Below are 285,911 nucleotides of genomic sequence, written 5' to 3' on the forward strand. Positions count from 1 at the left end.
GTAGGTAAGTCAGTTGTTTGCTTTGATAATCCGCATACAGCTTAACATGGGCAGGCGAAGAGGGCGAAGGCAAAAAAGGCTGGCAAGTTACTTACTTACTTTGTTTCAGAGGCAAATATTTGCTTACAAGTAAGGTAAGCTTCGGTTCCATTAGTTCCAGGGCGTGGCGCCCGAATTTGACGAACAGACGCGTTTGGCGGTAAAATGAAATTTTGGCCAATTTTCTGGGCATTAGACGGCACGGCACGGCACGGCACGGAGCAAGGTAAGGGACAAGAGCGGTGGACAGACACTGACACTGCACAGCACGAGGCATGACAGATGGTGCGGGCGGGGAAGGCATGGACGGGATGGTTTGTCGTCGACAAAATGCTGGAAGCAACCAGCGTAACAATATTTGTTGTCGCTTTTTATTTAATACACTTGCCGGCGCCTGAAATTGCGCAAACAAAAATGCCGCCTTGAAAGTGACGCGCGATGTCCTGAAAATGAAATCATTTCAGGTGTAAAACGCTTCAAGTCATTTGCTTCCGCTCCCGCTGCCACACTCTAGCTCTCTGGTCAGCTGAGGCCGTCGAGTGGCATTCAAAAAATAGATGCGAACGGCCATTTCCTCATTGTGCTCATTTATTTTGACGCGACAAACAAACACTACGGAAACAGCCCCAGCCGGAGCAGCAGACGCATCGCAACGTCTGGCCAATGATTGGCATTGTCCAAGGTCCTGCCGCTAGACAGGCCCCGTTTCCTGATCCAGTTTCAGTTCCAGTTCTACTCGCGCTCCACAATTGTGCGGCCCTTACACATTGCCGCGTCGATTGCTGTTAAATTTACGCCCTCAACATAAATTTATGCTTCACAACCGAATCATATTCATGCACCTGCTGCTTCTGCTGGGCAGCGCCTGATGCGAAGGACAGTCGCCCCAGCCTGTGGGCCAAAGTGAATTATATGGCCATGCACGCGGCTCGAACAAAACACCAAAATAAATCGAAAAACTTTTTATTTGTATTAAATAATTTATTTTGAATTTATTTTTCTTCTTTTTTCGAATTTAATTATAAGTGCCCAGCACAATATACGCAGCGAATGGTTGCGAATAAATCTGATGCTCAGAGCGAGTCAAGTGAATAACGCACTCGAATGCCGTATTTAAATGTACTCAAAATAAAGCACATAATGGATCTTTTATATAAGAATAAGGTAGACATTTATTTGTGCTTTTAAACAAATAATTTATCATTCTATTTATCTATTTTTAACAAGTTTGTTATTTGGTCTTTAATTTTTTTGTTTTTTAGCAGCCTTTTCACTAAGGTAAGACGTGCTAAAACAAGAATTTGAATAAATTAAAAACAAATAAAAAAAAAATATATAAACATTTTTTTATTATATGTTTTTTTGTATATATTCAAAGGAGAATAAATCAACCAAATTAATAGATATTAATTAGAACAAATAAAATTTGGTTGGAAAAACTTAATAAACATATTAATTTTTAGGAGATAAATCTTCCTGTAAGCAAGGTTTGAAGCTATAGGCAACATGAATTGTATTTTAAGCTTACGCTAGTATAAAATAGTAATGCTAAGATCCTCAATTGGCAAAATGTTATGTAGGGTATTCGACGGTCCAATGTACACAGAATCATTTGTGCCGCATTTACAAGCCAAAATTTATTTGCCAATGCGCTGTGTGTACTTATGCAAATTTTTAATGGATGCAAATAAAGCAGCCCCCTTGTCCGATGTTGCCCCGCCAATCTTTCCAGCCATAAATCTGCACAAACAACAGCAGCAGCAGCAGCAGCAGCAACAGCAGCAACAACAAGTTGAGGCAAGCGAAGTAGAAGAAGCTGAAGCAGGGGCAGGTTAACTCGCCCCGTTGTCCATCATGCGCGCAATGCGCATTTCATGATCAATGTTATTGTTGGCAGTTCTTTTCACTTCACTTCAGGGTCGGGGCACCTGGCCGCAAACAAATGGCAGCCCAGTAAACAGCAAACAACCGAGCACAACCACACGCGTACGCACACACTGGCACACACACACACACACTTGCTCACAATTTGGGGATTGATTCGGTTACGGACTTGGTTTCAGTTACGGCCTGCACTTGCAGCCAGACAATCGAATGGACACAAAAGGCCTGTAATTGAGTGAAGCAGGAAAATGGCAGTTGAAATTTGCAGCTACTGCCGCGCATTGCGAAAGGTGCTGCCATGGCATCCGCATCCGCGTCCGCATCCGCATCAACATCCGAGCCAGGGAGCCACTGGAACTGGTCAGTGGATTGCTATGTATTATTTGAGCACCCTGAACGAAGCAATATACCATCAGAGCCGCCTACCTCTCTCTCTCTCTCTCACCCATCTCCTGTCAGCCGTTGCCCAAACTGACCCTAACCAAAATTCGCAGCCGCCTCCGCCGTTTGCCGCGTCAATTGAAAATTGAAATTGGAATTTCGTGCAAATATTTCCAATCCAATTTCAATTTTACAACACGCAACATGGCCACCAGCCACCAGCCACCAGCCACCAGCCACCAGCCACCAGCCATGAGTGCACCACCGTCCGACCTCATGCCCCACCACGACCTGCCCGTGCGCTAAATTTGTCATAATTAATGTGCCTGATTTGCCCGAATTTACGCTCGTAACATTCAAATCCTTCGCCAGCAGCGCAATTGGAGCTGCTCTTGTTTAGTTTTTTTGTTGTTATTTTCTCTTCTCTTTTTATTTTGTTTTCGTTTTTGTTTTAACTTTTGTTGTTGCTTTTTGCTTTTGTTGCTTATTGCATATTGTTTGTTGTTCGTTGCATTTGGCGGACTAGCAAAAGCTTCAATTTGATTTCGATTTGCATGCCGAAAATATGGGCCTCGCTTTTATTCTAATTCCCAATGCAATTCGAAATTTCAACTGGTTACCCAAATAACCGTCCTCCCGCTAGCCCGAGTATCCCGCGTATATCCCGCCTGGCCTGCTAATCACAACTCATCCATCACCTGCCTATAAAACGGTAATTTTCTTCTTTTATCCTGCTCGCCTAAAAAGTTGTGTACGACGAGCTGATGCTGCTGCCCAAACCCATTAGTAATATTTGACTTTTAAAGTAACTTTTAACAGGTATTTCAATATTAAAGCTGGATCTGGTACATAGCGTTCCCTGGGGGAAAACATCAAGAATTTCATGCTTAAATTCAGTCAGCCAATCTTGAATATATAAAAATAACAATCTCATTTTAAGTATTCTTTTCAAGTACCAAAAAACTTGATCTTAATTCTGAAGTACGTGAAAACTTGAATAAAGTAAGACCAATCTTGAAAGTTATCCCAATTCTTATTTGAGAACCACCTTAAACTTGATTAAGATTTATTTACTTGCTTGTTTGATATTTAATAGGAATTTAATTGTGCTCAAGAGCTCGATTAGCTTCAGTTTGCATCAGTTTCTCTCCGTGTACTCCTATTTGTGGATTACTCGACTCTTGGAGTCCTTCTACTTCTAATACTACACCTTATTTTCTTAATTTCAGTTGTAACAGCTACGCATACCATTCCCAGCCTACAGTTGCAGGCGATGTACGCTTTTGGTGCTCGCCAACAGATATGTTCTGGCTTAAAATCCATTAATAGCTTTGTTGTAAGTCGTGTTCATATTTCTTTACTGTCGCTGGTTTGTTAATCTGATGTGCGGCCAGTGGGAACAGACAAAAGGACAAAATCGCTGGAAAATTGAACAAGTGTTAATTGAAAATGGCGAGGCCGTCGCGAGGGCTAACTATGACATCAACAGCAGGAGCCATTTTCCATAAGCAATCGCCCCATGGAGCTGTCGCATAGCCTCAAAGAATCACGTGGCCATGGCCCATGTCCATGCTGGTGTCGGGATTGTCGTCCGCCTGGTTGTCAGTTGCCAGTTTTGTGCTCCAGCTCAGCCATGCGTTGTCCTTTCAGCTGCTTTTAATTTCCATGTCCGCTCACTTGCATTTTCCTCGCCTTTGTCATTTCATTTCATTTTGTTTAAGTGCGCTCATCCACTACAAACGCCGCCCCGTGGCGCCCTGTGATATGCCATATTGTGCTCATTGTGCTATTGTTGTTGTTACCTTAGCATAAACAAAACTATGAAATGCCTTTGTCAGTCAAATCGTTAAATTCTCTGACAATTTTCATTTATCATCGGCTGCGTATCTTCGGGCGAAGCCAGCGCCCAAACTTGCATAAGTTTGAGTTAACCATGCGTACAGCCAGCCAAGCATGCACAGGCCCACCCACTCACTTATTCAGTCAGTCAGTCAGTGAGTCAATCAGTCAGTCAGTCAGTCAGTCAGTGAGTCACTGAGTCAGTAAGTCAGTCAAGCATCTGGCACCTGGCTCGGGATCTGGCCAATGCGTGCGATAGATATTTGCATACAATTCTCAACTTTTATTTAGTTCTTGTTGTTTTTTTTCTCTCACTCCCATTTTTTTTTTTTTTTTTCATTTTCTACAAAACTCATAGATCTTTTATGCCATGCCGTAAAGTTCTCAGCTTCCAGTTGCCAGCAGCCGCTCGTACACTATTTTTCTCCATCTTCGTTGTTGTTTTTTTTTTTATTTTTTGTCATCAGTTTTCTTTTTACACTTTTTACACTTTTTAACATTTTTTTTTCTTTTTTTGGAGGGAAAAACTTTCCCTTGCAGCCGCTGCGGTTGCTGCTGCTGCTGTGGATGATAAAGACGCAGCTTTTGTAGTGAATTTAATTAAATTTATGAAAAATTTACATATTTATTGGTTTAAATGCCCACAAATTTTGTGATGGGCATATGCATGCGTGCTGGCTGTCTACAGTCAAATAAATAAATGAATATTCATAAAACCAAAAAAAAAAAAAAAAATAGTGTATAGAAGACAAAACAAAAAAAGAAGAAGACAGAAAATAGTCAACTATGCATACAATCCATGGAGATTTTCATTTTCCACACAGTTGCCAAGAGTCAAACTTTCATTTAGCACAACGAGTATATGTGGGTTTTGTGAACACTTTTATATAAATATATATATATATAAATACAATAATGAAGAACGACTCGTTTAAGTACAGCGATTTTATGAACTTGGAACTGATTGATCACAAAGCATTTAAATACTCTACGAGTATATATGTGAGCAACAAGTACTCACTTGTGCTCAGCAAAATAAAAGCGAGTATTAAATATCTGCCCGTTTCCACTTGTCGCGTTAAGCCTCTTTCACAATACACGCATCACATTTGCTGTCTGCGTTTAGCTATTCATTTATCCAATTATTCCGTGCATCATCCATTGAATCTCTGTTTGAATTTGATATTCGCTCGTTATTTTAACTTATACGTTTTCGGCTCATTGATCATCGCACGGGCTTACCAATAAATATTAAAACAATAACACACAAACTGAATCGTTCAATTTCAAATTTTGGCTTAAAAAATAAATAAAAAATATATATACAAACACAAACTTACGCACACACACAGACAGACAGAGAATAAACAAGGTATTCTATATTGGTGGAGAGTGAGGGCATATAAATAAAAACAAAAACACAAACAACAAAAATAAAAATAAAAATAAAAATAGCAACTTATACAAGTATAATAAATGATATGAGCTCGCAGCTATTTGTATATAGAGAATTAGTTACCGCGTGCAGACTTAAATCCCATTCGCATACGTATGCGCATCGTGTTTCCGAACTGTGTTTATAAATTTGAATTTAAAATTCAGAATTAACTAAGCGCTCAGCACAAATAAGTATAGAGCATATAAAACGCGAAACGAAGCTTAAACAAGATAAAATCCATTAATGCAAAATAAAATACAACGAGTCGCCACATGAAAGTAAGGTAAATAAGTTTTATACAAATACAACTGCCGAATCGAATTCAAGTTCTTGACACTTCCAAGAAAATTGAAAGCGTTTAAGCTTTATCAAAATTTTTGTTTCTGCCTTCATTGACCAGTTCCATGACTAGTTAGATACTGACTATCCAAGCTGCATGACATCATCAGCTGAATGAAAATCAGAAAAGCAACATAAAGGAACTTTGGGTTTATGTAGCTGACTTTATAATAAGCGCTCAATATACGCCCGATTAAAAGATACGTGCTTCCCATAGGGCTACAAAGCCTGAATACGCTTATCGTATTCCTTTTTATACCCATTAAAAAGATCGCTCATCTCAGAGACCATAAGATTTGGAGATTTCAGATTATCGAAGACTCACTTGCGATATGAATCGATATCTCTTCCTCATTTTGAGAAACTATATACATCATATATAGTAGGTTTTTGGCGGCTATTCATCAATCCAGAATTCTTTCTGTGTTAATGATACTGGGAAAATCGAGTTCTTAAAAATACAGCCTCGATGTATTTTTAGCCCTTTGGGTGCCATATTTAAGCGCTGAATATTACGAATTGAAGTTAATATATACATATATAAACCTATATATCATTGTATTTAATAACTGTCAAGAGCTATTCGAGGCTCTAAACAAATCGTGCCTGATCAATAAGTCAAGCATTCACTTAAATGCATTCAATTATTGTGGCAGCAACAGCTGGAAGCTTCGACAAAATGCCGAAAGACTTACAAAAGTGACGCAACCAGGTGCATATATTCTGTAGACAAAGTCTCATTTCGGGCCTCATTGTGCATGCACCGACAGACTTCTAAGCCAAAGTACACTTATGTAGAACTCTCTAGTCTTAACTGTAATATGCAATTAACATGTGATTGCTATGCGGGCAGTGTCTAAGACTCTGAACACTCGTAAGTAGTACATGGGTTGAGCTGATCCAAGACACACCCCGGGAATACCAATAATGATATTGGGCCAAGTTAATTACTGACAACAAAGAAAAACCATTTAACGAGTGGATACACTCAAAAACAATCACGAGATAACTTGGTCCGATCGGAACAGACGGACATGACAAGGGCTCTGCCCTCCGCCTCATTGAAATGCGCGCGCATGCGCCCCGGCTCAAACCGGCTGAGTCGACTCTCGCGGCCAACTCGACTGCTGTTGTTGTTGTTGATTCGCGTCATCGTCGAACCAGTTGAAATGAAAGTGAATTGAGAATATGTTAAGCTCCCAGCTCAGCTCCACTCGCCGCTCTCCGCTCACCGATCGCCGCTCGAGAGCCGTTGTGCGAGACTTGAACTTTACTTGGCTTCTTGCAATTTCTTTGGCGCTGTCTGCGTTCAGTTGGCGGTTTGCATTTGCGCGTTGCGGACGTCTCTCGCCTTCTGTCTCTCTTTCTTTAAGCCAACTTTTTGTTGGCAAACAGTGTATCGGTAAATTCGGTGTGGAAACTTCAAGATGCTGCAGCATTGTCTATTTGCAACGCTGCTAATCGCCGTTGGCGTTCATGGTAAGTAAACTGCTGCTCCAAAAAGGGCGGCTGCTGCTGCAGCTGCTGCTGCAAGGTGTAGCAGCAAATGTTGCACGCAACAACGACAACGAAAAAACAAAGTAAATCAAATAATAATAACGTTTCCGCATTCGTGTTTGCTATAAATGTTAATAGTTTATTTTTGTGCTTTTTTTTTTCAATATTTTTTTTGTTTTTTTGTTACTGTGCAGCAGAAAAAGTGTTGACGTTGCCAATTGGAAGTTAGTTGGGCTTCCTCTGTGTGTGTGCGTGCGTGCGTATGTGTGTGTATCTATGCGAGTGTCTTCGCTTCGTGTTCGTCTTTGTCTCTGCCTTTGTCTTTGTCTTCCTGGCGCATTGCGAGCTGCTGTACTCGTATTTCTTGTTTGATTTTGGCTCGGCGTCGAATTAGGTAACATTGCTGGCATTTCATTGACTTTTGCTCTTATCATAAATGGTTTTTCCAACTGGTTTTGGACTTTGTCGCACCTGTAAGGCCCGCAAGGTCAACTGTCCTGCATGCTTGGGCTCTGGCAGCAATGCGTAACCGATTTACAGCCATACAAAACGAGATAAATATGTATTATATATATATATATATATTTATATATATATAGATATGTATAATGAAAGAGGAAGAAACAAAACTTGAAATTTAGCCGGTTTCACTTTTCTTGGCGTCTGCCTTATACAGCAATACATTGCTGCTCTCTAGCACGCTCTTGCACTCTCGCTCCCTCTCGCTATTCTCTCTCGCGCTCTCTCTCTCTCTCTTTCTCTCTCTGCTTGCAGTGTGGCATGCTGCTGCCGACGATCCTTACGTAATATGCGTGCTCCAATGTTGACCTCCAACTTGATTAGCGGCTGCTTTTGCTTACTCGCTTGACTTCAACTGGGTTTCCAGTTGGTTTAATTAACATTTCGCCAAAGGCACAGCACACATTAACAGCATCGACTGCTGTCTCTCTCTCTCTCTCTGTGGGTGTGTGTGTGTGTGAGTTTATATGGATGAAACTGTGCTTATGAATATGCAAATATTAGTGTATGTATTTCTGCAATGACTTTGGGCAGTTTGGCTTTGAGCATTTTCATGGTCAACTTCAGCTGATTTCCATATCTGGCCCGTCATACACAAGAGCAGCAGCTGCTCCACTCCGCAAACCACCTGCCCTGCCATAATCGCCTCGAGCCGTTTGATGAGCTGCGGATTAGCCATATCACCTTTCTTCTATGCACACACACAAGCAAACATACACGCACACACAGATGCATAACACATTTTGTATATCAACAACAAAAAATTTGTTAAATTTTCTTCTGGCGATTTCACTTTCATTTGATTACATTCGATAGCAAACCCGTTCCGGAAACGGCATATTGCATTAATTATGTACTTTTGAATGTAAATGGCGACTTACACCGAAATCAGACAATGGCAAATGGACGGATCGATTAATGGACCATGGGCGGCTACAACGGGGTGCCCAATACATAACAGTTAACAGCCACCTTTATGCAACTGGCCAACTGGCCAAGACGATTGTGACATTGATTTTATATCGAAGCACTGTATCTTTTGAATCGAAACCGAACCTCAGACTTCGTGCATTCAGGCGTTGCATAATGAAATCAATAAAATAGTGAAATAAAAGAAACAAACAAACATTTCAACAACTTTCATGCAACATACGAGCCGCATTCAGATGTAACCAAAACTGCCAGCTAGTCGAGGCAGCTCTCAAGTGTAACAGAAAACTTCTAGACCTAAAGACAAGACTGTAAATTTAATGGAGAGTACAGACCATATCAGAATATATGGTAACAAAACTGAAAACAATTTGAATAGAAAACTTATTAATGCAACTAAAGTATTTTAAAGTCTGAGCACTTTAAAGTCCAGCAAGACCCAAGCGTCCTTTGAGCTAAGCTAAGTCTATTATGAAAAAAGGAAAGACATCCTATTCGAGCTGCTAAAAGCTTGAAGCATTCCTGAATAAAGTCTCACAAGATGCTTATCATATAATACTTAAAATTGCTCCAGGTCAGCTATATGGGATTACAATATGTGCATGTACATATTATTAGGCAAATCATATCAGTTTCTAACTCAGAATGCAGTAGTAAGAACACGGCAAACTGTGAGCATTTATTTTGTTGCTGTGCAAAAGCTGAATCTAAATCTTTCGAACGTTTGATATACAAAACGCCAAAAGGCAGACGGAAATGGTTAAGAGCCCTAATCCTATTAACTTTTTTTTACTAAAGGCAGCCGGCTGTATCCCTTTAATGAAGCTTTATGCCAAGCATAATATTAGTATATATAAAAGTAGCTCCGAAAACTTAACACTCATGTGTAAATTTGTTGTGCTCTCTCTCTCTCTCTATTTCTCTCTGTTGCCTTCTCACTCGCACTTGTGCTGTAGTGCGTGCGATAACCAAAAATAAACATAATTTAAAAATACATTAAAACGAATTGCAAAGGCTGCGTCAACAAACAAGACAGGCCGAGATGAGCCGGCAAACCGACTGTCAAACCGGCTGACAAACGGATGGACTGACGCAAGAACAGACGGACGGGCGAAGGGATGGGCGATGGGACAGACAGACGGCTTGCGGCACATGAGCCATTTAAACGCAAATTTGTTGACAAAGGCAAGTGGCTTTGGCCATTACACACTCGTGGAGGAAGCCGAGGAGGACTGAGCGGAAGACTGAGGGGAGGACTGAGCGGAGGACTGAGGTTTCTGCCCGAGCTCACAGCTGGAGTCTGGGCAACCAAATCGGAATTATTTACAATTTGAGTGTTGTAAATGCAACAAAGAAAAAAGAAAAACGATGACAACAAAAAACAATGCTGCAAAAAGAAGTGGCAAAATCATTTAAGCAGCTTAACACACACACATACACACGCACACACAAGCATACACATGCGCGTCGTGAAAAATGAGGCGCAAAGCAGCCACAGAAATGCGTGAAAAATTACTTGAAAATGCCAACGGATAAAAAGCAGAAACCGTTTTACAAAATACAAACAGTTGGCATGCCCCCCAGGCTGAAAGACGCGACCAGCAAGCGGAGAGAGAGCGAGAGGGAAAGACCGAGAGAGTGAAAGAGAGAGCGAGAAAGTGACACATATACCGGGCCCGGCAAGGCCAAAGCGGGAGAGAGATAGCGAGCAGCTAGGTTGACTCAAGCAGAGAAGGATGTGTAATGCGCGTATTTCAAATGAAGCGATATATGTCTGGATAAGTATAAGAAGAAGAAAAAGCTGACTGCCGCCGCTTACATGAGAACTTATTGAACGCACCTCGCAGCAGCTAATTGCGACTGGCGACTGGCGACTGAATCGAGCGCAGCTCTCATTCATATTCATATATAAGTTGTGCAATTTATTGCCTTCTCGTTCGTTTCGGTTTTCAGTTTCGCACACATATACTGAAAACGTAAAAATTTGCCGTGATTTTTACCGTTTTTATTTTTGCGGCTAGCGATAAATTAAAAACAAAGGCGAAACAAAAACAGCATAAAGAAAACAATTAACTTAACACAACGAAACATTTATTACCCTGCCACCGATGCGCTCAGGCGACCAAAAGAAAAGCAAAACAAATGCATCAAGAAAAATGCAATTTCTTTGGCAAACAATTTTCAATTAAATATTCGAAATATATTTACAAATGCATTATAGTTACAAATTGTAATCGGAACATTGTGGCAATTTTCTACACACGCACAGCAGCGAAACTTAATACCACTTTTCGACCTGTTGGTGCAGTTACTATTGTTGTTAATTTATAGAAATTATTCGAGGCAACGCTGGAGCGCAATATACCAGCAAATTAAATCTTATTTGCATGGCACATTCCCACAGTGCGCCACCCTCACTCCCCGCCCATTCCGTGCCGCTCGTCCTCGATGCGAATCAGTTCGGTTTGGCTCAGCTCGCTTTAAATTGCCACAAATGTTAAATAAATTATGTGCATCGGCGAAAAATGCGAATAAAACAATCGAGAAACAGCAACAACTCCAATATCAACATCAACAGGCGCCACACTGCAACAACAACAACAACAACAACAACAACAGCGACAACAATACATAAATATAAAATAAACTTTACAAAAATAAAATCAAATATATACACACACACATACACACACACACACACACCCACATGCATGCTTTATGCGGCACAAGAAAAAGCGGAATACCATTATCACAGGATGCATAAAGTAAAGTTTGCCAATTTTTAGCGTTTTTGCGGTGCGTTTGTTGGCAAAAAAGAAAAATAAGTTGCTTAACTGTATTAACAGTCCGATACATACATATACACGATCGGGCTCTTTTATCCAATATTATAGTATTCAATGAAAATAGCTTGGTATTCGTTTGGTATTTTTAGTATTTTGCAGACATCAATACTCTGTATTAGTAGAGAGAATTCCGACCTAAGCACAGAGTATCTGCCAGTCAGAGTTGCTTGTCTAGCGTATTTTTGGTTTTTCTTTAACATATGAGAGAATGTTGTAGAGGGAGGCTGTTGGCTTATTGAGAGAAGATCCTTTGCACGCTTCGCGTTTTGGGCTTATTTTTAATTATTATTTTTCGCATTGGCAATTTCTTAATTAAAGGTAAAAAGTCCAACGTAATTGGCCTTATGCCTTTTAAATAAATTTGCAATAATTTTCTTGCCACCGCAGCAGCAGCCGCTGCAGCATATTACATGGTCAATCGAAAAAATACAGTGGCAGCTGCAAGGGTTCGTTCAGCCAGCGAAAAGTGGCTTATTATTTGAAATTAAATACCTTGAACAGCAAAATACTAAGACTATATGCTTAACCTATATTTAATATAGGAGCTTTATTATATAGTCGATTGGGATCAATCAGAATTTTACCATTTGTTAGCAGCTCGATGCGGATCGTAAATACTGTATCTGGGTAGGATGTGAAAACTTTACGATAATCTCATTCGACTCTGCTGTTATAATTCTGCTGTTATTAGTCCAGCTTTTGGATAGATCTAACCCGATAGCCTTAAGACAGACAGATAGACTGACATGGATATTGGTACAGATAGAGAATATATATCAGGGCTGAAAACTGGCTTTGAACCAGCAGGTTTGGGAACGGAATTATCAATTTTTTAATGTGAAAAAATTTTCTCTTTAGAAAGTTTATCTGTTTCCTAACTTTTCTTGATTCTCTAATACTCTTGGCAATTTCTATCTATGAAACATAACAAATAAAATCTTGAGGTTTTTAAAACTAGCTGATGTTTTTGCCGTTAAGATTTGCTTCATTTATGTTTTATAATTTAAGTTGAATTTGTTTTAAATACATATTTGCTTTACATACTATTTTTATGAGTTTGTCAGAAATAAGAAAACTGAGCCCCCTTGCAGCTGGTTACAACGGCGCTCATGCGCTGGTTAATAAATATTAATTAGCTATAATAATTGTATGGAAATGTGTTTCCTTCTCTCGTTCAGCTATTTATACCCTGCTTACAAAGTAAAAGTCGGTATATTCGCATTATGCAATGTCCGACCGTCTGTGCGCATATTCGCGGGGCACAAAGGTCTTAAAAGTTTGGGTCACGCCTACTTGGAGGCGGCCAATACGAGCTAAGCTACTGAGAGCCTCAGCTAAAGAGGGAGCCCATAATGTGGACGTCCGCCTGTGGACAGAGTATTGCGCAGTCGGTTCAACTGCAATGATCTTACATGGTTTTTATTTAAATCATAGAAATAAAAATAACTGAATTTGGTTGCCATTGGCGCATTGGAAATGCTTTGTGTCTTTGTTGTTTTTGTAAACATTTTTGTTTTTGTTTTTTTTTTTTTTTGGCTTTGTGATAAGCGCACACACACACACAAACATACGCGCAGAGTTATTTGCGGCATTTGGTTTCTTTGTCGAATTAAAATAGCAAATTTAAGATGCCCTTTAACGAATTTTTTGGTTTAATTTACTTTATTTATTAATAATATATTTGTGCCTTTGTTTTCTTTTTTGTTTTGTTTGCACTTAAAAAGAAATTCATACAAAATCAATACGAATGCACTCGTGTGGCGACGCGGTTGTTGCCGTTTGTTGCATAAAAATATTTTTTATGCCTGGGCCAAATATAGGCATGCACACAACTGCAAAATTTTAATAAAATATGTGCAGAATGAATTCATAATAAACAGAAACGCACGCGAGAGCAACGCTTGAGAAGGGGGTGAAAGGAAATAAACAAACAAACAAGCGAGCAACAAAAAAGTGTCCATGATATGCGCCCATGTCAATGAATTTTGTGTAAACACTTCCACAGTTTTTGTGCCGCATTCGCTGCTCAATTTTCAACGCGTGTGCCACATGCCACATATGTACCTGCCACAGGTATATTACAAATTTCGTTTGCTGCCTGCTGATGCTTAAGCAGTAAAAGTCAACCAAATCAAACCGGCTCAGTTTGTTCACAAAGATCACAAAATCACAAATTTTTGTGGCATACTTCGAGGCGCCCGGTACTAAAAATTATAAATGATGTACAATGTCATCAAATTATTAGCCACCAAATGCCAATAATCGAATATTAAGCTTAAACAAATAACAAAAAATAAAATAAAAAGAAGAGTTGCCAATAAAACCATGATTATAATGTTTTAAATTATAATCAGCGCACGCGGCGTATACGCAACTTTGCCTAATAACAGTGTGCATTTAATTAATATAACTCCAAATAGATAGGCTTTGTGAATAATCACCGAGACAGGTTGCTGCACACAAACTGAGAGAGAGAGAGAGAGTGAGAGAGAGAGTGTGTGAGAGAGAGAGACAAACACAAACACACACATCGCCTGCTGTCACGCCTAGTTCAGTCTGTTATTGGCTTATTGTTGTTGTTTAGGCGCATTGCATTAATCTAATGCCGTTAGCAAATTTATATTCATTACATGCGGCTTAAATCGACCCACAGCCACGCCCAGTTCGAGTTGTATTTAGTTAATCAAACGAATATCGCCCTTTAATTATAATTTATGTACCGCCTATTTATTAATTTTAAATGCATTTTTCCAATTTCTATATAGCTATTTTTGCCTTTTTGTGGCATTTTTAATGTCAAAACGTCAAGCGGCTTTTGAAACATAGATTTCAATTTTTTTTTCCACAAAAAATACTAAAAGAAAAAACACAAGTAGCAAAAAAAAACGTGTATAACAAACACAAAGTCAAAAAGCCAAACATAAACAATACAGCGCACATAATTATAAAATAAACGATTTTCATTTATTATTATTGTTGCAAATTGTTGTTGTTGTTTTTACTTTCGCTGTCATTTGAAAATGAATAGGCTCTCATTTAAATGCAACCCGCACTTTAACGGCATTAAGAGCATAATGCAACCGCCTCATTAGCCTGCCACAGCCAGCAAAAATATCCAAAAGCCTGGCAAAAGCAAAGTTCTTTATCTGATTTATGAAATTGGTTCATTAGACTGGCATCACAAAATAAATGTAGATTACCGAATGGTGTTCAAATTGTTTAGTTTTTGAAACAATCCGAGTCATAATACCTTTATTTTATGACAAAAAGCTTAAGACTATGCAAATCAAACTATATTGATAATAATATAATGAAAGAGGCAAACTTCCACGCAATCTTGTTATTTACATTGAATTCCAAGAATTATGTTATATGTAAATAATAAACAAATAAATTTGATCAAAACAAGTGTCACCAGAGACGACCTAAGAGAAACTACCAGAAGAAAATTTCTACGCTTCAGACATTCAAGTTAAAGCTTAGTTCAGCAGTTAACAAGCATTTGTATTATTTGCAACTTTTAATGTATTAAAGTATAATTAAAAATAAAAAAGAAGGCATATTGCAAATTAGATTATTTAGTAAGCTTCCCGTTGAGTTTTCGTATTGCCATGCAATACTTGTACTTATAATTGAGTTAGCATTTTTCAGAGCATCTTGAGCTTCAGAAGTTTCATAAATTTAATTTAAAGCACATACACCTAAAAGATGCTTAAATACATTAAACTTTATAAGTGAATAACAATTGAAAAACTCAATTAATGCTTGCAGCTCAAACCAAGGAGAAGGACGAATTCACATGCCCCTCGCACATTGCCAATGGAAACTATGCTGATCCTGCGACCTGTCGCCGCTTCTATCAGGTAAACTAAATACGATAACCTGGTTAATTTGTCTGACCCACGGGTCAGAGCGCTCATTTAAGCTGACACTTAAAGCTTTATTCTTGTCGTTGGGGTTTGACTTGCAGTGCGTCGATGGATATCCCTATTTGAATCGCTGTCCATCTGGCCTCTACTTTGACGATGTGCAAAAGTTCTGCACATTTAAGGATGAAGCCAAGTGCGGACCGCTGCCAACAAGTAAGTGATGAAGTTATGTCTAAGCTGCCCAGACTACTATTGATATAAAGACACGGATAAGGATACCGAACTAATGGGATGGATCGGGATGGGATGGCCCAGACAGACAGTTTACAGTGTCAATGCAATGTTTGCCAGTTCTTGATGTTGTCTACAAATAGCCATGGGAATGGCTTTGGCTGAGGCAACAATTGAAAGTGCGCCATAAATCAAGCAACCCAAAAGTTTAAGTGCACTCCAAAAAATAACACATATGCATGCAAGAAGGAGACGGTGAACCTAGCGAGTGTTAGAGAAGGCGCACTCGGGCCTGGCTACATGGTTTTGTGGCAAATGCCAAGCGGTTTGTTAAACGATTTCAAGTTTGCACAACCAAAGTTGTTAACTAAAATAAAAAGGCGAGTTTCGACTCACTGTCCGCCAGACACATAGGTCCAAGCACAGCCCAGCCGGGCCGAGCCGCCCAAGCAGTCAGCAACAACAGCCAAAAAAATTACATGGCTAAAACTAGGAAATTTATTAGAAGCTCAAAACAGAATCGGGCATTCTATTAGAAAGACGCAAGCCACACACGAAGCCAATGGACTAAGCAACTGAATGTGACAGAGTTACGAGGAGAATTGAATGGGGAGACAATGAGAGAGGGAGACAGGGAGAGAGAGAGAGATAGAGAGAGAAAGGGAAAGGGTATGTTGCAGTGGCAGTAGAATGGAAAACATTCACCCACCGGATGTTGTGCATTAGGAAGCAATTTTGAGTAAATGTCGCATAATTCATTTATGGCCCAAAAGTAGAAAACGGCGCACAATAACCGAATTGTTACCAACCGATCGAAGCCAACTCGTCGACAATGCATTGCAAGGCACAATGAGCACGAACCAATATCTTGGCCAAGTGCAAAGGTGGCCGCAGCAGTTGGCCAACAGACTGTCTAGCTCGCCGGCTTACTGCTTGCATGATAAATGCCAAGTGCCTGGGATGCGTCTCCAGCCATTGAGGGCACTTCAAATGGAGCACAAACGCGAGCGCTTAAGAGTAACCAAGTGCCACAGCACTGTGTGTGAGTAAGTGTATGTGTGCCAGAGGAGCTTACAATTCAGCTTTAGCTTACAGGCACGAACACACTCATATATACATATATAAGCTCACAAGGATGTGAATGTGTGGGTTCTTCCTTTTGTCCACCTAGCCTACACACAAAAGACAATGCAAGTGCATTTTATCATACACTGTAAAAAATTGCATATTAATTCACTAACTCAATAAAATTTATGAATTTCGACCAAGCAAGAGCAACACCGAATATTAAGTGTCCTAACGATATGAAGTATATAGATTTAGAAATTCCCGTATGAATAAATATATATAGAATTACTTTCTCAATTATTTCAAAGTTATTAGAAAGTTTTTAAGTGCTTTAAGCCACTTTTTAAAGCTTTTAAATATAAATTGTACTTTAATATATTTTTTAAAGATTTTCATATTGCACGTAGAATTATATATATATATTTTTTTGTAAAACTAACGATAGCTGCCAAAAGTTAAGTTGAATACAAAAATGTTAGATTTTGTTTAATCAGTGCCAAGATCAAAGCGTAAAGGTTTTGCTTTTACACCTAAAGTAAACTCTATGATTTTTTTTTTGTGTCTCAAGCAGTAAAAGAACTTGAGATCTTTCAAAAATTCAATAATTTTGATATACATCTGCAAGTTTTGCAAATAGCATTTTATATGTATTAATTAAAGAGCATCTTTAAGTCAGGCATAAAAGTTTTTAAAAAGCAATTGGTAAATGTTTTTGTGAAGTGTAAGAATAAAAATAACATTAAATTCAAAATTCAGCCGAAAGTAGAAAATAATTTAATGCACACACGCACACACGCAAGCAGAGTGCGACTAGCATCAGCTCACACACACACACACACACACACACACACACACACACACACACACACACACACACACACACACACACACACACACGCGCATACGCACACATACACACACTGTGGCATATCGTTCAAATGCAAACACGCACTTTTGCAATAGTCAGCAATGCAGTTGCCGTCAACGTCGCCGCCGCCGTCGACGTCGCAGTCAACGTTGGCGTCGTCGTCGCAGTTAGCCGTCGTTGTCGGAAGGAAACCGCTTGGAAGAAAGCTACGACAGCTAAAGCATTTGGGATTTGCGTAATACCAACTGGAATGTTGTCTCATATAAATAGCTCTTTGCTCTGACTGTGACGGCGACAGCGAGTCAGCGACAGTGTGTGTGTGTGTGTGTGTGTGTGTGTATGTTAGAGTAGAAAAGTAATAACATAAATGACACACACGCACAGGCACACACGCGCGCGGGCACAGAGTCACCTCCTGCCCCAAAAGCCGCAATGCTTAAGCTAAAGGCACGAGGAAAAATATTGCAGCAGAGATTAGGTCAAAGCTCTGTGCGCTTTTTGCTGACGCCACACACACACACACACACACGCACACACACACACACACAAACGCGCACGCACTCATACTTATAGAAATAGCGCAACAGAGCGTGGCATATACTAATATAACGTGTGTAGTTTGGATTTTTTATGTTTTTTTATAGACTTTACTATAGTAAACTATTATAAAAGGCTACTCACAGTTTTTTTTCATATACCCTGTTTAAGCGGAAGCAGGCTTGTCCGAGTATAAGTAAAACATATTCTGCATCAACAACATTAAACGCCGAGTCGATCTCCTTTTTCCAATCAAAGTTCAGATCTTCGATCAATATCCCCGCCAGGTCTAAAAGCTGCAAAGACAACATTAGGCATTTAGTTTTTCGTTTAATGTGACAGAGTCAAGAAGATTTTATATTTTGACTAACTTCACCCAAAATTGAATAAAACTTATATTAAAAACTAGAACTGTGCTATTAACAGACTGAGTCGCAGGGTATCTCCTAGCTGGACACGCCCGATCAGAGCAATTTTACTTGTACGCCTCACAGTTTACCCACTCCGTTCGCCATTTAAAAGATTAGGTCTTGCGCATTTACAGAACTTTCAATTGAGGAAATCGGCGTCGAAATTTCAAAACAAAAAATAAAAACAAGCGTTTAAAGAGGAACACACAAGTATTAATTTGCATGCTTAGCAAAACAAAGTTCAATTTCTGAACTGGTTTTTAGATTGCCGAATGCCAAATACCCTTGCAAACAGATAATCTTTGATTGCTCTCAGCAATATAAAATACAATTTCGATAGATCATTTCTATGGTTCGATCATGATAACAATTTACTCAACACCTGGGAGCATAAAACAGTATATGATATATATAACAACATAACTTTGTTCACGCCCAAATCGATTGATAGAAAGTTACGGTAGCTGCTGTATAACAAAATCCGATCCGATTCAGGTTTATAAACAGGAAAAAGATGTTGTATCACAGTACATAACCCTATGTAAAAATATATATAGAGTTCTTTTGGTAATTGTGGTGCGAATCAGCTGCGGAACGCGAGTATTTGGAGCCAGTGTTATAGAAGAACCCACTGATTGCCTCTAATCGTCCAGCACTTTAATTTTCCAACCAACTGGCAGTTGCATAAGCCAAGCCAGGGATTATGCGCTCAGTGCTGAGCTGCAGCAGTTCCATAACCCTAAAGCCAACCACCCTGCCTCCCTCGAAAACCTAAACGTCGCACCCACAGCCTATCCCACAGACCACACCGCACAGCCCGCTTGTCCGCCTGGCCAAAAGTCTCAGCTGACGAATTGCTTACGACGCATTCAAGACCCAAAATGAATTTGAAATTGTGACAGCAAATGTCCCAAATAAATAAGCAAAAAGTGGCTGCTTTTCATTACACGCATGTGTGTGCATGCGTGTCTGTGTGTGTGTGTGGGTGTGTGTGTGCATAGATGGAGCCAGGCTGGGGCTGAAGTACTACACAATGTATGCAATACAATGTGCATATAAATGCGATTTTATTTCATTTTATTTGGATTTAATACACTGTTTTGTTATTGCCAGACAGAAATTAAAATAGCTAAGCCACTTTTCTGGGCGAAAATTCAATAAAATTTGCGTACCAAATTCTATTTTAGCCAAAGCAATTTCTGGCCAAAAAGTGTTTGACTAGAGTTGACTGCTTGACTCTCTGACTGGCTTGTTTAGCCGCCAACTTGGCCCGAAACTATTGACAGAGCGCGTCCAAGCAACTGACAGACTGCTGCTCGCACAAAATAAAAAAGACATGCAGCACACAGAGAATATTTATATATATATATATATATATATATATACATATATATACATTTATTTATACACAAAAGTCTTGCATGTAGAAAACTCACACGAACTGGTAAAATTCGAAGCAATTTTGCACTGAATAGTTTTCAATTTCATAATTCAGTGAGCACGCTCAATGACAGCATTTCAATATTGCTTACACAACAGCAGCAACAACGACAACTACAACGACAACGACAACGACAACGACAACCAAACAGCTACACAAATATGCCCCAAACTGTCCCGCATTACGTATACGCAGCGTATGCAGCGTGTGCTCAGCTCAGCTCCGTTCGGCTCAGCTTTGCTTTGCTTTGCTTTGCTTTGCCGCTGTGGAGACTGTTGCTGGCAGTGCGAAATGCACACATAAGACAAAGTTACTAAAAGTGTTTATTACATTTTATTCAATAACTGTGCACACACACACACAAATACACACACATACACAAACACGCACACATGCAAATTCACTTGCTCGAGTGCGCAAATTTGCCAAGTAACTTTCTGAAATAATAAAATTGTATGCTTTTATTTTTTTGGGAGAGGTGTTGGGCACAGCCTGTCTAGCCGTCTGTATGTGTGCGTGTGTGAATTTATGTTGATTGCGCAGTGTGCAATTGACTGCCCAGTTGTCTATTCAGTCCCATTGTCGCACTGTGGCTGACTGGCTGTGCCATGTCCTGGCCAATTAATTGCTAAGCATTTCATTTGGCAATGCTGTTATTTATGATATGGCCACAAATACATATATATTTTGCCAGCATTGATAGCTATGCATTTATATTAGTTTTCCATAGATTTTCCACTTTGTGGCAGTTCTGATTGGATCTGTTGTGGGCGTGGCGGCAGCAGCAGCAGCAGCAGCAGCAGCAGCCACAGCCAAGGCGACAATTTGTGCGCAAAAGGCACATTGCATACTTGAAGGCGCAGCCGGAAACGGATCCTCCAGCTGTGCGTCTGCACTAAAATTAAATATATGCAGCACACACACACACACGGACACGCACGCATCAATATTTGAAGCCCTAAATTAAACTCATTCATATTTATGGCATATGCTAGTATTACAGTGTTTATCATATTGTTGCATTGCTTGTTGCTGGCAAAGTTGTTGCTGTTGTTGTTTGTTTTGCTTTGCAATAGTTATATCAATGGTTGTTGTTGTTTTTCAGTTGTTTTTGTTGCTGTTGTTGTTTATGCTGTTATCCCGTGCTTTGCATAAGCCATTAAAAAAAGAAACTAAGCCAAATCAAAAACATGTGTGCTGCAGCTCTTTGTCCATCGCTCTGATTGGATATTCAGAAATTTGTTGTTCTTGCTATTTTGGCCAGTTGTTGAATGAACCATTATGCAGCGGGGTGAGCAAAAGACGTGCGGGGGCTGCACGGATAAAGGGTAGTCAAGGTAGTTTGCCATTCGCGTTCGCTCAGCAACTGAAGCTTGAATACTTAACGAATGCTCGTAGCTGAATCTAAATTGGCTAACAGAAACTCTTCAGAGCGCACACATACACACTCTCACACACACACACACACACAGAATTGAATTCATTTTAAGCTGCTGCTGCGCAACAATTTGCCAAAAAAAAAGGTTGAGCAGCAAGAAACTTTTTGACATCATTAGTTTGTTTCGCATTTGGCACTGTCAAGCGGCATAAGTCCACTTTAAATTGATTGATGATGCTGTCAATAGACCTAGCGTGCGCGGCAAGCTCAACGGAAACGGAAGTTGACGACCAACTTAAATGACAACGCCAGCGTGCAGCTAAGTCCTCAATCGTCCAAATTCACACGAACACATTAATAATTATTTTTAATATGCCAAATTGATTGAGAAACATTCAACTTTTATGCTGATTTTAAATCAGAATCGATTTATTTTCAAAAGGAACCGGTTTGAGCTCGGAATTCCAATTAACATTTTACCATGAGACGAAGCCTAAACTAAAGCACAAAAAATAAAAAACCAAACAGGCAAATTTTAATTTGAAAAATGACAGAATACTCAACACCAGAACATAAATAGCAACAATTGGATTTGATTGCATATTAGGTAGAAGCCAAGAGATGGAAAGAGGTAAAAATATTCGATATTAAGTTGAAACAAATTATGAGATATATTATGGCAAACCAAGGTATGAAAGTGGAATAAGAGGTGCATGAACGAAACCTAAGGGTAGGAAGTTGATTCCAGCCAGCAACAATTTGGCTTGGGCTTTGCTGACCTTCTTTTCAAATAGAAAATTTACCGATGCCATGCCACAACTCTTGACTCTTCATTATATGCATTATGCCACAGCCGCCCGGCAGCCCGGCAGCCCGCCTGCGCTTATTGCAGCGATCTATCTTTCAGGTTAATCGAATCAATGGCTCAAGTGTTGGCTGGGCTGGATATGCAGCGTGGGTTGGCCACGAGGGCGTTTCGATGACTGGCGTTAATTTAGTTGTGGCCTCGACTGGCGCACAACAAAATTTCCGCTGGCTGGCGCTGCCTGCTGGCTGCTGGCTGATGGCCGTAAGGATGTGGGGTGACAGGTGGGGGGTGCTGTTGGCTGTGCACGGTGTGTGAATCAAACATATCCATTGATTGAACGCAGCGGGGCGCAGGAAATGCATTTAAAATTTGCTGCCAGCCCCCCGGCAACAACCATTCTGCCCCAGAGGCGTGGCCCGCATGACCCAGTGCATGACTAATGCCGGTTTTACCTGTTGGCTTCGTACCTGGCTTTGTTTTATAAACACATCTGCATGGCTAACCTTTGTTTTCTGGACTTTAAGCGAATTTGTTTACTCGATCACAAGCAACAAGAACAAAAGCAAAGAAAAAAAGAAATACCAATTGAATTTCATTGAGTTCAAGCCGCGCGCACACACACACACACACACACACACACACACACAAAGCTGTCACGCCCAACGCCCACATATGTAAATGACTGTGCCAAAAGCTGCACCCAACATTTCTTTCATTCTTTTTTTGTGTGGGTTCGGGCTTGGGTTTGGTTTTAGTTTTGTATGAGATGTTACGGGGGTTTGGGTGTGGTTGAGTTTGGGGTAGCTAGAATTTGCCCTTTGGCTATTTGAACTTCCCTCTCTCGCTCTCTCTCTCTCTTTTATTCTCTTCATGTTAACTTTCTTTTAACTTGTTTCTTGTTTCTGCCAGCAGCCTGCTGCCTTATTGATATTTGTATTGCATTGTGTTATTTTGTTGACTTTTAACTTTGGACATGCTGCTCTCGGTGATTTTCTTGCCAGGTAGCAGGCAGGTGGCAGCCAGCAGCCGGGAGCTGGGCGTGGTCCTTTGATTGTCAGGCATAGAATTGTGCTCGCATAAACACATAGATTTTAAATAATTTCTGAAGTAATTTGCGCAACAGGCCTGACTCTAGCCTCAATTGGCCAAGTTCATCAGTTTTCACAATTTTTTTTTTTTGCATTTGCGTTCTTGCAGCACCTGCGCCGGCAACGGATGCGCCCGCCGACACCGCTCAGCGCTGCAATACGGACGAATGCCAGCTGCCCTACTGCTTCTGCTCCAAGGATGGCACTCAGATACCTGGCGAACTGGAGGCCGAAAAGGTAAGTGCTGCCGCCCCACACCGCGTGCGCCAAAACCGATTCATAAGGCTATGGACAGCACTTAACCCACTCTTCCATAATATATACTTTTTCTCTTTTTGTTGTTTTTTTTTTTTTTTTTTTGCTTTTAAGTGTTAATTTGCAAGGTGATAAATTCCGAGTGCATTGACAGCTTTTATTTTTACAACACAGCAGCACAGGACTATGGCAGCTGGGCCTTCGCATAGGTATAGGGTAGGGGCGGGGTTTATCTGTTTGGTGTTAAGTTTGGGCTTGGGTTGGGGCTGGGTTTGGGGGGGGACGGCTTCGGTCTGGCCATAAATCTGTGTATTTGCATTCGGCTGCTGTTATCGCTGCTTTGCATAAGGAAATTGTACTGCTGTCTTTGCCATTTGTTGTGCCATTCGTTGCTCATTGTTGTCACAGTCTCAGTTGTAGTTGTTGTTGTTATTTGTCTTGTTGCTGTTGCTGCTGTTGTTGTTGTTGTGGCCATTGCTATTGGGGTTGCAGTCATAGCTGCTGTTCCTGTTGATTCGAATATCCTGTTTAATAACTTCGGTTTGTTTATTTGGCCAAGAGTTATGTGCTTTTCAATGCATACACATAAAAAAGCATACACATACAAACAAGCCAAACAGCTCATAAAACTATATGAAATTTAAGCTTCATGCTATGTGGCAATGCTGCCAGAAGCGCCATAGGTATAGGGGCGTATGCGTAATGTGTGTATTTTCAAAATAAGACAAATCCTAATATATATGCACAGTGAATAGTGCATAGAAAGAGAGGGAGGGAATGGGTCGGAGGGGATAGAGCTAGATTATTAATTAGAAATACATATAATTATATTTATATTAATATATAAATATATATATTATCTAAGTATCAATTGGTATTTCAAAACCTCCGATAAACTTGTCTGTAGCCGAATTCATTTACATCAAATCAGAATTCTGAGCAATCATGTGTGTATTGCCTAATGGTTAGATACACAAAAGTGTATCAATAAACTGATTGATATGAGGATAAATAAAAAGATTGTTATGAGCATAAATAAAAGGATTATAAGATACTGCCAAGCACGTACGTATATACACATGCACAGGAAAAGAAATAAATAATAATAAAAGAAAATTAGAGACAATAAAGAATTATTTGAATACGTAATGGAAATCGGGGATACTGGGATTATATCTAGACATGCATTTCCAGTATGCATAAGACACAAGATTAATGCAGTCATTTCAAATTTTATTTCAATTCCGCACTTTAAAGCTCAACGCTCGGTAAGCCTTTCGCATAGTTTAACTCATATGCATAATCAGTTTTAGACAGGATGAATAAAAATACTGTCAGCTCTTTTGTGTCTGTGCGTCTGTGTGCGTATTTGAGTGTGTGTCTGTGTATTTGATTTAGTGTCCCCATGCGTGTGTGTAAATGTTTGTGTGCGGGCTACCAATTGACAGACAGTTTGAAGTGCACATTAGTTGTGGTTTCGCATGCACGATAATAGCAATGCTAGGCAACAACAAAACCACGCATAAAAACATGTTCATTTACCAAGCATGAATACTCTATCAGTTAGTATATGGCTAAGTTGAGTTAAAATAGTTAATTTAATCATTATCTAAATTAAAAAACAGTTCCATTCGCTGGCCAAGCTATATAATATTACATTACATTACAACTATAATAATATGGCATAAAATATGAACAAAAAATATACCAAGCTGACATTTGAGACCTGTTTCGACCTTGAATATTGCTTGTCGTTTCTTCTCTGTTAAACTAGCAAATGTTTCACAACTTTTGAGACGAATTTCTAGTTAGTAAGCCAGTTAATTAACATAGTCAATGGCACCGACAGCTGCATAGTGTATAATAAGTCAAATATGAGCCGAAAGCAACGGAAGTTTATGTGGCGACAGCGACGGCAACGTTGGCAGCGACGTCGACATAGTCGGCCGATTTTCAACATAAATGCAAAACGCAAAACGCAGAACGCACAACGCAAATATCCAACACAAACGCAAAAGCAAACACAAACAAATCGCAAGTGAGCCACTTAATTTCTAAATTGAAACGTGTGTGTGTGCGTGCGTGTGTGTCTGTGTGTGTGTGTGTGTGTGCTTGTGTCTGTTGCAGTGCCTTCTGTTGTGCCACCCAACCGCCCAGCCACCTGCCCCAATCCAATCCAGTGTTGTCCTTTGTTTAAGGGGTTGTGCGAGTGATCCGGATGCCTATTTAAGTGTTATTAGCGCTTACATGTGTTTCCACAGCCACCCAACAAAACGATTTCAATTTCTGACAGCCTATTTGTACTGCTCGTGTGTGTGGGCGCGTGTGCGTGTGTGTACATAATTATAATTAATGCCATCTCAATTAACCGCAAACAGGCGGTTAATTTGTGCGCACATTTAGGCAATATCTTTTGCACATCGTGCTATGCTATGTTCGACATTACGTATACGCCGCGTAGTCAACACTGTCAGCGCCATTTTCGATTATCGTTGAACGCCTTGCGCTCCATTTCGTAGTGCGGCCAATTTCCGCCAGAAAAGCGCCAGAGAATGCACACAGTATAGAAAATGTAAATGCCTTAGTCGAGCATGCTCGACCATCAAAGAACTTTGCAAGTCTCTATAAACTTTTTTACTTTTATAACTTACTCAATAAACCATTCAGTTTCCGTATCAAGAGGATAGGATAAAAAAGATTTAATACCTGAAGTCTTCAAAATCCTTTTAAACATGAAAAAAATAATCAACAATCACCAAAATAGCTCTACACATGTGGAACATTGAAGTTTTAACGGATTAAAAGTTAACAAATGAATTAGATAACAGCAAAACAAATTTTAAGCTAATCCTTTTTCACTGGGAAGGCACACCATATTGAGAAGTCTTTCAGCTTTCAGAAATTTCAGAAATGCGAGTGAGATCTCTTCCGTCACTTATATAGATACAATTTGACACATAGATGCCCTTCGTTCAGTCCTTCGCTCCGTACAGGGCATACAAATGCCAAGAAGCTGCCAAGCCTATGCCAGAAAATTTGAGGGGAGAGCCTGGGTAGGGCGTTAAATAAAACGCTTTGCTCAATTTGAATGCGAATCCAATTTGATTTGAGCTCGAAAAGTAAATGAAAAAGAAAACTGTAAAGATGGCACACAGTGTCAACAAAAACTTTGTAGAGAGCTGCTCTTGAGGGTGAGGTGCCGACATTTTCGGGGGCTGTGGGGCCTGATGGTTGATGTTTAAGGGTGCTGCATTTATGCGCAGCTGCAATCACTCAATCAATGAGCCGCTCAATTGTCGCCGCGATTGAGCAACTAAGCTATGCAAATTTGCATCTCATACGCCCCCCCCACCCAAAAGTATCTCATCCAACTCCCCCACTGTCCCTCTCCGTGTCCCTCTGCTCGTCAGACTCTCGAACAGCATGAAAAACCCATCTATCATCCATTTGCTCTAGTGCTCAACGAGCTTGGCTGGCAAACTTCTGTCTCTCAGGCAAAGGTGCTTGTCAACTGCTGTCTGTCTGCCATATTTGCTCAAAGACTGAAGTGCAAACTTGAGTCGCATTAAGCAAAAATTATCAACGCACACAAAGAGAGCAAGAGAAAGTGGACGGGGGGAGGGAAGCGGAAAGTGGGGGCGGTACGACAGGAGGAACATGCAAAAATAGACTCTTATGCAGTCATATACAATTTTGCAACTACTTTTAGTCCAGAATTACACTTGCGAAAATGCAAGTTTTTTTCAAAACTTACAAATGCACAAAAAAAAAACTCAGAAAGGCAAAAAAATGCTGTAAGCCAAAACCCAAGAGCTCGAGCCTAATACAGATTAAATACTGTTAAAACCATTCCGACATATTGCCAGCTAGTTGTGGGGTTGTGCTTCAATGTGCTTTCAAAGCTTTTGCTGACATGTGCATGTGTGTGTGTGTGTGTTAAAAGCAAGAGTTATTAAAAGCTTAGTGAGTACAGGTAATAAGCAGATTGAGCTTAAGCCATGATTCGATGATTCGGCTTAGGACTGCAACCAGTGCCTCGCCCTAATTCGGATGCAGAATATTAGACTTTTATAATCTTCAATGGATCAATTGAATTTTCTTTTGAATAAAATAGATTTTAGTTCAGGCTAAACATCATTTGTTTCTTAATACTTTGCAAATAAATTGTTGTACTGCATTCAAAGCTTATAAAGAAGCCGCAACTCCTTTGATATACTTAGTATTTGTTAAGTGCATAAAAGCAAGTTTCTATTTGAGCTATTTTTATAACAGGTTCAGCTTGTGCCTGAGTATTATATTCCAGACACAATTCCACTTTTGCACAATCAACCGCAAACTATCGATGACAATATTTTTTAGCTTTAGCTTAGACTATTCAGAGCAAACTTTAAATTTGTTTTATTTCTTATTTGTCTGTGCACAATCGCCAGCATTCTTTTTTGCCTTGCCGCACATTCATTATATTTGCAATAATATTTTTACTTCATAATTTAGTGAGAAGTTGGGGAAGCAAAGAAAAAATACTAAAAAAAAAACTGCAACTTCAGTTGATTTGCACTCATTTTGGCGGAAACGACTTTTGAAATATGCCTTTCAATAGCAGGGTGAAGAAAAAAAACTAGCGCAAAGGCAATAAAAGAACGCTCGAATACGCTGTCAAATCAAAGCGCAAATTTCAATTCCAACAGCTGCAGCAGCAGGCGCCAACGTGATCATCGTTATCCTAATAATCATCTGTTATCCTTGCCACACTTAAGCTGACCGCCGTTCGATGCTTTCGAGCGTTTCACGCCTCTGCATAATTTTGCTAGCTCAGCTGCATGGGGCAAGGCAAGTGACAGGGGCAGAGTAACAAAGAGTGACAAAGAGGCACGAAGAGAGACACAATCAAATAGAGGTAGCTGGCAAAGTTTCAAGGAGGCAGGGTCAATTGCCGACTATTGCCCCAGGACTGAGGTTAAGGCTTGGTTAGTCGGCCCCCACATTAATATTGAATCTGTACAATAATCCTTTTTATGTGTTCCAACAATGAGCGTTAAGTGCCGCCGCCCGTGCCACACCTCGTTATGGGCAGCTCAGGCCAAGTGCATTTTGGCTGCCACCTCGTCAGCCAGTGCCATTCACATGCTGCTTTATGCTGATCGCATTCGATTTTTACTTTACTCCTTACTCGGGTATTTCGACTATTGCGTGCTGCTTAGACAGCTAAACAAAACAGACATATTTTAGTTATGGACAGACACCTTCTAGCTCTCAGACCAGATTTGTCCATTTTGTCCTTGTTTTTCACAAACTGGACAATCGTGCCCCCTTGCGAGCACTAGCACTTCTACAGGGCTGTAAATTACCCAGAGTATAATAATAATACTATATGGCACGCTATTAAAATAACCTAAAGTTATTAAAGTAATCATTGTGAATTAATTCTCAAAATGTGCGTTAGACGATATAAATTTGCAAAGCTCTGCTCTAGAGGAATCCTGCTTATGAGCACTCGAATGTGCTAATTGGATTAAATAGGAATCTAACTCGAATTATGCAATCAGCATTTCAAAATCTGAAACATTCACTTTCTAGAAAGAGATTTCGTTCTAATCAGTCAGAAGTAGAGAAATAAGGATAAGATTGCTTATTTATTGTTTATACTTATCATAAATAAAGCTTTATACTTGTCTTTTTTGATTTAAAATGAATAAGTTTTATCGAAATGGTTATTGGAGCCAACAGTGTGACCAAATTCCCATAAACTTAAGCAATGTTCTCTCAAAATGAATACTGTGTGCATGTTTTAGGTGCTGTCAAATAAATAAGTGTTATCGAAAAAAGTTATCGAAGTAACAGTGTGACCAAATTCCTATTGAAAATTCCATCAACTTCAGCAATTTGTAAGCCCACAACATGCATAACGTATAGAACGAACCCATAGAATAGTTAGAATATAGTCTAGCTGGCATGTGTTGGAGTAGTTGGAAAGTGTATTCAAGATGCGTTGTTCTGCGAACAGCTGCTTGTTTTTATGGCGCGTCATTTCTTTTGGGTGAGCACTTGCATTGGTCTTTGATTATGGAATTGCACTTAAAGTGTTGCAAGCTTCTTTCGGGCGACGACAAACCGAACGTCGCCCCATGCTATTTCAATGTGTCAACGGGGTGGCAATTTTTGTAATGGAATTGCTTTGCCTTAGCACTCGTTAAACTTATTGCTGTTTTTTTTTGTAGCTGTTGCAGTTACTGTTGCTGTAGAGGTTGCTTTATTGATGGTAGATGAGAATGATTTGAATTTAATTTGGGTTGGCTGCATCAATGCAGATCGTGCAGCTCGCAGCTTGGTTTACCAAATGCCCACTAATTATGTTAAATGCTCAAGTTTCAAGTCGTAAACGTTGCACATACGCCGAGTTGCCAACAAGCAGCAGACGCCCAAGTCTAAAACCCAACCAGGCGCAACGCAGACAGGAAAAACAAACACAAAATGCAAAAACCTTCAATTAGTGTTTGCTGCTGCTGCTGCCGCTGCCGCTGCTGTGGCTTCCAATGCCAATGCATGCCCGGCTGATTTTGAGGTCAGCGCTCCTCTAATTGGGTCGCACACCCACACCACACGCAACACGCACACACAACCACACACGCACACACACACACACACACACATACACAAAGTGATAGATTACAGCAGAGAGCAAATGTGCTTATCATACAAATAATTGGCAACTTTTTGCAGTTACTTCTGCCGGTTAACATTTGGCTTAAACATATAAATATAGTAGCGAATGCAGCTCGGCTTTGCCCGGCTTGAAGAAATGATTGCTTCTTATCTCAAAACCCATTCTCTCACATTTTATGGGAATGTTGCAAAATCTGCAAAGCTTTACAAGTTAAGATCCGATCGGACACATTTGAAATAATTGTCCATACAAGCCCAGTCTCCCATTCTCCGACTAAACCTGGGCTCGAACTGTGTAATATGTCTAGAATTTAATTAAATATAAATCTGTTAACATGACTTTGAAGCTAGGGGGATAAAATATACCTTGGCAACAACTATCCGCGCATTTTTCACTCTTGAAAATGGATTATCTTAAGATCGCGGAAACTAGATCTTAACATTTCTTATATATCTAATCTGAAGTTTCGCTGGCAAAAATACTTTGAATATGCGGTTGGTAGACAAAGAAGATTAATGCATCTCTCGATTCTTTACAATCGCAGGTGGCATTTTCCATAGCTTAGGAAACTAAAATAAAATACCAGCTACCCAGCTTGCGCGTTGATTACCAATCAGTGAGACAGTCAGTCAGCCAAAAAATCAATCAATCAATCAGTCAGCTAGAACAAAACGTTTTATATATACTAAATGAAACCTACATTTGTATTTCCCGCAATTGAACCGTTTTTTTTTTCTAACCTATTTTCCAGATACCGCAAATTATAATGTTGACGTTCGATGGTGCCGTTAACTTGAATAATTATGATCACTATCAGAAAATATTCAATGGCAAGCGCAAGAATCCCAATGGCTGCAACATACGTGGCACATTCTTCCTATCCCACGAATACAGGTAACTATATATATATGCATATATATATATAAATATATTTGCAAATATACTTAACAAGCGTCGCAGCTGGCAAAATAATAAGCCAGTTGACGGTGTGCCAGCTCTGGTGACACTTGGCCCCAAAACTACTGGCAAACAAAATTTGACAAAATCATATAAATTATTTTTGGCAATATTACGCATACGCCGTGTTGTTGCTATTATGCCACGCTGATGTTGCAGCTACTGCTGCTGCTTATGTTGCAATGTCTTCATCAGCTCGACAGGGCAACACGTTGCAAGTCAAGTCGTCTATTTGCCACACACACGGGCAAAGTTTTGTGCATGGTTGTGGAAAATACTTGTCACATACTTGCCACGCCCCAAAAAGCGAGCACTTGCCATACGTCAGTCAGTCAGTCAGTCAGTCAGCCTGCCAGGCAGCCAGCCAGCCCGTCTTTGCTCTACTAATTGTTGTTGATAAATTGGAGCTGGCAAAGTTATGTCAACTGCAAAACGAATTTTCGCCAAAATATATGAACTACTTTTTGGCAGACTTATAAAAACGCCACATCGGCACACACAAACACACATACACGTACGCACAACAAAGTAGAGTCCCAACAAGAAGCAGATGCAGATGCAGTTGCCATAGAATATGAAGCGGCAGTTGAAGATAAAGACACAACAGCGCACATTGGCCAAAAATGACATACAACAGTGGGCCAATTAGTTTAAGTATATGAAAAATAATTTGACGAACAAACAAGACTGAGGTTAAAACTAAAATCGAAAAATAATAAAAAAAATCAAAACTTCAATATAACATTTGAATAATGTGAGCAAAACAACAACATAGGCTAATTAGCACTTTGCTGTTAAAAGATAAACGATTTCACATTAAGTATACGCCATGCTTACAGACTGAGAGAATCTGAATCTAGAATATGACGAAAAACATTACATTACGCATGTTTGAATTACATTAAATTACATTAAGTATAATGAATAAATAAAAGAATAATTAACATAAATGGGATGCATGGCTTCAAACTATCCCCTCCTCATTTGGCAACATTCACGAGCCTAGCTTCGTAGTTTATTTCGTCACATTTTGTCTACATCTTAAAAAACCAATGCTATTTAAACTTGAGAACGAAAACTTTTATTAATATTTATTAACTCCTATTAATACTTAGGCTCTGACAATGCTTGTGCTACTGTATTACTTATTTGAACAACAAATGCGAAATTAGAGGTTACCGATTATATTAAATTCAGGACTGACGCTTTTTTTAAAAGCCAGCTGTCCAGCTTCAAGGATCGGCATATAGAAAAAATAAAAAAAAAAGAATTTCGAGCTCGAACCGATTGGGTACAAGAACGAATTGGAGCCTGAGCATAAATGTTAACCAGGTTTTAAAAAACTTTAAGAAATTGGTAAACACAAATATAAATTTCCTATAATATTAATAATATATGCAAAGTTTCTATAATATTTATAATATATGCAAGAACTTAAATAGCTTTGGTATATATACAAGTTTAGGCTGGCAAAAAATGCATAAACTGACCATTGTACCAGGCACGCCTGAGAGCTAAGTAAGCGGCAACAGTCAAAAAATTTGCGAACCGAGCGTGAACAGCAAAAATCTTGAGTGAAGTTTAAAAGCTTTTTTCTACTTTGCCACAGCAAAAGTAGAATATATGAAGTTGAAGAAGCGGAGCCATATATAAATATATATACAAAAATATACTATATATATATATATATATATATGGGATGGCGGCAGTTTCGAAGTTGAATTGAAATGTGCTGAATGGCAGTAATTGCCTGAATATGTTACACAGGCACACACATGGGTGCACTAATGTGCGTGTGGGTATGTGTGTATATGCGTGTGTGTGTGTGTGTGTGTGTGATAGCTTGTATATGTTTATGCACACATACACACAGTCACATGAACATTTTGGGCAAATCATTTTTATGCTTTTGCCTGAAAAATAAAAAGAGACACACTTATCATTCATTCCACTTTTAGCATTCGTTTCTTTTTGTGGACTTGCAACAAAAAGCAGCAGCAGCAACGGCACATAAATAGTGGTAAACTGCAACAGTCGCACTCACAACTTGCCACAAGATGCAACCACCAACACCATCGTCGTTGCCGTCACCGCTGCCGCTGCCGTTGCCGCTGCTGCCGAGCTCTTTAGTGCGGAAATGATTTAATGCGCTTCGCAACTCTTCAGCTTATTTTGTTAAGATTTTTTGCCAGTGGCTGCGGGCATGATGATGATGATTTTGATTTGGCATGCAGAGTTTCCAGTTTCCAGTCAGTTGCCATTCGCAGCGCCGCAAAGTATGCAGCGCCTTTTTGTTTACGGCTATTGAGGCAATTAGTTTCATCTGAAACCGTCTCCCACTTTCTATCTGCCTCTTAATATATATGTGTGTGTGTGTGCGAAACCAATAAAAAGCGACAAGAATTTATGTTGAACTATTTATGAATGACAACGACTTTTTTCAACTATTTCCTGCTTTAATAAAATTATATACAAGGCCTGCAGAGAAATAAAATAATTAAGATTAAATGAAATTGTTTGATAATGCCTATAACGTGTCTATTTATATGTAGAGCATCTAAAACTCTTATAGTTCAAATGGTTTGAACTTATTTTGATACCCTTATATCTTCATGGGTATTATAATTTTGTCATGTAATGTGTAAGGGGAGGAGACTTCTTCGACTCTATGCAGTATTTATTCTCTGAGTCATCAACAGACACTTATTGAAGTCTTTAAACAATCAACCAAGGACTTTGCACGAGTCTTTTCTTTTTGCTGCATTTCAAAGGTTTAATATTATTCTTGCATATGAGCAATATCTTAACAACATAAGATCACTATAGCATAAAAAATGAGTTCTTCTATGGAATACTTTTCTGTTTCTTAAGATTTCTGGATCAAACTTAGCCACTGGAACTCTTTACTATTTGCCTATCATTTGTTCAAAACTGCTTCCAATCGGTCTACTATATCACATGAGTCCTACGAGAACAATAAGTCGGAAATCGACTCAGCTTTTGCACAAAGGACGTATATCTACAAGGGTATTTATTTGATGCTTATTTGAAGCTGTACTTTGTTAAAAGCAAAGAAGTGCTTGATTATAGACAAAAAATTAGTATTAAATAAAATAAAGCTGTTGATTTTATTATTATTATTATCATTATTATTGATTCCCCTCTACAATTCAAATCTATACTAATCCGTTTTCAACCATAAACTCAACTGTGATTTACGCTTAGTTAGAATCTGTTTGGGCTTAAATGCTGGCCAACTGCTTAGAATATGCATTTGCAGTTGTCATCGCTGGCACGTTCGCAAAGAGAGACATGAGAACTGTGAACTGGGAGCTGAGAATTGAGAATTGAAAGCAGAAAACTGCGAGCTGTTTGCTATTTGTTCGCCAAAATGTCACTGATAACGAACTTTCTTGCCATTCGGCGCTGCGGCGGCTAAGGAAACAATCAGGCAATTGCCAGAGGACTTGTACACTTTTCGACTGCGGCTCTGACTAACAGACAGTTAGAGCATACACACACACACAAACACAAACACCCTCGCACACGCACACGCACACGCACATATAAATGCAGCGCAGATGGAGACAATTCTGTTCATTTGTATTTAGCTTTAGCAAACTGCAAATAAAAAACAAAAAAATAAAAAAAAAAAAAAAACGAAAACCCCAAGAAAAAATTAAGAACAATGTTGAGGCAAACTTTTTGCGCAGCATTTTAATTGCACGCAAAAACTTTTAACTAACTAACAAGCCACAAACTAGGCAACACCTCAGTGCACACACAGCCACTAACACACACGCGCACGCGTATATATATATATATACATACATATATATACTGCTGGCCAGGCACCAAGGCACAAGTCTAAACAAAAGCGACTCGGGCAAAATCTAATTTTCAAACATTTACGTTTTCATTTTACTTGTTAACAATATACTAAAAACTCGCTCCAGTCGCAAATCTTGAAGCCTCTTTCATTCAGCTGTCCTCCAGCGGGAGTTGTGACGGGGTGTGTGCATACATGTGTGTATGTGTGTGTGTGTGTGTTTGCAGTAGGTGTGATGTGCCCAAAGAGCGGATGCCAAGTGCTGGCAGACAGTTGCTGCATTTGCTGAATAAACATGAGCGACTTCTGTGGGCGCTTACACATAACCGCTTCCGTTTCCGTTTGAAATTGAGTCGCGTCCTTCAGCCTGGCGGCTAAGCGAATTTCCAGCATGCAAAACTTTTGTGTGCTCGGCCCCAGCCTGCTGCCTTGAGCGGCGTTTTTCCGTGCAGTTTATTGCCTGCGAACAATGCAACTGATTGCAAAATGAACAACAACAAAAAAAAACGAGAAAGTAAGGATATCTTTGTCAAGTCGACAATTTAATACCCTTGTAGACAATATTCTTACAGCATTGCAGATATGTGTGAGAATATTGAAACTCGTTAATGCTGAGTTTGATGAAAATATCTGAAAATATCCATTCCACTAGAACCTCTTCTGACCAATCGTTCCTATAGCAGGTATGTTATATTTTATGTGTGTAAGCATAGTAAAACTTATAAATACCGAGCTAGGTAAGATATCTTGATAAAGTAAAAAGTGTTCCGTACAAGAATTGCTCCGATCCGACAAGTTCCTACTTTCCAAGACAATAGCCTTAGCTAGAGGCTCGTTTGAACAGAGACAGACAGATTTACAGACGGCTATATCAACTCGGCTGTTGACGCTGAACGAGAATATATCTACTTTATATATACTTCTATGCGTTACACATTACATGAGAAAATAATAGTACCCTCGTCTCGCTTTCTTTTTTTCTTTGGATGGAAAGTAACCCAAGTATCAATCAACAGACCAAATTGAATATGCTGAAAAAATCTAATCGGAAAATCGATTCTTATTGATCTTGTGTATAGTACATGTTACGTGCAATTGCACAAAAGCATCATACACTTTTATACATCAAAGGGTATTAAAAAAATAAAACCTTGGCGGCAGGTGAGAAATTGCATTTCTTTTGGCCCGAATTAAATCAAGTTAATTGATTAAGCTTGAGCATAGGGGCAGGGGATTAACCGCACATCCATTAGCATGGCGAAACGAAAGGCTTCAAATCATTTGTTTATTGCATATTTTATGCCTTAGCGAACTCCATAAAACACGCACAGCCCACAGCTTAACCTCATAGGCGTGGCTGTTTTGGCCACAGCTTGGGCCACTTTGTATGTGGTGTTAACCACAGGCCACAGGTCAGTCTGAGTGGCATTTGCTATGTGCGTGTGAGTGTGTGTGTCTCTGTTTGTGTGTTTGTGTCGCCTTTAAGATTACATTTCATTAGCTGCCTAACACCGCTTAACCTTATAATCCACAAAATACGCAACCAGAGCCGCAAGCAATTACATAACGACCTAGATGAACCAAACTTCACGGAACTTAGAACTGAACTGAGCTGCAGTGAACTGAACTGAACTGAACTGAACTGAGCTGTGGCACGCGTATTCAACACGTTGACATTTAAAATTTCTATAACGCTTGCATCTGGCCACAGCCTACACAACATCTAAAAGCCGTAACCAAAATCTGTTTAATATCCAAGTCATTCTCAAAATGGGCTTAGCAACTTTGCTGTGAGGCAGTGTGCCTCCGCCCAAGCGTCCAACTGGCCCCCGTCCTATTTTGCCCTGCCCACCTGTCTGCCCTCTCGCCTGGCCTGTCATAAGTAGCTGCAGGCACAACACACGCGCCTGCTGCCTGTTCAGAACTTTTTGTAGCTTTGTAGCATACACACACACACACACACACACACATTTAGCGACCTGCTGCACGGCATCTTAACAAAAGTTAATTTTTATTTTCATCTACGCCCCTGACGCTTGATGTTAATATCGCTCAACAGCGGCTGGCCAGCAACAGCCTAACTAACGCAGTGGCCGCACAGCCCGCGTTCTGGCTTCAAATCCGCAAGTCTATGGGAAAACTAGATGCTCTACTCAGTTAACATTAGCGCACAGTGTAGAAAATAGTTGTTGTATGATGCAAAAGCTAGCGACGCGTTATAGCTAAGTTATCGAAATGTTGATTATTATTAAACTACAAAGCGGACTTAAGGAGAGCTGGTTCGAGCACGGAATATCGATTTATTTCTTAACATGAACCGAACCTTAATCCAAACCAAAAATGATTTCATCTTAAATTAAAATCCTTTGACTTATGTAGACTGGGCCCCAAAGCATAAATAGCTTGCGCCCCATCCATTCGATTTATCTAAATAATATTCTAATATTCTTATTCTTCTGCTTCGTTTCCATTGATCATTTTGCAATTACAATTATCACTTAATCTTGCCCCACTGTGCTGAGCACAGCTCTGATTTCGGTGGCCCGGATCTACCTTGACTGCGTCGCGCTGGTAGGCAGATTTCCACTTCTAACAGCCACCACGCAAAGTCTGTCAGCGACAGACACATTGCCGTTTTTAATGCTAATACTGCCCGCCAGTTTTAGCTTTAAACTTTTTAAATGACCCGAACAACTTTTGAGCAGCTGTCTGGCCAAAAACCCAAGCCGAGACCTCTCCAACGCCAGCCCCAGGCCCACAAATGCTTTAGCGAAATTTTCATGCCACCAACAACAAGAAGCAGTAAGAAGAAGTAGAACAACAACAACTAAAGCAGCGACGCGCCACGCGCCACGCATTGCAAGTTTTAAGTTTCCATCAAGAGGCAGCTGTAAAGAAGTTGCTCGCAACGCAACCAAGCTGCATCTACAAGTAAATGCCGCTGCATAACTTTTCATTGTCATTTATGCATATTTTTGCTTTAATTTGCTTAAACTGTTTTCTTTTACAGTGCCTATCTTCCCCCTGCTACCTCTTTCTCTCTCTATCTCTTTCTCTCGGTCTCTCTCGCTCTCGCTAACAATGTCGTTTTCCATTTCTCGAGTGGCGCACATTGCGTATACGCAATATACTTAATTGCCACACGATATTCGCTCTAGGGATAGACCCCGCAAGTTGCTTGCAACTTGCCACAATTTGAAGGGAGTTCCCTTGGCTGCAGATCTAAATTGTAATCATAAAACATATTCCTCGCTAAAATTGATCGCATTTTAAATGTGCAGAGTAAAATATAAGATTACGAAATTGAATCATTTTTATTTTTGTCACACAGCACTTGGGTCATTTTGACTTTGAAGAGTGCGCCGTGATTTGCTTTAAGCTAACGACTAACTTGAAGCTTCCACTTGCAACTCAATATCTCTTTATCAATCCAATTAAATGTACCATTTTAGTGTAATTGCTGAGTTTTCTACACAATTTGGTTTGGTATACAAAACGTACTAAAATTTTGTTGCAAAGTAGCCGTAACATTAATATCCGAATTCTCAAATTTCAAGCACTATGTGTATGCGAGTGTGTGAGTGTCGGTGTGTGCGAGTGTGTGAGTGTCGGTGTGTGTGTGTGTATCTGTGTGTACAAAACACTGCGAGTGTGTGTTAAAGTGTTTTTGTGTGTTGCGTTTTCATCTCCTGCCTGTTTTGGCCGTTTTCGTTTTTTTATACATTTTTCTCCTGCAAATTGTTGATGAAGGCATTGATGTTGCTGTTACTGTTGCTGCTACAGCAATTGTTGTAGTTGTTGTTGTCATTGTTGTTGTTGCTATTCCTGTTACTGCAATAGCTGTTGTCGACAATGATGATGAGGCTTGGGCCTGGCCTGATCTGGCTTTGGCCTGCAGCCGACGCCCTGATGAGGATGATGATGATGATGACAATGTCGTTGATGCGAAATAAAGATAACGACAACGTTGACAATGACTATGACAACAACCCAACGACACTTTAACAGCCCTTGCAGGTGCCCCATTTCTGCAATTTGTGCGCCTGTATGTGTGTATTCGTTTGTGAGTGTCTGCCTGTGTGCGTGTGTGTGCGTCTAGTATATTGCGCATGGGCCAGAGTGTAAATTAGATTTATGCATATATTTGTAATTTGACATTTTTTACAACAGTAAACATTAAACTCGAGTTTCGAGAAAAGCGGCAAACCGATTTTGAAACGAAACGTTTTCAGCCCAAAATGCCATGAACCGAAACTTAACCCGTTTTTCCGGAATCTAAACCTAATTTTTTAACAATCGAATTCAACTATTGAACCAAGTCTCGATAAATACCCTGAGCTCATAGCTGTGAAAAGCCAGTTTCGAGAAAATCAAGCCCACAATCTGCCTAAATTTGTAGAGCATTTGTAAGTCGCAGCAACACTCTCATTCTTTTTATGTACTTGTATGTATACATGTATATTTTGAGTAGCTGGCCAGGAGAGAAACTCACGACGTACCTAACCACGCTGCACTAGACCTTGTTTTTTACCAAGTGTGCGCCCTTGCATGTGTGTGTCGGTATATGTGTGTGCGGGGGTGTGCTTGTGTGTGTGTGTGTGCTATGTGGCTGCATGTACTTTCTGTTTTTAGTTGTCTACTTTTATTAGTCGTTCTTGTAATAACTACTGCACCCAGCTAAGCACGCAAAACAACAACAAGCAGACCAACTGTTCGCCCATCAGCCCACACTCAATACTGTCGAGCTGTTGTTGTTGTTGTTTTTATTGCCTAACTGGTGTTGATAACAACGATGATCATGGCCCAGCAGTTGAGCGGAGCCAAGCCAAGTCAAACCAAGCCCAGGCAAGGCAAGGCAAGGCAGGCCGAGGCCAGCAAGCTAGCCATAACTTTTCCATGTGAACACTTTTTCTTCTCATTTTCTTTTGTAATTTCACTTTTGACTTTGTTTTTTTGTTCTTCATTTTTTTTCTTCTTTGCTTTCTTTAGCTTGTTTCTCTAGCAATTTACCTTATGCGTGTGCGGCTCTCTCGAAAAGCTTTATTGAAAACGAGACCTGAGCTGCAGCCGCCCGTTGTTTTGGGGGGCGTTTGTATTTTTTTTTATATATGTATATACATATATAAATGTGATTTTATGCCTGCTGCAAGCTGAAGCAAGCTCGTTAGGCACATGGGCAGACCAAACATGCACACACACACACAAGCACACCCACGCACTCACACACACACACACTTCTGTACGCACAATATGGTGCATGCAAATTAAGTTAGTTTTTGGTGCAAGGCATAATAAAAACAAAAGCCCATTGCTACGAAAAATGTGTCCAGCTCGCTGAGTGGTCAGGCAAAGGGAGAAGGAAAGAGTATTGGATAAACTGCAGCAGCAACAGTAACAGAAGTAACAACAACAAGCTGCGTTAGGGGCGGGGCAGGAACCTGTAGATTTGGCTTTTAAAAGCACATTAAAAGAAATTGCTGCATGCGAACATTGCACCCATTTTGGGCCCAGGGCTGAGCCGCAGTAAGCCGGCAACTGCCAGGAACAAATTGAAGAAAAATATGCATATGTGTGTATGTGTGCACCAGAGTCTGCGTGGGTGTGTGTGTGTGCGTTTGTATGTGTATGAAATAGAAACAAGCAAATAGAAAGCAGCGAGGGGCTGCAAAGCAAAAAGTGAACTATGCGTGGGTCGTTAATAAAGTTGACAAAACAAACGCAATAAAGTGTTTATAATACTTTATAATAAGAATAAGTTATGATAGCTACATGTTTGAGTTGTTATTAATTGCAATTATTTCGCTTTGCAATCGATTCACGTGATAAATATGCACACGAACTAAAAAATAATTGCCACGCTAACAATAAGAATAGAATATGTTTTTCCCATAAATAAATTTCGATTGCTTGCTTTAAACAACAAAAGCTTTGAAACGTAGTCGGAAACTTGAAATATTTTAAGCACAACCATGTTACGGCACGAATTATTTAGATTAAAATAAAAAATATCGTAAAAAAAAAACATTAAATATAAATATACCAATATGCTATTCCCATTATTAATTTGATATTTACTTTTGATTGTTATGCAGTAGTTTTGTGAAATATTTTCAATATAATATTTGATTGCTGGTAAATTCCAAAAGACTTTTCGCTTGGCCCTCAAGCAGCTGGCGGCTCAGCATTTTGGGGCACAAACGTTATTCATTTATTCACTATATCTACGTGCATATTTGCTCAGACATGTGTGTGTGTGTGTGTATGTGTGTGAAAGCCCCTGCTTCTGCTGTATGTGTGTGTGTGTGTATGTGGGTGTGTGCGTGTGCTGCTCAATGCTAACAATTTCTAATCGTTGAGATTACATGTGTTTCTCCCTTTTTAAATGCACATTGCACTTGTTAGCAGCCGCAGCAGGGCAGAGGCCAAACCACTCAACATACAACCCCCACCGCCACCCCTCCTCCCCCCCACACACACGCACACAGACACACACTACCACATAAGAAAAAGACAGCAAGTAAATGTGTGTGTGTGGGTCTGCTGTTGTATGGGCTATTAAAGAAAAACGAGTTGAGTGCGGCTCCAAATTTAAGAAGACAAAAAAATGATAAAAAAGAACCCAAAATAGAAAACCAAAAGCCGCTGTAAATGGGTATACACAGCCGAGTGGGCGTGGCTCGTTTGGCATTTTGTCCGGTGCAACGTTGCGTATGAGCATTGTCATAAACAATGGGCGCAGGAACGAGGGCCAGTGCCGAGGCCAGACCTCGGTTGCCTGACGCAAACTGCATTTGTCTCTTGACACTCGCGACAAGGCCAAAAGGAAATTCATCAAATGTCACAGTGTGTGTCAGTGTGTGTGTGTGTGTGTGTCTAGCATATCCATGTAGCCATGTTTCGTCAGTTATTTTGAGCACTTGCTTTGCATCTTCTGCTGTGTGTTTGCGGCGTGCACAGTGTTAATTGCTGCCAACATTTTGTGCCCCAGCTCAGGAGCTCACCTACGCTCCACGCCCACGGATAACTAAGAAAAAGGGTAGTATTGCACCGCCCCTCCCTGCCCCAGCTCGCCCCTTCTCGACCACGCCACAGTGTTGACTGCTGCACGTTCCTTTTGTTTTCTCAGCGTCTTTCGGCCTTGACTACAAGTACAGCTTTTGGTTGTAGTTATAGCCCAGCTCAGTTCTCGTCCAGCTGTTTGTCTAACAATTGAAATGTCATGCAATAAATCTACCTAACACACCCACACAAACACACGCACGCACACATGAGCAGCGCTTATTGTCGACACCAAGCTGCCCCTCTTAAGTGTGTGTGTGTGTGTTCTCTGCCTGTGCCTGGGCCTGGGCCTGGGCCTGGGCCTGGGCCTGTGCCTGAGCATTTCAACAACTTTTCACATTTCCACATTTTTGCATGAACTTTTTGACGATGTCAGATAGTAGTTTGTGCCCGCTATTGTCGAGGCCTCCACCGCATGCAAGTGGATGCATGTGTGTGTATGTGTGGGTGTGTGTGTGGGCGTGTCACCGCCTTGGGTACGTCATTCTATAGGCTAAAGTGCGTCAGCATAGCATTCATTATTTTTACTTTGCGTTTTTCCTGCTGTTGTTTTATTTTTTATATTTTCGTATTCGTTTTCGTTTTCGTTTTGAGCCACTGCAGAGCCCAAAACTTTGACTTAAGGGCGTAATTTCATTGCGAAATATTTGCGCAGTTTGTTTGCACAGAACTGAAGCACGCCCACATACACACAGAGGGTGTGTGAGGGACACACATGCACAAACGCGCAGGGCGATGATGGCAGTCAGATTCCTGCAGCCAGACACCGACTCCGACCCCGCTCTCGACTGAGTGAAATGTTTAATAAATATACATGCAATTTTGTTGTTGTTTTACACATACATTCATAGTTAAATGCATATTCGTTATTCTCTTTTTGTTTTATTGCTGCATGCGAAACAAGCTAACAAAGAGCGACAGACAAAACACATTCATAATTTTATTTACATTTTTTCGTTGTTAAATTTTGTTTTAGTTTTATTTTGTGTTTTGCCCAAAAACTATTTGTGCACAGTAAATTTCTTGCCTACGTACTGCCCCGCCCTGCCAAGAAATGTATTTCACAAACAGACACACACGCACACACACACACATATGAGCAATTATGTTTGTTGCTTCTACTTCGCAAAACTGACGCATTTTAAACTACTACATACTTTCGGGCGCAACTTTACCTCTCTATGTTGTTGTTGTTGATGTTGTTGTTGCCGGAATGCCTTTTGAGGGCATTGTGCATAGCACATTCTTGTTAAGTAGAAGTAGAAGTAGAAGTAGAAGTAGAAGTAGAAGTAGAAGTAGAAGTAGAAGTAGGAAGTAGAAGTAGAAGTAAGTAGAAGTAGAAGTAGAAGTAGAAGTAGAGTAGAATTAGAGTAGAAGTAGAAGTAGAAGTAGAAAGTAGGAAGTAGAAGTAGTAAGAGTAGAAGTATAGAAGTAGAGTAGAAGTAGAAGTAGAAGTAGAAGTCGAAGTAGAAGTAGAAGTAGACGTAGAAGTAGAAGTAGAAGTAGAAGTAGAAGTAGAAGTAGAAGTAGAAGTAGAAGTAGAAGTAGAAGTAGAAGTAGAAGTAGAAGTAGAAGTAGAAGTAGAAGTAGAAGTAGAAGTAGAAGTAGAAGTAGAAGTAGAAGTAGAAGTAGCAAGTAGAAGTAGAAGTAGAAGTAGAAGTAGAAGTAGAAGTAGAAGTAGAAGTAGAAGTAGAAGTAGAAGTAGAAGTAGAAGTAGAAGTAGAAGTAGAAGTAGAAGTAGAAGTAGAAGTAGAAGTAGAAGTAGAAGTAGAAGTAGAAGTAGACGTAGAAGTAGAAGTAGAAGTAAGTAGAAAGTAGAAGTAGACGTAGAAGAGAAGTAGAAGTAGAAGTAGAAGTAGAAGTAGAAGTAGATAGTAGAAGTAGAAGAGAAGTAGAAGTAGAAGTAGAAGAGAGTAGAAGTAGAAGTAGAAGTAGAAGTAGAAGTAGAAGTAGAAGTAGAAGTAGAAGTAGAAGTAGAAAGTAGAAGTAGAAGTAGAAGTAGAAGTAGAAGTAGAAGTAGAAAAGAAGTAGAAGTAGAAGTAGAAGTAGAAGTAGAAGTAGAAGTAGAAGTAGAAGTAGAAGTAGAAGTAGAGTAGAAGTAGAAGTAGAAGTAGAAGTAGAAGTAGAAGTAGAAGTAGAAGTAGAAGTAGAAGTAGAAGTAGAAGTAGAAGTAGAAGTAGAAAGTAGAAGTAGAGTAGAAGTAGAAGTAGAAGTAGAAGTAGAAGTAGAAGTAGAAGTAGAAGTCGAAGTAGAAGTAGAAGTAGAAGTAGAAGTAGAAGTAGAAGTAGAAGTAGAAGTAGAAGTAGAAGTAGAAGTAGAAGTAGAAGTAGAGTAGAAGTAGAAGTAGAAGTAGAAGTAGAAGTAGAAGTAGACGTAGAAGTAGAAGTAGAAGTAGAAGTAGAAGTAGAAGTAGAAGTAGAAGTAGAAGTAGAAGTAGAAGTAGAAGTAGAAGTAGAAGTAGAAGTAGAAGTAGAAGTAGAAGTAGAAGTAGAAGTAGAAGTAGAAGTAGAAGTAGAAGTAGAAGTAGAAGTAGAAGTAGAAGTAGAAGTAGAAGTAGAAGTAGAAGTAGAAGTAGAATAGAAGTAGAAGTAGAAGTAGAAGTAGAAGTAGAAGTAGAAGTAGAAGTAGAAGTCGAAGTAGAAGTAGAAGTAGAAGTAGAAGTAGAAGTAGAAGTAGAAGTAGAAGTAGAAGTAGAAGTAGAAGTAGAAGTAGAAGTAGAAGTAGAAGTAGAAGTAGAAGTAGAAGTAGAAGTAGAAGTAGAAGTAGAAGTAGAAGTAGAAGTAGAAGTAGAAAGTAGAAGTAGAAGTAGAAGTAGAAGTAGAAGTAGAAGTAGAAGTAGAAGTAGAAGTAGAAGTAGAAGTAGAAGTAGAAGTAGAAGTAGAAGTAGAAGTAGAAGTAGAATAGAAGTAGAAGTAGAAGTAGAAGAAGTAGAAGTAGAAGTAGAAGTAGAAGTAAGAAGTAGAAAGTAGAAGTAGAGTAGAAGTAGAAGTAGAAGTAGAAGTAGAAGTAGAAGTAGAAGTAGAAGTAGAAGTAGAAGTAGAAGTAGAAGTAGAAGTAGAGAAGTAGAAGTAGATAGAAGTAGAAGTAGAAGTAGAAGTAGAAGTAGAAGTAGAAGTAGAAGTAGAAGTAGAAGTAGAAGTAGAAGTAGAAGTAGAAGTAGAAGTAGAAGTAGAAGTAGAAGTAGAAGTAGAAGGAAGTAGAAGTAGAAGTAGAAGTAGAAGTAGAAGTAGAAGTAGAAGTAGAAGTAGAAGTAGAAGTAGAAGTAGAAGTAGAAGTAGAAGTAGAAGTAGAAGTAGAAGTAGAAGTAGAAGTAGAAGTAGAAGTAGAAGTAGAAGTAGAAGTAGAAGTAGAAGTAGAAGTAGAAGTAGAAGTAGAAGTAGAAGTAGAAGTAGAAGTAGAAGTAGAAGTAGAAGTAGAAGTAGAAGTAGAAGTAGAAGTAGAAGTGAGAAGTAGAAGTAGAAGTAGAAGTAGAGTAGAAGTAGAAGTAGAAGTAGAAGTAGAAGTAGAGTAGAAGTAGAAGTAGAAGTAGACGTAGAAGTAGAAGTAGAAGTAGAAGTAGAAGTAGAAGTAGAAGTAGAAGTCGAAGTAGAAGTAGAAGTAGAAGTAGATGTAGATGTAGATGTAGAAGTAGAAGTAGAAGTAGAAGTAGAAGTAGAAGTAGAAGTAGAAGTAGAAGTAAGAAGTAGAAGTAGAAGTAGAAGTAGAAGTAGAAGTAGAAGTAGAAAGTAGAAGTAGAAGTAAACGTTAAGTCGAGGTAGAAGTAAAAGAAGAAGTAGAGCTAGATCTGGATGTAGAAGAGAATACAAAGTGTGTACTTGCACTGATGGTATCAGCCTATTCGACGTTGTTCCAAGTGAATTCTAGAGAACACATTTTACAACTTTTTTTTATATTTTTTGTTTGTTTGTTCGTTCAAGTGTATATACTGCTTTCAACGCTTTGTGTTTTGTTTTGACGCTACAATTGTAAAATTTGTTTTAATTGGCAAAAGCTGAAGTGTGTGCCAGCCACATCCGTCAGTCGGCTTTGATATTCAACAAAAAAATTGCTTGCAGCAACTGCAACTGGGCAACTTTCTCTTTCTATCTGTCTTGCCTTTAGGGGTCTTTGTGTTTGTTCATCAAGTGTGCGCATTTTTATTAACATTGTGGGCAAAATTCCCTAATAAACAACAAACTTGTTGAAATGTTCAACTCGTGCAGATACCCATTACTCAGATTTAAAATAAATATAAAATAATTTAATTTATTTTTAATTTAAGTTAATTTAATTTTAATTCGTTTTGTTTATATATTTTTGCTGGGTGTACAAGAAACCACATGCCAAATATACTACACGCAGCCTTTAAGCCTTTTGTGATTAAGCAAATTTAGCAACTTTGGAAAGATGAGAATGTCTTTTTGCTATGCACATACCCACCCACCTTTTCTGCATAGGGTACAAAAAGCCAAAAACTTTAATAGACTACAAAAAAAATATACATATAGAGAATAGTTTAGTTTTCCCCCAACTTACGCATAGCTTTATGGCTGAGCTTTATAAATGCATTTGGCATTGTTAGAACTTCTATTTGCAGGCTGCTTAGCTTTGTATAGTTAAGCCACATTCAGGTGTTTCCAGTTCCGACTTCTGCTGAATTTGAATAAACTGTCAGTTCCATATAGAGACTGGCATTGCAAATTTTCAGCAACAAAAAAGTCTCCCTATATTTTGACGAAATGGGCATGAGCGAAATCTCTTTGTATTTTACTGTAGAGAAAGGTGTGTGAGTGTGTGTGTGTACTGTGTGTGTACAAAAGTTTATGATGACCTACTGATATACTGTTGACTCATTTAGCCATTGACCCTTCATTAAGCGCTGCTTTTGATGGTCTCGTATTTGATTTAATTGTTTGCCTTCTTTTGCTATCAGCACGAACATCACTTAATTGCTATTCACAATTCTCCTGTCTATTTGTTTTGCAGCAACTATCAACAGATCCAGCATCTGGGCTATGCCGGTCACGAAATCGCAACCGAGAGCATCTCACAGCAGCTGGGACTCCAGGACAAGGGCTACGAGGAGTGGGTCGGCGAAATGATTGGCATGCGTGAAATTCTGCGTCACTTTGCGAATGTGTCCGCGAACGATGTGGTTGGCATGCGTGCACCATTTCTCAAGCCTGGCCGCAATACTCAATACAAGGTGAGTGCATCTGTGTGCAAGTGTCCATCACACATGCACATACAAATACAAGAAATACAACCTCCAACCACAACACAAATGCACATAATTGATTGGCAATTATCAGCTGTATCATTAGAAACTCACCGAAGTGAATCTGAAAAGTACTGTTCGATGAGAACTCTAATGGTTATAGACAGCGCACATTTCATTAGTAAGCTTTCGAGTCTCATCTAGTTGGGGCTTAAATGAAACAAGACAAGTGGGAGACTCTAGTCGGGAGTTCCTGACTAGGGGATACCCTGAACCCTCTTCTATCAACACCAAAATGAAGCTTGCGCTACGCTTGTTTGCAAAAAAAATAAAGAGAACTATACAGCTCGAATTATGGTACTCTGTCTCTTAAAACCTAAAAGATTTGCTCGAAACGGGATTTCCATATAGATTCTTATCGATTGCTTATAAACGGGCCAAGTTATCGAATATCGGTAACAAGCTTGTACTGTACGTACAAAAGTCTCTAGCTCTAATAGGAGAAGAAGAACTATAAAAATAATATGCAAAACATATTTAAATCAAAAGTAATGCTGTGTAATACAAAAAACTATATGTAAAACAAAATAACGTTTCGATAAAAACAAAGAATAGTCGAGTTGATAGTATTAGCAGCGCAGTCTTGATATCGATAACCGATGGTCTTAATGCTTATCGATTATCGACGGCTCTACGCATCTCTATCGATTATCAATACTTTTACATCCTTAAACATCTTGACTGATTATCGCTTGTTTTCCACTTAAGGCTAAACTCCCAGTTATGCATGCATATTTAAACTCTCGTAATTATAAGAAATCTCAACAAAAAAAGAAATCCCGGACAGGTTCACAGCAGCAGCTGCTCATCCCAACACAGGCACAGAGTGTCTGCTTGACACGACAAGACGACACATTAATGTCACAACACAACGGTTCGCGTACACCACCCGCACCACTCACATCATCCACCACCAGTGGTAGCAGCCAGCGTTATCATTATCATCTCGTTAGTGCTCGCAGGCCGCAAATCTAGTCGTATTTAAAAACATATCAATATCAGATCACTTTGCAAACATAATGGGCTAAAATGTCTGTGATAAGCGTCACCTGATGGTCGCACGTTGGGCGATGGGCGATGAGAGGTGGGCGTGACCGTGTCAAAGCGCATTAAATTGCATGCGATAATATGTGTGTGTACAAAGTATATTATCTGTTGCATTGAGCTTGACAATAATGATGTTGATGAATGGGTAATGATATTGTCGCCGGAATGTGGGTTGGAATGTGGTCTGTTGACGCCCTCAATGGCTGAAATAATCAAGATACGCGAGCATAAAGAGCGCTTTATTATAATATCAACCAGGCATTTAAGATAGGAATCAGTTATTTTGCAATACGTTCTGTTGATACAGCGAATTGTGTGTGCATTGGTGTGAAATTTCAGCTTCTGTTTTATATAATATTATATTTTTTATACATAATCTTACAGGTTTTGGAAGATTTTGGCTACATTTACGATAGCTCCATAACTGTGCCACCAATTCCAGTGCCCGTCTGGCCGTACACGCTGGACTTTAAGATCTCGCACGAGTGCAAGAGCGGCACCTGCCCATCGCGCACCTTTCCGGGTGTGTGGGAGGTGCCATTGAATACCCATTATGTTGAGGGCTTCGAGGGCGGTCACTGCCCCTATATGGATCAGTGTGTGCTCCATAATTTGGACGAAAACGAGGTGTTCGAATGGCTGCAAGAGGACTTTTCGCGCTACTATGAACAGAATAAGGCACCCTACATGATGCCCTTCCATACAAACTGGTTCCAAACCAAGCCATTGGAAAATGGCTTGCACAAATTCTTAGACTGGGCGCTTGAATTGTAAGTAGAGCTTCAAATTTATAGTTAAGCAGATTAACTAGGTTTGTAAGTTGTTATTGGTGCTAACTTTCACTTCACATACTTGCTTGAAAATCAGACTCAATCTCATCTTTGGCTGTGCATGTTCGCGGAAGATTCCATATTATTTCTAAGCAGTTTAAAAGTTTCTTAATTCAATTCGTATATTATTGACTTCATTAGCTGGAAAAAAAAAACAACAACACGCATGTTGACCTTTTATTTCTAGGCATTTTCCTGAGAAAAGTTAGTGTTCAGCGATGAGCCTGGGCCGTGTTTTTCTTGGCCAAAATATGAGCTAAATTTAATTTTAAATGAAATCCAAAATCTTCTGCTATCCTGTGACAAGGAAAATTCCTGGAAAACAAAGAGCAGCAAGTTACTTTCGACGGTGTTTGGCTGTGCATTTCTGTGCCGTGCCATGGTAGACTTATCCCGTGCGTGTCTGAGAAAGTTAGTTTCGTGCTCGTGTTGGGCTGGGACGGTTTACTTCCATCTCTACTCGTGTGCAATTTTGTTATCTACGCACGAGGCTTTCAATTTTTCATAAATGTATATCTCGGCTCTGGCTTTTTGTTGTTGGTGTTTTCTTAATTGAAAGCCAACTTCGGCAGGCACATGCACATGCACACGCACACACAAACACATGGGCAGCTGGCGTTTCCTGCAGTGCGCTTCCGATTGCCGCTGGCAAGTTTTATATTCAATTAAAAGAAAGCAACAAAAAAAAAAAAACGAGAAAATCGAGAGATGTGAAACAAAACGAGTAGATGAAAAACGCAAAGGCAACAGCAGCAGCATCCCCACCAACAACAACAAAAACAACAACAACAACAACAACACCAACAACAACAAGAGTAACAGCAACAACAATATTGGCAATTGCTATAAAAATTGCTTGAACAAGCGGCATATGCTGCTACTCCATGGCGCCCAATGGAGGAGGGCACATGTTGCCGGCCACCGTGATGGGACCCGACACGGACAGCGGTCGCGTGGATCTGGAACAGGTTGATGCGACGTCCGCGCAGCAGCCAGCATACCAATAGCACTGGCAGTCACTCAACCATATGCACAACTCTCGACGGTATCCCGAATCTCAGCCAATGCCCAACAATGGCGACGCTGTGGTCAGCAGAAAAAAACAGAAAAGGAAAAAAGCGCAGCCAGAGACCAGGAGAGCAAAAAAAAATTGCACGTTTTAATGAGAAAAGTTTAATTTTGTTAAACTTTCATTTTGAAAAATATCTGCGCAGGCACAGCAACGGCGACAGCGACAGCGGCAGCAGCAGATCGAGCTCAGAGCTCTCAGGGCTCTGGGCACAGCGAGGAGCTGGCAAAGAAAACAATCAGCAGGACGGTGCAAAGCGAGCAAAGGCAAGGGAAAGTTGGGCAAAGCGGGGCAAAGCGCTGGGCCGTAGCTAACTAAAAACCATGTTAAAACGCACAAAAACAACATGAGAGCCAGCCAAGAGAGAGAGAGAGACACACTGTAACACAGCGTGGCTGGAAGGGATGAGGTTCAGGTTAAGGGAGATTGCGGCATCAAAGTGCCAACAGCGTGTACTATGGCGGGAGGAAGCACAAAACTTCCATAATGAAGTTATGTGCTGATAGCATCGCACTTTGTCAGCATTGCCCCACGCATATTCAGTCGGGTAACCTCGCATCGGGTCGCCTCAAAATGAAAATCAAAATGAAAATGAAAATGAAAATGGCGCATGAGCCACTCACTGAACCACTGGCCGGCCATCAAGCGTGGAACATCATAATTCTCATTTTATATCCGCATTATTTTTTATGTAATTTTTAATGAAATCAAAATACATGCTCCCATAATTTCAAACCTAATTGAGCTACGAAAGTACTTTCCACATACCACAGGGAATATTCGAAATATTTACTTCACATACGCACTTAAAGCGTCTGTCAGAGAATAGATATATTGGAGCAGGACAACGAAGAGGAAAGCAACATTTCGCGTTATACAACAATATACTTTGAACAACGCGAATCGACTCAGAGCCACGCTTTTCTAATGACCCATTTCACATAAAAGGATATGCAAGTCCATAATTTATATAAAGCATATGTGATCCGATTCTAAACAGAAACTTTAAATGAACGGATATGAAAATCAATACGGTATATGATCAGATGAGATATGTTACTTGATACTCTCAATAAAACGGATGAGATCCGGTTCGAACGAAGGTAATTGTTCAAATTGTGCCAATCTGAAAACCAAGCCGAACCATTAATTTTTCAGAAATGGTTTGATTCAAAATATAAAGAAAGCAAGCAAGTTTTGGCCCAGTATTAAGCATATGATCATTTTGGTTAGAGTTCAAATGAAGCCCGCATCTTATATAATTTATATATATTATAATTTAATTGAATTGTTACCCTAAAACATTGAAAAGTGTATGGCAGGCCAAGGCTTGAAGGAAAGCCTAGATCCCAGAATGTGGAAAGCAATCTTCGTGAACGGACCCAAAGAAGTTGATTTGAACCGTGATTCGAACCATCAACAATTTTTCTTGGGCAAGCCGATGATTAATCTTAGTTTCAGGGCAATGAGTAACCCAATTAACAAGAAAAGTGAAAAATGTACGCAAAGAAGACTTAATGGAATTTATATCTCGTTCCAGTTAAATCCCTTGCAAAGTTTATGTCCGCTGACAAGAAATCAAGAAAAAATACGCTCTATTTCTGAAGCATAGTTAAATATTCAGCAGTTGCATTAACATTCTGATAAGCTTTAATAGCTAGAAGAGTTTTAAGAAATATAAGAACGAGAACTCGCGTGTTTCTGAACTCATGCAGATAAATGTAGACAAACATAAGGTTAAAGCAACTTGACTAATCGGTTTTTCTAGGTGGCAAAGAAAACAAAGCAACATACTATTTGAAGTGAATTAAAGTTGCAACTCGAATCATTTGGCTGTGGCATGAAGGGAACGAGACGATGAACCGACATTGCGCATTCAGTTCTGGCATATGAGTCGAACTCTTTCACACTCGCGTTCGCTAACTCTCTCAATATCTCATCTGCATGTTGTTAAACTAAGACAGAAGTTGGTCGTATGCAGTTGGCTGCCATTATGATCGGACTCGGACCATATGCAGGTGTGGTCCAGGTGTGTGTGCGCGCCAATTGCGCTAAAAGAGATTGAATGCTAAATCGGGTCTGGGGCGAAACTAAGCGGGTTGAGCTGAAGCTAAACTGAATAGCAGCTGCTGCAAAACTATTTCTCGCACAATTGTGCGAAGTTTTTAATTAGTGTGAATGACTTTCAACATTGAGCTGGTGTCGACGCTCACAGCTGTAGATGTGGCAGAAAGCCGGAGCAGGAAGCCGGCAGCCAGTGGCAGGCGTTTTACTGTTTGCATGAGATGCTTGAAAATGCGTGCCAGAATGATGAAACGCCTCCTGGACTGCAAACAGCCGAGTGGGAGAATTGGACAAAAAGAGTGGGACAGCGACAAAGAGGTTTGGGTCCAGAGCAAAAGAATGCTGTAAAGTTTTCTTTTGCCTTGACTCGCTTGTTGATGTTGGTACATCCGTTTGTCAGACACCTGTGAGCGACCATTTTGTGCGAATGGAAAGCTGTGTATATGTACTATGGTCGATTCCAAGCTGTATCGGCCTTAAGTTGGGATTATACTAATTTCTAGAAATTGTTTGAGTAATGTTCTGTTATCACTCTCACAATTAGTTAATAACTAAAATGACGATTTAATCTTATAATAGTTATCGTTTATTTTATCAATATAGAAATGAGACTGTGATTAATGAATTGTTCGATTTGCATTTACTCTGATTTACAGACCCGACGTCTACATACTGACCGTCACCCAAATGCTGCAGTATATGACTGATCCCAAGGAGCTGCGCGATGTAAGTCAAATCGAGTCCTGGAAGTGTGACAAAAATATTGCCGTCGCGCCCAAGCCCTGCAACATTTGGCAAACGTGTGCGCTGCCATTCAAGATACCTGAGCAAAATCTGACAGATACTCGCTACATGGAGACGTGCCGCGAGTGCCCCAATGTTTATCCATGGCTGGGCGATGCCGCCGGTACGGGCATCTCCGGGCGTGACAATTACATTTTCTCGAGTCCCAACAACGAGGCGCCCGAGGGGGATGATGCTGCCAAGAGAAAGTAGAGCGTTTTGTGAACGCCTTTGTCTACATGTACCCTCCTAACCTTTTTCCACTCTATTCTTTATTTGCACTTTTCCATGTTTTCGTTCCTTTTTTTTTTTTGTTTTTGTCCTTGTCATTTGTTCTATGCTTTATTTAATTTCTTGCACAAATGCACGTCATGATGATGCAATAATGAGCAATCCCTATATTTGCTTTTTTATTATTACATTTTTTTTTTTTTTTTTTTTGTGTGCTTCCTTTCATTTCTTCTACTTTTGTAGCCGGTAAGCAAAATTGTATCAAATTGTTCTTAGCTCTAATATATATATTCTTTGTATTAATAAATACACACAAATTTTTTTAACATGCTGTCTTTTTATATGGTAAAACTACCTGATCGGGTGGAATATCAATAGATATATAAACTCGATACAAGAAAGTCGACTACTTCGAATATCGATATTGAAATTATAATTTTAGCATCTAGAACCGTTTGATAGCTTTATTGTTTTTTTAATATGTGTTTACCGACATTGAGGTTACATTCAAAAATGTGTAATCGAAATTTCGATAATGTCATCGATAATTTAACATCACCAGCATTATTCTACATAGCAAGTCAAATGCAGCAGCAAAAGTGCATTCATCATTTGACACAGCAAGCCAGCCAAATATATCGCAATCTCCAACTTTTGCCAGCGAAATCAACTATGACCATGTATTTAAAACCGAAATTAGACGCGACGGCACCGAGAGCAGCGCCCAAAGGTCGGCGGGTAACAAAAAAAAAAGAGAGAAAATAGCAAATAAAAAATTTCCGACAAAACTTTTACAATTCCAACCAGGGGAAAAACACGTGCAAGGCCTCAAAGGAAAGATGCGATGAGGATGATGAGGGCGACATCGCAGGTGAGCATGTCACACCGCATCGGCACCACAATGCACCACCCACCCACACACACACACACACAAAGAACCAGGCGGAAAGCTTAAAGAGCTACAAACAGTGTTTGTTATACCCTGTACGCAAGGTACACGTGCACACAACTATTTAGTTTTCTTGATATTTTGCAGGATAGGATTGTGTACGTAAGCGAACCCAAACATATTTTATTATTTAGAAGTATTTGTAAGAACGCAGTTTTAAAAAAGTAGTAAAAATTGTCTGCAAGACATTGGCTCCCTGCTTCATTTCAATAACAATAATATATCAGGCAATATAAAAAGCAGAAATAAAAATAATGTTGGCATATTATCAAAATTTTTCAGGGACACTTTAAAAATGATAAATGGCAATTTTTCTCTTTCTGACAAACATATTTTTGCTAAACTACCTATTAAAAGAATATAACATTAAGTACGAATACACAGATGTGGTTCCTGGTCTTAGTAATATACCCTAGGACTAGAGGGCAACTCACAGTTGAGCAGCATTGCGTTAGTAATAAAACGTCCACGATGTGCGTTCAGTTCGTTTTGCAAAAGTTTTGTTTTTTTGAAACGAAACTACAAACACAAGCAAACACGCGCATTCCACATACTCAAACACACCCATGCATACACACATATAAAAATGGGACATGAAAGCTCATTCATTGCGCTGCTGTTAGCTAAGAGCAAGTGATTGTGTGTGTGCGTGTATGTATGTCTGTGTATTTGGCTGTGTCTGTGTTAGTGCGTGTTTTTTCGCCAACTTCAGCTCAAAATGAATGAATAAAGTTAGTCGGACAAATTGCATTTTCCGAAAATATTATCCCAAACAAGTAATTGAAAATTTGTTGGTCATATTTATGCCCGTATCGGACCTTCAAGCTCTTTTATTTCGGAACAGCTCAAATTGCCAGTTTAAAAAGGAAGCAAGCCGATAAAAAGCGAAGAAATATAAATATAGATATAGATATAGATATAGATATAGATGTAGATATAGATATAGATATAGATATAGATATAGATATAGATATAGATATAGATATAGATATAGATATAGATATAGATATAGATATAGATATAGATATAGATATAGATATAGATATAGATATAGATTAGATATAGATATAGATATAGATATAGATATAGATATAGATATAGATATAGATATAGATATAGATATAGATATAGATATAGATATAGATATAGATATAGATATAGATATAGATATAGATATAGATATAGATATAGATATAGATATAGATATAGATATAGATATAGATATAGATATAGATATAGATATAGATATAGATATAGATATAGATATAGATATAGATATAGATATAGATATAGATATAGATATAGATATAGATATAGATATAGATATAGATATAGATATAGATATAGATATAGATATAGATATAGATATAGATATAGATATAGATATAGATATAGATATAGATATAGATATAGATATAGATAGATATAGATATAGATATAGATATAGATATAGATATAGATATAGATATAGATATAGATATAGATATAGATATAGATATAGATATAGATATAGATATAGATATAGATATAGATATAGATATAGATATAGATATAGATATAGATATAGATATAGATATAGATATAGATATAGATATAGATATAGATATAGATATAGATATAGATATAGATATAGATATAGATATAGATATAGATATAGATATAGATATAGATATAGATATAGATATAGATATAGATATAGATATAGATATAGATATAGATATAGATATAGATAGATATAGATATAGATATAGATATAGATATAGATATAGATATAGATATAGATATAGATATAGATATAGATATAGATATAGATATAGATATAGATATAGATATAGATATAGATATAGATATAGATATAGATATAGATATAGATATAGATATAGATATAGATATAGATATAGATATAGATATAGATATAGATATAGATATAGATATAGATATAGATATAGATATAGATATAGATATAGATATAGATATAGATATAGATATAGATATAGATATAGATATAGATATAGATATAGATATAGATATAGATATAGATATAGATATAGATATAGATATAGATATAGATATAGATATAGATATAGATATAGATATAGATATAGATATAGATATAGATATAGATATAGATATAGATATAGATATAGATATAGATATAGATATAGATATATATAGATATAGATATAGATATAGATATAGATATAGATATAGATATAGATATAGATATAGATATAGATATACATTTTTTTTTTTGCTTCAGATTTTTTACAGTAAGCGGGTGAAAAGGGAAATTTAATTGCGTTCAAATGTGACTGGCAAAAGGACAGAACATAAACGCGTCTTCTTCTACGCCGCAATGTCACGTGCGAGTGGGTGTGGCAAAGTGGGTTAATTGTTAAGCGGCGTGTGACTTTTTAAGCCACAACTCTCAAACCACTCGTCAAGACACACACACATACACACACGCACGCCCCTGTCCGCACACACACACACACATATTCGCACATGCGACAAAAAAGTAATACGAATATGATGTCAAGAGCGTAATTATTGAATTACTTTGTGTGTGCACGCACACACACACATCCACTCAGCTCTGACTCGTAAAAAAGTAAAGGTGGCGCATGTACGTGGTAATATTATGCAATATAAAGTGGCAACTTGTAAATGTGTAAAATGTCAGTTACAACTGAAGGGGGGCGAAACAGCGCGGTGTGGCGGCGAGTGGCCCGTGTCAGTTGGCAACAAAAACCAAAACAAAACTACAACAACAACAGCAACAGGCAACAGGCAACAACAGTTGCAATAAGAAGATACATAAAAAAAGGCACCTATGTGTGTCCAACATGCTGCGAGTGGCAGCAACCAACAAGGGGCAGCAGCATCCGCAGCAGCGCCAACTGTAATGCTAACTGGCAACGCACGGCACGTTCACGGGCAACAGAGACACACACACTTACACACACACCTATGCCCACACACATTCACATAGATACACTCGCCTTCGCTTATGCGGTTGAAATAGTGGCAAAAGTAGTAGCCAACACACATACAAAGCCCGACTATAATTACCCTGTTAAAAGGGTCTTAAGTGTGCGAATAGGCTAGAGAATACCTTTTTTCCCAATTTCTTTATTGTGAAAGAAATCTTAGGGAATATACTGCGTTGCAAAAGAAATGAAAACACATTTATGATATTCCATTCATTCTTTTAGTTATCATTATATTATTATTATTAGCATTATTCTAAATTTTTGAACCAAATCAGTGCCAGCACAGAATATTTTCTACGTTTGCTAAGTAGAAGCCAAATCATATAGTTTTGAAATGGTTTGCTTCAAAATAAAATAAGATTCTTCTCAGACTCGAATTTTTAATATCTTGCACCTGTCTAAAATAGCCCGCATTTTATATGAGAGAATATTTAAAGATTAAAATATTTTCAGTACAACGGGCGATTGCCAATTAAAAATCGAATTGATTATTATAATTTTCATTTTGAAAATAAATGACAAACCTGTGCTTAAACTTACACCAAGGTTCATTAATGTTGACAAGTTCAAGAAACTATCCTCAATGCAGTTTTACTCGGTCTCTATTTCTAGCCTATTTACAAAATTTGATATTTGTAGCTCAAGTCTTGTGGCAGATATATGTAAATGTTCGCAATTTAACCCTCGCCCAGTTGACGTTGTCAACAAATTTGCACACTATCTGACTAACTTATACGCGGTCATGTTGTAAGTTTTTAGACACTATGATGCTGTGCTAAAATCACAAAAACTATCTAAATATTTCTAGTTTATGCTGATTCACAACTAACCCTGCCAAAGCTTGTCCTTTACAGGGTACAAAAACGCAGCACTGAGGCATATGTGTTTTTTTTTTTACCATGAGTGTGTGTATCAGCGAGTTTGTGAATTTGCAGCGCATGCCTTTTGGCGTCCATGTGGTAACACACACTTACAAAAAGCAACCAACACACACACGCACGCACACTCACACACACACATAGACACAGCAAGCTCAACTCTGCACAGAAAGAAATGTTTACCTTAAATTACCGCCATGCACACTTACCTCTCACTCCCTTCAGTCTCCATTGCGCTCACACTGCTTGCATGCATATATATATATATATATATATGTGTGCAGCCGTGAGTCGCAAAACTTTGTCATTTAGTTAGGTGTAAGTTAGTTTTTGGCTTAGCAACGCCAACACTAATACTAAAACACTTTAAACAGTTGCCATGGGGACGACGGATGGCGGCTGAGAGAGATGTAGACTGAGTTACCGTAATTTAGTGCATTTGCAAAATGTGCGTACGTGTAACATAAGACCAGACACACTCTCACACACACACACTCAGATCATCGAGTTACTACATTGGGGTTAGAGTTAACTTTCCATTAAATCAAACCGCCGACTTGAAGACCGCTTAAAATATGAGAATATACAAAAAAATGTGTTCAGGGGTATACGAGTACAGTTGTATTAAATTTAAACTTAAATCTTAAACTTTAAACTTGTTGTCTGCTTTCAAATATCCCTTAAATTGGTCTATAGAATTCACTTAATTTAAAACAGTGTATTATCTATATTCACACATATAATTATTTAATTATCTTTTATTTTAAAACATCATATTTGATGTGTATAAATATTTATACAGATATGTATTTTCTTAATTTATATTATACCAAGAGACAACCCGTACATCTGAATTGGTTAACAAAAATTCCTATTTATGTATCAATATATGAAAATGGAAGCAAATGCTAAAACACTCTTGATACTATACATACAACATGAAGTGATAACCACCATAGAAGCAATGAAAGGGATACGGAGAGTAGTTAATTTTTTAGTGAACTTTTCCCTACTATACACCAAAAAATATTTATAAAACATGCATGCATACATACATACATACATAAATAAATACATACATACATACATACATAAATACATAGATAAATACATACCTACATACCTATACAAATACTTACATAAACACATGCATATCTACATACATACACATACAAAAAGACTTAAAATCAAGGCATTAAAACCTGAGGTGAAATTTTGAAAATCGCAGAGTAGGGCACTTTACGTTTGATTCAGTTGATCGAATCCGCCCTGTTCTGGATCGCTTAGACTTAACGCTTAACTCGTCGACCGAGGACTACATAAACGAGGCAGTACACAAAGAGAGTGTAAAACATGATTCAAACTTAGAAATATTCTATTATATATTTGTGTTTAGAAGTAAACAGTATGTAGGTATGATTTTTTGTACATATTTAAGACTATATGTATGTATATACTGGTATATAAGAAAAGCATAAATTGAACTCCGGCATATTCCGCATCGATACGTCTTAATAGCTGCCAACACTCATTAATGAGTTTTAATCGAATGATTAATTTCTTAAGAGCTCTTTTCTCTATTACGGCCTCAGCCACAACCATTTGAATAGCTGTCCACGGATTTGCAATCGGCCCCATGAGTAGTTACCTTATGTTGAATGCCCCACGCTCGCAGCTCGCAGCTCGCGGCTCGCACCACACCAAATGCCATGAGAGGGAGTACAAGCATCGAAGCTGCCGCCCACCTGAAAAACTCCCCGGGCCATGCGGATTATCTTCTCCTTTGCGACGGCTTTACCTCCGGCTTGTGCCCGTGCCAGCAACAGCTTAGCGAAGCTGCCAATAGTGGGCTACAAGGCATGGCGGAGGCAGGGCAGGGTAGGGCATGGCTTGGCTTGATTTGGTTTGCTTTGGCGCATGTAAAGCAACAGAAAATCGATTAACATGGCTTTAATGGTCGCTCCCTGCCACTTGGCAATTGCAACAGCATGCTGACAATGAGAGCGCGACAAACTTCTCACGCCTGTGAAAGGCCCCGCGTGCGTGTCTTCACCCATTCAGACGCCTGTCCCAGCTGCCAACGGTGTAAATGAGTGAGCAACTGGGGGTTTCCGGTCGCCCACTTACACAATTACACCGCCTCAGCCCGAGTCAACCCACCCCCCTCCACCCGCCAGCCTCCGCGCCGACAACCCCATCAGCAACTTCCTTTTGACTTTGCGCGTGCCGCGTGAGCACGATTAAAGGTATTAATTGTGACAGATTTACGCATTCATTGTTTAGGACGTGACCCCACCTTCGCGCCTTTTGAAACATTCAAATTCCGATGCTGTTAATGATGAGCCCATGTTTTCTCAGCTTAAGCAGCTTTAAATTGTTGCTGTAATCGATTTTATTTCATATGGAAATTGCGTTAAGTCGGCTTACTACAAATCGCTAAAACTTACATGCGACTACGCGGCTCGATAGAGGCATGGCCAGCTGGGGAGTTAGATAGATAGAGTGCAGGCTGCTGGTTCGCCACAACTACTTAGCCAGATTTTCATTCGAGCTTTGGGTTTAAAGTTGCCAAGCTAATAATAAACCTAGTAAAAGTGCTCTAGTCGGGTATGCCTAATTAGAAAATCCCCTGAACCCCGCGCCCGCTTTACATACATACACAGAAACACAAGCATACGTGCGGCTTACACTTGACTCCAGTCCGCGTCGGTGCTTAAAGTCCGATTTTTATGAAAATTTGGAGTGTCATTAATATGACAACCAAATGCGCGTATATATACTTAATGGCATGGCTCTTCCACTTAACATTTTCTAATTTCGAGCCAAATGAGAAATGTTTACAAAAACTGATACATCTAAAATTGGCTTATACTTTAAAATTGCCTCCATGCTAAATGTATCTTGCTTTTATAACTTTCGAGCTGTGCTTAAAAAAACAAGCTTCAAATTGATTTTTTAGTTGTTTTAATAATGAAAAGAGATAACGGCAAAAACAAATTATTATCCCGTTTTGAGTATAGAGAATACATGGCTTAAATTTCACTCGCTTCTAAGATCGAAGGATATGGCTAGATCGGCTTAGCTAATCGTCCTGATCAAGAATATATTTATTTTTTGTGGTCAAATTTTCTTTCATCCCCTTATTACATACATCTGCCTTTTCACACGCTTCAATCGTGTGGGGGTATAAAAAAACTAGCTGTGTCTTCAGGAATCAATACGTCCTCCTCACACATAGAAAGGGGGTTTGTCTGCGGAGGTTCGCAGACCACTCGACTCTTCTTGTATCCTTCATAACACAGTACAGTTGGGATTCAAAGCAGAATCCTTTGAAGCCTCTGAAAGGTGTCCCCTATCACATTCTATTGCTGTTGCGATTTAAAAAGCGGGCTGCACCCGCAGATTGAGCCCGGCGCCGGGGCTATCTATCCAAAAACATTTTGGTTTCTTACGTAAGGTCCCTGAGATGGTCTTGCTAAGAACTGTGATGCGCGCTTAATAACTTTTAAGTTATGAAATCTCTACACTTGCAAATTATTTGCTGTATATTACGCATACGCACTGTGGCCATAAATTTGCTGTTAGCTGGCATTTAAGTGAATTTCAATTTGGGTAAAAGCCACAGATAAATTTGTTATGACCAAATAATTTGGAAAATTATTTGATTGTTGCAGAACGCAAACATGATTGATACCGGCTAGCAGCATAAATATTTCAATACTTATAATGAGGCACTCATGAAGCGGCGAGTGCATACGAGTGGGTACTTATTTAGCTGACATAAGGGCCTGGCTCACGCTTTCCCATGTACATAATAATCACTGACATATCGATTAGCATAAAAAATTTGTAAATCAAATGTGCGTCCCCAATAACAAACTATTATTCCACATGACTTTGTGTCTTTCACATTTTCACCCATTTCCCGCCCGTGAAAATAAATGCACATAAGCGTTGCGGAAAAGGTGCTGAAACTTAATTCCCTTATATGTTTGTGGAATTGGAAAATATATGATATAGTGGTGCCACTGATTCTAGTCATAGTCAGGACTCAACCAACTGGCATTGTGTGTGGATAAAATAGCCCTGGGTCAGAGCTGTACTCGTTCACATTATTCATTACATAGGCACCACAATTGGCGTTGATCTGTGACACCCTCTAAAACATTTGTCATGCGCAGGACATTTTACGAAATCAAACTGAAATATCCACATAAATTGTGAATCCTATCAATACATACCCTTACAAAATAGAATGGAATGCAAAATTTAACAAAACGATATGGCACCGATTTCTAATTAAATACAAACTCTCAAAGTTAACTAAAATGTTATATAGATTCAGTTAGTTAATTTAATTAAAACTAAATGTCTTCAAATTGAAGCATATTATTTATTGATCAACTATACTTTAAATAAATTCTGTGACCTTCAAACTGCAGTACTTGAAGAGCATTGGACATTAGAAGCCTGAGTCTCGTCGACCAAAAACACTTTGCCAAACGCCAACGCGCTATATTTATGCAGAATTGATTTCGCAACAACAACAACAATAACAAGAACAAGAGCACCAACTGGCATGACAATGTATTACACAAGCATACGTGTGTATAGAGCATTTAGAACATATTTACACGTATGGAGGGGCCAGTGGCAGCCAGCTCGCTTGGTAATGACAGAAATTTGGAGAATAACCATTAGGGAGGCCCACAAAATGCCATTGCAATTGAATTACGCGCTGCAATAAAATTTATGTTGTACCCGTCGCACAGTGTAATTGAGAAATAAGCACAAAAATAAGCTGCAAGCAAAAGTTTAAACAACAGAACAACTTCTTACACAGTCCCATACAATTTTATATTTTATAAAAGCTTCACATGCTCTTGGAAGATTTTGTGTTAAGTTGTTTCATTGTGGATTTTTGTTTTGGAATGTTTTTAAATCTTTTATAAAGTTACTTCCGGATGTTACCCGGCCTTGCCCGTGGCAAGTTTTTTGCATCAAATTTTAGTATTCGTTTTCCGCCCTATAAAAAATCTAAATTTATCCCCAATACTTCAAAGAAGCACCTAATTTCTTACTAATCATTCGCGGTCAATAAAGTTTCATGACGATAGCTTATTAAATCAGAGACTTGCAAAGAAGTTGACAGATTTAGCTATGTCGACTCGGCTGTGCTCATACTAATCAAGAATATATTTACTTTATGTGCTTGGAGACATTTCCTTCTACGCATTACGTACTTCGTGAGGAAACCTAATGCCAACACTCCAACTATATGGGAATAGGTCGTTATAAGCTAATGACAACCGAATTAATACAAGTCCGACTTTAAATATCTTTGCATGATTTCACGAATAGGTTTGCAAATGTCCGAGTCGCCGTTGTTCATGTACTGTCCCGGCTCCATGGCCATCAAGTTGCGTGATTCTTGGCTTGTTTGCAGTTTGATGTAGATTGGCCTGGTCTTTGGCACCGGCTACGGAAGTTTAGCGCATTGCAAGTGAAGCATCGCATCGCTGTTGGCGTTGAATGTGCCACATGTATGTGCATATATGTGGGAGGGCGGCTATGTGTGTGCGTGTGTCGCATGGTTGTGTTTATGCGGTTCATTGTTGTTGAAAAGCGCAGTCCGTGCCGACACCCCGGGCAATGCAAATATATGCACATGTGGACATAAGTACATGCCAGCCAACGTCGGCCGTCGTTGACGAGGCCATTGGAGTTGATATAACCTACAGTATTGTGGACGGGGGCCAGAGGTTGTGTAGGTGTTGAATGCAATTGGCTTGAGTCTGTATGATGCTCTGAATAAACAGCAAGGCTGCGTCAAAAGGAAGCCAGTACGCAATGCAACGACCAAAAGTCTAGTCGGGCACAAACAACCAACATGCTCACACGCAAAATCACAGTCACACGTACACACACACACACACACACACACACACACAGATACACTAAAGAGCTGGAGACCATGGCAGGAAGCTTTGAGCCTTGAGGTCACTCCGATTGCGACGCGGGAAATTTCGTCAAATACAGGCAAGTGACAGCGTCCAGCCTTAAACCAACATCACGCTGCCACGCCCCCCTTTAAATATGCAGAAACACATCCGAATCTGTGTATGCATGAAAGTGCGTGTGTGTGCTTGTGTGCGTGTGCATGCATGTGCGCGCCTGGTTGCGTTTACCATGTCAGCTGGTTGAGCACAAACAAGCCCGCACCCAGGCAAAGAACAGGCCTTGAAACAGGTCATTTGTTCGTCATATCCCATGCAAAAGGGATCATCCATATGGTAAAAAGTCAAGGCACTTGAATTTCAATTAAATCTTAAGGACACACACACACGCAGGCACTCGAAGCTGAACAGAATTATTTTGTTTGACCTTCGACATAAAGTACATCTACCCGATATTTAGTTGATGGTATTGTTATTAATATTATTATTATTAAAATTATTATTTTTCACCGCGCAGAGGTACAGGGGATTCACAAAGAAAGTTTTCTGTCTTCTGATCCCCTACACAGAATCGTACTGGGTTTCAGTTTTTGAGGCAATAGACTATTGGGTTATATATGTTATACTTTCTCCGGTGCAGAAATCGGGTGCTTACACTTACACCAAAAATTCGGCCTAGTATAGACGTGGTTCAATTCGCTGTTCCTTGGGGAGGCGAATTTTTGCCTCTTGCTCGGCTTAGAAGTCGGCCATATTAGCAAATATTCCTCAATGGGAACGTACTGGCAGCTAGCATATTCAGCTGCTGAAATCAGTAGCCGACCAGCTTTGGCGCAATTGTAAAAGGGTCTTGGTTCTTGGAGTGCCGCCTGGCTAGCAAAGAATAATTAAGAGATCCTTTCGCTCAAATTATCCGGAGCCTGAACTGACAGCGCACGCCTCTGCTCGAAGACTTATTCGTGCTTATTGAATATTTGAATATATGTTAGTTCCAATAGATCCGGCCTCCGTATTTCCCTTTTCCTTTATCTGTAAGCTGTTAGGGGGTACATACTATATATATATTTAACTATTAAAGCTGTAAATTATTTATACAATCACAATATAGCTATGGACGGATTATGTTTCGCTCTTCGTGTAACTTGTTACGGTGTCTTGCCTTTGTCGAATTCCTCAATGCGATTCTCCAACTTGTCGACCTCCAGCCACAGGAGTGACGCCTCATGCCAGGGGGGCGGTGGATCGGCATTAATTGTCTCCATTAACTTCTCTAAATGGGCCCGATCCATGTCTATGGCCATTTTTCGTCTTTGATACATAACGGCCCGCAGATTATCCATTTGGGAATCGGTCGATAATCGCTTGACACCAGTTTTAATAGTCTGACACGCCTTGTTGCGAGTTGTGCACTTGTCTGTCTCATTGGTTACGTCCAGATTCATATCTGGCCACTTCTGCTGCTGCTGATACGTTGTCTTGGGCCTAGCAAATTTTCGAGGTTGCGGTATGGTCTCCAAGCTACGAATTTTCAAATCTTCGGTTTGTGTGGCCACCGTAACGGTACCAGGATCTGGCCCATTCCATTGGTCAATGCTGTCAGTCTTCATAAGGTCTTTTATCTCAGCATTTGATTTCATGGGATCCATGGCGATCTGTCGTTTTCAAGGTGTGTTAATTGCACTTCACTTTAAATTCGCGTTCAAATTTGATTTTTACCAGATTTGTCTGTCAAATTTTCTATTTATTTTTTTTCTTCTTGCTCTGCAATCCGGACACAATTTTATTTGCTTTTTGATTCGGCACCTTTTAGCAAGCAATCAACATTAAAAGCATGGCTACCCAAATTTTACAAAATTTTAAATTAAATCAAATGCCTACTTTATTCAAGAATTCCTATTCGATATCTAGTTGGTTAAATATATATATTCCTTAGACAGGCTCATTTAGGAAATTGTTAGTCAAAGGCCGTAGAAGCTAATAAAATTTGTATTCCTAATATACTAATAGAAACCATAGAAATATACATATACTAGCGGATATTGCCCGGCCTTGCCCGTGGAACTTTTCGTGCCAAAAATTTTAGATATTACCTTTCCACTAAGTACCCACCCGTAGAAAATTCAAATCAATTTTATTAAAAAATATGTTTTAAGTGCATCGAAAAAAGAACCAAGTTTTGGAATCAACCGTTTCCCGCCCATGTTAGTCTTGCGATGAAAATCTTGAAGCTAAAGAGTAAACTTTCATTTATGAAACCTTTGACCCATATTTGCCACCCAAGAAGATTACCGAAATTGATTTTGAAGCCAATCGGACGGTAAGCTAAAAACCTACATGCAACCATTTTTTTGGCTGAAACACGTATTCTTAAGTTTGATGCAAATCGGACAAAACTTAAAACTTCGCTCAAAAAATCTTTAAATCCTATTTCTACTGAATTCGAATACAAAACGTCACCCACCAAATCTTTGACCCCCATTTAAACCAAGGCGGAATTCATTTCTTGAAAGGTGTGAAAAACCCACAAATGAATTTAAACAAAGGTCTTTGAAAATAAATTTGGTTCCGATCGGATAATAAACAAACAAGTTTCATGCCAACGTTTTTCCCGAACTTTTCACATATGCGGGTGGTATTTCCCGAAATCCTGTCTTAACGTGCGATACATCATATAAGGTAACTACTGATCACCAATCAGTCAGTCAGTCAGTCAATCAGTCAGTCGGGACGAACAGTTTCATATACATATAGAGATGTTGAATCAAATAACAAATCAATGCACAGCTATCGAAATCACCATCATTTATCTAAATTGGTTAATTCATCAACACATCAAACGGATGCGGCGCAGATGCAATCGCGAATGTCTTGAAACGGGTCCACCCTAATACAAGCTGAGAACAGCAAACAGAAACAAAGCAATAAAGATAAGCAGAAAAGAAACATAAAGCGAACGATAGAGCAGCAAGAAGAGCACAAAGGCAAACTGAGCGCAGCAATTGGAAGCGTCAGTCAGTGTCGTGTTCGGAAACAAGCACAAGCAACAGTTGAGAGCAAACAAAAAAATATGCCACACCCAGTGATCCTGATACATGGTGGAGCGGGGGACATAACCGACTCCCGCGTTGCCGGCAAGTTCAAGGGCATCAAGGACGCGCTACGTGCTGCCTGGAAGCATTTTGAGCCGACAACAGAAGCATCTGGCAGCGCACTGGATGCCGTTGAGACGGCCGTGCGTTCCATGGAGCTGGATGAGTCGTTTAATGCGGGCTATGGTTCCTGCCTTAACACCGCCGGCGGCGTGGAAATGGAGGCCAGTTTTATGGAGGGCCGCGATTTGCGTGCCGGCTGTGTAACACTGCTGTGTGATGTTATGCATCCGATCACAGTGGCACGCCGGTTGATGGAAAGGCGACGTCATGTTTTCCTTGGCGGCCAGGCGGCATTGGACTTGGCGCTAAGCTCTGGCATCGAGCGGCTGCCGGCTGGCTCCCTTGTTACGGAGAGCGCTCAGCAGGCATTGCGAGAGTTTAAGCAGCAGGAGGCGCAGGGCTTAGACACCACTTTTGCTCGCACCGAGCTAGATAAGGCACGCACCGATCCGAATGGAGATACTGTGGGCGCCGTTGCCATGGACACGAGCGGACTAATTGTGGTGGGCACCTCAACGGGCGGCATCACAGGCAAATGGCCGGGACGAATTGGCGATACTCCTCTGCTCGGCTGTGGTACCTATGCTGAAAATACTATTGGCGGCATCTCTACTACAGGCCATGGTGAGACCATAATGCGCTACAATCTAGCTCAACGTATATTGGGCGCCATCCAGCATCAGGGACTCTCCGCGCAAGCTGCCGCCAAGCAGGAATGCCAGAAGATGACAGATCGCATCGGCGGCACCGGCGGCGCCATTGTTATTGACCACAAGGGCGAGGTGGGCATCAGTTGGACATCACGCCGCATGGCCTGGGGTTACGTGCGAGACGGCATCATTCATTATGGCATCAATCACAACGAAGTCTTCCAGGAGCCTTTGGTGCCCTCACAAGAATAATCCAATCACTTAAAAGCTATTTTACACAGGTATCAAGCGTACCCTCAATGTTTTCTGTATTATTTGAATAAATTACTATTGTTAAAGCACAACATTATAAAGCCTAAAATATAAATGATAAGTGTGTATGTACATCATTATGAATATCACAAAAAAAAAAAAAAAAAAAAAAAAAAATACCCTAACATGTCGCTATATTTATATATATATATATATATATATATATATATATATATATATATATATATATATATATATATATATAGATTTCAGAAAATTGTTCATAACACCCAGAATGAATTGTGAATCCATTGAACGTGGCAACTTAAAAGATTATGTCTAAAACCTGAGATAAAACAAAAATCGAGCATTAATTGCCCTATAAACGCCCTAACTGTTTAGGATTGCGAATTATACTAAAAACTCTGTCGAATTGTCAATTGTACCAACAATAAGGAGTCCGTTGAGAGATTTTAACCCTTGACCTGTCCATTCATTTTAATTTGGACAATCAAGGCAATAGCCCACGACAATTACAAAAAAAAAAAACAATCGAACAAAGAGATATAGAGATTGCACTTGCCTTTGGGCTGTGATCTGACTAACCCTGGCCACCTCTGGGCGCCACTTCGCGCTGCGACTCGTGCGCCTCGGTGGTGCCATAGCAATACTTGGCTGCTTCGTTGCGGTACTTGTTCTCGTGCTCAACAGAGTGTGAATTGGTGCGGCACTTGACGAGGCACAGCTCAAAGTGATCCACCACGCTGGCATAGATGTATTTTTGTGTGTCTTGCGCCTGCAGCACCTGCTCCAGCAGCGACCGTTTGTTAGGATGCAGGCAACAGGACACACAGTATTCATAGACGCCGCAGCAGTGCGATGTGGAGTTGCAGCTGTGGCAGCTATAGTAGCTAATTCCGGCCAGCTCCACGTTACAACAGCCATTGGCCAGCATCTGCTCACGTAAACATACGAAACCACGCTCATCGGCCAGCAGTTGACTTCCCTGCACCGAATTGCGACAACGTAGATCCGGATCGCGGGTTCGATTGATATGTTCTTCCGGCAGCAGCAACTGTTGCTGCCAAAGCAGCGGACGTGTTCGTTGGGCTTTATACTCATCGTAATGTAGCGCGCTAAAGGCACCCTTCTGCTGAGCGTAAAGCAGAGTAATAAAATCACTTAATAAAAGCGAATTCTCAGTTCACCGCTTACCCGATCAAAGAGGCTTTCGAATATATAGAGAAGGGCCAGCAGTACTAGAATTATATAAATAATGCGTCTTCTTAGCAAGCGTGTGAGTGCGGCTGGCCACATCGTATGCGTATGCGGGCATGGGCATCGGCATCATTGCCAGCGGTTTTTCCAGGCAGTTGGCTGCGTCAAATCTGAAAACGATGCTTTCGTTGTTGCTGATGCTCCCGTGCTACAGCGTCCAAATTATTAACACGCTGCATGCGCATTGGTTGTTAAACGCGTTTCGAGTTTATGCCAAATTATTTGGGAAATATTTGCAATTTGTTTTGGGCGAACAGCTGTGCTGAGCGTTGCCAGATTCTTTAACTATCTGGCAACGCTAGATATAGTATGGCCATGTGCGATTATCGCTCAAAGCCTATCGATTGTTTTCGGAATACTACCGAAGATAATTTGTTTTGCCAACATTTAAAAACTTCAATTATTGACTAATTTAATTCCTTCTAATTGTATATTTAGAAATCCACACTCATGTGTTATGGTCTTCTAATATATTATAGTTAACATCATTTTCATCCCAAAACTTGTATATTGGTTTGTTAATGGATTTCTGGACATGCTTTCTCTTTAATTTTCTCCATCTGACAATGTTTCCGCAAACTCCAGTTCAGCTTTATAGGCTCTAATTTTCGCACGCAAAGCCATATCGGGTTCCAGATGATGCGGCTGTATATAAGATTTGCTTGCGCAACCTACTACTGGACAGCGTATACCCATGTTGTCTTTTATAATAGCCTGCACTGAATCATGTTCATAATGATGACCGCAATTAATGTTGCGCACTGCATTCAACATGAGTGCCTTGGACCACGGGTCATGCATTGAGACCACCATGACACCGGGCTGCATGACTTCGGCCACATCCTCATCTTCTGTGTTTGTGGCACCCGAGTCAGCATTAACGGCTTCCAGTTCCCGTTTAAACTGTTTGTACTCTGACGTTATTTTAACATTGATGCGCTTTTTATCTTCCTTTTCAAATGATTGTAAGCACTGCTTGTTTAAGTCTTCCACTATATCGGTTTCAGCCAATCCTTGTTGTAATACAGCATCGATGCGTTTCTGCTTGGCCTTCATGGCAATTAGACGTTCGCCTAGCTCCAAGCGCTCCTTCAATGTTTCACTGATCATTTTTTGTATTTGGCTGTGGAAACTGTCATCGCAACCTTTAAAGAATCGCAACATTTTAAAAACACCAACCGCCGGCATTGATGATGGCGACTTACAGTTTTCCAACGACTTTATAAACTCGGTGTTTTCAATAATGGTCCTTTTAACATCTTCAACATTACTTATAAACTCCATGGTATTCTTTTATACATTCTATAAACAAGACGCCGATTAATAGCAATAGCTATCGGAACTAAGCAATCGTTTTACGAATTGAACTAGTTTTTCACAAAAAGCGCGCTTGATTTAAAAAAAAAATACAAATAGCTTTCAACATGCAAGGATCTACAATGGAAATAGATTACCAGATACAATTCAATAAATAAATAAAAATGAAATTAAACTAAAATCTTCTCAATAAGCTGAAGGCCTTTGCTGCTAAAGTTTAAGTTAAGTTTTGTGCATTTTATAATAATATAAAAAAAATAATAACAATGAAATTATAACATGTAGTCTTTGCTATATTCGTCTTAGAGAATGTTAGATAATTTAAAAAAAAAGTTTCGATAGTGCTGAATAATCACAAAAAATGTTAATGCTTTAATGCTAATACTAATCTCTTAATCGTAACTTCTTGCGAACCGATGCAAAAGAACTAGTTCAATTTAAAGCGCCACGGAATCAATGTGATTCCACTGGTACACCAATACAACTCTAGACAACTGCTAAGAACATTAAGAAGCCGTGGTGAAAGTGCCAAAGGCCTCTAAGCGCCAGCATAGAAGCAACGTAGCGGAGAACAGAGAACTACAGTTGCCAAGCAAAGCACGCACACTTACTCATTGGGGCATCAGTCAGTGAAACTGTCAAACAGTTTGACCCGCAGCCAGGAGCAACAGCTGTTGCTTGCCGCCCTTAAGCACACACATACACAAAATACCTACAAAATGCCACACACACAGTCCCAAAGGTGGCTGTACACCTGCCTGTTGGTCAGCATCTTGCCCACGTTGTGTCTGGGCCTTCTGGATGGTCTATATTGCGGCAAAGAGAACTGCTACGATGTGCTGGGCGTCACACGTGAATCGTCCAAGTCAGAGATTGGCAAAGCCTATCGCCTATTGGCACGCAAGCATCATCCCGATCTGCATCGCGGCGAGGAGGCCAAAGCGCTGGCCGAGGAGCAGTTCAAACTGTTGGCCACCGCCTACGAGATACTGCGCGATGAGGAATCCCGCACCGACTACGACTACATGTTGGACAATCCGGACGCATACTATGCGCATTATTATCGCTACTATCGTCGACGTGTTGCGCCCAAAGTGGATGTGCGTGTGGTGATTGTAGTTACGTTGACCATCATATCGGTGATTCAGTACTATTCAGGCTGGCAGCGCTATGACGCCGCCATAAAATACTTTGCGACGGTGCCCAAGTATCGCAACAAGGCGCTGGATATTGCGCGCGATGAGATCCAGGAGCGTGTGCATACACGAAAGGGTAAGAATCGCAAGAGTTTATCGAAAACCGAACAGAAAGAGGAACTGGAGCGCATCATACGAAAGGTGATCGAGGAGAAGATGGACGTGCAGGGCGGCTATGCGAAGCCCACGCTTTGGGATGTGCTTTGGGTGCAGTTGCTCATCTGCCCGTATACGCTTTTCAATTTTATTGTGTGGCATGCGCTGTGGTTCTGGCGCTATACGGTGCTCAAGCAGCCGTACGGACGGGAACAGCAGCTTTATCTGATACGTCGTCACATGGGCATGGGCCAGCATCAGTTCAATGCACTTGAGGATAAACAGATCGAGGAGTATCTGCAGCTGGAGCTGTGGCAGCGCGACAATTTTGTTGCGTGGAAGGCCGATCAGGATGAGGACATGAAGAAAAAGCTGGCCGAGAATCCGCGTTACAAGGCCTACAGGCGCTATATGAAGAACCATGGTCCCGGCCGAATTACCTTTGAGGATTAGGACGACGCCTGTTGATGTTCAAGTTTTATTGTTCCATCTTGTCGCCATCGGCATACTGTAATTTATTATTTTATGTTCAATATCTAAAGTTCATGTGTTTTTTTTTTTTATACATATTTTTTTCTGTGTGTAGGGCGAAGTTTTGCAATAGTTTAAAAATAAATTATGTTAATAATTCTGTTAGCCATTGGATACTGCCCGCCGGCACCGATGGCCAAAACGTTGACCTCGCCGCAAACCGGTTCAAAACGTGCTTACTCGCCATTTCATCTTTTGAAGCTGAAACGTGCGAAATGCCCAACAATACGAATCCGAAACCGAGAACTCTATCTTCTGTAAAAACGTTGTTAGCTCAATTGTCCGAATTTTTATAGCAAATATACAAATACTATAATAAAAAAATAAATATTTTTTAAGCCGATTGTTTTTTAAATCGAAAGTGGAAATCCCAAGACGTCTGAGTATTTACATACGCAGACAATGATCGCAAATTTCCAAGATTTCCGCCTTTTGTATTCATTCAAAAAAAAAAAAGTCTTAATATAATTTTTATTTTTATTGTGCGATATCTTGGAGTTTTCGCAAATACATGTGCACATCTAATATGTAACTTCTGAAAGTTCTGATTCAACATCAATATATATATGTATATATATACAAATGTGTATAGCACAGAAAGTTATTTGCGTCAAATTTTAGATATCTGTTTTCTACATACTTCCCAACCCTAGGAAATAGAAATCTACAGATAGTATTTTGAACTTAACTTCTTAAGCTATATTTCACATAGATAATAATTATATTAAATAGATAATATTAATAATAGGTAATTGTGGTGCGCTTAGTCAATACGTGTTTTGATAAATTTGTATCCGATCCTATAATGATAAGGATAATCAATGGCCAAGTTGATCTAGCCATATCGATCTCGGAACTGTATGCAGGGTATGCCGTGGTCGGCACTCTCGACTTCGGTGTATTATACTATTGTTTGCTGGGCTGTCGAATATGGAGCACACAACCTGTTGCTCGTGTACACAATTGTTCTTCAACTTTGAAGCTCGACATTTTTCATATAGACAATATTTTGACATTGTTTTCTAGAATATGTTGGAAACCGTTGCCAACTCGGGTTTATTTACACAGCTGATGAGCACTATACTAAATTGCTTTGCATGCATGCTTAAGAACTAGAACGGGTGGGCGGGAGAGGGCTAACGAAACTATTCCATCAAGTATTTGGTATCGCTGACCAGATCATCTTCGTCGAGTAGATCGCTGACGAGTCCGTACGGCACCTTGACATGTTGAACGCTCTGAAATTCGCTATCGTCCAGCTCAGCATCATGGTAATCGGCCAGATCCTGCTCGGCCTCATCCGCATCTTCATCGTTGAACATAAAATCATTGTTAACAATGCACTCCTCAAAGACCTTGGCCTGCTCCCCGCCCACCTGGTTAAGGGTGCTCATGGCACCGATGCCCACAGTGACAGGATCATCGTCATAGTCATCGTCGTCATCAACATTGGCTAAGTCGTCGTGGCGATCATAGCGCATATGTTGCTTTCGCTGCTGCTGTTGTAGCTGTTGTTTTTCTTGCAGCTGCTGTTGCTGTTGTTTTTGCTGTTGCTGCAGTTGTTGTTGCTGCTGTTGCTGCTGCTTCTGCTGTTGCTGTTGCTGTCGCGACTGCTGCTTGCGTGTGGGCAGCCGCTGTAACGTTGCCGTAGCCAGCTCCCCCACGTCCGGCTGGTTGCTGCGATGCTGCGCGAGATGCGTCGCCAGGTAACACTTTTTGGTAAATCCCTTGTCACATTGGGTGCACTGGAATTGCTTTTTGCCCGTGTGCGTACGCCGATGCACGGAGAGCACATGGGCATAAGCAAATCCTTTGTTGCACACCTCACAGACATACGGACGTTCGCCAGTGTGGATCCGTTCGTGCTTTTTGCTGCTGCCAAAATCGGAGAAGCGCCGCTCGCAGTAATGGCAGCCGTAGGGCTTCTGACCGGTATGCACACGCATATGCCGGCGCAACTCCACGTTCGATATGAACGCCTTCTGGCACACCTCGCAGGGATAGGGACGCTCATTGTTATGGCGCCGCATGTGAGCGTTTAACGCATGCTGATACTTGTACGTGTTGCCGCAGATGTCACAAATCTTGGGCTCTGTCGTGCGCCGACTTCGCGAGCTGACGCCGATATTGATAATGCTGCTGTTGTTGTTGATGTTGTTGTTGTTGTTGTTGACGGAAATACACGGCGTAGGCTGTGAGTGCACTCGCTCCTCAACGGGAAATTTGAAGTCCTCATCCTGCTCTTGCTCCAGCTCTTGCTCATGATCAAACTCCGGCTCCTGGTCTAGCTCCAGATCCGGCTCCGACTTGCAATGTCGCTGCTGCTCCGTTTGTTCATCCGACCAGTCAACGTCCAGTGCAATCATTTTGTCGTCTTCATTGTCAGAGGCAACGGCTGTCATATCCTGCAGCACAAGCGTTGTGGCTCCATCGTCTGGCCGAATCAGTGTCAGCGTATCCACATCATCATCATCAACATCATCATCAATATCATCATCATCATTGTAATACTTAACTTTGCTGGTGGCCGCTTCAGTGTCGAGTCGTTTAATTTTGAGGCTGGGGGGCAGCTTTAGGTGCTGCGTCTGCTCGAGCTCCAACTTGTCCACGTCCAGGAGAACTGTAGCTGTAGCTGCCGATTGGAATACCTTCTGTGCCTCCAGACACTTCTGCTGGAAACGGTATGTAATGCTCAGCTCGTTGCGGCATCCATGGCAGATCTTATCGGGCAATTGGGAGAGCAGCGGCCTGTCCAGTCGCAGCGCACTGCAACTGCGTATTTTATCCACAATTTGCATATGCGGCGTCTCCAGATCCTGGCCATAGATGGAACAATATCCGGGCTCCGCACGCAAGCATATTAGGCAGACAACGCCTAGATCCACCAGGTGAGATCCAGGGCCTAAATTACGCGGCATTTTTTACGGATTGTTTGTTATGAGTGCTAAACACAAAACTCCCCCACACTCGCACGCACACAGAAGCACACGCATATGCACACATACAAGTATAGATGCTATATTTTGTGTGTCTATTATGTGCGTGTTGCGCTTTTTGTTGTTAGTTTCTGTCAAACGCTATCGATAGTTTGATAGTTTATTTGTTTAGTATGGTGGACATTACATTAACCGCGACTGTTGATAATGTGCATCAATAAATTGTTATATGTGACGTCAGTATTTTGTTATATCAATGCGTACGGAATTCATAAGTGGACATTGGACACATTCTAATAATAAATACACATTTAATATCAGCTTGGAACAGTTTCCAGCTAATCCGCGTTAAATGTTCATCACTTTTTGTTAGTCTCAACTAAACTATTAGATAGTTTACAAACTTTTTATGTTGTGACATTCATGACGCAGAAGAGGGGAACAAAACAAATATTCAACAATTGCAATTCAATCTTGTGATTTCGACCTTACTTGCTAGAGATGGGACACAGCAATTGCTACTTCGTTTGAAGCTATTGTGAATGCTATCGATAAACAAGGGAAAATTACATTTTTTGAATGCGCACAGCTGGCGGCGAGATTTTTTACCGAAACAGAAAGCTTAATCTAGTTCACATTTAAATCAGTGAGCGTATCGGCTAGAACCGTAAATTCTTAAATATATTATTAAAAATCATAACTCTACCAAGGCGTTTCACTTATCATCAGTTCACCTATTATTGTAACGAGTCTACAGTTCGGACACATTCACTGTTAGATTGCATTTGTGTTTTTGTTAGTTTTCATCGTTTTTTTTTTTTTTTATTTACCTCGTACACTTTTTTGTATAACTGGCCATACGGCGTAAACATGTCGCAAAATCCACTAACCGAGCTGACGCACCAACTGATTGACTACTTCGCCATTTACCCGGAGAATGAGGATGCTCGACGCATGCAGCGCTACGGCGAGCTCATACGCTATCATAATGAGAACCTGATCGAATTCGGAGATCTGAGCATAGCGGCAAGTTATATAAATTGGCATTGCTTTAGTCAGAAGCAGGGATTGCAGCTGCGCATGCAGTCCGAACAGATGCTGCCGGATGATGAGTCGCGCGAGGATCTGCTAGAGCAGAGCAAAAAGTGGATATTTCCGCTGCAGAATGTCACAAAGCTGCGCAAAGAGCGCTACGCGTTGCGTTTTTATCGTCCTCCCATCATTGCCCATGTGCTCAACTCAATACTGAAGCACGGCGAAAACTATGGACAGCACAAGAAGCTGGAAAAGAGTGCGTCTCTTATGCCCACACTGTGCCTGACCCTACACGAACAATTTTTGGATCCGGAGGTTGGAAACACCAAAGAGCTACACAAGTTCCGTGCCAGGCAGCTGTATTTGATTGTTTGTCGATTGCTGGCCTACGCCAACTGGCGCCTGGTGGAGCCACAGGACCAGACCCCCGAGACCCTGCTGGTCAGCGTCGAGTGCAACAATCAACCGCGTCGCTTCTCCACCGATCAAATGGACAAGAAGAGTGTGCGCATGGTGTGCGGCCCGGTGCTCGAACCGACCAAGAAGACTGCCACAATGCTGACCAGCGGCAGCTACATGGCGTAAGCATGCCCAAGCGCAACCTAAGCTGCCCCTCGGCTCAATTAAATATTATTTCTTTTATATGTACTGCCGATGGCAGCCTGCGCTCCAACGATATGCTGCTCATAGCCATGCATCGACATGGAGTACGCGACTGCGCCAAGGGCACTGACTTTGAGAGTCTGATGCAGCGTCTGGGTCATGCAGCCGTCATTGTGGATCTGTTTGAGGTGCGACATGGCAGTGGCGCTACTGTGGTGCGAAATGGCTTGGGCAGCTCCAAGGGCGCCAATTACATATTGTACAATTCGGCACGTCTAGAAACACTCTTACGCACATTTGCCGCTCAGGTGGATGCGGGTGTCTATGAGCCGCTGCCACCGTTGGAGAAAATCGATCTTAGTGTGCTTGAAGATGAGGTGCGTTCGGCGTTGTCTACACATATACATATTATCTATAATGTGCTTGTTTTTGCTTGCAGCTCGACTGGCAGCTAATCTATGGCTATTTGCTTACTTTCCCAGAACTAGTTGAATCGACACTAGTCCAACTAGATCAGGGCTTGTGCGCTGTGCATCTGCTTGTCCGCTATATTGTTGATTTGGCTAGCCTATTTAGCCGCTACTACCGCAACAAGCAGATTCTCGTGCAGCAGCGCTCAAATCTGATGCCCGTTCTCTATGCCCGCATCTATCTGGTTAAGGCGGTGCGTGAGGTGCTGAATGCAGCGTTGGCCCTGTTAGGAATACAGCCCGTAGACTATATGTAAGGGCCTACGAACGGGCTTAACACCAAACGAAAATACAACCACAAATAGGCGTATCTTCTGTTTAATGTATATTTAATGTACAAATATTTTTAAATTTAACAACAATATAAACTATGTATGGATAAGGCTTATGACTAACTGGTGCTGCACTATGCAACCTCCATAAAATGTTCTTTAACAATAAATATTATCATTGGAAATGCCCTTGCAAGAAGCTAATTATTAGTATACAATGCAAATACGCATAATTATGTATAATTTATATGGATATGAAATGTTACTCCGTTTGGGAATAACAGCCGTGTGGTAGATATAAGAAATAAGTGTTTCGAAAAATGTCATTGCATTTTGTCAGAGTTTGTCATGGTGTTGAGTGGAAAAATGTCATGAGCTTAAGTTTAAATTTAGACAAGACTATGTTGACGTGTTAGGCTTAGATTAATGTATAACATACATAGGAACATTTGGCCAAAAATGTGTTACAAACTGCAATCCTATTTAAAAGATTTTCGTGCTTATTTAAAATCAAATAAACCAAATAAACAATTATTGAGCAGACATATCATTTCACAGTGAGCTAAGTGTTTAAGTAGATGTCCTCTTTATCGGAGAACCTAGGCTTTATGCTATATTGCAAGGGCTTTTAACTTTCGGCATGCCGAATGTGTATCTACTTTTCTCTCACTCTGTCTCTCTCCCTCTCTCTTTCTGTGAGTATAGCTCTATTTCAGCATTTATAACGTCTGTATTCATTTGGCTTTTTCGCTGGCAACAACAAGTCTATTCACATACACACACATGCATACACATACACACAGAACACATACACACATTATTAGGAAACTTTAGGCATAATACTATGGTGGAACATGCCCACGTTGAGATGGCGTCGCCATCTCATCATCTGGTCTGTTGTTTCTGCCGATTGAACTCGGCGATGAACTCAACATTCTGGCGATTGTTGAAAAACAGCTGCTCCATGAGACGGGTGCTGCCCAATGAGTTTGCCTTGGTGCCCAGGCACATGTTATACTGTGGCGCATCCAGCTGCACATCGCAGCTAATGTCATGATAGATGTGCACCAGAGTGGGATCTGGCGCGCGAAATACGGTGAGGCGTCGCCACTGTTCAGCGGCTTCGTTATAGTCGAGCGGCACTTCGGCCGTGTTGGACAGAAAGCCATGTTGGCGGGTGCCGACGCGCACAATCTTCTCCAGAAACTTGACATCCTCCAGGCCCCAGCCAGTTATGTCCTTGTCAAAGCCATTGATATCGTCGTCCAGTATGTCCGACTTGTAAATGGCGCAAATTCCAAAGCCAAACTGCCTAAAGTAGCCGTTCTCATCGTCGATTGGCAACGATTCGGAGGGACTGGCTTCTCCCCGACGCTTCGGATCATATTGGCTAAATACAATGGGCAGATAGACCTGCCGACCACGCTGCGTATGCATGCGCACCCGCTGTAGCGTCTCCACGCCAAACACCATGTCGACATCGATGAACAGAATAATGTCCTCCTGCCGTATGTACGAGGAGCGTGCGGCAATGTCCAGTGCAACGCCGCGCGAGAATTGTCCACTGCGCTGTATATAGTTGATCTGCTTGTAGATATGGCGGGCACGCAGCTCATTCAGCTGCTGCAGATGTTCGGTCAGCTCATCCGGCGGCCCAAAAATTACCACCAGCAGATCGCAGTGTTGCGAAGCATCAATGCAAACACGCTCATAGGTGGCCAGAAAGCGTTGAAAGGTCGCCAGGCGACCGGCTATGGGCAGGACAAACACGATATTGTCCGGCGGAGGTGCCAGCAGGTTGCTGGCCATGGTAAAGTGACTGCTCAGGCGAGCCATACCATTGTGTAGAAGGCTACCCAAGAGACCTGAAGATGACAAGGCTTGAATCAAATGGAGTGGAATTACTCAGCGGAATTAATTACTTCATTATTTAAGTAATGACGACGAAAGGAGGCAATTACTTCAGATTTATTTTTTTTATCCCCAACTCACTGAAAAAGGTTGGAAACTAACTAGCTTCCCTACCATACGCAGAAGGAGCTTATCATTTCTTGTTTCGATTTTGAAAATATATTTTGAAAATATTGAAAATCGATTTTAAAACTCGGTCTTTTATGCACAATTTGGAAATTATTGGAGCTGAAAACTCTTAACTGGGTGTGTAGAGTCTCGTATCATATATATACTGATTTAAAATATTTTGGTAAATCCCCCCATGCGATTTGGTATATGCACACGCGTACTTTTGTTGGCCATGTTAATGCCCAGACAAATCGGACAATAAGAACCGACTGCTATCTCGAAAGCATTTTCCGTAGGCCGTTGCATAATGTGCCTAGCTGGCGATGATTTCGCCAGTGTGTAGAAGCAAGAACGGCAGCTCGACGCTGGACTTGGAGTCGGGACACTCTTAGCTTGTTATTTCCAGAAATATGTGCTCGGATATTAGCCATACTCACTTTGCTGCAGCGTTACATTGTAGAAATCCTCGTCCAACTCCTTGACAAAGATGCCGGTGAATGCGCGTTGCACATAGAGATGGCGACGCACGGGCACCGTCATCTTCTTGCCACGATACTTTTTGTAGATGAGCAACAGATCCAGTATAAGATCCTGTCCATGTATTGCGTCCAGCCGATGGTAGCCATAGAGCAGCTCACGAAATTCAATAACGCGTCCGCGTTGTCGCGAATAATAATTGATATTTTCCATCACCTCGGTTATGACATCCTCGAGACCCTCGCGCATGGCCGAGTCAATCTTTTGCTTGGGATTCGCTGAGCCTGCCGAGTACAGGCTGCGCGCTATAAAGGACCAGTCCAGTAGATCCGCTGTGCTGGCGGGCACAAATTTATTTAGCTCCGGGCTAATGCCTGTGAACAACAATCGATAACATGAATTCAAATTCGATAACCTATGCGTGGCACGAATTTCGATATATACAATTATCGATATTTTATAGATTGCCGTTAAAATGCAATTTAAATTTAATTTGATATTTGTGTTTTCTTTTTTTTTTTTGTTTTTCCTAATGCGGACACTATTGGAAGGCAATATGGAACACAGCGGCCCAGCATAGACGATAAGTCGTGCAAAGCTGTGTTTGTAAAATGGAATATTTTCGACATTTGCATTTAGATTTATATTCTAAAAACTCAGCTCGATATTTATGTAAAGCATGTGGCTCCCAAACTTGCCCCGCCTGGCGCTTCTACTCTCGCTGTTCTTAAGCATCGCATTGGTTAATGCCAGCGAGAAGGAAATGGAACCCATTGAGAATGAGCGCAATGCCAGCTATTGGATGGAGCAGGCGCAGCGGCAGCTGGCTGAGCGTCTAGAACGTAGCCGCGAGGCGGGTGGAGGCGATACGCGTGTGGCCAAGAACATAATAATGCTATTGGGAGACGGGCTGTCTATTACTACACTCACCGCGGCGCGCATCCTAAAGGGCCAGCATGCCGGTCGCAGCGGCGAGGAGTGCCAACTGGCCGTCGAACAATTTCCCTATTCGGGTCTGAGCAAAACCTACTGTACGGACAGCCAGACAGCGGATTCGGCATGCGCAGCGACCGCATGCCTAACTGGTGTGAAGACCAACTATGGCAGCATTGGACAAAGTGCGCAGGGTGCCAAGGTGGAGTCCATTGTACATTGGGCTCAGGAAGCGGGCAAAGCCACAGGGATTGTGACCACTACGCGGCTGACGGATGCGAGTCCGGCAGCAGCGTATGCGCATGTGAAGAGACGTTCCCAGGAGTTGGACATAGGACGCCAACTGATTGAGGATGCACCCGGACGTTATCTAGATGTAATACTGGGCGGGGGTTTGGGTAAATTTGCGAGCGAGCGCACCGATGGACGAGATTTACTTAAACAATGGCATGCTGCAAATCCGGACGGCTGTTTTGCCCGAACGCTGGGTGGGCTGCGCGACTGCGGCGCCACGAATGGCAGCCTGTTCGGCGTGTTCAGTGACAGTCATATGGCCTACCATTTGGCGGCGTCCAAGGATCAGCCGCGTCTCTGTGATATGACAGAAGCGGCCATTAAAAGGCTGGAGCAGCAACCGAACGGCTACTTTGTGTTTATCGAGGGCGGCCGAATCGATCATGGACATCATGAAACGCGGGCAGGCTATGCGCTGGACGAGATGCTCGAGCTAGATGCGGCCATCGAGACGGCTGTGCGTCTGACCAATGCACGCGATACGCTCATTGTCGTCACGGCGGATCACTCGCATACGCTCAGCATGGCGGGTTACGCCAATCGGGGCACAGCAATACTGGGCTTGGATCCAAGCCAACGCGACTTGGATGGCATACCCTATAGTACGCTTAACTATGCCATTGGCAAGTGGCAGAGCCTCAACAAGGCCGGCAAACGCGAGAATCCCGCACCGCATCTGAGCAGAAGTGAGTAACGCTGCCGCCTTTCAACGGACACAAATATATATTTTTGTCTTGCCTTAGCTTCCTTTACACCCAGTTATATACACGCCAAGGGGGTGCATTCGGGCGAAGATGTGGCCGTCTTTGCCCTTGGTCCACAGGCTCATCTCTTTAGCGGCGTCATGGAGCAGAATCTGTTGCCACATCTGATGGCCTATGCAGCCTGTCTGGGCCAGGGCACCACTGTTTGCCAAGAAAACTCCTAAGAATGCACGCGCACACACACACTCATACACACACACACACACACATACACATGTTAGTTTAACTTTTACAATGTAAATTGTTGTTTCGTGTTAATTCAAATAAAACGTTTTGAAAGCAATCTTTACATTTCCGACACCATTCCGAGCTCTGTTCCGAACATTTTGATCGCATCCCGTTTGAAAACAACATTGACACGGATTTTGAAAATATAAATACCGATCTACCGACCCGGTTCGAAAACATAAAGGAAATCATTTAAGTGGACTCACCTAGAATATTATGATCTTCGAAATGTCGTTTGCCATTGTCCTTGTCGTGAACGGCGCCTGGTGAGACGCTTGGCATCATATATGTGCTATCATCAGGCACTTCCAAGTATTTGGCCATACGTTTAATGTCGCGATGCAGCAGCAGCGATTCCTGACGCAGCTCCTCGGCCTTGAGGCCCTGTATGTAGGAGTGCAGGCGATACATCAACGGTGCCTGCTTGATTGGATGCAGCGTGATGGCGTTATGTATCTCCTTTCGCTTCAGTTTGCCCGTGTAGGCATTGCGTCCGCTCGAGTTGTGCCGCAATATATACTGCATCTGCATCGGGAGAGTAAAAAGTTACATGTATAAAAAGGAGAGGGATGGTGCATCGAGAAGTCTTCATCACTCACCTCGTAGTTCCAAGTGCAGGGTATGCCGGCAAATTTCTGAACGCAACGCCCCACCTCAACATCCTCGTGGGTGCTGTATAGATTTTTCAGGCAGGTGGGTATGTGCGGAGCGACGCGACGCAGCGTCTCGCTGCTGAGTATAACACCGGGACCGCCCATGCAAAAGTTCTCATCGAACTCTAGGGACAACAGGCCAAACTCCTCGCTATTGCCCTTGCCCGCCTGGCCAATGAACTGCGGCTTCGAGCTGTCAATGGAGCGCAGAAAACGCTCCAGCTTGTCCGGCTCCATATAGACATCATCGTCGGCGCGAATAAACCACTCGAACCGATCAATATAATGCTCGTACATGTAGTAAAGCATCATGAATGACTTCTTTTGCGGCGGATAGCGATCATCCACATTCTTGAGGCCCACCACGGGCAGCTCCTCCGAGTAGCTGCCCTCAGAGCTGAAGAACGCAATGCGTCCAGGCACCTCCTTGCCCCAAGTATCGTATACGGCACGTGCACGACCCTCGATAAAATTCTTGGCAGTCATGACGCCCACAAAGACCAGATTGCGCTGCGAATTCTGTATGGTGTCCTCATCGTTCAGCCCAATAATTTCATTGGGCGTTTTAAGATTCGTGGGCCGCAAGCTGCAGCGCTTTACAATCTCCAGTGCACGATAGTTCTTCAGAACGGTGCCGATGCAGAGGCCCAGCGCAATGCCAAAGCAGGCAATGATTAGCGTTTTACGCTTCGTCATCGTGTGCTGCAGCATCGTGTGCTGCACGCTTGCTGTACGAGGGAGGAGTCCACAGTTCACCTAACGTACATGGAGGCGAGGCGCTGCTGGGCTAGGGGGCGAGATGTAAAACAAAAGAAACGTAAAGTGAATGCAATTTAAATTTAATCCGATTTGATCGCTTTTACTGGCGCGTGTCAAATCTAAATTTGTAATAAGCCCCCATTAGCATTAGTAGGTCTATGTTGAACTTCAAATACGCTTCCAAATGTGTGAGACCTTGTAGATAAGGTACAATAGAAAGTTACTTTCGGTGTATAGTTCGTAGATATGAGATATTGGCACTAAATGATCCGCACATAAACTGCATAGAAGGTAAACTATATCTTAGGCAGTTGCAAATTAAAATGATATATTTTATTTTTATCAACTTTTAACAAGCACAAAAGCGCTCAAATACCCACAGCTTGTCTATGCATGCGCCATATGCATATTACTGCTGGGTTTGAACCGACGAACTGCCACTTGTTAGTCCGACGCTCAGTCATTTAAGCCACACAGGCTCGTGTCGGTTCTCAGGGCACATTCATAACGAACTATGATTAACCATGCCCCAAAAGAAAACTTGATTAAAAATTTAAGCCTCGTAGCTTTTACGGTTTGGTTAATCTGCAAGGCATATAAATTAAAATCTATAGCTTGAATCTGATTTTACTTTTGTTGGATATATGAAAATATCTACAATAGACTATAAAAAGTGCTTGAGAAACTGCTTAATGTTAGAGCATAGAAATTGTAATTACTTAAATGATCTTTAAATTTGAGTATTGCTCATGCAAGGTGTTCTTGGAATTGTTTGCCATACTGGCACAGAAAAAAAAACCACACACACGCATTTGAAATGTCTATTTGGATAAGCTAAACAGTTTCGTGGTTTTAGTGCACTTGGATCGGATAATGTGTCCGGCCACTTCACTGACACATAAACTGACGGCGGGCAGTAAACAGAGAACAACAGATACTCAGATACAAATACAGATACTTAGATACTCAGATACTCAGTTACTTGAGCCCAAGATTGAGGAGCTCAGATTGAAAATAAACGACAGCTGGCTGGCTGGCATCTAATTTTAGATGCCTAGCTTGGTGCAACAGATAAATTGGACATTGTACGAACATCAATTGGATTGTGCCCGTAAAGATGAGTATATGGCGACACGTGTACGTGTATGAGACGAAGAGGGAAGGAGCGGCAGAAGAGGGGTACACCTTAAAAAGCATCTATGATTTTTTGTTTTTTTTTCGCCTAATGTTTGCCCGACCTCACTCTGGGTACACCTCCTGCCGCTTTGCTTTGGCCGCACATAAATGCTAATTAAATAAACAAACAGCTCAGAAAACTATTTGGTCTACAAAAAGCTGACGAGTTGCGCTGCGCTGCGTTCCGTTCGTTTCGACTTTGATCGTATCGAGTTGGGTGTGCGTTGGGTTGTTGCCTTGCTTTGGACTGGATTGGATTGTGTTGAGTTTGTTTAGTTAGCAATTTGAATTTTTTTTTTTTTAAATATACGCATACGTATTTTGCACGCTTTCTGGCCTAATGGCCTTCACTCACCTGTACGCGCGCTCTCTCTCCCTCTCTCTCTCTCTCTCTCTCTGCCCCCTTCTTTGAAAAACTCTCTTCTGCATTCTCCGTGTTTCTGACTCACCTTTGCAGGTGTTGACATTCAAGTGGTCAGTTTCTGTTTAAAAAACTCTTAACTCCTAACGATGTATCTCAATTATGCAACTGGCATTCGCTGGATATCTCGGACATTGGGTTTATCGCAGATAATAGCTCAGTTTCATTAAATATGTATGTGTGTGTGTGTGTGTGTCTTTTTATTTATTTATTTATTTGATCTATTGATTTTCGAATAATATTTGATACCGTCAAATCAATAAACATATATATTTGCTCACAATTTTTATATACTCATAGAACAGACATTTTTGTTACTGTCGAAAGAATTGCCAAAAAAATATAAATAAATAAATCAATCGGAGCCATGCCTTGAAGCTTCGTTCGAGGCATTTTTTAAATATATTTTGAGTTTTATAAGGTTTTAGGTAAATAAAATAAACTGTTTTGTTTTTATTAGAAAACAGAGACGAGCCTAGATTGAAATTCTTGGACAGAGCGTAAGGACGAGGCGTTAGTTCAAGTCCTAAACCAAACTTTATATACTTATATATATATATTTATGGAGCTGGACTTGTAATGTATTTGATTATTCTTGCCTACAACTTAAGCTCTATGTATTATTCATCTTCGATCAAATCTAGAGTATAAAAACCGAATGAAATCGTCCTACAGACAATTTTTAATGGAAAATATTTTGAACCGAACCGCTTTGTAGCTGGAATTCCAATTTATTTTCTTTGAACCAAACAAGTTGTCAAATAGAAAAACAGCTGAACCTTAACCTGAAGCAAATGATATTTTGTTTAAAAATGGCTTGGTTCGAAATTAAAAAACTTGTGGGGGGATACGAAACGGAAAAGAATAAAAGAATAATTGAGTTTGATTGCTTGCTTCGAATTTGGAAAATAAATGACATCACGAAGCAAACCTCAAGTCAGGAAGTTGGTTCGAGCTGTGAAGAAAAGCGCCCTCTTCTTGTTTAGTAAGCGGCCCTGTTTTGAGTATTTAGTAGGGAAAACTAGGGCTACAGTAAATTGGAAAACAACAAACACAGCTGAATCCGAGCCCAATGTGCGAGTGACCACTGTATCTTATCTGGTCTGCGCACTGGCTTTGATCCATTTAATGCCCAGAGGTTTCTTTAAAGCCCAGAGCAAACAGGGCTCCTTTAACAGCACTTACCTGTTGCTCCAGTCAGTGGCCCGTAGGTGTGTGTTAAGGTGTTGTTGTCTTCAACTTTGCCTATGCGAGATGCCTTATGCTGTGCCAGCAGATTTCGGTGTGGTGCGTTGTTGTCGGTTGACGTTTGTCGGTTGAAGGTTGATAATTTTGCACAATTCGCACGCGAAAGTCGAGACATAGACAGAGACGGACGGCACCAGAAAAGGAGCGACGACCGGACGGATAAGCAAGTGTCTCTGTCAACGTCTCTGACTCTGTGGCAGTGTCAGTGTCGCGTTGCGTCGCAGTCGCGTCAAGCGCGACTGTGTCTGTCTGCCTGTCTGGCGGAGGAGGAGGTGGAGGAGGAGGTGGTGCCGGCGCTGGGCAGGAAATGCGAGACTTTGAGACACACACGCACACACACACACAGAGAGAGAGAGGAGCGCGCGAAACACGAGCAAAATTATGAATCCGAAGCAATTCGAAAATGCTTTTGCAGGCCAAACAGTTTAATATGTCGAACAATTTGCAACTGGCAAACACATCAACAACAACAACAACAGCAGCAAACACAACAGTAACAACAACAACAACAACAACAGGAACAATAGCAGCAGCAACAGTTGTTCAACTGTTGACAATTAGACGGCGTTGGGGCAATTAATGTGCTGGGCTTTCAACTTGAACCGATGCAAAGACAACACACACATTCGCACAATCACACACACACACACACGCACACACAGTTAGTGAAACATGCGCTGTTTAATTATTTTTAGCTGTTGTTGTTGCTTTTCTTGCTTTTATTGCCGCTGTTACGACGTTAAGTTCGCAAAGGTCGATCCAAAAAAACTTGCCTACATATAGCAACAGCTTGTTATGTGCACATTTCATTATATTGCCATTTACTTAAATTAATATACATACATATATGTATATTTGAAATTTGTTAAATTTTTTAATTTCACTTTTCTTCTTCTTTTTTTTTTTGCAGAATTTTAACAATTACCAAAAAGAAAACGTAATTTTTGTGGCTCGTTGGTACGTTTTGGTGCTTGGTGGTTGCTCACTGCGCTCAACGTGTGTGTATGTGTGTGTGTGTGTGTGTGTGTGGACGTGTGTGCGTGTATGCAACAAGAACAAACGTCAAAAAACGCTGAATTCCGTTGAAGAACTAACCGAACGAGCGGGCTGAGTCGGCGCCCGGTGTTCCGATGGCCCAACTTGGCCGCAGAGCGATCCACTGAGAGAGCCGCAGAGAGAAATCGACCGCGCGAGAGAGATAGAGGGAGAGACATACATACACAAACATGACAGACCGGCACAGCTACCTTTGCTGCATAGTAACTCTCAGACGCGCCACACTCACTAGCTGTATGTGCGTGCGTGTGTGTGTGAGTGTTTGCCTGCGTGTGGCTGTGAGAGATCTGCGTAGCTGATAGCAACAGTCGGTCGAGGGAGCGCGCTACAAACACCACTTCACTCTTTTCCAACGTCCCTGCCGCTGCTGCCCGCTGCGCTGCCGAGTGTCTTGTGGTGCTTACGTCGATGCGAAATGGTCATACGCAACATGTGGCTCAATCTGAATCAGAAGCAGGTCCGAATCATTTGTCTGTCTCTGTTTATAGTTCGCAGAATCAGCCACAAATCATTAAAAGTGGCATCAAGTTGAACAAAAAACAAAAAAAATGTTCAAAGCTTGATAAGGGGATACAAATATATGTACATAGGCGCTATTCGCCCATAAATTTGAATTTGAATTTTCAATTGCTGATAAGCTGCTAGTAATTAGAGCATCGATTGATGCCCCATATGCTGCAGGTGGCAATTTGATTGCTTAAATACAATTGGCTTGGGAATTCGTAAAATATTCTAAGACTTACCGATTTTTAAGAAACAATCGAACTTACAATTCACAGTCAAAGCTCTAATAATGGAGACCAGGCTGGACACCGAAGGTGTTTGCCATTGATCTGTTCAATAAGAAAATTACTTATCACTTCATATTGCAATACATTGCATAATGTACTTCCCGTGCATGTCCTACAGGGTGTAAATTAGTTTCAAACAGTCTTTTTTTAAAGGTTTGTGTCTGGGCTACTCAGGAGAAATATAGGAAAAACTCAGCAGCCTTTTGGGCTTCCCCCCGATAGGGTCATTTAAAAATTTAAAAATGTTCGTGACAATTAAGAAACTAATTTTCTAATAGCTATGCTTAAAACAAAAAAAAAAAAAAAAAACTGCAAGCAATATTGCAAAAATGTATTTGTTTTTGGTGCTGCCAGACTTTTCGGTGTGCAGATGTTAAATGGCAGCTCTGAAAAGCAACGGTTAATTTCGTAAATATTGAAAAAATGTGTTCACGTGTTACTTGTTAATTTTGTTATATCTACTTTGTGTAAAAATTAAACCGCAATTAAGAGAGAAAAAAAAAAACATGAAATTGGTGCTGTGCCTGCTATTGTACGCGACTTGCAGCCGCAATGGCGAAGCCAACAGTACCACCAAGCCTCTCTCCGCCACGTCGGTTCAACGAGCTGAGGTGGATAAGCTGCGCAGTGAACTCAACGCCGCATTTGATGCGGGCGAAGAGACGCCCGTAAGTAGTAGATCCAAGCAATGAGGATTATTGATCATTTGTGAATGCCTTACAGGAGGGCGTCATAGTGCAGCCGGAGTGGACCAAGCACGGCAGCAAACCCAGTGCCAGTGGCAAACCCAGCAAAGTTATAGTCAACGAAGCGTCACTAAAAGCAGCGGAGGCGCTTCGCTCTGAGATAAATGACGCAGTCGCCAAGCAGGGGCAACCAGAGGAAGTGCGTCAGCTCGAGGCGGCCGTTAAAGCTAAAACAGGCGGAACACAGAATGAAGCAATTGTTAGCAGTACGCGCGATGAGATGCTGGGCAGCAGTCAGCCGGATCAGGCTGGTCAGGCCAATGTGGTTGATGCCACACCGATGGACATTGATCTGGCGCAGTTACAGCAACTGCAATTGTCCAAGCGGCGGACGCGCGAAATGCTTGTGCTGAGTCGCATTGAGGAAAATCTACAGTTTATGATCGGAGCAGATGTGTCGCATTGGCTGCAGCTGCAGCAGAATGGTAGCGTCTATTTCCTGGGTCGACGCAACTATGATTTGTTGCTATTGGAGCAACAAGCTCTTATTTCTGGCGCCAATTTTCACAGCTATGCAGCGCTTCAACCATTGCCCGTGCCGGCGGGCATTGATGCGATACTTAGCTACGAACGCTGGAATAGGCAGGCACAGCTGCAGGAGAGTGTGGTGCTGCTGGCCACGCAACAGCAGTTGCTGTGGTATCGCTTAGAGGCGAATAGCGGCCTGAAACAGTTCTGGCACTGGCCGGTGGGCAGCGACATTGATAAGCTGTTGGCGTTTGTTGTGGAGAACCGTGAGTATCTGGTCCTGATGCACAATCGTACACTCAGCATTTATGCCCATGATGTGGATGGCCTGGAATTCTGGATTGTGCAACGCCTGCAGTTGGAGCAGACGATTACGGCGCTGGCCGTGCAGGACACGGGTCGGGATCTATTGCTTGCCGTAGGTCAGTCTGATGAGGCGCTCATCTATGCACATAATATGCGTGAGCTGGCGCTGGATGCGGGCCTGCAGCTGCAGCTGCGACAACGGCTGGAAGCACCAAAGATCGCCGACATAGCCGCTTTCCAAATGGGCGGTCGCAACTATCTGGCTTTGGGCGGTCTGCGACCACAGATACTCGCCTATGTACAGGGCCAGCTCGTGCCTAGAACGCTTCTCGGACAGAACTTTGGTCTGGTCGAGCTATTTTTGCCAGTACCCGTGCGCAGCTATCGGGATGATCTGTTGCTGCTTGTGCAGCATCGCGTCTACTTCGACACGCACACTGTGCTTCAGCTGGAGGTGCTCGTCTGGAATGGTGAGGCTTTCGAGGCTAGCCTGCCGGCGCCGTGTGAGCTCGGCACCCAGACACGTTATGGCGCCGGCTGTATGCTGGACGAGCAGCGAGAGGCGGGCTTGGCAGGAGCCGCGCTGCTGCGTCAAATGCAGCCACCGCTGTTACTTGTGCCTCGCCAAGCGGCGGCGTCAGGCCTGTTTCGACTACACACACAGCTGCTGCCTCGCAACTCGGAGCTGCACGATCTGCAGGAAATACACGACTTTATGCGCAATTGGGTAGATGAGCAGGATAAGCTTATTAAACGGGCGGAACAGCTACTCCAAGCACCAGAAGCGGACTTTATTCACTATGAGGAGCTAGACACACCGTTGCTCATCAATGACGGGGCCATTTTGGAGGCACTGTACGTAAATGATGCACCTTGGACGGCGCATGATGCTACCATAGATCTGCACGAGTTGCTGCAGCAAATCCGTTTGCTAAAGCAAGAACTCATAGGTCTGGATGGCGGACGTACCAAGCGCCAGCCGCAACTCTTTCGTTATGACTATGAGCAGCTGGAATTTGATGTTGTTGAGGTGCAGGAGCTGCACATCGAGCAGCTGAACCATGCGCCATTCTACCTACAGAATGCCACATTGCAGTTCAACGGTTTGATCAATGCGCAGCGCCTGGAGGTGATGCGGCCGCAGCCAATTGAGCAAGCCAAATCCTTACCCTCAAGAACGCAACAGCGCCTGGAATTGGACGCCGATCTCAACTGCGAATTTATCAATGGCTTGGCATGGACACAATTCTTGCAGCAGTTGGCTTGGCGTCAGGAGCCGCTGCAGCTCTCGCAGCTGCGTGTGGCAGGCGTAAGTTGAGCCTAGTTTGGCAATCGCAGCTGCAATCTTTAATCTTGCCCATTACAGGCTGTTGTCTTTGAGGATTCGCTGCATTTGAGCGCGCTTAATGAGCTGAGTTTTCCTGACGACTATCTCTGGTCCCAGGAGAGCTCCACAAGCATCGTTTTCTCGCCCAAACAGTTTACCCAGACGCTGTGTACGTTATGCAATTACCTGTTGTCTGGCCAGAGTCATGCAAATTTCTCCTTTTTTTAGCTGCGAATATGGTGGACACTTTTGGGTCTATCAATGGTTGCGATCCCTCGGATGCGGTTACACTAAGCGATGAACAGGACTGGCCGGGTTGGGTCACCTTTACACAGCTGGAAGTGTCCGAGGAACTAGAGGTGCTTACATTGGCAATCACACAATAAGCAGAATTGTTAATCATTATTGTTTTACTTGGCAGCTCAATGGTAGCGCCCAAGGACGTCAGTTTGAGGAGGCGCCTTTAAATCCCACGCTGACCGATTCGCATCACGTTCATGCCGCCTGTCATTTTTCCCAACTGATTGTCAATGGGCCGCTGCAGCTGCGTGGATTACTGGATAACAGCAGCTTCGATGCGTTGCTGGGTGATCTGGCTCAGCGACCGGTTGATGCCGAGGAGGAGCTGATCATACCAGCAGCCAAGCATGTGCAGCACCTGGCGTTGCCAGTGGATGCTCATGTGCTGGATGGCACACTAAACGGCTTTCCTATTGAGCAGTTTGTGACCAAGCATACAGAGCAAACGCTGCACAATCTGAGCAGTCTAGCGGGATATGTGTACTTTCATAAACTACAGCTCAGCGGCTTCTACGATGGCATCCACCTGGAGCAGCTGCTGGCTCAGGCGTTGCGTGTGGATGCACCTATCATGGCGCCAACTACGCGTCTTCGTTTCGTCAACGAGCCGCAACTGGCAGAGCTTCGGGTGTCCCACATGCTGAACGATGTGCCACTCTCCAGCGGATATCAGACTTTATACGAGCCGCTGCATCTCAGCCAGGCACGTTTTACGCGCCTTCAGGCAGAGCAACTGGATGTAACGCACAACGTGACGGGTCCAGGTCGCCTAAATGGATATCAACTCAGCGAGCTACTTTTGAGTGAGCCGCGCAGGGACACGGTACAAGTGCAGGATTTGATTTTGCCTATGGGCGTGCAGACGTCCAAGCTGCAGGGTATCAATGCCGAACTGCTTCTGGGGTTTCTGCGACAGTTGGATGAGCTGCCGCTGCTTATTCTCCATGGGCAGCTGCAAGTGGATCATATTGCAGTCAGTGGCGCGGTGCTCGTTGATGATACTCTTAACGGACAGAGTGTAGACCAGTTGCAGCGCGACGTTGTCTGGCTTGATCGACCCAATGAGCTGCGCACACGCTGGCGTTTCCAACAAGCGCCCATATTTGCCAGCGATCTGTTGCTCCAGGGCAGTTACAACGAGCGCCTTTTACCCGAACTGCTAGACGATATTGTCTTTCGCCCTGACCAAGATCAGGAACTGCTCATTGTTGGCACCAAGAGCTTTGCGAGCCATGTGCAGATCCTCGACACTCTGCAGCTGCAGGCACTTAACGGCGTGCCCTTCGATCGACTGGCCAATAAGCTGCAACCGCTGGACTTTGCCGGTGAGCTGCGCCTGGAGGGTCGGCTGCATGTCACTCATTTGCAGTTGGAGGGCGCACTTAATGGCCAAGCAATTGGACAGCTGGATAAGCAGCTGCGCTGGGATACAAAGCTGGCTGCCTTTGTGCAGCGTGGTTTAGTACATTTAGCGCAGCAAACACAGCTGCAAGAGCTTACGGTTTTGGGTCATCTGGGCAATCGCAGTCTGGAGCCGCTGCAGGAGTTCTATGATGATTTGCTCGACAAGCGACAACCACAATTGCATCTTGAGGGACACAAGGTATTCACGGGTCGCGTGAGCATCCGTGGTGGAGCTCACATTGTCCAGCTAAATGACATTAATCTCGAGCAGCTACTGCAGCAGCTGATCTTCATCGATGGCAGCATGGAACACAACGAGGTAACTCTGCACACACCGGTGCACTTTGAAGCAGCTGTGCACATGCAGCAGCTGCATGTGGGTCAACTGGTGCTGCAAGGTGAACGCCTCAATGACTGCAATATTACCGAATGGATGCACGACACGCTGCGCGTGGATCGCGACTGGCAAACAGAAAGTAAGTTTCCTATAGTACGATATCCATACAGACCAATATTATACAGTCTAAATCTAATCTTACAGTGCCCGTTAGCTTTGCTCAGGGTTCACTGGACAACAACGCCCTGCTCGTTGGCCAGCTGAACGAGTTAAACCTGACACGTGTTGTTACGCTGCATACGGAGCAAAATCTCAGCTTTCCATTGGTCACCAACGAGCTGCATTTGGCTGATGGGCGAGTGCAGCTGCATGGGCTGGTGAATGGACGCAATCTGTCGGAGGAATATGCCAATACCTTGCTGGTGGGTGTTATCTGATATCTCTATCGAGAAATTCATTGTCAAACTGTGGTTATGCATCAAGAGCGGATGCCTTGTTGATTCGAGCCTTCGGGTATCGAACTAAGCAAAAGGTGTTTCGATTGAATTAACGAAAACACGCTTCGGCTGACGCGATACAGTGCTCAATAAGGAGTCATGTCATGGGCTTATTTTTTGATATAGTCGACATTAAATTTATGCTCCATCAAAATGTATTACTTTTTCATTTCTCAGATAAATGCGCCAAGGGAGCAACACGTGTTCACGCCGCTGCTGATGCAGTCGGTGGATGTGAGTGGGACACTGTTGGCCACTGCACCCATTAACGGTGATCCCAACCTCAACTTAAGCGATGTGGCCACGCTGCACGAGGAACAGTTGCGTCTACAGACGCCGATTAACTTTGTCAGGTTGCATGCGCCGGATTTGCGCACACGCTTGCACATCAATGGCTTCAACTTTAGTGCCTGGCACGAGAAGAGTCTCTGGGCGCAAGGTCGAGCGACCCAAATCATAAGTGGGAACTGGAACGTGCGCTGGCTGCGCGTTAAGCAGCCCCAGCGCCCAGAGCTGCAGGCTCATGAGGTCTACCGGCGCCAGAGCAACGCGTTAGCAGTGCGCTATCGAGAGCTGTGCACGCGGCTGGCTAGGCTCTTTGGTCTGTTGCGTCTGCCCTACCAGGTGAAGCAGCTGCGCCGCAGCTTCGCGCTGAAGCAGGCTCCAGGTCAATCGGATGTGCGTCGCGTTTTTGCGCTGCAGTCGCCGGTGCCGGCTGCTAGCTATCTGCTGATCAACGAGCTGGGCTGCTGGACGCGCATCTATCGCTGGAACGGCACGCACTATACGAGTGCCGGCAGAATCGAGAGCGGACCCATTAATGATGCCACTGTGCTGCAGCAGCGGAACGCCAGCACCAATAACAATGACCAGTTCAGCTTCATGACCAGCTACGAGCTGAGCGATGAGCACGAGGAAGGAGGCTGGAACTGTAGCAGCCTGGCCCATCTGCAAAGCTGGCGCACTAGCGCCAAGACTAAAATCGAGCCAATGGACGTGCCAGCTAGCAAGCTGCAGCAACTACAGCAAAAGCATGAGGCGCAACAGCTGCAGCGTAATAAACCAAGCTATCAGCAGGCCATCAAGTACTTGAGCCGGCCAAGCACTGAGTCACAATTGCGTCCACATCTTGATGCGGGTCACACCCTAAGTCAGGAACAGTACGAGACATTGCGTCAGCGCCTGCTGCAGCATCTCAGCTTTCGTCTACAGACCGAGGTGAACATCACGCAGCTAAGCATTCCCGAGAGCGATCTCTATGACGACGAGCATCTTGTGGAGGACTTCTTACGTCTGATGCAGCAACTGCGCCGTGCTTCGACATCTGGCACTGGGGTGTTTGCATCTTTGCCCACGGACACACTGCCGTTACCGAATAATCCGTCGCGCGTGTTGGCCGCGCGCAGTGCCCAACTAATTTGGCCAGTGCTCGAGGAGCTGAAGGCGCTGCATGGACGGCTTTCGTTCAACGATAGCCTAGCACATGAGCAGCAGCGTGTGCTGGTGCTTCAACTGGAGCGCACTTTGCGTGACGTGTTGCTCCTTGCCAACAACAATGATGGCCATGAAAAAATTGTCGATACAGATGATGATGATACGAAGCGCCTACATGCTGTGATTGAGCGACTGCGTGAGTTGCAACAGGAGCTAGAGGAAGCGCAGCAGTCGGACCTAAACTCAGATGAGGCACGCAGCATCCTATCCATGGAATTGCCCCCTCCGAAGCAACAATGGTTGCCCGTCGAAACAATACGTCTGTATGTGGGTCGTGTGCAGCAAGCCCAGTTGCTCTATGCCCGTCTGACCATTGTCGCTTCAAATGTGCCGCCCATTGCCCCATCGACAGCGCCGGCCGCTCACATCCAGCTGCATCATGCCAATGGCACCCTTTTCCAGTCGCTGGCTGCCGATCATTTGGCGCGCCAGCTAACAGCCTTACGCGTGCGGGATGAAACCCTGCTGGCTTTTATCGAGAGTTGCTGCCGTGTGCGCGTCTTTATTTATCGCGGCATTCAGGGCTTTGTGCCATTCACGCAGTTTCATGTTGAGGAGAATGGCGAGATGGAGCAGCCATATGCACTTCAATTGCTGGCGCTACGCCTGCCATTACAGAGTTCGCCGGGCGCGCTCTATATGCTGGCCGTGGTTCAGTCTCGCCGTATAACCTTTTATGAGCTGGTTATGCCCGGATTCTTTGAGCCTTGGTTACATTGTTAATAGGTTTAAGAATAAATGTGTAATTTGATTTGTTGTTTATGTATTTTTAAGTGTACTGCAATTATTAATCAATATATATTTATATATGTTCCGAAATCCAATTCATGCGTAGCCAACTTAATAAGGTAAATTCATAAATGCGCACCCAACTTAACAAGCTGCCATTCAGTCAAGCACAGACAACTTTACAAGCGAAAGATTTCAAATTGATATGTATATCTATTAAGCAGTCACGTTCAAATAAGAAATCGAAAACAACTACGCCTTAAGAAGCTGAAATGTATTTAAATAAAATAAATACAAATTTAGATATTTAACCCAAAGATTTAGCATATGCAATTCGGTTATAGGTACATAAAACTGACGTCACTTATCGAACCTTTCTTGGTAATCTACAATAGTGAAATAAGAATTTGTTTACATGAAACCAAAATGCCCACATACAAGTTTTTTCAACATTTCCCTCTCCTCTTGGTAGAGTAGGCACCAAGCCTTAGCGCCTAGCTTGACGGCTGTTTGCAAATCAAGATCACTGTTGCGTTTTCGGAACTCCCGAATAAAATGACGAAACGCATTATTTGAGCAATGTGATAAATGCATGTTCCTTGCCTTTGTTTTTGAATTGATTGCCTTCTGCGATTTGCGTGAAGTGGTAATTTTTGTTTTTGCCGCAATTGGTTTTTTTTTCGGTTTCGGTTTTACTTTTTGCTTTGGTTTTGGTTTTGGTTTCTCAGTTGGTATCGTCCTGGTGCTGGCATTTTTAGGGATATACTCGTGTTTGATATAAGCACGAGCCTTCTCCTCATTGTTCTGGCAAGGTAAAGTATTCCTCGACTAGCCAAAATTATGAATAGCTCATTCGATACTCACGAGAAATTGGCTCTTCTGCTCGGGAGTCATCGTATCCCATGTCATTACAGCATTTTGCTCAACCTCATTTTCACTTAGATAGGAGTGGGTATCTTTGAATTTTTCCAAGAATTTTGAGTAGGCCCGAACGTCCTCTTCAATGACAGGTTGTGAACGCGCCGCACCCATTTTTAAAAGAAAACTTTGAAATTTGTCAAGACTTCAAATATAAAATATAAATATTTAAATACGAGAATTTTTCCTTGTTGCTCAATGCACGACAAAATAAAAACGTATAATGAGCTACAAACAAATTCCGCAATGTCACGAGAGATTGACATCAATTTCTTGGCTCACTTCGATCCAATTTAGGGATTAATATAATTTAATATATATAAAATTACCTAAGTGGGCGAAATATATATATATATATAATAGACAGAAAAGACTACGAACCCAGTATGTAAAAGGGAATATTATAAAAGAGACAGTCTATTGTGCCGCAGCTCGACCTCCCTTTTGAATGAGACTAGTTCTTTTGCCCCACTATTGTGAGGTTCATAATCAATATTTACGTAAACCTTAAATAAATGTGACCTGCGCTTGAAACAGTAGGTCGTATAGTTCATATATATATTGCTCACATCTTCATAGCATAAACAGAATCATGTTTAGAAACTGGAAGGTTGTGTGACAGAAATTAAATGGCATAGAGTATACACAGCACAGCATAAGGGAGGCACCATAAAGCTGGTAAGAAATAGGACCTCACTCCAAATTGGAAGCCTTTGGTTACATCCTAAAAACAGCCACCATTAAGATATATATAATAGTGTGGCTCCTAAGGAATGTAACTTTTAGTTAAATTTATTATAAATAATTAACACTAGCAGCTGTGCTTCAATTTGGTACAGATTAAGACTTATAATTTTGCCTGGTGATTTCCAGCCCCGCCCCGCATCGTATGGTTGGCTGGTTCATCAAAGTTGTCATAAGTATATAAACATGCGGCCGAACGGTTGCCGTCTTATTTCGTCGCCGGCAGTGAAGATGTATGCGATGGGAATTGGAAAACTTCCGGATTCGATTGGGTGTTTAGGTTCGATGTTGATTTCAACGAGCGGTCTTCGTCACCTTCGCCCTCGCCATCCACATCAGCCTCACTGGCATCATTTGTGTCGCTCGCCTCGCCAAATACTTCAGACTTTTTTGCTTCCTCGGTCGAAAGGATGCTTTCGCAACTAGAGAATGAGATGGAGCTAAGGTTCGGGGATATATCCTCAATCTGAGTTAAATCAATGACTCCTTCCATATCCTCCGCATGGGTTCCAGCGAAAAAGTGGTTATTGCAATGCATTATGGCGCCCGAGTTAATGGATGTGACCAATACCTTATTGAGGCGTGTTTTAGCCTCGTCTTGCTTCGGCGCCGTGTCCAACGCTTCACAAAACTGCGCGATCAGCATCTTGTATGGCACTGGTTCCAGGTTCTTGCGCAGATATTGCAGCACGTTATCAGCATTTATATCGGCGTGCGCTGTGTCAGTCATTTTTAAAATGTTTGACGCGAACAGACTTTGAATAAAAACAAATTTTTTATTTGAAAAAGATTACGATTTTCAGTCTTCGAAAAAATATTCGACTATTTAAGTTTTTTAAAATTCGTTTCGATTTGTACGAGATGCTCGAATTAAATGAGGAGCATTTTCAGCTCTGCTGGTAGCTTCAATCTGGGTGCGACAGCTTTGACGTGGGTCACTTTGATGTCAGAAATATCTTCAACACAAACCTGAAGTCGAATACGGACACCATATCAGCTTTCATTGTTTACTTTTATAATTTTAACATCCTTTTCAACTATTCCACACCCGAAAGCAATTTAAATTCCTCCATTCTACCTAAAACCCCAAATCCACTCAGCATAGTGGATTTTAGGCAATCAGGTGAGCTTTCCAAAATCATTAAGATGTTAAATTTTGAAAACAGGTTTAAATCCGATCGAATTCAACTTAAACCTTAGCTTCTAGAACCTTTAAGCCGCAATTTTTCACCCAGGGTTGGATACTGCGCACAGCGCGAGTAGGATTCACACAACCGTATTCCGCCAATTTTCCACAGTTGTCGGTGGATGTTTCTAAGCGTTCATTTTCATCACATACATCACTACATAACAGGTTACTGCAGTAATTATTGTAAAAAGACAACATGTTCTAGACGTAGCTACGTTTGGCATGACACATAAATTCATATTTAAATACATACTCGCACACATGCAAAAATACACATACACACATAAGTACATATACTTCCATGCATACATAAATACACTTAAACGTACGAACTTACAAATATTACCAAAAATACAAATACATACCTTAATATTAACTCAACACTTTGAAAAACAAACTTATAGTTGAAGCAAGAAATACTGCCAGGCTTACTTGAATTCATGAGAATCGAGGAGTAAAGCATTACTTTAAAGTACATTGCATTTAAATTAACAGCGTAGCTTGAATTCAACTATATATACATACATAAATACATGTATCATACATACATGCATATATCAAAACATACAAGCATACGAACATACACACATATATCTCTATATACATATGTTGACACATGCTGCAATTATGCATACATATGTTTATGCATGCATCCATTCCAAAAAGTGAAATTAACTTAGTTTTAACGTTGTAAACATCACATTTCCACGCAGTTTTCGCCCGTAAGTATTGGTAGACTTCTCCGAATCGTTGGCACATGTTTTTAATAATTCGTGATGTAAAGTTTGAAGCATGAGCTTGAAGCCGATCAAAAGAGCCGGAGCTATATATATGCATGAAATACTTCCATTGTGGTGCAATGGTTTTTTGTTCGGCTTTATTATACATCTTTATTAAACTAGAATATATAAAATCGCATGAGTGCATTTCTTTCAAGCACATTTGTTCATTTTTATTTTTATTTATTTTCTGTTATTGACTCTTAGAACTTAGGCTTAGGCCCCAACTTATGACTACGACCCGGTCAGCCCGGGCCCCTAGGCGGCGGAGGAAAAAAAAACCAGTGACTAAAATAAATACAACACACACACACGCAGTAACGATAGGGATTTTGTTATGGTAAATGATACTATTTACATTGGCCAATCAGGGGGACCAGGGGCCAGTTAGACGGCCAGGAAGTCGCGGGGATCGCCAATTTTGGGACTGAGACGCACCACCACCTGATCATCGCCATCGCCGACTTCGAGGAACGAGTTCCAATCGGCTAGAAAATAGAAGCCGTTTTTCTTTTTGGGCGGCGGGGGCTCCTCGGACACAGGATCGGGCCCGAACGAGTCGGCCAGATCATCCAGCGAGCCATTGCGCGACTCCTCCGTTGTCGAGGAGCTGCTGCTGGCCTCAGTTGTGGTGCTCGTAGAGATGTCTGCATCGCTGCCCGCTACAGCATCGGTCTCTCCATCGCTGAGTCCCAGATCTAGGCTAATGCGCGTTGGCGCCTGCGTCGTAATTTGCTCCTCTGGCTCCAGTGTAGTTGTGCTGGTGGTGCTGGCGATGGTGCTGCTGTTGTCCAAGCTCTGTCTACGCGGCTTTGTGGTATCAATGCCCGGTGGTAGCGATTGCAAATAAATAGCATCCATCTGCGATTGCGAAGCTGGTTTCATCTGGGCCAGGCTCACGTTGAGCAGCTGTAGCTCCTGCAGATTGCTGATTAGACGCTGCAGTTCACTCAGATCAGCTCCTAGCTCTGGCTGCTCTCGGGCCTCCGCTTGGGGCTCCGGCTTGGCCAGCTGATAGTTGAGCTCACTGAACTCGGCCATCAGATCGCCATCCAGTACGCCATCCTGTTCGTCCCCCACCCCCAGCTCCATAGCGTCATCGCTACGCCGGCGGAAGCCACTGCCCGCACCCAGGCTCAAGGGCTGCTCCGTAGAGACACCAATGCGATTGGCTGCCCGCTTTATGGCCGCTTCAATGATCTTCGTGGCACTGAACACGGGCAGCTCCACGCTGCTCTCTGTAGTGGGACTGGGACGTGGCGGCCGTGGTGATGCTGGCTTGCTGGTGGTGAGCGAGAAAACCGCCGGTGAAGATGAATCATGGGTTGGTGATGGCGAAGCCAATGGTGCGGGTGTTGTTGTTGTTGTGCTGGTAGTGCTGCTGGTGGTGCTGGTGCTGCTGGTGGTGCTGGTGGTGGTGGGCTGTGACTGGAACTGGCTTTCCAGCTGCTGGGATAGCTCATTGGGCAGCGCCACGCCCAGTTTCTGTAACTGTTGCGTATTGTAGAGAAGTTTCTGCAGCTCAGCCAAATCGGATTGCTTGGGCGTTGGCCTCGGCGTGGCTGGTGCCGATGGAGCTGATGGTACTAACGGTGCGGGTGGTGCTCGTGGTGCTGGTGGTTTTGCTGGTAACACCACCGGCTGCTTTTGGCTAATCGATGCTAATACTGGCGCCGGTGTCACGGTCTTATAGATGGGCTGCATGTGCTGATAGCTTTGACGCTCGCCATTGTCCTCTAGGCTGCTGAAGAACTGTTGATAGTGCTTGAAGTCCTGATCCTGATCCGGATCCCGGCTCTGTTGTGGATTAGCTGGCTGTGACATGGCAAATTCGCGCAGCTCCTCGCTAGAGGTCAGGTCATGCCTTGCTGGCAAGGGAGTTGTATACGCTGCTGCCGGTTGCCTATAGACGGGCAGTTCCAGCTTCAGATTTGATTCCGTATCAGCCAATGCAGCTGGCTGTGCGTAGACAATCTGTGCGTCGTTCAAGCTTTTCACATTTTGGGTGCGCACAGAGGCGGCGGTTACCAGCTGATGGCTTGTTGTCGGGCGCGCCTCCTGCAGCTGGACACGCTCCAGCTCCTGCACCTTGCTGAGCAGCTTCTGCAGTTGCACATAGTCCTGCGGCTGCACATCCTGCAGCAGGCCATTGCTGCGCTCGAAGCTGTTCAGCGGTCGCCGGCGCTGTTTGGCCGTTGAGGCGGCCGTCGAGATTTCCACTTGGCCAAAGTCCTGGCTCAGTATTAGCGGTGAGCCGGCCAGCTGCTGCAGCTGCGCATAATCATTGCTGGGCAGGCCCAGGCTAGGTCCCAGACTAAGTGCGGCGACATTGCGCGTGCTAAAGCCCGGCGTGGTCGGTTTGGGCTGTTGCAGCTGCTCCAGCTGCTGCACGCGTGTTATCAATGCCTCGAACTGTGCGTGATCCACGGCAGCTGCCGCTTTGGTGGGACGCGGCGTCGTCGTCGTCGTCGTCGTTGTCGTCGTCGTCGACGTCGTCGAGGAGGTGCTGCTGCTGGTGCTGGTTGCGCTGGTGGTCGTTTTGCTCTTGGCCGCCTTCTTGTTATTCCGGGCCTGCTCATAGAGTCGTTCCAGCTCGCTGTCATCGCTGAGCAGACGCTGCAGCTGGAGCAGATCCGCAGCGCCCAGCCTGCTGGCCTGCGCCGTATCAAGGCCAAAGCCTAGACCTATTGGCAGCTTAGGTCTCGACGTGGTGCTGGTGGTGGTGGTGGTTGGCTTGCTGGCGGCCTTGCGCACGGCATTCGCCTGTTCCAGCTGCTGCAGCTGACGCAGTATAAGCTGCAGCTCACGTGCATCGCTGTTGGCCGGCTTGGCCGTGGTGCTGGTGGTAGTGGTGGTGGTTGTTGGCGGCGCTGTGGTGCTGGTGTCGCTCACGCTGAAACGATTGCTGAGCGCATGGGTGTTGGGATTAGTTGCCTTCAGCACATTCTCGGGATTAATCTTTAGCTTCTCCAGCTCCTGCAGATTCTGCAGCAGCTTGGACAGCTCATCCGTTGAGCTGGCCGGGTTCTGGTGGTTGCCTGTGTTCGCAAAGTTGATGTCAATGTTGGGATCAATGCGGCGCCGCGGCTTTTTTGGCTCTATGAGCAACGGAGCACCATGGGTGATAAGCTGTGCCGTCGGCAGCGATGTGGGCGGCGCTGCTGTTGTTGTTGTTGTTGTGGTCGTCGTGCTGGTGGTACTGGTGGTGCTGGTGGTGCTTGGTGTTGTGCGGCCACTTTTCGTTTGCAGGCGCTCCAGCTCCTGCAGATTTTCTAGCAACTTAGCCAGCTCCGCATTGCTCTGTGGCGGTAGCCTGGCGGTTGCTGTAGATAGCTCCGTGTGGGCGCCCGTTGGCTCCGCCGTGGGCTGAGCTTTCTTCAAAGCCTTCGGCGACTTCTTTACAATGCCAAAGCGCGTCAGATAGCCCTCGACCTCGGGCTTCACACGCAGCTCCTCGCCAATGTTGAGCGGCTTGAAATTGGAATAGGCATCCGGTCGGATGCGTGCGCCCTGCAGTCCGCGTAAATCCGCCACAGCCACTACGGGCTGCGGTGCACTTTCCGCCGGATAGTAATCGTCAATGGCATAGCGCTTGTGAGTGGACTGACCGTTGCCGCCACCAGCTCCGCCCACAATGCCCAGACTCTCTAGAATGTCCGCCACAGGCTTGACTGTGCTGCTGGAAGTGGCCAGGGCCGGCTTCGGCTTGCGCAGAAACTGTGCATTCTTGGCGCTGTAATGCGAGCTGAAGCGCTGGCCGCTCTGCTGAGCAGGGCGAAGCGCCGTTTGTGTTAACTGTGTCTTGGGGTAGGCGTAAGCCTGCGGCACATTGGTAACCGGCTGGAAGTCCATGCTAGGCTTGGCCAGCGATGGAGCCAACTGGTACATTACTGGCGCCGGCGCTGGCGGATGATATGTAGTCGCTGTGGGCGCCGGTAACAGCTGCTTCTGCAAATTGGCATAGGCTGGCTTGTAGGTGGTGGCAGCCACAGCGGGATTGCCGCCGGGCACTGTGCTGCGCGGCATGGCACTGGGATCGGGCGTCAGAAATTTTATTGGATTGGGTGGCGTATAGGCGTCAATTACCCGGGTCACCGGCGGACGCGTATACAGCTCCTGCAGATTCTCCTCGGTATTGTTGTCCGTATTATAGGGCAGCACCAGCATCAGAGCACGCATGCTGTCCGCTCGGCTCATGTCGCCCGCCTCGATGCTCTTCTCGTACTCCTCGCGCGTCACCTTCTCGTACAGCTCCTCGATTTCGCCGCTGTCGATATATGCAAAAGAAGCAGAAACATGCCCGCTTAGTTGAATTGTTGCCTTCCATGGCTAGCACTTACCGTGTCAGCCTGGGCAGCGCCGGATCATTGGCCAGTATTTTCTGCACCTCGTCAATTGTCTGCTCAATCTCCGGTGGCTGGAAGAAGCTCTTGTCCAGCTGCTGCACATAATTGGCACCACTCTGCTGTCCCTGCTGCTGTATCGTGGGCAATGCCCCAATTCCCCCCATCAGCATTGTCAACTGCAGCAGCTGCAGCAGCAGCAGCGGCGGCAGCGGTAACTGTGCAATCCTCATCCGGACTGAACTGCTCATTTTGGAGCGCTGCAAATAAATGATGCGATGTAAGGGATCTTCAATGATTTCGTGGAATAAGCGCTTCCGATATTTGTTTTGGACACAATCGATGGCTGACTTATGGCGAACAGGAAGTCCAATCTAATCCATGGGGGCCTCCAACCGCGCGTGCCTGTTGCATGCATCTTGTCTGAGCTGAGATTCGTGCCCGTGTATAGGGGAGGCTCATCTTAAAGTTCTGTCTGTCTGTGGGCACAGCAACCGGCTGAATTCTCGCCGTCACCAAGGTGCCTCCACTCACTCAAGATACTCCCGCCCCAGCTCAATTGAGCTAACCTTGCTCATTAGGTCTTTCTGAGTGAGTCTGCTATTGAAGGCTCCGCACGAGCCGAACACGAGATGAATTGCTAGGCATGGCCCTACCTACGTACCGTCACGAACTAACTAAATGTTTATAATATATATAAATGCACTTTTATTTTGTTTTCATGCATAACTATGTTGCTCTTTTCCTGTTCCTGTTTCTGTCCTGTGTTGTGGCACGCCAACCCAGTTTAGTAATCCATGCAGCAGACGAAATCAATCACAGAGTTTTTATTTAATTAATTTATTTAAACTTTTTTCAAATATCACTTTTACCGTCCTCTTTTCTCATGAATTTAATTTGGGTTTTTTGCACCGAACAGCTTCTTGTGTATTCGCTTTACACATTTCATTTTGTTGTTGTGTGTAAAAAAAAAAATTAAAACAAAAAGCAAGACTTAATAATAATATGAAATAATAAAAAAGTGTGTTTTCGACCGATTTCGTCTATATTGTGCCTTTTCGTGTTTGCACGAATATGATTTTTAAACTTGTCCCGCAGATCGCAAGCCCCGGCGCGGCCCGGGCCTACCGCTAGCTCGATTTGGGACACATCTACTAGTTCAAGTGCTCTGCTCAGACCTTGTGGCATAACAACCATTTGAGGCTTGGCGAGCTCACGTAGCTTCCCCTGACCGGTAAGGAAGAGACATGCGAGCGGAAAGGCTAGGCCAACTTGGCTGATTCAGAATAACTACTTATATGTACCTAATGGAGACGAAGAAGGAAGACTCTGCCCGTGACAGACCTGCCTAGAAAACAATTTGAAGATACTTTTATTATATTCATATCATTATAGAGTAGAGAATTGAAAGGAATCTGTCAGTTTATAAGAAACAATCAATAGGAAAACTAAACACGTTGACGAGGAATGCGGAAATCTGTTTGACTTTGGAGGAAGTTATGCTGCATGTGAAGAATGCACTGAGCATTTATTTAGAAACGTCACGAATCGAGACAATTTAGTCAGCATTGCGGCAAGCTGGACTTTAAAACTGGCTGCTGGATCATTCCAAGACTATTTCGAAATGACAAACAGCGCCTAAGTAGCAGTCCGAGCCGTAGTTAGAGTTCCATTTCCAGTTACAGTTTGAGCTCCAGTACGAATTCCAGTTGCACGGCAGCGGACAAGTTGCTGGGACCATTTAGAATGCGCGGCACGTAGTCAGGTTAGTCAGTTGTTGGAATTGTTGGAGGCATCGAGCCAGAGCCAAATACTTTGGCCATAAGCGTTGCCGCGTTGTGTGTGTGTTTATGTTATAGTTTATGAGTGCTTTTTTGCCCTCTCTTTCTTGCATTCATTTTGACAAGATTATCTAACAGTTCATTTTGCTAACGGCTTCGCTGCTGGACACTAACCATGTCAACGTTGTCCACGTAGACGATCAACCATATTTTTCGTTGCCGTCGTCGCTTTCTACGGCAGTCTGTTAATTTATGATTTAACTACGGTAATTAAGTGAAAATTAAACGCTTCGATAGGCTGCAGCCGGAGTACCCGCACTTGCCCAGACTGGCTGCAATGGACCGCAAAAAGCAGTTCCGCACAATCAGCCAAGAGCTGGCCAAGATCGACATCGGCAGCGGCATCGTCAATGCCTCTTGCGTCACATTTGCCCAGGAGGATCTCTGCCACTTGTCCTCACTGCCCCCTCCCCCCTCTCTCTCTCTCTCCCTCTCTCTCTCTCAATCACTTTGTTGTTCGCCACAATGATTTTGCAAAATAAATCATAATAAACTAATCGATTTCAATTTTTTACTTTAAGCTCAAGTAACGCCTGCCCCCGCTCCCATCACCCCTCGTTCGTTATTGCAAATATTTTCCTTTTAGGCATTTTATATTCATTTTCAATTTTCAACAAAATCTATTTGGTAACTTTCCAGATTATTCAATGATAATATTAATTTGTATATTTGTCGTCTTGTTGGTTTCTGGCTGTCACTTTTGACAACAATTTTGTACATTTTGTTCCGCCTTGCACTTGGCGGAAATCGACTTGGCAGTTAAACAAATTGTATACCATTTCATTTCACAGTCTTTTATTGTGCAGACGGTAAAACTCGACTGCATATGATATGCTCTAATGTCGCTCGGTTGATATTCAATTGGTCGGTCAGAGGGCCTCAATTAAGATATAGATCAAAGCTGGCTACCGCTTGTATTGTAGTTAATGAAAAGCGTTAATGCCAGTGATAATGATATAATTGCAGCCACATGCATTGATACGTATGCGGTAAACCACAAAAAACAAACTTCAGTTAATTTAAAAAGTTAACAACTATTTGAAGCAAGTTTCGATTTGTTCTTCAAATAATTAAATTATATTTTTTGAATACAATTTTGAATACAATTTAACTCCTCACTCTGCTTATCTAAACAACTTTTGAACCTTTGAACTGTTTTTGTTTTATTTGATATTTTTTTCTTTTTCGCTTTTTCTTTAAGGCTATTCATCTATGGCGAACAGCAAGCAATTCCAACATAGAAAACCTGCAAAGGTACCAGTCTATGACCCTAAGAACTTTTACAGGTGCTTCTTGGTATATGAGCAACTATGATATACATTAAGACCCAAACATGTCCTTTGTAAGCTATATAAACCGATTGCACAATTATTAGAATAACTTAGCTCTAGATCTTGGCTGTAGATCTTATTCATGCTTTATCTTTTAAATAACGTCATAAATTAAGCTAAGATTAATAAACATCGGAGCTTGTATACATTGGAGCTTAAACAATTCCGACAAATTTCATTGTAGAGTACAAATATATTTTCTAATACGGTTTTTATTGCTTCTCGCTGGCAATAATCGTTTTATCAAAGACTTTTCATGCACTCAGGTTTCGCAATTTGTCTTAATGCCTCAACTAGTTGAGTTTTGCATAGTTTTCCAAGAGTTTAACAGAGTTTTTCACATATGGTTTCAATTGGGGTTTTTTCAACTTATTTTTTTTTATTGCATTTCATGGTTTTTGCAATTTGCTTCAACAATTAAGTTTTTCTGCGTACAACACGTCGCATACGTAATTCAAGTTTTGCATATTTATTTGTTGCAGTAGCCAAAGCAAAATTCGATTAAACTTCAAATGTGAAAAAATGTATTTTAATTAAATAATTGCTGTCGCTATGCGTGTCTTTCTGCATGTGTGTGTGTGTGTGTGTGTGTTACATTGGCCACAATCAAAACGCAAATAATTTGTCTCAATTGCGCCAACAGACATAACAACAATTACAACAATAACAATAACATTAAATGTGAGCCAATCTTTGGTGAGTGCATTTCCAATCCGCCGCCGACGGCGACGGCGGCGTCACTGAAGCGCATTAGACGTCAACGTCGACTGCGCTGCCGCCACTGGGTATGTGTGCCCGTGTTTGTGTGTGTGTGGCAACAATTAAGTTGCTGTTAAGTAATTTTTTGTGCCGTTTGTTATTGTTATTAACTTTATAAACTAAATGCATCACATTGTCTTCCCATATGTTTACATATACATATGGATATGCACAATGGCCTACTCTCTGCGTGGAACACCTCGAAGCAATTAAAGTGATTCGTTTTATGATTGTTTGACATTTTAATTTCATTTTCATTTTACTTAACATTCCGTTTGTTATTCAACTTGACACATTGTTAAACCATATTCGACGGAAGTGAAACTGTCGCAGTGCTTGGGTTTAACAACTCTGACATATGCTGTGCACCTCGAATAGGTAATAGACTAAGTAGAAAACGTTTCAAATATTCGCTTTATGGCTTTGTTAATGTCTTAAATAGATTAACTTTAGGTCAACAAAATTGTTAAGTATTCAAGAGTAGTATACTCCCGAACAAATGTTAAAACAGCAAACTCAGAATTTTGATTAAAACGAGATAATAGTTAGGCCCAACAAAGCTTTAATGTGCTTTAAAAGCTTTCGTATATAGCTTAACTTGAAGCTTAACTTAACTTTACAATTTGAGATTATAATGACATTAAAAATCTGATAGTTGACTCTTTTCGGTAATTTTGAGATTTGAAGCTTTAATGTGCTTAAAAAGCTCATTCTGTACAACTAGAGAATGGAATGCAACTATATTTGTTAACAAGTTTTTAACAGTGAAGGATTATACAGTTTTAAAATTGTAAGCTTGACAACTTCATGTGCTTTTAAAGCTTCGTATATTCAATTTTGCAAATAGTATGTATAATTAAACCTTTCATCTAACATATCCAGCTCAAGCAGAGCTTATTCTTATGTAAATCATGAGATGAGTATTAAAGAACTGTGCCAAATTTTCACGGTTAATGATTAACCGTTACTTTCAAATCAAATGATAACTAACTACTTGATAAATGAGAGCTGGCATTGCAGTCAGCTAGCCCTAGGATTGGCATTAGTTTAGCCCTGAACTTTTGCGTGCAACTTTCTTGACGCCAAAACACACTTGACCTCTGTCATTACCAACAATAACATCAACTCTTGAGTACAACAACATTAACAACGTAATTTAAGTAATCACCACATTACGAGCTGAGGCGAGCACCAATTGACTTGCAGCTTTTTTGCCATTGTCCATTGTTTCTAGTCGGTCATAGAGAGAGAGAGACAGAGGCAGTGAATCAAAGAGGAGAATAGAGGGAGACAGATAGACCACTTCATTAGCTTAGTTAATCAAGAGCACCAGAGTACTCTGGTAATTTGGTTTGTAATTAAAGTGACCTTCAAGAGACCGAGTTAGTTATTTCTAATGGTTTTTTTCTTCGAGAAAATACTACAAGGCAATCAATTCAGCTCGTGTGAAATTCAACTGGGTTAGACATAAAACATCAAATGCATGTGCCGCACCCTTTTATCAACTTTTATCACATTGACTGTTTAAAGAAAGTTTTTCTTACAGAATTGTTAAGTCAACATAATTTATGACACAGCTTTTCGGTTTGTCACGCTTAAACGTTTTCTTAAAGATCAATTTGATCTATGTTTGATCCAAGTTTGATCTCCGTTTGATCAATGTTCAAATGTGAAATGTAAAAGTCGATGGTTAAAGCTTATCATAGCAAAGCTATTTAGGACAGGAAACTCATATACTTATGTATAGTCAACATTTTTCACCCATCGTTCATATAACCTTTGACCTGCATTTTATATCCAAGAGCAGTAAATTTTTTAAAAACTATGAATCACATATTAAACGAATTGACATATAAGTAATGTATCCTCTATTGTGTCAGAGTCTTGGCGAATCGACATGAGTGGGACCAGCTTGTACTTCTAGGAAGCCGAACGACGACTGGACTACGACCAGATCCCATGAGGCACAGAATTCATGAAAAGAAAAAGACACTCAGGCAACTGACGAATTATTCGGATTTTGACAATGTTCTATTCTAATACAAACTGTGCAAGCCGCTCAAAAATCTCAAAATTGTGAAAGGTAAAACATGCAGAATCGACCAAAGACCACATTCTAAAAGATTATCCAGCCTTATGTAGGTTAAGACTTCCCAGCTGTCGGAGTCAAGCGCTTGATACTAGAGAAATGAGAGCATTCAAGCCACAAAAAATATTATGGGAATGGGCAAAGATCTTTTAAGATCATTTATTAGTGAGAAACTAAATAATAGGCCAGGCAGCCAGAGTGCATTTTTTATCATGGGTAAAGCGCTGTACAGAATTTTTGAAATTTCTTATCTAAAATTTACAAAAGTTATAGCGAATATAATAAATTAATTCCCAAAAAGGTCAAAAACAAATATGTCAAAATACTTAAAATTTGCCCAGAACAATCCATTTCAGTTAAAGGGAGCTTGTCTCTGGTTCAGACGCAATTAAATGCTGTTGCATAGTTTAATTAATAAATATGATAATACTCTAAGCGAAAGACTTAAGTCGCAAACTTGCTGCAAATTACGCTCAAGTTATTAAGCGCCTTCTGTTAGTAATCTGGATTAATTAAGTTTAATGAAATGTAATGCTTCAAAATGGGCTAGATGTTAAGGCAGCAAATCTATTGCCAAGTAATATACTTTTTCATAAACAAAAGACTTAAGACACAAACTCGCCGCTATTGTCATAATGTTTTTAAGGTGTTTTTTAACTGATAAGGTCGTCAGCTACCATTTCCGGTACAAACAGTTGAGAAAGCGCCGCTGGGCTTCCAACTGCTAACTGCTGACTGCTGACTGCTGCCTGCTCTCACTTTAGTCAATTAGTCAGTGGCGACAAGTCGCGTAAAATTCATCAACTTCAAGCAGCGCTGCGCTTCATTAGCCAGCTAACAGTAATGGACCGAGAGAGAGAGAGAGAGAGAGGGGGAGGGAGGGTGAGAAATTTAGATGGGCAGCCAGTTAGAAAGAGACAGGGCAACTTATACGCACCACTTTTACTGCAACTTGTTACAAAGGCTTGTTGTTTTCAGCTTTTGGGTTGCTTGATTTTTTTTATTCATTTTATTTTTTTTTTTTTTGCAGCGGTTTTTACACGGGTTTGCTTGCTTTTCAGCCTACTAGCCGGACTGGCTTTTAGTTTATGGCAAATTTGCAAGTATTAGTTGCGGTTGCAGTAGCAGCTCTGGCAGTTGCTGCCGCTGCTGCTGCCGCTGCTGCTGCAGGCTTTGTTAGATTCTAGTTAAGCCAAGTGGCAAGCGTTGCCTACATATGACAAGTGAATGTTGTTTTGGGTGGCCGGAAAAAAGAAACGCAGACTCTTAACCAAGCCAAAAGCAAAACGAAAATCAAAAGAAAACCAAACCAGGCAGCCGGCAGCTTACAGCTGCGGCAGTAGTTGCAATTGCATTTTATATACATATATATACAAATGCTTATATATTCAGGTATTTTTGTCTGTTTGACACATTTCTGTGACGGTTTTGCTATTTATTTATTAACATATTTCCAACCACAAATATATAATAAATATATATTTCTTTCGATTTGATTTGCACAACTTTTACCCAGTCAATTGATTTGGCACCTTAAGCAAATGTAACACTTAGTTTTATTTTATTATTGGTTTTTTATTTAATTTGTCTTGTTTTTTATTTTTGGCAGTTTATTGCTGTTTCCCTTTTTATTAACACTTTCACCTGTGCCACAAGAAAAAAAAAACAAAAAAAAACAGAAACAAATATAAAAACACTTTAAGCTTTTAATGCTTTCTTTTGCTTATTAAAATTGTTGTTGCTGCCAGTTCTTTTTTATTATTTTGACGTTTATAATGTTGTTAAAAGTTACGAAAAAAGGCGTCGCTTATAATATTGCGTTGACATTTTGTTGTCTCGCTATGAATTATAACACTGTCAGCAATTGTAAAATTGTTTGTTGTCTTTGGTTTGTTTAATTTTGTTGTCAAGCATAAGGCGAAATCAGGCTTTGTAAACAATTGTTTTATATTTCTAATTAATCACATTTGCTTAATAGTACGGATGTATCCGTATATGTTTATCTGCAACTCGTAGCTATTCGGCTGATTCGATTGCCCATATAGTTGTATATTTTATCTTTTATCTTTCATCTAATAGATACGCACTCAATGCACTCATGAAGATAAGCAACAATCAACATCAAAGTAAACAACATAAAAAACAATTTCAAATCAGCTTCAGCTTAGTTTTGATGCAGCTTTTTTGGCTTGATTAATTCCAAATTCACGGCCAAATGGCAATTTTTGGCACATGTTAACTGCCCGCCCCCTTTTTTTGTAGTTGTTGTTAACAATACAGCTAAACATATAATTCTTATCAAGCAAGTCAAGTTGTGTATTCAGACTGCCCGAGGGCGCAGAATACAAATGAGTTAATGCAAACTTATGCTAATTTGAGCATTGCAACGACCGCAACACCTGGCCCCCGTCATGATGCCCACGCCTTTAGCCTGTTGGCCAGCACAGAGGCGGGTCAAGGTCATTTGGTCATTTTCCCAATTATATACAATTTCCAACATGTCGATTTGCTGTTAACACAATATGAATTTTCAATTACATTTTCAAAAATTTGGCGCTACACTGCGGCCACGCCTTGCCTGGTCACGTCTCCGTACAAATTTTCACAATTTTGTTTTTGGTTTGTTTTTTATATAAGTATATGTATTTTTCAGCCGTTAAACTTTCGTTACACAAGCACAAGAAAACTAAAAATAACAACAACAAAAATACAAATTCAAACGTGAAACTATCAAAATGTGGCTTATATGAGCACGCGACTCTAGCTCCGAAAAACCGAATCCGAATCCGAATCCGACTCTGACTACGACTTGGAGGTGAACGTGGTGTTGTAGGCTTGGCGCATGCGCGGCCTGCAGACCATTTTCAATGAGCGTTCGAATTATACTGAACGGGTTGGACCGACGCTGACAACGCTGCCGTCGACGACGTCGTCGTCACCGTCGCTGCTGTCGCCGACGCCGCTTAACTGTCTCAGTCTGTTGGGACTCAGGTGTACTGCTGCGTGCCCAACAGAGAGCGCTGCTGCGACTTCTCGAGAAGCTTCAATTGCGGCTGTGCATGGAATCTTGGATTTGAAATTCCAATTTGGATTCTGTGCCAAATTGATCTGACTCTGCTCGCTGGCTACACGCCAATGTTAGCCGCTGATTGCCAGACGAATGCTGCTGCTGTGCTGTGCTGTGCCTGGCTCGCTCGCCTTGACCAGATACACCTGTGCGACATAAGCGTTGTGTGTGCACTCCGATTGGGGGTCAGATGGCAGGGACATTCTAACAGACAGGTTTCGACAGCATCTGCAAACCCATTTGTCATACCACATTCCACATGCCACATTTCTCTCTTTGGCAGACACATCTGCATACAAATACGCATGCTGCTCCTCATTGTGACGCAGACTCGTCTTGGCTGGTCTTTCTGCTCCATTTGGGGAATATATGACCACTTGATGCCGATGCCAGTCGCTTGTTGAAATTGATTTGGATGTTGATTTCGATAACATTATGTTATGGCTTTGGATTGGTTTGCTTTGGTTTTGTTTTGGATCTGTCTTTGGTCGTGCCATTATTGCATAATGAATATATGTATATTGGGTGGAAGCCTATATATATACATATGCTTAAGTATGCATATACAAACACATACACAGATGCATACGCATATTATATATATACCGATCACATTGCACTGCGTTGCCTCTCGATGCACTCAGCCAATGGCTGCTTATTAGTGAAACTGGATCATTTCGTGCATTGTAATTCGATTTGATGCCCGGCAACTGACCAGTTGGGTTCAGTTTACGATCAGTTTGATTATTGTTTGGTGCGGCTGAGCCAAGATCTGAGAGACTGCATTGTTATTTACGATTTGAATAATAAAATGAAAAATATATTGTCTATCCGGAAGAAACGCTTACCTTTGAAACTATTTCATGATAATATAGCTATATAATAAGTAAATTTATTGCACCAGAACGAAACAGCAAGGCATAAAAATACACATAAAAGACAAAGATATACAAAATATAAAATCTGACTTTGAATCTAGAATCTCAGGCCTCTTAAAATTGCATTGCTTTTGACTTCAGACACTTCTAACATTTTGCTTTTGTCTTGAGTGGGCGAGCTAAGGTTATGAAAACAATCAAGACTCGTGAGTAAACACATAATAAACTGTTGTAATTTGTTTACTTAGTGTCAATATTTGTTTAACATACGTCTGAATATTTACTTTATATTTCGCTCTATGCCCCACTTTTGCGCTCTTCTAGCTTTGCATAATGCTACGCGGCCTGCCCTTGCTCAATACACAGCTAAATAACTATGTACATGCATATATAAATATATGTATAGCTGCCTTGCACGATTTTGCTCGAAATAATTAAAAACGATTTTAGCAACAAATTTGTAACATTTCGGCCTGGCATTTACCTGTGTACACAAAAATAAAAAGATGTTTACCACTCGGTTCGTTTCAGCACGGACCGTATCTGCCCTTTGTTACCTTTTTGGTGACAACATTTGACACAATTTGTCGCTGACGCGGCGATTTCGTTTAATAGCTTCTTCCAAGTACGTGTGTAGGTGGAATTTGTTAAGCCATAAGATACCCAGTAGACAGTACTGATGTGCAGTCAGTTTTTGTGTGCAAGAAACAGTTTACTATGTTATTAAGACTACAAAAATATATTATGAAAATCGCAGAAAAGGGCTGTATGAAGAGATTGGGCATTCCTGGAAGTGAGTGACTAAAAATAGGCTCTTACTTCTACTCTAAGCGAGTGGATGTTTTTCCTCCATCTCTCACGCAATCATTTTTCTTCTCCATATTTCTCTCTCTCTTTCTCTGCCTCCCTCTCTCTTTCTGCTCTCCTTTGCGATGCTCATGATATGATAATTCAAGTATAATTCAAAATTTTCAGCACTTTACTTCCTAATATCTCGAAGCGCTTAAGAAGTTAGTAATAAAAAAATCGGCTGTTGTAATCGGAGATCTGTCTATTGCATGCTTGATTATACCCATTACATATGGTTACAGGGTATACAAATAATCGCTTGAGTGGTGCCCAAGTTAAGTGTTGTTGTTTGCTGGATGCGTGTGGTGGCTGTGGCTGTCGCTTGGATTTTCCGAGTCTTTGGCTTGACTTTGCCCCATGCACATGAGTTGCAACAGGGGCCGGCTAAATGACACCACACAAAACGGCGACATGACTGCCCAAACCAAAGTTGCTGCTGGCTCAAAAACAAAAAACGTAAATTGCTTTACGAACTGGCTAAGTGCATGTGCAAAAAAAAAAAAAAAAAAAAAAAAAAAAACGTGGCCCATGCCCAGACCCAGTTGGAGTGTGGCACGCGGAGTCTGCGTAATCGTTGCACAGCATTTTGCATCTTTGATAAGAGACGGGCGTTGGTTTGTCACTCATCTTCAGTTGTTGTTTGTTGTTTGTTGCTGCTGTTGTTGTTATTGTTTTTTGCTTTTACTTTATGGCGGACATTCACTTTCTCCGCATGCCTTTTATTTGACTTTGCTGTTTGCTTTGCTAATTTTTGGTCTTTTTAAAAGTGAAACAACAAGCGGAGAGAGCCAGAGAGAGAGAGAGAGAGAGAGACGCTTTTACGATTATGCATTGGCGTATGCAAATTTCAGCGAATATTATTCAATCGACTGGCCATGCTACAGCCGCACGCAACGCTTCTAATCGCTCAACTTTAAAGCGATTCTCAGCCTCAAGCGCTTTCAGCTGATGGCACAATTTGGCACGATTTTGAGCGGGCTTGCATCACATGTTGTTGGTGTAAGCGCATTGCGTGCATTGTGCTCCAATTCCTGCGATAAGTACGCATAACAAAAATAACTGCCAACAACAGCAGAAGAAGAAGACGAATCAACAGCAGCGGCAGTAACAACAGCAAGCGACAAGCAATGCCAAGTTCGTTGCCTAAGTCTTTTGTTAGCGGGCGTCGAATTGATGTCAACGCAGCGCCAAGTGGCGCACTTTACGATGCGATCTTTTAACTCATTCACATGGCCATAAAGCACCCAATCAATCAGTGGCCCGAGCGGTGCCACAACTCATGCCTTAAATGCCAAAGTCACAGACAGTGCTAATTAACATCGCTCGTTCCAAATCGTATGCTTAATATATGTGCAGTCGAGTGCAGTTAAGGCCGTGGACGCAGTCTCTGCCCGACTCGTTCGTGTCATCTTCATCTTCTTGGCCAGCCCGTTTACTTGTTTGGCCTGGGTTTGTTTTGCTTTCGAGCTGTCCAAGTGAAAGGCCTCCGGTGTGTGTCGAGCAGTTTTGTTACCATTTACTATAAGGGGTATTATGATTTTTACCGATAGATAATGTATGAACAAAATCGCTGAGTAACAAACAACTTTATCGTTGGCTTCGATTGCTTGCAAAAAGGTTGTTTGAATATTTTCCATATTGAATTTCTTAAAATAGTTTGCTTTTGCCAGCTCAAAGCTTTTTCAATAATAGAAATCTTAATATAAGCAAGATGAACTACTTATATAATTTGCACTTTCATACACAATAAAAATTGGTCACCGAGATGTCAGTCAACATATGATAATTTGGATAACATCTTTTCCAATTTTACTTTAGAAATAGTAATTGTTCACTCCCTACATATTGTGTGCACTTCCCTAGGGTATCCGATCTTCAGCAAGCATTGTACAACGTGTTCATCTCGTTTTCATATTCGCTGTTTTTGTGCAGTCTTTGGCTTAGCGCCGCTCAGCTATAAATCGAATTGAAATTAAAATCTCTCAAGACGCAGCAGCTTATGCGTCGCTTACATAAGGCAAGACCGCTCCGGATCCGACCGGCAACAGACAAGCAAACTTGGAAACACTTCGAAGCGCTGGCTGCAGTTGACTCATGCAGCTGGCCGATGTCCAGTGCCCACCCCATTCAAAATCAAGCAGGAAGGAAGCATACCCAAGCGTTCACTTTGCATGGCCAGTTACTCAGAGTCGCGGCGACAGAAATCAAATTAAAGTTTAGTCACAGTTTTATTTGTATCAAGTGTGGACGTTAATCTTGGTATATTTCAATCAGTTATATTTTATTTACGTGCTTTTTGAGTTTTGACTGCCGACTAAAAAGTAGGCGAAGGTTAAATTTGTTGCCTTTCATGTTGGTTTTGATTTCAATTTTATATATGAGGGAACTAAAATTTATTGCAGTTTAGTATGCTAAAAATATTTAAATTCGATTCAAACAGTTCCAGCACACAGCTAAGTTTTTGTCAAAAGCCAAGAAGACATGTATGAGATATGATATATGATATAATGTATAGATGAATACACCTTACTGTATTGACTAATTCATTTTGAAGTGCAAAACGGTTACTCTTTATTTGTATGTTGTTTAGCTACAGCATGAATGATTTTTTTAATTATAGATCCTATGTATATCAAGAAGAAATAAAAAAATAAAGATAGTTGCCATCTACGAATAGGAATGCAAACTAGAAAATTATTTTTCGCTTCTCGGTCTCCCCTAAGTTCAGAAGGTGAGGCCAACTATATTTACTTTTATAGATTTACTTTCTAGAGTAGTTACAGACAGGCGGGTGATGCAAAAAAGACTTTCGAAAAGTAAACAAAAAGGCGCCACAGCTCTATTTATCTATCGTATCGAAAGTGACAATCGAAATGAATGTCAATCGGCAGCAATCGATAGCTTGCACAACTGAAATGCGTGTGCACAGCTGTTCGCTGTGTTACATGTGGTCGTGTGTATGTGAGTGTATTTATTCATAACCAAGAGAACAAATCGAGTCACAAAAAAAGAAACAAAAACAGAAGAGGTAAGCAACAATAAATATACGGCTAGCGCTAATTGTGTTACAATTTGAATACTCTTCAAAACATGTACATACAATAAACCTAAATAAAATTGAGCACTCCAAACGGAACATGAACAAAGTGCGACAAGCAGTAAAGTGTGTGCGTACGTGTGTGTGCGTTAGAGATGGTAAACGCTGCGAGTGATATGTGATGATGAGACGAAAGTAACTTATGAAAATGCAATCCCTATAACAATGGAGCAGTTACTTAGCAACTAATGCCCTTTATACAATTTATTAAATATTTTAATCAAGCCCTAATGAAATTAAAATCGATTTAGTTATAAATAAGTTTGGATTAATACACTTTAATAGGACAAATCTCTTGTTGCTTTTATCCCGCTACATTATTTTTCAGGAACTGTGACTTATTACCGATAATTGCGATTGGTCACAGGCACATTAACATCGCCCATCGCTTGTGGAGCTGTATGAGTGTGTGTGTGTGCGTGTGTGCGGGTGTGTGAATGAAAAACTTGCAACTGTGAAAATATAACCAAAAATAAAGGCGATTTTGTCTTGAGTGCGTTGACTCCCCGCCAGCGACAGTGACGTAGCCCATCAACAGCTGGGAAGTTGCAGCAGTTGGAGCAGGTAAGCATACAACATACCCTATTAACCGCTCACCAACCAGTGCACTCAGCTGTGTCCTCCTATTTAGAATTAAAATACTGCTTTCGTTCAGCAGCAGCGACTCGGGCGGCCATGGCGGACACGGCGACAGCAGCGACAACTGCGGCGGCCTCCAAGAAAAAGTACAGAAATAAAAAGAAAATACAGCAGCAGCAGCAGCCACCACAAAAGTCAGAAGCAAAGCCAGCACAAGCAGTCAAGGCTATTGTGCACCAGGCAAATGGGCACGTCGTCCAGTCTGAGACTGATGAAGCAAATGTGTCCTTAATCAATGGCATCATGGAGCAGGTGCAACTGTGCAATGGCCATGCCAAGGAAGGGGCCAAGGCAACAGCTGAGCCAATGGCTGGCACGGCCCCAGTTGCGGCCACTGTTAATGGCCATGTCAATAAGAATACTGCTATCAACAACAACAATCACATTAACAATAACAACATCAGCAGCAACAACAACAACGATGTCAACAACATCAACACCGGTAGCCGCAACAGAAGCAATAATAATAATAGTAGCAGCCGCAGTAAGGCGAAAAACAACAACAAGTCCCAAACATCGATCGAGGAATCGGAAAGCGGGGAGCAGGATCAGCAAACGACAAGCGTATCAACAGCAGATACTGAAATAGCGACAAGTAAAATCACTGCCAACACACCCACAACAACAGCAAACATTATGGAGGCCTGCGCCCAGGACGAGGCGCCTTCGACATCAGCAGCTGCTGCGGCAGCCGTTGCTGAGTCAGAGCCCCAACAAGAACAACAACAGCTCCAGCTTGAACCTGCCATTTCAGCCGATGAGATAGTCTATAAAGAATACGAAGCCGAGCATCAAATGCATGTAAGCTAACCGAGCAGATTCACAAACCAAACATGCTAACCCTCTATATTTTGCAGGATATAATGCGTCTGATACAAGCCGAGCTGTCTGAGCCATATTCGATATACACGTACCGCTATTTCATTTACAACTGGCCAAAACTATGCTTCCTCGCCGCGCACGATAATCAATATGTGGGCGCCATTGTATGCAAGCTGGACATGCATATGAACGTGCGACGCGGCTACATAGCGATGTTAGCGGTGCGCAAGGAGTATCGCAAGCTTAAAATTGGCACCACTCTTGTGACCAAAGCCATTGAGGTAAGGCTTTGATTTATCAAGAATTAACTGTGCATTTATTCAAATTGTTCAATTAAACACCATTCCAGGCCATGCTTGCTGACAATGCTGACGAAGTGGTGCTGGAAACGGAGATGCGCAACGAACCGGCGCTCCGCCTGTATGAAAACCTGGGCTTTGTGCGTGATAAACGACTTTTTCGTTATTATTTAAACGGTGTGGATGCGCTTCGCCTAAAGCTCTGGTTTAGATGAGCCGAAGCATCTTTAAATGATGTTGAAATTATTGTCTAGTGGCCGCCAAGCGAGAGCTCTAAAAAGGATGCCTTGTTTCAACTATATAGTTAAAACCCAATGTTTTCCTTGGGCTGGCTTCCATACTGTCCACAAGAACGGGACTCTTGTTTGTTTTTTTTTTTTAATATATATATATATATATTTATACATATATATGAATATTAATTTTATTAGGCATTTGTTTGTCGTTTGATTTCTTCTCACGTGGCGCATGACAAACAATCTTTTGTACCTATTAACTAGGCTTTACAATTTTTATTTTCTTTAATTAATGTATGTAAATTATTTTAATAATTTAAGCGTATGGCAACAAAAGAAACAACTATAACAGCAGCAGCCGTAAAAATAACAACAAATAAATACATGCAAATAAAAACCTAACGTACACATGCAATACGTGATTTACATACTTACATAATTGCCTAATTGCGAGTGCAGAAAAACGAAGAAAATCAGAAGCAATAACCGATTGCAATATATTGTACATTAAACACAAACGATATTACAATCTAAAGCGCATAAACAAACACACATAAACAAATAAACAAAATATTCATATTTATTTAGAACTATGTTATAAAAGCAACAACAAACGCAATACATATGTATATGAAATAAACATTGAAACCGACAACACACACACACAAGACCGCAAACATTTACATAAGTAAATAATTACAATTAATATATGCATATATATATATATATAGATATATATATAAGCATTGTGTTTTGTTATACACACACATACTTACACTCGTACTTGTATACACACAAAGAAACAAACATAAGAATATGTTGAATCAAATTGTGCGTGCTAATTTATAGCATTTTAAACATTTACACACATAGTTGAAAAAGAAGAGAACTTAAACTTAAATGAAAAGAGAAGAAAAAAAAAACAAAACTAACTAAATAGAGAAGAAATTAAAACATTGGAATGCAGCATGAGGCGCGTTGTTAACGATCAAGACTTTGCCCTAATTATAGAAAAATACAAAAAACAAGAACAAAAACTATTAAAACAAAATGAATAAATTGAGCAATTACAAAAATATGATCACAGCTCTTGTCTAAATCCTTGCAGCTTTGCGAAATGCAGCAACAATAGAAATATATTAATATAGAATTTGTTTCAGCTAAAAACACCTACAGATCAACGCTACAATTAGATTCATCTTTGAAATCGAACAATATCGTGTTGAAAATAATCAACTCAACAACTTGAAGAGCACCAAGCTAATGGAGCTAATTGCTACGATATTAACTAGGCTGGGATACTTAGCTGGAAGTCAAGATCCCAGAACAGCAGGTGGTAGATTGGCTTTGAGGGTAAACATTTTACCACGCCGTTAAACTTGAGATGCTTTTGATGAATGGCTGCAGACGACAATTCTGACTAATGATGGTTTATCATAATATATAATGTAGACAGCTGCTGACTCAAAAAACGAATCAATATAGACATCACTTTTCAACAGACAAAATACCCTTACCATGCATATGTATTAATATGTTAAGAGTCCAGCTACAAATCTGTGAAAGATATAGACACTCGCGATTTCTCCGCCCCCTATTGGGCGACTTAACGAGTCTATATAGAAGCATATCTTTTAAGTTCCAAGTCTCTTTTTACAATATACTGTTGTTCACGTTGTGCAGCGAGTATTAAAATGTGTCAACTTGGAAAAACTTGATTTTAATTTTATTAATTTAAAAAAAAACAGCTAAAATACTTAACGTTGGTAAGTGGCGGCACAAAGGGGTAGCTCTAGAGCTGCCACATTGAGCTGCACCACGGACTGTTGCACATACCTAGACACAGCTGCAACATGCTCGTACCTTGTACGCTGCATTTGGGGGGCCGTAACGCTTAACAATATGAACAACATTTAGTTAGCTAAATTTGTAGTCAGAGTTGAGTTACTTTCTAGTTATTAAGATATATACACTAATCCGGGATTTGTCTAGTGAAATGCTGCCGGTTATCACCTGCTGCGTTTGGTTTTGGCTGCGGTCGTCGCTGTCGTTGTACTGGACTCTCGCAGCTGCTTCAGTTCGTTGCGTGCGGCTGCCTTGATGCTCTGCACCTGCTGGCGCACGGTGGCGTTTTTGTAGTTTACGGCCGGAGGTGTCATCGCTGCCGTTTGGGATTTGTCAAACAGATCGCTGACCTCGACCATGCGCGGCTTGAAGAACATGTTAGGACGTATGACAGACTTCTCGGGATTTTTGAAGAGATTGAGTAGACCCCAGGATTGCTCGCGTCGCTCGCTCTCTGTCAGCGTTGTGTTCTCCACCTCGGACTCAAGCATCCAGGCAGCATTGCGCACCTCGATGCGCAGTCGCTCACATTCCTCAAGGCTAACATTCTTGCTCACATTTAACAGCTGTTCCAGCGGATTCACAATGTACATGGCCGAGTGATCCGGCTTGGCCAGGGCGCGGCCCTCATTCAGCGATATGGCACGATTGTGAAAGTCGAACTGCGAATAGAACTCAAAGAATTGTAAGAGCAGTTCGCTCAGGCTGCTCGTATTCCGGCTCTGAAAACCGACACGCTCCATGTCCCGTGCAAAGGTGCAATTGATGCCATCCTCAGTGACCCGGATGTCTGTTGCAGATGCCGCCTTCGCCAATGCCCCGATAGCTGGCAGTATAGGTTGCCGCAGCTGCTGCATGAAAAACATGACCAAACAGGTCAGCGAAAAGTTGGTGATCCAGCGTCCTGGCGAAGGATTTGTCAAGCCGCACGATTGCGCCCAGCGACGTACGCTAAAGGTCAATGGACGCACGCGCGAATCCAGCTCGCCAAACATGTACAGCAGTTCGGACATGTAGAAGCCAGTGCTAAAACACGTGAATAAAGCACATCAAGTAGGTTATAGCATCTATAGCATCCTTATTGAGATGGACACTGCTCAAAAAAGCCCTCTCAATGACAGGAAACACGGTTAGAAAATGGGTTTCAGTTAGGTTCACATGAAAGCAAAAGCAACACCACAGATTGCCTACGAACATTAAATGAGCTTGCAAAATGGAGGTCGCTCTAGACACCTTTAGCCGGCTTTGCTCGGACCTAGAGTTTTTCTTTATGCTTGAGATACATTTTTCAAGTATTTTCTGGTTATGAGCCGATATATTTATCTAATCATATTTGGTAGATGCATGTTTTGGATAGAGCTCATATTTAGCTCGCATCCTGTGTATGAAAATTATAACGAAAATACAAACGCGTAACTGAAAAGCTTTTCGGCTTTGTGATTCACATAGCCAACTTTGGCGACAGGGCGTGGCAGGTGGCACACAGGCCATCTCACCCATAATGTGGCGTTTCATTCAGAAAACTGACCACCTCCACAGACCGGATATGGTTTTTTTTTTTTTTTTTGAATGCATTGTGGGCTTAGTTTTATCAGCAACTCTGGCCGATTCGTGTCCGTGATTAAAATCCGGCGTCAGCGACAAATGTGAATCATAACAAACGGAATGTGGTGGGAGGAATAATATAATGTAACTGATTCACCTGCTCCATGGGCAAAAGAGATGGCGCTATTACCGTTATGTATGCATTATATGCGATTTGGCAATACGGCACCTGTTTCTATCTAATCTTATCAGCAAAAGCTTTGGCATGCCTCACATCTAATCTTATCTTATCTGAGTGCCTCTCGGCCTATAACAATTGCTGTCCGCCAAACTGTACTCTGGATGTTGTCATCATATTGAAAGTTTTTACTGTGACAGAGATAGATATATTCTTTTTTCATCTTCTACCATATTTTGGTCAGGTTGCTGGCTCTGCGAGCGCTTTCGGAGCAGGCAAAACGATTTCAACGAACGAACCCAACGGAGCTGTCTTCCCAGAAAGTGCGACAACGCTCTAACGGTGTATTAAATAAAGCAACTTCTTTTTTTTTTATCTGTGTGCACTAAACAATTTAAAAGGTGAAGCTAAGTATATTATAAGGAATACATTTTTTTTATAAGTGAAAAAGTGGCGGAAACAAAACTATTTATTGCATTAGAAAATTTACAACTTTATCTCTCGCATGCGAAAGAGCAAAAGTTTAAATAGTTCTAACCCTCAACGAAATGTTGGTTAAAACATGTTGAAATGTGATCAACAATAAAACAGAAAACAAATACAATTTTTTACAATTTTTGGTATGAAAATCCAATGAGTGTTGCATAGCAATTCGTGTATTAATCATGTTGTGCCTGCGAGACTTCGGGCCCGAACAAAGCCAACCAACTAATGATAACGCTATTTGTTAAACACAACGCTGATAAGGCCAAGTTGCTTCAGGCCTGGGCACATAAAATCTAAAAGAATAGAAGCCAGGGCATTGAGGTTTCGTATGATTAATGTCAGGCGTGCTAGGGGCAGTTTTTTATACTGGCAGTGACTCAACGGGGCTTATTGAAGCCAAGGCAATTGCAAGCCAAGTAGCATAGAAGAGCTGCTGGTCAAGAAACTATATACTTATAAGTCAAGTTAGTCCTGATTGACTGGTAAACTGAATGAGAGCACTAAGACAACGCCCAACCGCAGGTGGGGGATAAGATTGAATGGAAATCATTAACATGAATGCAGTCATATAAATATGCCTTGCGAACGGGACTTCATAAGCCTGTCTGGCTTAGGGTCTGAGCATCGAATGAACTAGCGGAAGGCCGCCGGTTAAAATCGAGAAGAAATTGCATTTTCAGCATAGTTCATTAAATTTCACGCTCCATCCATGACTACACAATCTATTTGAATATGTTGCTTAATGATTATTATCGTTTCTGCTCGCACAGCTTTTCAGCATGGGTATTGGCTATGGCGCCGCCGATGAGCAGCTGGAGAAACAAATCGGCTGCGTGAAATACACGCTCTTCTGCTTCAATATTATCGCCTGGATGATATCTACGGCCCTGTTCGCGCTCACCGTCTGGCTGCGTGCCGAGCCGGGCTTCAATGACTGGCTGCGCATATTGGAGGCTCAGTCGTTTTACATTGGCGTCTATGTGCTGATTGCCATTAGCATTATCATGATGGCGGTCAGCTTTCTGGGCTGCCTTAGTGCCCTCATGGAGAACACATTGGCGCTGTTTGTATTTATTGGCACACAGATATTTGGTTTTGTGGCCACGGTGGCCGGTGCAGCAATATTGCTTCAGTACAGCACAATCAACTCGAGCTTGCAGCCGCTGTTGAATGTGTCGCTCAGAAGATTTGTGGCGACATCGGAATACACGTACTCCAACTATGTGTTGACCATGATTCAGGAAAATATTGGCTGCTGCGGCGCCAGTGGACCATGGGACTATCTGGATTTGCGCCAACCATTGCCCAGCTCCTGCCGCGACACTGTCAGTGGCAATGCCTTCTTCAGTGGCTGCGTGGACGAGCTAACATGGTTCTTTGAGGGCAAGACCGCCTGGATTGTGGGATTGGCCATGGTTATGGCCATGCTGACGGTCATCTGTGGCGTTATGAGCTTCATCCTGGTCCAGGCCGTCAAAAAGGAGGAGGAGCAGGCCACTAACTACAGACGCTGAAGGCCAGCAACCATTTAGTTAGCTAAGTTAACAGCCTAGGCAAGCGCAGAGTGCAAAGAGTTATGTCCATGCTTAATAGATCATAAGTTTTCAATTCGAACAATAAGTACGTTAATAAACCAAGAGAATAAAGCCACTTTTGGCCCACCAAAGCTCCAAAAATATGCCATTCAATAAGAAAATAGTACAATTGTGAGGGCTTAAGAGCACCTAAGGTCAAAATAAAACGAATTCAAAGAAATTAATAAAACAAACTATTTAAATACAGTGCCTGCGCCACTTTTTAACTATCATGATCCCTTTTCAACTTTCGGGTCATGAATATATGGCATCTAAACGTGTGTAGATACCAAAGCCCAAAACTGCTTGGTGCACTAAGAGATTCTACGCTCAAAATTCTATATCTCTAGCTGAAATACAGACGGACGGCCAGAGATATATATGCACATATGGGGTCGGAGAAGCTTAATTCTGCTTATTACATACTATGTATACCCTAGAATAATTTCCCTGGGCTCAAAATATAAAAGCAACAGGATCCGGCGCTCAGCTAGAATGTATCATGTACTTAGTTACAACAAAAAAGGTGGTAGGACATTTATAAGTATCCATTTTAAGTTAACTTGATCTGCGTATGGTATTCGAGAATCTAAGGTTCAAATTTAGAGTATATAACTCTTTTAGTTAAGGTGGATATAAGAGAATATGGATATGATATGACTTTATCCGATAGAAGGGAATCCGTTTAAAGTTCTGCCTACAGCAGAAAGTTGAATCTATTCAAGATTGTTTTGAGACTGAAAGACCGATGCGTCTATTCGGCTGTGGACACTGACAACGAATGTTTATGTGTACTTATATGTCTACTATAAGTCTACCCCATGTAAAGGAATAGTTTGTATTAGTATCGTTTGTTACTCACAGGTTGCTCATGGACAAATCCACCTCCAAGTCTAGATGCTCGTGATGATACTTGATAATGGGCACACGCGCCTGCAGAATGCGCCGAACATGGCAGACTCCGGGCAGAAACAGATGCAGCACATCGCCAATGCATTCCATTTGTCGTTGAGTCTGCGAGCGTCCATTGCTCAGGTTCTCCTTGGTATGATATATAAGACGCGATGCCTCGCGTTGGCTATCCAGGCCATTGGCTGTTGTTTTGCCATCGAAGCGCAAAATCAAATCCAAATCACAACCCATTTTGCCAAAACCATTTACCGAGGAGCCAAATGGCTGGGCCAGCGCATCCGGAAACATGCCCGAGATGGACTCTTGCACTTGCAGCGCGGCCAAAAAGCGCATCCGTACGCCCAAATCATTTAAACGCGTCTGATCGTACAACAGTTGCAGTTGTTGCTCAATGCTATTGGCGCCGCGCAGCAGCTCCTGCAAGTAATCATGGGTCGGCGGCCGCGTGCCATCAATTGTACTCAGCGGCAGCGCCTTGTGATTGGCCGCTAGCTTGGCTTGGCCACGCCGGCCCGCACCAGCGGTTGCTGCTCTAAACCACAGGAACGGTGAACGCACCGGCACACCACAGCCACTGCCACTGCCACTGCTGCTGCCGCTCAGCTCTGCATTGTACGCACTTGAGGTGATGGCAGCGGTTGCCTCGCCGGCACTGGCATATTCCAACAGCATATAGTGCAGCACGTCTTCATGCTGCACGCAGTAGTGTTGTACTGTGACAATGTGTCCGAATCTGCTGCAGTAGTTATACAATTCTGGGTATGACTTTTCTGAGCTGACCTGCACCACAATGCTGCGCTGCGCCTGCTGGTGCCGGCTGTCAATAAACTCCTCATAGTTGAGTTTGCCTGTAGAAATACAAGAAAGTAGCACTCCAGCTGCTAACTAAACACTGTTTACCCACCTTTTGCAGCCGCTTCTGTGCCGGCGACGGCGTATTGTTTTATGCAATATGTGCGCGAGTGCATGAGCAGCAGTGCTCGGCGCATTAGGGTGTTCATGGCGACAGGCTGGTGCTATCGGGGCAACCTCATATACTTGCAGTGGTCAGTTTTTATAGAAATATGAAAGAAAATAAAAACTGCACCGTGTATTGCTTTTATGCTTAATAATTTTGAGGTTATAGGGCTGCAATACTCGCATTCCAGGGCTGCCGTTAATGCATATCGATTGTATTGCACGACTCATTTTCAACAGCAGTCGATATCTATTCACGCACACTTCCATTCGATCTTTGGCGCCTCTAATTAAATTTTGAAATCTTAAGTCAAATGCATTAAAGAAAAGCTTTTTTTTGCATGCCACTTACTCTACACGAAGCCTTGCGAGCTCCGAAAATATACTCTGAACATCGTTGATGAAACAGCAGTAGATTTCCTGTGCTTACATGCTCAGGAAATTCATTTTATTATAATAAAAATGTAATTTTTGTTTATTAAACTTCTTTTTAATACACATTTCAGTTAATATTGTTGTTACATATACATCGATTTTGTTTTGTTCATGGATGTTGTATCTGCCTTTTGTATAACTAGATTAAATTTATGCTATATAAGTATGTACGTCCAAAAGTAAAACGCTTTGTATATTTTTGAAATATAACGCGCTGCAATGTTTTATATGGTTTTCGTTATAGTTTTACTTAAACCTTTGATTATATACCTATAATATGGTATATATAATGCAGTAATTGCAGATATTTGTGGTAATAGATTATGACTTATAGTGTTTACATTGATTTTGCTTATTTATTTGCATATGAAGTGTTGGGCTTGAATCTGGTTTTGATTTTGTGGCTTTTGCGGTTTTGGAGTATGTGTGTGGTGTGTGAGTTTACATACATATATTTTAACCAAAGGTATTTAAATCAAATAAGTTTCATTCGTAATTTATTTCTTTATGGTATCATAGAATGCAAACGCGCCAAATTTCCAAAACTCTTTTGTGTTCGTTTTGTTTTGGGCTGTGGTTGGTTTTCTTGTTTTGTTTTGTTTTTTTTTTTTTTTTTGATTGTTTTACTTATTATCTCAGTATCACATATGTTTCCTCAAATAAACTATGTATGTGCTTTGAGACGGTACAAAATGTACGGAAACATATCTATTAAGCAACAATTTTACAGGCTTTCCATAGAACTAAACAATGGCAAAATAGCAAAAAGACTTTACACAAGAAAGGAACATATTAAAAGCAGGTTAAATTCTTCAACTTACATTATTAAATAATTAGTACACAAGTAATTTAAATTTAGCTAAAGCTGCAATGTGCGCTGGGTTAGATTTTTGAGTGTCTGTGGGAAGATCGCTTCTAAATACATGTGCTGGATTAAACATAATTATCCTTAGCGTTGCACTTTACAAATGTACGTTATAATTTATATGGTTTAGTATTAGCAAAATGCACTCAAAATATTGCTCGCCGCGTCTCCCCATAACCCATGTTCCCACTGTTTACGGCCCATGGCCAAAAGTCTAGATATCATCTATCAGCCGACCTTCTATTACCGAAGAATGATGGTAATTGGGACGCGGTCTAAAGTCCTCGTTCTGCTCATTCAGTTGTGTCGGCGACAGATCGACGCCCGGGCAAGAGGGCGTCACCACAATTTGTTCGTACTCGTGCATGCGTTTTCTGCATAATCGAAGAAAGCAAAAGCTAGTTGTAGTTAAACGGAAGTTAAATTGATAAAAACATTGCTTACCCAAAGCAACGAAAGATGACGCTCTTGAGCCAGCCAAAAAAGTTGAACTCTGCAGTCAGGCCAGGCTTGACGGCGGGATTAGCTGTGCCCACATAGAACCAAACAACGAATACGACCAAAAAACAAGTTAAGGCATAATACCAATTCACCAACAGCATAACCAGCAGTTTGGTGAGCGCCTGCACGTAAAAGAGAAGCTTGAGTTAGAGCTCTATAAGTATATCTATTACTACTTACGCCCAGCAACGAGGCCCAACGATTGCAGAAGCCAGAGTACCAGTTTTTCGTCTTAGAATGTATAGGCGGACGAATCGGAGCAATGGGCTCATTCTCATCCTCCACTTCGCTGCTAGCCTGTGCTGTCGACTGTTCGACAACCACGCCAGTGCTGTCCGTCATTGCTGCCGTTTCTTGCCTAGATGAAGTGCTGGGCGCTGGCGCATCGAAATTTACAATGTTCTCTACAGGCACTGATGGCAATGCTTGCGCCTGATGCATTGGTGAGTTTTGTGGACTTTGAAGGTTCTTGTGGCGCACCCGATCTGGAAAGAGCAAATCCAGATCATTGCCACCATCTGATACGCTGCCGTAGCGACGCGTCTCATAGCTTGGACTGGAAGCTTGTATACGAAAACGTTCCTCGCGCTGCTCCTGTATGTCAAAGGTTTGAGCCAGTGCAAAGTACGCGTAGTCTATGCAAGCGTACGTCATTAGGAATGGCATTGTTACAATGGGCGCCAGAAAGTTAATGTCGCCTACGATAATAAAGGTGACCGTGACCAAAGCCACTACGGCCATTGCGTACAGTGGCACTTTATTGGGGCCGCGCTGTGTGAATTAGAATAGAAAGAGAGAGGGCGACATAGAAATAGAGAAAGAAAGTGCGGCGTGTCTATGTACTTACACCCTTGCCTAGTGCATCAATACCAGGTATTACGTTCTCCTTGGCAATGCTCTGCAGGACGCGCGGTGTGCCGTACATGGCACCCAGACAGGAGGACATGCTGGACACATAGATGCCCGCCAGCAGCAGAAAGTGAACGGCCGAAACCTTCACAGAGATCATGAAGTCAGTGTATAATGTGGCACGCTTGCATGTGGCACCCAAAAATAGCACAAACACTAAATACAGAAATGTGCTGCAAAAAAGTAAATGGCAGAGATGGAATCAAACAGCTATGGAATCGATCGTTGAATATGACTAACGAAGTGCCAAATGCTGCCAGCGTGCCATTAGGAATGTCTGTGGATGGAGCGCGCAGATCGCCGCTCATATTGATGCCGGATAAGACGCCAGTGACGGTTGGAAAGAAGACTCCAAAGACTCGAAACCATGAATATCCATCTTCATATTTTGGCCATAGGTTCTCCACAAAATTTCCGCTCATCCAGCCATCGAAGTCATTGTCTGTAATGGATCCGATTGTCATTCAAGAAGCAAAAGGCTCGTTTAATAAACACCTACCTGGATCCTCGCCCACAAAGCTGCCAACCATGAAATCTAACGCCGATATAAGCAATACCATCAGCAGTATAAACTGCAGCTTAATGACCCACTTGACGCCAGCCACATTGATGCAGCCGAGCAGTAGAACGGCGGCAGTCGCGAAGCCACGTATGGCCCACTTGTTGCCCTCGAGTCCCACCAGACCTGCCATCGATTCGCCAAAACCCATCACGTTGAGGGCACAGCCAACGGCCTGACCAAAACAGTAGAGTAAGCCGAGAGCACCGCCAAAGCGGGAGCCTAGCGTGTGTGCTATAAGAAAATAAACACCGCCGCTCTCCACGCGACATCTCTCACAAATGCCAATGGCCGAGAGCACGCTGACCAAGGCAATGACCACAGTGCAGAATATGATGAGCACAGCATTGATGATGCCTGCCTGGGCCACAATCCAGCCGGAGCGCAGGAACACGATAACGCCAAATACATTAATCAGGCAAGAGGTAAAGACGCCATCCCATGTGCCAAATAGCACCGGCTGCGAGATGAAGAAATTCGAGCGCCACCTGTTGAGCGTTGGCAACAGTCACGAATTATTAGGCGGCGAATTCTATGGATTTACCTACCAGGGTTTGTCGCCTTGCTCTCCGGCAAAGATTTCATTGGCGCCCGACGCATGATGTCCGCCGGCCGCGTACGTATACTCATTGCCCAGATCCACGAAGCCACCAGTGTTGTTGTTGCTTCGTTGGCGAAAGCTGGCTACCGTTATCTCGCCTTCATCGTCGCCACCAAGACCAAAGCGTTGCCAATCAACGGTGCGTCTATTGCCGTTACTTTCTACGGTATTACTCATACTTTTGATTGTTGTCGGCCGTCCGTCCGCCACCCCCGCGCCAACACCTTTGACAGTATCGTATTGTTGTTGTCGTTTTTGCTTTTATTGACACTTTAATAGCTTCGCTTAGATTCTTTTCAGCGAGACGAATTAATTGTTAAGTGTGTTAAGCCAAACGTAGCTACAAACTGATTGTTATCCAATGCCGGAGTGTTTGTTGCTGTTGCAGATTGTTGTTTCTGTTTATGGTATCCGAAACGCATCCACGCACGCAGTTTGGCCAAAATTAAATGTTTATCGCCCCTTCGACTTACTTTTAACTGGCATGTGCTGCAACGTATATCATTGTCAGTTGACGGTTTCACTAAACAATGCAACTTGCGATTTTTAAACGCGTAAAAAGTTAAATAAAAACACTGCTCATACATACACAAATATATATATATATATATATATAGATGAAGAGCTCGCGCAGCTCGTCATCGATAACTAGTTGTTGCAATTGTTTTTGTTGGACTGCGATGACAAATTGCTAGCGTGTCAGCGCGCCAATTTAAATTGTGTACATATGCTGGTTTGTTTTAGTCTCAATTACTACTCTCAACGAAAAGAGAAAAGGTGCTATCTGTGGAACGTGGCTTTTACAAGGATTTCATTAACGTTGGCTTAGCTTAACTTTATTGTGTAGTTTATTTCATATAAGAGCTTAAACGGTGCGATAACGCAATGGCAGCTCGACTATCGAATTTCGTGCTGTAGCACTACCACTTCACGCTGAATATCGAATAGTGTGGAACTATCGGCAACGCTTCGAGACGAATAAATAGGAGCTGCCAACTATCGATGTCTAGGCATTATAATTGAATTTTCGATTATTTACTTAAAGCGATCTGGCAGCACTCACCTAGTGTTGCCACAGCCTGATAGTTTTGCCCGCCCAAATTGACTTGAATATTCCCGCATAGTTGCCGTCTTTTAACTTATTTATTTTTAACACATATTTTTAACGTTTAACTAGGCCACCAAATAAATTCACTGGGGTTTTTATTAATTTGTTTTGTTTACAAAAATTGTATAAATGTTCTTCTTTTTTTTTTCTTTTTATGTAAATTGTGGTTACAGTTAGGCATAATTTTTACACATATTTTTTTTTGTATATATATTACTACAGTATGCAAATACATAACTTAATAGCATTTTTAAACATTTTGTATTTTAAACTTTTCTTGTGTATGCTAGACTAAAGAATACAGTTACGCAGCGGCGACTAGCAAATTGCTATCCAAAACTATATATTTCTGTATCTGGATTTGGGTGCCTCAGTTTTTTTTTTTTTTAAGTACATTAAAATTAGCTACAGTTCTTTGGATGGTTTAGGGACTGGGGGCTTTGCGTTTATATATAAGTATATTTTTTAGAAAAAAAAAAATAAATACACAAGTTGTGCTATATGCATAACAATAAAATTTTTTTCTTTTTTTTTAAACAGTTTCTTAGATTTTTTTGTTTTGTTTTGTTTTTAAGGACTAGATTAGGAACCACATTTGTACAGTTTTTGTAATTTGTTTGTTTGTGTTTGTTTTTTTTTTTTTTTACATGACAACTTATTATGTTATGTAATTTAAGGTAAAATTTACAGTGACAAATGAACAGTTTTTTGGGCCTTTCGTTGCATTTTCTTTTGGTTTGCAGCTAAAAAAAAACTTAAACGATAAATTTATATACTTGTATAAACTAAAAAAAAAAAAAATAAAATGTATGTTTAACAAAACATATAAATAATAAATAATAGCAGGCGGGGATAGGCTTGGCTTTAAGCAATAAATTAATGCTTAAAATTAAATTTTGGCAAGCATTTCGTTAAATGGCAAATAAGATTTGGTTTGCAAAACTAATATTATAATAATAAAAAAATTAAATGAATGCACATGCACTTCAGTCACTTGCATCTTGGCTTCTTTGTTTGGCACACAAAACTAGACATAAATAAATATAAATAATAGCATTACGTTAATAATAGGTAATCATAATAATAATTAATTGTATATTAGTTGCTAATTTGGTTAACATAAAAATGGCAAATCGTAAATAAAAAATATAAAAAAAACAAACAAAAAAAAAAAAAATGAACGGCGACAATCATAAACATGGCCTAAACTAAACGTGTTCAGAACAACAAGTATCTAGGACTAGCTAATTGCTTTGACAGCCTCACGTGGGGGGCGACTGTTGCTGCTGCTGCTGCTGTTGCTGCTGTTGCTGCTGCTGCTGCTGCGCCAACTGCAGCAGCAGCGCTGAGGCAGCTGCTGGCGGCAGCACCGCAATGTGGCGCTTGACGCGCTTCGCTGGCGGCTGCGATAATGGCGGTGGCGACGGCGCGGATTGTGACGGTGTTGGCGATAGGCCGCCCACAACGCCCACATCCTTGACCAAGGCATCCTGTGAGTCATACTCTTCGTGCAGCGTTAGGTCCGTTATGCTGGTCTTGCTTTGCTCCAGCTCCACTTGCAGTTCCATCACATCCTCCTCCTGATTCTCGTCCTCGTCCTCATCATCGTCAATGTCTACGATGGAAATGATGTCGCTGTCGCCACCGCTGCTGCTGCTGCTGCTGCTGTCGACACGCCCAGGCTCATCATCGACATCGATTTTCAGCAGGCCAGTGGCGCCTTGATCGTCGTCGTCATCATTATCGCCGCCGCCACCGTCGTCGTCGTCGTCGTCGTCATCGTCGTCACCGCCATCGTTCGCTTCGGACTAGCTGCTGCTTGACTGCGTTTGCAACACACTCGCTGCGGCTGTGCTGGCCGCGCCGCCGACGCCCACGCTGGCGCCCACGCCCATGACACTGTTGCCTGGAAAATGGCAGAGGCACGCCGGATTGGGATAGTGGCCGGACTGTGAGTCCAGTTTTTTGGTTAACGTTTGCCAATACTCGATCTGTACATTGAGCAGCTCAATCTTAAGCTTGCGCTCCTCCAGCGCCAGTGACATCATGTACTCATTGTGCTGGCCGCGGGAGCCGTTGCTGCTATTGCTGCTGTTCAGGTTGTTGTTGTTGTTGTTGTTGTTGTTGTTACTGTTGTTCAGGTTGTTGTTGCTGCTGTTAAGGTTAAGGTTAAGATTGTTGTTGTTGTTGCTGCTGCTGCTGTTGGCGGCGGCGGCGGCGGCGGAGGCACAATTAATGGTGTTTATGTTGCTAACTCCGAGTCCATTGTAGCCATTAAAGCTGCCGGCGGCAACGCTGAGGCCGCTGCTCTGCTGGAGATGCTGATGCGCCTGCGCCTTATCCCGGCTCTGGTGTCCATTGAGCAGCAGCTGAACGCCGCCCGTTTGGTTTGTTCCATTTGTGGCAGCAGCGGCGGCGGCAGCGGCTGCAGCGGCGACTGCTGTTGCCGCTGCCGATGCACCTCTTTCCACTGTATGACCCCGCGCCAAACGCGGCAGCTGCAACGTTTGCGTTGCATGCCGCGAGCTGCCAACGCCGCTCGTTGCCGCATTGATTGCCGCCTGCAGCGTGTGCGCCGGTGGATGCTGCACCGCCGACAGACCTAAGCCGTTAAGCAGCAGGTGCTGCTCCATTTGCTCCGCCGTAAGCTGTAGTCCATTGCTGTTGTTGTTGTTGTTGTTGCTGCTGATGCTGTTATTGGTGTTGTTGTTATTGTTGCAACTGTTGTTGTTGTTGTTGTTGTTGCTGCTGCTGTTCATGTTGCCATTCTGCAGGGTCTTGTTAATGCTGGCAAAGGCGCCAACGCGTATGTTGCCCACACTTGAGAGCATTATTTCTGCCTTTGGCACGCCCCCAGACATATAACTGCCTGCGGATGAGATGGAGGTCTTGGTGGAGCCCACGGGTGAGCTAGACGCACGCGGTAACGGATCGCTGTTGTTGTTGTTGTTGCACATACTGCTGCCGCCATTGACCAAGTCTCTGCTGGCCATGGAGACGCCGGCGCTTTGCTGTTGCAGCTGGCGCAGATCTGTGGCGAATAGCACCTCGTCCTCCTCCTCCAGACACACTTCGGGCGCCTTTGGACTGGGGCAATCGTCATCGTCATCATCATCCATGCAGTCAATGCCGTTCTCTGTCTGCTCATTATCGCTAATTGTCTCCGATTTGATCAGTATGACATCTGTGTCCATTCCTTCGTACATGGGCAACTATTTCCACAACAATAAAAAAAAAAAAAAAACAGACACACAACGAGAAAATGTTTAAAAAGTTGTTTCCGGCACAAGTTTTGCAACACTAAAAAATCGTTGACAACTGCTGCAAGTGTTGGCCAACAGCAGAATAATGTAAAACAATTAGATCCAGGCAAAAGGAAAAAAACAGTTTTATAATCAAGAGGCATCTCGGCTGGGCAGATTAAGTATCTGGGCCAGTTATTCGAGCAATTAGCTCTTGAGGGAAATGTTCATTTTTAATGTTCTAGTGTTGGTAAGCATGCTTTGCAACTGCCAATATTGTGAGTATTTAGTCATTTTGAGAAAAACTGGGTAATGCAAAATTTGCCTTAGTTTGGAATGTAATGAAGCCTAAAGAAAATATTTAGCCGTTGCAAGTCTAAATTTCTCTTGCGGCTTTAAAGTGACTTATGATGCTGCAGTGTTGGAAAACACGAAAGGCAATGTGCTCTATAGGAAAGCCACTTTATGATGTCAGGCATCTCAGATTAGAAATATTGTCTAATTCAACAAAAAAAAAAAACATCTAGACTCATCCAAACTCTAGTCAGCCAAGGCATTTGTTTTGAAAAAGAAAGTTGCTTCCATTTAAATTTTAAGGTACATACCTTTGAATCTTCGTAGTCATCGGCTAAATGGCGACCATTTCCGGTCGCTTGACTTCCGGCGCCATCCGGTGACATTTGTTCGGCTATGTACTGCGCCACGGACTCCTGTTGCGAGAGCGTGTTGAGCAGATCCATAAATGAGCGATTGCCCTTGTCCTCGCCGCACAGATCCTTTTTTAGCAGCAGCTTCATGTTCTTGTAGAGCTGTCGCAGCTGCTTGGCACTGCGCTGATGATAGACCTTCGAGTTGAACTCTTTGGCTATCTGCAGCCAGACCTCATCCTTTTTCCGATTGGACTCGGCGTCTGTGCGCTTATTCTCAATCACATCCTTGTACTGGGCCGCATACCCGAGCACCATGTTGCGCTCCCGCTGTGTATACCGGGGAGTCTTTTCCATTTTCAGCCGTTTGCAAGACGTCTTGAAGCTGATCAAAAGAATATGAAAAGTATTACTAAACGGTTAAGCATTCTGAAAAACTGAACAAATACATCCAAGAGAGTGTAAAAGTGAGAGAAAGATAGAGATAGAGGGGAAGAGAAAAGGAAATGGAATGAATATATAACATTGATCAATAGATACCACTAATAATTGCATATATCAAGACCTAACTGGAATTCATGAAAATCGCAGAGGAAGGCGATAAAGGGGCAAAAAAGAAAGGGAGATTAGAAATGTGAGTAAGAGAGAGATCGCTTAGGTTGCGTGTGAGCATGGGTAACAGAGAGCGAGAGAGAGAGAGAGAGAGGGTGCGATAACGCACGGGAGTGGGCTGAGAGTAAGAGAGAACTGAATCAATTATAAGAGAGTACAGACAGAGGGAGAGAGAAAGAGAGAGTGTGAGAGAAATAAAAGAAGAGAAGATTTGAGGGTAATTAAAATAGAGCGATTTCTCATTTATTTCTATAGCCTGAAGACTTGCTTTCGCAACCCAATCAATTCACCTAGCTTTTAGACGCGCAATTCTTTAAATATTTAAGCTAAACAAAAGAATAGGGAAAAAACAATTGACAACAAATTTAACGTTTAACTCTTTCACACACTTACGACAAACCGATTATTGATAACGCATATACATATATATATATATATGCATACTCATGCGCTTCTGGGAGACACACACGCAAACACACAGCATGCATATGGCCTGGCCCAATGTGTGCGTGTGTGTGTGTGTGTGTGTGTGTGTGTGTGTATGATAAGCTGGCGACGCAGCTAACGACCAGGCCCGGCAGCAGCTAGCTCCGAGCTTTGCGCTTTGCGCACCGCCCCCTCCACCCTGATAGCTCGCAACGTGAACTTCCACGAAATCCTCGACGAATGTGGTTTTGCGTGCCAATTTAGTGAGCGGTGGAAATTTGGTCATTTACTGGCTAAGTTGTTTCTCTTGTTTTTTTGTATTTTTTATTTATATTTTTTTCTTTTGTTTTTAATTGATAAGCGCCAAAGCTTTTTATCGATTTGAGCAACTTTGCATAGCCTTATGATAAGTACGCCACTCAGGGGTTAAAATCGCCATAAACTTTGAGCTTAACTCAAAGCTTTAAGCTGCGCAAAGTGGCATGCTTGAGCGCAGCTTTCAAAGCTCAGCTGTATAACTAAATGCAGGCATGGCAAAATATGCATGCGCGTGTGTATATATATATATATATATATACATATGTATATATAAAACAGAATGCAGGCCCAGACCAAAACAATAATGTAAAGCAAACTTAATATCTAATCTCAAATTGGAGATTAGGGCGCCAACACACACACACACACACACACACACACACACACACACACACTCACACGCGCGCGCTTTGTATGTAATCAAAGAGAAAGAGGGAGCGCGTGAGAGACCGCGTATTAAATGTACTCACGTTTTGAGGCCGCGCTAAAGCCGGCAAAAAGTATACGCACACCCACACACTCACAGAAAAAAAAAAAAAAAACGAGCGAGGAATATGGCGCAAAAAGCACAAAAAACGGCAGCGTCCGAATGTGGTTGGGTGGTTGGCTCGACTGGATGGTTTCTATTTAATTATTATTACTTTTTTTTTTTTTTTGGGTGCAACAACGGGACGATGACGACGACGGCGACGACGACAGCGCGACAACTTCGCGAGCGGCAGCAACGAAGCACAAAGCTTGACTAAATTCGAGCAAATAATGGCTGGCGCTCAGAAGTACCGTTGGGCAACAACACCAACAACAACAAGAGCGACGTCAACCGACGGGCAAACAAAAATAGGAATACCGCGCAGGCCAACAAGCAACAACAATTTAACAACTGCGTCGCAGCGCCCCCTGAAGGCCCCGCATAGAACGTACACACACACACACACACACACAGCCACACAGCTGGGGCTGAGGCTGAATGAGTCCGTCTGTTTGCCCTCACAGCTGTGTGTATGTGTGTGTGTGTGTGTATGAGACGTAATTAAAGCTTGAAACCGAGTTTACAACAACAACCCCGCAACGAAACGCAGCGACGACGACGACGACGACACGCGCATGTGTGAGCGGGAGAGCACAGCATTGTAGGCTGTGTGCGAGCGAGAGAGAGAGAGAGAGAGAGAGAAAGAGAGAGAGTAAGGGAGAGCGCGCGCGGCGTGACACAACTGTTTAAGAGGCCGCGCTTGCCAGCACTGCGGCACAGGAGACTCAGACTGAGACACACTCACACACATACATGCATGCACAGAAGCGTGCTCGCAAAGAGCGAGTCAAAGCCGCGTGTGGGGCAAACAATGAGCTCAGTTTATAAATAAATGCATACACACACACACACACACACACACACACACACACACACATACACCTAAACGAGTGCAACTTCAGCGTCAAGTTGGTGTTTTGACATCCGCCCAAACGCCCCCCTACGCCTACAACAGTAAAAAATCGTTTTAAGCGCAGCAGCAACAAAGTAAGGGTTGACGGCGGCAGCGACGCCAGCAGAGCAATGGCAACCGAAGACCGTACGAAGCTCAAAACGAAGAGCAACTGAAGACTGACGTGGGTCGCGCTCGCACCAGCAAAAATAGCAACAACACAAGCATGGATGTAAACAGAGATGAAAAAAAATGAAAATAAACTGAAGTCAAAAATACCCTATGCACAGCGCCAAACTATTAATATGCACTTTTATATATGTACATACATACGCATGCACAGGCCTATCTATGTAGGAAAACATGCCGCATGCGATTTCCACATACCATAGAACATCGTATTACATGTACATATGTAAACATGTATGTTCATACTTCATAGTACTTCAGGAAGCAAGCTGCCTGTTACGTACATTTGCTCAAAGTCATTATGCCCCATTTTACGCTTCTTATGCAAAGAGGGTATCAAGCTATACATGCATACATATATGTATACACATGCATTGCATATATGCACATATATACAGTTAATACATGCATGTCCCATGGGAATGCAGAATATGCGATCGCAGAAAAGCTTTACATAGACCATGTTTGTGGCTGTTTTTTCTGTTAACAGATTTCTTTGAATTTCCCTTGTATTTCATAATTATCTGAACTTAACCTCCAGACCAGAGTTTTAGGTTTTTCGTAATTTGTACAATTTAATTTTGTAAGAATCCTTTTTACTTTATACGCTTAGTTCGTGAGTGTATTCTCAAAAATATACTGGGGCTTAAATTCCCACTATTATCTTAATTTCATCCTAACTGGAGGATGTTGTAAGTTTGTATTAGAATTTGTGGCGAAATAAAAAAAACTTTATACCGAATCAAAGGATTAAAAAAGCGTTGCTCCTTTTACCATGTCTAGATGCTCGAGCATCGGCAAGTTATCGAGTACTGTATTGGAGCATGTGTGTGTGTGTGTGTGTGAGTGAGTTACAAAGCGTCGGCGTTGGTATGGCAAACGATGTCGACTCAAGTTTTAAGATAAGATTAAAAAAGAAACCCAACTGAATCAGAGTCAGTGTTTATGTGAGTGTCCGTGTGTGTGTGAGTGTGTGTGTGTGTGTGTGTGTGTGTGTGTGTGTGTGTGTGTGTGTTAGTGCCTGTTATCTATAAAAATCCATTGACAATGGGCCACTGGTCGCGGCCAGGCAACGGCTTTCTGCTGAGCAATGCAAACACAGCAGCAAAAATTTTTACTTCAAGCAGCACTACAAGATACTTAAGTCTATGTACATATGTGTAAAAGCTGCAGGCAGCGCCGGTGGCTCACAAAAGATACAAAAGTATCTACAGATGTGTGTGCCTGTGTGTGTGTGTGTGTGTGTGTGTGTAAGTCTACATAAGCGGTGCTTTGCTTGCTCGAACTTAAGGCACAAGTCTCAAAACGACACCTGACTGAATTTATCTGCACTTCTACACACACACACACACACACACACACACACACACACACACACGCATACACATACAGAGAGACACACTTGGGCATTGCTCCACAGTGCGACCCCTTTTCCCCAAAAACTCGCTCCATTATTGTCCCCAACCCCTCAATCCGTACCTCATTGGACGCCTCAACTGCACACAACAGGTGGAATTATTTACTGATAAGCCGCTGATAAAAGTGAGCCCAAGTGCTGGGGCGGGTTTTGGGGGCATATTTCTGCTGCTGTGACTGTTGCCCAAACAGTCGCTTGATTCTATTTGTAGAGCTCTGATATTGGAAATGGCCGCGTGACAATATATTAGAGCATGATATCATATATGGACAAGAAATGTACTATATGTTCTCTTTTACTACATTTTGCTATCAGCTTATATTAATGCTTGCTAATAACTTGTTCGGATATATTAGATAGGTTTACTTGTTTATTCGATATAACATAGTAGTTATTAAAGCTGAACACGAAATCTTTTGCCCCATTCCCACAACACAATCTTGATCGAGCCCATCTACTTATATGACTTATGGATATAGCCTTTGATTTTTATGCACAGTAAAGTTTAAAAAAAGATACTTTTTTGGGAAATCCTGCTTAAAAGCGATCTGTTGCATATGCGCTCACGCACACATCTCGTGTCACGACTTGCCCATCTCTAACACACACAAACACACACAGACACACACAGACGCACAATATTAATTTGTACCCGGACTGTGGGTTGAGCAAGTTTTAAGTTCTAACTGTTTGTTGGCTCTTTGATAAGACTGGCCGAAACTAGCAACTGACAGGGCCTTGGTCACGAGTGTTGCCCCTATATCTGTGTATATCTGTGTATCGCTGTGTGTGTGCGTGCGCCTGATGAGCTGTTGAAGTACCGAGCAGTTAAGCAGCTGATAATAATGAGGTTCGAACCGATTGTACGTAAAATTAGAAACATTTCTTTAACTATTTGCAGCACCCAATCTCCTTACCAAACTCTCTCTCCTGCGCTCTCTCTCTCTCCTTTTGGGGTGTAATGATTATTTGTTTGGAATATTTTCCAACACTTTTTTTCTGTTAGCTTTGCTAAGCAACTTACGCACACGGTTTTAGAGAAGAACATGTTTTACAATTTTGTTAAAGATTAACTTAAGGCCCGAATCTCACTTAAGAAAATCTAGCTCAAGGCTGCTCAAGCTCTTGAAAGATTAGTTTAGAAGCCCGGGTTCAGGGATGTGAAAAACCTGGTTCATGAACCGACGTTAAAGGCAAGCGACAATTTCATTTGAATTCCTGTCTAAAAGGCTCACTTCAAAGAACCCGCTAAAATCTCCAAACTCTCCAAAATTCATTTGCTCTTAGAACTCACAAGAGCTCAAGAGCTCACATAGATCACAACATTAAGCCATAATAACTCTCCAAACCCACCAAGGTCTCCATAACGCCTATCAACCAACAAACTCTCTCCAAGCTTTTGATGTTTAGAAAATAAATATTATATAGTCTACACCGATCTGCATTATGCTCACAATACAAATGTCTACAAAATGAAATTACAATTTTTGCCACCAACTCTCCAAGGTCTCCAAAATACAAATGTTTACTGTACAAACTCTTCAATTTGTTTGTTTGTAGCTTCATACTCTACAATATAGTCTGCACTGCTCTATCTTAGGCTCAAAATACAAACGTTTACGAATTGAATTAGATTAGCCACCGGAAATTCTGCATGCTTTAAAGTAATTGCACCTCACCTGAGTTTCTAGCCGGCTACAGTTTGAAAATTGCACCACCAATGCTGCTTGCACGGTGGCTCTGAGGCTGTGGTTGCCTGTTCCTCCTGTTGTTGTTCTCGTTGTTCTCGTTGTTGTTGTTGTTGTTGTTGTTGTTGTTGTTGTTGCTGAGATGTTCCAGTTGTTTGGACACTTGGCACACGGTTAAAGAATTGCCGAAACTATCTTTGATTGTTTTTTGCGATATTGATAGCCAACACCATTGATGAGAGTTTGTGCGGGCGGTGCGGTTCGTTGCGGGGCGTGGCGTGGCGCGGCGGCTGGCGTGCTGGGGTTGAGTCAGTGCCGAGCGCTTTATATTATAATTAATCTTTTTTTCTTTTTTTTTTTTCTGTGTTTTTCTTTTTGTTTTTCTGCTTGAATTGTGTTTTATATTTTTACTTCTTGGCTGTGATTGCGCTTCACGCGGCGTATGCGTAATTTTTTGTATTGGCCAAGCTACAGCAGCTGCCTGCGTCTGCTCTCCTGCTCTCCTGCGTCTCTATATGTAGCTCTGTGCGCGTTGATCTGACTCTCCCACGCTCTGTCTCTTGCCTTTCACTTGCACTCTCTGTTTAGTACTCTCTCTCTCTCTCTCTCTCTGGTCCTCTCTCTGTCGCTCTGAGTTGAAGACTTTGTTTTTGCGTTGTGCGCTTCTTTGTTGCTTTGATTACGTTTATAGTTGTCGGCAGTTGTTGCTGTTGTTGTTGTTGTTGTTGTTTCAAACCTTGGACTAAAATTAAAAATACATAGAATCGAATTTGTTAGAATGAAATCACGCCCATTCGTAAACATCACAGCAGATACACACACACACACACACACACACACACACACACACTCAGCTGAAGATGAAAATATGAAAAACGGAAAACGTGACGTCGCAACTTCTGAATGCAAATTACAAAACAAAAAATAAATTCATAATAATAATAATAAATAAATCACTTCGCGTCGCATTTAACTGGTAAATATCTATATACATATACATATATATATATATATATATATATATATATATATACATGTGTGTTCTTTGGAAACGTGTCTCAAACCTCGACGCTTTGCTCTATTTGACTGGTTGCCAGTCTTGGAGATAATGTCACTGGCTTCGGCGACTCGGCCAACTCATGCTTGGTCTGGGAACTCATAGGCGGCTAATATCTAATCTGTGCCAGGCGGCAGCTTTATCTTATCGCCTTAAAGGTGAGCTTGCGGCTCCATGGTTACTGTCGCATTATAATACGCGCGTAACACCACAACAACAACAACAGCAACAACAAGAACAACAGCTACACTGCAATTCAATTCGAAGCACCCCAAACACACACACACACACACACACACACGCACGCACGCACACAGTCAAACAAGACCCCTTCCCTTGCCGCTGTTGCTGATTTTTCAACGCATTGTGAGTCACATGGAAAAGCGTATGTGTGTGTGTGTGTGTGGGGCGCAGGTGTTGAACCTGTGCATGCTGCTTGAAGAGCTAACTGTAAGGGTCGCATTAAAGCTTTCAAAACCAAACCTCACTCGAAAGAGCGAGTTAAAGCTCAAGCCGAGCTTGCGCAAAGCTTTCAAACGGCTTGCACAAAGCACAACTCCGAGACATTGTCTGTACTTTTGCCTGTATGCACACACATATGTATACACATATGCATATGTATGTATATACATATCGGATATATGTACATCTTTGGCTATGTGGAACTGAAGCATACGTTGGCTACAAGTCGGCTGGCGTGAGCCAATTGCGAACAAAAGCCAATGAAAACAAGTGAAGAGTACTCTGGTCGGGAGTGCTCGACTAGGCGATGCCCTGCTACTTTTACCAATATTCCAGCATACTTCTAAACACACACATAACTGTGCTTCTTCTTCCCCAAGTCCGTTAATATTGGAAATGGGAAAAGATTTGAATATATTCTCTGCTTGTCATTCGAACTTTGTGATATTTTCCAAGCCCAAGATTATATACATCCACAAAATGTGTTTTCTTTTTTTCAGTTTTGGTAAAGTATTCGGGATTTGTGTATAATAAGCGAGATTCTAGATTATAAAACCTCTCTCTAGATTATAAAACCCACGAGACACCTTTAAAATGGATGTAATTTTGGACGACTATGACTCTAAAACTGTAATTTGAAAGTTTTAGATGTTAAATATTTGCGATATGCGACAGTTAAAAGGATTCTTAAATTATAACCATAACCACAGTAATCCAAGACTCTTAAACTGTAACTGAAAGCCTGTGACTTTCAAACGGTATATAGACACTCCTAAACTGTGGCTCCAAGCCTGTGAATTTAAAACTGTGAACCGTGAAATATACTTTAACCGGACAGTTTACGAGCTATAAAACCAAATCAAACTGTGATTTGCCGTCCATGACTTTAAAACTGTATGCAGACTCTTAAACTGTGGACTCATGCCTGTGAATCTAAAACTGCATGTCTAAAAGAGCGTAAGATACATTTTAGCCTGACATTCTAATGAGCCATAAATCGAAATCAAACTGTGACTGGATGCCTGTGACCTTCAAACTGTAGATGGCCAAAATATGCTTTGCTTAATCTTTGTCAAAAAGATACGCCCTAGTCCAAGTGTGCTGCTAAGACATTGCTTTGTCAACTGTAGGGTATATGGACTTGAGTGGCAGGCGCGACCAAAATAGTTTTGGCTTGATTCCCAAAGCAGAACCAACACCAATGCAGCTCAGACTCTAAGACCGTGCCTCTCAAACTGTAAGAAATACGGATTTTCGTTTTGTTTTATTGGCATGCCGAAAAACTTGTTACATTTGATCCGAAATAGACAAGCTGTCGAACCAACGGACATAGCAGACGACCAATGGTATACTCTTTCTTATTTTTTTTGTGTGCTTTCGAGACATTTGTGAGTCTGCAAAGCCATCAAAAGCTATTTAAACCACACAACCGGCGCATCCATCACCGCCCCCAGCGGTCGTTCATACGCTTAGCGCGAAGCGAACAAATGATATTGCGGTATGCGAGTTGATTTTCAAAATAGACGCACACACACACACACACACACACATGCACACACAGACACAGGCACACACACGGAAAGCAGGAAAAGCGCAAAGCGCGAACACAAGCGTTTTACCGTCTCTCTCCCTTGTTGATGTGCTCTCTCGCTCGCTCCCTGTCTCTCTCCCACACTCTCCCTCTCGCTCGGTCCGTCTCTGTTTGATTTTAATTTTGGATCCGTTTGTCGGGATTTCGGTTCACGGCGCGATTGAAATAGTCGCAGTCGCAGTCCAATTGAATACTGAAAACTGAATTCAGGCAACCAACTCGAATTGGCCGCGGCCCGAGCGCCACGAGCGGCCGAGCAGCCATCGCAGCCTGTTGGCCGCGCGAGCTGAGCAACAGCAGCAGCCGGCAACGCATTCTCTGCCGCTGTGGCGGCTGTGACTGTGCCTGATTCCGTTAGCTGCCACTGTTGCAGCACCCGCTTGCCACTCTCTCTCTCTCTCTCCCTCTCCCTCTCCCTCTCTCTCTCTCTCGTTGGCCCTTCTCAAGCAGCGAACAGATCCATCTTCAATCTGCTCCCAACCCATACCCCTGTCTCCCATCTACCTGCCTTTCACCCACCCCCAGCCACCCTCCTCCCCCTTTGCGTGTGTAACCCAGAGCAGCCGTCGTGGCACGTCCACCCGCCCATTGGGCAAAGCTGATCGCAACAAAAGCGCCGCGAGTGTGTGCGTGTGTGTGTGTGTGTGTGTGTGTGTGTGTGTGTGTGTGTAATGCACGGCCAGAGAGAGACAGAGAGAGAGCGTATTTATGCACAATAGAAGGAAAAATTAATCTAAACATTTTGGCCAAGTTTCACATTTTGAGCACATTCCATTGGCATTACACAAAATTCAAGCTAATCGTGTTGAAAATAAGTTTCATGCATTATATCTTGAACTGGAATTATACGAATAGATCTTATCGAAAGAGCTTACAAAGTAAACTGTTCAAAATATTCGACTTAATCTTGAGCTGAAATATTTACGGCAACTTCCACAGGAGCGAGGTCTTGGAAAATCCGATCTTTTAGCGGGAAAACAAGGGTCAAAGGCTCTAAAGAAGCATTGATGCATCGGTAAAGTGAGCACAAAGTTTAGGGTTTGAACCTTCGTGTAGATACATTTTTTTTGTTTCATTAATTAGGAATGCAGGGGTGGGAATTTAAGCGGGTTTATATCAGCGCACGTTTAGACCCGGGCAACGCCGGGTAGTTTCTTTTAGCTTGTAGATTTCAAGGCGGGTTTACAGCTATTTGTTTGGTGAGTTAGGAAGAAGTTTACATATATCTCAACTAGTATGTGTCACCAAGGATCTTCTTAAACCAAGGTTATCACATCTGAAACAATATAGCTAGGAATTTGGATAATCTAGTCTATAAGAATTTTATAATGGCATGGAAGTTAAGTTCCAATTCGAAAGCTTATCCAAATAGAAAACCAATCCAGTTTTAAACAGCTTCCTAGTTCTGTTTCTAGACGAGAATTTTGATGTATTCATATATGTATAGGACTCTACAAGTCTGGCTTATTCAGAGTTGAGCTACATTTGTGGTTTATATAAATGATATCTTTTTTTTATTCTAGGACTAAGATGTATGTATAGAATGTAGAGTATGTATAGTATGTAGAGTATGTAGGGTATGTATAGTATGTACAGTATGTAGAGTATGTAGAGTATGTAGAGTATGTATAGTATGTATAGTATGTATAGTATGTATAGTATGTAGAGTATGTATAGTATGTATAGTATATAGAGTATGTAGAGTATGTCGAGTATGTATTGTTTGTATGTTTGATATATGTATGGATCAAAATACCTTATCTGCTTAATGCAACGATCATTGGATCAGTGATTGTATTAAATCTAAATTCTAGTCAATATATATATTCAATTCGTAATTCAATATGCTTAGTCAACATATATTTAATTCTTAACCAGAATTGAAACATATAGATCAATATACATATATGTATAATTGTGGGCTCTTTTTATCTAAAATCAGATCTTGACACATTGTAGTCCAGGATTCATAGACCAAATATATAGATATTTACACCTACATGTAAATCTATATATATATATATATATATATATATATATCTACTTTACGCACCGATCGGTGGTTCACTTTGATCAATAAAAACGTAAGCACACAACTGTACTTTATACTTGGCCCAACTTGGGTGCTCTCTCTCTCTCTCTCGATCTCTGGATCTCGCTTTCTCTGTCTCTCTCTCTCTGTCTCTCTCTGAAATACTTGCATGCTGATGCTCAATTTTCGACTTTATAAATAGACGCGGATGAGACAAGAGACGGAGACCAGACATGAGGCGCAAGATGAGAGATGTGAGATGAGATCGGGGCCAAACGAGGAAGATCGCTCGATGCGTTATTTGTAAATGTGAATGTTTCTATATACGTACATACATATATATTAGCTAGAGTTGAAGCTTTCTGGTCCCTGAGCACACGAACACGCACACAACAGCATTTAATGCCAGCCGTACAAGTTTTTCATTTTCGAAAAAATTAAAAACAAAAACAATGAAATTTTCCTGCCTTACATTGTTTGTTTTCTTGTTATTGTTTTTGTTTTTGTATTTTTTTCTTATTTTGTTTTTGGGAAACTCGAAACTAATGAGGTCGGCACGTCCGCTTATGGGCACGTAGGGCGTTGCGTCATGGGGGCCCACGGACTTAGGGCTGGCTTCGCAGCCAACCACCCTGCCGCCGAACCCCACCCCCACACCCCCCCCCCCCCTTACCCCACGCAGCTCAAAGCCCCTAGTGCTAAGTGGCAAGAGCGCCTGCAAAACGTTTGCATTATTTCTCTTGCGCACTTGAGCGCGCCTCAGGCACAGGAGCTGCCAGCGGCTGCGGCCAGTGGCAGGGGCATGTTGCAAGCAGAGATATACACGCACATATATATATATATATAGATAGATATATATGCATATGCATATGCATATGTATATGTTTATATCGGTGCGGTGCGGTGCGACGCGGTTCGATTGTGCTTTTGCCTGGCTCTTGAGTAGGAGAAGAAAAAAATGCATTGCGTTGGTTTTTCTTGGCACTCGAATTGGTTTTTCCTCGCCTAGTTGCCCGCCTGTGCCGCGATTTGAGTTCAAATTTATTTTTGGCAGCATCTTGTGTTGTTGTTGTTGTTGCTGTTGTTGCACGTCGAACGTTGCGCCCCTCGCCGTGGTCTCAGGCACAGCAAACGGGAGCACGGAGCTAACTGCAAACTGGCAACTGAGAACTGGGATCAGACGCACGTCTGCCTAATCTGCGCGCCTGCGTGTGTGTGTGTGTGTGTGTGTGTGTGGTTGTGTGGTTGTGTTGGGTGCATGCGCCGTTTGATATCAGTTGCCCATCTTGTGCCCGTGTGTCTGTTTATATAATCCATTTAAAGGTAATTGAACCTAACTCTGATATACGCACTCCATTAGAGCCGAGCCCAAAAGTGCGAGCAGTGCAGCCATAGATCGAGAGAGAGAGAGAGAGGGCGAGAGAGAGGGAACAGGAGCTATAAATATGGCCAAGCCAAAAATAAACGAAAAGAAGCTTCGACTACACGGCATGGGGCTGCCCAGAAAATGATATAGGGCCAAGAGCGTTAGAGAGAGAGAGAGAGCGACAGAGAAAGAGAGAGAGAGAGAGAGAGAGAGGGTGAGACAAACGTTTGTTTTAGTTGGGAAAAATGTTCTAAACTTAAAGATGACGAGAGTTGCGCAGCATTTTAATTATAGAATCAAGTAGTTTGCTTGGATTAGACATAGCTTCAGTGCAAGAGTTCGTATTGGACTTTATAAATAAAACGCACGATCAGCATTGATGGCACACACAAACTGGCGTACATATAAAAATATAGATTCGTATTCATGTCTGACTTTGGGACAGCAAAACATTTGATGGAGTAAACGTGGCATAAGATTGCCAAATCGTTTCAAAAAATAATAATAATAGATACAGCTCTCCATTATGGGTATACTAACGGATGGAACAGTGAAAACAGAGAAAACCGTCTTTAACAGAAGATTGGATAATAAATAATATTATTTCTTTGCTGATGAACGCCCAGCCCAAAGCAGGCTTTTCTTAAGTTTCACCCGAAAATGTGAAAAAAACGCGAAAAACGTTTGTATGCAACTTTTTTTTGATTACTATCCAATCGATCTCAGAGTTATTTTCAAATATCTTTGTTCAAATTCATTTGAATAGTGTTTCACACTTTTCGGATAATTTATAGCTCAATGGTGGAAATGGAAGTGAAATGGGTTTTGGGTTCAAACTCATGTTCAAGAATCTTATGGAAAATTCAGCTCTTCTGGATGGAAAATGATAGTCACAGGTTGTATGGGCGACGATCTTAAGTTCCTTTCGATTTGCCTCAAGCTTATTTTTCGAAAATTCTTGTGAAAATCGAGCGTGTTTCACGCTTTTCGCCAAATCCACCCCTCTTAAAGGGAAAATAGATTCAAATGGGCGCAAGCTCATTCGAAATGATCTTTACGAATATTTGTTCTCAGACACACTTTATATATATATATATATATATATATATCTATGGATGCACTTAGACAAAATCAATATACCCATTTTGGCGCATTTTCAAGGATTGCACAACATTTTTCGAATGCAGCCATAGAAAATTGTTGATGATTTTCTAAGCTAATGCGTTTATTAATAGAATACCAAGTATTTGTTCATAAAACCCAAATTTAGTATGCAAAATAGACACATACATATATGTATGTATGTATGTGGAAGTTTTGAAAGTTTCCATTTGGAGTTACATTCATACAAAATTGCTGATCATGTTCAGTTAAAGCGACTTGCTCTCTGTAAGATTCCGCGGAGCTCTTCAAAAGCACAGAAATGGAAAACCATGTGAGAAGAATGATCTTTAGTGGAACACTCGGATAAGTGTCATATTTCCAACAAAATCCAAAAACAGCTGCGAGTCCAACTCAAAATCTTCGGTAGTCGCGATATTTTTAGGCCAAAGCGTCATAAAAAGTTTTCCCTACGAATGTGCGCTGCGTTTTTTTTTTTTTTTCTTTTTTCACTTTTGGAAAATGATCGATTCTTAAGTTGCGCCATAAGGTGGCAAGGTGTGTGTATGAGAGAGAGAGAGAGAGCGGAGAAAGAGAGCTGGGGTAAAGTAAGAGAGTAAATATGAGTGCAGCAGCAGGAGGATCGATGCACATAAGCCAAAGTTGAAAGCACGCAGCAAATGGGCCGCGTGCAGCGCACAAAATTAGAATCGAGTGAGAAATATATTGAAGTGCATGTGTATGTATGTATAAGCCATATGCATGTGTACATATGTATTTGCAAGCCGATAGCAGCACAGGGACAATAAAAAAAAATCGATAACAATTAATGTTGAGCGTCAACTGCAAGACGATTGCAGAGCAAGCCACGACAAAAACAACAAACACAGTTAAAATGCCACGCTCACAGGCATAAAACCGAATACAATTACAAAAACAACAACAACAACAACAAGAGCAACAGCAACAGCAGCAAAGCAAAAACAAAAACGCGAAACAATGGCAACGCTGTACGACGCAGCGGCGGCTGTAAGCACGAATCAAGCGCCGAAGCTGGAGGGCAGGCAAGCGCGAGCTTTGGGCAAAGGACAAAGCTCGCAGCGCAACTTGCATGTATGCATGGGTATGGTGCGTGTGTGTGTGTGTGTGTGTGTGTGAAAGTGTGGCCCAGCGCCAAAGCGTGTGTTGATGTCATAACTAACGACGAAAACACGCACACAGCCGCAGCCAAGGATAACGCGCCACGACAACAACAACAACAACAACTGTAAACAGCAGCAGCAGCGGTAAAGCCCAAAAACATACAGCTGTGAGCCACCCATTTTGAAACACGTTTTAAGACGCTGCCAGGGGGGTTGAAATTAAATAGCAACAACAACAACAACACAGCAACAACAACAAGAGCATTAAGAACATGAAGAACAATAAGAACTGGGAATCCGGCTCAAGGGAAGCTGCGCACAAAACTGCGAGCCGGGAGCCGAGCTGTGGCCGCGTTTCGAAACGCTGCTGGGGTGGAAAATACATACAAACGCGCTCACACACACACACACGCACAACGCGCGCAAAGACAGCAAGACAAACAGACAGACAGATAGACAGACAGACAGACGGTTCGGCGGCAACACAGTCATAAAGAAACTCCAATTGGATTCAGCAGCAGCAAAGTTTTAAGTTTGATTCAAGACTAGAATAACTCACGCTTAGCCAAAAAAAAAAAAAATCGAAAAAAAAAAATAATTAAAGAAAACTGACAATGCCTGTTTATGGCTGTGTGAGTGCGCACACACACACACACAGCTGTCAATTTGCACACAGCATATTGCACAGATTTTGAGCTAGACTTTGCCACCAACCACACACGCACTGTGGTACGTTACACGCGCTGCGCCGTTTTGTTTACACTCTGCAACAAATGAGCACACACACACAATCAAACAAATTTTTATGCATGGTTTTTTTTTTTTTGGTAACAGTCAAAGTTATTAACAAAATATGCACTAAGACAAATAACAAACATGTGTCGTCACACTGCTAGACAAACAAATATGCCCAAAAAAAAAAAAAAAAAAAAAAAACAGAAAACAAAATTTGTACGTACGTACGCTGTAAGGGCGGCAAGCGCGCAGCAGAAAGAAACGAACGCGTTTAACTGTTGTCGGCAAATGGCTAGAACTTTTGTTGTTGCGCCGCAGTCGTCGTCGCTGCTGCTGCTGTCGTATCGGCTTTGCCTGGCTTGCACACGATTTCGATTCCTTGTTTGCCACTCAAGCGCACCCAGACACATACGCATGCATATACACACTCACACACACACACAGAGTCGCCAGTTTGACAGCGAATCAGAAGAGTCAGATTTGAGTTTGGCGCGTAAAGTCCATTTGAATATTGCTGATGTTTGTTGTCACGCGTGGCACTGCCATATGAGTGTGAGGGAGAGGTAAGAACGAGAGATAGTGAATTTGTTTATTTTATTTTCTTCAAAAAAGAAGGAAATTGGTCTGCAGCGCCAATCGTTATCGATATCGGCATTTTGAGCATATCTTTTGATTAGAGTTGCCACTGTGCTGCTGAGCCGCATATGGCAGCTCTGCTTTGTTCAGCGCCACAAACGGTTATTCAAGCGACCATTTCAAATTAAAGCCGAGCTCATTTATATTTTTATAAAAATATCGCTTCGTTTATTTCATACAAAATATTTTCTTTTATTAAATTTGGTTGCATTTGCATTTCTTGGTAACAATTACAATAAATTTAAGAAAAAAAAAAATCGATATACACTATTTTAATCTTTTATTCGATTAAGCTTAAAGTGACATTAAAAAAAAAGTAGACGACAAGTATATATATATATATATATATACTGCTATAATTTATAACTAAACTACACATAATTTAATGCAAGAAACGTGATTTCAAAATAATATGAATGTTTTATAGTTATTAGCGTCTCACATCTAGACTATATAAATAAATACTTTCGACAACTTAATTCGTTACATGATGTTGAAAAATGAAGGAGCTCGCTTCAAATATTGTTTAAACGGGTAAAGCTTTTGTTTAACGCGGCGGACATAAACGATGATCGATTTAACCTGCTGTCTTAATGCAAAATTACAATATATATATATATACCTATATATATATATATATATTGATATATATATATATGTATATGTATATGTATTGATGCATGCATACACATATGTTAAGCGCTTAATACAATAAATTTTTTATGCTTATATAAATATATATATATATATCCATGTATACATATGTGTAAATGTTGTGTATGTATATGCATGTGTTTATATAGCTTAAGTATTTGTTTGTTATGTACAACATCTAAGTATGTGCGATGTGTCGTCTGTGTGTGTGTGTGTGTGTGTGTGCACCTACAATTTCGGTTTGTTACAAAGTAACATAATTTTACCAATTACTTTCACTTTGTCACATCTTCTAACTAATTATTTAGGTTTCATTTTAGCATTTGTACTTGTAATTTTGAAACGCATTGGCAGCGCCACTCACTAATTATTTACTCTCTTCACTTTTACTCAACTTAAACATGATATCGCTCTCAGCGCCGTCGCGATGTTGTTGTTGTTGTCGCTGTTGTTGCTGTTGCTGCTGCTGCGGCCGCGGCTGCTGCTGTTCGGCTGCGCGCACTGTAACAGCTGATGGCCGACACAAGGGTTGCCATCGCGGTGTTACTGTTCAGGCTGTTGCTGTTGCTGTTGCTATTACCGTTACTGATATTGCTGCCGCTGCTGCTGTTACTGCTGCTGCGCAGTGACCAACGCTTGCTCAAATCCGCTGCTGCCGCCAGAGCCGCTGTATAGGCGCGCGTTCCAATTGCAAGCGTCGGCACGACTGCATTTAGTTTCTTTGGCGACGGCGGCGGACGCGCTGCAATGCCACCGCCGCATGATTGCAGTCGCGTTGGCTTGCTAAACTGACTACTGGCGCTGCCGCCGCCGCCGCCGCCGCTGCTGTTGCTGCTGCTGCTGGACAATTGACTGGCGCTAAGTGTGCTGCGTCGTAGGCTGCGTCGCTGTTCGCGCTCCTCATTGGTGCGACGCAGACGTCGCGCGCTGCCGCCAACTGTTGTTGCAGATGTTGGCGTTGCCGGCTTGTTAAATGTGTGACTGGATTTGTTGCTGCTGTTGTTACTGTTGTTGTTGTTGTTGTTGTTGTTGTTGTTGTTGCTGCTGTTGTTATTGCTGCTGTTTTTACTGTTATTATTGTTGTTGTTGTTGTTGTTGTTGTTGTTATTATTATTATTGTTGTTGCTGCTGCTGCTGCTAACCGCTGGCGGCGCATTGCGCGTGCGCAGCGTCCGCTTTGTCATATCTAAGCTGCTCAGCTGACAAATGGTGCTGCGCAGCTGCCGCTTGCTAACGCCGCTGCTGGCCAAACTCAAGCTGTGACTGCGACGCGTCATCATAACGGTGCTGCCGCTGTTGACGCTGCGCCGCCGGTTGCTTCTGCTGCTGCTGCTGCTGCCACCGCCGACGCCGACGCTAGCGCTACTGCCGCTGCTGTTAATGTTAATGTTGCCGTTGCTGCCACTGTTAATGCTGCTGTTGCTGCTGCCGCTGGGCAATGCCTCGCTGCTGCTGCTGCTGCTGTTGGCATAGGCAACAATGGCAGCTGCGCTGGCGCCAATAAAGGACTTGCTTTTGCTGTGCTTGAACAGCTGCCGGCGTCGTGTTTGCATGTGTTGGTGATTCTCGTTGGGCACATTGCGATAGCGACGCATTGGTCGTCGGATCCGGGGCTGCATGGCCGGCAACTGTTGCTGCTGCAAGGGCGCCGGCAACTGTTGCTGCTGTAAAGGCGCCGGCAACGGTTGCTCGCTAATCTCCAACTGCAGCAACTGCTCTTCCGCACTGCTGTTGTGCATTGGCAAGGGCGTAGGCGTGGGCGTGGCTGGCAACGTGGAGCTCACCTCATTGTCCTGCAGCGTGTCCACACTGGGTTCGCTCCAGGGCGGTGCATAGACAAACGCAGACTGGCTGGAACAGCTGGAGGAGCTGCAGCTGGAATTGGAACTGGAGCTGGCCTCAACCAGCAGCAGTTGCTGTTGCTGCTGCTGTTGCTCCCGTTCCAGTGCCACCTGCTGTTCCTCATCGCGCTCCTGCTGCAGCAGCGCATTAAGCGCCAGCAGCTCTGCCGGCTGCTCCACATACGACGCTTCATGCTGCTGTTGCTCCAGTTGCCACCTGTTGCTATGCGCAACCTGTTGCTGCTGCTGCTGCTGTTGCTGCTGTTGCTGCTGCTGCTGCAGCTGCTGCTGTTGCTCGCGTCTCGTCTCCAGCTGCGTCAGCGAGTAGCCCTCCTGCTGCTGGTAACGCTGCTGCTCCTGCAATATCTCCTGCATGCTGCGCGTACTATTCAACAGCTGCTGCTGTTGCTGCTGCTCCTGCTGCTGCTGGTGGTGATGGTGTTGTTGTTGCTGCTGCTGCTGCTGCTCCACCAGTGGCTGTTGTTGCTGCTGGTGTTGCCGCTGTGACTGTTGTTGCTGCTGCTGCTGCGCCGCCTGCTGCTCGTTTAGCAGCGTATTATACGACTCGGCAAAGCTATATTCGGTGCTCGCGCTGACCGCCGCGTTGCTAACATAGCTATCATAGCTGTGCTCCAGGTGCTGTTGCTGCAATGCACAGATATTGCTGCTGCTGCAACTGTTGTTGCTGTTGTATAGCTCGAGTGTGGGCTCCGCTGCCGGTTCGACAACATCTTCGGATTCTTGCATCTCCACATCGATATCCGTGCGACGTTGTCGTATCGTTGATGTTTGCTGCCAGCTGGCAATTGATTGTTGCAAAGATTTGCGCCAGTATTTGCTCTGCTGTACCAAATCGTCATCGATTTCGTCCTCCTCCTGCTCCTCCTCTTCCTCCTCCTCCTCTTCCTCCTCCTGCTCCTCCTCTTCGACGACTTCCTCTAACAGCTCCTCCTCAATATAATAGTCGAAATTTCGATACGGCTCCGGCGGCAAATGCCGTTTGGCCAAGGCACTGTAGGGCGTGTCATGGAAATACTCCTTCTCTTCAATGTGGCCGCACAGCTCCAAGCTGAGTTCTTCATGCTCCAGCTCCCCCAAACTGGCGGGATAATTGTTCTCCGTATCCGACGGTTCCAGCTCCATCAAATCGCTGCTGCTGGCGGCAGCTGAAGTTGTTGTCGCTGCCGCCGGCGTCAGTATCACAGTTACAACGGATGTGTTGTCCGCACGCATCTTTTTGGTGGCCCAGGTCTTGAGGGCCTTGTCGACCAGCGCCTTGCTAGGATTCATAACGTCCTGTTCATGAAGACACTCGCCAATAATGTGCTTCTCACGCACTGAGTCGACCGCCTCCTGCGGCGTCACCACATTCCACAGGCCATCCGTGCCGAAAATGAGGCATCTAAAAAGACATTTTTATGATTAGCTAAATTTAAGCATGATTTTCTTTTTTTTTTTTTTTACTCAAAACCTTAAGAACAACATTTAAGCTTTTATCAACGTTAACCCAATCTGCATTCCCAATCAGTCCCTAAGGAGTCACACACCTGAACGTATTGGGATCAATTTTGACCACTTTAACATCCGGATCGGGGCTAACAACAAACTCCTTGCAGCGCGAATTGTAGCTCCAGAGATCGCCCAAGGAACGTGCCACAGCCAGAAAGGGTATATCATCGACAAGTGTGCGACGCTTGATGGGCCCGCGATGCAGCGGATCTCTGGGACGATTCCAGACTACGCGCGGCACACCAGACTTGATGGCCACCTGGCCGCCGGAACGCTGTATACGTGACTTCTCGGCCAGGGATTCGGGCTTATGGTCCGTTGTCAACTGTTTGGCGCGCCAGCGTCGCTCGCCAGGATTCTGATAGCCCAGCACAATGCCCGAGTCGCCCACATGACCGATGTAAATCTTTTCGCGGCGCATAAAAGCCACCGTTGCTGTGGTGCCGGCGGTGCTCAGATGCCCATTAGCCGTGCGTGGCCATTTATCTAAAAGTGAGTAAATAAATAGTACACAATGAATACCGTAAAATAATAAGTTTGCAGCGATAACAATTTAAAAATGTAAATATATCGATTAATCGCGCTATGCAAAAGTCTATTATGTTATTTTATACAAGAATATATATATTTTTCGTTGGTTGTTGCTTTTAATGATTTTGATCATTGTTAATTTTAACGTTTATTTCTTTTTGTGACGTCAAACTAACACCAAAATACAAATACAACCTTCTTTATGTGCACACTTGCTGCGATGCTATATGCGTTGAAGAGTATTGCCAACTCGCTCTAACTTATGGCCATAATAAGCAGAAACAGCGGGGTTGCCAACATACGTCATATTGCAAGCAGATGGCAAGCCTATGGAATATTCCACTCGCTGCCAGCAGAGCCAATCGATAAGCGATTATTTTTTTTGAGTGCTTGTACAATAGCTGTTCATATAGCTGACTCGCTCACTCACCTTGCTCCCGCCACATGGCAAAATGTGTGCCAATGTAGCCTTCGCGAATTGCACGCAACACATCCTCATCGTTATCGGACCAGAACAGCTTTTGCTTAACAATCTCCAGCATGAGATGCTCCTTGGCGTAGAGCGCCGCCTCTGTACCACCATGGCCGTCATAGATGCCAAAGAATGCGTATTCCAGTTCGTGCGTCAGAGGCGATTCCTGATACGCAACAGAGAATTGATCCTCCATATATTTACGACCACCCTGACTGCACTGCCCGGTCACACGCATATTGACGCCTAATGTAGGCGTGGCACTGGCACCGGTGCTCTCCTTGCTGCGCTGCCTACTGCCGCTATTGCCGCCACCTTTGCTGCGCATCGGGGGCGTTGAGCTGGTACTGTTAGTGCTTGTTGTTGCTGTAGGTGTGGCCAAAGGAACCTCCAGTTGGCCAACAGTTTTAAAATTCTCGCGCGTTGATCTCGAGTGAACAACAACATCAAGCAATGTGTTGCTGTTGTTGACCCGGGAACAACGTTGCTCGGTGACGGCAGCTACTGCTGCTGTATCCGGATTCGGATTCGCATCTGTGTAGTAGTTTATAACATCGTATTCCACATGGGCAACATCCCGTTCTGTTTCCATTTGATATCTGTTTGTTGTTGTCTGCATGCTGGGCAGCATTTTTGCATTTAGAGAAAGGAAGGTGGGGGGCTGGTTTTAGCCGGCGCCCGTTTTGTACTTGTTTTGGTTTTGTTTATGTTGCTGCTTCTTCTTGCTAGCTTAGCGCTGATTGCTGTTGTTGCTTTCGTCTTTCACAGCAGTGTTGTAATTTCATGTGACATTTGGCACTCGCACTCCCAATATTGACTGCTATTTACGCCGTCTCGCTCCGACATCAATTGGTAGCAAAGTGTGTGCAAGCGAGCGCACAACTGTTTCGACCTTTGTTTGTCTACGCTGGATGTGTATACATATATATATGTGTGTGTGGGTTTTTATAGTATTTACGTTGGTCGCTCTGGGTCTGTGTGTGGCAGCTTGCCTTCTTCTTTCTGCTTTTTGTTGGTATTTTGATTTTTGTATTGGAAATCGCCGCCAATTTTTACCGTTTTCTGCTGCTTGTGCTTTTCCCACTTCCCCTGTGATTGTTTTTGATTCTTAATTGGTGTAAAACGATGGGAAAATAAGCAGTCAATGCCAGTTGCAGTTTCACCTTGATGGAAACTCAGATTATGCGCGCGCTTTGCAAACGCAAACAAAACTCGTTTGCAGCCTCTTTTTCAAATTGTATAGTTTTTGTCGATTTTGTTGTTGTTGTTGCTCTTAAAGCCGTTGCAGCAGCACTCTTTCTTTTTAAATCTGCAGTTCTTGTCGTCGAGCATTTTCATTAGAATAATTTTCGAAATAAGCACGTACACACACACACAACAGCAAATTGTTAATAACACAAAAACGAAATCAAATAGAAAGCAAGCGAACGAACGAACAGAGAGCAGCAGAGTTGTAGCAGTAGCGTAAGTTTGACGGGGAAAAAACAACTGAACAGCGCGCTGCGACTTGTTTGTGCTGCCAACTCACAAAATAAGCGGGCGCTAAACAAGCAGGGCAGGCAGGCCACTCTGGCACACAAATACACACACGCATGCTCATACGGTATATAAACGTGTACATACATACATACATCCGTTCGTATATATGTATATAAGCATGTATGCGAACAAACGGTCGGGCAATTGAGTTGCTGTGTTGCCTGGGTTGCCAGACGTGCTGAGAGAAAAAATTGTGAAATTGCTTAGTAGGCACACACAGGGTTGCGGTGCAGAGGCGAGATCCCATGCTTTTGACAGGTTTGCGTAACCCCCCAACAGAGGTTGGCGCGTTGCTTCTAAGTTCGAAGTGCAACCATGTCACTGGCATATGCAAAAAAGAATTTTTACACTGATTAAAATATTTGGGCACTATAACAAAAATATAACCTTTTTTTTTAATATTCCTTAGCTATGCCTACATACATACATGTATGTATTCTTATATATACAGCTATGTAAGTCAGTACAATACAATACTTATGCTTATATATATATGTATGTATTTAAGACAAAAAAAAATTCTTTATTAGAATCAAAATTTTACAGTTACAAAAATATTGAATATAAATGAATTCTTCAGGTAGGTCCATTTTAAAAAATCAAAGAAATGCTAACTAACGGCCACACCCTGCATAAACACAATCTCTGCCCCTATCTGGCAGCCCTGAAATATTAGTCATCGGCAGCGCGCGCTTCAATGCTCTTGTAAGTTGTCGCTGCCTTGCTGGTTTTATCCCACACTCACACAAGCAGCTTATGTATGTACTTATAGCTGACACTAATAGCAGCAAGCAGACAATAGTGGTCCTGCTCGCACTTATGCTTCGAATGCCTGCTAATGTCTGTTGTTCGCTACAACTGCTCGTCATCAAGTTGCTTTCGCTTCAGCCATTGTAAAGGGAACAAATAAAAATTTCCAATTTTAATGTCAGGCCAGCCACACATGGTAGGTATAACATTTTGTAGATATGTACAAGTATATATAAAACTGCATATACTAACAAATAAGGATGCACTTGTTTTAAAAATAAATACCTAATATTTATATTATGTACATGGGTCAATATTGCGGGCGGGCAAAGTAATGGGAAATTGGACATTTGAATATGCGTTTTTTTTTCTTGTACTGAGGTTAGGCGGTTTAATCGGAGCTAGAGGGCAACATGTCCAAGCGATAGCCGATAGCGTGAGCAACCCTAAATCTGATGTGTCTGTTTTTCTCTATATTGCTTGTGCATGTGTTTCTACACATGTATGCACACTACAAGTGTGAATGCCAATGCCTAAATAAAATTTCTTCATCGCCAAGTGGTCAGAATAAATTAGAATGATATAGTAGCGTTATATAATATGAATAAAAAAAATTTATATTTTATTATGAATTCAATATATTAATTCACAGTCAACCTTTCAGCTTAGTAATTGGATTTATATTTCATTTTATTCATTTATTTTAAAATTTTGCTATCGAGAATTGCTTTTTATTGCAGTGTTGCACGGCACCGTTGCCGATAATTTTTGGAATGCTTCTAATTCTTCTACACATTTTAATATTATCTGTCAATTAAATATAGTTTAGTGCTCGGCAATGCCAAAGACATTAAGTGTATATGGTAAAGTTATCAGATAATAATTATATTTCTTCAAAATCTTTCTATCAGTTTGAATTTTGCGATTAGCGCGCTTTCATTTGTTGCCGTCAAATGCAACTCTGTTAAATTCGAAGTTAATGGTGATGCCGCGTTTATTTGTACTCGGTAGTTACTCATTATCAGATACCAAATACTTGATAGAAAACAGGTTTTTTCAATGTAATTACGATAATATTAAAGTATTGCACATTTTTTAATGAAACAATATGCATAAGTCAGAGTTTATATACACATTGGTGTTTAAAAATTTGAATAAGTTTTAAAAACTACTTGAAAAGTACTTGTTAAACGGTTAATATTCGTTACAAATATCTTCAACACTGCTGCCAGACGCAGCCTGCCAGAAGCGGCCTGCCAGACGCCACCAAAGCTCAGCCAATCAGCGATGAGCTAATTCGCATGTCGCCTACACTGATGGCATTTGGGCACCTCTGCGTCTGTCGGCTGCAATTCGATCGAAACAGTTCAACACAGGCAAGCAAGCAGCTCGCAACAAAGTGCGTTCCCAACCTAAAGTGTTATTTGAAATTTAGTCACGACGAGTGCGCTTAGCGGTAAACACAAATGTTCTTATTAACTAGCACACCTTCTAGTCTTTTCGTGTGCCAACAATATTTTGTTAATTTTTGTTAATGTTCCTGTTTTTGTTCTTAAGTGCTAAACGCGGCGTGCCAAATTTTTATTGCGTGCAAAATTGCCAAAAAGGAAATTATACATACACATGCACGCACACACACACTAAAACACACATGCAAACATACTCACACATTCCTATACAGCATTCAGTTTGATGGGTTAGGACAGATTTTTTTTTTTGCGCATTTTTTAGCTGAGATTATTCGAAAATGTACTTTAATTAGTAAACAGCTGTTGAATTAGCTACCAGGCCGCCAAAAGCATAGAAAAAAAACTTTTTGCCTTGACATACGGCAAATGATTGCGCGCAACTTCCCAAAGACAACGGCAACTTTACAACAATAACTAAGGTAAGTGAATTGTGTCGACGCGTGAGAAAAGTTCTAAGTTAAGTTGTGCAATAAATTGACATACTTACTTATATGCATGATTGTGTGTACATGTGCATGATCAATTGTTTGGGAGAGGGCTCGGGTATGGGTGCATAAGTTTCCGGCCGGAGCCAGAGATGGCGCCAGCAGGTTGACACTACACAACACTACCTAAAGCCGAAAACACGCAATTGGCCAAATGTTGTTTGGAGCAGGTCTCATTTCGACTACTTTTCATACGCCACTACTCAACACTATTCTATATTTAAAAAAGATAAAAAAAAAAAAAACAAACAAGAAACTGACTCAACACTGATTCGATTCCTTTCTATTATGTTTTCGACATTGCTTTATACGATTTCTGAATGCCTTAAACTCTATTGTGTGTAGCTTATTATCAAATAAAAGGCCCGTTTTCGAGTTGACGTCATTTGTTATTTCAGATTTAGATATTTGAGTTTTTTCTTTACCTAATCTGACGATTTATTTATGAGCATGCCTTGAGAGGTAATTATGGAGCTGAGAGCTTTTGTAGCAAACCGATTTGATAACTTGATTGTCGTGGGAGTGCGACTCACACACACACACACACACACACACCCACCCACCCACACACACTTGTCAAATTTGCCGAGCACCGAATTTGCTGCTGTGCAAATTGCGCACTAAGATCGTAGCATATGACCCTCTCTTTCTAATGCTGCCAACTCCTGCCAGCTTAGCGGAAATTTGATCTTTCCAAAACCAAATGTCAAATACTTTCTAAACGATCATAGGCTACGTTCTATGATAAGAAGACGAACAGACAACTTAAGTTGCAATTTATTTTATGGGCTTGGAAATGACATCTATATTAGATTTGAAATATGACGAAATATGACTTCAAGTAGATATATATACGTTTTGATTGCGAATCCATTCACTGGCGTTACTCTCTTCCCTCCGTTGGCTTACGTAAGACGATGTTATGAGAAAATGTAAAGATTGCAATATTGTTAATTAAAAACAGCTTCATTTTCAGGGAAAAACTGATAATTGGAAAAATTCGTGTACATAAGCAGACATGCATTTGCAGCATTTCGTAACGATGTCGTTTATTAATTCCGTAGCATACTTTGTAGGGGGACTGCACACACACACACACACGCACACACAGCTCTCATTTGATGCGCACACATAAATGCAATTACGTACTTACGCACACATAGACACACATACACACACACACACACACACACACACACACACACACACACAAACGCACACAGATCAGTTTGCGTAGATTGCGCATCGATTTGGCTGTCGTTCTTTTTGTAATCAACAAGCTGTCTCCGTTTGTCCAACTCTCAATGCATTTCTAATTGACTTAATCAGGAGAGCTGCCCCACCCCCCCCACCACCCCACCCCTTGTCCGTTCTCTGTAGTGCCTTGTGGCTGTCTACGTCATTTGCCTCACATTGTTGCATGCTGCATAATGCTGCCTCCTGCCTGCCAATTGCTGCATCCTTTTTGCGCGTAAATGAATTTCCATGAATTTATTATAGCGGGAGAAAAAGGCGAGAAAGCGTGGAGCGTAGGCGAGGAGCGTGTGTGGGCGGGATGGGCTAAGGCAAATTTGCCTCTTTGTGTGCGAGTGTGTGTGTGTGTGTGTGCCGACTTTTTACATTTTATAGTTGACCTACTATCATCGTCCACCTGCAACTCCCCCAACCCCACCTGTCCAACCTGTCTCCGCGCTGTCAATGAGTCAGTTAGTTTGTTAGCCAGCAAACTATTAGCAACATTTCCGCCTGCTTCCCCCCCTCATTTATTTGTCATCTCTAATTTGCATTCAACTAGAAAACTATATGGAAGCTGAGGGGCAAAAAGGTAAACTATTTGGATTTTTGTTTTGAAAAGTTCAATTTAATTAATTAATTGCAATAAAATGCCTCTATTTAAGTGCACTGACAGCCAATCTTAATTGTCAACGAACAAAATGACTGCAAATGCGAATTTATGCATTTGTTGTCACGTTCGTTGATATTTTTACCAAAATACATTTTCCGCTTAACATGCAGACAGGTAATTTATTTGAATAATAATTAAGTAAAATGCTTAATAAGGACAACTGCCATTTGGCTGCTAACTATCTGGGCTTGTGCTTCATCTGATGAACTTTATTAGACTGTTTAAGTGCGCAGAGTTCTCGGATGGATTCAAATGAAATTTGGGATACCATGATGAAGAGGCATCCTCATCGGGATAACTTCTGCATAAGTCGTTTAAGTGATGCGCAATTGAATGAATCCGTTTCGGGCAAAATACGTGACCATCTATTTTTATGTACTGGCTTGTTTGTGAAAAGCTTAAGCAATTGGTTGCGAATTCAAATAGCTTGTTGTTAGTCGCAGGGTGGGGCGAAAACCAAAATTAAAATAAACGGGAGACAAGCAAACAATGTCAGAATTATGAATTCAAAGTAGCTTTAATCCAGATTCTATAAATAAATAAATATATATATATATATATATATATATATATATATATATATATAAATATGGCTTAAAAACTCGTCGCCGTTTCGAGTTGGTTGTTCTACGGTTGAGGTTCCTTTATGGCCGCTTTGAATTACGCGCTGCTATCTTTTATATTCCTGGATAAGTTGATAGATACTTTTAACAGGAGCCTGATTATTTTTGTTTTTATACCTTAAACCCATTAAAAGTGGGTATAAGGGTATATTGTATTTGTGCAAAATCCAAATGTATGTAACAGGCAGAAGAAAGCATGTTCGACCCCATAAAGCATATATATTCTTGATCAGCACCAATAGCCGAGTCGATCTAGCCATGTATGTCTGTCTGTCTGTCCGTCTGTCCGTCCGTCCGTCAAGGATCTCAGAGCTAGAGACTTGAAATTTAGGTGTAGTTGCTCCTAGTGCCAGATCGAGTTTATTTCCGATAATCGATAACTTATTCCGTTTCCAAGCAATCGATAAATATCGATATCGATATCCTGTTTTTGGTAAATAATAAGAGCTAGAGTCACCAAACTTGATATGTTGCTTCTAAAATAGAATATATATATGCATTTGATGTTGGAAGAAGAGGCTTCAGGGTATCCCCTAGTCGGGAGCTCCCGACTAGAACCTCTTACTTGTTTCTATTAGAGCATATATAGCTCAAGCATAAGCATGCCAGTTGTTGCAAACATTCGCACGTGAATTGGCATCATGATTCGATCAATGTGACCCAGTCAAGTGGGCTAAAATTCAATTAGCGCATTGCATTAACCATAATCAGGTTGACAAGCATAGTAGATTGGTTATTCTGCAGACTAGTACAAAGGCACAAAAATCAATTGTGGCATATGGGAACACACATGAGCACACACAAAATAACAAATAAATAATTGAAGTGAAGTTATGGCAGCCGTTTTCGCTTGATTGCAATTCGAAATGGAAGCGTGTGTCGCAACGCAAAGGATCAAAAATATCGACATAGATGACTCCATGAAATATATATGTACACATATAGTGTTTGTCAGATAGCTTTGCAGCTTGGCTTGACGTTCGTCTGAAAGTCAAGAGATTTTCAAATGTTTTCCTAGCATATTATTAATATTTGATTTCTCGAAGCCATTCTATACGCATGCAGTTTGGCAAGTTCCTTCAAATTTAGCCACGCATCTAAGCATTCGCGTTTTTCCTTTGGCCCACCCTCAACGTAAGAATAAGGCTTGAAGTAGGTTAAGAAGTAGGCTTCTACTCCTATCTACGCATTCACCTTGCTCTCATCCAATATATTAATAACCCAGGTGTTAAGGATGTCCGCTAATATCTGCTTCACATCGACAGCAGCTAACATATGCAACATATTCCACATTGGCTCCTCATTATAGCTCTCATTGCTTTTATTAGCTGTGCTCAATTGCTCAAAAGAACACATTTTTGTTTGATTTTATTTCTACTTTGAATTAGGACAAATATTCTGCCTTTTTGTCAGGTAAAACCCTCAACTCTGCGTTTTGCCAATTACACTTTTGAATCGACTGATTGGTTGTTGCCTGAAATACATATGATATGCTTGTAAATGGCAAAACAATAAAATAAACCAAAATAATTTGTCTGAGTATGTTGTTTTAAGGGTTTTTGCATACAATCGTTGGGTTTGCGATTTCCGTAAGGAAAGGAAGCTTTAATACGAATTGCAGCTTTGAAGATCTTACGGCTTGTGCTGTGCGTTGATCACCAATCGTCATGCAGGCAGTCAGTCAGTCAGTCAGTCACTCAGTCTGTCAGTCACTTAGTTAGTCAGTCATTCAGTCAGTCAGTCAGTCAGTTATTCAGTCAGTCTGTCTGTCAGTCAGTCAATCAGTCAGTCACTCAGTCAATCAATCAGTCAGTCTGTCAGTCAGTCAGTCAGTCAGTCAGTTATTCAGTCAGTCTGTCTGTCATTCAGTCTGTCAGTCAGCCAGTTAGTCAGTCAGTCAGTTAGTCAGTCAGGCAGTCATTTAGTCAATCAATCATTCAGTCAATCAGTCAGTCGGTCATTTAGTTATTCAGTCAGTCTGTCAGTCAATCAATCAGTCAGTCAGTCAGTCAATCAGTCATTCAGCTATACAGTCAGTCTGTCAGTCATTCAGTCAATCAGTCATTCAGTCAGTCAGTCTGTCAGTCATTCAGTCAGTCAATCAGTCATACAGTCAGTCTGTTAGTCAGTCAGCCAATCAGTCATTCAGTCTTTCAGTCAGTCAATCAGTCAGTCAGCCAATCAGTCATTCAGTCTTTCAGTCAGTCAGTCATTCAGTCAGTCATTCAGTTATTCAGTCAGTCTGTCAGTCATTCAGTCAGTCAATCAGTCATTCAGTCTTTCAGTCAATCAGTCATTCAGTCAGTCAATCAGTCATTCAGTCAGTCTGTCAGTCATTCAGTCAATCAGTCATTCAGTCAATCAGTCATTCAGTCAGTCAGTCTGTCAGTCATTCAGTGCATCGAATAGAGAACCAAGTCAGTCGGGACAAACAGTTTTATATATAGAGATTCGAAAGCGTAAGTTCTCAGCTCAAATTTTACCCGTATCTTATTGAGTTCTTTAATTTTGTTTGCATTTGGTCGCATCAACGCAATTAACAGGGCATGCAGTATGATTATGTTCTGCTTCTTTGCATTGCTCTAGTTTTAATAGGTTTTGGTTAATAACATGACGTATTTTGCTGCATGTTGGCGCATTAGGAAATTGCATTTTTGTTTTTGTTTACGTTGTTTTACCGTGGATGCTGGCTTATAATCCTACACAATACGAAGGAACGAAACAAACAATAACAGGAAAAACAACAACAACAACAACAACAACAATACTAATAACACAAACGAACAGCAATAACAACAACATCACAAGCATAGCTCATGCAATATTCAGTTTTTGCCGTTGCATTGAATTTGAATTAGCAATAGTCGGCTTTGCTCTTGCTCTTGCTCTTGCTCTTGCTCTTGCTCTCTCGCTCTCACCCACTCGCGCTCTCCATCTCTCTCTTTCGCTCTCTCTCTCTCTTTTTGTCCTTGGCAGCAGCAGCAGTTGCCAAGGCCATGGTATGTGCTCTTACTGGCCCACAATATGTTATCGCAGCATTCGTTGCGCTTCTCGCACTGTTGCTGCTGCTCCTGCTCCTGCTCCTGCTCTTCACTCATTCGTTGCTAATTGATGTTTGTGTGTGTGTGGGTGTGTGTCTGTGTATGTGTGTGTGTCTTCTGCACTTTAATACGTGTTTTGTTCTGCGCTGTTTCCGCCTTGGCTGCGGGTGCGGCTGCGGCTGCGGCTGCTGCTGTCGTTGTCCAGAGCTCTTGGTCTGCTCCTCTTGATATTTGATTTGCAATGTTGTGCGCTGTTGTCGTTCATAATTAAATTGCCAGCGTTGCGCATTGTCGCCCGCCCACAAAAGTATGCAGTGCTTTATCGAAAACTGCGCGTGCGTCATGTGTGCATGTGTGCCCGTGTTCGTCTCTATGGCTGTGTGTGTGTGTGTGTGTGTGTGCGTGTGTATGTCCATAACTCTATTAAGAATTTGATTACAATGACAGCCACTGTTGCGTGATGTTGCTGTGTGTCTGTTGAAGTGCACAACTTAATGAACGCAGTTTCCTTACCTGACCTGACCCCCCCCTGCCCCAAAATGTATGCAACACTGTACTAATGAAATGTGAAATACTTGCACTACCCACACAGAGTGCAATTTCTGTTCTTCTTTTTAATTGCAGACGCAACGAAAGCCCTTTCAAGAGAACAACAGCAGTAAAACAAGCACGTAAACATGTCCGATCGCAAAGCTGTCATTAAGAATGCTGATATGAGCGAGGAGATGCAGCAGGATGCTGTCGATTGCGCGACTCAAGCCCTCGAGAAGTACAACATTGAGAAGGTAAGTTAAGATGAACAAAAATCGAATGAAATAGATTGATGGCAACAACTAGCACCAGAAGAATCCGATAATATCGCTTTTCTATACATTTTTTGCCATCTGAGTTGCAGTTGTATGGAAAAGTGGATTATATTGGATTTGAATTTCTGCAAAATACAGATATTTCCTTTTCCATTTCCATTTACTTGCAATTCCTATTACTCCATGTACAAATTTAATGTACACATTTAAAGACTAAACGCGCACGCATTTGGCTTAGTCACAGATTAAAAATACTTGTGCACAGCGTGTTGTGCATCCGACCATCAAATTATGAGCATTTGCGTAATATGTGCATGTGCGTAAATACACAGACAATTTTAGCATCGACAAATCCCGACCCTTTGAAATCTGAGAGCTGAAAGACATTTGGGTCACATTTGACGCACACAGAAAATGACGCAGAAACCCAAAGCCGGTTCAACTACGCTGTTGCATGCTCACGTGGGTGTTTAATGTGAATACTGAGTTTATATTTGTTCAATAGACGCACTTTTTGCCAATTTCACAATTTTCTCTTTCTGCAATGGTCTGTGACATTTCACTGAAAATTGCCAAACATTTCGTTTTACCAGCAAAAGGTTTCAAATAACTATTCGCATAATTGATTGGAAATTCGCATGTAATTGAAAATCAAAATTAAAATAAAAGGGCCCAAGCTTACTGCAATGTATTACGTGTGAATTCGAAGTTCATCTCTGTGTGTTTCTTAGAACTCGAAAGAGTGAAAGCTAGGCACAGTACAAGTTGTAGGAAAAAGGTAGTTTCAATTTGTACTGAAGTTAGCTAATGTCCTTCAAGACAAGGTTCTGGTATATTCCACCCGCAAGTGCAGGACAGTCGCAATAGTTGGGAAAATCGGTTATTCATTTGGGAAAGTGTTTCCACACTTTCTGCCAAATCCCATTCCCCATTCGTGGAAATGGGCGTGATGTTTCGTGCTTAAGCTCATATCCAAGGTTTCTTGTGAAAGTGTTTCACACGTTTTGCAAAATTCACTCGTTGACTGAACGATTTTATATCATACGCAAAACGATCTTTAAGAAATTAATTTTAAATTAGGTTATATTTATATTGAATTAAACTTAAGATGTTACGGATAAGTTTATATTTTCCACGTGCGGGCACTGCGTGAAATATCTAATATCTAAAATCTGAACGGGCAAGGCCGGGGAATTTCTGCTAGCCTTTATATAACTGACAAGTGTATGCTGCGTTAAAGCTCTAAGGAGACTGGAATATGGACTCTGATTATAGCTGGTGCAAATAAAGAGATTTATTTGTTGACTCGTTGGAAATGCTGAATGCAATAAAAAGTCTAGTCATATAATTAGTATCTCTCTTTGTGGCAGCTGCAAACGTATTATCATTGTACATTTGTACACAAGATCTGGGACATTTGCATATATATGTATATTCATGAATTAAATGTAAAAAAGGAAAAGGCACCATATAAATGTCAAGGAAGAAGGAATTAGATTGCACAAACAGATTTGCGACTTGGCTATTGATACTGTTCAAGTGTGTATATGTACAAGTTTAAAGAGAAATGATGAGGAAAACTTCAGAAATTCATTTGAATTTATAGTTTTCTTTTAGTCGTTCAAGCAGCTGAACATGGCAGATAACGGCTCAAATCCAAGGCAAGTGGGCGGCTGTTGGGCGCACCTGGTAACCAGGGCCATTAAAAAAAGCTGTGTGTGTTAGCTTGCATCCAGGTCGTAATCCTATTTGTATGAATTGTTAATTTGAAGCATTGTTGATGTTGAGTGCACTTCAAGCTTCTTCTGATTTGCGTTTAATTCCTTGGCAACCAGTTTGCCTAGAATCAAAGGATGAATGAAGCTGAATGCAAAACTTGATGCAGCCACGTGTTGTGGCTTTTGCCAAAACGATAACGGACATCATTAAATGCTCAGAGCTCATCTAGTTGGCCATCAAGTTTGTGTGCGTGTCCGTTGGCCCTGGTCAAGGGCAGGCATTAATATAAGCTTGGGGGCAACAAGAAATAGAATAATAATCTATCAGCTAAAATGAAGCAATGGAAATAATCAATAGACATGCGCTGAAGGCAACCGAATGGGGCATCTATCGATGCTACTAGCTGTCCCCTATGGTCCTGGTCAGTGCCGGTTGCGGGCCTGGATGTGGGCGTGAACATGGGCGTGTGGGCGTGGGCCTGAGCTACGGGTCGGGGTCTGGTTGTGGGTGTCAGAGCCTCTGTCAATGCCAATGGCAGGTGCCAAGGCAAGGCCTTGAGAACAGAAGGCATTGCTAGCGGGAGAGAGAGAGATAGAAAAAGAGAAAGAGAGGTAAAGAGAGAGGGTGAGAGCTAGAGAAATCACAGCAAGCAAGTGCAGGGGTTGTTAAGTGTGTGTGTGTGTGTGTGTGTGTGGTTGTGGTTGTGTATGTGTCCGAGTGTGTGCGTCTGCTAATTGAGTAGTTAAAAGGAAAAAACATCATTGCGATGCGCGCCCCTCCGGAAAGTATGCTACAGATTTTTCACTGCTGCTTACATAGTTGTCAGTGGTTTTCTTGATGTGTGTGCGTGTGTGCGTGTGTGTGTGTATGTGTGTGTGCGTGCGTGAGTTTGTGTGTGTATTAGGCTAACGACGCACGCTGTGCGTCACGCCCACAGACTGCCCGCCGTCACCTGCCTCTCGTTGCTATAAATAAAATATATGCCGTAAAACGCATACATACGCATACGCACGCACAGAAGCGGCAGAAGCACACGCACACACACACATACACATACACATCCAGGCAGACAGACAACAAGTGTGTGTATGTATGGGGTAGAGAGCGCGATTGATTGCCTTTGTTTGCCATAGCTTTTGTTTGTTCTTAATGCATGATAATAGCAATAATATTAATAATAAGAATAATAAAATAGTGTCATGCTTCATGCTGTGTTGTGTATTTGTATGTGTGTGTGTGTGTGTGTGTGTGTGTGTATGTGTATCTTGTGTTAATTGCATTATATTCGACAATTATGTTTGGTATGTTAATAAAAATGCCTTTTACTACTTTGGCAATTCAATATAATTAATTAAAAATTGATTTAATTATATTTACATGTTTTTATTTATTAAAAACAGTTTTTTATGTTAAGTTATTTCACTTTTGCCATTGTAAATATGGTACGGTTCAGTTTTCGCTTTAGGCTGGGCTCTTTTTTTATCTAGTTTAACGAATGGCTACCAATACCAAAGCTCGAACTTTCTTTCTACAGTAAACACATGGGGAAAAGCTGTTCAATATCATATCAAAATATATGTCAAGTGACTTTTATAGCTCAAATATATGTTTATTGAAAATTTGATATATTGCAAAATGTCTCTAGTCCAAACAGTCATTCAAAAATACTAAATAATATTCTGTTTGTTTTAGATTTTTTAAATTGGACTGCAATTCAGAATAACGCTTTTATATCTGAAACACTTTAGTCTTTAATATACATATATATATATATTAGTATAAAAAGGATTCGTTCTTATGATTTAATAAAGTTTTGCATAATTATAGGTTAATTCACAGAAAATTTAGTTTAACTTCGTAAAGGCAATTCAGGGACCTTTTATAAATTTGATTACGTTTTCTATAACGCCTGACGCGTTTAATTTTTACAAAATCTGTCAAAGCTCTATTGATTAAATGAATTATTCTTGTTTTGATCAAAGTTTGCTATTTTAATTTCTTTTTATACCCTGAACCCATTTAAAATGCGTATAAGGGTATATTGTATTTGTGCAAAATCCAAATGTATGTAACGGGCAGAAGAAAGTATCTCCGACCCTATAAAGTATATATATTCTTGATCAGCATCAATAGCCGAGTCGATCTAGCCATGTCCGTCTGGCTGTCTGTCCGTCTGTACTTATGTATGAACGCAAGGATCTCAGAACATATAAGAGCTAGAGACTTGAAATTTTAGATGTAGGTGCTCCTAATGCCTGCACGTATCGATTTTGTTTCCGATAATCGATAACTTACTCTGTTTCCAAGCAATCGATAAATATCGATATCGGTATCCTGTTTTTGGGCAATTTTGGTAAATAAAAAGAGCTAGAGTCACCAAACTTGACATATAGCGTCTTAAATAAAATATATATATGCATTTGATGTTGGAAGATGGCGGTTCAGGGTATCCCCTAGTCAGGAGCTCCCGACTAGAACCTCTTACTTGTTTTTTATATAAACAATATTTTCAATATTAATCAATTAGCATTAACAAGTTTTCAAAGTTCCATTCAATAATTGCCCTTCTCTCGCATCATGGTTTTTTAAACATAATTTGATTGATTGATATTTTGCACAAGGGAAAATCTGTTGATATACCTTTATTTATATATAGATTTATGAAACATACCTAAATTTGATTAAGCGAAAATGCATTTTATTCGAACAAAAGGCCAACAAAGTAGCAAACACAAAAAAGCAATAACTTGGTATCCAATAGATACGCAACTAGCACACCATTACACAAGGGGTAAATGGGCACACACACACTCGCACACACAGTCGCACACACGCACCAAATACATATACACGGCAGTGCAGAGCAAATTATGTGCTTTATATATGTATATATATTTTTAGGGGCGCTCAACCTTTCGAGCGGCTTAAGTTCTATCTACCAAAAGGGAGGGTGTGTGTGCGTGTGTGTGTGTGTGGGTGTGTGTGGGTGTGTTCGTGTGTTTTGCCTTGGCTGTGGCAGCGATTTAAAGACAAAATCCCCAAAATAAGCCAAAGCGAGGCTAACAAAGCAAACAAACCAGCAAAAACCAAGCGAACTAAGCCAAATTAAATCAATTTTTCCGCATCGTTTGCGTTTGGCTTATTTAAAAATAAATTTAATTAGTTTTTTTTTTTTTTATTATTTATTTTTCATTTTCTTTTCCATTACCATTACCTGCAATTCATTTATGATGATTTCTGCTTGATTTATTTTTGTGTGTCGCCGAATATATTTTGGGTCGCTGGTTGGGGGGGAAAAACATTTTGCGTGGCCAAATGTTTAATCAATATGCGGCCAAATATATCCGTGAAGTCCCCCCCCCCCCCCTCGCTCACCCGTACGCCTGGCAGGCAGGCGCTGCTCCACTCAGCTCGACATCCTTTGACATATAGAGTACATGATTTAAGCAGGGTATTGCGATGACGAGCCCAAAAATAAATATTGTTTTTAGCCAGACTTTGGATATCAACCGATATGATGCGATATTGCTGATATAATGGGCAAATAGTCTAAAGCTTTGAGCGAAACATTTCTTGCGATTGACTTCAGAATAAAACAAATAATACTGAAAATAGCAGGACAAGTGTAGAGAATTTTAAAGCTTGTACCTATTCTCATAAAGAGTCTGCCCTTCTTCATTTTGAATACTTGATTTGGTTTTGGTATTTGTGTCCAAAAATGTCCAGCAGCAAATTGCAGAAGCTACATATGTCTAGGCACAGGTAGATTGTGTTGCATGTGTGGATAACTTTAATGGTGGAACGTGCTGTTAGCTTTGCCCGCTGCTCTTAGGCGAGCAAGTTGTGTGTTCAATTTTTTGGCGTTGCCAAAACAAATTGCTTGACGTTGTTGGGGCCCTTTCGTGCACCTGGACGTGTATTTAGCGAGCCCCCAATTGAATGTGTAAAACAGTCAACGCAATATTGTCGTTTGACACGACACGAAATAATAGCAAGAAAACAAGAACAAGAACAAGAACAAAACTAAAGTAAACTTAGAAATAACTTTATAGCGATCATGTCCTCGAATGGGTGGCATGGCAGTGGAGGAGGGTATATGTATTTGCGGGGCAGTTAAGGTTTAACATTCAACATTGTCACAAAAGCCTTTTGAATTTGTTTTGTTCTAGGTTTCCTTTTGGGGTCATTGGGTTAAGTTTACGACTTGGCACGACGCATTTGTTGTCAAGTTTTGTCTACACGCTTCTCTTCCACAATTTGCCATTCGCTAAACCCGCAAATCTGTTCCCTCAACTATTGTAAAAGCGAAAACTTTTCGATTGTTTTAAGTTCCTTGCGTTTTCATCCCTTTTCACTTATTGTAAACGGTTGAATTTTGTTGTTACCGGCTTTATTTTTTTTTATCATAAGTGAATATGTTTGATATATCCTGTGCATTCTATTGTGAAACATGAATCATTCGATTCAATATGCTTATTTGTTTTATTGACATGTTTTTGTCGATATTTTTAAACTAAACATAAAATAGTCGAAATACCTTCAACAGACTTTTTAAATATCTGACCAAAAAAGCAATAAACAAACCAAATTATAATTAAGTTCGTTTTCGCACATTGCACTCAAAAATCATGTCAGTAGTTGACATTCATGTTAAAAGTTTGTGCAAGTGTGGCAACGCCAGGTTCTAAAAGTTGGCAAAATGTTAAAAAGAGTTCATATCCCAATGTTAAGCTGCTTGTAAGTTGCCCTGTGCAAGAAAAGCCAAGTTGTAAACGCATTGACAAATCTTGTATTTTATTAAAAAAAAACTATTTATTTACAAAAAAAAAGTCGTCAGCCCCTTCAGATATATTGTTGTATTTGAATACATTTACGAAAAAAGAAACGCCTTATATATGCTTTATTCGGAACTTTTAGCAAAATTATTTTGTAAATTGTAAATTTTTGTTATCAACAAGCAACATTTTATTATAAGTTTTTATCATTTGATGCCAAATAAAAGGAAATGTTTAGTTAAATAAAATCTCAGTTAATTTCAATAAATTTTTCGCTGTGCTTTCACTGCAGATCCTAGACAGGCAATATTTTTGGCTGTCTCTATATCGAGCACTGGAATCCTTTGTTAGTCTGGGTGCATTGGCAAGTCGATGGTTGAAAAGGGCATCATGGTTGTATGCAAATGTTTGTAACAGGCAGAAGGAACCTATAAATTATCAAGAGAAGCAACTGATTCGTTGTGGCCTGTTGTGAAGTTTGAATTATATAATCTGCTACATTTTAACCCATTTGCACCACATCGATTAACATTAATACGGATACATATCTCGTTTTGTGTATTCAGATTAGAACTGTAACACTTTTTGTATATCTTCGCTCAATCCTCAATCCAAAAATTCAGACAACATTTGTTACATTAAAGGTAAAGCCTTGCGCCTTAGCATTTGCGCACTTTTATCAGCCATTTTTGAGCATTGTAAATTTCATAGTGATCGGACTATAAACACCGAAGTTAATCAAGAATGCTTTGTCCACAGAAGCTTTTGTGTGAGTATCTAGAGAAGGAAGCTAACAGCTAGATGCTCAGTCCAGGGTATATTGCAGTCGGGCGCCTTAGACTGAAGCACTCTTGTTATTCTTTTGTCATTTGTTTTTTTTTTTTGCCTGTTCGTGTGTCGTCTGTTTGTGTAACCCTGGCTTTAGCCATCAAAACGACTGGCAATGACCTTTGGCATTTGCCAATTTGCCGCTGCATTCGAAACTATACAAGTTCACACATCTGTATGTGTGTGTGTGTGTGTGCCTTTGTGTTGGTCCAGTGGTGCTCAAACTGTGCGCTGCCAAGTGTGCTACACCGAATATTGCTAACCAACCAGCGAAAGGCAGGATAAACAACAACAACGACAACAAGAACAACCTCAACTAACTCATTAACACAGAAAACTTTTTGGTATTTCCCGTTTCCCGCCCCCCTTCCCCCTCTTGCAGCCAGTTTTTGAGGTCACACACAGGTTTGGCTTGCCGCCTGCGTTATGAGCGGAGGGAGGGTGTAGCTTGTTGAGGGAATGAAATGTTGGTCGGTTGGTTTTCGGTGTTGGTTTTGGATTTTGCTATTTTTTAGAGTTTCCATCGCCGTCGCGAGTTTTTTAGCAGCCACTTGAAGCAATTACTAATATGTCGCTCTCTATTCTTATTGCAGGATATTGCGGCTTATATCAAGAAGGAATTCGACAAGAAATACAATCCCACATGGCATTGCATTGTGGGCCGCAACTTTGGATCGTATGTGACACACGAGACGCGCCATTTCATATACTTTTATTTGGGCCAGGTGGCCATTTTATTGTTTAAGAGCGGTTAAAGTATTGTCGAGTCGGATGAAGTGGTGGTCAGGAGGCTGGAGGAGCAACAGCAGCAGCAGCAGCAGCAACGTTTACAACAAGAGGAAGCGTCAGCTGCAGCTGCAGCTGCTGTTACGCAGCGGGAGGGGCAGCAGCAGCAACAACAGACAGGGGATTTAGATGTGCAGATGGAAGTGGAGCATGGAGAGGAGGAGGAGGAGGTGGAGCAGGAGCAGGAGCAGCAGCAGCAGCAGCAGCTGCAACTGCAACTGCAACAGGCAACAACATCAGCGGTTGACAACGATGAGGAGTTAATGGAACAGCAGCAGCAACAACAGCTAGAACAACAAGAATCATTTGAAGATATGGAACTGGATCTTGAGGAACTGGCGTTACCAAACGTGATGCAACATTACGTTGAGTATGCGGAGGAGCAGGAACACGAGCACGAGCACGAAGACGAACACGAAGACGAACATGAGCAGGATCCAGATCCAGATCCAGAGCAAGATGATAATGTTGAAGAAGATGATAATGACACCATAGTGGAGGACAGCGACGCAACCAGTTGCAGCAGCTGCCTGCGTGCCGAAATGGAGGAGGCTGAGTATCAGCAGCAGCTGCAGGAGCAGCAGGAGCAGCAGCAACAACAGCAGCAGCAGCAGCAACAACAGCAGCAGCATCAGCAGCAGCTTGCGTCGTCATCAACAGAATCGCCAGAGCCGCCGTCTCCGCCGTCTCTTCCACCGACAGACATCATCTGAAGCAGTTGCTGTTGCAGTAGCTATCGCATCCTGTACAGCTTTTCTTTGAAGGCCGCCCAAAGTCGTAGGAGCTAAATAAAACATAATACAATAGGCACACACACATACACACACACACACACACGAACACACACACATTTATACAACTGCTAGGCATTACCATTGTATGAATCGACTTACGCAACAGTTGGACCAACGCTGTTTTATTTCTATCTATATATCTGGTCAGTTTTCCTTGACACCCCATTCCAATTCCTCCTTATTCCGTGTACCATTTAAGTTTTTTTTACAATTTTCGTTTCAATTAAGATTTTTTTTTTGTTGCTGCTTTGCTTTAGTATTTATGAGTTTGGACACAGAAAATGCCTAATTGTAATTGTAGTTGTTTAACATGGAAAATTGTAACATAAAAAACAGAAAAAACACACATTTTATTGCATTTTTGATATGTTTTCTTTTGAACTATGTTTTTTTTTTTCTATATATTTTTATTTTGCGCCCAATGGTTTTGCACGCTGGTTGGCGTCTTGGCTTAGCATGTGCAGCAACCGATAAATGAGCAGCTAATCACAGATACACACACAAAGACAGAAGACACACACACACACACACACACACACACACACACACACACACACACACACACACACACACACTACACTGGCATACATAGCACAGGCAACAACCACCACTGCAACCGAACGAACAAGCTACAAAAAAGAATAGAAGAACAATTTTTTTGAATACCATATTGTTTTTTTGTGCGCAATCCAACTACAGATAAAAACTAAAACCCACAAAACTGTGCTGCAATAATGGATGTGAATTGGTATTTGGATATTTGGAACTACTTTCCATATTTGTCTGTGTGTGTGTGTTTTTTTTTGAGCAATTTTTAAAGTTGTCTCTCGAAACGTTTTGGGCAGCAGCAGTAAAATAAAATGTAGTTGGATTTGCTATGAATTTGCTCTGGTTTTTTGTATCTCAATTGTTAAATCGATTGAGCAGATAAAAAAAAAAAACAAAAATAAATAAATAAATGAAAACAAAATATAAATATCCATCCACAAACAGACATTCAATGTGCGGAAAAGAAAAACAAATCAAGAAAAATAAAAAACCAAGAGTAAAGCAAATTATTAAATAACCATGAAATATCATGATAATTGTCATCTTGTCGTTATATATGTGTGCAATATGTATGTTCTTAAAACTTAATTTTTTTTTTTAAATCAGCAAAATAAGCAAAGTAACACAAAAACAAAAAGTAAATATATATTGAACTTAAATTGGTGTAAATTATGCGAACAAAGCAAACAAATATTAAAGAAACAAAAATAAAAAAACATTAAAAACAAAAAAAAAAACTTCAAGAAAACGGAAGCAGAAAGAATTAAGTAATCGACTAAACAGCTTAAGCTAAAGAAGAGCTGCAGATAAATACATACATACATACGTAATTTCCTATTCACACAGCAACAGGATATTTATCCATCTGCCGGCGTTTTGCAGCACTCACCATAGCACACCCACACACACACACACACACACACACAGACACACACATGACACATTTGCCGTTACTTTTTTATACACCGCACCACTCTTTGCCACATTTACGTTTTAGAATTTTGCTGCACGTTTTCACACAACTATGTACTATTTATGCTAACGGTAAACAACATATACCTACACACACACACACACACACACACACATAAGAAATAACCAAACTAGAGAAACGAAAAGTATGTTTTCTTTAAATGACTATACATATACATATTGAAACCCACTCCAACAGACACAAGAGGACTTCTAATAAGTGTTTATATATATACAATACATATTAAAAAAGCATAATTTTTTTGTCATAATGCAAAATATTTGTGTGCTACAAAAGCATTAAAAAAAAAAACAAAAAAAAAAACTTTGATGTATAACTTCAATGGAAACAGAAAAAAAAGAACAAATTGATATGAAATGAATGGGAAAATCAAGAGAAATTCAAATGATTTGTATTGTAAGGCTAGGCTAGATAAATATCTGCCGAGTTTAGAGAAAGATTCGAATTTGTTATAATTTTCATTTTCAGTTCTAGTATCATTGACTTTACCGTTGCATAACGGTAAACTGATTTTAGTAGCGTTCAATTCTCTTTTATTCAACTCGCAAACTCAAAGAATCGAGCTGCCGCTTCCTTTTAAAAAAGCAAACAAACAAACAAACAAACACAAAAGACACGAAGAACAAGCTTAAAACTTAGTTTGTAACTTTAATTTCCTATAGTTGCTTTATACTATATATTATTTACATGTGTATTCATTTCTATAAGTATCGCGTTCTTCGACAGGCTCTATTGAATTTTATTGTGCATGAAATGAGGATTGCATAAGTTTTTTGTAAGAATTAGTAAATTATATGAAAACGGTGGAGAAATGGAACATATAAAAGTATATACGAGTAAGAAGACATGTGAAGAAAAACAAAAACCAAATGGAATCTTTAATGTGAAATAAAAGTACTTCTTGAAAACCATGAAAGTCTTTTATTTACGGAGGGTTATAAAATATAATTCAACATGCAGCAACAAGAAGAAATTGATATCTGTTCAAGTGAAGAGCATGCAAGCTATGAATTTAAAAGTAAACACATTATCATTTTGGAGTTTATTGTTTTGTTAATATTGATCAACAAATTTGATAAATCATTGGCAAGAAATTCGTACATGTGCAAATGTAGTGTGACCATATCTTTTGAGTATATCGCTGAATGAAATTCGTATTGTGACCATACTTTTTGAATATATCGCTATCGATTTATTTGGTACTTTTTGCAGTATATTTTATGTAATATGGCTTATTTAGTAACATTTGACGTTGAAAATTGCGTATTTTTTGTGGCCATTGGCCAGCAGCTGTTACGCGAACGAGAGAGAATAGTCCAAGCCGAAAGCCGTCGAAATGTTGCGTACGTTGTCGCGCGTTAGTGAATTGCCAATTATTGTAAAACAATTGCAAAAAGTACGTAACTGTAAAGCAGCCGTTGCTGTCACTAACAAAACTCTTGTCACTGTCACCAATACAAACCAACAACAACATACAAAGCAAGCCAACAGCAGCAGCAACAATAGCAACAACTACAGCATCAACCGCAACAACAAGTACAACAACCACTGGACAACGCAGCAGCAACAACTTAAAAATCATCTAAGATTTGACAGCAGACGCAGTTATTCATCGTCATTTTTCGGTTTATTCCAGAATGCAGCACAGTCCGGTGTCGCAAAGACCAACAATTATGCCACGGAAGCGACCGTGCAGGTGAATCGAGTAAGTACATAAAGAGATACACCAACAACTAATCCGTTCTAGCTAAAAGAAAAAACGCTAGTGATTACATAATGCGTCTGTGTGTGTGTGTGTTTGCATGCGTGCGTCCGTCCGTCCGTTCATTTTTGTATGACCTGATTGCACAGAGTTGCATTTTCGCGTTTTGGTCGTCGATTAGCAGAATTGCCGGCCCCAAGGTCACTAACTGACACTGTCTTACAAGCAGCGCGTGACCGACGTCGGCAGCGGCAGCTACACGCACTTTCTTATCAGCATGCAGCAGCAGCGGCAGCAGCAGCCCTGCGCTCTCCAACGCTTTAAATTGATCGACGGGTTATGCAAAAAGAGCGCTGCATTTCTCTCGCACAAGTTTTCTGAAAGAACAAATTGAATTCAAATCAGAGCGAGATCAAATTAATAGAAAGAGCTTCAAACAATGTTGTATGAACACATAGTATTATTATTATTATACTGAAAAATACCTGATTTATAAAAAATGGCAACACTTGCATGGAAAACATTGGGCACCTGTCTCTCTTCCGCGCACATTTATTTAGACATTTTCTCACTCACTCGCACACTCTTTGTATACCTTTCTCTGTCGCTGCCGTGTGCGTCTAATTGGAATAGCCCTTCAAACTACATCGCTTGGAGGAGGGACCCGAGACCACAGTGAAGCTTACAAAGGATGAGGCGCTCAAATACTACACACAGATGCAGACAATCAGACGCATCGAGACGGCCGCAGGCAATCTGTACAAGGAGAAGATCATTCGCGGTTTCTGTCATCTGTATTCGGGTCAGGAGGCCTGCGCCGTTGGCATGAAGGCAGCTATGCGGGATGTTGACAATATTATATCGGCATATCGTGTGCACGGCTGGACCTATTTGATGGGCGTGCCACCTTTGGGTGTGCTTGGCGAGCTGACAGGTGTACAGAGCGGTTGTGCGCGCGGCAAAGGCGGTTCCATGCACATGTACTCGCCAAATTTCTTTGGCGGCAACGGTATTGTTGGCGCCCAAGTGCCGCTTGGCACCGGCGTCGCTCTTGCCTGCAAATACAAGGGGAACGGCGGCATGTGCCTCGCCCTTTATGGTGATGGTGCTGCCAATCAGGGCCAGGTCTTTGAGGCCTACAACATGGCCTATCTGTGGAAGCTACCCGTCATCTTTGTCTGCGAGAACAACAATTATGGTTCGTAAATTGGCACATTTCAGCATATAGATATATCTGTATCTAATCCGCGACACTAATTTTGCGACAGGCATGGGCACCAGCTCTGAACGCGCCTCATGCAATACGGACTACTATACGCGCGGCGATGCCCTGCCCGGCATTTGGGTGGACGGCATGGATGTGCTGGCCGTGCGCAGCGCCACCGAGTTTGCTATCAAGTATGTAAACGAACAAGGCCCACTTGTTATGGAGACGAATACCTATCGGTATTCGGGACATTCCATGTCCGATCCCGGCACATCGTATCGTACGCGCGAGGAAATCCAGGAGGTGCGCCAAAAGCGTGATCCAATCACCTCCTTCAAGGAGCTGTGCATCGAGCTGGGTCTTATTACCACCGATGAAGTTAAGGTCGGTGCTGCCAAGATTTCGAAAAGCAACGTTTTTTTCTAATTGCAAATTATTGTGCAGGCCATTGATCTGAAAGTGCGCAAGGAAGTGGATGAAGCTACCGCCCTAGCCAAGGGCGGTACTGAGCTGGCTCTTAGCCATTTGTGGACCGATGTCTACTCCAATTGCTTGGAGCCCAAACTGCGCGGCACCAATGGCTACAATATTGATCACATCCAGGAGCGGAAGGGTGTCAATCATTAAACAGTTTAAATGCAACGATTCTATAAGATACATATACCCATGCACACACACATATATACACACACACACACACAGACACACACGAGCCAGACCTACACACACGCATGCATAACAAGCGAAATCTCTAGATCTTAAGCCCAAAGTTGATGTTAGAACATTTTGTTTTTCGAGTAGATAAAATGCGTATACTACGCGATTTGAACGCGTGCAATTGTGAATGAATAATAGTTTTTCGTTTAGACATAAAATTTACCCACACAGACACACACAAGCACACACAAATACAGACAAATACAAAGACATACAGATACAAAGACACAAGGTAGCTAACCACGAATTATGCACACCCTGCCCTACCCCCCCAAGAAACACACACTTTAGACCCAAAGTCAATCACTCAACCTGGGCCAGTGGCAACAGCAACGGATATTATATGAACGTGTTCAATATGGTTAAAGCGAGGTGTAAATTGTTGAAATATAAAGTAAATACATACGTAAACAGGTTGTGAAATTTTATGAACTATTTGGGCAATTGAAAAACGCAGCTTATGAAAAGAATATATGGAGCAAAATATATATAGTCTTTACTAGCGAACCCGGTTTACCATTTTTGTTGGCAGATCTTAGGCAGTGCCGTATTAAATCTAATACGTAGTTGTTTTAATTGTTTCACATTCAATAGCTTAATTTTCTTCCTATTGTTACTATGAGATCCTTATAATATTACAGTTTGACTTTGATTTGTATTTAAAGTTAAAGTTAGACTTATCAGACTTGTAATGGGCTATCAATGAAAACAAAAAAAAAACGCTTCAATTTTATGCAATTTTTTCTATAATACCTTAATGAAATAGTTGTCCGATTATCAAAAAAGCTTTACAAAATATAGATGGATGTTATAGAGCTTGTATTAAAAAAAATTGTTCTTGAAAACTAAACGTGGGACTGCTCCTCATTGACTTATAAACTGTAGTAGCCCATATGGGCCATATCTGACAAATCTATGTTTCGAGTAAAACGAGGAATGTTTAACAAGTGTTTTCCAAATAATTTCAATGCTTAGTTTTTGTTATTGCGATCAAGAACATAAATCAATATACATAAAATGCACATGGATTATATTTCGAAATATCCTCCTGAATGCATATTAGGTATATTTGAATATTTAAAAAGGGCCTAGGTAAGGGTTATCTTTGGGTGTGCTGCGCTAAGATTAAAATATTTCTATACCCTGAACCCATTGAAAATGGTAAAAAAGGGTATTATGTAGAGCTTCTAGAATATTATATATATATCAAGTATCTTTCATTTTATACCTATCGCCATCTTCATGCGCTTCTACTTCCAATTCTATTAATAGCATTGCGATTGCGATTGTTTTCTATGTTGCTATTTTTATTTATTTTTTCTCAATAATACTCAATTATTTGTGTGTCTACTGAGTAGATTTATCTTTATTACTTCAAACGAACGCGTTGCGCGAACTGCATTTGGTGTTTGAAAGGGAGGGTTCAGTGTAGTTCCTAGTATTCGGCAGCTGCCGACTAGAACCTCTTACTTGTTAGACTTGGTAGGCGATAGAGCATAAATTGAAGAAGTGATAGCTTTAGACAGAGAGATAAAAAGGGTTTAGTTATATTGATTTGGACCATTAACCTGTTATCTTAATATGTTATATGTTTTATCAACACAAATGCTGCAATTGGGACAGGAAAAGAAAAACCAAAATATGTTTATTATAAACGCAGATCACATTGAAATATCAATCTTTAACTCAAATGTTTCATGAGCCTGTTTATTGTTTTATTTATTTTTTTTTTTGGCATTTTTATTTAGAAATTCTGTTATATTTTCCAATGCGGCGGTATTTTAAAATTATACTAAAATTCGTAATTTCTTAAATCTTTCGAAGATACATAAGCAATAGTTGTAAATTGATAGGGGGTAGGCCAAGAGGCGACCTACGGGCCTAAGAAGAAGCTGTTGCTCGAACCGTTAAAACTAGCTAGAGAAATGATGTCAGCAGCTAAACGAACGGCCAAGGGCCGTCAATGTTATATGCAATTTCAGTTACTCTATAATTTATGGGGGGGTAAGCGTAAGACGCGATTTATTTGGCGGCCGCAGCGTCATTTAAGTTCGGGCTGCTCAACGCTGACGCTGGAGAACGTAAGTTGCATATTTGGTCAAAAACATGTTCATCCATTGAGCTGGATTCTTCTACTTAGACTTTCAAGTGCTATGAGCTGGATAAGGGCCCACCGACGGATGTTGAACTGTCGCGTGAAGATGCATTGAAAATGTACAAGCAAATGGTGGAGGTACGTCGCATTGAGGTCACCTCTGGCAACTTGTACAAGGCGAAGCACATACGCGGCTTCTGTCATTTATATATTGGCCAGGAGGCCATTGCCGTCGGCATGTGTGCCGTACTTCGTAAAAAGGATAGCGTTATTACAGCATATCGTGCCCATGGCTGGTCCCATCTGATGGGCGTTCCATCATTGGGCCTAATTGGTGAACTTGTCGGCGTTAAGGGCGGTTGCAGTCGCGGCAAGGGTGGCTCTATGCATATGTATAGCGATAATTTCTATGGCGGCAATGGCATTGTTGGCGCCCAGGTGCCGCTGGGCGCTGGCATTGGGCTGGCTCATCGCTTTCGTGGCGATGGCGGCGTTTGTATAACATGCTATGGCGACGGTGCGGCCAATCAAGGTCAAGTGCATGAGGCGTTCAACATGGCCAAGCTGTGGTGCCTGCCCTGCATCTTCGTCTGTGAGAATAATCACTATGGCATGGGCACTCACATGGAACGGCATGCGGCCCTAACAGATTTCTATATGCGTGGGCAATATATACCCGGCCTCTGGGTCGATGGCAACCAGGTGCTGGCCGTGCGCAGTGCTACACAATTTGCCATTGATTATGTGCAGAAACATGGTCCCATTGTTCTGGAGATGTACACGTACCGCTTCGAGGGACACTCTATGTCTGATCCGGGCACGTCATATCGTTCGCGTGATGAGATCAAAAAGGTGCGCTCGGAACGGGATCCTATCGAAAGTTTCCGAAAGCAAATAATTGCACTATGCTTGGCCGATGAGGAGGAACTGAAGAAAATCGATACTGCGGTCCGCAAAGAGATCGATGGGGTATCCAAAAAGGTGCTCGCCGATCGCGAAGTAGGTATGGAAGAGCTTGTCGCCGATATATATTCAAAAAATATGGAACCCAAAATACGCGGCGTCTCCGGCTATATGCTCGACCATAAACGCATCTCGGAGGTTTGCTTTGGCAAGCCCAAGCGTACGCCACCTGAGGAGATCAACGATGTGCCCGTCGGTGATGCAGCACTTATGGCTGCCCAGCTGGAAGCAAAGCAGAAGCAGGACGCCAAGAAAGTCAAAGAGAAGCCAACCAAAGAGGGTAAGCCAAAAGCGGCCGGTGATGTTCAAAAAGGCGCTAAGCCAGCAGGTGATGGTAAAAAGGATGCTGAAAAGAATAATAAGCCGGCAGCAGGGGAAGGTGGTGCTAAAAAATCGGATAAGCCACCAACTGCAGCACCACCAGCTGCTGCAGCACCACCAGCTGCAGCACCACCAGCTGCAGCAGCACCAGCAGGTGCCACGCCACCAAAGGGGGCCGGGGACAAGCCGAAAAGTGGAGATAAGCCAAAAGATGGCGATACGCCAAAAGGCGATGACCAGTCAAAAGCCTGAATGTCACTAAAGACACAATCATTTAAATTAGAAGGAAGAATTTGAACTTCCACGTTAGTACAATCAGAAAGAGTAATAAATTTTGGCAACAGAAGCTGTTTCAGCTTTGCGCTTTTTACCAAGTTAACGATTAAGTCAACAACAGCTTTGCCAGCAACCCTTGCCGAAGTGTGAGCTTTTTGAAAGCAGCTCTGCGCCCTGGCTGGGCAGTTTGTGTGCTTTGCTTGACCAGCTCTCGCTTTAGCTTTTCACATTTTCCAGGCACATGTCGTTGAAAGCTCTGGTGCGATTGTCGTTTAAGCAAACGCAACTTGCAGCTTTGAGCTTTTGGCAGGCAGGCACCTGTTAGTAGGAGCTGTGTGACAGCTTTTAATGCTTGAGCTTTATTTAAGCAGCCCTTGCACTGACACCTGTAAGAGCTTTTGCGCATTTCTATGCGTTTTTGTTCTTTTCATCCTTCTCTCTCTTTCTCCGTTTCGCTCTGTCTTTATCACTCTCTACAATTGGCGCAAATCGAGTACGACGCGTTTCATTCATTTATCAAGTCGTTAAATGGCAGCTGCCCACGCGCTCACTGTCCGCCCAGCCTACCCCTGCTAAGCAGCACCAAACCCCCGCCCCATGTGCGCAGCCATAACGAGCCCCTCATCCCCCACAGCTGTAAACCCAAAGACCAGCCCGTCGCTGGCGGGACTTGTGCCTGTTGCGTGGCGGCATTCGATCTGCGCTGTGTTAGTCAGTCTCATCGCGATGCTCTGGCGTTGATCTTCACGTGCGCTGCGACGGAATTCGTGGTGCTCTTCAAACTGCTTCCTCTTCATCATTTTGTTTTATGTTACGAGTTTTTGTTAAATTTTTTTGTTTTTTTTTTTTGTGTTTTGTGCTTTGTTTTTGTTTTTGTTTAAGCCGCGTGCTGCGTGGGTGCTGAATATTGTGTGAATGCTGAATATCTTCAATATGTTTAATAATAAACGATCGTTTCACATTTGATTTTCGTTGGCAGCAGTCCATTGGCAAATATAAATAAATATAATAATAATTGAATAAACTCACTTTGGCGGCTTTTATACACATACATTAATTTCATTTTGTTTATTTACGGTATTTAAAAAAATTCAATATCTATATATTTATGTTTGGTGAATAAGTTATATATGAATATATATTTTGTTGCATAAAAAATTGCACATTTTTCGAAATTGATGTAAACTAATTTCAAACTTTTTATACCCTGAACACATTAAAAATGGGTATAAGTATATATATACTTGATCAGCATCAATAGCCGAGTCGATCTAGCCATGTCCGTCTGTCTGTCCGTCTGTTCGTCCGTCCGTCCGTCCGTCCGTATGTATTAACGCAAGGATCTCAGAACCTATAAGAGCTAGAGACTTTAAATTCAGGTGTAGGTGCTCCTAGTGCCTTCGCAGATCGAGTTTGTTTAAGATAATCGATAACTTACGTCGTTTCAAGCAGTCGATAAAAATCGATATCGATTTCCTGTTTTTTGGGTAATTTTGGTAAATAAGAGCTAGAGTCACCAAACTTGACATATAGCTTCTAATGTAGATTATATATATATATGCATTTGATGTTGGAAGAAGAGGGTTCAGGGTATCCCCTAATCGAGAGCTCCCACTAGAACCTCTTGTTGGTTTTCGGTTTTCGGTTTTTTCTGATTTTAATATTCTTTTAATAATTGCTTATTTATTAATTTTCTAATATTTATCGTTATTTTTGAAAATCTTTTTCTGCATTCGAAATTTTCAAAATGTATTTAAAATACTTTTTTTTTGATTCTGATATTGTTTTCATAAATGCTTACATATAATTGATAAATTGATAAAATTATTAGTTTTCTAATTGTTGTTTTAAATACCCTCGAAATTTTCGACATCTATGTCAAATATTTTCATTTTATTTTTAGATCTGATTTTCCTGATTTCTATATTGTTTAAATAAATTGTTATATTTCTCAGTTTTTTATTTTATTATTAATTTTCTAATTATTTTTATACCTTCCACAAGATAGTTTTAAAATGTTGTCATGAATGCTCGTCTCTTATTCAGCCAGATCGGATCACTATATCATAAAAGTAGTTGCCATAGGAACAATCGGTCGCAAACTTAGTTGATGTTTAAACAGAGATTTTGTTTTCAAGATAACTTAAATGTGAGTTTGTCTTTGGGAAAATGTTTTGCATTTTGAGATATCTTAACCCAGCAATGCGAGCCTTAGAATTCTCCTCACACATCTGCATAAACGTGCGCCTTATGTCCACAAGGGTATTTAAGCTTCGGCGTGCCGCAGTTAGCCATTGTTTCTTTTTTTATATTTTATTTAACTAACAATTTCAAATTTGAATACAATAATATTTCGTTTAGCTTTGCTTGTACTTTTCACATATATAAACTTTTGATGTGCTACCATTTAATACTTTATATGTTTTTTGATTGGTAGGTTTTTGCGTTATTTTTATTATCGCTTTATGGCAAACGTTTTATTTTTTATATTTTCGTTTTTTTTTTTTTTGGGTAGTATTAAGCGCAAGTGTTGACACTTTAATTTTATTTAATTTTGTTTTACACATTTTGATTATATTTTTTTTTATACACTTTTTATATGATTTTACTGTATATATTAACGCCCCACCGTGTGAATAGTTTCATTTAAATTCTTTGCCATTCTTTCATTTAACGCGTTGGTGCCTAAAACTTGTGCCAAATTAATGTGCATTTTCTGAAATATATTTATATTTTATACATATATATATATATTTTTTATGTCACATATTTTCAGCGTAAATTAGAAAAGTTAAAAGATACATGTTAAAGTTCTGTTGCGAGTTGTTGTAATGACTAAGTACATAAATATATAGTTAATTGTGTTGTGCTACAATATATGTATGTATATATATATACATATATGCATATATGTGTGCCAAAACTGTATGATAAATCTTTTGGGAGCAACGAGAAACATATTTCAAGGTAATGACATGTTCTATGCATAATTAAGTGTTTCTGAATTGATTTATTTATAATGCTCAACATTACTGAGCGCTTAAAGCTGAAGTCAAGCGCTGAGACAGCCAAAGGGTAAAAGTATATACAAATCTATATTATAAACACACGCATATACTTATACAGGCATAGGTATCCACAAAACGCAGGTGTGTCTTGCTGTCCGTTGTCTTTCAAGTGACACACTTGACGGGCAGTTAAGAGCAGCCGAACTTGTACTCTGTGCTTGTGTATATGCATAGAGTATATGTATAGCATATGTACTCGTACTCCTCATACACTTATACATGAAGCGCAGCCGATCTGGCATTATTTTGGTATTTCCGCTACATTTGCATAGCCGAATTTGAAATGCTCAACCTCCGCCCGCCCCGCCGCTTAGAGCCCGTAAGATCTGATGGTTATACGGACATATGCGATGCGGCGATAGCAGATTAAAATAATGCCAAGGAATCGCACACACTGTGCGCTTCGCAGCGCGTTTCATTCCAATTGATATTGTACATTTACATTGCCAGGCAAAACGGTGACAATTTTTTGGGCACATTTCGTATGCCCCCAGCCATCAGCCAGCATTCGAGAGTGAAACAGATATTATCTAAATTTAGATTTTGGAATTTGGTTTGATTTTTCAATTAATTCTTTTGTTTTTTTTTTTTTTTTTTTTTTTGGAGTTTTCGATGCTTGCACGCCAAATTTCTTGGGTGTATTGCGTGACTCGTAAAGTATTTGGTATAGGATATTTCTGAGCTCCAAAAGGTGCTCACTTTGTGCCGTTGGAAGGTAGACCGTAATTCAATAGCTAAGAATGCAATACCTACAGATAACGTATTCCTATCATTCTCACTGAGTTTCAAAGAATATATAAATATAAATTTATAAATCTTTGTCCAGAAACTCACTTCTCCAAACGAAACCAATAATAGTGACGTCCATCAATGCAGGAGCTTACTAATCCAATACAGATCGACTCTCTATTAAATGTCGGATATTCTTTAAAACAGGGTGCAAAAGCGTTTAGAGAAATTAGCTCATATTTTAATATAATATAAAAGAGATGAACATAAATCAAATCAAGCAGCTTATGTATAAAGAACATTTTATTCACGAACCGAACCTAAAGGCAGGCAGTTGTTTCGAACCGCGAACCGAACTACTGACCAATTTGTTTTTGAGCTTGCAGCACCGGACAGCGCAGCTGGGCTTAAGAAATCTGGTTCTTACATAATCTGCTATGAATAACATTTATAATATATATGTATACTATCAAAAAACATTATATTGGCGGCCATGGCGTATACGCAACTCACAAGAGCCACGCACATATGTGTGTATCAAATAGGTGTATTGATGTATATTTGTGTATGTGAATTGCCGCAATGCTTGAGCATTATACTCTGCACTGAATGCCCAAAACACAAACGCTTTCATTTTGAACTCAAATTACGCAAATGCTTTCAATTTCTTCGACCTTAGATGTGCCGGCTGAGGGGCAGTCGAAGCGCTTATAAAGATTGAGTAAGCCAAGGAAACAACAAACGACAGCTCATCCCGCATTTAATAAATAGACATAGTCACAACTACATACTTGAATATCATTGTGCAATTGAATAATTGAACAATAATGTGGCTGGTGTTGTCATTTTGTGCAACATATAATCAATTGTTGTCGCTCTACATTTTCGGGTGTGCGTTGCCTTTTATGTTCTCATTTTTCTTATTTATTAAAGAAGACAGTTGCACAATTTGTAGTTATAACAGAGTTGCTATGGGAGTGTTTCGAGCATGTCGACTAAGCCCATCTTGTTCTTTATTTGCCCATTCTTTCAGGAATAGTGTTACACAATGAATTAATATAGCAGAGTTGCTTTAGAAAGTGTTTCGAGCATTAGGCTATGCCCATTTTTATCGCATACTTCTTTTTTATTTCAGAACAGTTTTGTATAGGTAATTAATAAAGCTGAGTTGCTTTAGGAAATGTTTCGAGCATCTAGTCTATTCCCGTCTTCTCTGCATTCCTCTTTTAATTTAAAAACAGTGTTGTACAATAAGAAAATATAAGCAGTGTTGCTATATAGAACGTGCTTCGAGTATTTTGACAAATTCCATCGAGTCAATTTTTCAGTTTTATTGTCATAACTTTTTATAACAATTTGTTTGAGTCTTCTTGTTTATGTTGTCAATTTCCCTTTTTATTTTTCTTTGCTCAATTTCAACAATTTGTACAACTATAACAAAAACTGATGACGGGACCTTGAATCAAAATAGATTTTTATGCGCGACGTTCGCCGATCTCCGCACGTCACCAAATGCCATCTTAAAAGACCAAATGAATATTTTTGGCCCGTATTTGTATACGATTTTTCGATTCGTTTCTGTTCTGTTCAGTCCATTTTCTTTAGCCTTTCTTTTCGAAATATTTTGTAAAATGCTCGTTAGAGGAAAATGCAATTGCAATAAAATACAAATGCCTTTGTATCAGATAAGTTCGATCCAAACTCAAGTGGCGCTCCACAAAAGAATTAGATTTATATTCACCGCAAATGGAAATGAAATGAACCACGAAATTGAATTCTATGCTATGTAAATTTTAATGGAACAAATAAGAAAACTGCCACTGCAAAACTGAGTGCATGACTACAGAATACCCGGAATTATGGAAATGCTTGCGTTTAGCTTTTCTTATTAATATAATTATTGTAGAACATAATAGAATCTGAGCAACTAAAAGATAGTTTTTACGAAATCTTAACAAGATATGACTTACAATTAAGAAATAGAGGATACAGAGGTATTTCTTTATATTGTATCATGTCTGCAAATACAACAAAAGTTTTCAGAGGTACGTTTCGAGCCCAAGTCTAGTGTTTGGGTTTGATTTATAAACCTTTTATACATCTAGAAACTTCGTTTAATCTTTCAATTTAATATATTTATGCGGATAAATTGGCAAATCTCGTCATATTTTCAAACATACAATAAACCATTTTATTTGCATCAACCAGTTTTGCTTTCTGTTTGGAATTCCTGCCTCCAAGCGGTGAGGTTTATGCGGGGAAGAGAATACCCTGTTAGCAGAATACGAGCAGTATACCCTGTTATAAAAGTTGTTATCATCATGTTTACGTTTGCATCCTTTCTTTGGAGCATACTCATAAAAAGACAGTCTTAAAGATTTTTTTAATATTTCATTTACAAGCTCCACAAAGGAGTACACTTTTCTAAAGCCTGAGCACTTTTCTAAGTAAAGCATTTAATTCAACATACTCGTGACATATGTTGCATCTAATTGCCTTTGCGTAGCTTAAAATTTATTTAACATTTTTGAAAGTTACCTTTACCAAGTTACTTTTTGCATTAAATGATTGGGCTAAAAGTCAAATGCATATAACATATGTATATTCCTTAGGTATAATTGGCAGAAAATAGCTTTTATGCAGAACATGAACCTGAACACGGACCTTTATAGCAATTAGCTTCAGTTGTTGTTTTTGATGTTCTTGTTGTTATCGTTGTTGTTGTTGTTGTTGCTGTTGCAATTGGTTGTTCTTGTTGTACAAATTGAAGCTCACATCGCCTGTGTGCAATCTTTTTTATATTGCATTTTAATCGAACATCGGCCGTGACAGTTAACTGCTGAGTTTATACATGGTCCATTAATTGTTCGGGGATGCCAACCAAAAGTGAGAAAAAGTTCATAGTTGAAAACGAAAGAGAAGACAAACCAATTTGCGAAAAGTTGTCAAAAAACAATAAGCAAAAATTGTTGGGCGATACTTTGACAACAAGTTCATGTAAAAGTCAAAACAGACATAAATTGGCTTGAGTTTCCGCTGCGACTATTTGATCTAATAATATTTTGATGTTCCGTGTGCAAATATAAGTCAAATCTTCAATTCATTGCTGCATTGTTTAAAAATAAGATTCATTGTGACACCAAAAGTTATATCGACAATGGTACTTGATTTTATCTTTTAAACGTGTATCGCCCCTCTACGCGAATCTCATAAAATCAAGTAATGCTCTGTCTCTCTCTCTCTCTCTTTCTCTCTTTTTCTCTCTCTCTCTCTCTTTCTCTCTCTCCTTTTTCCTGCCTCTCTCTTCCTTTTTTCCTGTAATATTATTTTCCATCTCACTTCTATAATTTCACTTACATGCTCTCTCTGCTTTACCCCTGCGTTCGCTCCCTCTTATTAATCTGTTTCCACTCGGTATTTGCCTCGCTTACTTATCACCTTTCTATGCAGTTCTCATGGCCTCTAGAACGTCTGATGAATTGTTTTCTTCCGTGGTATACAATTCCATCATTTAGTTTTTGTTTTTATATTTCGTAATGGTATTTGCGGAAAAACGGGGAAACTGTAATGCCTCTGCTGCAATTAGATATCTAGTCGATTGGCTTGTGTCAGAAACGACAAATATAATGCGATTCCTCAAAGCCATAACAATAACAATAAAAATATCAAGCGCAAACGAAACAAAAACCCCGACCAGATGTCAACAGCGACAAAAACTGGTAAAATGTGGTCAGTACAATATGCGGACGACGTAATAGCCCACGTATTATTTATTTTATGTTATAAATAGAAGTCAACAAAATAGAAAAAAAAAAACATAACAAAGTAAAGAAAAAGAGAGGAAAGAAAAGCCAACGAGTGCGTGCTTCAGGACTGCTCGACTTCATAATACTCTGCAGTAGTCGAGGAAGCTATCTTAAAGGTGCAATATTATTTGTGTGTGTGCATTAAGACGTGTAGCTGAGCTATAAAGACAGATCAGGGCTTCTTACGCAAGAACTCTGCATGACTTCGTCGGGAAGGGAGGTCGAGCAACTCTTCCTGACCTAGGGTGTTCCAATAGATAGGGCTGGTCCTAGTTCTACTGCCTCTCTATTGTGATTATGATGATATACATAATGATTATATACGTTGGCCTGCACTTAAATTTACATTTAAACTCACATCTCAGAGAAACGCGTCATTTGTCCATATGAATTAATCAAAAATCAGTAAAAAATATGATAAATCAAAAATATATTATATATAAGTATGTTGTAAAGGATGTTTCAAGCTGCACCATTTGATACCCTCGCCACACACCTTTTAAAACTGCAGGGTATTATGATTGAAGAAAAAATGGACAGAGAAAAGCAAAAAGCGAAAAGCAACTTGCAGATAAGACTAATTCAAGCGAAATGTTTTCTCTTTTTCGAGAATCGCAACAAAAACAATTGAAATGCGAGGGAAAACGTTACAAACCGAGTGAAAAGCCAAAACAAAAACGAAATTTTAAATCAAATGCAGATGATTTCAGAGGCAGGTGAAAACAATGACAGTAGATAATGTATATATGTGTGTGTGTGTGTGTGTGCGTGCGTGTGTGTGGGCTTATGGTTTTGTGTGTGTGTGCTGTGTTGTGCTGATCCATTAGGCAAAAGATGGCCTGATTCAGCCTAATGACGAATCTTGGACAAGTGTGAAAACTCAAATGGAAAATGAGTCCAGAATCCGGATTGACAGCTCAATGTCGCTGGGAATTTGATAGATGGGTGGCTCACGTTACTGTTGTTGTTCTTGTGGCTTCTGTTGTTGTTTTTGTTGTTGTTACTATTGTTGGTGGCACGTCAACTAGTACAGCTGCATAATTGAATCAGTGCGAAAATTCAGAGAGCTTTTAGCTATTTGCAAACTTAAATTGACAATGACAAAAGCCCAAAAGAACACAAAGAAAAGTATAATCAAAAATTTAATAGCTAAGATCAGCTAAAACTGCACATCGTAAAGTAAATTTAAGCTATTCAACTTGTTCAATACAGAAACAATTAAAATGTTGGTCTTTGGCTGTTCCATGTTTAAATATCTTTGCATTCATTTGGGGATTATACGATATCTCAGTTGCCAGCCATTAGGCTTCATAATATCCAACACCACACCATTTTTGTAAAATTTAAATATGGATTAATATAAGATATATAATAATATATAGTGTTTAATTTTAATTCCATTTCGATAATATTAAGTCAAAACGATAAAAGAATAAAGAGTGAGAGTTTCACAAATATCTAAAAATTTACAAAAATAAATGAAGCAAAATCAATTTTCCACCAACTTTTTTCAAGATCATCTTATAAGATGAGATATTGACCGATGCGCATTTGACTTAAATCAAGCACTGCAAAATACCTCTTGATTTTGTAAATTCTCTAGAAAACGTAAAAATGTCCTTAACTATTATCAATATTATACAAATTCTGCTTTAATTAGACGGCGATTTTCCAAAATATAGGCAAAATATGTGCCAACATGCTTATATCTTAGAAAGACGAAACAGTTTTTCCATCAAAAACTGAATTTTTATTCGATTTTTTAACAGCTATTTCGATCTGCGATGCGACTGTACAATAGATAATGACTCATATGAATTCTAAATAAAATGCCAAACGTATTCGATAATTTTCCAAGAATATAAAAACAATATAAAACTGCCTTCTGTTTATAGTGGGAACTTAATTAAATTGAACTATACTCAGATATTAAATGGTTGCATTTGTGAATGCCAGGCACGTCGTCGTCTGTGCTGATGCGATATGGTGCCATAATTTAAATAGTTCACATAAAAAGTATTAAATCAAAATTGAAATGCAATAAAGCGGTAAGCGCTAAATAATTGACATGTCCCCTCTTTGGCAAACAAAACGCATTTTAAATTTAATTTGCCAATATTGTCAGACCAAATATACGATGTGTATACACGCAGACCCACAAACATGCCCACCTATATACGCATACATACATATATAAGGCATAATCTCGACTATATGCATGCATATATATATATATATATATATATATATATATATACCTACATACACATATATGAATACCGCTAGGCGCATGTGTGTGCCTGTATTTATTTAAAGCTCATATCGTGCATAGGCACGTCAAGGCACGTGCGCGGCTTAAAAGTTGGCAAAATGAATACTGAAACGACAATCGCAAATCACAAGCGCAAAATTTATGCACGTGACGAATTCGGTTGACCCGGCTAAAAAGAGCGCGTCTGACGCACTAAAAACGTAGCATTAATTGATTAATTATGCAAATTTAAATGTCATGCTGGCCAAAACAAACAGCACAAAAAAAAAATAAGAAAAAAAAAAAAATGGAATATTTCGAATTGAAATGGATTAGAGTGCTGCAAAATGCTTAACCAATGAATACACTATTTAGGGCTATCATCCTGTCATTTACAACACTGACACCAGCTGCAACAGGAAACTGAAGGGCCCCCAACAGCTGAACAGTCACGGTTTGGGGGAACAGGCTGTCATAGCTGGAGCTTTTGGCCTTAAGTTAGCTTAATTGTATTAAGTCAATAAAATTTATTAGTTTTAAATTCTTTTTAACTTACATATTTGACAGAATTTTACATTCTGTACAACTTTAACTCACGTTTTGCATATTTGTGGATTAACGTTTCCAGGCAATTTATCCACATTGTAAATATTTCAAATGTGAAATTTATTTGAAAAGTTCTCATAAAGCATACTAAAAATATTTGTTATGCATACTTGTCTGTAAAATTACTCAACGAGTAACATTTAAAAAAAAATTGACATTTATATTTTTTCAGTCACATTGCCCACGCACAAATTTTTAAGTTCACCTAATAACTTGACAGACATTTTTCTCACTTAAGTTCCGACTAAGTTAATTCAAGTGCTGGGCTCTGAGTATTCTAGTTCTAATTCGTTATATCATTTAAGAGCTCACTAAATGTATACTTAGCTGTATATGCTGTGAAGTGTTTATGACTTAATGCAAACCGTAACGTTTGATGCAATTGTTGATGACAATTTGATGGGGTTTACGCAACGCTAAGCTCAGATGTAAATCAGTAAAGTGCCTTAATGCATGACAGTGTGCGTGACGAATGCTTGATGCCCATTGAAAGGGTATATAAAGCGTCGAAATGCAGCAGCAAAGCCGCCAGACAATTACACATAAACAAACAGCAGCTCACAGGCTCAGTAATTCCCGTGCACCAGTTACAGCACTCGTAAACTCGTACACACACACACACACACACATATTAACACATTTTTAAAAACCTCTCACACATACTGGCTCACTAATTAAGTGGCTTTGGCTCGCTTGGCCAGCTACATTGCGCGTGCCAATGTCCAGAGTTTCCACCTGTGCGTATACGTAATTAATTCCATTATAATCTCTTACGCATAATAAAACAACAGAGCAAACAACGTAGAGCAAAAACAACAATAACAACGTCAGGCAGCAGACAGCAGGCAGCGGGCATCATAATACATTTCGCCTTGTCCCAGTGTCCACAGTCCATGGATCTGGGTTCCAGTCCAGGGCCATGAAAATCCTCAACATGCGCCTGCAATTAATTGACACTGAATTCATTTTCATTGAATTAAATTATATCGTATATGCCGGTCTGTATATGCAAATACTTGTGTATATATTTATGCTGGCATAATTTGCTTTCGGCTCGACTCTAAAAATATACGAAAAAACTGAAGACAGCATGCCAATGGCACTGCCATTCCCCCGACCGCTCTCAGCGCCCCCATATTGATAGCAGGCCATTCTAAAAGCTCATAAATATTTGTTGTTCGGCTTTTTGCGCGATTTTTATGAGGTACAGCCGAATTTTGTTTATAAACAAAAGTAAAGAAATAACCAATTGATGGACACTGGCAACAAATGATGGCTAAATAATAATAACAAAAGGCAACAACAATAATAACAATAACACAAAAGCAAATGGCTGCGCCAGCTAACAACAAATGCATAGTCAAAATTAATTGTATAAATAAACACAGGCGATAAAGCTAAAGCGAAAAGAAAGCAAGCAGGAAACGTTGCACACAGAAGCTACCGACTGTTGTATACCTTGTAGGAGGAACGTAAGCCTAATTTGTGGGCATGGCAGCTCCATACAAGAAGTGAAACTTCAATTTAAAAACCAAATTGTTTGAGTTAGATATTAAATTTCCCATACATTGAATACTTACAGGGGTTTGAACTTTAAGCTTCGTGTTAAGGGTGCCATCGCTTAGTAAACGTTCTAATCAAGTGATTAATCTTGTAGATAATAGAATGACCCGACTTTATACGTTATATAACTATATATTTGATCAGTATCAACAGACGAGGCGATGTAGTCTGTTTCTTTGCAAGCTAGCCACTCAGTATTAAAGTTATCATGATACTGATACTCCGTCACTGTGTTGAAGACAGTTCATATGATGCCGAAATCAGCCGGATTGGACCACTATATCTATATAAAGCTTTCTTAGAAATGATCAATCGAAGATTAAGTTCTCGTAGCGAACACTTTTCATTAGATAGCCAGACAAAGCCTGGCATTTACGAGTTTGATCAACATGGAACAACAACATCATATAGGTCTGTAAAGAGAATCGGAAAGAATTTCCAATTTAGTTATTGTATAAAAAACATTTATTAAGAAGTTTCGCTTTTCTAACATATCTGATAAGCCGTATCGAATCGGATTTATTTATTATATGTTTATAGATCTAATCGTTTGGAAACAAAGCTTACATATAACAAAATTTCTGTGTCACATTTCTGCAAGTGTATTTAATTTTTGGCGTGCAGCATTTTCTTGTTTTGATTTGTAATTTTTGAGGGCGTGACTAAAATATTTGTTTAGCTCAACCAACAAACAAAATTTTGGCTTCTCTAGATCTGTGTTAGTTATAGAATTTAACGATTTGTGTGGGCGAAAACAAATCTTAACACTAAAGCCCACACGTCTCTACTCTTCTACAAACAATTGCTTCTTATATAACAACAGTATTTATTTAAAAGAACAGCTTGCTAAAATGTACATCAAGGTTTTATTTTTGAAATTGTGCTTGTAATTTTGTATCTATTATCACAGCAAGTGAAGAAAATGGAATATCATGACAATGGCATGATAAACACAGCAGATAAAGAAAAAAAGACAACAGAAATGTATTTAATGCAATTAAGTTAATAGGGAAACATGTGTTTTGCCATTGTTTAGAACTTGAATGCGAATATACCAATATTTATAAGTACATGCACCTGTAAGATAAATGTGTATTATATTTGTTTTTCGATTCGTTGAGCATCTGAAGAGATTGAATTATCTTTCTGCATATGTAGTTATGCACTAAGCGAATGACGTACACGCGCAAATCTATCAGCAAGATGAGCAATTTTTTCAAATACACAAGGAAGTAAAGTGTGGGTTGGATTAAGTACGATTAAAGAAGGGATAGTAGAGAGAGAAAGAGAGAGAGAGGGAGAAAGACAGAGAAAGGAAAAGTCAACTTGAGCAAGAATGGGCTTATTAGATTACCAACGCAGCTTGTTAAGGTTCTTTATAATTGTAAACAATGAAAGTCTGTAAGTTCTACTTAAATACATGAGAATCGCATAGTAAGGCGATATTTAACAATAATTTTTGTTTGATTTGTAGCAGTAAAAGTTATCATGAAATGAAATAAATATGGCCCACATTTGTAAAACATACGCTGCGTATATTACCCGGCCTAGTAGGGGCCTTACTTGCTTAAATGAATGCTTAATAAATGTCTGTGCATGCTTCTGATGGCGGCATAAGCATTAGTTGCAAGCTGAGCGACAGTGTTGCCACTGTTTCGAGCAACGCACACGAAACAAGGTCGGTAACAATGTTGTTTTCTCTACTGTGCGCGATATGAGAATAGGAATGAGAACCCTGCTGGCACAAAACATGTGCAACAATGTTTTTATTTGCCAGCGCTTATTTTTAGTTACTTTTTTGTTTTTTAACATTTTTTTCCCACTTTTTTTTTTTTGGACAAGGCAAGACACGAACTTGCCTGAGCGGCGTCTGGCGTGAAAATAACTTTCTAAATAAACGCAACGTATAGTTGGTAACAAAGGGGGCAAGCTCACAGCTACACACACACATACACTCACACACACGCAACATACACAACACATATATACGTGCAACACTCTATACCCATAGTTTGCTGTCTGAGCATTTTCGTGACGGTTTTTGTGATGGCGCGGAGTTTTCCTTGTATCGTTTTCGTTTTATTGCTGTGCAGATTAGAGTTGCGAAATTGTTAAATTTTCGTTCTTTTGTTTTTTAGCGTTTTGCTTTTAATTTGTTTTCACTGCTGCTGCAGCAGCAGCAGCTTTGACTTCTTTGTCCAATTTGAGTCACATTTTCCGTTCCGTCCGTGTGCTGAACCCTTTGCACTAGGAGGGCACTCTCTATTCCTCTTCTAGCGTCAACTAATTGGCAACTGGCTTAAATAAGGATTAATATTCGACTGGTTAATATGATCATTTCGGGATGAGAAAAGAAACAAATTAAATTACCAAAGCCACTTTAAAGTCTAACACACCTAGTTCCTAAAAGTTCACTCAACAAGGCGTGGCCCTTAGCGAATATTATTCAATGTTTACTTGCAAAACTAAATATATTTTGGTTTGTTATGTAAAAAAGAACATCTGGAGTTGTAATAATTAATTAATAATAATTAATTTGATATATTCGAACTGCTGTATCAATTATCAATTTATTGATAATTACTGAAAAGCTACACTGCGCTCTCACATTATCAGCGCTCGATCTAACCTAACAACACTACAGAACAAAAAAACGTTATTGCTTATGTTCACGGTTCGTGCCAACTTTCTGGCTTAATTTGAAGTTTGTTTCTGGTTTTCTTTGCGATTCGTTTGGCATATGATTCGAATATGAATATATCTCAAGGTCAAATAAATAGGAAAGTAAATAGTGTACGAATTAAGCATAATTAAGCATAAGAGAGTTTAAATATTTTTCATCGAAACTTGTGGAATTAAACTAAACGGTGTTTGTAGCAACACCGAACACTACTCTCCACAGAGAGTTTGGTCACATTGCCTGGCAAATTCCGTTACGCAGCTGTAAGCAACTCAGGCTGCCAAGCAACCACATGTGGCAGGTGGCAGGTGGCAGGTGGCAGGTGGCAGGTGGCAGGTGGCAGGTGGCAGGTGGCAGGTGGCAGGTGGCAGGCGGCAGGCGGCAGATGGCAGGTGACAGTCAGCGGGTAGCCGGCGCATTTTACATACGACGAATCCTAAACGTTGTCGTCGCCGGCGGCGGTTCGCTGCAAATTATGCGATGCGCTTGCAATTTGCCGCTTGCTGTGTCATGTGTTAATATTTCACACACGCAAACGCACATAGACGCACACACACACACACCCACACCCACACACATGCTATAAAATTTAATTAATGCGTAGGTGTTGCAGCGGCAGCAAGCCGCAACAGGCAGAAGACTTGTTTAAGCCGCGACGCCGCGTTCCCTAAAGGCTTCGGCTGCTTATTGCATCTACGGGCTGGATTCGCGTTTTCACATTGCCGTTGCTCCTGTTGCTGCTGTTGCCTTGCAAAGTGCTTTGTTAATTAGCCAACTGGCGATGCTGCTTTTCCAGCAATAATTTGCGCCCGCAAGTATGCAACACATTTGGTGCCAACAAGCGTGGGGGCGCCCCAGGCTATGTGCGTGTACGCCTGCATTGTATTTCGCACACTATTTGTCAATGTCAGGACAGCACATAAACGCACACACACACACGCACCCATACACACACAAACACTTTCATACGCAGGCGGGAACACACAAAGTGCTTGGGTAGTCAACAACTACTTTGGTGTGGCCGCAGCTGCATCGCGTTTCGCTAAATGTTAATGCAACCCAGTGACCCACAGAGTGGGGCATCAACATGCCCCCATTTGCCTGCTATCCCCCTGCTGCTCATTGTTCCCCTATCGTTACTCAATGACGTTGGCGCATCAACTGGCCAACAGTTTACACAACGTGTTAATCAAATGCAACGCTCAAAGTGTCGCTCATTTGCTTTTTCATAGCAGTGGATAGCAACAACATGTGGCTAGACTGTAAAAGGGCAGCACTGCCCGTGCCTCTGGCACTCATCAATGGTGCATCAATCAGCGACCGGACAACAACAAATGCCAGCCAGACACAATTGCCCAACAGCCCACTGCATGGGCATGTGTGTGAAATGATTAGCCAGTACGGGCCATGGCAAACATGGGTTGTAAAAACTCCAGTTGTTAAATATGCTTCTTTTTTTTGTTCTATTTTGGCTACAAAGCTGAAAATGTCTTTAATCAGAGCGTACATGCATTAAAAACAATTAACTTTAATAGCCAGTCGGCTTCCTTTTCTCTGGGCAAGGTAAAATGGGGCCAGAGGCAAGGCATGTAGCACATTGTAGGGGCTTGCTTCAGAAACTTTCTTAGCACAGCCTTAAGTATTTATTTATTGTCACTCAATTCTATTCTATTATCGATTATAAAAAAAACTGTTTGTATAAACATTTTTTAAAATTAGCTGTGTCTTAAAGATTTTTATTTAATGGTAATTACATACAAGCGTATCTACTTCCACAAAACCTATTTTAATGATCGCAAAGCCTTTTTTGTTTTGAAATCAATGAAATACAATTTGCACTTTTGAATTTGTTAAAACAACAACAATGCTTGTTATATTTTTTGTTGTATTTCTTAAGTTATTTTTGCCAAATCTTGACTTTTAGTATTTAGGAATAGTGGGATTGGAGTGCGATATTCAAATGAGCAGCTGATGGACCTCAGAACGAGTCATAGTTAAATATATGCGAATCAGCCACAAAGGGTTTCTGGGCGGGTCTGCTCAAAACGATGACTTAGCTCAAGACAATGAAACACTTAGCTAAATCTCTTTAATAAACTCTTCGGTCTAATCTGTTTTAAACGGCCCATTTTATATGATTCTATGCTTCTAGTTTATAGCTTTATGTGTCGAATACTTTTGCTGTCATGAATCGGACTTAAATCATTTCTGGCTTAATTTGAGAATTATCTAAAGCTTTTTTGGCCAAAGTAATTCCAATTTATTCAACTCGAACAGTAACTTTCATTTAACGAACTGTTCTAGTTAAGAAAAGTTGTTTTGATTTGCTGCGATTTTTTGAATATATGTTATTTAACTTTTCATTTTGTCATAATGCATATGAGCCCAGGTTATAGTCTTTAAATTTGTCATTTGATGAGTTTTTAATTCTAGTTTCTAGTCATATATTGAATGTGAGCTCTGCGGGCATGCACAGCTATATCTAAGACCTACAGGTGCTTGCTTTATGCGCTTGGCCATTAAAACAATTTTACTAGCCAATAAAAAATGAGCTTTAATCGCTGCTCGCACTGAAAACGGTTGCGTAATTTTACGACACTTAAATTGCGGCAGAGAGAAATAAAAAAAAATCGATGCCAGTTGCTGCCCAAAAGAACTTAAAATGCATTTCAATGCTGAAGCTGAATAAAAAATCTGTCGTAAGCATTTTTTAATATATATTTGCTTGCTAAGTACTTATATATCAAGTTAATATGTTGCTGCACACCCAAACATATACACACATAGGCAAACACACCCAAAGGGCAAATGTATTTGGGTTGGGTGCTGTATGTGCGCGCCCTAAACTATGCAACACATTTAGTTTGCATGTTTGTGCAACGCATCTTTTCTAAACTCTGTTCCCAACGTGAAAGTGGGTAGATTTATGCTGCGTTCGCATATGATAATTATTTTATAATCGTTTACGTTTGATTTACCAATTAATTTAATATACTTTATGCAGTTTTTGGAATCCTCTCATATGGATATTATAATTAATTACCAATATAATAATTACCAGGCATTTTTCAACCTTGTCTAAAGCTTTATTTTTTGTTAAATTCTAGATCAATTTTCGACAGATCATTAGATCAAATTTCATCCCATTTCGCGACCAAGGAAAATGTGAGTCAACCTTTACTATCTTGAACTTATGCTATTATGATTATTTAAGGACCTTCAATTTCATTACGGAAATTATGACATTGGCTATCTTTGCCATGTCCACACACCTCATTAGAGCAACAATTGTGTCCACCATTTTGAAGTTATCAAGCACTGCAAACAGGGTATCTAACAGCGTAAGCTGTCGACTGAAACACTGGGTTTTTTTTTTTTAGCTCAGCCGCCGTCTGTCTGCACCTTGGTGAGGGGGGCAGCGGGTACGGGCAAGCTTTGGGTGCCAACAGAGGAGCAGCAGCCGAGCAAAGCGCAGCGCCCTGAAATGTATGCGAATTTGCATAGAAAATAGACAGTTTGGAAAATTGCATTCCATGTTGATAACTTAAGGCCAAAGCAGGCGTTGTCGACGACTCTGACGTAACGTTCAGCAGTTCGTTTCTGTGCGAGTGGAGTTAGTGTGTGTGTGTGTGTGTGTTTGGGTGTTTTTGTGTGTGTGGAGAGTATGTCCTGATTGTCCTGATGCTCGACGCCAGCTGTAACTGAAACGGGCTTCAAGCACGCAACGCATGTGCATAAATAACTTGTTTAAATTTTATGGCAATGGCCATGGACAGGGTCCATCCAGGCGACTGTAACTCCTACAGCACCTATGACAACCATAGCACCTACTGCACTTGTCACCCAATTTATAAAGGACGGCGATCCGCACAACTAGGCACTTATAAACGCTGCCTGGCCGCACCTTGAGCGAAATGCAATTTAGCCACACAGCCAAAGAACGTTCCAGTTGAAGTTGAAGTTGATATGCTGTCAGTGTCTGTGCCCAGGTTGATTGTGACCAGGTCTAGTTGCCCGCTAACGTCTATTCTGTGTCCTTTGCCGCAGCGATGGGAGCCTGCATTTTTAAATCAAACTCACAAATACCTGAACACCCATACTCTGTTGGCATAACCTATATAAGTATTTCAGCAGGATATGCTGCCACAGTAGCTCAGCTACTTCTTTTATGGCAAACGTTTCCAAGCAAGTAAGCTTGAATTTATTGCGAGCAAAGAATATTCTGAAAATGAGATTATAATTATTTAAATATTTTCCTTGAGTTCCATCAAGTAGAGTTTGCTAAGATATTGTTATTTTGTAAGCCACTTAAATGATGATCAAGTCGCTTTTAGTAAGATATTAGATTAGCTTTGTAGAAATCTTGTTTTTGTTAATAAGTATAAAGCACAGACCTGTAGCATCTTTAAGTACAGGGTATACTTTTTAAGCATTCTTACTTGTGCTTTCCTTTTCGGTGTGTCTGTGTAGAGTTTTGTTTATCGTGTGCAGCTGCTTTGCCATTTCCCCCCTTTTGACTGTCTCTGTGTGTACACGGAGCAGCAACAAGATAAAGTCAAATAGTTACAGGCGTATCATTTCGAGCAATCTGACTAGGTTCCCAGGAAGCCAGCCAGCCGGTCGGACGGCCGTCGAGTCGGTCCATTCCATTTAGTCAGTCTTTTTCAAACAAACAGTATGTAACTTCGCCTGGTTTTTGCATCATTTTCTTTTCTATTTTTTTTTTTTTTTTTTTTTTTTTTTTTTTTTTTTTTGTTGTTCTGTAAGTCCTTAACGCTGCGCCTTATGACACTGCGAAGACGAGAAAGTCAAGGTATATCTGCATCTGTGATCGAAAAGTCAAAAATAAATATAAATGTAATAAATGCAAACATCCCTTAGATGGTAAGCCTGTTGGTAAGCGAGCCGCTTTGAAACCCAAATTTCAATAGTTTATTTATCGCAAGCCAAACCGTAAACAGCAGTTGAATAAAAAATGACGAATGAAAATCTATACCGAGCCAAATACGTTCAACTATTATAGATATCCTGAATACTACATTACAAAACCTTGTTAAATATAAATTCTTGGATTCATTAATATGGAATACAAGGCTGGAAACCGTGAAACGAGGTATATCCTAATTTTAGATGGTTTCGCTGTAACGATTCTGACTTTAACGTACCACGCAAAGTATAGAATTTGACGGCTGTCAAAACTATCTATAATGAGACTATTAGATCGTTATGCAACACTAGTAGCTGGGTCATACTGTTGCACAGAAACCACATGTCCAGCTTAACCACTTTCAGCGGCGCAGGGTATACAGAAATATGAGAAAAAGCTCAAAAGCCGCTACGTGGATTTCAGCAAAGTCGAGTCCAACTTGTCTGGGGTACAATTTAGTTTAAAATTTAAAGTTTGCCTTAAACGATGCTTAAATGCGGGCTTATCGGGCGAGGGAAGACCACTTTTAAAGCACCTAACCAGCTAGACAATTTAAAGTTTCCGAGTTGCCAGCCAATTAGATGGGAAAGCAGCGACGTGCGTTGGTCTTAGCTTGAGAAAATGGCACAGCTACTTGACTCGTTGTTGCTGTTGCACGTTGTAGTTGTTGCAGGTTGTTGTTGCTGTAACCACTGAGCCTCTCACTAATTATGCAAAAATTAGTTGCATCTCGGGCACAACAAAAAAAAAAGAAAAAAAAAAACCTAACTGGAACGCGGCCTGCCAGCGACGACATATATAAACAAGCAAGCACAAATATCAGCGGCATGCCGAATATTAAATACCCTTTTCGGGTATAACTAAACACAAAACGAATACCAACTTTTTGATTTAGGGAGCCTATGTTCAAACGCTTTTGCCTAAATCGTGACGTTTATTGGAGATCGTGAATAAAACTCAAGACACCTTTCAAAACCTATAATATTCCAATTCTTTTTAATTGTAACGTTAATTGATTTTTTTAAAGACAATACATCTCTATATATAAAACTGTTTGTCCTCACAAGCGAGGAAATTGAAATTTTCACTGTAGCTAACTTATGTGATGAAGGTGCACGTTAAGATGGCGTTTCGGAAAATTTCACTGGCATGTGTGTTAAAATCGAAACACTGTATGCAACTTTTTTGTATATCAACCGATTGGCCTCAAACTCATTTTCAAAGATCTTTTAACCACTTCATTTGAGGAATGTTTCACACTTTTCCAAAAATACATTCCTCCTTGGTGGTAAGGATTTATATGAAATATCATTTGAAAAGTGTCCTACATTTTTCGCAAAATCAAAGTTACTTCGGAGCAAAGTGCGATTTAAGATTTTTTTTTTGGTGAAGCTTCAAGTTTTGTTCGATTTGCATCAAACTTATATTCAAAGCTATACATACAAATTAAATAAATACAAAAGATTTTGAAAGATAATTTATTTTATACGTGCCACGGGCAGGGCCAGAGTATATCCACTTTTTATTATATTTTTGGATTCACTTGACGTTGAAAAAGCTGTGACAAAAATTATGGTACCTTCTGCAAGGGTATGAAAAGCTGACAATTCTGCGCTTTCCTTCAGTTCTGGTCTCTACATTTTTTCGCACGTAGCTGAAAACCGCGTGCCCGCGGGTGTGTGTGTGTGCTTCTCTCTCGCTCTCTCTCTCTCTCTTTCTCTCTCTCTCTGTGTGTGTGTGCTAATTTAGGCGTCTTTTGTTGTCTCCCGCCTGAATGACATACACAGAGTTAGGCACAGAGCGTGGGAGCGCACGAAAAATGGCCGCCTGTCGTTTGTTGTTGCTGTCGTGGTATGGCAGCTCAAAATAATAAAAAGAAAAAAAAAAAAAAAACGGAGAAGATCCAAAAAAATAATAAACAACAATGCGACTTTGTCTGTGAGTGGGCCATGCGGTTGCAGCTGCAGCTGCAACAGTTACAGCAACAGAATTCTAAACAGCACAGCCAAGCAATGCGGCTGCTTTCCATTGGCATGCCCCAGCCCCCGGCCGGCACAGCTGCATTGCCCATCGCCCCTGGGTGTTTGTGGTGCCGTTTAAGCATAACTTTCATATTCATTCATGCGTTCTTACATTGATAGCCAAGTCTCTGCCTGGCCTAAAAGACGAGACAAGACCACAATACCAAATTGTCGAATCACATGGCTAATGAGCTTGAGCGGTGCGTATACGTAATTTTTCGATATGTTCGCATTTTTGTGACCAATCAAACATTTAATATTTCAATTTATAATTTTACATTTTGGAATAAGCCTTTTTCCTTAATTACAAAGAAACAGAAATAGTGGGCAAATTTTTCTTTCTTTCACAATAAATTAATTTTTTAGAAAAGCAATGTTAGAAAGATTTTGTCTTTTTGGGGAATTTTTCTAAAATGTAGGGTCAACATTTTTTTTTGACTTAGAATCATAATAAATTCATAATAAAATTAATGAAATTAAAAAAAAAGGTATCTTTCTTCTTCTTCAAATGAATTTAGCTGTTTTTAGCTTTATTTCTTCTACTTGTGGTTGATTGACCTAAGAATGTAACCTATTTATTAATGAATTTGGTTAAAGCCATGCCTAGAAACTTGTTAGATGTTTATGCAGGACATGTTATTATACGTCTAGGATCTCATTAATTATACATATTTTTGATCAGTATCAATAGCTGAGTCGGTAAAACCATGCCAGTCTGTCTATTTCCGTACAAGCCAGAGTAACAGGCTATATCTATATCGAAATAGGCCGGAGCACCCCCTATTATTTATAGCTGCAATTTAATCAGTTTTTGATTAAGACCTTTTTTGTATTCAATATACCTTGACCTTAAGTTCTACTATGCAACATACATATGAGCTACATCGGACTTCTGTACAGCTCTCGAGGATGAAGAGGATGAGGTATAAGAGGAATAGGTCGACCAATGTGTTTTTTCGCCATATGCCTACAGGGATATTTAATCTTCGGCGTGCCGTTGTTATATTATTCTTTGTTATTTTCTTTATTCACATTCATTTTGATGTCTACAATGAAATTTATCGGAATCTTTTAATGTGCTTTGCTTGAAATCCTTTGCAGCCAAACGCGTTTAGATCATCGTTAGCTTAATTTTAAAGACATTTTTTTGCCATATATCTTGTGCGTCCATTAAGTTGCATATTCGCTGGCTGCTCGGATGGCTTGTTACTTTATAATTTGGCTGGTGTATTGCCTCGGTTTACAGAAAGCGGAGGCAAAAACTGTAGCGTCCGTTTTATTGCTCGCTAATCATCGGTTATATCGGAAGCTTCCATCTTGGCTCCAAATGATTTATGGGACCCGCATGGATTGGCATTGATTCAATGCAGGTCGGGTGCCAGAGAGGCGGCAGCGGCCTCAAGGACGTCAAGAAGAGTACTTGTGCATGTGTGTGTGTGTATGTGTGTATGGGGGTGGTTGGTTAAAGGTTATATATCTTTTATTTGGATTCTTGTCTTGAAATTGTTGCAGATTTTGCAACTGCCACTCGGCTATTTGTCTTGAATTACTTTTCGATTTGCACTTTACACTTTACACACACAGACACACACACGCCCAGGCACATACAGATAGACACCCAAATGCACTTATTTATTTGGTTTTCAATTTCGGTTTTTGGCTTTTGCTTTTGTATATTGCTGGCGAAATGCTATCGGACAAGCGCCCGAGCTCTCCCAGTCGCCCACTTCGACAGGGTCCACAGCAGACAAATTGCGCGTAAAATAAAACTTCAATTGCAGCAATAACATGAAGAAAAACAACAGCAAGAACAGCAACAACAACAGTTGCTTGCTGCAACAGAAGCCAAGCAAAAAGAAGAAATTGAAAAGCGTTTTAAAAACAATGAAAGTGGCAAATTCACAACCCAACCCCCACGTAAAAACCCACTCCTCTAAAATCCAGCATAGCTGCGGAAATTCGCAAATATTGCGAATACGTGTTGTTGTACGTGTGTGTGTTTTACACTGTGTGTGTGTGTCTGTGTGTGTGTGTGTGGTGCATTTGAACATGGACAGCAACAAGAACAATAACAACATTTCCAACAACGCCGCGTGTTAATGTGGTACGTGGCAAACCCAAAAGCAATATTCGTTGCATTAAGCGAGCGCAACTCCAGAAAAAGTCAAATTTTCCACTTTTACCAGTCGTTTGCCGCTGCCCCTGCCTCTGCCATAGTCGCGTGCCCTTTAACGGTCAATCGAGCCCCCGAGACTCTAAACGTGCGCGAGACGACGACAGACAATCCGGGCAAACGGTATACCAGGTATCGCAAGAGCTAAGCGCTAGTAGAGCAAACACATGGCAATACAGAAAAAGTAGTCACAAATTGTTCTCGATTTGAAGAGAACACGCCCCACATACGACCCGCTGCTTAGAATTACAGGTGTCTCGCTTCTTCATCGCTAAGAAGATAGTAAGGCGATACTTTGAACAATACACTACATCACTTTTTATGATCAGATTAGCATATGCTAAAGCATTTGCTATAATGGCCTGCGGCTTAGTCCTTCCTAGTGTAAGATTCGAACTCGATATCCTTTGATCAGCTCACATTAATAACGACACGTTTTAACTTATGTTGAGCTCTCTTCAGAGAGCCCATTCAGAGATCGCTCGATGTGAATGTGAATATACAGGAATAATATAAAATATTTTGAAAAAAAAATATGAATTGTAGGATGGCTCAGCTATGAAGTGTTCTCACAGAATTTCACGTCTGCTAAAGATGTGGTATTATCTGTACATTTATTCTCTTTATATAAATCCCATAGGAAAGTATATACATTTTTCACATTTTTAAAGTTGTTTAAATACTCTTGACTTTAATAGCATTATTATTCGTGTACTACGAATATACCTTTGTATATATGTATGTGTGGAGGTCTATTGACTTTTTGCAATTATGTTTTCAGCCTGGTTCGATGAATTAACTGGAATTTGATTTTTTAATTATCAGTTTCTGTATTTTTCGAACTCTTTCCAGTGGGTGTGTGCGCGTGGCAGCTGCTAACCAAAGTGCAATTGGAATCGGCATTGAGAGCGGAACTGCAATCGGTATCGGGAATCAAGAAATACAAGTGCCCAACAGCCCCTGTACGCCCCCTGGAGGGGCAGCTGCGCTGCAGCTGCAGCGGCGCCAGCGACAACTAGAACGGCGCAGACGAGCAGCGTCACAGGCATGACGACGCTGGCAGCGACGTCGACGTCAACAGCGATGCCAGTGGATGGCATTGGCACTGCGAAAATGTTTTCGGATGCGGATGTGGCGGAAGTGCGGCACGTTGTGCAACGCATTTTGGTGCCGTGCGTTTTTGTTATTGGACTATTGGGAAATTCAGTGAGCATTTATGTTTTGACGCGGTAAGTGCACTTGTATGCGATGCTGTTGCTGTTGCTGCTGCCGTTGCCGTTGCCGTTGCTGTTGCCATTGGTGTTGCTGCCACAAACTGTTTTTGCTGTTTTGCTGTTGCATGGATTATAGCCGAACGGCCAACTTGATTCGAATGGAGCAGAGTGCGGGTACGGGTGCGTAAGTGTGTCAGTCTCAGTGTGTGTATGTGGGTGCATTTTATGCATTTTATGTTTATGTTGCGTGTTGCACGGCCAAAAACTGCAAACAGGTACGCAGCACATTACACAGGGCATTTAATTGTTGCCATCTAGCTGGCACTCTAAAATCATTTCATTTCCCAAAATGCCAGCAACAACAACAACGGCAACAACAACAACAACAACAACAACAACAACAATTATAATAGCAAAAGCAACAATTTCACGTGCCAAATGCTAACGGTTCCCAGATAAGGGCTCACTGGCCGCATTAGTCGAGGTGGGCGGGCCATGGACTTACCCTTTTAATGGTTGAAAATATGCGACAATGCAAGGCGCTGTATGCACAAAAGCCGAATGCCGTAGAAATGCCATAATATTCTTAGCTTAACAATTGCCCAGTAAAATAAGAAAGTTATAATAGTTTTCTAATTTAACTTGCAGGGAAATCTTTGATACAGGTGAAAGCTTTATACAATACGACCGCTTATTGCTATATAAGCCAATTGCAGTAAATATGTTTCCAAATATAGTTAGTAGATCACTAAATGGTCCTGTATATACCCGAGACAAAAGCTCATTGCTATGTAAGCTCATAGTATAGACTATTACAGATGTAAGGGCGACTGTAAGCTATATTTCTGCTGCTTATAAGCTTAGAGCTCATCTATGAACTTATAAACATATCCTTTCGAACACTTTATATTATCATAGCTGAAAGTTATGTAGAGCAATATTCGTTCGCGTATTTGCGCAGCTTATATATGTATCCCTTTGCAACACTTTAAGCTCTCATAGCTGACAGCTACGTAAGGCAGCAGTGTTGCTAAGTTGTGTTAGCGTATTCAACGGGCGACGTCGTTCAACCCTAGCTTCAGGTCAAACAACACAATTGCCAACAACTAAATATGAACAGTTAGGTTTTATTGTGCATTCGTTTGGTTTTATGACCTTGCCGACATTTGCATGCATTTGCCAGATTTTTCTTTTTGACCAGGCTAGCCCTTGGCTGCCCTACAATTTCGTTATTCAATTATTGTTGCATTTGGTTCAGTTACATTGCATCTTCCTAACGGCTGTGGGCCTGATTTGCATACGCAAACAAACGATTTGCATACATATTTTTATTTATTTTGTTTGAATGTTTTTTTTTTTTAACAATATTATTTTTATACTTTTTAGGAAGCGCATGAGGTGCACTACAAATATTTATCTATCGGCTCTGGCAATTACGGATATTGCGTACCTGACCTTTGTATTAATTTTATCACTCAAACACTACGAATATATTAAATATCATTGCGAGCTATATTGGCGACTATATGGCTTTATAATGTGGCTATGCGATGCATGTGGTAAGTACAAATTAAAATATTTAAAAAAAAAAATCCTTTATGTGGGAGAAGAACCACGGGAAAGTTAGAATATGATACAGGAATTGATGAGATTTTACTGAACTAAAATATTTATTTGAATATATTTAATTATAGGAGTAAAGAAAATATTAGGAACTCTATAAAATTGTAAAGCAGACTTATGCATATTTTTATATATAAGTGATTAACAACAAATATTGGTAAAGTTATTGGGGTGTGGTTTAATACGAATGATAATATGGCACTGTCATATTAATCCGAACTGAATAATGATATTATATGGTATGTTTTGATGTCCGACGACATTTGAAATAAATCCGATAATATAGATTGATTAAGTTCATTCAGTTATAAGTTAATCTCATTTTAGTTCATTTAAAGTGAACCTAAAAAATTATACAAATTTTTCTGACTCCGTGACATAAAATGCAAGGTTGGTTAAAAAGGATGTTAAGTGCAGAATCCAAGAGAACGCGATTGAAAAGCACACCAAAGACGGGACAAGCAATTAGACAAAATTGAGCTATTGACAAAAGCCAGTAGAAAATAAGTAGAAAATAAAGAAAAGAAGGCGAATAAAAAAACAGAAAATAAGTAGGAAAAAGCATCTAAATAAGAATAGTCTAGAACAGGAAACGATATTAAAGCAAGTGTAATTCTCGTTAATCAAACAGAGTGTTTTCGGTAAAAGTATGGATACACTTTTTCCAAAGCTAATACGAGCTTATGGAATGAACTGTTACATTTGTAGCATTTTACTTAACTGACAGACCATTTAATTTATTCTGGCACGAGTTTGCAAAAGTAGTTTGGTCTGATGTGGCCTGGGAGGGAGGGAGGTGTGGGGCATTATTAATAGCTCGATTGTACGCGTTCATGTTCAACAACAGTATACTGATATTGGCTTGTTCGAACTGGTTCAATTTCACACACGCACACACACATACACAGCGTACATCTCAATTTACATAGCCGTGTGCTTCACCATCGAGCGATTTATAGCTATACGCTATCCGCTCAAAAGACAAACATTCTGCACTGAGTCGCTGGCCAAGAAGGTAATAGCAGGTGAGTGGCCATCCGATGGATGTGATGCTGCTCCCGCACATGGACAAGCATTGAGCCAGCCTTTGTATTGTTTTGACAGCCGTCGCGCTCTTCTGCCTGTTGACCACGCTCTCGACGGCGTTCGAGCACACATATGACATCAATTGGAAATTGATTGATGGCGCCTATAGGCCCTGCAATCTGACGCTGGCAAATGTGTCGCCCACACCGGCCCAGCCCACCCTGGCGACCGCATGGCATGTAGATGAGCATGCGAACAATGCTGCCACGCCTCGGTATCTGGAGCCCTTCGATTTAAGCAGCGGCAGCGGAAGCGGCGCTGGCGAGTCAGGTGAGTAAAGTTACCTGAAATTCTGCTTGTCCTTTAAATACTTTCATTAAGTAAGTTTCTTTCTATATCTCCCTCTCTCTCTCTCTCTCTCTCTCTCTCTTACTCGTTCTATCTCTCACTGTCCCTTTGAAAGACCACATTCCAAGCAGGCAGCACCGGTTACCAGCATCCACGTCCGCCTCGGTGGGCGTGACAGCCGCAGCCACCGAGCCGGCAACAGCGGCGGCCACTGCGAGCTTGCTGCAGTTGTCACGTGCCAGACGCAGCGAGGACAACTACGACAGCGAGGCCAGCTCTAACAACAATTACAACTACAACAATAATAGCGCATTCGCATTTAACATAACGGAATACTGTCAAAATGTAAGCGAACAAAGAAAAACGAGTTAGAGTACCTTAGTCGGCAGTACCTGACGGTGAAATACCCTGTGCTTAGCACCAATACAACAGGTTATTTCCTTACATTCACGCACACAAGCTCACGTGTGCTCTTAACGCAGCGTCAAAGCTTTATCTTCCCTCAGGACCACACTTTGGGAAATGCGTCCTTTAAGATCTTCGGTGTTCTTTGTCTGATCTTTATAAAATTTCGAGGGCATAAATATGGTATTCGAATGTGCGTAAATACTAATGCTCAAAGCTTTACCTCCAAAATTGAGTTATTTATACAATTTCGATGGAACGGGGCAGGGATTTATAAAGTATGTTAATTTAAAGCTTCTGGATATGTGAGTGCATACCAAATTTGGTATCTCTAGCTCTTGATTTTGAAAAAAAAATTCTGATGAACTTGATCTGCCTATGAAGTATAGAGGTTTTTAATTTCTATAGCTCTCAGATAGACCTCGACCGTTTGATCGAAAATGTCTTGATGTCATCTTGTGTAGAATAATCTTGTTCCTTTTGAAGGTAGGATTTTATATGATTTGTTGGGTTATGTCATAGTCGTAGTCAATAGTTTCGACTAATAGACTTGCTGACTACGAGGGAGGTTTGATCGTTAAATATCGTGTTCAGAGTGCCGACGACTAATTCCAGCTAATATAATATTAAGAGTATGTGGGAATTAGATTATTTTTACAAGCTTGTCCGCATTTAGATGACTGTCTATACAAATGGGCTATCGAGTCTGGGCCAAAATGCGCTGTACTTTAATATCTGGAGTGTGTACACATTAATTGTATTTGTGGTGCTGCCGCTCTTTGTGCTGGCAACCTTCAACTGTTTTCTCATTCTGCTTGTGCACCGCTCAAAGAGCCTTCGTGGGGATCTAACCAACGCCAGCAGCATCAGGCGTACCAAGGTAACACGGAGCCGCCCACTTAAGAACTAATCCTGCTCATAACAGTTAATCCTACTGGACGCATTTCCATTTTTTAGCGTAAGTCCAACTCTGGTATAACGGGCAGCGTATCGCAGGAGAATCGGGTGACCATCACGCTGATTGCGGTGGTGCTCCTTTTCATTGTGTGCCAGCTGCCTTGGGCCATCTATTTGATACTGGTGCAGTATGTGGAAATCGAAATGAACATACAAAGGATTGCCGGAAATGTATGCAATCTGCTGGTTGCCATCAATGCAGCTGCCAATTTTTTCTTATATTGTGTCCTCTCCGACAAGTATCGGAAGACGGTGCGTGAGTTAATCACGGGCTATCGCTATCGCCATCGGCACGCCCGCAACAACATCAGTCTCTATGCACCACACACGACGACTACGCTCAATGGAGATGGCGCCGGCGGCGGTGGTGCGAGTGGCTATGGTAGTAGCTACAGCGGTGCAAGCAGTCGACGTTGTCGTGCTAAATCGGCGGTCGCGAGGCGTTTAATTGCGTGAGTCACGGTTTAAGTGTGTGATGCCTGATCATCAATAACTATTATGACATTTTTTGTTTTTGTCTTATAGCTAAATCATGTCTCATTCTTACAATTCGAAAGCTGTACAATCCTAAAAACTGTGTGTTAGACTAAGCTGAGCAGTGCATACATATTTTAACTTTTTACTATTTACGACCATACATTTGTGCCATAATGTGATGATTATAGTTTGTATGATATGTAGTTATCCTAATCGTAATTGTTGTTGTCCTAAGCGTCATAAATGTGTAGTCTTGATAAATACAATTGAGATCACTTTCACTAGTTCATTAAACAAATGAATGTTACCACTAAACAATTTATTTCCTATAGTTAAATAGAGGCTGGGGCAAATGTGCCTTTTAACTCATGTGAACGATGACGCAAGGCTCTTATTTTAGCTGCACGAGCCAGAATTTCAAATTAATTTATTTTTACTGCACATCTTTGTCCAGGCATAGTTTTAATGTTTAAGGCTCTGACATCTCAGCCTTTTATCCGTTTCTCAACACTGGGAAAACCAGAAACCAACGTCTAAAATGATATTCTACAAAGAATTTTGGAAATAATTGAAAAGTTGATAGGCCGAAACAGAAAGGCTGGCAATTTCCACAAATTTTAAATAAAGCTCTTAGTTCTCTAAATGCTTTAAATGTAAACAATTAAAAATGAATTAAACTTATCCCCAGTGCCTAAAAAAGTAAATCAAATAAAGGAACATTTTAAAAAAGTTCTAAATAAAATAATACCTATATAACATATAAATTACTTTAAGGAAACTACTTAGTTAGATAACGGTGAAATAATTGTATCATAAAATATAATAAAATTAGTTATTCAATTAATTACTTGTATTGTACACTATTGTATGCTTGCACACAAACGTACGCGGTAGAAACTAATTAAATTAAGCTAATTTAATATAAATTAAATGTACTGTAAATAGTTATTATTTCTATATATAAGTATAACACAGTTTGTACTGGCACACTGACTGACTGACTGATTGACTGACACACTGGCTGACTGACTGATTGACTGACTGATTGGTGTAATGTGATGAAGGTGCACGTTAAGACGGGGTTTCGGGGAATTTCACCTGCATGTGTGGAAAAATTGTAAGTCCGATCGGCCTCTAACTCATTTTCAAAGATCTAAGTGAAAATTCATTTGAGACTTGTTTGACACTTTTCGCAGAATCCAAGTTTCCTCAGTGGAAAATTTAATTCAATGATTTTTTGGGCTAAGTATTAAGTTTTGTTTGATTTGCCTCAAACTTATTTTCAGAGCTCTACATAAGAACTTAATGAATATGTGTTACAATTTTTAGCATAAAAAGCTCTACCGACAAGATTGGGCAATACTCGCTAGTTACTATATATAAATATATATTTAAGCTATTACTATTAAGATCTATATTCGCATTCGTTTACAAAATGGAGGGGAGCTAGGTTATTCGTATTAAAAGAAGTTTATCCATAGGCAAAATTAAATTTAATTTAATTTGATAAAGTAAATGCGAAACATTTGTACGCATTAAAGCCAAATTTCGATATAGCTCTTAACTGTAATTGCAGTTGAATATTTATACCCTGAACCCATTAAAAATGGGTAAAAAGGGTATATTGTATTTGTGCAAAATCCAAATATATGAAATAGGCAGAAGGAAGCATCTCCGACCCCTTCAAGTATATATATTCTTGATCAGCATCAATAGCCGAGTCGATCTATCCATGTCCGTCTGTCTGTCTATCCGTCCGTCCGTTTGTTTGTTTCCGATTATCGATAACTTACTCCGCTTCCAAGCAATCGATAAAAATTGATAAAAAATGTCGATATCCTGTTTTTTGGGCAATTTTGGTAAATAATAAGAGCTGACATATAGCTGCCAAAATAGAATAAAATTATGTATTTGATGTTGGAAGAAGAGGGTTAGGGTATCCCCTAGTCGGGAGCTCCCGACTAGAACCTCTTACTCGTTACGGAATGAGCTTAAGAGTATAAAATGGGAATTAGGCTAAAAATTAAAGCGATTGAGATTTGCTGCACAGTTGTGGTAGCTTTACAATGGGCGAGCAGACAAAACTTATGCCCAATGGGGTAGCCCTGATAGGACCCAGTCATGCTACACCAAATATACTCGCCGAGAGCATGCACACACACACACGCACTCACACACACACACACACACACACACACATCCAGAATGTTACAAACGTAATGGAGTAACAAACATTTGCGGTTTACTGCATTTGTTCCTATGCGTTTGTGTTGCTGTTGGTATATATGTGTGCGTGTGTGTTTGCACACAAAAAATTGTGCACACACACAATACACACACGCACACATACTTTGTAAATACACTTGCAGTGATGAGCCAAAAAAAAGGAGCCAAATACAACAATTGCTCCCAGCATGTGTGTGGTGTGTGAGTGTGTGTGTGTGTGTGTGTGTGTGTGTGTGTGTGTGTGTGTGTGTGTGTGCATTAAGAGTGTCAGTTGCCTAGCCGGCTTTTCCACCCATTTTCCACCACACTTTACCATATAGTGAGCCCTTTTCTCTGCTCGTGTTCATGAAAAATTACAAGTCAGCGTCACAATTGAAATATTTCCGCCCCAACGAACAGAAATGCGCAATCGAAAATAGTTATCTTGCCATTGGAATTTGCCAGAAATATGCAACTGGCGGGACGACTGGTCGCAGTCGGATATGGCAACGACATTGGAGCAGCCAGCGCGTCGGACAGACGACATTTGCCGGCTTCACCCATATTGTGGGCATATGCGGATTATGGTCTGTGTGTGCACGTGTGTGTGTGTGTGTGTGCCGCAAAAACCTCGCCTACCCATTTTCAAGCTGCTTTGGCTGGACCGAAATTTCCATATTTGATTGTTTTTGAGCGCCTGCAACAACAACAGAAACAACAACAATCACAACAAAAGCAACAAAAGCAACAGCTACAGCAGCAAAGAGAGGGAATCGGAATCGGAATCGCAGATAGGAAGGCAATGGCTCGGCGTCTGTTTATTGAAAATGGCAAGTATATGAATCGCTGGCCAGTCGATTGGTGAATGCAATGTGGCATACTTTCAGGCGCAGACCAAAATCATACAAATATTCACAACAATTGAGACTTTTTGATGCGCTGCAAAGATAACGCATACCAAAAAGAAATTTTTTTATATTATAGTATATGAAACAATCTTCTTTACAGCCGTTGCTGGCAGAAAGAACTGTTGAAATATATCGTAGTATGTGGTATGCATTGTCAGCTTACTTTTATAAATCGCATATTCATGTAATAAGCTGTATATGCCATATGGACATATCGATGGCCATTATTTCAAGTTTGAATGTAACAACTTTAAAAAATGGCAAGGGGGACTTGAAGTTACAGAGTCGCAACAGTTTTATATGATAATTAACTGATTGAATCTTCTACACTGACAACAGAAAGGAATACTGATTTCTTAACCTTTTGCAAAGCAACAAAGTTTCTTCACGTAGTTTAGATAAGTTTCAGCCAATTGAGTTTTGGCATATATTTTTTTTAGTGCCTATGCTATCTCTAGTAAGACAGTTTTTACTATGAATCCAAATGGAAATTCAGGTATAGAGTCAATTATATTTTCAGCTACAACCAGTCTTATAACTCGAGCTGTAGTGTCAATCAATTCAACAGACATCAATTTGGATATATGCTTGGTTACATTCTCAGTTAACTCATCAATTACCATAATAACTAATTCATCAGCTTCGTATTTTGTAAGCAAGTCAGTTAAATGTGCAAATTCAGCTGCAGTCAGAGCAACCGTCGATGTCTGCTGAAGGAACTGTCGGAAGGGACAGCCAATGAACATCATAATTGTTTTTGATGTTATTAATATTTCAATTGTTTGAAGAGTTGAGGAGTTTTCTTAACATTAATGAATGTTTGTGGCAAAACCAGTCAACTAGCTTATACAAGTAATAAAACCATTCGTTTGTAGAGTATTTGCATTGCATTTCAGACACACACACATACACACACACACACACATCCTTACATACATAAACACAGAGTAAATGCGAAACAAAATCCAAGCTGAAAAACCGAAGTACACATGAAAAAGCGAATACGAATAATGCCCTACAAAGACAGCAACAATAAAATAATAAGTTATCGAATATCAGATATCTTGTAAAATTCGAATAGCTCGGGCGAAAAGGCATGGATTAGCACTTCGAGGCGGGCTTAAAGTCTGATATTTAGCAATATATAAAATATATTTTAAAGTCTTATCTCCGTTTGTGTACAATAATGCACACTCTCTTTTTTATAAATTTAATGGGTATTGTTTGTTGAAAAAAGCAACTGTAAAGTATTAACGAAAAATTCATGTAGCTGTCAAAAAGTTGTTATAACAATAACTTTTTCATATGCAAAACTGTCGCTGATATGTCTTATGGAAAGAGACAGTGATATGTGTATAATAGCAGTAAGAGCGACAGAGTTCAATTCCCTTGATAAGTGATGGCAATATTAATGCAAAACGAGTCGGCCTATTCCCCGAACTCTGAAAATTGTCCATGAACGGCAATTATAATTTAATAATTTAAAATTTCGCACTTTTAAGGCGGACAAGCGTCTGGAATGTATTTCCTTTGAAGCGATTTATTCTTTACTGAAAGATGTAACATTTCCTTATGGATTTTGTTTAGCCGCATGCTATCGTCTATCTATCGCTTTCTTAACATCCGGCGTGCAGCAAAGAGAACTGAATAACTTCATGAAAGCCAAAAACCCAATATTAACACGCAACACTTTCGTCCAGTTATCGTTAAACTATCTGCCTGGCGATATATACCCATTTCAAAATGTTGAATTGAATATCTGGTTATTTTGTAAAAATATTTATTGTCGGTATTCGGTGAGTATTACATTTATTTGGATTCTTGATACCTATAAATATTATTATAATAATCTATTTTAATTGTTGGAGCGCATTCGAACAATTTCAATATTTCATGAGAATTTTATGCATGTTAAAACATGGCTTACATGCTTTTTTTTACTATCGCAATTGTTCTTGCAGTTGTTGGTATTGTTATTGATTGTCGCTCCACGCCTCCTGCAGGCACATTCTATTTATTTATTTATGTAAAGCGATTTGTTTGGTTCGGTTTCATTTTTATGGTGCAGGTTGAAATGTTTTGACCAACAAAGCCATAAAATGTGCATGGCAAATTTTACAATAGAGCCTCGTAAAATTTTACGTAAATTGCCAAAGCGTCAAATGTGCTGCTAAATAAAAATGTGGGCGACAAAGTAAAGAATGGGCGGTGACAGCGGGTAGCTAACGTAGGGGGGGATGGGGCGGTTGCAAACAGTTTGCGGTTGAAGGCAGTTAGCCAAATAAATGTACAGCTAGATAAACAAGCCGTTGAAACGGCTTCTAGTTGTAGTTGAACACACACACACACACACATGCACTGGGCAAATAATGTGCGGCTCGGCCTAAAAGTAGGCAACAAAAACACACGCAACTTCTAACCGCAATCCCTTTGGCCTCCCTTTTATCAACAGCTGTGTGTTTGCTTTTCATTTTATAGTATTAGCTTGCTTTTGAGTGTGTGTGTGTGTGTGTGTTGTTATACACTTGCACGAGGATATGGTAATTTTATCACAAAATTAGTGACGCATTATCCAAGGCAGCTACGTCATCAGCTAAAAAGTAAGCAATTTGATAGGGTTAAGATAGGTTCGGAACGTTTGGTAAAGGTTCAGTTGGGTAAAGATCGGCTGGCTTAGATCAGAGCATGCCATGATTCCAGTTAAAAGACCATCGAATTATTGAAGCTATGAAAATGCAAAAAAAAAGGAAGAAAGTGAACGCTTCTGCTTGGACAGACTTCGGCAAGCTGGCTTAAAATATTGAGGAAAGGCTTACAAAGGTATTGTCTATCGTCAGTTTCTCAGTGCGAGTAACGTGTGTCTAATATATATATGTGGCTATGTACTTTGTTTAGGGTATTTGATATTTGGCATCTTAAACTAAAAATTCGTTGTCTTATAGCTGTGTGCGTTTTTGGGCCAATTTTCTTTGCTTACGCTTTTGCATTTTCATTGAGGACATTTTGTTTCATTAATTTGTGCACTGTAGCCTCAGCGCATAAATATGCTACAAATTCGTTTATTTATAAATATATACAATGTATAAATATATACAAATATATTTAATATGTGCGTATATAAGTAGATATGTATATGAATATTTATATATGCATCGGTTGACATAAAATATTTTTAATTAACAATTTGCTGTGTTTTAGCAGACCTTATTTAATCACACAACCACAGGCATGCACACACACATACACACACACACACACACACACACACACACACACATGCATTTGTATGTATTGCCTGTGTCTAACTGCCTGATGACTGTATCTATGTGTGCGTTTATTTTTAAGTGCGATGCCTGTTTTCTTATATTTGTGGCGAAAATTTGCTTAATTAAAAATAACAAGCTGGTACAGAAAAGCAAAATACAACAATAACAAAAGCAAAGCACAAAAGCAGCAACAACCACAACAACAACAACAACAACAACAACATCAGCAACAACGGCAACCGCAGAGCTACAAGCAAAACTTTGTTTAATGGTTAGTTAAGCGTTTAATTTGCACAGGGTCTTCCCTCTTTTTTCAGAGCCGAGGGAATAAGCAGGACCTGGCCAAAAGCTTTGTTTATGGGTGGGTTGATTAGCCCATTGTCTGTGCATTCAGTGTCGACGAGTTTTTAAAAGCAAACATAAGCCTCACATGTGAGTGGCAGGGGCTGCTGACTAGCTGCTTTGTGAATTTTACTTTTTTATTTATTTTTTCCTGTTTTTTTTTTTTTTTTTGTTTTTTGCTTAGCTTTCCTTTAGAACTGATACCCGTGGCTTTTGGCAGCGGCTTAAGTTTTCTTTTAATGTAATTTGTTTGGCTTGGAAATTGGTCTATTGGCATGATTCATCGATTTAAACATATGAAGCTGTTGGCTGCAGCATTCCATGGGCTAAAATCATCTAGTAGCTTGTACTTATCTGTTGAGCCCTAAAGCTATTAATAAGCCACTTTTGCATTTAAATAAGCAACCAAATTTGACAAGAGTGACAAGTGATTTTAGTGACCTTTTTCGGTATAAATACTAATACTTATAGCTGGCAGGCTTGATGTCGTGGTTGTTTCATTTTATATTTACCAAAATATGAGCAGAATTTCTGCCTCGCTATTTTCTATCATCAATATACTCTATAATCAATGCCAGGGCTATAAAGGCCTTGTCCCCTTTTTCTCCGTTTTAACTTCCGGAGAAAAGCAAGCGTTTGATCTAGTCTTTTGGTTAGAAGTCATCTTAAGGTTTGGCTCGCAGTTTGCACACAACTTCACAGCTTATATCCAGGCTTGGATTGAAAGCTCCTCCGAATTAGTTCAGGCTTGTGTCCGGCTTAACTTGATTCAACTAATTCAGTTTCTGGTTCAATTCAGGATTAATAAAAATTAGAATGCCGAACTGAAAACAGTTCTGTTCAGCCTCCGTTGGAGAGCAGGATTAGCTGCCTCGGGTTGATTGGTCGGCAATCGGACGAAGCCTGACTCGCATTAACCAATTGACATGTCAAAAGTTTCGATTATCAGATGTTGCTGTTGGTGTTGCCAAATGGAAAATGGCGTTGGGCCAAGAGAATAATCGGTTTAGAATTGGCGCGCACTAAAATAATTTTAGTGTTAATTTTATTTAAAATGCCAAAAGCTGGTGTTGCTGGAAACTTTCACCGTCGGCGACAAGCGTTAGGCTAATGCCAATTAGATGGCAACGTACTCTGACCTGGGTTGGGCTGAGTGTCGAGCAGGGACGGGACGGCGACAGGGATGCAGAGTTTTTGCTTTGGCTTGGGCGGGATGCGACCGCCAAAACATTTGCCGATTAGGCACGCTGATTATGCGATTCCCTTTAATCTTTGCGAGCAGACAAATTTCAAAATATTCAGATTGTTGGAAGAAATAAAAAAGAAATAAAAATTTGAGAGCAAAATAATAATAAAGAAAACCCAAAACGGGAATGATTGACAGCCCGTAAACAGTGGGCAAATACCCAGGACATTAATATGCACTTTAAGTAAGTTTTTGCGTTCAGTCATTATTCAATTAAAATTCACAACGACAATGGGACGTGATAGCTGGGGGCGGAGCCTGTCCTTTTTAGCTTTCTGCTTATAATATAATAAAATGTGCCGCAGGTTCCAAAAATGTTATTGGCTGACAAAAGAAGGCGCCACAATGTGCTGCTGTTTATGTCGAAGATGATAATGATGATGGTGATGATAATGATGAGGACGCTAAGGCTGTTAAATGGTAGCAGCAGAGACTGCCCGGAACAGTAAATGTCTCCGACTGACAGCTAACAACGTAAGCAACAAGCTGCGGCCAGCTGGAGTTTTTGGCTCTGTCAAGTCTCGGCTGTCAAGCGGCGACATTCCGGTAGCGTTTACACAGCAAACGATTTTCCTAAAATCCCCTTCCGCCAGGCCTTGTTGTTGTTATTTGCAAGTTTTATAGGCCGGCAGTGGCACAAATTTAACTTTTTAATTAAAGCCATGCAATTGTTTTGGCCGCCGTTGCCGCCCCAGACATGCACCAGACAAAAGAAACAGCACAATGCAGTCCAAGTAAAAAGACAGCAGTCGCAGCAGCCGCAGTAGCAGCAGCATCAACAGCAACAGCAACAGTCAAAGGGGTGGATGGAGGGGCGGAGATGCCAGCGCAACAGGCAAACTTGACACAAAAAGGGGAAACAGACAAAAAAGTACATTCAAAAGGCGACGACGGCGGCACAGAAAAACAACTTAATGTACACTAGTTGCGGATGATCGACTAGGATATACCCTGATTTGCTGTTGCAAATATATTTCCTGTACATACATGTACAACAAGAGATGCCACAAGCACGCACGCACCCTTCTCTTTACCCCGCTTTATGTGTGGGAAATGCATTTTTCATTAACTTCGCTGCTTACAGTCCGATTCTTCTGCACGCTTAGCCCAAGGCATAATGGGCAGAGATATCGAAGAAAAAATATCTTATATGCTCGCTTGCCTGTTTTATACATTTGCTCGAGCCATTATTTCATTCACTTAATGATCGACTGCGACTTCACAGTAAGTAAACTTGGTCGGCGTTTGTTACCATCCGAGCTAACAAAATTATCTTCTAAGCTTTTCTTCCAAGCTGTAGAAATTTTAGTCGCTAGACCTATCGTTGTTTCTACAAATGTGTTTCAAATCATAGCAGACATCGACTCATTTACAACTGTAAGGAATTAAGTAAACAAATCAGTCTCGTGTTTCCTATCGAGTCAAAAAGTTGTGCGGAAGAGTTAAGAAACTATATAAAATATGTCCAGTTCGAGTGAAGAAAAACGTTTGACGCAATCCACTGCGTTAGGTGAAAAAACAACTGAAAACGAGCAAGAAAACGTAGGTGGAGTTGACGATCTAACAGAATGTAAAAGTGAAGATGATTATGAGGATGATGTCCATGATGTCGTTGATGACGATGATGATGATGATGATATAGCTGATGGAATAGCTGAGGATTTTATTGAATATGTTATGGAATATGTCGGTGATGATCTAATTGATGGGTTCATCGAAAAATTAACTAATGGGAGAACTAAAGAAGAAATTGATGTAAGAACTGCAGATAAAAGTGAAGATTATATTCAAGGTATGTTCGTAAATTAAAGTTATGATATAATTTTAAAAACACTGCCTAATATAACAGAATGCAAAGCAGATGAACTTATTAAAAATGTGCTCGAAAGTACCAATATAGACATGATTGAAAAGGAAACTGAACAGCTTACTGGAATGTCAGATGATTTGACAACTGAGAGTGCAGGTGATGACGATGATGATGATGATGATACAATTCGGGAAAATAAAACTGAACACTCTGTTATATATTTAATAGAATATATAACAGCGTTTGTAGCTGAAGATATAATTCTTAGCGCAACTGATAAAGTGACGCAATTTGCAAGTGGAGAGTTAACTGAAAGATTGATCAAATGTATTACAGAATATGTAGCCGATGATATAATTGAGTCGGTAGTTAATGTTAAGAGGAGTGCTATCATTGAAACTAAAACCGAACAGATAACCGATTTTATAATGGGATTCATTTCTGATAATGAAATTTTACACACGATTTTAAATTTAAGCGGTCTCAAAATGATGCGTAAAACGAAAGACTTAAGTGGAGCTCTCACGGGCAGACCAATTGACTATTTGACTAATGAGTTTATTCAAAAACATGCCAAAGGCAAAACCGGTAAGAAATCTCGGGATTTGATTGAGCCCTTAGCTGAACAATTGACCGAAAACTTGGCTAATAGCATAATCAATGCCATACTTTGTAAACTAAATCGAGACACAGCGGAGCATCTAACTGATTATGTAACCGAATACGTAACCGAAGACCTTCTCGAAGAACTTTGTGAAGAGCTCAGTGACGATACATCCAAGTGCTCGGTCCGAACATACACTACATATTCTAGCAATGATGCAACAGTCAGAAATTGTGACAGCGATTCGGAAGGAACGAGCCCCAAAACAAGTTCAACTGCTGCGAGCGATACGTGGAAAAACTTTACAGATGAGGAGTATGAGAACGGTTTTGCGGATTGCACGGTCAATCAGCGATCATTTTTCACCTTTGTGCATGTCCAAAAGAAACCCAATTATATTGTGAATGTGCCGAAGAGACCGACACTCGAGCAGCTTATACGGGAGATGGTGAATGAGAATCTGGGCGCCAGCATGCGCATTAAGATTGGAGACCGACCTTTCGATTGTATACCCAATTTGCTGAAGGTTAATTCGCCTTGGTTCGCCAACAGAGATTGGCATGAGGAGCATTTCCAGTTCAGGGAGGAGGATGTGCCCATATTGGCATTTGAGCTCATCTATAAATGGTTGCGCTTTCAGACGCCAATTGCTCTCAGCGATGCCATCAAGGTGCTGCAGGCATCCAGGCACTTGCAGATAGATCTACTGGAGTCCGACTGCTGGGATCTGCTCTCCCAGAAGCATGTGCGCGAGAAGGTTGCCTTTCGCTTGTTCTTGGAGGCCGAAAAGATGCCAGCTCTGGAGGATGTACGGGAGATTATGTTGAGTCGTGTGCGCGGCTATTTCTTGGCCCTGGTGGGCAGTGAGGATTTTCTTAACTTGAAGCTCGACCAGCTGTTGAGCTTGCTGAAACGCGACTCAATTGGCGTCAACTGTGAGGTTGAGGTGTTCTTTGCGGCTGTTCGTTGGCTAAGCAAATCGAAGAACCGGCTGGAGCACATGCAGACGGTCATGAGGTGTGTGCGGTTTGCATATATGCCGATGCCAATGTTGTTCAGAATTCGCGCCATGGGCCTTGCGGACGAAAATCAGCCGATTGGCAGTACTGAGCGTGTACTGCAGGAGTTTCAAAGGCATCCGGAAATGCCACAAATGCTCTACGATGCCATGACATATATAAGCTTGCACTTTCAAAACGAAATGGAACCGGATCCCATTGATCCGGACGATGAAATTCAGCAGAAATTGGTTTATCCGCGTCGTTGGATATATCACCCGAAATGCCCCTACCACAAGGCACGCCTCGTCTATCCCTACCAGCATAGCCTTACCCAGCAGGAGTTCGACAACTACGTTTGCATGATACAAAAAGATTGGATGGGCGAGGAGCCGCCAGTAGACGCAGTGCTCGATGTGGAATTCGATGGAGTTGTGAAGCTTTCGCCAAAATTAAGCAGCGAAACTTTGGCACGCTAAAAGGCAAAAGTCATAAAATAATCATAACAAAAGAATAGAAAACGAAACGAAAGAGTATAAGCAAGTCGCCTAACCCCATGTAAGCTCGAATGAAAGTGTTAACAGTTTACAATCACATTAAAACTGAGATAAGTTTGCATTTTATACGCAAGCCAATAAGAACGAGGAACAAGCTAATAAGATACAGCTACTGTGAAACATTATACAGCCCACGCACTCAAATCGAAGTGTGAAACATTTCTTTTTATACCCTTTACCAAGCGAAAGTGAATGACGAAAAGGGTACATAAGTTTTGCCGAAGACTTTGTATCAGCAGATAACTAAATTATGTTAATATATTTTTTTTTTTTTTTTGTAATAATTTTCATATCTTCAATAATAATTCGTTTACTGCCAACTCGCTTGCCAAAATGTTACTCAATTATGACTGCACGCCTCCAGCCATAATTTATAGCACTATAATTATAGCGCACTCATTTATTGCACACTAGCACATCTAGAGTGTCAGTTTCTGTGTACGCATGTGTGCAGTTGTGTTTTGCGCTCCGCACAGTCTGTAATTTGCATTTTATCAGTCGTGTGTTTAATCTTTTGTGCTCCGCATTGCCTTTAATTTGCATTTAAATTGTTGGTGTTGAATTCAAAATTTACAAAAAAAAAAAAAAAAAAAAAAACCGTGTGCATACATATATCTGCATGCTTGTCCGATTTTCTCGCGAGTGCATTCAAGTTCTGTAAGATGTATACGGTTATTAATTTGTGCAATTAGTTTTCTGTTTTATGCTTTCTGCTTTCTTGGCATTCCAATCGCATTGAGCACTTGTTGTTGCTAAGCCTCTATAACGTTCTTCTTGTTGTTGTTATTCTCTTTTCCTCTTTGTCAATGCTTATTGCTGTTCTTGTGTGCAGTTGTAATGTATAAATAGATAACGATCTTTTGCTCTCCCTCACTCCCAATTTCAGTCTGGGCTTTTATCTGCTCTCTGTTGTTATCTGCTCTAGTGTTGTTGCTTACGCTGTGAAGCTTCCGTTAGTGCTGCACAGTGGCTCAATACCTATTATGCGCCCATTGAAAATAAAAGTCAACGTTTTTTTTTTTGTCGTCCATTATAAGACTTCGCCTGATTTATATGTTGATTCGCACGATGCGAATATGCTTAAAAGATTTTAAAACTTAAAATGTTATCTCGATCATCCAGGACCCATATATTGCAGGTGAGTTCGCATTAATTAATATTTAAGTGAAACGAAAAACTATTGTGAAAAATTATAAACTTTCTTTTCTAATGTTTATCAAAAGATTGGATTATAGCACACACGTGCACAGGTGCACAAGTTTCTATGTATAAAACTGTTTCTCCTGACTAACTGACTGACTGACTGATTGGTGATCAACGCACAGCCCAAACTGTAAGAGCTAGGGAGTCACTGTAGTTACCTTCTGTGATGAAGGTGCACGTTAAGACGGGAAAAAGCTTAGTATGCTTACCATTCCTTGGTGGAAATGGGGGTCAAAGATTTGGTGGACGACGTTTCACGCTCAAATTCATTTTCAAGGGTCTATATGGAAAATCATTTGGGACGTTATTTTTAAGGCCCTTCACATGATTCGCAAAATCTAAACTGCTTCGTAGAAACGCGATTAAATGATTTTTTGGGCGAAGTTTTTATTTTTGTCCAATATGCTTTATACTTATTTGTAAGGCCCTACATAAAAACTTATAGAATATGTGTTTTAACGATTTTCACCCGCAACAGTGGTAAATTGGTGGTAAACGTTTGTATGAAAGTTGTTTCCTTATCGTTTCATCAGTTTCTAAATCATTTATTTTATACGTGCCACGGGCAAGGCCGGGCTATACCCACTCATGTCACACAAGGTGTGAGACGGCAAATATTACGCATACGCAATGCTGTTTGGCGTAATTGCAGAGTGCAACTCGTGTTACCAATTTATTTGCCATGCTTACATTGGTGATAAGTCAACAATTTTCAGCAAAAATTGCAGCACAGCTCGAAGCAGCCAATACACAAGGAGTCGCTCAGTATGAGCGACATATATGGAGGGGGCATAGCTTTAGCCAACTAGTTGATGTCCACTATCAAAGCAGCTGTGTTTTTGTGTGTGCGTGTGTGTTCGTGTGTGCACCTTATTGACAGTTGATTCGGACTTTAATTGCACAAAGGGAAATTTGAAATCTGAACACTAATTAAAACAGCTCAACGGGATTATGTCGGTGTCTTTGTGTCCTCAGCTTAGAAACCGCCAGCTGCACTCAAGCTGATTTGCTGCATATTTTGACGTCGTTTATTATCATTTATCCTTGTTGTTTAGATTTTCCACTTTTTACGGAGCTGCTGCAATTTTTTGTTTTACGATTTCTGCATCCATTTTTATGCTAACGATAAATGTGGATTTCGAGACGTGGGCTTTTACGCGTAACTCGAAGATTATTAGCACTAGTTAATCCAAGCTTGGTATGGATATTCTGATGTTTCATACGCAGATTAGAACTTTTTGGATAACTTCCCCAATTCCCTGAAATTAAAGAAAAATCCTTATTTTTAAAGAAACAGCACACAGAACCCCTGAAGCTATTCAAAAATGTATTTTCCAGTGTAGGGAAAAGGGAAGAATAAGCAGAGCCGGAGTAAGGCACTTGGTCAAAGGTATCTCCAAGTCGTTTTTAGAGTCTGTCTTTGGTTTGTGCGCATATTTAGATGCTACATTTTGGGCCTGTTTATGCCAATGTTTATTCGAATGCTTTTAAAGGCAGTCAATCGCTCAGTACAGGGTATCTCCTAGTCCTGTTTAGAGTCTGTCCCTATAAGTGCAAGCAAATGTGTATATAGTGTACATCGTCTAACGGCCATGTCATTCTTTAACTTTTTGTTAATTTAAAACTTATTTAAATATATCCACATTTGGTATTGGTACAGGTTATAGGTTGTGCCTTTAAAATTGGCCAATTACACAAGCCTCTTGGCACAAAGGCTCCCCTTTCGAGTATGTGTGTAATGGGTTTCAGGATTTAGGCCCAATCTTTGCTACAGACATTTTGCGCCAACATTTATTGGATGCAGGGTATAAATACATTTTCCGGAAAATCGTAATTGAATTTTGGCCCTTATTAATTTACTGTTTGGCCAAATAAAGACGCAAAGTGCAAATTGTGTGAGTCTTTAATTTGTGCCTGGGGCGACGATCTGGGCTTAGCATCTATCAAATGTGGCTGGACGGGTGTCGTTAATTATATATTTCTATATAAGCACGGACACACACACACACGTACGTTTATATATAATTTAATGTATGTTTATTAGCGGCACTGAGGCCACTCGATTTATGTTTATTATTATAATTTATTGCGCGCATTATAATTCATTTGGACAGGCGTTGCTCGACTTGTTTATCCTTTAGTTTTGGCCATTAATTAAGTGCCGCTCGTTGGTTACTAATTAAAATTAAAAGTGCTGCTTAATTGGCAACAACAGCAGCTGTTGATGCCAATACCAATTTCCACACGCCACCTGCCGCCAGCAGCCCGCCGCCCGCCTCTCCCCGGCGACCGCCTCTTGGCGTTTGTTGTGCATAGACTGCTGACACGCCCCTCGTCCCGAACTAATTTGCTTGGTTGCCCATTAAGTTCTCAGATGGCAAGCAATTCAAAAGCGTTTTATGCCGCACAAATTAAGCATTTAACTGCAGCAGATTCTCTGTCTATGTCCGTCTAAATGTCCTCGGCTGGTCAGGAGCGGGGCGGGACGCGTCCCTTTTTCAGGACTAGCATTGCATTGTGCAAGTGCAACCAATCAAAATTCCTGTAATAAAATCAAATTTTCATTGCTTTTGTGAGCATTTGCTTTTGGGGTTTTTTTTTTTTTTTTTTTTTTTTTTGGAAGGGCTTGCGGGTCGAGTCGGTTGGTTTCGTGGTGCAGTTAGCTGTTTGCCTGTGCTTTGGACTCGGTCTGGTGGCTCTGCATTTTGTTGGTGCTAAATATAACACAAAGGCTGCTGTTTCATCTTTCGTTTTTAACTTACACACGCACACACCAGCACACACACAAACATGCCGTTATTTTGTACGCCTCTACTCAAAGAGTTTTTAGCCTTGTGTGTAGAGTTTTCGTTTTTCTTTTCTACATTTTATACTCTGTACCTATTAAAATTCAGTTAGAAGAGCATATTGACTACTTTCGCCTAAGAAAGTTTTTGTTACAGGCGAAAAGCTTTATTTCTGTGCTTCTATGGTATAAATATACCATTTTGCAGGGCCTTGTAGATCTCTAGCTATTGAAGCACATCGATCTCTATTTTGTCAGCTTAGACATTCCTTTACATCTCAAATGTCAATTATATTTTGTCCTTTTTATTGATTACTCATCTGAGGCTTACATATGTTGGTCGTTTGCATAAGAAGGCTATGACAGGTTTTAAACTGAAGCCTGTTAAGTTTTAAGCGATTATATAATTGGGATTACAGAAAACTTAAGAATAAAACTTACCTGTCACTTGTTAGTACCCCAAAGGCACCGAAATTGTTTTTGAACTTGAAGCTTGATTATATAAAGCGAGTCGGTATTAAACACAGGGTATAGCCCTGTCGGCGACTGTAAAATACTTAAGCTTGTTGCTACTTTTACAGAAACAATCGTTTTATTCCACTTTTTTAAGGGGGGCCGGGGGGTTTGTTAACCTTTAAATGAAATTGCTTGTTATCTTTGATTGCCAACGTTTTGACAGCTATTTTGGTAAAGCGGTTCATGTAAAAGTTGTTGATATTCTATTTCAGAGTTGAGTAAAAACAATTTATGTGTATATGAACTTCTTAATAATTAAGTGTTATTTGCTGTATGTATACAAATTGGTGGTTCCACTTTTCCTTCAACATTTTTAAATCAGCAGCATTTAAAGCATTTGCTAAGTCAGCTATGCCCCAATTGCTTTGCTTTTTGTGATTGAAATTCGGGTCGTTTTTTTTTTTTAACTTTTAGAATATATATACACATATGTGTACATATAAAGCTATGTCTGCATGTAAATGCACGTCTATGTAAAAAGCGGCCTTCGACGTGCGGCTGGCCAACGGCCCAGCCCGGTAGACTAGACCCAATTCCAATAGAAAGTGCAAAATTTGAAACAATAACTTTTACGCATGTCAGTGTAAGCTCACATAGAAAATTTGCATGCGCCGCACAGCACAAAAGGGAAATACGCACACAGACACAAGCACTTATACAGACACACAACCAGCAGCAACAACAAGAGCATCAAATTGGTTTGAGAAAAAAGTCGAGTTAAGTTTTTCACAGCAAAAATGCAGCCGCTCAAAGTGGAAATTTGTTTGAGTTTGTTGTAACGAAGCTTTAGCCGAATATATATATGTTATGTACACAAAAATTCATACACAGAGCTTTCTTTTTGTTCCCAGATTATTGTTTTTATTTTTTTTATTTTGCTTCGTGGTTATTTTTTTTTTTTTATGTTTTTTTGGCCGTTTTTTTTTTGCGCAGCTTTCTGGTTGTAGCAAAATGGCTTTGTGTAATTTGCACTTCATTAGAGTACGCGAGCGGAACATTTTAAATTGCTGAAATGAAATTAAAGTTTTCAATAATCATAAAAGATGCAAAGCGTCCGAAATTCCGGCATACGTTTCGTATAAAAATTATTTTCATATTCAATCAGCACAATCACAATTACCTACATTTTTTTTTTTTTTTTGGATAATAGTCTATTTTGATGCTGGGCTTGGCAACCTATCCATTTGCTAGGACCTCCGGATATCGAGACAGCAAAAGAAATATTTATAATTCATTTTATTATGTATTTTATTTTGCAAAAGTTTCACGAATATATAATACAATATTATGAATTAAATTTCAATTCAACATTTAATTTAAAACAGTTTTTTGTAGTTTAATATAACATTTGGTTGTACGTATACGTAATATGCCTGGCTTCACCCACACTTAACGAGGTAAATTTGTAATCATTTTTGAAAAAGAAATATTAAGAGGCTGTGACACGTTTTTTCTTAGATGCATTTTAAAATAATTCGTATACAATTCTTCTACGCGCAGCAAAAATGTCTAGCCAAAAATTTTCCATGATTTTCTTATTGTTAAGTTATTTATATGCAATTCTACGACAAATAAGCAAGTGGGGTACTAAACATCGATTGCACTGACAACTAAGATTGTTGCACATTGCGTATGCTTAATGAGGTTTTATTCTTGGAAGAGCGCAGCATATTTTTCTCATTAAGCAGATCGTATGGTCGTGCTTGCTGAACTGGTGCATGTGGCATGCACTTAGCATGACTTTTGCGGTCTCATTTATGAGCTATTGCGGCCAATACGCACACACACACACACATATACACAGGCATCCACACAACTGTGGCTACAGATTTTGTGCGAGGCATCTACGTTTATGGGGGTACATAACCACATGCAGTGACCATGCAAAGTCAGTTGGCTGCTCTTACATAGCTTGGCCAAGTGAACTGCAGTCTATTAGAAGCGCGTTAGCCAAACAGGTGAGTTACTTCGGTAGACAAAGGTGGAGTGCGCTGCCGTTGCTGCTGCTGCTGCTGCTGCTGCTGCTGGTGTCAGGGCCGTAGTCAATAAAAGTCAGTGGAAGTCAGTGGTCCAAACAAGTTGATGATTAATGCAAGTTGAAATGCAGAGTTACTCGCTACGATACCCAAATGAAACTTGCGCTTCAACCCGGAGTTAACCAAACAAAGTTCGTGTCTTAGTCGAAGCAAAAAGTTTTTGCAATGCTCCACGTTCCATGCCGACCGCAGAGGCCACCACGACAGCAGAGCCAGCAGGGGCAGAAGTGCCAGAAGGGGCAGCAGGGCCAGAAAGGGCAGCAGAGAACCACTCAACAGTTGCACTTGTCTTTGGACTGTAGCTTTATAATCAAATCCGTTGTCGGTTGCCTGCTACCGGTTGCCGGGCTTGCTCCAACGCCCAACACGACTCCCAACTCTGTGGGAAATGGGAAAGTTGTCTCCAAGTGTCTTGTCCCTGGTCTTTGGGCCTGAGTTTATGTGGCACTGCCGCCTAGTATGCTTACTTAGCAATCTTCCCACATGCACACACATTAAGCAGGGACCATGCAGACTGCTGAAGTGTACAAGCGGGGCTGTCTCGACTTGGGCACCCTTTTCACAGTTTGCGAAAAATGATTAATGCGATTTGAACTTTAAATTTACATTGTGTTCATGATATTCAGTTGAATTTATGAGCGCTGTTTGAGTTTGTAAATGAGTTGCTCATTTAATGCCCTAACAAGCGCTTTTCCCGCACCCCACCCCAGACGACTAAGTAACAGGGCCCGTCCGCACAGCGGGCAACTTTGCCACTTCAAGTTCTAAGTAGAGCAGGGCGGGGCAGAGCTCTCTTTGAATTTTGGCCACCGGCAAAGCGGAATTAATGATTGTATTTCATTTCACTTTGATATTTTGGCCCATTCACTGTTTATATCATAGATTAAATGAGTTATCTGTTTTGCTTACCAAGACTCCAACTCACGCGTCTACTCTTGGCCAATTTAGCCAAATAAGTGGCTTCTTTGGCAGTATAATCCTGTTACCATAAAGTGGTAAGCATTTAAGGCTGAACAAAGCAGTGCAATTAAAAGGAATTGTTTTTACGTTCTTCGACCTTTATACAGCTTGGAGATACTCTATCGTTAGATATTATAATTACTATCAATGAGTATTCAGATGAAACAAGTCCTGAGCAAAACAATTGCCTTTAAAATCAAAATCAAAATTTTATTTTAATAAAATGCTTATACTTATTTTCGATCCGCAAATATCAGTCAAAACCTTTAACTTAGTGCTTTAAAAATGTTCTTAGAATTTTCCTGTTGAGAATTTATTGTTTACAAATAATGTACGAAATACCAAATGCGAAGGTATTGCTAACTAAAATCTTTAGATAAACGACTTAGTTAAGGACTTTCAAGTAAGCTTGACAACGATTATTTTTGATTTTTCCTAAATTAATAATGGCAAGACTTCAGAAAAAAATGTTTTGAACCATTTTTTTGTGATACAATTTTCTTAGCAAGTTCTCCAAGCATAGTTCGTTGTGCAACGTTTATGCTGATATGCCTGACGTTTCAAAAAAGCTTAAAAATTCTTTTTAATTTTAACAAGTTTTAAAAAAAAGTTACCGTAGAATACAAATTATTTCCACGCTAATAAAACAGAAAGGTTGTCTTATAGCTAAGGACAGGTTCGTTTAATCTATAAACATGTATCGAAGTTTCCGATTGTATCGAAAAGTTATTTTTATCGATATAAAGAGAAGATCGCAGGTAGTCTACATTTAATGATTGGCAGTTATAAAAATTCTTGATTTGTTCACTTCGGTTATTAAGTTGTTAAGCTTTTTGCTTTAAATACATGTCAAGAATTACAGAATTTATCGATAGCTTAGCACATCGGCCAGTTCGCTTGAGACAATTGAAAATGTCTGCCCGAGTTTGTTCTTTGGCTGCACTGTGCTCTTCTGGCTTTTAGTCAGGCTTCATTTGCGCATGACTTTGACGGCAGGACATCGATAATTATCGCACAAAATGTGTTCCGAGAATTCTGTGGGGCTTGTCGGTTGCCAGTGTCACATGTTTGCTTCATTTTTTTTTTTTGGCTTTCTGCTACCAATTTGTGAGACTCTTGTGTGAAAAACAAGAAAATTCACAAAAAGCTCACAAACACATAAATACACACACACAAACACACACACATACACAGACTTTGCAAGAGACGCATGTGCATAAATTCATTGTCACGACGACAATGACGACGACGTGGACATGAAATGAATGAATGAATGTGGGCAGGCCCAGTGTCCTGTGTCCTGCGTCTTGTGTCCTTTGCACTACGTTTTGTGTGTGCGGCTGCCGCGTGCCATAGCCAACATGTGTACTCGTTCCTGCCTTTTAGTCTAAAAGCACACACACACACGCGCACACGCACACACACAGAGAAAGAGAGGTCGCATAAATCTTTCGACTTTTGTTTGATCGAACGCAAAAATAATGGCGCTTTGTTATACTCCTCCGTCTCGTACGTTGTGTGGTAGCTTTCCTGCTCGCCCCTTCATTTTCCTCCATAAATTCTGCGTGCACTGTAAGAGAAATCAGCAGGAAAATTGACATTTTAGCCGTGCTCTGTGCTGCAGCTCTTCCACCCTGGACTTCAACCGTTGGCCAGCTGCTAATGATACAAAGCGAGCCCTATTTTTACACTCTTTAGAAATGACTAAGTAGGGTAGATTAAGGCAATCCCAATAGATGGAGCTATGAAAAGACTTATCGGACAATAGGAAGCGTATATAGGATACTTGAGTTTGTAAGAGGTAAATCGATTAGAAAGATTTTTCCAATTTTCTGTGGATAAACTAAACAGGCATTTATAAGAACCTTATTGTAAGCAGACTAGCAAGTTTTTGTAGATTCGATACCTAGCGATTTCAAGGTCCAACAACTTAACAGAGACAAGATATTTTAAGAGCTGAGACATCATATTATGTGTAGCTACATGCTACTTAATTACCAACCAGAATAGAATAGGAATACTTTTGAATGTTTTCCCTTAAGTCCCTCACAAATCGATATATATCGAGTTTCAAGGCAATGCCTTGATTAGTGTTACATACCCAGAATTAGCTGCAGGGTATATGCGCTGTCCGGCACTGGCAAATAAAGTATTTTTGGGTTTTTTGGATTTTTTTTTTTTTGGTTTGTTTGTGGAGTTCAGTGCAAATTCGTCAGCTGCTCAAATAAGTACATGAAATGGCAAATGTGCAAATGGCTTGCCAAGCAGTTGACCAATTGTCCAGAGTTGACCAGTTGACTAAACTGAGCTGAATAAAGTGTGGCGAGTGGGTAAAACTGCTGCCTGATTGCTCAATGGATGAGAGGCACCTGGTAAGTGCGGTAGATGCTGATGATAATAATGATGATGCTGCTGCTGCTGATGCTGCTGATAATGACGTTGATGCCTTTGGCAGCCTTCATTTTAATTGCCAAAGTTTCGCCAAAGGTAGGCAGCTGTCTCAGCTGCTAGGCATTTGGCCATTTAAGTTTTTTGATGGGCGACACAGACGCGTTTTTATGGCCGCGCATTAAGTATACCACATGTGGGCGAAGCATTTAAATTATATAAACGCGCATGCTGCATAATGCACAACAATTAGGCAGCAGAGTGTATATATCATTTTGAAGCATATATATTAACGAGCAACTGCTCCCCTCGGCCAATGAGGCGCAATACTTCCCACCTCCCCCTTCTTCTCATCGGCCGTCTCTATGTCAAGCCATTTGTTGATGGCCGCCTGCAGCTGCAGCCATTTTCATGCCAAACTCAACTCAGCTAAACTGCAAAAATCAAAGAATTTTATGCATGACTGTTTTATGTGTATGTAGAAGTGAGTAAGTGTGTGTGCCAGTGTGTGCCAGTGTGTGCGTGTCTAACTGACTGATGAAGCGTGTGCAGCTGTCCCGGTATGCAGTGTCGGGTGTCCATTTTGTGTGCGTGTGCACTTTGTACAAATTAAAATTGCAAAATCCTCTTGTTGCACTTATGAAATACAATTTGGTTGGCAACCGGAAAGAGGGAGGGAGGGGGGGAGTGGGTTAGCTGGCATGCAAAACTGTATAGCAAAGAACTGGCACGTAAAGCATAAGCCGTGTCTCATAACCGTAAACAATCGAGTAGCCTGGCCTGAACTGGTCTGGTCCATTCTGGTCTGACATCAGCATTGTGCTATATCATATTTGCAACATTTTTCTGGTTTAGACTAAGCTGCCAAAATGTAGACACTATTAAAATCTATATATGTATTTCTCGCCTTTGTTATTTGATTTTATTATACTTACGGTTGTCATCTTCGTCGTTTGACATGCATGTCTGAATTTTCTGAAATGTCGGGCCAAATTAATTGGCCAAGTTGCTGCAAATTGAAAGGCAAACAAACGTTTAAGTCAACTTTTATTTTATAGTCATAAATTCAAGACTTCTTCATCTCAATACACTATGCATACATTTTCTGAACACGCACAAAATGTGAATCAGGACGACGAGGTGTGTCAATCTGTCACACTGCCAGCCTGTCTGTCCATATTTCATGGACTAAAAAGGCTAGAGTTGTGATATTTGAAAATCATAAGCTTTTCGTATTACTATACGTATAACGAGCTTATAATTGGTATCTCCCGATATCTCCTTCTCCTATTTTAAGATATGTGATTATAGGCATAACTATTAAATTGGATACTGGTTATATCAAACTTGATATGTAGGCTGCACAGATTATGAATACCTTATTCTTATTCTTTAAAAATTAACAGATAATATAGATTAGAAAGGTAGAACCTTGCGCTTTGATTTATACAGATTTTTGTATGCCATATTTAAGCGCATTTAAATCGGACTTTAAACATTGAAGTTAATTAAAAATACATTTACCATCAAGAGGGTTGTGTAAAAGGAAGATGAAGCACCTCCACTGCCTAAAGTACGCAGCTATATATAGATGAAAACCTTTTTGGCGCTCGGTATAGGGTACCCACTAGTCGGTCACTCTTAACCAAAGCAGTCTTACTTGTTTTTATACCTATTTATGTATTTGTTTTGCTGCTGTTGTTGGCCATCTAGTTGAGAATCTAGAGCTCGTGACAATTGGTTCCATATAAATGCGTTAAGTGTACATAAATCAGTGAGAGTAGAGAAGATTAAAAAATATAGATTATAAATAAAAGAACAAAATTTGCTTGTGCCCATTTGGTGTCTACACGTGCCTAGTATATTGTCATATCTATGCCATGATTACAGGGCATGAAAATAAATCAAATTAACAATAATCTCCAATTTAAACTGATTGAGCAGCAAGGAAATGTTATTCCAATAAAAGTCAAGTTAAAGCAATCAAAACTCTGGGCTCGCATCGGATTAGTTTGCAAATATAATACGTATATTTTCTAAATAATCTGTTTTCAACATCACCTGTGTATAAAGTTTTTTGTTCAGACTGAAGCGCTGATATAAAATGAATGCCTATTTGTTGCAGTTGCAGCAAAATCGAACTCCTGGCTGAAAAAGTGATTTAAGACTTTCTTTTGAGTACAGTCGAGTGTTTCGGGAAGTGCTGATGGCTCGGCTTTATGCTGCCACAAGTTTCGGTTCGTCAAATTGCTTTTTACACATCTCATGTATATGAAACCCATATATATCAAACCCATGTCATATATTTATAACATTTTAATGAAATACCTTCATTTTATATTTATAAGTGTCACCTTTCTACTGAAAATATTACAAATGCATTTGGTTGATTATAAAAGTAACGCGCCTTAAAGTATAAAGATCCACCCAATATGGTTAGTTTAATGAAAGCTCACTTTTAAAAAGAAGATAGGGTTCGTTTGCTTACTGGAATTCCGGGTTTGATTTCCGGGTTGCATAACCTGGATCAGTCGTACGCCTTAGACGCTCGCTGCTAATCTACGAATATGTAGTTTATTAGAGCTAATGACTCACTAATATAGAATAATAAATAATTAAATACTTGATTAATTATTGTGCTCGTTGTATTGGCTGACAAATTGATTCGATCTATGATTCTACATTATTTTAAAAAATGTTTTGTTGTATAAACTCTTGAATTAATTTCGGCTGTAAAGAAAATGTTTTGGCCGCTTTTGATAAATTTAAATGGCCAACCAATCGACAGACAATTTGTGGATGTGCTCTTGATTGTTAGTGCGTCCGCTACCAGTGCTTTGTCCTTGTTTATTTTGCCACTCGTTCAGTTGGTTGTGCCGCTGTCCTGTCATGTCCTGTGCTGTTCCTGTTCATGTTCCTGTGCCCCGGCTCCTGTTCTGTCAGTCAATGTTGCGTGCCTTGCGTTGGTCGCTTTGTTTTGGTTTGTTTGTTGCTTCTGCGGCTTGATTAACACAATTAATTAGTTAATGCCATGCTTTGGCGTGATATTTATTGCTATTTGCGCTTTTCAATTTGATGAGCTTTGTGAGTCCCCGATTGCCGCTGCTGTTGTTGTTGTTGTTGTTGTTGTTGTTGCTATTGTTTTTGTTGTAATTGCCACTAATTACTAGCACTGCGATTGCTATTGCGGCATGCCTTTCGAGGCACGTTGTCCCTGGCAACTTATGCAAATGCGGCCCAGCACTCATCATCTGTCTGCTGCCTGATTTTGGCAGCGTCTCTCACTCCTTTCATTGTCCTCGCTTGTTTCGTGTATATAATTTACATAAACATCTAATTGTTGGCTGGCATTGTTGTTGCTATTGCTGCTGCTGCTGCTACTGTTGCTGTTGCTGTTGCTGTTGCCGTTGCTATTACACTTGCTGTAATCATGCTTAATTGTTTTCGTTGGCGTTCCATGTTCCGATGCTCATGATTGACAGTTTGTGCTTTGGTGGTTTTATGCCAACAACAGGCCAGCAAAACCGCAGTAACCGCCGAAACCCGCCAAACCGCTGTTACTTCACAATCCGCCCACCAGTTTTACCAACCCCCTCCACTTTAACCCACCGCATCCCCCATCCTCCGTGCCCCCTATCGCATTTCACATTTTAAGTGCCTTTAAGTGCCGAATGGCACGCTTTGCATACCGCCATTTTACTGGCCATTTTCACTCGCCGTCTTCACTTGGCAAAGGCGTGAGTATTGTGAATATATATAGCTATATATATATATATATATATTTGATATATTCAATTAGGCAAATTGTTTCCAGTTGTGACCCGAAATGTAATTGGCCATAGTTCACAAGACAAAGGCCAATATGTCATAATTGCCGTACTTCGGCAAACTGTGATAAGGGCAACATTCTTAATATAATAAGCTAGATTAATTTCCAATTGCTTGTACAACAAGGCACAACAACAACAATTTCAATTCGAATTGACTTCAACAGTGGCTGCAACAGATAATTGGCAATTAGAAGCGATTTGTACATAATAAAACGCCCACTCACTACCTGCTTCAGATAAATAGCTTGAGCGCAGAAAACAATTTGCATAGATTTGAGTGGCAACGAGTTTTGCGACAAGTGCAACTTGTTAAGAGGAATAGTAAAATGCTTTGCAGTTAGCGTGGTTAACAAGTTTAACTTAATTGGTTGCAAGCGGTTCTTTAGATAATTAACTTAAGCAATAAAGTTTTAAATCAAATTATATTGAATGTTAAAAATTTTTATGATTTACAAATAACAACTGCTTTTTAAACAGGTAGATGAAGAGTAGATTTGGATAATCAAATTGAAGCGCTTTGAACCTATGTATAAAAAGTTATTTTTCTGACGGCTGGTCAAACTCTGTATGAAAATTCACATCAAGAGGCTGTGTGGTCTATGGGTCTAAGCCTTGGCCTAGCAATCAGCAGATTGCCGGTTCAAAGTCAGCATCAATTATATTTGTTTATTTAATACGTTGCTATTCAAAAAGAACAAAGCAATAATAATAAATTAAAACAAACAAAGGAATGGAAACTGCATAGTTAATTAATGAAATCAACATATTATTAACTACAATAATGCTGTCATATATATTCTATGGCTTCTTTATGGTAAGGATGAAGTTTTGGGATTAAATGCATAGACTCATAGTGGCCATTCGAGCAGTTTTGTATCTGGCTGAAGTTGGCGCAAATTACTCAAGCAATTTGGCTGCCACTTGCGCATGTTCAACATTATTCATTTTACCCGGGCGATTCCGGATAATATATATGTATATATATTATATATAAACTTCTTTGAAGAACTGAGCACTCTTGGTGTTTAATTAATTGGCTTTAAAACAAGCTATAACTAACCTTTTAAGCCAATCAATTCATACAGAAAGGCTTGAAACATATAAAAGAGCGGAAAGTGCAAAAAGCTTAATGATAAATACAGCTTAATTTAAGGGGATGAGAATAACATCGAAATTGCATTTTTCTCTGTAAACATTTGGCATTAATATTGTTAATTGTATCAAGTTAAGCAAATCAAACACGTTTGAAGCTTTAGGCACCTACAGCTTGCTCTTTTCCAATATGTACATGCATGAGTTTTCTCTATGCTTATTAGATGCAGAAAATAAAATTCCATTTGGCTTATTATCGATATGCTTCGGTTCCATATGCTGCATTGAGAGCCTCTTGAGCAGCAGCAGCTATTTGCCATGCGTACATAAGCCCAACTATTTGCCATAATCAAATTAAACTTGAGATTCTAATGCAAGCACATAATGATGATAAAGAGATCTGTAAAGGTAAAACAGAGAAAGAGGATTCGCTGGGAATTTGCTTTGTGATGTGCTCGAAGAAATGCGAAGCTCTCAAATGTGTATTTGCGCCAGGGATGCAATTGTTTTCCCCGCAGCTCACATGATTGTCATGGCAACCATGACAACTGGCAGTACTGCTATGTGTGTTGGGTGTGTGTGTGTGTATGTGTGTGTGTGTGTGGCATGTAGATATACTTGCCATAGATCAATGCCAGCTGCACTGACAGTTGATATTTACCTTTTAATATTATTAATATTATTAAAATGAGCAGCAGCGAGCACCAGCCTCATATGCATACATAGGGCATCCTTTCCAAATGTGCTGTCAGCTTTGTGTGTGCCTGCTTATGTGTGTGTGTGTGTGTGCGTGTCTGAGTCTGTGTGAGTGTGGCTTAGTGTGTGTCCTGACTGATATTCATAGTGTGACGTTGCTTGCTGCCACTCGCAAATGAAGTTCTTGTGGCCTGGCAAAATGAAGTCCAGGCTTGTGTCTGCTATTTTGCCTTTGACAGCAACTACACACACACATGCACACACACGCGCACATACTCAAGCCTTTGCTGCTGTTTTTTGCATGCCGTAGGTGTTGCTGGTGTTGCCACCGTCTGTTGGCTGCTGTCCGCTTGCTGTCTGCATTCAATGAAGCTTGGCTGTTGGCAATAAAATCAGCAAATATTTTCAAGGAAAAACATGTTGAAATTAAGCAAAATGAACTGAATCATTTTTTCTGCATTGTTTTTGCCTTTTCAATATAGAGGGTATTATTAGTGCAACGGGTATTATAAGTTTCTTATAAATAGCGAAACGCACACGTGGATTCATGGTGAACAAAAATCAGTTTTTTTTTTCGAAGGTTGTCTCTTAAGTTTTTGCATGTTCAACTTTTATATAGCTTTCATGATGTCTTGAACTTTTTAATGCATTCAGTATTTTAGCAAAAGAATTTACCATCACAGCACAAATAGCTGCCACAGGACAAACAAGTCCCAATTTCAGTCACGATTAGATTTAGCTTTGACTATAATAATCTATATTGTGCAAGGGTAATTGATAATCGATTCGTGTGACAGGAATTTTTTGTTGTTTTCAATTTTAGTGTCCCGAGCCTAACGAAAATCTTTAAAGCTTGTGGAATTGATTTGTTTAAATGTATATAACAAGCTAAAAGGAGTTGTCACGACGATGATGTGAGAAGATTGAGTCATGTCGATCGGACTGTCCTGTCTGTTTGTCTGTCAGTGCTTTTTTTAGAGATTTGAAAATTGACTATATCTTTCTCAGTGTACTCCTCTATACCGTGTACAATTTACAGCCTCGTTGTTCCGTCAGTTTTTGGAATTTCCACACATTTCTATGTCATAGTTACGTCCGGAACCGAAAGCATTTCCCATTGGTTTACGTAGGTGGGAAAAAAGAAGCACAGCCACAGCACAGTAAATATTTGTGTATGTGTAGAAACGAAGCTTGAATATTTGTGACGGGTCTCTATGCTGGCTAGAGGGCATCGCCTGGTCGGGCACTCCCAAGTCGAGAAAGGATTTTGTTTTCATTTTTACATTTTTGCCCTTGTTGTTGACCGGAAATCACAATCGCCACGTGTAACCGTGTAATATGGTTATACGCGCTTATTATGCTCCGCGCCCATAGGTATGCAATATTGTTCGCAAGTCCTCAGTACGCATACGACGCGTGCGTGTGTGCTTGTATTTTGTTGTATGTGCGGCTGACTAAGAGAAACAACAATGGTGGCTAGCACAATGTTCGCATAGTTCAACAACTTGTTGTTGTTTTTGTTGATGCCCAAGGGCCGCAGACGCGTGGGCTTCGCTGCCAAAAGGCTGCCAATGACAGAAAATGTTGTGGTGTAGGTTGGTTAAAGCCGGGCTACTTACTGTTGCGCAGTTGCCAGAACTAAAGGCAATATCAGCATGCGAACACCAGCGCATATCCACATTCTCTGGCACACACACACACACACACACACGCACACACATTTTGCATATTGTTGCCGCTTTTGGTATTTCGCGTGGCATTTAAAAGCAAACGTGAATACCGAAGGCAACGGCAACAATACGAAATGTTCTATATGTGCCGCATGTTGTTGTTGCTAAATTGTGAACTAGTTAAATTTAAAAATATCAATGTCACTTTACAAATGCAATGTCAATTAAGTTGTCAACGGCTTTAAATAAATACCATTTAAAATACTAACGTCCATTCTACTGTCAATGTCAACCTTTAAAATACTAATTAAAACTATAGCTAATGCTTATGACTTATTGAATCAGCATTGAACTGTCATATAGCTCTGCGGATTCTACTCTCATTCAAATTTATAATAGACTGACTGACATGCGGGCTAATTGGTATAATGGGATTTTTAAAATGTTGCTTCAAAACTAATGGGTTTTTCATTTGATTGTTATCAAAAATCTATTTCAATGTGCATGAGTATGCTTATATGTATGTGTATGTGTCTGCATTTAAGTGACCTTAACAAAGAAATTCTAAATATTCTTTATATTTTACCTCTTAAAAAAAAAAATACTGTTGTCTCATAAACTCAAGTGTTAATTCTATTAAGGCAAACAGTTTTTATATCTGTTCATACTCTCACTCTAATTTCGTCTACCATTCTATCACATAATCCCTCCCTCTTTCATTTTAATTCTTTCTGTCTTCACAAGCTCTAATCCGCTTTTCATTTCTTTTGTTCTTTTAGAGATTTTTATATTTTTAAAGACCTTTCGCCTCCTGCAAAGCGATGGTAATCAAATAATCGCTCTTATGCATGTGATTTTTCAGGTAAGTACATATTTATATAATTATTTATGTGTATATTAAAATATATACATGTAATCTAGACCTGAGCCCGGGCTTTCTCCTCGTCTACTTATATCTTATATTTATATTCTATTTTTCATGAAGTTTACTGTACCCAACATCTTATTATGGTAGTGCGTATGGAATGAAATTCATAATGTTTTGAATAAATTTTTCTATTTTTATATATCATACCTGGGAACTTTTAAGCCCGACCCACCACCTGCCCATGTACATGGCTGTGTGTGCAGCTGGTTTTTTCTTATATTAAGACAAAAGCAACGTCTGGCAGAACTGTTGTGAGGGCAGCTTTTCGCAGATGATTACCTATATAAAGGACACCTTAGCAACATTCTGTCTGACCCAAGATGCCAAAGTGTGTACTCATTATAACGAATGACCCTTGTTGTTTACACACACACATACACATTGACAGTCACACACATAGACACGTGCAAAACTCGCGACTGACAAATGGCATTATATTTGTTTGACAAGTCAAAGCGGACTCTGCAGTGCTAGCTGCAACAGCCATTGCAAGTGTACTTCAAAGTTGCCAGAGCATACTTCGAGGCTGGCCCAAGTGCGTATGTCGGTCGCAGCAAGTGCTATGCGTATGTGCTTGTGTGTGCGTGTTTGTGTTTGTATTTGTGTTTGTGTTTGTGCTAGTGTCAGTCAGTCAGTCATTTAGTGCTCGCTGGACTCACTGTCTCTAAAGCATCTGCTTTGGCTAACGAACGCTCACAGTTATGCCAAGCGTTAAAAAACAGTAAACGCTTTTAGACGGCTTGTATTTGTTTTTTTCTGCTGCTGCTGCCCATTTTGGTGGATCAGCATTTGCATAACAGTTGCCAACACTTGACTCTCTTCATTGCCAACCAATGACTCTCTTAAATGCCGCAGAGAAAGCTTGCCGCAACAGTGCCAGCGGCGCACACTCACCACGTGTTGAATTGAGAACTTCGCCCACCTTCAACCTGTCGCAAATTTGCGCCTTTCGCAAATGCATGCAGTCGCTGGCTTGACCAGGTGTCCCGTTCCATGCCTTGCGTAGTGCTCCAGCGTAACATGCAACGCTCCTTTCGCATTTCCCACAATTCTATGCACCAATTCCTGCTACCTGTGCTCCAAGTCGTGTGTTGTGATCGAAAGTCAGCTTTGCGCTATTGAGTCAAACATTGTCGAAACCCTTCAGCGACATTAAAAGTTGGATGAGCCCTGGAGCAGAAATAGATGAATCTTTTAAAGTCTGCAAAAAGTTTATTAATATAAATGTACATACGTTTGTCTCTTGAGATATATTAATTAATATCAATAGTGAGTACGATGTAGTTATTTGATTGTTCCTTATCACCAGTTTTTAGAATTAGTATGTTTTACACAATAAGTTAATATTCCACAACAGTTCAAAGAACTGGTTTGTTCAGATGTATGTAATAGGCAAAAGGTGGATCCACTGAACCTTTTAAGGATATCTGTTCTTGCTGAATATCAATAGCCGAGTCGATCTACCCGTGTCCGCTAATCTCTCTAACGGCACGTCCGTCTGCCTGACAACTCGACAGTTCGTGTTCGAATCAATACAAATCGACTGAAAATATGTGGAGTCTCGTATGAAAAGCCTCTCACTCCTCTCCAATAAATTTCAAAAATGCTTTTTGAAAGGGTTTTGATTTACTTACAGACCTATATGCCACATTTCGTGCTCTGTATAATCTTATAAATTTGTTGTTAGATCTTGACATCTTGAAACTAATAAAAAATCGAAAAAATATGCATCCAAAATTCTTAAAAGTATAGGCAAATTATGTTATAGTTTTTAAACAAACTTTTGAGATTATAATACAAATGCATAAATTTAAAGAGAGAATTCGACAAGTTTTGAACATCCATCATGTTCCAGAAATATATTGACATCTATCGATAGTACGTGCCACTTAGTAATTATCATGCGAGAGTTTTTCAACACGTTGATTGGATGGTACTAACATGAGAGATGTAGAGACGAGACTAAAGCACTTTGTTGCTTGCCTTATAATTTAAAAAGTCAACCAGCTGATGGCCAAACATAAAAGCCATCTAACTGGCATTCATTTTGGCCATACTGTTAGCTGTTATCGTTGCACGCTCTCCTTTTGGCTGTTGCTTAGCCAATGGGCCCACATGGCCAGTATGTCGGGAAGGGGCGATAGGGCGTATGCGTAATGCGCATATGTGTTTATAACAGCGGCAACGTCAACGTCATCATTGACGCTTGGAACGTGCCAATGAGCTGTGCGACCATTCCTTTTTATATATCTGCTAATGACTCAATTTGGCGACAAACAGCAGTGCGAGCAGAGCGTAAAGAGAGCGGAGATAGTGGAAGCGTGCTATGCGCGCATTATGAGACAGATGACCTAAACAATTAACTGCTAACACACGCACGCTTCCACAACAAATGGCAATTGATGAACGCATACACTTGCTTTTTATATTTCCAACATACGCGCGGTTAGTTCGCTTGAAGGTGTGCGCAGGACATGTATCTGTGGTCAGTGTTTAAAAACGTTTAACTAATATGATTGCAATTCGTTGAATTTAATGAGGCGATTTTTCTATCTGTGCGGACACCTATTTTAATAAGATGGATATATTTTTCTCAGAGGAGGTTTTTCACATGGGTAAATCTTTGGGTACTCTGGTCGGGGCAAGTAATTTGATGTTGGCTTTTTAGAATGGATACTTCGGTATCGGAATAAATATTGTTTGTTTAGTATTTGGCATTTAAATACAGGTACTCTGCGTCTGGTTTGTATGCTGACAGCAGCTACTTGGCTGGACGATGAATACCCTCAGTTACAGTAAAAAGAAACAAACAGCGTTGGCCGCGCATACTTAGCGCAAATTGCTCTTTTGCACTACAAACAAGTGCTCCCAGCTACTTCTCCTCCCGATACAGCTGCATGCAGCCTTGAACCAAAGCGTCTTCTTAGTAAGTATGTCGCTTCCGTTTCCGTTGCCGTTGTCGTTGCCATTATTGGTGGGCCAGAAACGTTAGGTTAGCCACCCACACGCACATTGTTGTCCCAAAGTGCTGACACAGAACACCAGATAGATGGGGTAGGGGCAATGATACAGTTTCAAATATACACACACTGACTCACATCTATATAAGTATATATATATACACATGCATCATTGGCTATTATCGTGTGAGCCTTAAAAGCACAGAGCGATAGACACAAAGTTGTCTCAGAGTAACGGCAGGACAATGAAATGTCTTGCTCAATAAATAGTCAAAAGCAGTAACAACAAAAACAACAACAACAATCAGTGGCAACAACACGCGGCCACTTTGCGTGGCACAGCTTCGCTTTGACTATGTGGCTGCTGCTGCTTTATCGCAACCAATTCGCAATTCGATTTGCTTTTGTGTGCGTCGCACGCGGCGTATGCGTAATGTGTTTGCGTATTGTGCGCGTTTGTGTGCGCGTGTGCGTATTCTATCGGTGTCTTACAGTCGCGACAATCGCAATTTAGTGCCGCTTTTATAGCCCCTAGGTGCGAGTGCCAGCAAGTTCTCGAATAATGGAAATTACTTGATTATCGTTTACATGTCGCCAATCGCTCAGTGCGGTACTCAGGAACAGGATAGAAGCGAGCCGTACAGGATAGCTAGTTAATAGACTCCCTCTGACCACATTCATCGTCCATTGGCCTGCTCTAACGCATTCAGCGTGAATCTTATTAAAATTATTGTATTCGATTTGGCCCAACAAATAGAAGAACCTGCCTAGCATCCTGTACGATTGTAAGCGCTTCCCCTATCCCATCTATCCACCTGCTTGCCAATTTTATTTGCCTCGAGGGCAGCTCCAGACAGGGTCATTAACGGGTGCTCGTTAATTTCAATCTCATTCTGCCCGCTGACCAATTTGTGTGCTAACAAATACATGTAATTAAATAAACTGGCTAACGCTTAGCAGCTTTCGTAACGCCATTTCGATTAGTCGAAACGGGTTAAGTTTTGGGTATGCTAACAATATATACTATATATACATATAAGAACATGTGATTGATACTTTTGCTATATTTCAACTGGTCTCGACTGCTTAATTACAATTACCGAGCATAGTCGCGCGTATCTAGACAAGGGCAGACGTCAAATAGGCTGGCAAATAAACTTCATTTGTTTGTGCATTTCGTTTCCAATTTAGCAAATACTTTTAGAAGGAATTAAATACATTTAAAAAAGTTGTAAGAGCTAGAGCATAAATTAGTTATGAATAAAAATATGTTATTGCTATATGATCATAAGAACCGATCGCAGTCAGTTGTTTTCACATAGGCCCTAGCTTGGATCATTGTCAATCTCGATAACGTTTTGTCTTATTGTTATAATTTTTTATTGAAATTATAAAGAAATCATTTTTATCATTTTTTGATACTTTTCCATATTAATCATATCGATAAATATCGATTTTGTGGTATGATTTTTTGAGCTTAGCTTGAAATTTTTAAGAGCTAGATACATCATACTTGTTATGTAAGAATATTTCACTTTTTGCATCATCGTTTCTAAGTAATAATATAATGTTTGTCTCAAGTATTTTTGCTTTTAACAGATTTCCCAATACCATCTTTAGCATATATGAATTTTAAGAGAATAATGCATTCTAGATCGAAGCAGCATCAAAAATTGCACAGCAATTTTTTGGTTCCTTTCACAAAGCTGTTAATTGGTGCGTTTATAAAACTTAGTATAGTGAATTCCATTATGTTAAATAAGAAATTTCGCTTAAGAAATTTTCAAGTTTTAACAGGGAAAAAATTCAAAAAGGGCGAGCGACTTTAAGTGTGTGCGAAAACCGAGTGTGTGTCTGTGTGTATGGCTTCTTAAATTTTCCGGCTTTTGACGTGCCAATTTTACGCAGTTTTCAGCAAGTTGGAAAACTTTCAGCACGCTAACAAAACTATATAAATAAATGCGCTCTTACACACACACACACACACACACACACACACACAGACGCACACATGCACTGTGGAAAAAAGTAAAGCAATATAAGTAAACATATATACATATACATGGATATGTTGCTGAAAGCGGCATAAAAAATGCGCTGCAAATAAATACAAGCTGCGTGCTCGCTTGTGTGTGTAAGTGTAAGTTTACGTGTGTGTGTGTGTGTGTTAGTGTAAGCCCCGCTGTTATGCATGGAAATAAAACTTTTCCATAATTTTGTATAAGAAAAGTTTTGCGTTGTGCCACATAGTTGCAAGTGCTTCCTGCTGATTTTTCTTGAGCCGAGTTGTTTTTTCTTTGCTACTATTTTACTATTTTTTTTCACTTCTTGCCGGCATTTTCATTTGTGTGGGACTAGGCCCAAGTGGATGCCGCCTGCAGTTGCGGCGCAAAAGTTTCCACAGCCTGTGAATTAATTAAAAGATGAACTGGGCAAAAGAAAACAGAGTAAGCGAGTCAACGGGCAACTTCATAGTCCAGCTTCAAGCCCGAGCCCAGGTCCAAGCACAACCCGTTAACAAACTCCACTAGATATATTGAACGCAAACTTTTAATCTAAATGATTAGAGCTTTGGAGTGTCCGGTGTGTGTGTGTGTGTGTGTGTATAAGTGTGGGAGTATGATATAATAGACACTCGGCATAATGCTGCCGGGCCAACTGACGCAGCCTGTTCTCTAACGATAGGAGCTTGAGCAGTCAGGTAACAAAAAAAGGTAGAATAAATAAAAACCTATGATTGGTAGTTCTAAGTACACAGATTCCCACTCAAATTTATAAAATGAAATCAAATTCAGGCCTAGAAAGAAGTTGATTTAAAACAAATATATAGTACACCAAGTGCACTAAAGCATAGTGTTGAAAGCGGTTGCAGTATGTGTTGCAAAATAAATTGTGAGTGTTTGTTTTGTTGATATAGACTTTACATGTTTTTCTTTTACTTACTTTAAAACCAAATGAATAAGATAAATCATTCATTTGGTGTTTCGTGAAATCAAGGCTTTAGACTTTGAAAATAAAACTAAACTTTAAAAAGTTGAATGATATGTCTTGTCTGTAGGGCGTCTGTTTGTATCACGCTCCACCCATTTGTTAATAGTGGCAAATAATTAGGGCCAGAAATGAATATGAATCTGAAATATGAACCGTAACCTACATGGAGCATTGTGTGCCAATCAAATCATATCAAAGCACCGCAGGGGTATTAGGTGGAGCGAGGGGGCTTAAGCATATATTAGTAACAGGAATAGTCGCTGGTTTAGCGCGCCCTTTTCGTGTGCGGTCCATTGGCTTTCAATTAAGATTCAGCTTCGTTGTGTTTCAATCATCATTTGCGAGCAAAACAAATTTTCGCACATCTAGTAGCACATGTCACACACTCACACTTACACTCACACGCACACACACACACACACACACACACACACACACACACACACACACACACACACACACACACACACACACACACACACACACACACACACACACAGTCACATAGAATCAGTTAGAGTAAAATGTAGATTTGTACGCGCTGCGTGACGTGCGGGCAACTTTGCATTGGGTCATAGTTTGTTCATGGGCCGACCGGAAATGGCGGCTAACATGTTGCCAAATGCCAATACAGAATGTCCTATGCCTGCCTGCCTGCGTGTGTGTGTATTTTCTTGTTTCTCTGTGTGTGCTTGTGTGTTCGTGCAACACAAATGCAATTTGTATAATTGACTGTGACTGTTGCCTCCGCTTGGCTCGGCTTAGCCCAACTCTGCTTGGCTGCTCCTAGGGGCGTCTATTCGAATTTGAATATATGAATCTATATGTACGTGTGTGTGGGTGTGTGTGTTGGTATATGTTTAAACAATTTGTACAGCTAAAAGGGAAGGGTGCTGCTTTTGCTGCTGCTGCTGTTGCATTTTAGTTTTGGTGCGGCTTTTGGTTCTGGGCTCTTTGGGCCTTCTGCCGTGGTCCGTGGCTCGGCCGTGTCGTTGTCGAGTTTTAGAATTTGTTTGTGGTAAAATGCAATTAAAAAGAGATTTACAAGCTTAGCCATGACTGAGAGATGGCCATACAGTGCGAGTGCGACGGCATTTCAGCCAAATAAAACACAAATAAATGCATAAATATGCGAAAATACCAAAAATACTGCAAATACACTCTGTCATTGAGTTGAAATGAATGGCCATTAAGTATGCGTATTCATATGATTCACTTTTGGCTCAGTCGCATTCACAAGTTACTTACTTATTCAATTTGAATGCCAATTACTCACAGTGCCCAATGGAATTGTCGCACATTTGATATACCCAGTACACATAAAATATGGGAAAGAAATTGATATTTTTAAGTTGTGTAAGTGTATCACGGGTACGAGTGCTTCTCAGACTGAGTCGATACCAATTGATAAGATAAGATACTTAATTGTGTATTCCTTACGGCGATCAAGATTTTTTCATTCTTTTTCTGCCTCTTTCTGCCTCTAACATTATCATCAGTCTTAAGCTGAGTCTAACCCTTTTCTCTTAGTCTCCTCGTTTTTTACTCTCTCTTACTCTCTCTTATTGTAAGTGACTTTCACTTTCTCTCATATCCCAACTCACTAATTTTCTGCTTAAAGCCGTTTTCCTATATTTTTAATTCCGCCTTTCTATGCAATTCTCAAATCGTTAAGAAACGAATACAGTTTTAAATGGCTTTATATAACTTGCATATATAAAAGTGGTACATCTTGGCGCGATTGGAGCACTTTTGTTGCTTTCTGTGGCTTTGAGTATCAACAAAAATGAATTTTGTAAATAGCCGAATAAATCTGAGCAGCATTCAATTCAAGACAGAGAGAGAGAGAGAGAGAGAGGGGGTGGGGGACTGTGGAAATTTGCAAGATATTACCATTCAAAAAATAATCCCAATGGGCTCATTTGGTGAGCGTCTGAGTTGACGGTTTGAATTCTAATTCGCATTAAAACCGACTTTGAGATATTTACGTAGCAATTAATAAATGCCATAATGGCCAGCAGTAACAATAACGATTACAACAGCAACAATAACAATGACAGCCGGCAGCCTTAGTAGAAGGACAAGCGCCCAGGACAATGACACTGCAGGAGTCGGAGGAGTTGAGCAAAAAAAAAGGTACATGTAAATATTTGACAAAAGCATAAAAGCAACAAAAAGGACAACAATGAAATGTAATGAAACGAAATGACAAGCGCCGCAGGAAGAGGCACATTATGAAGTAGGCGGCGGCTAAGGGATCAGTCATATATATATATATATATATATATATATATATATATATATATATATATATATATATATATCTAAATATATATATATGCGCATACATATGCATGTAGATATACATACGCCTACTGACAATACAAAAATGCCAACAGAAAAGTCACGAATCTCAAATTAAAAATAATAATGATAATTCAGCAAAGCCACAAGGGAACAACAACAAAAAAAGAAAATAATTTAAATTATATGTAAAGTACATAATTATGTGCAAAATATGCGTGGCAGACTTAAGAGCATTAACTACAATAATACAAAATAGAAGCACACACGCCCACGCAAATATCGCATATCCTTGCAAATTGCATTTGTGTGCGGCTGCTGCAGAATCAACTTTTGCAAGAAATGCCAATAATTGTGACTGTGTGTGTGTGACTCTAGAGACCGTGAATTAAATCACACATAGACAGACAATGGTCATATCCATGTCCCAATTCCTTCCTACACCACGCATCCCCATCTTGGGCGCCACTCCCCAGTCACTGGTTCAATTGCAATTCGTAATTTTCTAAATTACTTTTTGAATTTGGCAATTCCGTTGCCCTTTCTCTATATGTGTATATATTCTGATTCGTTTTCTTTAACTACCCTAACTAGAGGTATAACAGCTTGTGTATGCCTTAAATGAATAATAACTACATGAAGAATAGAAATAATAATAATAGTAATAACATATAATATAATATAATAATTATAAAAAAAATAGCAATAAACTTGATATTGATGAAATCTTACCATGAAACACAAAAAAATGCTTATGTTATAAGTATTACAAGAAGTAAAGAGTAAACACACTTCGTATACACAATTGTATGCTATTTTTAAATAAATATTTGGTACATTTTGTTCGTAGGAACAGATAGTTTTATAGTTTTTGTTGTCTTTGTCTGGTGCTTCTTAAATATATTTTCATGTTTGACTTGGCTGATTGTAATGCAATTTGTATGCATTGTGCATGACAAACAAAAAGGCGAATCCATTCAACCAGCCCTAGAGCGGCCCCAACACTAGACTCGGCCACGGTCCTGGCCCTGGTTCCGGCCCCGAGCTGCGGCAGGCAGCCAATCATTGGGCTTGGCGCTCCTGAAATACTTTTAAGAAGATGCAGCGACAGCAACAGCAACTGCGACAGCTGCAGCAACAACGGCAACAACAACTGCTCTGAAATTATGTTGTGCAAAACTTGAAAGTCATTGCAGCGCACACGTACACATTCAAACACACGCATATACACGCATACTCACGTATGCACACACGCAAGCAAGCAAATAAACAACAAATTATTTCCAGAATGAAAATTAGTTCAGCTTTCACATTCTTTGTTGCATTCCAATGATGACATCCAATTGAAGCATTTGTCAGCATGCTTCAATTGATGCAACAGGAACCCAAATGATTCCTCAAGGAATGGCAGCAGCAGAAATTTATGAATTGATATAGAAAGTGATATAATCGGATCCAGCTATCGTCAATATAGTATTGTAAGCCTACGGTTGTTGCTCTGTTTATTTATTGCAATTTTCAAACCTTGCAAATAAATCCAAAATGAGAAATGCATATTAACCCTATATTGTCACCCAAACCCCTTTTGCTATGTTTCTAAAATAGACTGAATATATCTTTGGGCTGATTATATATAAGCTGGCTTATAAAAAACAAAAATAACGAACACGGCCATAAATCCTTTCATATTAACCTGATATGGGAAGTAGGGAAATAAAATGCAATCGCTTCTTATCCACACGGGAACTTTCTTGTAAGTTTTGTGCGCTTTTCATATTCGGTCGGCATCAAAACTGCAGCGTCCGGCTTGCCGAATCGTATGTGGAATTTGGCTGGTCAACGGTACTTAGGCAAAGCCAGAGGCTTTTACTCTCTATAAAAATATCTGCCTCAGGCGTTGCCACAAAACTCGCATGTTCTCAACCGTGTTCGTGTCGGTGTCACGCAAATAACGCCGGCTTACAAAAAAAGTTGGTCTTGTTGTTGTTGCTGTTGCACCAGTTCCTGCAGCTGTTGCTTTTTGCCGACATACAACCCACATGCGGCAGCGAGCAATCGGCGGGATCAGCCCTCACAGCTGGTGGTCGCCTTTGCTTGGTGCCATCTCTGTCGCTTTTGGGGTATGTTCCAGTGGGATTGGCTCCTCGCTAAAGCCGCTAACTTTTTTGCCATAGCTAAAAAGAAAGAACTTTACCCAAAGATTGTTTATTTGGACTTCGTGGTGGCGAGCCGTTAACAAGCTCAGCGCGGGGCCAAAACAAAAAAAATACAATGCCACTAGCCAGGAGTAAGTGAATCTATAGCTACCCAATATATATATATATAATAAAAATTAAAACTCCGTAAATTAACTATTGGGCTATGTAGAGAAGATTTGAATAGTACAAAGAAGTAATTATGTTGTAACAGATATATTTAAGCAATAAGTTAATTCAGCACATTTTGTTGCTGATCAATATAAAGAATTGCTGTATACGTCATTTCACAACTCTGCATTTGTAAAAAGAGCTTCAAAATCAGACAAAAGCTTACAGCATCATAATATAAGTTTATTGGAGATGATGAAAGATGATGAAAGCTTAACACACGCAAAGTTCGGCAACAAGACAAGCAAATAACTGATAATATTATTACGTTTCACAACACTGCAAAGCAACATGACACATTAATGTTGTTGACATGATTAAATACTTTGAATACCTTAAACTACATCATACTGAAGTCAAGAACACATACAAAGAGTACAAGAGTACAAGCTTTCAGCTAATGTCATTGCACATGCTTGTGTAAATCGTATCGATTAGCTGCCACTTACATATATATGTATGTATGACGTAGCCCAAGACAATAATATCGGAATTATAAGCGAGCGATTAAGAACATTCCATAGTCCAGCATAGACTTGTACTCCATTTGAAACATTCCTTGGTTTGTTATTTATGTCAGAGTGCAACTCCCACTTTTAGTGCCCTCTTTGCCATTTATGCGAGTGCATACTATAGCAAAAGGGAGGAGGGAAACTGCAATTTGTATGACATTCACAGTGACATTCTACGTTGAGACAGCCAGGCATGGATGAGAGAGACAGGCACATAGAGAGAGAAAGAGAGAGAGAGACTAAGTATTTATAAAGAATGGCAAGGCACAGGACACAGTCTAGGCGGCTGACCCTAAAGCTGCAGTTAAAGCTGAATCTGAAGCTGAAGCAAAAGATGAAACAGAAGCTGAAGCTGAATCTGAAGCCGAAGCAGAGGCTGAATCAAGACGATATAAGAGAGATAACGAGAGTGATAGCCCCATAGCCCGTAGCCTTGGTAAGCGGGTCATATTGCACATGGCGAGCCGCTTGAAGCAGTCTAATAGTCGTTCGCTTGCAATTTAGATGAAATTTTGTTTGGCCTGCGCTGGGCAGAAGCCACAGGCAGGCAGAAGCTGTAGCCGGTCCACTAGCAAAACCATTGTGCTGACGTCTACTCTATATTAAATGTGTGTGCATATATGTATGTGCGTGTGTGTGTGTGTGTGTGTGAATATGAAATAAATCCAACATGTGTTGGGGTTGCGTGTATTGGGCCCGTGTCCCTATCCGTAGCCGTAGCCGTGTCCGTGCCCTGGCGCTGGCCTTAAAACAACAACTGCTAAAACGCGTTTACTTTCAGCTAAAATGCAGTTGCCAAGTGAGGGGCCAGACGCAGCAATAAACTATTTGCTAGCACTGACGCTGGCGCTGGCTCTGCTTAAGGCAATTGGAGCTTTTGTTAACGGAGACGTTAACCCATACCATGGTTCGGCGCCCCAGTTGGTATCTTGCATTATTTATCCCCACAGGCTAGCCAAGTGATGTCATTGTTAAAGCAAACAACAACTAAAAACAACTAAGTATGCTCAACTTGAGAGTGTCCGACTGAGGGATACCCCACACTCAACCAAACACATGGTTGCTCTCTCTACTGCAAACTTGAGGAAAGCTAATTGAGAACAACTTCTGCATAATATTTTGCAATCACATTTGCTGACATGTTTCATAATCCCTGATTTGTCAAATCAATATATGTATATTGATATTGGAAAAACGGGTAGAGTTATCGATAACTCATTTTCTGTATTGTACGCTCTTGACCAATGTCCCCTTTACCCTTCAATGGGCGGTGCACACAATATATACACACTCCTTTGCTTTGGGAACAGAGTATAACATCAGCGTTGGCAGACTCGCCCTCAACTGGCTGCCGTGCAAATGAGCATGAGTGTGTGATTTCAGGCCGCAGTACCGTCCGGCGGTAATAGGAATCTCTGTGTTATGTTTGTGAAACTGCGCCTCGAATGATGGCAAAATGTTTGTAACGACATCGAAAAAGGCATTTGCATTTGCTTCGAATCCTGCTCTTCATTCATTTGTCTTTTTTCTTTGCATAGGCTTTCTAATTATGTTACTGAATGTATATCGCATTGTAGCATATGCCTTGATCAGGACGATGAGCTGGTTTCATATAGCTTAGTTCGTTAGTTCGCCTTTTTTCTGTTGCTATGTGTAGCTATCTTGGTGCAACTTGACATTTAATGGGACGGTACTGGCTTAATCAAGACCAATGTTAAGGATTCTACAAATTTTACCAGATTCAGTGCAAGTGTTGGGTAGAGAGGGGACGTGGGGTGAAAGGACTACAAATATGTGTGCCAACTATTGAAAATTGAAAATTATAACTATTTAAAAATTTTTCAATAAAATCGGATCATAATTATATTTATATTTTATTTATTTTTTATTCCAATTTCCCTGTTAATCGATAAAACGCCATATCTGAATTCTATTCTTGAGTATATCTCGGGGCTTAGAATCGGGGCTAGAGACGCCAAATTTTGCTTGTGGACTTTGATAGATGCAGAATATTTGATTTTTCTGATACCTGCTTCCATGCTTACGCATTTGTGCTTTATGATTTTAAAAAGAACGGGCAATAGGATACGAAGCTAATAGAGAAAGTATTTCCCATTGTGTGGCGCTAAGGGAAGTAACATTTGGAATAGGAGCTAAACTAGCATGATGTGTGCCTTTTGTGCGTGTATGTGTATGTATGTATGGATGGAATGAAGCTACAAGCTTGCAAAATGTGTGTATCTGGCATATGTGTGCAAGGGCATTCAGTCTTCGGCATAGCTGGAGTTTATTGTGCGCTCTGCTATTGCTTTTGCTGCTTTCGCACGATTTGTTTTGTGCTGCTTGACGCTTTGTGCGCTCAATTGAGTGCAAGTGCAATATTTTGATTTGCAATTGTTTGGCGAGTTGCTTCCTGCTGACCAGCCATTGCGTCCAGTCCACTCCAGTACAGAAAGGTCCGGGCCAACCTGCGGCGGCAGTTCTTTTGTTGTGCTTTTTTAATTGCTGCCATCGCAGATTTTCAGCACGCTGCTGTATTTGTCATTCTTTATGGCTGCAGGCTGGTCAAATGTATAAAGGAATGCAGAAAAAAGCGAACTGAATGAAAGAATGAATGCTCATACCATTAGAATAAGTTCTGGTTAACTTTACTGCGGTCAATTGTTATTCAATGCAGCTTCTGAAAGACTGATGCAAATATATAGCAAGGCCTATACAACTGATATCCAATTATATAACATATAATTAAGGAGTACAAATATTTGAAAGGCATTTCATGACCTGCATTGACACGGTTAACATGCATAAACAGAAAAAAAATGTCTTCAGAATATGTGTAGAAATTGATTATGTAAACGTTATGTATGCGTAAGTTACTATTCCCTAAACAGAAATTAAAATCAGTTCAATATATCTCAAGTGCCAATAAATATATCAATAATAATAATAAATGTTAATGTGGCAATTAGTTAGCAAGTTTTTATTGGACAGGTCTCCATTGTCTGAACTGACATATTCATGTAGTTTTCAAATGCAAGCGAATAAACATTTGATTTACCACCAGAATCCACATTACAAAATGCAATTAGATGAAAACTTTAATTGCGTTAATTATCGTTTTAATTGCTCGCATACTTTTGTCTATTTTGTTATAGCAAATTAATTAATATTATCGTCTAGTATTTTTTAGACACTCGCACACGCCACAGCTTATGCCCTAACAGAGAGTATTTCACTTTCATCGCGCAACCTTTAGTCGCTTAATAAAGCCATTTTTGAGGAGTTATTTTTGGCTATACTACGAGTATGAGCTTAAAAGCAGACTTATATTTCACATCAAATACAGCTGCTACAAGCCGTCAAGAAATTGATTGGCAAACAGTCAACTACAGAAAATTCAATTTGAATTTATTTCTCTATTTTATATGACTTTGATTTTGTTTAAGTATGCCTGTCAGAGTATTAAGTCAGCACACCTAGCAGCTCTTCATGTTTTCAAATATTTCAACAAATTGTTGCCGCTGCACGAGGCGTTAGCATTCAAGCGCAAAACAAGCTGCATGCCACAACCACACCCACACCCACACCCACACACATAGCCACACCTAAGCGCAGACCCAGTCGCAGACTGGCCGTATTGTATGGTTGTGTGATGCGATAACTATAGTTGTATATATTCATACATACATATATTGTTATTCACATACATATGTATACGGGAGTAATCGCAGAACATGAAATTCTATGAAAATTAAAACAGCCACAATAAACATAAATTAAGTGCGCTGCTTCATCTACTACGTGGCATGTCGAGCTAGGTAAAAAGACAGGGCATTGCAAGTGGGCGTGGCGGTGGCAGTGGCAGTGGCAATGAGGGCGTGCTGATGCCTCCTGGCCCAAAAAATGATTTGTTGCAGTTGCTGGCACACAAAGTTGCATGCCATGCTGCTGTTGCTGCTGCTGTTGTTCTTGCTGCACTGCCTCTGCTGCCGCTTTGTTCCATTTTGGTTGGAACGCCAGCTACTTTTGCTAATGTTGTTGCATTTTTATCGTACTTTAATAATATCGAGCAACATATGTTAGCAGTATCGTGCACAACGGGATGCCCATTGCCACTGGCCGGGCCAGGCCTGGCCAAGCGACCCACCCGATTTGCCCAGTCTTAGGTAATCTGGTTTTCTGTTTCTGGCTCTGGTTCTTCTATTATTGCATAAAGTTTTACTTTTATCATGGTCTTCGTCTTAGAAAAGCGCCTGATGCCAAACTTCTTAACCGAAAGTTGTAAAAATGCGAACCGGGTAACGGAACAACAAACTTGCCCCACTTGCGCAGTGTGTGGCATGTTTCACTGGCCACGGGCACCGACAGCGACACCGACACCGCACCGCACTTCTCCGCATTTCCGTAACACATTCTGAGCAACGGGTCGCACTTTAACTCATTTAGGCAACATTATAAAACAAATCCCAGACCCCGACTAGACGCCGTACTTGTGGTCGACAATTAGCCGCCGTCCGCTTTCCGAAAGTTAACCTTGCAGTATTTTTTTATTTTTATTTTTTTTGGAAGAGGTTAGGGCTTTAATGTGCCTTTAGCTAACATCTTAATGCAGTAATCGAAGCAACTTGGCAGCATAGTAGTAGGGCCATTTGCAATTTATTGTACATAGGTTGCAGAATAGATGTACCTAGGCTGTAAGCCGGCAAAGAAGTGAGTACGATATTTCAGTTTTTTATTTGACATGAATCGAATCCTTATTACGAGAAGTCGATTCGAAGCCTGATAAAATGGTGTGTCTCTTCCAAATAGGGTATTTGTAGTTCCTTTAAATAATATATTATTATTGTTTTTAAATGGTTTCGATAATGAGAATATGCAAATTTAACTCATTTCTGGAATTTAAAATTATGTCATTAGCGTAAGAAATTTAATTAAAATAGATTAAAGTTTTCTTAGTGTTCTTAGACTTGAAAACCGGGGCTTACGAACCGAACCTTGAGGCTTGAAAGTGTTTTATAAAATATGGTAAACATCAGTTTCTAAGTAAAGCTTCAGTTTCCTTAACACGTTGGCAAATATCTACATATGTATATGCGACCATATTCTAATTGGTATCGATTATAATTGTACACGAGAAGGATAAACTTAGTAAATTTGCTTTTGCATGCAGGCAACAAACTTTGATAAAAGTTTTGTTTTAAAAACAAGTTGGGAGCCTCGTTCATACACATTGTAGGCTTGGGGCAATTGAATAGTATTTGGCTGTGTTCACATAGTGAATGTCAAAGGCGAGTTGGCAGTGTTGATGTGTTTATGTATGCATGCATATATGTGTGTGGCATGCAACATTTGGTTAACTAATGCCAATTGATATAGTACAAGTAGATGCTATTTGTCTAAGTTTTCCGTAAATTAAAAACGCCTGTCAATTTGTGGAACATGTCACGACATCTGCCTGCCTTCCGCCGCAGAGCCGCCGCAGAGCCGCCGCAGAGCCGCCGCAGCGCCGCCGCCGAGACGCGTTCGTAGACGCTGTTCCGGCTGCCATCACATGTTGCGCCCATGAATTTGTCCTGTCATCGTTTTGTTTTTGCTTTCGTTTTGCCAATTGGCGGTGCCACGCCTCGCTGCCACCCCATCCGTACAGTGTCTTGTACAGTGCTGGATTGTTGTTTTCGTTTCCTTTGCTTTTTTTTTATGTTTTTTACAACTTCTAATAACAGAAAAGTGCTGCTGATTTGGTTCATCACTTGAGCGTCATTTCCGCAATGGCATTGTCTGTTGATTCAGCAGCCAGCGACCCATCACCCACAACACCCCGCGATACAGCTCCTGCTGTGTCACTGTCTGTCGTTTGTCGTTTTGCATTTGCGTTTCATTTTATTAAATGAAATGCCGTCAAACACGCCGCAGAACAGACGCCGCGACCGTTGAGCGCGACCCAAACGAGCTGTTTGCAAATGGCCGAGGGTTGCCACCCCAGTTGTCCAAAACACAAAAATAAACGAAAATGCAAAATAAAATTAGCAGCCAGCTCATTTTCTTGTCAAAATAGAAATGACTATGCGCCATACTGTGCGTTGAGGCATATTCAAGCGGAGAACTTAAAGTTTTCTTAGCCGTCTGACTAACTGGAAGATATCTTAAAATATGTCGCACTTGCAGGAAATGGGCCATGCAGCGCGATACGTTGATAAAATCGCGCTTAAACTGAGTACCAGCAAGTGAAATTGAAAATGGTTGCGACTGAAACTACTAAAAGAATAATAATAATAATAAACGAATGAAAGAAAGTAAAGCAATGTCTAGTACATATAATCTAATTGCTCTATTAGAATCCGCGTGCCTGGCACACAAAACGCATACCAAGTACTGAGCTCAAATACAAGCTGCTGCTGCCTCGTTTTACGAGCGTTTTTGGCTTCTGCCCGAGCTGGCCTATGTGGTGATGCAGCCCACACTTTATGTGCGTAAGGTGCTGCTCCGGATGGCCGTCTATCAGCGAGAGGAGCCTTATCGCGGCTATTGGGCGTTCAAGCAAAAGTTCCATATGATGGTGTACTAACCCACGCAATAAAGGCGCCTCAATAAAAAACAAATCTCGAATGGAATGTTCTGAACATAATTTAACCAAATAGCAATAACCAAAAGCAACGGCAAAACCAGCTGCAACAACCACGACAACAACAACAGAAGCAGCAACAACCACAACTACGAGGGTAACACACAACCAACAACAACAACTACAATAACAATATCAAGTACAACAACATTGGAGCTCATAAAACATCAAGAGACGAGGCCAATAAACGCAAACTAAGTGCCTTGGCAACGCCAAGCCAAGCCGAGCCAGGCCAAGCCACGCCCACCTACAGCTGCCGTCCCCCAACACAGCGTGAGCGCTTAATAAATGCAAATGTGTCCAAGTATGAACAATTATAGAATGGAAATTTGCATTAAAATTTTATGTACTGTCTCTGAAGACGCTGTCCATACTCGGCTCCTCCCACACACACACACACAAAGACACATACTCTTCAACTTCGAGTGAGATAATGCGAAGCAAGTGGAACATAAATTCTTTTTGTTCCGGTTCTTCTTACTCTATTCTTCAAGCAATAAAGAGTATATGGATTAAAATTTTAGCTATTTTAAAATTTTCGGAATTTTTGTCTTACATAAATTGGATTTTTTTATGATGGCGTACAGTTCAAATTATAATTGACAAAAAAGCTGACTTGTTTATTATTTTGGAAGCATAACTCCGAAAAATTCCTATAGACTTTTCCAAGCTAACTTTCCGCAATATCTTTAAAGATTTCTGCCACATTCCATAGATTTACTTATATTTATATATTTTAACGCTAACGAAAGAATTCTGTGGTAAATCTTACTCGTTGGCTTTTTCGGAAACATTAAATCTGAATCAACAAAATGGAATCTCTTTAGCTCTAAGTCAGGTATGGATTTTTGCGGGTTTTACAAACCGTATCTTTCGCAAACTACGGATTTTTGTGTCACATTCTATTGATTAACTTTATGTCCCAAAATTGTATTGGCCATGCCCACTAAGGGTTAAGAGACCAAATTCTGTGGTAAACTACTAATGACGTACTCTCAAGATGGATAATAGTTTTTGGGACACGCCATAGCTCGAATATAAAGCTTGCCCTGTTTAAGAGCTAGAGTTTGGCCTGGCTACTCATGACCTTTACTTAAGTTTGGGTTGTTAATAATGCGGCCACGCCCACACACATAAATTGCGAAACTGCATAATTTGTAAGCTCACTCTAAGTTAGCAATAAATATTTATTATATATATTGATTAACTTGAATCCTTTTCGACAGATTTAATCGGTAAATACAACGTGAATAGAGTATTGTGCAGTCAGTTGCAAACGCACGCAACGTTTTCACTTGTTTTTTTTTATTATTTTTATTTATTTATTTTTTGGTGGTGCCAACATCCTTGGGCATCCTTGGTGTTCAGATAATGGCGCCTGTGGTCGTTTTGTGCGGCCGTCGAGCAAAGGAAACACTCATTCGTACAGCTGTGTTATTGCTGTTGCTTCTGTTGACACATTCGACTGTGTGCGCGCGCGCGTGTGTGTGTGTGTGTGTGTAGACATTGTAAGCGAGTATAAGAGTGACTGTGTCCAGTGCCTAACTAGCAGGAAGTCATTAAGCTGTTTAGCGCCTTTAATGCGTCCCACATCTTTTACAATGGCAATGTCTGTCCAACAGCAGCGACAACAACACATGGAGCTGAATGCCGCCCGATGTCAGTGGCAGCGCTTTGATGCAGCTGACTGGGCCAATTAGCATTATCTGAAGCAGAGCTGACAACCTACACCAAAGTTGTCGGCCGTATCAAAGTGGAGTCATTAGGATGCCCACTCAGACCTAATAAAAAGTTTGCCGCAAAGAGAGTAAAGTTGGCTGGGCTCCATTAGCATGGAAATCTGTTGCACGATGACAAGCTCATTGGCTACGTCTTTGACGCACTTTGTGACATGTTATCGATTGGGCACAAAAACGAGTGCTCTAAGACAACGTTTCTGACATGGCATGCAAGCGGTCCTGCAACGCGAATAGCAGGACAGCTCGCCACAAGAGTTGTGCTTAAAGAGATAATATCTGACGTATATCGTTGACTCATCTCTTCTAATCTTATTATGTTATATATTTGCATCATCAGACGTTTCCCTATTATGAGCTCGAACTGGAATACTCTTTTTTCAATGACCATATCATCATGTCACCAGGACTGCAATATTGTTTTTAATTTGTATACCCTGTATTAATATTGCCACTACATTCTGTTTAAGTTGTGCCTTGAAAATTACAATCAAGACCAAACATTCTGTTGCACAATGTCCTTATTTTATGCTCGAGAATCACTAATGGCTAAGTAAACTACACTGGAGAGCACTTCATAAATATCGTACTTGTAGTTGTGATATAAAATGCATATAAATATAAATGTAAGGCAAATATTTGTTGATTTGTTTTGAACCGAGGCAGGGAAAAAGTCGTTCAAAACTTTTTATTGCTCATCTGCAGTGTTGCCCCCATGCGCCCAGCCACCAATCGCCGTTAAGGCAATCGCGGCAACCCCTTCGAATCCTCAAACACTTAGCTCGCTTATGAACGTGGGTTGCGAATCCTGTGACGTCGAAGGCTCAACTTCATCATTTTTACACCCTATAACCGTGAATTACTGGTTAAAGGAATATGTAATCGATAGTTAAAAGAAGATGAATATACATAGTTACGAGTACTCATTTGGAATCCTACTGAGTACAGGTAATTGCTTCCCACATCTGAATTAATAGTCGTTATCGTCTCAAGAGACTACTCACTTTATGCAAGTACAGCCAGCATCCAAATGCCTTTGAAGCTCGTTACAGATCCCTGATCTATAACGCATTCGAAGTTTCTAGAAAACAAGTACTTCCCTACAATGGAAGAATTAGCGACACAGGGTATCTGCTGGCTGAGCATTTGCACCTACTGATTCGCTATTTGTTTTATTTTTATTTCGAGTATTGGTCGATATTTGTCAGTCAGTAAAACTTTCGAGCGTTATTTAGCCATAAGAAATCAAACTTTCTTAATTAACTTTCTTTAGCGTCGTCGAAGTCGGCAGACGCAGGCAGATAGACAAAGTAAATTGGGTTATGCCAGTAGACAAAAAAGAACAAAAAAAGTATATATAGAATAAAATGAAGAATATAATAAAAATGTAGATACGTATATAAAATTAAAGGGTGGCACTTAATATTGGTTGCATGCCGCAGTTGACTTCCTCAACTTGGTTGTCTTTTACTTGTGCTGCTTCTTCTTGTTGCCGCTATTGAGCAACAGTAAAAAAGAGTGCAAAAAATTGTCATAAGCAAATAATATCACGTGTGTCTATACTTAACAGAGAGGTGCGAAAGGGCCTTGGGGCAGGTGGCATGGGGCATGGGGCATGGGGCATGGAGCATAGGGCATGGGCACGGTGCTTGCTTGGGTTCGCCAAAGTTGGCAAAGCGGCGGGTTGGAAATTTTTATTTTTGCAGCCTGTTGTTGTATCAAAAGTTTTATTGATTTTCAAGTTTGAATGATAACTTTCGCAAGAATTTCGCTTTTATGTGTCTGTAAAGCAAATTGTTAAATTGCTTGTTATTGACAAATACACGCGCAATTTGTGTGTATATGTGTGGGTATGTGTGTGTTTCTGGGGGGGTGGGGCTGGGACACTCGTTATACTTGGCGATGGGTGTGTGTGTGTGCCCCGCGCTGGAGCGCCTCGTGCAGCGTTGTGCTCAAAGTTATCAATTCCAATTATATAACCAAAAATAATTTGAAAACTTTGCGGCACTTTTGCAAAAGACCAACAACATACTCACACACACACACACATATACGCATACGGACACACCGACACACAGAAACACACTTATGACTTTATAAGTTCATACTTGTTACCTGTGACTTGTCAAGTATTTGACTTTATCTCTGCGCACTCAGTTCAGTGGCGTATTTAAGTTTTCACTCAACTTTCAAGCTCCAATTCTTTGCAGTGACACTCTGGCACATACACTACAGAGACTGAGCCAGCGAGAAAGAGGTAGAGAGTGAAAAAGAGAGAGTGGGAGGGAGAGCGTGAGTGAAAGGCAGAGTATGAAGTTATATGACATCTTTTAGAGCCAAATTATGCAATGTTTTTTTTTTTTCAGCATCAAATTCTCTTAGTACAGAAGCTGTTTTTTCAGATTTCAATTCCTTTATTTCACAAAATAAAACCCATTGCCCCTTAAAGTTGTGCATTTACCATTAATATCGCGATTTGATTTAAGCCTGACATCAGGGCTACAAAACCAGTTTTTCGGCCAATACCCTGGCTTACGTTCCGGTTCGTGAGTCTGGTTTAAATCAACTTGGAGCCCAGGTTTCGGTATTCGCCTTGTTTTTCCAATCCTGATATGCATGTCCATATACTAATCTAGACCAAGTAACCAGCATGCATGACATGCAAAACGACATTTCATGGGTTGTTTCTTGAGTACATACGCTGGCAGATTTTTCTTTTTATTATAATTAACATATAGAATACATATATTGTGTAATATTTTTACATTTTGTTGTGTACAATGTGAAGCTAAGGCCTTAAAAGATAGCGCTGGAAGACAACGTTGCTGACATGTCATGTAGAGCGTGCTGCAGGAAGAGTAGAAAGACAGCTGCGATTTTTCAACTGAAGCATGAGAGCTTGTTTAATATTATCGCATACAAAATCACGATCTATTCTCAGATTCATTGCTTCAGATTGGACCTTTGCTTTCAAGATCCCGTACTGCACCCTATAGCCCGGCGCTCTGTCTTGGCTGTCAAAGGGCAAGCTCTTAGTTTATCCGTGTCATAGTTGCCAGCTTATTCTCTCAGCTCGCAGCTATATTTGACAGTGGCATCTTTGGGCCATAACTCAAGTGACGTGACTTTGAATACCTCGCAGAGTTTTGAAGTCGTTCGGTTTAGCGCTTATGTCATTGAATCAGTCCAAATTGAGCGTTGAACAGGATTGGTAATCGACTGGCTGCTGTATGAGTAGTTAGCAACACCGCAGCCACAGCCGCCGCCCACCTGTTTCACCTTGAGAGTAAGCCAGGAAAAAAGTTTAATGAAACTTTGTTGTAGTTGGCAACAGGAGTTGGCTACACGGTTTACCCGCATGCAACCAGGCAAAGTTTGACTGCAACTTTTGTTGCGTGCAGCTGCCATTAAATAGCTATCTATCCATTAACTTAAGCAGGTGTGTGCGTGTGTGGAGTGCGCAGCATGGGGTGAGCTCAGGTGAGCACCTGATGACATAACGTTTGCTTTCTCTACTTTTCTTTTAATTTTTTTTTTTTTTTTGATTTTTTTTTTTGGGTGTCTCTTGGGGCTAGGCATAGTCAAATAACTGGGAAAATTGAATTTGCACAGAGTTGAAAATTAAAATTTAAAATGAAAAATAAAGAAAAACAATACGGAAGTGAAAGGAAAAACTGTGGCTGGCCGATCAAGTGGTGCGAAAAACCACTCGACAGCTTGTTGACAGTGTAAATAATGCGGCCAAAGGCGACGGTCGGCCAACGTTGTGGCCGGGGTGTGTAAGTGGGTGTGGGAAAAGGGTAGGGGGCTGGGATTGGCGCAAGTGCATGTGTTTGCCCTGACGTTGATAAGCCACAAAAGTGTCATAAAAAATATGCAACTACCACAGCGACAGCAACAACGACGACGACTGCGGCGAAGCCAACGACAAAAGCTCTGCTGCTGTCGCCGTAGCAGTCGCCGTCGGAGTTGGCGTCGCCATCGCTGGCAGACGCTGGCGTCAGCGCTTTGTGCCGGCCGTGCTAAGCAACTTTTTGGGGCTATGCTGCACGCTGCCTGCTGCCTGCTGCCTGCTGCTGGCTGCCGCTTGCAGCAACGCGCAGCGGGCGTTAAAGTTACGAGAATTTATAAAATTCACATTGACGCTGCAAATGTCATTTATCAACGTGTCACTGCCACACACCAATGTATACAGAGGCATAGAGTGAAATGGAATTAAGGAGAGAAAGAGGGAGAAAGGCAAAGAAAGATGGCACGAAGCAAGCCAGAGAGGGTTGCTCAAGAGAAATGTGAATGCGATTGCTTAGTAGTTAGCTTGAAAGTTCGAATCATTTGAATTGTCAAGTCAATCTCCAAGCAGATATATATTTTGACCAAGTCTTCTTTCTTTCAAAGTGTTTGACATTACAGTACATGGTATTTGAATGATCTCCATACTCCATACCATCAAATACTTGGAATTTTAGTTGAACAATTGATTCAGATTAATTTCTTCTAGACGATATTTGTTATATTAGTTTAAGTATACGCAATTCGATTAGTAAAATTTATAATTGTAGTAATAATTATTTTTTAAACAATCTAATAATAATCATAATAATAAGTATAAAAATAACTAAAGAATTATTTCTTTTCTCCATTTGTTGCTAGATATATAAGACTGTTAATATATAATAGATAACATTGATAATAATAATACTTAGTAAAAGAATATTCGCTAATTAATAACTGCTTAAGCTACCCTCGAATTGGTGTTGCGGCCAAGCTAAATGCCCGCCCACGTGAAACTTTTCGCACTTGGCACTAAATTTTCAGCTGCTTTTGTGTTATGACAATTATAATTGTGCTTTTGCATATGCGCATGTATGCGAGTGAGTGTGTCTCTGTGTGTGTGCATTTCTTGGCAGGAAGTATTTACGTGTGGAAATTGTAACAAATGTTTTGTGTGAGCATATGTAGATGAACGGAGAGTGGTGGACGGGGCTGTTTGGGTAGCCTTGTTGCACTTTTCTGCCAACAACAAAGTAACTGAAAACTGCGCCAACTAAAATAGTTAAATTAAATGTGTGTATGTGTTGCGAGTGTGTGTGTGTGTGTGTGTGTGTGTGTGTGTGTGTGTGTGTGTGTGTGTGTGTGTGTGTGTGTGTGTGTGAGGGCTTGTCTTAAATAGTCATAGACTGTTAGACAACAAACAATGCATCGTTGCTGTTTCTGCTGCCGCCTTCGAGAGCTTGGCAAAGTTTTTTGGCCCGAACAGCAGCGCCGTTGGGCGGTGGGCGGTGGGCGGTACTGTGTACTGTGGGCGTGAGTGAAAGTTGCAGTCCAAATGAAATATGTTCTGTGGCACGGCGAATATCACAGCCAAAATACGGAAGGAGCGAAAAAGAGAGCGAGAAAGATGTGGCGGCAAAGAGAAAGAGAGAGAGCAGATGTGGAGCAAAAAGCCCTCAGTGGAAGTTTTGGCTACGGAAATTTATAAGATTTATATTTAATTGTTGTTTTTGGCTTTTGCGGCAGCTGGCGCGCGTCTGCCCCGCTGCTCTCTGCTCTGTGCCCTGTGCCTGGCTTTGGCAAACAAATTAATTAATGAAATTAAATGGCAGTTGGCAAATGACAAGCGCGCGGAAAAAGTGTTGCCTACAAGAGCTGCTCGCCTCGCCATTCTGCTCACACACACACACACACAGGCACGCACACGCACACGCATACACATAGAGACACACACGCCTTGTTGCAACTCACAACCCACTGAGCCGTAGAACCCCAAAATGGTTTGCCAAAATGCGAAAAACTAGCAACAAAATCCCTATGAAAATCTGAATGCGATTCAGAATGCAACCAATCAAATGCTGATTAAAATAATTGCTCTCAATTTGTTCAGCTCGTTGATAACTTTTGTATGTTCAAAACCCCAAAATTGAGCAAAGCGAAAGAACACAATCGTAGATTTTCCTTTGGTTGACGAAGTCTAAATACCCTTGCCGACGTATGGCACTTGATGTCCTCCCATTCGACCTAACATATAGATTAGCTTAATCCCACATGAGTGAGTCTTTGCTAGCTTTAGGGAATTCGTGTTTGGTGATTGCTACTTGTGTTACTTGCAATGCGAAATGTGCCCTGCAGTGCAGTGAAATTAAATGGATAGTCTGGAAGGGCATTAAGCCCCTACCGAACTAAACTGCACGGTGATTCGTCATTAACTACCAATTACAAACTGATTGGTAATGCTGCATATTGTGGGAAAATCCCACAGCCGCAGTTGCTCATGCTGCTAATGGTAATCGTTGTCATCATCATCACCATCATCAGCATCATCATCATGTGCTGATGACATCGAAGACAAAATGATTTTATCTGCGGCACGCAATTATAAATGCATTTGTCAAATGGTCAAGATGAATTATGAGGTGTGAGTGCATGTGTGTGCGATTTTGATTTGTGTGTGTGTGTGTAAAGTCTTAAGTATATTGTTCAATTATTCGGTGAATATTTAACACCCGTCATGCAATAAATGCTTTAAATTATTGATAAAATCCATTCAGCGTAAAACAAACTATGCAATGCTTTTGGTATTTGCTTACACTGAGCAAAAAAATGTGTGCAAGTCCAGTCTGTGATAATATTGTGGAATCTGGGCTTATGCCAGTCTGCCTAATTATTATTATATGAAAAAAAAAGATCACTTTAAGTTGAAAGCCTCACTTAATCTACGACATGCTAACTTATTTTATTATCATATTTTAAGAGTTCACAGTCCCGTTTTATATTTATTTTAATAATCTAGTCTGTTGCCGCAGCCCAATCAGTTAGCAGTGCTGTATTTTGCTAAGTGCGACTCTGTGCTCGGCATTCATGTTTGGTAATAGAGTTGCCCAACAAATCGACGCCACAAAAGCCACGACCACACTTTTAATTAAAGTGAAAACTATGAAAATTTATAAAATAATTCACAAAAAAACAGAGCTGTGTACAGTCCGACCCAAGTAAGAAAAACGAAATCTGAGGTTGGCCAAAATACGTGAAGGCAAAACCCCAAATGTTGTACACGAAGCTGATGGTGCAGGCAGTTAAAAGGAAGGTGCATAATTCTTTCCACAGTATAAGGGCATGTTTGCGTATGTGTATGGTGTGGTGTGTGTGGTGTGTGTGTTTTGTGCTCCTTGTCTCCAGCTGTGTGCGCGCACGTGTGTGTGTGTGTGTGTGTGTGTGTGGTGTTGGAGGGTATTTGCATGATATATGCAGTTATAATAAACCGCAAGAGCTGCTAAAGAAACAGAACCTGCAACAGGGCAGGCAAACAACTAAGCCCAGACTATATACAAACGCACCCACACCCCCACCGCACACACACACACATACATGACAAACAAATGCCAATGTGCAACGGTGCGTATGAAGGCAAATGGCAAACTTGAAACCACAAAAGGCAATGGGCTAAGCCAGGAAATTGCGTTGGCAAGACAGTAGCTGGCCAGTGTTATTCAATACCCAAATAGTTAAGAAAATGATTTGCTTAATTGAATTGGCATTTATGTAAGGTATCGGGTATGGTTATTATCGTTGTCGGCAACGTCAATTCAATTGCTCCACATGCCAATGCCAAATCACTAACAAGATAAATCAATTGAAATTGGGTAATAACAATACGTATTTTAGGCACTAGTGCAAACATTGATAGCTCACAAATTTTGTGAGTCTTATGAAAATTGTTCTTTTTTTTCAAGTCTTAATTTCTTTTATTTGTATTGGAATTGATCAGTACCCCCTGACCTCTACCAACAGAATGAACGAGGAACGAGCAGGTATAGTTGCAAGTATGTAACTTATATGCTATAAACATTGAGGGATATTGTCAATGAAGGGAAATGAGGTATTAAAATAATTCTCGGCGTAGATAGGTCGCCGGGGTATCGGCCTTGAAGGCGCCTCTCTCTGATGGGGTCCAGATGGGCGAAACTATTGTTTTAATAAACAGCCCCTTCGTGGAGACATGCAGCCTGGTTCGGCTTGCGCCTCCTTTTACTGCAAGTACTATGAAATTTGCTGCATGTGATTCGCCATGCCATCATTGAAAAGCGTGCACTCACTTGTTGGAAAAGGCACCACACTTCTTGCACAAATAGTTTCTCGGGCAGAAGGACTTTGTGAAGAATAGTATTCTTTGAAATCATTTCAATTAGTGTATCAAAAAAAGTTACAATTTACCAATATCGCATGAAGCTGCAGCCATTTGCACAGACAGATAAGAGTTTTATAAGTCCAAGCTGATGAGTAATACCATTAAGCTTTCGACATACTGAACATGAGTTAATATGTGCTCTTTTCCACAATTGCAAACTAGACATCAAAGAAATTGTATTCTCTATTGTAAAAGGCAACATTTTAATTGGACTGCAAAGAAGAATTTAACAAAACAAACTACAGACACGACTCAAAGGCATTATTTGGAAAGCGCGTAAAAGAATGTAAATTTATCAATTGTTTAATTTTTTAGTTTAATTTGTATTTTTTTTTTTTTTTTTTGCAATTTGTTGACGCCCGCAGTGTTGTGCCCCTATTTTAGAGGCCAGCTGCGCTATTTGGATAGTTTCTGGGTTGTGGAGTGTGTTTTAGGTATTTACTTTATGGCTTTCATCAATTGCATAGCTGTTAGGGTTACTCTTTTTTTTTTAAAGAGTATACAACAACAAAAAACAGCGAATGCTTTTTTATAGCCGGTACACAAAATTAACAAGGGTATATTGGCTTTTGGGCTGTATATCCACGCTAGATAAAGTGTGTTAATTATTTGGCTACGCACACTAGAGGGCAAAACGTAAAACTAGAAAATTCCCTACAGTTTGAAAGCAAGAGTCATCAAGTTTGGCAAGTGAAGTACAAATTACCGAATTTAGAAATAGACCATGTAGAAGATTTTGAACACGCCCACAGTTAGTAAAATGCAATGGCTCCCAAGGTGACAGTTTGAAAGTCACTGCTGTGTGGTTACAGTTCTAGGGCAGTTCTTTCGAACGACTTAATTTCGTTATTAAACTGTGAACAGCGTATTGGGCAGTCGGCGAAGCCCGACAGTTGCGAGTATTTGTAACATTTGGAGTTGTTGTTGACGTGGATTGTTGTTTTTGGGAATCGATGTGATGCTATGCGCTGGCAATTAATTGCTTTCAAATCCTTTTATCCAGCAGATTTGGTCAATTTATTTTGCACAGTTTTTGCTCAACGAATACACGTCAGCTAAACTATATACCACATAAACCGATACACATGTATATATGTATATACTATATGTATATATAGTACGTTCTTATATCAATTTCGTTCTTTTTTTGTGGGCCGCTCAATTTTTGGCCTCAATTTATTACATACATGTTTTGTTTATTGTTTTTTAATGGCGCTTAGTTTCAATTTGAGCAGCGTAATAAATTTCACATTACTGATGGGGCTCAGGCGTCGCGCCTGGGACCCTTTTCTGGCATTGGGCCTTAGTGGCTACAAATCGACAGGCAAAAGGGATTGGGACAGTTCGCAGCGTTAAAAGTTATCTAAAAGTTGGCTATTGACAGATTTTGGCTTCAATCAGATGATGGCGACGAAATGGTCTAGGGCGTGTCCGAATGGATTATAATTTATCAAAACAATTATTAGATGAAGACTATTTTTATTATTATCAACATAATTTTGCATAGGATATAACAATTGGCTTTGTTATTTACAGAAATTAATATAAATACGATCGGGATTGAAAAGCTTTCGTCCCAACAAAACTAGTTCCAACAGCTTTAAAAGCATATTAAAGCTTCTAACGTGCTTAAAGACATCGCGTTAATGCAATAAACCCAATTTTAAGCTTTAGGTTGAACCAGCTGAGAACTTATTAAATGGTTCTCTAAGCCTCTGCTTCTTAGCTGGTTCAACATAAAGCCTTAAACCGGATTCTATGGCTTAAAGATTCTTCTGGATTAAATTAAACCTAACTTTAAGCATATATATGCATTAGTTAAAATAGAAATTACTGCAACTTTAAAGTAAATACCTTTGATAATACGAAAACTTCACTCAGTTTTTTTTTTTTTTTTTTTTAACATTAAATAGATTTGAAAATGTACGGTAAATTAAATATTGCGCAAAAAAAGCAGGAACGCGAAAGTAAATAGCGTAACATGAAAATAGAAAACAGAGAATGTAAAACAAATATTGCATAATATTATCGCGTTTCAGGCGAAAAAGGGGGCGCGACGGCGTTTAAAGAGCCCTAAGCGCGTTGGCAATTCGCTTTTTGGCTTTTATTTTCATTCATTTTATTTATTTATTTTTTTTTTTTGTTTAATTTTTGCTGAGCCAACTGCTCTTTTTTATTCGCCTTCTTTTCTGTTTTTATTTTTGAGCGTCACTTTGGATGGTCTGCGGTCTATGTTTTAATATTTATATCATCGCCGTTGTTACCCTGCTCCCCTGCTCCACTGTCTGCCCTGCCACCCCAGCCCCTTTGTTGTCAACGTCATAATCGGGATGATGCTGCTGCTGCCACTTGGTTCCCGCTAGAGCTGGAGTTATACTCAGGCTCAGGCTCAGGCCGACCAGTGCAGTGCGGCGGCACTTTGGACTTTGGACTTTGCACTTTGGACGACGTGTCTCGGGTCGTTTAGTTTTCTTTGGCGCTTTGGTTTTGCTTGCTAATTACCATAATTAAGCAAAGGTCAGGCATTAGTCGCCTTTTGTGTCCAGGCCAGCAAAATAATAACGAGCGCAGCGCCAGCCACGACTCACACGCAAAAATAGCTGACCATCGTGCAATATTCTGCAATTTTTTCTATATGAATTTCATTTTGTTTCATTTACATTTCCTTTTCTGGATTTTCGTTCCTCTCTTCACACTTTGATTATGTTGATTATGACGTTTTAATGGGCTTTTACAGAGGCGACGACTACAACGCGGCAGTCCAGAGCAAGGCAGCAGCTTAAGCTGACAACAAAAGAGCACAAAAAAATTAAGAGGATCAAAAAAAAAAGGATCCCAGAAAAAAAAGAAGAACAGAAGCTTGACAGGCTGTAAAGGCACATTACCAAAGTAATGTATATTATTTCCCCATTTGTAGAAGACATTTTGCCAATAAACAGAGTAAATAATGCAAATGGATTGCACACGCTCTAAACTGTTATCTTATTTATTAAAACGGTGGTGTTATTGTAATAGTATTATGGCTGTAATATCCAATGTCTACCCTTGAGGCTCGGTTCCTTTACTCTATTTTCCAAAATTAGAGATATTTTCATCGTATTCTACCCCTTTCCTAGATTCAATATTATTGAATTATTATTGAATTTGAAAGTCTAGCACTTATTTATTTATTTACTCAAATAATGTATTTCCCATGTTTTGTATATATAATTTATTTCATTTACTTCTTAACAATATCCATGTTTCTTTTCTCAACGCCTTTTGGTGTTTTAAACCAAAGAAGGAAGGCTCAAAAAAATTAAACAAAATATTTGAATGGCAGCAATAAAAATTTAAGAACAAAGCACACTTACAAAAAAAAAATATAATATGTAAGTAAAAAGTTGCTCTTTTTATTCGCATTCTGCATTGTATTTTCAGCTCTTAAGTATTTTATTCCGCGCGCTTGAGTGACAACTGTTGACAGAGAATGCTGCGCATACGCAGCGTATGACAGCGCGCGGCAAAAATAAATGAAAATTCCGTAAGACAGGCAGCCGGGCAAAGAAGGTGGTCTGGCTGTCGGGTGAGTGGCAAACTGTGTCGACTCATTGCGACAAAGTCATGACAAAATACCGGAAGCAGCATCACTTGGAAAATCCACCTCCACGGCAAGAGAGTTGCAAGTGAGCCAAGCGAGCAATGTTGATTAACGATCGCTGTGGCATGCAACGCACCAGCAACAGCAGCACGAGCAGCAGCAGGAGCATACGAAGCAGCTGAAAGTCAAATGGCAAACTACTTACATACTTACTTATTACTATAACTGCGAGTTGTCGACGTCCTATTTGTGTTTGTTGCTGCTGTTGTTGTTGTTGCCAGCACACATGCATTAAGTGGCGTAAATTCTTTGGCCCAGAAGAAAAACATTTTCATTCCAAGGCGTGTTTGAGAGGGAGACAGGACGATAGAACGGCTGTATGGGGCTGTGCGGGGGAGTTGAGTTAGGAAACGGCAGTTGTTTGAACTTATCTATATTGTTTTGCCATATTGTTTTCTTATGCCATGTGTGTCGCAACGCTTGCTACCTCCACGCATCCATCTTTTTCTCTCATACGTTTTGTCTCCTATTTGCTCTCGCTCTTGCTCTCACTCGCACTCTCTCAGCGTGTGCTCTAGTGACTTGAAAGTCGCATTGTCTTTAGCAAATTTGCTTTACTTACGCTGGCATTCATTGACTTTTTGTCATGTTGTTGTTGCTGTCGCAGTTGCTTTTGCTGTTATTGTTGTGCTATTTTCAAATGCCTGTGCCTTTAGCTTTTTTCTCTCCCTTTTTCGCTCTCGTTGTGTCTCTTTTGCGCAGCGTACGTGTCTATTATTGGTATTTGCTGAATGAATGGATTGTACGTGCCCAAAGGCATTCGCATATCTTTGCTCCATGCATTGCATAAAGGAGATGCCGCCACGACTCCGCCTTTACGTTGTATGCGTGACGGCCTCCACTCTTTACCTCTGTATATGTTAGAGTAAACACATACATACATATAGATATATAAATATATAAATATATGTCTCTCTCCGTCCCTCCCATTCTTTCTCTTTGTCGCTCTCTTTCCGTACGGCTACAATTTGCGGTTGAAATCTAAGAGATTTTGCACTGTTATTGTTATGACTGCCACACAGAAACAGACACACGCACACAGACACACACACACCCAGGCACCCACAAAAACTCTCGGATATAGAGACATATATGTTTATATAGATATCTATTTAAGCATATATAGAGAGCCGTGTTTTATTTATGTATGCATTTATTTGTTGATGGCGTATTTTTGTTTATTTATATATTCATATGCATTGTCGCAATAATCATTAATTTACTGATAAAATACGCCCACATGTCGTGTGTATATGCGGTGGGTGTATGTGTTTGTGTGTGTGTGTGTTTCCCCCATTTGCTGTGCTATGTCATCGCTTGGCATCATTTTTCATTGCATTTGGATTGGTAAACACACAAAAATACGCTAAATAAATGCCTAATAAATAGCTGCGCCCCAAAGTATGCAACACCATTTGTAGCTGCAGTTGCAGCAACTGCGTATTACAGTGTTGGACAACGCCCGAATACCATGTGCAGGTCGAAGATTCTTTAGCGTGCCGGCTTAAAGAAATAATATAAAATGAAATGCAGATTGAATTTGAAGGCGACAACGTTGCTGACGTCGCAAACGACAACGCAGCAAGATTAGTACCAGTCATACACACGCACCCTTGCAGACACAAAAGGGTAATGCAAAGGAGTAGGTGGTGGGGATTTGTGAGCAAAAAAAAATATATAAGCAAGTAATGCGCAAAATACGAGTACAAGCCCCAACATGCTGGGCTGCAGCAGTTAGTAGAAGCCAAGTGAGCCCTGGATACCGAACCAATTCCTGGCTCAGCTCAATGGCAAGCCGTTACTACATATATGCATGTATATATATTCTTTACTATACATATATATGATGTGCACATATATGCTGATGTGCATAAGTGCGATGTGTGTAGTTTGACGTTATTCAACACTGACAACAACACCGTAACATTGGGCACAAGTGCGTTGCTCTTGCCATGTCGCCTTTCACACGCAAAACAGGCAGTGTCTGCACAGGGGACGTGGTTAGGCAGGGGAAGGGCTTGACGTGGCTCAAGCGACGTGATCGCATGCGAATACGATTGTGTGGCTGCATTATATATTTGGTGCATTTTAAATCGGATTACTTAAAGCAGCAAGCAGCAAGCAGCATGCAGCAAGAAGCATCAACAATGTTGCGGCGGCTTTGCTCTTACCTCACTCGTTGCCTGCCAAACGCAGCATGCAACTCTTTACTGATGCGTGCCTGCCTGGTCGACATTTACAACAGCAAATCGTTTATTATTATTTACAGCATTCAGCTTACAGCTTACAGCTTACAGTTAACAGTTAACAGTTAACAGTTTTCGCTGCTACTCTGCCAAATATTTGCCAAAACCCGATGCGTCACATTGATTGACACGTGCCGCACGTTGCCATCAGCTTGGTGGCAGCGCGACTGCACTGCAGCATGAATGTGTTGCCAACATGTTCAACGGTTGCCATTTTCTCTGTATCTCTCAGCCAGTGCCATTTGGCAAATAAGGAAACTTTATGCCTCTTGTTCTGGGATCAATCAAACAACTTGACAGCCCTATAAAGTTGCCTTCTGTGTAGCGGGAGGGGCACTTCAAATGATCCTAGCGAGGGCGTCAGAAATTTGTCGACTATGTGTAACGCAATAAGGGGAAAACTTTAATTTTATATTTAAATAACGTTCCCTTTAGTTGATTTAGACTCGGTTTCACATATATATTATTTTAATTTTGCATTTATTATTTCATATCTTTTCAGTGTCTACTTTTACAAATGAAATTCTTTGCGTGAAACGTTACAAGAATATGATCTATTGGTAAGTAATTCAATCAATTAAAAAGTAATATTCAAAGTCAAATTCACTTGTCATAAGTCATTCTGTCTAAGAGGCTTAACATATAGCAGACAATAATTCCAGTCTTAGTCGAACAAAACAAGAACTTCTTTTTTGTCAACTATTTAAGCATTTGATTGCCTTCACATGCCATCTTTTTTAATTCAGGTTGGGCGGGCTGAACTGCAAGACTACAAATATGACAATATAATCATCATTTTATTCATGGTGAAAATACATTTGAGAATAAATTTCAATTAAAAAAACCATTTAAAAATGTAATGAAAGAAAATTGTAAGGGAAACCAACACAATTGGTAGTGTGTCTTTAATACATCGTGAATGCTATTAAGAGGAATTTTAGAGTCGATAAATTTTTGCTTAAAAAATAAATAAATGGAATATGTCGAGCAATTAGAGGGCATAGCATGAGGAGCTATCGGCTGGTGCCATCAATCTAAATCTATGCATTGTGGCTGCAACAGCAAACTGAAAACTGCAGCGGAAATAGAAGTGCGGCATAAGTGCACTTCCGGTGCCGTTGCCGGTGCCGGTTGCAGTCGCCGTTGTCGACGCCATCGCCGTCGCCGTCGCGGCATGCAACGCATAAATTTTGCACAACATATTTATGTCTGCCCTTTACGCTTTGTATATGTATGTACATAAATAAATATATATTTATCTATGTGTGCGTTTGTGTGTGTCATTTCACTAACGAGATTTGCACGTTGTTGTTGCCGCTGCTCGAGTGTGGCGTATACGCCCCGTATACCAATTTGAAAATCCGCAAACGTATTGCCAGCGCAAACCATTTGCCATTTTTCACTCCTGTATCTGTATAGCGCGTATCTATTGCCGTTTGTAATAATATTTGAGCAGCCAGTGTGCAACAGTTGCATCTCTGTGCATGTAGCATGCACCTGCGACACACACAGACACACACACACCGCAGAAACTGCACACATGGCCACGCGCAACGCTTGTTTCCGTTTTAGACTGCAGCTGCGGTTGGCAGCTAAACCCACTGAGTCCGCGACTAAACCCCACCCAACTCTGATCATTAAGCGAATTGATGGGTGGTTAAGTTATTTCAACTGCAAACTGTTTGACTTTACCTCCATCACTCCCCACTTTGTTTCTCTCTCTCTCTCTCTCTCACGCTCTATCACTCGCACATACTCTCTCTCTCTCCCTGTCTCGTTCCGGCTTCACAATAGCTTGAACCAGGCACCCTGGCAGATACTAGATTGTGGCAGTGCTAAGCGCATCAATGCTGATGGAGGGGCTAAAGGGTTTGCGGGCGCAGTGGTGGGCTTGCAATGGCCCGGTAATGGCATTGGCGGGCATAGTGGCTCCTGGGCTGCGGTCGCTTCAAGGACACGCCTCAATGCATCCCATTGAGCGGGCAATGCAACACTAAGCCCATCGAGCCGTAATATGGACCATGTGCATTATTTGACTTGGCTGGGCCACTGTGTGAGCACTGGCTCCAAATGCTGTGCGCATTTTTGGGCCAGTCTCTTGTTCAGTTTTGTCTAACATCTAACGCAAACATGGGCAATGAATGTAGCTGAATTGCCTGCACATTGATTACTTTTTCGTGCCGGCGACTATCGGAAATTTTGTTGAACCCAAAATTTTTCTTTTATTGAAATCGTTTCAATAAGGATTTCGAGTTGATCTTGATGTTGTTTAAAAGTGTTGTATCTATTGCTAAAAGAAATATAACTTAAAATTATGCTGTATAAATGGGTAAAGCTAATAAGAATAAAACTGTTTCTCATCACTCTTATCATTTCAAATGATTTAAATTACATATATATAAAGATACCGCTGTAATCAAGCACGAAGATACCCTATTATCGAAATATTATTTTGCAGGCAGCCGATTTTTCTACATGCCATGTAAGAATTTGAAAAATAAGTATGTAATGAGATACCGCTGAGACCCGAGCCTTATTGATTTCGCTTGGGTCTATATACTTAAAACTTTAAACTAATGCAAAAATCCGTCTCTTATCCGTAGCCTTTGTTGTGTGTGCCTTCGCTCGACCTTTCGAGTTTATTGCACTAGTATGTACCAGTTGCAATTTCTAACTGTCTTTTATCCATCTTTTATGGATATGTAAAAATTCTTTCGAGTTAATGTAACTAAATCTAGTGCTAGCTATTTATTTTTTTATATTTATTTATTTATTAATGGTCGACAAAACGAGTGTCTTCCTCATTATTCAAAAGGTTGTACAATATAAGTATATTCTAAAAGCCTAGTTAAAGGATACAATTTTCTAAATAGCATCACCGACCGATGGAGGTGTTTTATTTGCCAGTCCGGCCAGCTGTGCCCCTTTTCACAGCTAATTTTGTCAGTGACGCTATTAGAGCCTACATCTAAGCAGAAGGTTGTAAGTAGGAAAAAAGTGATCTCAAGTGAAATTAAAAATAATCTTAATTTGCTAAATTAATAAAGAAAATACAATAAATAGGAAAAAAGAAAGTAAGAAAATTGTTAATAAAGTAAAGCAATGTAAGTTAGATAAAGAGTGTTAAGTGGATAGGACAAAGAGAAAAGTATTGGGAAATCACCTACACGGTGGGGGAAAATTTTTCAGCCTGTCCGGCTAGCTATGCCCCTGCTCATAGCTGGGAATGGTCAGCGACTTCCCGAAGGTATCCTGAAAGCAACGATTTTATTAGGGGTAGAGACAGTTCGGTAGAGAAAACGTGATGCAAACTATTATAATTTTTACATAGCACGCGAAAAGAATTGTGCATAGCGTAATCAGTTGTGCACGTAGATAGTAATAAGGGGCGATAATTTCTGGTTGGTCTAGCCGGAACAGAGAATTGAAGACGCCCTAGCAGAAAAGGAGAATCGATGTCGCCAATAATCAACTTATGTAGAAGGACAACACCGAGAATTGTCCTACGGTTGATTAACGACGGAAGGTTGAGAAGAAGCAGTCTGCTGGAGTAGGACGGCAACCGAAGATTAGGGTCCCAATTTAAACCTCGTAAGGCAAAAAGCAGAAATTGCTTCTGAACAGATTCAATACGATCCTGGCTGTTGATATACTGTGGAGACCAGATGCAAGAGCAGTATTCAAGGATAGGGCGAACAAGAGAGATGTACAGAAGTTTTGTTATAAAAGGATCGTTAAACTCTTTAGACCATCGTTTAATGAATCCAAGTACACCTTTTGCCTCATTAACAATGGTATCTATATGAAGATTGAAACAGAGTTTAGAATCAAAAATAACGCCTAGATCCTTAACTGTTAGTATACGTTGCAAAGGGATATTGTCGATTGTATAACTAACAAGATAAGGTGTAGTACGATTAAAAGTCATAAACATACACTTTGAACAATTTAGATGCAATTGATTGGCCGAACACCAAAGTTGCATAGCGTTCAAATCGTCTTGTAGACGAGAATGATGTAGGGGGTTAGTGTATGATAGAAAAAGTTTGACATCGTCCGCATACATGAGTACACGGGCATGTGATATAACAGAAGGAAGATCATTTATAAAAAGTGTAAAGAGTAAAGGTCCAAGATGACTACCTTGAGGAACACCAGAAGTAACGTGAACCCTTTTAGAGGTAGTCAACCTCAGTATTACTCTTTGGGTCCTACCTTTTAAATAAGAATTAATCCAAAGTAAAAGGGACAGAGGGAAACCTATTCGGTCAAGTTTAAAAAGTAAAATGTCATGGTGCACAGAGTCAAACGCCTTGCTGAAGTCAGTGTAAATGACATCAGTTTGCATTTTCGAAAGGAAAGCATCATTTACCAAGGAAGTAAACTCAAGCAGATTGGTCGTAGTTGACCGATTCTTTACGAATCCATGTTGAACAGGGGAAACAACTGATTTGCAGAAATGCTGCAAATTCGAAGTGATTATTTTTTCAAATAATTTAGGAATAGCAGACAGTTTTGCAATGCCCCTGTAATTTTGTATATCAGACTTCCCACCTTTCTTGTGAAGAGGAATGATATAAGATTCTTTCCAAAGAGATGGAAAGACAGAAGTTTCAAGGGATAGATTAAAAAGCTTTAGCAATGGATAGAAAAGGGAAGAACTGCACTCCTTGAGTAGACAACTAGGAATATTGTCCGGCCCAGGAGAGTAAGAAGATTTTAGAGAGTTTATAGCTAATAGGAGAGAGGAGTGTGAAATAATGGGGGGAGGTATAGAACTAGCGGAGGAAATAGTATAAGGGTAAGAATTAGTATTAGGACAGACTGAAGAGTAAGTTGATTGGAAAAAATTAGCAAAGAGGTTAGCAGAATCAGTGTCATTGCTAGCTTTATCCATCCCAAGAAAAAAAGAAGATGGCAAAGTTGAAGACTTACGCTTCAAGTTTACAAAATTATAAAACTGTCTCGGATTTCGGGCGAATTGCCTTTTACAACGAATTAGATAATTCTCATAGCATTGAGAATTAAGAAGAAAAAAGTTCGACTTGGCTATGGAATATTTAGCCAAGTCTGTACACGAACCAGACTTTTTAAACTTTTTAAAATATTTGGATTTTACATTTTTTAGATGTGATAATCTGGGAGTAAACCAGGGTGGTTTTGAAAAAGTAGTCGAAGGAATTGACTTAGGAATACACACATCTAAGAGGGAGTTTAGGGTGATATAAAAAGAATTAATGGCTGTATTCATATCAACTGAGTCATATAAGAAAGACCAATCGGTTGAATAAATAAGCTGATTCAGCAAGGAATAATTTCCTTTGCGAAAGCAATAGCGGGGCTTATTGGCTGATGAGCACGAAATGGAAGGATTACAATTTAGCATTGCAATCTCTAAAGTTGGATGATAGACATCCTCAGGAAGAGATAAAGGAGGTGACCTAGACACATTAGAAATAAGGTAGTCGTTAACAAATACAAGGTCAAGTGTTCTATTCATATGATTAGAAATTGAATTGATTTGAAACAACGAAAGATCAAGCATGCAGTCTAAAAAATCGTGCTGTGCTGAGGGCACTAGATAATTTTCAGCAGTGAATAATGACCAAGAGATGTTCGGCAAATTAAAATCACCCAACACCAATAATAGGTCATTATCCCGCACGTGTGAAGAAACTTCTTTAATACAAGTAATATGATTCATATAAACTTGAATATCAGAAGAAGGTGGGACATAAGAGCATGTTACATAGATATTCCGTGTAGGAAAAGACACCTTAACTGAGACAATCTCAGCGTCAGTAGGCGTACTAAAACAGAATAGTTCAGACTGGAGAGTGGCTTTAACGGCAATTAACACCCCACCACCTCGAGTCGGCCGATCATTTCTAAACAAAATAAAGTTATTCGGTAATATCTCAAAATCAGATATGGTTGAGTTTAACCATGTTTCTGAAAATGCTATTATGTCCGAATCGAAGGAAGTGCTGGCAATAAAAAGATTTTTTAGCTTTGAAGTGAGACCTCTGACATTCTGATAATGAATAAAGATTTGGTCAGAAGATGAAGCTAGTTTTTTGGGGCAGAAATGGTACCCTGTATTGAAGGGACTGGAAGGGTGACAGGCTGGTTACGCTTTTTAGGCTTGAACTCATGAACAATCATGTGTGGTGGCCAAAATTTGGGATCACAAATGATT

General features: G+C 40.7%; 24 protein-coding genes and 1 long non-coding RNA gene across 36 annotated transcripts; 14 read left to right on the top strand and 11 right to left on the bottom strand.

Annotated features, from left to right (window-relative positions):
• The first annotated feature begins 7,238 nt into the window (after positions 1-7,238).
• On the top strand, positions 7,239-53,745 carry Cda4 (chitin deacetylase Cda4). Its single transcript, XM_002055150.4, has 8 exons — positions 7,239-7,399; positions 15,484-15,575; positions 15,683-15,794; positions 23,520-23,647; positions 31,081-31,223; positions 47,140-47,359; positions 48,863-49,248; positions 53,098-53,745. Exons 1-8 carry the CDS (start codon positions 7,348-7,350, stop codon positions 53,435-53,437), a joined length of 1,473 nt encoding a protein of 490 aa, XP_002055186.1. The 5' UTR covers positions 7,239-7,347; the 3' UTR covers positions 53,438-53,745.
• An 11,525-nt stretch (positions 53,746-65,270) lies between these two features.
• Positions 65,271-66,864, bottom strand: LOC6631777 (uncharacterized). The gene is made up of 2 exons (XM_002055149.4): positions 65,949-66,864; positions 65,271-65,884 (listed from the first exon to the last, which is right to left on the bottom strand). Exon 2 carries the CDS (start codon positions 65,876-65,878, stop codon positions 65,378-65,380), a length of 501 nt encoding a protein of 166 aa, XP_002055185.1. The 5' UTR covers positions 65,879-65,884; positions 65,949-66,864; the 3' UTR covers positions 65,271-65,377.
• Positions 66,865-67,119: 255 nt separating this feature from the next.
• LOC6631776 (probable isoaspartyl peptidase/L-asparaginase GA20639) lies at positions 67,120-68,420 on the top strand. The gene has a single exon (XM_002055148.4). It carries the CDS (start codon positions 67,300-67,302, stop codon positions 68,284-68,286), a length of 987 nt encoding a protein of 328 aa, XP_002055184.1. The 5' UTR covers positions 67,120-67,299; the 3' UTR covers positions 68,287-68,420.
• Positions 68,421-68,539: 119 nt separating this feature from the next.
• LOC6631775 (SREBP regulating gene protein) lies at positions 68,540-69,866 on the bottom strand. Of its 2 annotated transcripts, none has more exons than XM_032440124.2 (2): positions 69,502-69,866; positions 68,540-69,439 (listed from the first exon to the last, which is right to left on the bottom strand). In XM_032440124.2, exons 1-2 carry the CDS (start codon positions 69,601-69,603, stop codon positions 68,888-68,890), a joined length of 654 nt encoding a protein of 217 aa, XP_032296015.1. In that variant the 5' UTR covers positions 69,604-69,866; the 3' UTR covers positions 68,540-68,887. The 2 variants fall into 2 exon arrangements, with proteins under 2 accessions (XP_032296015.1, XP_002055183.2); XM_002055147.4 differs by having other exon boundaries at positions 68,542-69,436.
• Positions 69,867-69,964: 98 nt separating this feature from the next.
• On the bottom strand, positions 69,965-70,910 carry cerv (cervantes). Its single transcript, XM_002055146.4, has 2 exons — positions 70,770-70,910; positions 69,965-70,709 (listed from the first exon to the last, which is right to left on the bottom strand). Exons 1-2 carry the CDS (start codon positions 70,846-70,848, stop codon positions 70,111-70,113), a joined length of 678 nt encoding a protein of 225 aa, XP_002055182.1. The 5' UTR covers positions 70,849-70,910; the 3' UTR covers positions 69,965-70,110.
• A 355-nt stretch (positions 70,911-71,265) lies between these two features.
• LOC6631773 (dnaJ homolog subfamily C member 25 homolog) lies at positions 71,266-73,042 on the top strand. The gene has a single exon (XM_002055145.4). The coding sequence runs from the start codon at positions 71,601-71,603 to the stop codon at positions 72,624-72,626; it is 1,026 nt and encodes a 341-aa protein (XP_002055181.1). The 5' UTR covers positions 71,266-71,600; the 3' UTR covers positions 72,627-73,042.
• A 677-nt stretch (positions 73,043-73,719) lies between these two features.
• Positions 73,720-76,120, bottom strand: LOC6631772 (uncharacterized). Its single transcript, XM_032440123.2, has one exon. It carries the CDS (start codon positions 75,620-75,622, stop codon positions 73,850-73,852), a length of 1,773 nt encoding a protein of 590 aa, XP_032296014.1. The 5' UTR covers positions 75,623-76,120; the 3' UTR covers positions 73,720-73,849.
• A 116-nt stretch (positions 76,121-76,236) lies between these two features.
• Positions 76,237-78,209, top strand: LOC6631771 (DALR anticodon-binding domain-containing protein 3). Its single transcript, XM_002055143.4, has 3 exons — positions 76,237-77,256; positions 77,337-77,655; positions 77,718-78,209. The coding sequence occupies exons 1-3, from the start codon at positions 76,511-76,513 to the stop codon at positions 78,003-78,005; spliced, it is 1,353 nt and encodes a 450-aa protein (XP_002055179.1). The 5' UTR covers positions 76,237-76,510; the 3' UTR covers positions 78,006-78,209.
• On the bottom strand, positions 78,061-88,086 carry Chsy (Chondroitin sulfate synthase). Of its 4 annotated transcripts, none has more exons than XM_070210827.1 (6): positions 87,921-88,086; positions 86,933-87,291; positions 83,338-84,170; positions 82,945-83,263; positions 80,480-80,893; positions 78,061-79,900 (listed from the first exon to the last, which is right to left on the bottom strand). In XM_070210827.1, exons 3-6 carry the CDS (start codon positions 84,100-84,102, stop codon positions 78,906-78,908), a joined length of 2,493 nt encoding a protein of 830 aa, XP_070066928.1. In that variant the 5' UTR covers positions 84,103-84,170; positions 86,933-87,291; positions 87,921-88,086; the 3' UTR covers positions 78,061-78,905. The 4 variants fall into 4 exon arrangements, with proteins under 4 accessions (XP_070066928.1, XP_002055177.1, XP_015026635.1 ...); XM_002055141.4 differs by having other exon boundaries at positions 78,061-79,885; positions 83,338-84,178; XM_015171149.3 differs by having other exon boundaries at positions 83,338-84,178.
• Positions 81,139-82,799, top strand: Alp11 (Alkaline phosphatase 11). The gene is made up of 2 exons (XM_002055142.4): positions 81,139-82,432; positions 82,490-82,799. Exons 1-2 carry the CDS (start codon positions 81,199-81,201, stop codon positions 82,672-82,674), a joined length of 1,419 nt encoding a protein of 472 aa, XP_002055178.1. The 5' UTR covers positions 81,139-81,198; the 3' UTR covers positions 82,675-82,799.
• Positions 88,087-89,202: 1,116 nt separating the features above from the next.
• Positions 89,203-96,761, top strand: fs(1)N (female sterile (1) Nasrat). The gene is made up of 7 exons (XM_002055140.4): positions 89,203-89,510; positions 89,566-91,671; positions 91,729-91,858; positions 91,918-92,048; positions 92,111-93,869; positions 93,935-94,152; positions 94,405-96,761. The coding sequence occupies exons 1-7, from the start codon at positions 89,349-89,351 to the stop codon at positions 96,442-96,444; spliced, it is 6,546 nt and encodes a 2,181-aa protein (XP_002055176.1). The 5' UTR covers positions 89,203-89,348; the 3' UTR covers positions 96,445-96,761.
• A 2,514-nt stretch (positions 96,762-99,275) lies between these two features.
• On the top strand, positions 99,276-100,212 carry LOC138911527 (uncharacterized). The gene is made up of 2 exons (XR_011417164.1): positions 99,276-99,466; positions 100,015-100,212. It is a non-coding gene; the product is annotated as an uncharacterized lncRNA (long non-coding RNA).
• Positions 100,213-100,242: 30 nt separating this feature from the next.
• Positions 100,243-114,511, bottom strand: LOC6631766 (uncharacterized). Of its 2 annotated transcripts, none has more exons than XM_002055138.4 (4): positions 114,359-114,511; positions 112,982-114,290; positions 104,421-104,683; positions 100,243-104,347 (listed from the first exon to the last, which is right to left on the bottom strand). In XM_002055138.4, the coding sequence occupies exons 3-4, from the start codon at positions 104,672-104,674 to the stop codon at positions 100,468-100,470; spliced, it is 4,134 nt and encodes a 1,377-aa protein (XP_002055174.1). In that variant the 5' UTR covers positions 104,675-104,683; positions 112,982-114,290; positions 114,359-114,511; the 3' UTR covers positions 100,243-100,467. The 2 variants fall into 2 exon arrangements, with proteins under 2 accessions (XP_002055174.1, XP_070066925.1); XM_070210824.1 differs by having other exon boundaries at positions 112,982-114,282; positions 114,359-114,502.
• Positions 114,512-118,142: 3,631 nt separating this feature from the next.
• Positions 118,143-120,736, top strand: Naa30A (N(alpha)-acetyltransferase 30 A). Of its 3 annotated transcripts, none has more exons than XM_015170995.3 (5): positions 118,143-118,265; positions 118,663-118,898; positions 118,966-119,774; positions 119,831-120,076; positions 120,145-120,736. In XM_015170995.3, the coding sequence occupies exons 3-5, from the start codon at positions 119,010-119,012 to the stop codon at positions 120,307-120,309; spliced, it is 1,176 nt and encodes a 391-aa protein (XP_015026481.1). In that variant the 5' UTR covers positions 118,143-118,265; positions 118,663-118,898; positions 118,966-119,009; the 3' UTR covers positions 120,310-120,736. The 3 variants fall into 3 exon arrangements, with proteins under 3 accessions (XP_015026481.1, XP_015026480.1, XP_002055173.1); XM_015170994.3 differs by having other exon boundaries at positions 118,990-119,774; XM_002055137.4 differs by having other exon boundaries at positions 118,993-119,774.
• Positions 120,737-122,034: 1,298 nt separating this feature from the next.
• On the bottom strand, positions 122,035-127,997 carry MTPAP (mitochondrial poly(A) polymerase). The gene is made up of 3 exons (XM_002055135.4): positions 127,775-127,997; positions 126,821-127,718; positions 122,035-123,201 (listed from the first exon to the last, which is right to left on the bottom strand). The coding sequence occupies exons 1-3, from the start codon at positions 127,869-127,871 to the stop codon at positions 122,340-122,342; spliced, it is 1,857 nt and encodes a 618-aa protein (XP_002055171.1). The 5' UTR covers positions 127,872-127,997; the 3' UTR covers positions 122,035-122,339.
• Positions 124,139-126,060, top strand: Tsp2A (tetraspanin 2A). 2 transcript variants are annotated; one of them, XM_002055136.4, is made up of 2 exons: positions 124,139-124,299; positions 125,155-126,060. In XM_002055136.4, exon 2 carries the CDS (start codon positions 125,164-125,166, stop codon positions 125,896-125,898), a length of 735 nt encoding a protein of 244 aa, XP_002055172.1. In that variant the 5' UTR covers positions 124,139-124,299; positions 125,155-125,163; the 3' UTR covers positions 125,899-126,060. The 2 variants fall into 2 exon arrangements, with proteins under 2 accessions (XP_002055172.1, XP_070062750.1); XM_070206649.1 differs by lacking the exon at positions 124,139-124,299 and adding an exon at positions 124,885-124,906.
• Positions 127,998-128,845: 848 nt separating the features above from the next.
• Positions 128,846-132,298, bottom strand: LOC6631762 (solute carrier family 12 member 8). The gene is made up of 7 exons (XM_002055134.4): positions 131,645-132,298; positions 131,037-131,584; positions 130,778-130,979; positions 130,476-130,710; positions 129,809-130,399; positions 129,572-129,750; positions 128,846-129,501 (listed from the first exon to the last, which is right to left on the bottom strand). Exons 1-7 carry the CDS (start codon positions 131,872-131,874, stop codon positions 129,342-129,344), a joined length of 2,145 nt encoding a protein of 714 aa, XP_002055170.1. The 5' UTR covers positions 131,875-132,298; the 3' UTR covers positions 128,846-129,341.
• Positions 132,299-134,067: 1,769 nt separating this feature from the next.
• On the bottom strand, positions 134,068-134,600 carry LOC138911158 (uncharacterized). Its single transcript, XM_070208691.1, has 2 exons — positions 134,562-134,600; positions 134,068-134,487 (listed from the first exon to the last, which is right to left on the bottom strand). The coding sequence occupies exons 1-2, from the start codon at positions 134,598-134,600 to the stop codon at positions 134,068-134,070; spliced, it is 459 nt and encodes a 152-aa protein (XP_070064792.1).
• Positions 134,601-134,609: 9 nt separating this feature from the next.
• On the bottom strand, positions 134,610-152,594 carry LOC6631761 (putative uncharacterized protein DDB_G0286901). 3 transcript variants are annotated; one of them, XM_070211288.1, is made up of 4 exons: positions 152,476-152,594; positions 142,757-143,507; positions 136,653-137,079; positions 134,610-136,017 (listed from the first exon to the last, which is right to left on the bottom strand). In XM_070211288.1, exons 3-4 carry the CDS (start codon positions 137,049-137,051, stop codon positions 134,614-134,616), a joined length of 1,803 nt encoding a protein of 600 aa, XP_070067389.1. In that variant the 5' UTR covers positions 137,052-137,079; positions 142,757-143,507; positions 152,476-152,594; the 3' UTR covers positions 134,610-134,613. The 3 variants fall into 3 exon arrangements, with proteins under 3 accessions (XP_070067389.1, XP_032295762.1, XP_032295761.1); XM_032439871.2 differs by lacking the exon at positions 152,476-152,594 and adding an exon at positions 145,904-146,067; XM_032439870.2 differs by lacking the exons at positions 142,757-143,507; positions 152,476-152,594 and adding an exon at positions 138,521-139,309.
• Positions 152,595-153,150: 556 nt separating this feature from the next.
• Pp2C1 (protein phosphatase 2C) lies at positions 153,151-159,429 on the bottom strand. Its single transcript, XM_032439710.2, has 3 exons — positions 157,853-159,429; positions 156,930-157,377; positions 153,151-156,784 (listed from the first exon to the last, which is right to left on the bottom strand). The coding sequence occupies exons 1-3, from the start codon at positions 158,523-158,525 to the stop codon at positions 153,955-153,957; spliced, it is 3,951 nt and encodes a 1,316-aa protein (XP_032295601.1). The 5' UTR covers positions 158,526-159,429; the 3' UTR covers positions 153,151-153,954.
• Positions 159,430-161,482: 2,053 nt separating this feature from the next.
• Positions 161,483-177,761, top strand: ctp (cut up). The gene is given in 3 exon segments (XM_070211372.1): positions 161,483-161,639; positions 168,332-168,492; positions 176,429-177,761. Coding segments are annotated over 2 exon segments (1,014 nt in total). The 5' UTR covers positions 161,483-161,639; positions 168,332-168,384; the 3' UTR covers positions 177,335-177,761.
• Positions 177,762-180,212: 2,451 nt separating this feature from the next.
• Positions 180,213-182,995, top strand: Pdha (Pyruvate dehydrogenase E1 alpha subunit). Its single transcript, XM_002055128.4, has 5 exons — positions 180,213-180,354; positions 180,595-180,663; positions 181,294-181,858; positions 181,929-182,251; positions 182,312-182,995. Exons 1-5 carry the CDS (start codon positions 180,295-180,297, stop codon positions 182,492-182,494), a joined length of 1,200 nt encoding a protein of 399 aa, XP_002055164.1. The 5' UTR covers positions 180,213-180,294; the 3' UTR covers positions 182,495-182,995.
• A 1,321-nt stretch (positions 182,996-184,316) lies between these two features.
• LOC6631721 (pyruvate dehydrogenase E1 component subunit alpha, mitochondrial) lies at positions 184,317-186,342 on the top strand. The gene is made up of 2 exons (XM_002055127.4): positions 184,317-184,665; positions 184,725-186,342. The coding sequence occupies exons 1-2, from the start codon at positions 184,510-184,512 to the stop codon at positions 186,213-186,215; spliced, it is 1,647 nt and encodes a 548-aa protein (XP_002055163.1). The 5' UTR covers positions 184,317-184,509; the 3' UTR covers positions 186,216-186,342.
• A 96-nt stretch (positions 186,343-186,438) lies between these two features.
• Positions 186,439-216,967, top strand: Proc-R (Proctolin receptor). 2 transcript variants are annotated; one of them, XM_070211371.1, is made up of 10 exons: positions 186,439-187,316; positions 204,050-204,107; positions 210,916-211,292; positions 212,664-212,836; positions 213,809-213,925; positions 214,005-214,256; positions 214,390-214,619; positions 215,356-215,559; positions 215,637-216,088; positions 216,162-216,965. In XM_070211371.1, the coding sequence occupies exons 3-10, from the start codon at positions 211,111-211,113 to the stop codon at positions 216,163-216,165; spliced, it is 1,614 nt and encodes a 537-aa protein (XP_070067472.1). In that variant the 5' UTR covers positions 186,439-187,316; positions 204,050-204,107; positions 210,916-211,110; the 3' UTR covers positions 216,166-216,965. The 2 variants fall into 2 exon arrangements, with proteins under 2 accessions (XP_070067472.1, XP_015026487.1); XM_015171001.3 differs by lacking the exons at positions 186,439-187,316; positions 204,050-204,107 and having other exon boundaries at positions 210,972-211,292; positions 216,162-216,967.
• An 8,500-nt stretch (positions 216,968-225,467) lies between these two features.
• On the top strand, positions 225,468-228,354 carry LOC6631718 (fap1 adhesin). Its single transcript, XM_032440101.2, has 2 exons — positions 225,468-225,872; positions 225,930-228,354. Exons 1-2 carry the CDS (start codon positions 225,542-225,544, stop codon positions 227,969-227,971), a joined length of 2,373 nt encoding a protein of 790 aa, XP_032295992.1. The 5' UTR covers positions 225,468-225,541; the 3' UTR covers positions 227,972-228,354.
• The last annotated feature ends 57,557 nt before the right edge of the window (positions 228,355-285,911 follow it).

The sequence above is a fragment of the Drosophila virilis genome, chromosome X (assembly GCF_030788295.1).
Source record: "Drosophila virilis strain 15010-1051.87 chromosome X, Dvir_AGI_RSII-ME, whole genome shotgun sequence".
Taxonomy (NCBI): domain Eukaryota; kingdom Metazoa; phylum Arthropoda; class Insecta; order Diptera; family Drosophilidae; genus Drosophila; species Drosophila virilis.

Excerpts from the sequence above, each read along its gene's own strand:
- Pp2C1 (XM_032439710.2), bottom strand. The coding sequence starts at position 158,525 with ATGCTGCCCAGCATGCAGACAACAACAAACAGATATCAAATGGAAACA. Across the intron at positions 157,378-157,852 it reads TGCCATGTGGCGGGAGCAAG|ATAAATGGCCACGCACGGCT; the intron begins GTGAGTGAGCGA and ends ACTCACTTTTAG. Across the intron at positions 156,785-156,929 it reads ATTGATCCCAATACGTTCAG|ATGCCTCATTTTCGGCACGG; the intron begins GTGTGTGACTCC and ends ATGTCTTTTTAG.
- LOC6631721 (XM_002055127.4), top strand. The coding sequence starts at position 184,510 with ATGATGTCAGCAGCTAAACGAACGGCCAAGGGCCGTCAATGTTATATG. Across the intron at positions 184,666-184,724 it reads CAACGCTGACGCTGGAGAAC|ACTTTCAAGTGCTATGAGCT; the intron begins GTAAGTTGCATA and ends TCTTCTACTTAG.
- Alp11 (XM_002055142.4), top strand. The coding sequence starts at position 81,199 with ATGTGGCTCCCAAACTTGCCCCGCCTGGCGCTTCTACTCTCGCTGTTC. Across the intron at positions 82,433-82,489 it reads CGCACCGCATCTGAGCAGAA|CTTCCTTTACACCCAGTTAT; the intron begins GTGAGTAACGCT and ends GTCTTGCCTTAG.
- LOC6631775 (XM_032440124.2), bottom strand. The coding sequence starts at position 69,603 with ATGTGGCCAGCCGCACTCACACGCTTGCTAAGAAGACGCATTATTTAT. Across the intron at positions 69,440-69,501 it reads TCGAAAGCCTCTTTGATCGG|CAGAAGGGTGCCTTTAGCGC; the intron begins GTAAGCGGTGAA and ends CTTTACGCTCAG.
- LOC6631766 (XM_002055138.4), bottom strand. The coding sequence starts at position 104,674 with ATGAGCAGTTCAGTCCGGATGAGGATTGCACAGTTACCGCTGCCGCCG. Across the intron at positions 104,348-104,420 it reads GCGCTGCCCAGGCTGACACG|CGGCGAAATCGAGGAGCTGT; the intron begins GTAAGTGCTAGC and ends ATATATCGACAG.
- LOC6631762 (XM_002055134.4), bottom strand. The coding sequence starts at position 131,874 with ATGAGTAATACCGTAGAAAGTAACGGCAATAGACGCACCGTTGATTGG. Across the intron at positions 130,980-131,036 it reads CTTTGTGGGCGAGGATCCAG|ACAATGACTTCGATGGCTGG; the intron begins GTAGGTGTTTAT and ends GATCCATTACAG. Across the intron at positions 130,400-130,475 it reads TTGATGCACTAGGCAAGGGT|CGCGGCCCCAATAAAGTGCC; the intron begins GTAAGTACATAG and ends TAATTCACACAG.
- LOC6631771 (XM_002055143.4), top strand. The coding sequence starts at position 76,511 with ATGTCGCAAAATCCACTAACCGAGCTGACGCACCAACTGATTGACTAC. Across the intron at positions 77,257-77,336 it reads ACCAGCGGCAGCTACATGGC|CCTGCGCTCCAACGATATGC; the intron begins GTAAGCATGCCC and ends TGCCGATGGCAG. Across the intron at positions 77,656-77,717 it reads TTAGTGTGCTTGAAGATGAG|CTCGACTGGCAGCTAATCTA; the intron begins GTGCGTTCGGCG and ends TTTTGCTTGCAG.
- cerv (XM_002055146.4), bottom strand. The coding sequence starts at position 70,848 with ATGGAGTTTATAAGTAATGTTGAAGATGTTAAAAGGACCATTATTGAA. Across the intron at positions 70,710-70,769 it reads TATAAAGTCGTTGGAAAACT|GTTGCGATGACAGTTTCCAC; the intron begins GTAAGTCGCCAT and ends GATTCTTTAAAG.
- Pdha (XM_002055128.4), top strand. The coding sequence starts at position 180,295 with ATGTTGCGTACGTTGTCGCGCGTTAGTGAATTGCCAATTATTGTAAAA. Across the intron at positions 180,355-180,594 it reads TTGTAAAACAATTGCAAAAA|AATGCAGCACAGTCCGGTGT; the intron begins GTACGTAACTGT and ends GGTTTATTCCAG. Across the intron at positions 181,859-181,928 it reads CTGCGAGAACAACAATTATG|GCATGGGCACCAGCTCTGAA; the intron begins GTTCGTAAATTG and ends ATTTTGCGACAG.
- Naa30A (XM_015170995.3), top strand. The coding sequence starts at position 119,010 with ATGGCGGACACGGCGACAGCAGCGACAACTGCGGCGGCCTCCAAGAAA. Across the intron at positions 119,775-119,830 it reads AAGCCGAGCATCAAATGCAT|GATATAATGCGTCTGATACA; the intron begins GTAAGCTAACCG and ends TATATTTTGCAG. Across the intron at positions 120,077-120,144 it reads TTGTGACCAAAGCCATTGAG|GCCATGCTTGCTGACAATGC; the intron begins GTAAGGCTTTGA and ends ACACCATTCCAG.
- LOC6631777 (XM_002055149.4), bottom strand. The coding sequence starts at position 65,878 with ATGGATCCCATGAAATCAAATGCTGAGATAAAAGACCTTATGAAGACT.
- MTPAP (XM_002055135.4), bottom strand. The coding sequence starts at position 127,871 with ATGAACACCCTAATGCGCCGAGCACTGCTGCTCATGCACTCGCGCACA. Across the intron at positions 127,719-127,774 it reads CACAGAAGCGGCTGCAAAAG|GCAAACTCAACTATGAGGAG; the intron begins GTGGGTAAACAG and ends GTATTTCTACAG. Across the intron at positions 123,202-126,820 it reads GATTTGTCCATGAGCAACCT|CACTGGCTTCTACATGTCCG; the intron begins GTGAGTAACAAA and ends CACGTGTTTTAG.
- LOC6631773 (XM_002055145.4), top strand. The coding sequence starts at position 71,601 with ATGCCACACACACAGTCCCAAAGGTGGCTGTACACCTGCCTGTTGGTC.
- LOC6631772 (XM_032440123.2), bottom strand. The coding sequence starts at position 75,622 with ATGCCGCGTAATTTAGGCCCTGGATCTCACCTGGTGGATCTAGGCGTT.
- LOC6631718 (XM_032440101.2), top strand. The coding sequence starts at position 225,542 with ATGTCCAGTTCGAGTGAAGAAAAACGTTTGACGCAATCCACTGCGTTA. Across the intron at positions 225,873-225,929 it reads AAGTGAAGATTATATTCAAG|AATGCAAAGCAGATGAACTT; the intron begins GTATGTTCGTAA and ends CTAATATAACAG.
- Cda4 (XM_002055150.4), top strand. The coding sequence starts at position 7,348 with ATGCTGCAGCATTGTCTATTTGCAACGCTGCTAATCGCCGTTGGCGTT. Across the intron at positions 47,360-48,862 it reads GCCGCAATACTCAATACAAG|GTTTTGGAAGATTTTGGCTA; the intron begins GTGAGTGCATCT and ends ATAATCTTACAG. Across the intron at positions 49,249-53,097 it reads TTAGACTGGGCGCTTGAATT|ACCCGACGTCTACATACTGA; the intron begins GTAAGTAGAGCT and ends TCTGATTTACAG.
- LOC6631776 (XM_002055148.4), top strand. The coding sequence starts at position 67,300 with ATGCCACACCCAGTGATCCTGATACATGGTGGAGCGGGGGACATAACC.
- LOC6631761 (XM_070211288.1), bottom strand. The coding sequence starts at position 137,051 with ATGGAAAAGACTCCCCGGTATACACAGCGGGAGCGCAACATGGTGCTC. Across the intron at positions 136,018-136,652 it reads ATGACTACGAAGATTCAAAG|TTGCCCATGTACGAAGGAAT; the intron begins GTATGTACCTTA and ends TTGTGGAAATAG.
- Tsp2A (XM_002055136.4), top strand. The coding sequence starts at position 125,164 with ATGGGTATTGGCTATGGCGCCGCCGATGAGCAGCTGGAGAAACAAATC.
- LOC138911158 (XM_070208691.1), bottom strand. The coding sequence starts at position 134,600 with ATGGCGGTGACGACGATGACGACGACGACGACGACGACG. Across the intron at positions 134,488-134,561 it reads CGACGACGACGACGACGACG|CCTGGGCGTGTCGACAGCAG; the intron begins GTGGCGGCGGCG and ends GTCGATGATGAG.
- Chsy (XM_015171151.3), bottom strand. The coding sequence starts at position 84,102 with ATGCTGCAGCACACGATGACGAAGCGTAAAACGCTAATCATTGCCTGC. Across the intron at positions 80,894-82,944 it reads CGAAGATCATAATATTCTAG|GCATTAGCCCGGAGCTAAAT; the intron begins GTGAGTCCACTT and ends TGTTGTTCACAG. Across the intron at positions 79,901-80,479 it reads CAATGTAACGCTGCAGCAAA|CCTTGTCATCTTCAGGTCTC; the intron begins GTGAGTATGGCT and ends ATTTGATTCAAG.
- Proc-R (XM_070211371.1), top strand. The coding sequence starts at position 211,111 with ATGACGACGCTGGCAGCGACGTCGACGTCAACAGCGATGCCAGTGGAT. Across the intron at positions 212,837-213,808 it reads GTGGCTATGCGATGCATGTG|CGTACATCTCAATTTACATA; the intron begins GTAAGTACAAAT and ends ACACATACACAG. Across the intron at positions 215,560-215,636 it reads GCAGCATCAGGCGTACCAAG|CGTAAGTCCAACTCTGGTAT; the intron begins GTAACACGGAGC and ends TCCATTTTTTAG.